At 36.8% G+C, this 265,290-nt stretch overlaps 9 protein-coding genes and 2 non-coding genes across 12 annotated transcripts; 7 read left to right on the top strand and 4 right to left on the bottom strand.

Moving 5' to 3' along the window:
- Positions 1–69,593: 69,593 nt before the first annotated feature.
- On the bottom strand, positions 69,594–89,127 carry LOC578136 (dymeclin). Its single transcript, XM_011680530.2, has 15 exons — positions 88,996–89,127; positions 87,139–87,543; positions 86,462–86,555; positions 84,097–84,342; positions 83,017–83,142; positions 81,747–81,880; positions 80,781–80,966; positions 80,015–80,199; positions 79,189–79,314; positions 77,806–77,919; positions 77,082–77,176; positions 76,395–76,512; positions 75,511–75,693; positions 74,622–74,744; positions 69,594–73,618 (listed from the first exon to the last, which is right to left on the bottom strand). The coding sequence occupies exons 2-15, from the start codon at positions 87,329–87,331 to the stop codon at positions 73,472–73,474; spliced, it is 2,070 nt and encodes a 689-aa protein (XP_011678832.1). The 5' UTR covers positions 87,332–87,543; positions 88,996–89,127; the 3' UTR covers positions 69,594–73,471.
- Positions 89,128–91,269: 2,142 nt separating this feature from the next.
- LOC115924504 lies at positions 91,270–125,842 on the top strand. Its single transcript, XM_030986817.1, has 7 exons — positions 91,270–92,042; positions 119,063–119,166; positions 119,893–120,154; positions 121,026–121,087; positions 122,611–122,758; positions 123,428–123,498; positions 123,943–125,842. Exons 1-7 carry the CDS (start codon positions 91,885–91,887, stop codon positions 125,328–125,330), a joined length of 2,193 nt encoding a protein of 730 aa, XP_030842677.1. The 5' UTR covers positions 91,270–91,884; the 3' UTR covers positions 125,331–125,842.
- A 2,232-nt stretch (positions 125,843–128,074) lies between these two features.
- On the top strand, positions 128,075–131,140 carry LOC115924455 (proteinase R-like). Its single transcript, XM_030986551.1, has 3 exons — positions 128,075–128,139; positions 128,892–129,044; positions 130,967–131,140. The coding sequence occupies exons 1-3, from the start codon at positions 128,137–128,139 to the stop codon at positions 131,138–131,140; spliced, it is 330 nt and encodes a 109-aa protein (XP_030842411.1). The 5' UTR covers positions 128,075–128,136.
- Positions 131,141–131,592: 452 nt separating this feature from the next.
- On the top strand, positions 131,593–136,020 carry LOC115924454 (aqualysin-1-like). The gene is made up of 4 exons (XM_030986545.1): positions 131,593–132,054; positions 132,565–132,674; positions 135,106–135,244; positions 135,812–136,020. Exons 1-4 carry the CDS (start codon positions 131,868–131,870, stop codon positions 136,018–136,020), a joined length of 645 nt encoding a protein of 214 aa, XP_030842405.1. The 5' UTR covers positions 131,593–131,867.
- Positions 136,021–137,976: 1,956 nt separating this feature from the next.
- Positions 137,977–151,283, bottom strand: LOC115918006 (zygotic DNA replication licensing factor mcm6-B-like). The gene is made up of 16 exons (XM_030986807.1): positions 151,102–151,283; positions 150,157–150,300; positions 149,587–149,697; positions 148,993–149,155; positions 148,122–148,261; positions 147,319–147,431; positions 146,248–146,393; positions 145,363–145,513; positions 144,670–144,811; positions 144,078–144,219; positions 143,509–143,616; positions 142,918–143,073; positions 141,802–141,930; positions 140,776–141,232; positions 139,971–140,110; positions 137,977–139,379 (listed from the first exon to the last, which is right to left on the bottom strand). The coding sequence occupies exons 1-16, from the start codon at positions 151,191–151,193 to the stop codon at positions 139,242–139,244; spliced, it is 2,472 nt and encodes an 823-aa protein (XP_030842667.1). The 5' UTR covers positions 151,194–151,283; the 3' UTR covers positions 137,977–139,241.
- A 3,069-nt stretch (positions 151,284–154,352) lies between these two features.
- Positions 154,353–173,951, bottom strand: LOC755783 (endothelin-converting enzyme 1). Its single transcript, XM_030986796.1, has 17 exons — positions 173,879–173,951; positions 169,673–169,847; positions 168,693–168,826; positions 167,345–167,524; positions 166,706–166,834; positions 165,893–166,075; positions 164,680–164,736; positions 163,778–163,942; positions 163,144–163,230; positions 162,526–162,650; positions 161,496–161,718; positions 160,514–160,690; positions 159,590–159,693; positions 158,891–159,001; positions 157,724–157,916; positions 156,606–156,847; positions 154,353–155,825 (listed from the first exon to the last, which is right to left on the bottom strand). The coding sequence occupies exons 2-17, from the start codon at positions 169,809–169,811 to the stop codon at positions 155,726–155,728; spliced, it is 2,349 nt and encodes a 782-aa protein (XP_030842656.1). The 5' UTR covers positions 169,812–169,847; positions 173,879–173,951; the 3' UTR covers positions 154,353–155,725.
- A 3,333-nt stretch (positions 173,952–177,284) lies between these two features.
- On the top strand, positions 177,285–183,769 carry LOC581883 (creatine kinase U-type, mitochondrial-like). Its single transcript, XM_030986481.1, has 7 exons — positions 177,285–177,470; positions 177,964–178,179; positions 179,164–179,348; positions 179,877–180,000; positions 180,331–180,465; positions 181,308–181,433; positions 183,132–183,769. Exons 1-7 carry the CDS (start codon positions 177,309–177,311, stop codon positions 183,231–183,233), a joined length of 1,050 nt encoding a protein of 349 aa, XP_030842341.1. The 5' UTR covers positions 177,285–177,308; the 3' UTR covers positions 183,234–183,769.
- A 2,650-nt stretch (positions 183,770–186,419) lies between these two features.
- TRNAI-UAU lies at positions 186,420–186,529 on the top strand. Its single transcript has 2 exons — positions 186,420–186,457; positions 186,494–186,529. It is a non-coding gene; the product is annotated as a tRNA-Ile (tRNA).
- Positions 186,530–187,558: 1,029 nt separating this feature from the next.
- On the top strand, positions 187,559–187,668 carry TRNAI-UAU. The gene is made up of 2 exons: positions 187,559–187,596; positions 187,633–187,668. It is a non-coding gene; the product is annotated as a tRNA-Ile (tRNA).
- Positions 187,669–188,399: 731 nt separating this feature from the next.
- LOC105445241 lies at positions 188,400–234,191 on the bottom strand. The gene is made up of 4 exons (XM_011680527.2): positions 233,646–234,191; positions 215,228–215,301; positions 208,360–208,458; positions 188,400–191,326 (listed from the first exon to the last, which is right to left on the bottom strand). The coding sequence occupies exons 1-4, from the start codon at positions 233,791–233,793 to the stop codon at positions 191,297–191,299; spliced, it is 351 nt and encodes a 116-aa protein (XP_011678829.2). The 5' UTR covers positions 233,794–234,191; the 3' UTR covers positions 188,400–191,296.
- A 10,785-nt stretch (positions 234,192–244,976) lies between these two features.
- On the top strand, positions 244,977–261,219 carry LOC592888 (centrosomal protein POC5). 2 transcript variants are annotated; one of them, XM_030986780.1, is made up of 11 exons: positions 244,977–245,087; positions 247,027–247,262; positions 248,338–248,484; positions 249,373–249,569; positions 252,294–252,364; positions 252,823–253,021; positions 254,405–254,584; positions 255,101–255,248; positions 257,234–257,454; positions 258,614–258,751; positions 259,683–261,219. In XM_030986780.1, exons 2-11 carry the CDS (start codon positions 247,034–247,036, stop codon positions 259,842–259,844), a joined length of 1,692 nt encoding a protein of 563 aa, XP_030842640.1. In that variant the 5' UTR covers positions 244,977–245,087; positions 247,027–247,033; the 3' UTR covers positions 259,845–261,219. The 2 variants fall into 2 exon arrangements, with proteins under 2 accessions (XP_030842640.1, XP_030842635.1); XM_030986775.1 differs by having other exon boundaries at positions 248,335–248,484.
- Positions 261,220–265,290: the final 4,071 nt, after the last annotated feature.

The following is a 265,290-nucleotide window of genomic DNA, read 5'->3' as shown; positions in this document are numbered from 1 at the left end:
ACAGGGATGGTATATCAATCACACACAACGATGATGTGATGGGTTTGTCTGATGTCTCGAATTAGGGGTATGTTGAGCATGAATGTCATAGTGCAGTCGGGTCTGGCGAGTCATTTACACCTATTTGTTTCGGATCTCCCGCTCAGGTAGGCACGCACCTGCGATCAGCTGATTGGCATACGGACACCTTTTCTTGGAAGCCCATGTGAATGAGCTGACGCCGATGCATAGCATGAATGAAATGCAATGTTTACAAGTGTGCGATTCACCACGTGCTTTCTCGTCAAGATTGTATTACATTCGCGCGCGCGCACATACGCAACTCTCAAATCACATGCGCGATAAACTAGGCCCACTTTGAGCTCGAGGGACATCACTTTGAATTTGATAATCAGTTTTTAATCCCATGTTTTCAATAAACAAAATAGGTGGATATATTTTACTCACAGCCTAAATTGAAATTAAATATTGACATGAAAGATGCAATTCTTTGTAGACTGTAAGAATGCTGATAATTAAGTGAAATAATAGGACAAACTGCTTAAGTCTTGCCTTTTCTCTGGCCTTTTCGTGGCCTTTTCTTCTTTTGGATTTAACATGGATGTACCTATCCTTTGTGTTTGCCGACATAATGCGCGCAGCATTCTTTTGGGGGCAGGTGAAAAAGTTCGTTCAACTTATTGTTTACATTTTGCGATAGCCCATCCTCCATTATTCATTCTCGCTTTTTCTGTGTCCAATTTTATCTTTTTCAAAATAAATTCCCATTTCTAGTTTAATGACTGGTTATTGGTTTGGCATTAATCTTGTTTAAGCTAGGTGTAAATATATTGTAAATTTGGGTGCATGAAATCGAGAAAGTACAGCAGTTATCTTTAGTTTTGGTGCTCTGTTTTGTAGATTTTTTACTCATCGTTATCATTATCAAACACATCATGATGTTTTTGTGGTCTTTTAATTGTTTTTCAAAAATCCCATTCATCTTTTACTGATGACGTATGCTAAAAGCAGTAGGCCAATAATACATGTAGACGTAATAGTATTAGTAGTAGTAGTAGTCAGGCCTGGTAGTAGTAGTAGTGGTGGTGGTGGTGGTGGTTGTGGTAGTAGTAGTAGTAGTAGTAGTAGCAATGGTACATGTAGCAGGTAATGATAGTAGTTGTAGTAAAAGTAGTCATTCCTGTTCTTGTTGTAAAAGTATATGTGTCTTTTCATTTATTTATTTAATTAGTTAGTTAGTTATTTATTCATTCGTTTATTAATCACAATCGTTATTATCTAGACCAACATAACTCAGACTTGTTATCATGATAACACCGTGGCACGTCGAACACAAATGTTCTTACTCTTCGAAGGAGTATTTAAATCACTGATTAATCAATAGTCTTTTAATAATATTTCGTTGTATTAAGTAGAATTAATCGGGTAGTAAATATTTGAAACAGCCTGAAAACTGAAGGAGTAGTAGTAAAGTCATTGTTCTCGTTGTCGAAATTTAGGTATTAATTTATTAATTTATTTTTTCATTTATTCATTTATTTGTTCATTGATTTTTTTTTAATCCTCATCATCATTATCATTATGATCTAGATCAACATAAATCGGACTTTTTAAACATGATTACACACGGAACAATCAAATTATGACGAAACAATACAAGTATGCTTGTTTCTACATAACACTACATGAAATTAAGTTTATATTGGTGTGTCAGATATTTCTCCCTTCTTCTGTCTTCTTTTAGTCCATTCATAGTAGTTATGTAAATGAACTTTTACAATAACGTAATAAAATAATATACCCAGGTATCATTATATACTTTATATGAATACTAAAATGCGAGCAACAATGGGAACTCACGTGGAAATAATACATTTACAAGAATGTATTCATGTATAAAGGAATGTTATGATGTTAAGTTAAAGAAATTTTGGAAACTTGCAAAAATCTCTTATTCGCTGAATTGTTATGATGAAGTAGATTCTTCATACATTACAATGCTCTTGTTTCTCTCGAGAAGGCGTTACTTTGTGGTCGAAATTATCAATCATTGCTACAATGAATCCTTTTTTTTAATTTTTTTTTAATATACAATCACATTTACTGCAAATAATCTGTTACGCATATACGTATACTGTTATCATGACAAATAACGCAAAATTATTTATTTTGCACATTTTGTTAAGGTATCCGTCTCGGTACTTAGGAATGTATCTCCAGTGAATTAAAAGAACTAGGCCAACTACATGTATATTAAAAATGATAGACTGAATCACAACATGAAGTAAAAAATAATTTGGTCCTATTTCAACGGTAATTCATAGGTCTATTGTAAATTATGAAAATTAATGTTTCAAGGTTAGCGCTTAGAGACTTCGGTGGTAAGCGCTTTATAACCAACGTTATTATTATTATTTATTAAGGTATCAGCGATGCAGCGTTTAAATTTCAACCTTACCGGTCAGCACATATTAGTGGAAGGGTCCATGTTACAAGACTACTGCTGTTCGGGCAGGAGTAGGCCGCATGAGGGAGACAATGTTCAAACTACCCAAGGGGCGGAGATGTTATGAAGTTAACCCTCAGCATGTCACGACGATTGTTTGTGATTGCCTGTAGAAAATAGAGCTAAAGATTATTATTTTGAACCACAATTGATTCTGAAGGCGTTTCAATTTTGTCTGATATATTATTAAAAATATACTTAAAACAACACTCTGATCACAAAGGGGAAGGGGTGATGGTTACAATTAAAACTTTTGTACTGTTACGTCATATTTATCTACATACATGAAGATGTTTAAAGGTTAAAGTCGAGGCCAAATGTCTGTAATTTTCCTTATGAAACAGGCAGTTAAGAGAAGAAAACCTACAGAACAGCATTACAGAAAGTCGCAGCGTTCTTGTTGCTTTACGCAAACATTCTTTTGCCTCCTTTAGGGTGCTTAGATCTCTCTCGTATTTCTGGGCCACTTCATTTCGACGTCTGTCGTTTGTAGTACCTGCACTTCAAATTGTCAAACGTTCCCCTTTTACCTCTTCTCTCTTTCTCTTTCTTCTTCACCCAAAAGGAGTTCTGTGCCAGAAAGAGCCGACTCGTTTGACCAAGATTATTGAGATTTGAGAGACGTGTACTTTCGATTTCTGGATCACAGTTTATCTCCCGACACGTAAACATTCTGCCGAGCTACAGGCATGCCAAGAGCTACCACAAGCTCCAGAATTCAACCTATATTTCAAGATTTTATGTCGTCCTTATTTCCTTTACCTATCGTCTATGCCAATGCAACCGCACCCCCCCCCCCGTTCAGTTGCAGATAATGCAATTGTTGAATAAAGATAGAATTAATTTACTTCAATGTAAAAATTCCACGATCACTGCTTCTTTTCCTAAAAGAAAAAATATAATATAACATACACTTAGGGTTAAGCAAGGGGTGAAAAGATTTCACTTTGAACAGTGGATGTTTTCCTTGAGGTACCAGTCATTTGGTAATGGCTGTATGGTAACTTTCAATAGAACAGACCCTACAAAGGAAAATTGGGTGGGCCATCCCCCCCCCCCCCCCCGCATGTGAATAAACGTCTAACCCAATCCTTAAATAAATGTAATGCCATAACAGACAGACAAATACAAATTCAATATATATTTGTTTAAATTCTGTTCACACATTATCATAAAAAAAAACACAATGTAACTACCTGTAACGAGTATACCCGTCGTAGCCAACCGGATACATTTTGTCATCCAGTATCAATTTTGGCACTTGTTTTAAAGGTTTAAAGCAATTCAGGATTACTTATGAGTCACAAAAATAGATCACCATCCATGCTATATAAGACTGTCACTGGCCATAAATTTGAGCATGGAGTTTTTAGCCTAATAATAACTCCTTGACTCCCAAGCAGCCTAACTAAACAGTCAAAACTAACTCTTGATTATTTTCAATAAACAAGAAACGTAACCAAATTAATATAATTTTTACAAAATAATTCGATTTTATTAAATTTCATTCTATTTGATGACTGTCCTCCAATTATCCTTTGGTAGACGTTGTGAAAAATCAAGGAATTGCCAATCAAACCCGCTACAAGGAAACAAATTTTGGGATATTTAATTCAGGCTGTAATTTTTTTTTTCTCGTACGAAATGAAATAGGTAGATATATATATATATATATATATATATATATTTATATATATATATATATATATATATATATATATATATATATATATATATATATATATATATATATATATATATATTAAAATCTAAACGGCATAAAATGTCGACAGATTTACAGCAAAAAGATAGTTGTTTATGTCCAATTGTTCAATGAGAGACTGTTGTACTGTATGTTGTTATTGGGTGCCCTTCCTTGGGGACAATGACAAAGCCACAAGTTTGATTTGGGGGAAGGGCGGGCATTTGGCGGTGAATCCATTTCGCCATATTCCTAAATGTTTGAAAAATTAACAAGTGATCCATCTGAATATTACTCAACTAGAATGTACATCTACTGAATGATTGTATTTGAGCTGCAAAGTAGAATCTAATAACTCCTTCAGGCTTTTATTTATAAAATAAAGTAAGATGAGGAAAACGATCAGACGTCGAAATCTGATAAATACCGTCGCGTCTTATATTCAACATGACTCTTTTTTATTTGATATTCAGTCCATTTAGAGTCATAACTGCAGGTGACATGTATTTGAATCAAATAAGAAAGAAATTCCTTTTATTGTGAAAATAGTAGAGAAGACGACGAGGAAATCCGTTTTTGTTTGCGAATAAATGATTATTTCAGGCACGCATTGCAACCAAAATAAAATTGTGTCCAATTTGGGAAAAGGAAACTCGAAGTTATTTCACGCTTCTCTTTCGATGTTCTAGTGGTCATTGACCCGGTTGAAGTAACTCTCTGATTGAATTTCACCGGGGGGGGGGGGGTCCCGATAAATGTTGAAATCAATAGATCTTGCGGGGCCGTAAACAGAAACAGTAACCGCGAGGACAAAAGAGTAACACCCAAAGTCAGGTTTGTTGAAATAAAGCGACGATTCAAAGAGTTGACTCGTAAATAAGGCGCCCGCTTTCAGTTTCCGTTTCAATGGTAATTATGAGGTTGGTTATTTGATAATTCTGTAAAACATTGAATAGGAATCATTCTACCATGATTCAGGTTAAGATTTCATGATGACCATAATGATAATAGGTCTATATCGAAAACAAAATTCACTCACGTGGAACACTGGTTTCATACTAAAACTGAATAATAATACTCTTTCTGTATAAATAACCATTACTAGATCCTAAATCTATAAGTCAAATTACAAAAGATGCGAACTGTGCAGAATATAATTCCTTCATAACATTTTCAAAAGGTATCAAATTGAAGACGTTTATATCTATTGGCTCATCTTGATATCGAATTACCTTTAATTGATCTATTTCACTTATCAAATTTGCTACCGTTTGTCGATTTGATGAGCTACCAAGCGCCAGTCTCTTTTATAATCAGTATTAACTTTTAAGGACATCGGTAAGCACAACTAATTAGGACCTAGTATAGAACAATCTGTCTCGCCACATCAGCGTCTAACTATCACGATAATCTTCTCTTGTACGACAATATATATGCATAGACAATTCGATTTACCAACTTGATAATTATGTTTAGGTACAATCCAGCTATTACACTTTAACGGTAGTAATCAACGCTTCTTCTGTCAACGATTTCTATCAAAATGGGCCGTTATATCGGTAATTAACCGCTCAGGGGTGTGTGTGTTGGCCTGCCTTTGATGGGGGAAATGGACTCATTTACACCGTTTTGCAACGATTATTGTTTTGCAAGTGCAATAATTTGACTCCGAAGTGTTCGGAATGGTCACTAAGCATACATTCTTTCTCCTCCCTTCTCTTGACCTGTGAATTATCAAGCAAACGAGGAGTCAGGACCGTGGATTAGGTGTAACAAATATCGAACTTGATTGAGGACAATGATTTTGGTGTTTTAATCTCACATCCAGGGTTGACCGAATTAATGACCGTTCGTCAGTTTCCGCTCCATTTGCATTTTTTTTTTTACTTCCTAGACATATATATGGAAATCATCCTAACATGATGCCAAATTATGACATAACCCCATTGTTTAAGATTGTTTGCAATCCTAAACGTATTTCTATAATAATCATTAAGGAATGATTATTTGGCATGAAACCTCAGTGAAAAGCACACCTCCATCCTTACTATACCGGTGCCCCCCCCCCCCCCATATAGCCTTACACTATACGACCCTTGCTGTTATTTTACTCTTGATTCCATTAATTTATTCAATTTGCTTTAATATATAATATTATATACTACCATACTGTCTTCGCATCCCCAATCAACATGATCAGTGCTGGTTACATATGAAAAAATGAATACAAATATGGCAATTTTCCTATTCTTTATACACGAAAATAAGTTTAAATATTCTTTGAGTAGGTAACACTACTTGTTAAATAAAAGTATGCATAAACACTGTGAAAATAGTCTAACCGCCAAAATAATGCACTAATCTGTTATGCATAAAAACACAAGAATCTGTCTCGTTTCATGGACGAACAATTTGGCGTGTTTAGCGTTTTTATCGAACTTGCTTTTAATCAGCTTTTATCGTAATTAAGTCACCGACTTGAAGATAACGGGGACTCCATTCGACGCCACCTTCTATCGATTAGAAATGGCTTGTCTCTAATCCCTTAAGATGACGTTAAAGAATCATTGATTGCTAGAGCTCACTACGTCATGGATATATAGATATACCGAGTTTGAGTCGTTCAAACATATGCGAAAAACGTGTTGGATATAAACATCGGGTAAAAAGCTTATGGTTTAAGAAATAACAAATAAAAAATATTTTTTGTTTGTTTGTTTGCTTTTCATTAAATAGAGAATATGTTCGGTTTTATCTTATAATTCATGATCATCACATGCTGGATTTCCACAATCGTCTTATCTTATACATTATCATTTCATACTGGATTTCCACTATCATCTGTATAGCCAGCATGCTACAACATGTTGCCTAGTTAATGCGTATTAAGATTTGTTTTTGATGGGAAGGGGTTTTTATAAATTGACAGCCCCACAGCATGAATATCAGTTTCACGTTTTATTGATTTTTGTTTCTTACATTGGCCTTCACAGGGAGGGGGTGGTGTGTGCTAGCTACCCGATACTGGATACACCACTGCCATTATCATATTTTTTTCCAATGAGGATCATCCATCAGATAGGGGTGTGTCTGATAGAACATCAGAACGAACATTACTTTTCACACTCAAATATTTAAGATGCACTCATGTTTTACGAGGGGAAATAATGAAAATGAGAATAATAGACATTGTGGTGAAAGGCGATGATCTTTTCCCTGTATACTTGAAAATGGGATGTATTTTCTGTTTATTTGAATCTTCATGCATATAACGTGAGCCTAATTTTTTTTGGTAGAAACAAGGCCCTTTATATCGACGGTAGTCTTCTAACTGACAATGCAGCCCCGCATATAGATGAACATACAAATACATGAAAAATGAGAGAGAGTTGCTTAGTATTTTGATCATGGTCAAAGCACAAATAATAATAAAAAAATTATTGCATTTTAACCAACGAACTAATTCATGTCTTCAGGATGAAATTAAATTAATGAAGAAAAGAGTGTGCTCATCTCAATCGTGTGACTGCCGTTGACTCCTGCGCTCAGCTCAACTGATGATTTTCGTGTACATATAAAGAAGCAGGTTTAGATGACAACATTCAGGTGTCTTGCCTTGCTCTCTCATGATTCGTGCAGATTTCTCACAACACATCCATCTCAATAATCTCTCTCTCTCTCTCTCTCTCTTTTTTTTTCTCTCTCTCTCCTCTCCCACCCTCCCTCTCTCTCTCTCTCTCTCTCTCTCTCTCTCTCTTGCGTTGATTCACCGTCGGGTCATTGGCCTGCCGTGGTGTCGACTCGGCGTCGATCGGAGCTCGGGTAATACGACCCCTCTAGTGACAAGAATCTAAGCTGGATGGGGGTTCCTAGCACAACTTTGATGTTCAGAAACCTGGCTCATAACATTTTGAGGCGTAGCATCGAGGGTGTCCGAAAGGGAAAAATCACCCCTATAATGTTAATTTCTCTCATAATGAGGTAACATAACTGAATGATTAATGTTCAGTTAGTCCCAGACAATATGGATGAGGCATTTTCATTTACACAAGGTTATGGTTCAATATTTCCTTCCTAGTTATTATATGATAAATTCTTTTTGAAGAAAAAACAACAACCAACAAAATTAAAGCTTGTCCTGTTTTGCATGACGAGAATTTAAACATTTCAATATGAATTATTGTGAACAAAGGTTGAAATATAAGAGTCCGACAACTGACGACAAACAATGGTTCCTTGAGTAGAACCTAGCCATGAATATTAATTGGTTTAGCTAGCCTCCTGTACTCAAATTACCGCTGTGTATAATATGATTTCAATGTTCACTATTTCTCATGTCGACCAACATTTACCACTCTCTCTCTCTCTCTCTCTCTCTCTCTCTCTCTCTCTCTCTCTCTCTCTTTCTATCACAAGTCCATGCTAACACAATGCATGGTATGATGTTACTCGGTGTTGCGCCATTCACTATTGTCTATGATTTGTTTTCCACAAATCAGTGGGCAATATGGGATTGAGTGTAAAATACATTTTCACCAATAGTAATGATATTGTTTAATTATCACGCGTTTAATATAACTTGATGTGTTCTTTACAAGAAATGATAAACTGATCTTATCGAGATTTCACTGTTTTGGATGTGTAATGAGTATTGAGGTGTTTAAAATCTTCACCACCCTCCCTCCGCCTCGTATACGCCTAATGCATACCTACAAAGGTACCCTGAATTAAATCTCGTTGATTATGATCAATGATCTAAACGGGACGAAGTAAAGTAACGAATATCATTGTATGATTGTAATATGCGGCTTATTAGCAGTCCAGTAGTGGTTATGATAGATGAGAACTAAATAATGCATTATGGCAACACTTTATTGTTCTCTTGAATATTACATATATATATTCCTGTTTCGAACCCTTTATTAAGAAAAGCCACAAAGCCAAATAACCACAAAAGTCTACAAACCTTTATAACCACTTCCACGATACCTGTTGTTTGTATTCACATCAACACCACATTGAAAATCTTTATAAATTGTAATTGAGTATCATTATTTTTCATTCTGATAACAAATGATATACAATCATTTCTGTTTGCCTACTTTATTTAATGAGACAATTTATTTATGAGATTTCGAGGAAATTAATATAGCAAATGGATCGCTGTTTTGAAAACGGTTGGGTGAATGCTACAATGTCTGTGTGACTGAGAGAACGGTGACTTAAAAATCACATGAAAACTAAACGTTCATGAAATAAGCATTTTCACATTTCATTTTACATGTACATAACCAGAACAAGCATAGGTGTTTTTGCAAAGAATGAGAGGGAGAAAGGGAGAGAGAGAGAGAGAGAGAGAGAGAGGAATAAGGGGGGGGGGTGAGAACCTGAGTAAAATTAGGGACTTTTAGATTTGCGTGGACTGATACGTGTGACGCCCGTTCAAGGCAGTGCATTAAAAGGACGTCGAGCGTAGCAATCCACGTTGTCGTTGTGCAAATCTAAAAGTCCATATTATGGCAAGGACTCGTCCTTGTTTTCACGAAGTGACGGTAGCGAGGAAAATCGTAACGCAAAGTGAATGCAATTTTTTTTCACTACCGTCACTTCGTGAAAACAGCGACGGACTGTTAACTCAGTCACACCAACGAGACCGACATCAGTATGACCTGGGCCCCGTCTTACAAAAAGTTGCTATCAATCGCAACTATGTACATAAGAGATAGGAGACTGCAACTTGCGATTGATTGGAGGACTTGAAATCGATTTGGATCAATCGCAACTCTTTGTAAGACGGGGCCAGACCTATAATATACATTTTTATTACATTACATTTTCTATTGTTGTTGTTATAATTATCTGTCTTCAGAGGTAATACTATGTTTAATTCAAAGATAATTATTATTTTATGAACATAACATTTTTTTTAAATTTGATTTTAATGAAGAGAAAAAGATTTAGTATGTATATTTTGAATATTGTTTTTCTGTATTCTGTTCTGGATGATAAAGAAAAATGTACGAATTTAGTTTTGACTTGAAAATGATTTATTTTCTGAATGATGTAATTTAGTTTTACTTTGGTTTATATTTGTACTACTTCTGTTTGGAGAAATACAACAAATTAAAAAAAACAAAAGTACTCTCATGCAATCGGTATGGAGTTGGTTTAAAGTCGATTTTGCGTTGTGACTGACGTTTCAACTTGTGTACATCGCTCATATAGCTTTTCGTCGGCAAGCACATCATGCAACCATGGACTTACATATAACAGTGTTGTCATTTTGAAAAAGTGCTATACATTTTTTACTTTTAAACTAATTTCATTATTTTCACGGAATGATTGTGTCAATATTTTTCTATTCATGTTGTTCTTCTCCAGGACAACGACCTCAAGAATAATAATGGACGACCCCGCAAGGATACACCTCCTAACAATATGTTTACCCCCCCCCCCCACCCAATCTCTCTCTCTCTCTCTCTCTCTCGCTCTCTTGCTTTCTCGCTCTCCCTGTCCTCACCCCTCCTCCCTTTTGATTTCCTTATCATCTCAAACGGAATTATTAAAAAGCAATATACGGTGATACTCAGAATGTCACATGAACATTCAATCAAGCTTACATTCTCATTTATATAACATTGTGTTGATGTACGTCGTAAATGACAATATTTCTACAGAGTTTTTTTTCAATACTTCTACTCCACGTTTGCCCGAGGCACCAGATAAAAAATATGGTTGAAACGATGCCGTTTATAAATGCTGGTCCAGAAAACCCAGAGTTAGAGTAGTAATTATTACGAGCAGATATCACGGCGAGCAAGGTTTTGAATAAAGGCATTCCACCTCATAAAAGAATAAAGACTCGTGAGAGGGATTGAATGTGGAAAATAAAAGGCTGGTATATTATATCGCGTGTTTGAAAGGAGACGAGGAGTAGCCGAAAAGACTAACACGAGAGACAGGTAGACAAAGTATTTTGATTGATGGGGTCATTCGTTACTTTGAAAGAAAGAAGAGAGAGAGAGGGAAAGAGAGAGAGGGGGGGGGGGGGCACATATGAAAAAAAAAGAATATAAAAGCCTCACGTGGTTGCAACATGTCAAATGAAAATGGCAGCCATTAGTAGCAAATGGTTGGCGTCGTCTGATCACTGTAAAAAGCTGGTGCAATCATGCCAATTGTTCGCAGTTGGCATTTACGACATTTTGTTTTTTAATATTCGGACAAACTTTTCCCCTTTTCGTTTTACAGGCTCTCCTAGGTGTGGTAATTCGCCAGTGGTGGTCCAACTTCACTCCCGATTTTATCCGAGTTAGGGGGGGGGGGGGGTACTAAAAGTAACTAATGTTGTAATTACATGTTTGCGGTGAAGAAATATGCACACTCATACTCATAAAACGATTATCACTTTAGAGGTCGTTATGCTATGTTTACTTAAAACATGTACAGTAAACACGCATGAAGCATATAGGTTAATCGCACTTATATGAGCAAACATTAAAGATAAGAAAACACTCGAGAAAAGTTGCGGTTTAGTTGTTCGATTCTTTTCTGAAACGCGTGAACATTGTTGGAGGAAACTTTTTATTTTACTTCTACTTTTACCAATTCATTTAAATAATTTATACTGTTTATTTCATAGCCCATGGTGACAGAGTATTTTGGTAATTTTTTATGTACTTTTAATTAACATCTTCTTTCATTATCGTCACGCCAGGAAGGCTTTTGATCATCAAGAGAAACTTTGAGCTAAGTATAGCATTAGAAGTTAACACGCTGATTTATTCATCAGGTTTTTAGCTAATGGGATCATTTTCACCAAACATTTCAATGATGCTTTTCCGAAACGATAATGTTCAAAGATGAGTTGAAGAGTAAGTCTGTAGTCATGCCAATAGAAAAATATCAAAATTGGCTCCAGAAAGAAAAATATGGATAGATCATCAATGCATATAGACTTTGCTTGTTCATGGCTTTAAGTGTATTCCTTTTATTATGATCGATTTTGCCGTTGCCAACCACAGTCATATTTTTCAAAACATGGGAGAACAGAACGAATGATCAATACCCTACATACATTATGAATATCAATGAATGTTGTATGATCTATATAAAGAACACTTTTAATAGAGCATCAGTCAAGCTACTTATATGTGGCGAAGATGGTATGAAATCCTATTGAAAATTGCTCCCCTGCTTAAAACGACATTAAAAGTTCTCCTTTACTAAACGTTTATTATTTTTATCTCTCTCTCTCTCTCTCTCTCTCTCTCTCTCTCTCTCCAGTACCTAGTTTTTTTGCTTCTTCTGTTCTGCCTTGGCCTACAAACCAATTGACAGCTGTTTATCGCATATAAATAATCATGAAACTATCCCAGACAGACCGGGTGGATTTGCGTGCCCTCGCGACAACAATATTTGTTCTCCGATGATATCCAAAACCAATCCAATAGATTGTGCATCGTGACTATCATGACGTGTCTTCATGTATATTTGACCAGAAAACGACAATGAATGACAAAACATGATAACTTCATCTCATTTTTTTTTTTTTTTTTTTGACTAGCGGGACAACTTGTAGTCATTTATCTAAACAAATCACAGGTCATTTAGTCAGACAAAGATAAGGTCAAAACAACAGGGGGAACATTTGAGCGTGTGTTTACCAAGAACATATTTTTGAAAGATGTTGACTTGTTTTGCGTTTTCAATGGAACTTATGTCCAATCTCAAGCTGGGAACGTAATTTTCTTTTAAAGTTATGAAACTGAAACAATTTAATTATGCAATTTGTTTGCTTTGTATTTGAAAAGGAGTATGTGAATTTTTCGTGGGATCTGGAATTATACCAAAAATCATTATCTCAATATATGAAATTAAAGGTAGCATAAATAATCAGAGCATCAATCATTATCGTAGAAGGTAAACTCTTTTTTTCCTCAATAATTAACACAATGACGATCAGAAAAAGTTTATAACGCCTTAAAAATAAAGTATATGTAAAGCGTTTTCATAGCTATATTACAGTAAGCATTGGATTTTAAACATGCGCACAACGTGTGCACCCCCTCCACTCAGACAGTAGGGAGGGGGCATTTTTCTACCAGGGAATTAGCTGAGCCGACATTGGTGTGTTTGTTTGGGGAGGAGATAGGTGTCCATCAGTGATTCAAAATTGCGCATTCAATCTGACAAGTTTCTTATTAAACCATAGCAGCTCTATAACTCCCATATTTTAAGGACGGTATATGATTGACCTTTGACCGCCATAGCTGACTTGGATAGAGCCTCAGAGACCTATGATATGCAGCAGGAGCACGATACATTGGCACAACTGGCATGACTGGCTAGATGAAGTAGACGAGAAGTCTACCGCTCTTGACCGTCAATCAAGAACGCTTGGAAACTTGACTTACTTAAAGAGACATTATCAACATTCCAGTTCATTTACCGCCGGAATCAAACATATCATGTTGATTTTCCTTTTCCTATTGACTCACCCTCTCAGTTTTTTTTTAATATCATGATCCACTCATAAATGAGTTTGATATATGTGTAAATGTGCGTTTAATTCTCAGCTAATACTTGACTGCACTGCTAAATGTGAATGTGTTTAACGATCACGTTGTTTGTATTTATTTTTTATTCAATTAAACTAATCAATCAAAAGAGAAAGAAACTTACGTCGAAGTATGAATCTGTCTTTCTTTCACAAACTGCGATCAGTTTTAATTGTTGACTTGACTGAATGCTTTCGGGATCGAGTGTTGGATTATAATGCGATCACCTATGTATCATACTGTGCTTAAAAGTGCTCATGTAATCCAAAAATTTGTAATCCACGTCAGAAATTTGTAGTGAATCGTTCATATTTTAAACCATCAATAATTCTTTAAATAAACTGCTTTCTCCCGATAAATGAAACCAGTTGGTGGGTGGATTAGACGAAACAATGCAAGTGAAAGTAATAATGGATCTTTAATGACAAAAAGATGTTAAGTTTGAATGATTGGCATAAACAATGAGCCCTGAGTGAGCGCCAAGCTCTCTCTCTCTCTCTCTCTCTCTCTCTCTTTCTCTATCTATCTCTCTCTCTGTCTCTCGATCGCTTTCTTTCTATTTTCTTTGCCATTCTGTCATATTGCCTTCATTTTTCTTTCACTATTTTTTGTGTCTGCCTCTTTAAATCTTCACGTCCAATTTCTGATGTTTAAGTCATCTGGATGAAGGTCTGGTCACCGGGTCTCCCTCTAGTCGACGCCTTTGGACGTCGATAAAGAAAACTCAAGAAAACCATTCGACAAACGAATATATGCTTTTTCTTAAATAATAGCCATAGTTCTATTCCTTTTATCGTTTTTCCCTTTCCCCCGTCGCTCATATTATTTTCCCCGTCTTTTTTTTTTCTTTTACTTCGACTGCTGCTAGACAATGGACATATGGAAACAGAGAACAGCGCCATAGGAAATACAAACAAGTTGTCTGTCTTTTTGCTTCTAAATGACAGCCAATTTAATCAGTGCATGCACACATGCAAAACGTATGCTTGTGTTTACAAATTTGGTTCTTGTGAGACGACAAAAGTCAATTCAAGAATAACAGTCAAATTTCGACCTTAGCTTGGCATGACCACGTTTGATAATCATGAAACAAATAAATGTCTTTGTGAAATCCACAAGTTTGGTCACGCCCATTCGTGATCTTAGTATGATTCTATTTCACTTTTTAAAAAAATAGGGGAAAAAAGAAAGAAAGAAAGAAACAGATAGACTTACAGTTTTTAAATCAAGAAATAATTTATAACATTTGACACATTTAGAATGATTGAATGTTATAAATCAGGATTTTGTAACAATTTATACATGTTTAAGTAGCAATGACATGTTTGACTATTGCAGAATAATTGTTAAGTATGAAAAAAAAAATCACAATTAAACTACATCACACCGTTTACACGTGAAATTACAATATATATATATATAGATCAATCGTGAAGTTATGTTTACAGGCAAACACAAATACTCCTAATCAGTGATCTTAATCTTCAAGGGGGTAACATTATCTCTCCATTAGAAATTTGCTAGGCAAGATAGATAAATGTCATTCTCAGTCATAAGTAAATATAACCTAGAAAATGATACAAGGTTTGCTCCAACGAAAATCTACAATATTTCATTTTGTTTACTTCATAAATTTGCATAAAATCTTTTAAATCCATGTTTATGACGTCTTTTGATTTTAAACCAAGATGTGTGTTGTTGTTTTTTTAAATATCGTTATCACAGAAGCCAATGAGGATAAAATCTCAGTCATCACATTCAAGAATATTTGTACATTGCAAGAGAGTAACGAATATCATCGTATTTAAGTAGATAGCCTGGCAAACAGAAATTGAGAACTGTTTTGCCTATCCCTGCCAATGAATATCCCTTCTCAACTTACACCGCTATCACCCATGTTATTCTGTAGAGAAACAACATGTACGGGTTCCTCGTTCCATTAAAAGGAGGGCATCTTCAAAAGGCCCTTCTAACGGACTCATTAACACACTATAATGAGGTCTAGAGGTAACTACTTGGCCAGTCGGGCGCGCAGAGAAAGAACCCCGTACTTCTCGTTCCCGCCTATGAATAAAAGATGATTGGGGAGTCCAAAGCGGGTCAACAAAAGGGGTACCGACAAACCCCTCATCGATGAATGGGGATTTCTCTCAAGTTCACAAAGGCCTTGGGATCAACGCGAGGGATAAGAGGAAAAGGGGGTAAATAGAACTTATTGTAATTGGGGCCCAATTAAAGCCCGTGATTTGGAAGTGAAGGAATGGTGGTGGATCGGAATAGGTGTAATTAAGGTCGGATAGCAGAATGATGGCATGCATGATTGAGAGTATGGGTGTCCTGGGTTAAAATCTGGAGTTGAGAGTATAGGTGATTGCCCCCTGAAAATATATGTCAAGTATCCTGTGACGATGTAAGAACGTTTGACCATAACAAACGAAGGATCAACGCATTCAATGCAGTACGATTTTTTTTTTGTAAAACGCAACGATATTTCCGATTTAATTTTCTACTTAAAACATGGGGGTAGTATAGGTGTAGCTAATTAGCTATCACTTTTATTATGTAGATATTTTCCTTATGACGCGTACATTTTAAAACGTTCATATGACGACGATTACAACAACAAAAAGTTTGGTCCCCAACGTCCGCGAATATACTCTGTTCATTTTCAGTTATCTTTTTATTTCGCGTTTTATTCGTATTTCATTATTCTGCTCAATCACCTTATTTTTCTTTTCTTTGTATCCTTTTCATCACAATTCCCGTGAGTTATGAGAACAAAATGGAAGTTTTACATTCCATCGCCTAAAGAAGTAAAGTGAAAATGCTGATGGGATATACCTCCGTAAATTATATTCCTGGTTTGAAAAAGAGTTCGTGCACCCTGAGAGGGTTCTTATGCCTCCTCGTTTCACCCGTCTAGGCGACAGAAAGTAGTTACTTTCCCCCCACAGTGCTGTTGTTGTTGGGAGCTGTGGTGGTACAGTAAACTTTGGTCAAAACAGATGCGTCGATCCATCACCAAAATGAACCTAGTGGGACTAAAGCAAGGGGTTTAGCGGTGAGATCATCAACACCGAATGACGCGACTGGGACTACATGACGTGGTTAACTTCTTGATGATTTTAGCATCAGCTGTGGGCCTAAATTCAATACGATGGACACTCCTCTCCTTTTCAAACTTTCAAATGACTTGCTACAGGCTAGAAAATCTTATGTTTTAGAAATTGTTATTCGACTGATTTCAAGACTGAATTAAGTAATGCTCCAGAATATCATTAACAAAATATTTTTATACTTTCTACAACAATTAACCTTACACCTTTTTACAAATACGTTGTTAAAAATGTTCTTATTACCATTTTTTTCTCCTTTACCAACCCACCCTCTCTCTCTCTCTCTCTCTCTCTCTCTCTCCATCTTACAACTTTCCCACTCTACCTTTCTCTTTTTCCTATCTTCAGTTCCTCACCCTTTTTAAAAATTTACCCTCACCAAACATTTCCCCTTATTACACCCAGAATCCTGAGGAAGAAAACAGCAATCCGTTTCTCTTGCTCTCGAAACCATCTCAGGGAGAAAGTTTCAAAAGGTCGAAGCATTCTTTTGTTCATGAGCAGGGTCGAGAAACTCAAGGTTAATGTACCCAGGGCCACGCCATCTAGAGGGAACATTCGTATACCTTCTGCGAGCATGCAACATGAATATATCTTTCATGAGGGAGCATACTCCAAAGAAAACATTTGTAAAGAAGTATTTATTATGGCGAGTGGGGAGGTATACTATACCATGAAGGCGTCTCGTCTGGTATAGGTCATTATACGACCTCATGACTTCAATTCTATATAGTCAAACACAAATACACGAATGCTGGGAACGAACGAGGAGCCATTCAAAGTTATTTTAAATAATATATTCTGCAAACCTCTAAAAAGATATTTAATATAACCATTTCGATTTATACCCACTAAGACCTCATTAAAAAAAAAATTGTCTCCGGTTTCTGTATCACTTTTCTTATAATCATGATAATCTTCAATGCAACCTCCGAAATTTTCCTTAAAACACGCAAAAGGTCTGTATCATTTGGAAAAGCTGTTTGAATCCTTTGATCTCAAGAAGATGACCGAGGACTGCGATAGGTACGAGGAGGATCAATGCATTCTTATAAGATAATAATACTTGCCTGTATCAATGTTCAGCTCTACTACACTTTCACCTAAATATTGTACCTGTTCATCCAAACCACCATGGAAAGGAATAATGAAGACAGTTCGAGACATTTTGAGACAACTTAAACAATTATTATTCTACAGCTAAAGCAGCAAAGGCATTTTTTAAAGAGGGAACTTTATATTAGCCTTCTTCATTAAATTCGGTTCCAAAATGTGTAAAATGTGATTTACACTCTTATGATATTTAAATATGCCTGTGACAATCTTTTCTGAATAATATATTGCTTTTTTTAGTTTTTGCAAATAAATTTGGAGAAAACACTTTCTAAATCATAGTGAATGAAAGTACATGGACATCTCAAAAATAAATTGGGTATACTGAAGTAAGAAAAAAAATCAATTGATCTTTCTCTTTTGTCCTGACAGACCGAGCATGCCAGATTATTCTCTTCCTTTTCAACGTCCAAGAATTCAGACATCTCTCTCTCTCTCTCTCTGTCGCTGTAGATATCGGTCTGATTTGGGTGCTACTGTTGTATTTCTCAAGAAGAGCGTATAATCCGGGACTGAAGTAGGATCTCAACTGGTACCAAAAGACTAAAGTCAGTCCCCCTCCCCCTTCGCTGTCTCGACGAGTATGACAAGGGAATATTTACCCTCATCCGGGGCGCCATCATTTCCGCTATTTTTTCATGTGTATTCCTGGTCCGAGCATGAGATCCCAGTCGGGTTTGAGAACAATCGTCTTAATTTGCTTGCATGTTCATTAATAAGCTTGTCTACATGACAACTATATAGTCTTATACTGTCCAGACGTGCCCGAACCAATCGTGCAGGAAATTAGGAACGGAAGGCTTTGTATAAGCACAATCGAGGAACAGTTATAATAGGTGATTCAAGACTTTAGACACAAGATGGACAAAACGTTGCAGATTACTTCAAGATCTTATGCAGATCATAGTGTAGACATGATAATCAAATAATGGTCACAAAAAGAGAAGCGTATTCATTTACAACATTAACATTCTTTCCATAGAAAAAAACAGAAGCAAACAAAGCCATTAATTTTGTTCAAAGTAATTATTTGAGAACTGCTAGTGCTACAGATACTGGTATAGAGTTTTTGTTTGTTATAATCAATGTTCATGAGTACGGCAAATCCTTTGACAAATACGAGTCATGCATTAATCCTTTAAATCAAAAGGAAATTTCGAATACATTTGGGTATGGAAACCGTCTGCTACCTGCCATAATTTTGTTTTTCATTATCAGCAAACACTGCTAATCTCCAATGCCAAGTTGTTTGACAGATGAGTTGCGATAATTAAGTGCTTTCACTATCCAACAAACTGTTATTTGATATCCAATCCTACTATTGTCTGCATTGTCTGGTCATTCAATTACATCCCATGCAAACAATACATTATTAGGTTCCGCACTGCTGAGTGTAGCCAGAGTATGATCTATTGTCAAAGCTATCTACGGCATGGAACCCTGAGATTGTTCTTGCTACCAGTCCCTCAAATTAATTTTCTTTCCTGCCGATGTCCACATCGCATCATTAATGCTTTCGCTATAACTTATTCGTTGTCTGGCAATATTGCTAATTGAGCCATTAATATTGTGGGTTATCATTTTCATCAATAAGATATCATTGTCTGTAATTGAACTTTCTATCTCATTTCCAATTTAGATAAACCGCTCAGACGGCAACAATTAATATATAAAGTTCACAATCCATCTTTAGAGAAGCGCAAGACACCTACAAAATACAAAGTAAATGAAATAAAAATTTGTGTATGTACAAGGGAAGCTAAACCCCTTTTATGTGTAATTGTATAGGCTATACTTGATTAGAAAAAAACCTATTGAGAATCATTCGTCTAATAACAAAATTATATATAATTCTGTAATGGAAAATGATCCTATATGTCATGATTCGATCTGAATCTTTGGAAGGGTCTGCGAGAAAGGCTGTTTGCCATGATGTCGTCTGCTCCGAGTGTGAGTCGGGTTGATCAAGATGGGCGCCAGCGGTCCCTGACTCTTATTAGACTCACTACCAAACAGGGTTTAATTGATGCGACTAATTAACCCACCAACCATCGCTCATCCAACAATATTTCGCATCCTTCATCTTCCCCAGCTCCCCGATATACCTTCTTCTATATAGATTGAGAATGCATGATAGTGCGAGTAGAGGGAGAGATGGGAGGAGTATGTGTTTAGTCATGTGCGAGACAATAAAGATACGTAGTAATGTGATCGCGAAGGGGGAAATAGGAATAGAAGAGAGCTTGCTTTAGCAGGAACTCAAGTGCGTTATGGTTTTTACAGACGTATCAAACAGGTCTGATTATTTTACGTCTGGTAGAGAAAAGGACGCGACTCATGTTCGAACCTTGGTCCCCAAATATTTAAAAAGAATTTTGTACCTCCTTGAGTTTTTAAAAATGGAGGAGAGAGAGAGAGAGAGTTGTGTCGCCAATGAATTATGGGTGTCTTTCATGATTTATGTATAAAGAAAGCAACGTGCACTTCAAATGCGCCTTTCCATAAAAACCGTTTTTAAAAGCGTTCAAATCGGAAAAGGGTCGCGACGAGGCCGAATCATATCCATCAATGTCGTTTGGCCATATGAGCAGTATCACACCAGTTTGACTTTTGCTCCCCTTATGAAGCTCCCTCCATTGCTCGCCGTATTGTGTCGCGCTGATAATTTATGCATATGTGTAGCGGCCCCGCGATCGGGGGGTTCTCTTGAAAATTGGCGCCAACTCGCTATCGAGCACTTTTTAATTCACTTGACCGTCTGCGCACTAAACTGAGAGCACACTCGCAGCTAGTCTGCCAGATTATACCTCGTTCTGTAAACATTTTGATATCTCTGTGTTATTATTATCTATGTAGTGTAAACCAGCAAAAGAAATCACGAAACTACTTAGCCAAAGTCAATGTGGCTGAGAGTGAACTAATGCGTGTGCAATCGTCTTCTTCAATATTATGTTTTAAAGTAGGTACATGCATTAATGAAAAGAGTCACAGTCGCATGCGAAGCATTATTTGACATGCAGTCTTCTTTTTTTGTAGGTAGAGAATTCTTTTGGTTCTATGAAATTTACAGCCTTAACAATTTTCAGTGAAAATAAAAACAAATTAAATAAAAATTACTACTCGGGTCAACTTTCTTGATCACCCCACTTAATGATAAAAATGATTTGGGTCTTACACACCAAAGTCCTGTAAATGTCATGTAGGCTTGAAATATCAAAGTATTACTTGAAAATTATCTGCATGAAGTGTATTATGGGTAATATCAATAGAACGATAATATAACATTTGAAATAGCACGTTTCCTAACCACGTGACTTATCGGTAGAACATTTTTTTGCTTGCATACTTTGAATATCATTGCTGTTTGGGGAAATACTCAATTCTGAAATACAGACGATTGGAAACCTTTAATTATATATAGAGTGCCCATAATGAGATTGTTATTAATGCTGATTTACAAGAGAGAGTATTTCCGTATTATCTATATTTTTTTAACGACTGCACTTGAACAAAACATTTGTGGAGCCTATGAAATAATAATTAACCACTTGCACGCGATCTATTACGGTTTTACCACACAAGGTAATATCTCTTCTCAATCCTACAATGGCGCAAACACTTACTCACACTTAACAAAAACGAACGAAAGGAATATTCCTTTCGTTTGTTTTTGTTGTTTTTGTTATTTACTAAATTTCATCCAAAAGCCCTTCATTTAACTTCATATCCGATCTACCATTTAAACACCCATACTTTTATTAAAGAGAAATGCATTCCATGACGGTTAAAATGCATAAATTCAAGAATTTACCCCTCATTTTATAAACAATTAAAATCCCGTATGACACATGTTCCCCATTCTACCTTCTATATGCTGATTTCCTAGCATTGTGTTGCGTGTAAAATTGAGAAATAAGTAACATTAATAAAATTGTCTGAATAGTGAAGACTAGCTGGATCTCTCTTCTTACATCGGCTCTCCTCCGCCCCTTGCCCCATTTGCTCTAACACACTCAAGTGCATCGGCATACATAAACAGAAGAAGGTATATCAATAGTGTCTTAATCTCTCAATGAATCCTACCAGCTAAGGTATGGAAATTGCATGCACGGTGAAAATAAAGACGAACACGAGGCCTATAAAAAGGGGGAGTAGACACTGAAAAGAAGAATTAAGTATCTACTTGTTTTCAGGAGAGGGTGTTAACCCTCATTACACACTCCCGCTACTCTAATTCTGTCACCAAACGGTGTTTACAGAACTCCGAAGACTGTTCTTTCACTACGTCATTTATTTTTGGCACTCAATGTACCTCATTTACCTATTTTGTATAGCATGAGTAATAATTTATTTAGAAAATTGCTATATTAGATTTTATATATCTAAATCTTCTTCGGATGTACTATGGTACATTATATTACATGTATTTACTTTATGTATAATATGTCATGTTATTACAAGAAGAGAAGAGAGTGTTTCTGCTTCATATGATTTTTCGTCTGTTTTGCTATATACACTGCATTGTAAATTGATTTATATGTTTATAAACAGAATATTGATGCACATCAATGAAGTTTAATAACACGTATTTGATTCAACGTGTACAAGTCTGAAATTTGCTCATTATTGAAGTGTTTGGAGGGAAACCGTCATTATGGGTGTCAATTCTATTCGCATTTCAACATTCCAATTGTAAAGTAATATTTATTTAATCTAAACAAATTAACAACGAATACTGATACGAATACTATTGGAACAGTGGTGGTAATACACTTTTGTATTTTCATACTGCATTTTGCATTTCAATATTCATACTGTATTTCATTATTCACCCCATCCATTTCCATTCCATTTCTTATTTGTGTAACACATTTTGAATTTAATATAACTCATAAGAAATAGGTATTTCAAAAGATCATATTATTTTCCAAAGTTGTATGTGGAGGCACTCCAGTAACGTATTATTGTTGTTATGCATTTTAAAAACATATTATATAAATAAATACGAATACGTATATAGTTTTAAGCAATAATATCTCGTCACCAAATAATTGATGAAACCATTAATGAATTATACCATTAGTACCATGTCGTACACGACCGTTGTCGGACAGGATGTTTCAATTTCCATTATATAAATAAATAAGAATAGGCCTACAAGTTTCAAGTAATAATATCCCGTCTCTGAATAATTGATGAGACCATTAATGATACCATTAGTTCTATGTCATACACGTTGTCGGACAGGATGTTTCCATTTCACTCACATATATCTCTTTTTGGACAAAAGTTCATGACACTCTATTAACAGACATATAGACCCCTCATCCACCCACTCGGATAATGAAGACCAGAGACAGGGTGAGACAAGGATATTCCACTAACGGTTCCACTAATTGCTAGTCTATAGCCGTCCTATTATATCCCATTCAGGGTTCGGAGGATGGGACTTTAAAATAAAAAAAAATGGACTAGATAGAAAAGAGAGGGATTCCCTCTTCATTCTTTGCCTTATTATACGTCGTCGCTGTTGGGGCTTAGTAAAATGGGAAGCGAAAGAATAGGTGACGCCACGCGAACAATAGCACGCGATTCATTAGGTCGAAACGCGGCGCCGGCTTGTGACGTCACGCCTCATAAACAACCGTTTTCTTGTTAGTCTGCCATAGCCAGACGTAGTAGACACTGAAACTTACATTAGAAACCACAACATGTGACCGGTTATGATAACAAAAAATTCATGTAATGAATGGTATGAGGTCTAACTTTTTGGTCCGTAATCATGTGAAAATGGTGTATACATTTTGTCTTGTTTAATGATTTATTTTTTAAATGCAATGTTGACTTGTGCGCTTAGAAAAATAAGACTAACGTAACATGAGGCTCTTGGAATCTCGGTGCATACTCCGTCATGAGATTTGTTCATTCTGGATATCATGGCGATATCATATCGAAAATAGTTTCCCCTGGTGGATTGGAAAAGTGTTGATGAAGTACGTGAGGGAGGGAGAGATAATATCGAAAGGAAGATTGGATAAAGTAGAAGAAATACGAAGGAAAGTTAATTGTGGAAAAAGGAAGACAGATATATTTTTGGGGAAAACAGATATGGGAAGAAAAGGACAGAGAGAGAGAGAGAGAGATCAATGGAGAGAGAGAGAGAGACAGACAGACAGACAGAGAGACAGACAGAGACAAAGTTGAGATAGACAGAGAGAGAGAGAGAGAGAGGGGGGGGGGAGCAAGGGACCAGGCAAATTTACACCCCCCCCCCATTAATAAATTGACAAAAGGGTGAACTTATATGGATTACTTGATCTCATTTCGCAGAAAACAACCTGCTCTTCCTGTCTGCTCGGCCACAGCTTCTCTATGCTTGACATCTTCCAAAATATTTCATCCAATTCAAAAGCAAGAACAATGAATTAGGCCTGCCTTTTGTAGGATTATGGTTATGTAGAAACAAAAATGAACTTAATAATTTTGCATCGCAAAAACACAATAATAAGATGCCATAAACAGCATATGCAAGAACAATTGTAGTAAACTTGTTTACTTCTTCATATTACAAAAATATGATGACCATGAGCAGCGGTCAACGACTATAGATGCCCATTCTCCCCATTCTACCCCCCCCCCCTTCCTCTCGCGAAAGTGCCCATTTCCTCGAAAAATCGTATACCACATACCCCTTTGCAATGGCAGGTATTGTATTTATTAGTAAACTTGGTATTGAATCCCTTTCCCCATAAGAGAATAAATTCGTTTGTGACATTGAAATAGGATATCCGAAGATAATTATAGATCATTATGACCTGCCCATTATGTGGACATACTTGAGTTGGTTTTAAAAAAACTGTTACTTTTCATCGAACCCTAAGGAAGCGCATTTGATGTACCATGTTCGCGATCATGTTTCATCACATTGTGCTTGATAAAAATGTATATTCCGATCCAAATTTAATCAATTTAGACTCGCATGACGGACCATGATAATAAACTAATTGCCCTTTTAGTCAATGATTTCCCCAAAACACAAAGACAGAGCTCGATGTAGAAATGTGCGAAGAGCAAGGTAGACGGCCTGATTGAAGGGGGATTAAAGAGGGCCCAAAATAAATGATCTTTACCGTTTTGTCGGTGGATGGCGGTAGAGCATAAAAGAACCGATGTGTCCGCTCGTAGCATAGCATTGGCGAAGTTATTCTGTGGCTTACTTGATGACACTTTATTCGTGGTAAAAGGTACAAAAATTATCCTGAAATTCGAAAATGTACAAGAACTTTCCAAAATTGCGAAAACATGCTAAACAAAACTGTGTAGGCAATATATAGGCTTATGGAAAAAATCAACAATAATTATGAACGCGCATGCATGGACGTTCGAGAGACTCAGGGGAAGTCGCCCAAGCCCCCGGAAATGTTCAAATAGTTGGTCTGCCATTACCTCATATTCAGACACTAAGTGGTCGTTTGGTAAGTTTTATATCTTGTTTAATGATACTGGAATGGGAAAATAGCATTAAAAGGACTATAACCTACTCAATAATGGATATCAATACAGTGTAAACAAAATTGAAAGAGAGAAACAGAGAGAGGGAGAGGAGGAGGGGGTTGGAGGGCGGTAAGGAGGATGTACCATTTGGAAACCAAAGAAGTTACTAAATCATAAAGAGGAAAGAAAATTATCACCATTATCCTCCCATGATTTATTTTATCGATGATGAATCCCTCGTGAATTCAATTAATAATTATTGTATCCAATCTTCGTTCACCCTTAAATCAGAATATCATTTATTTTTGCATAATTAAAACTGATCCTCGAGACCCATTTGATACGTTGTGCACGTTTTTATCACCATGATTTATACTGAACCGCAATAAAACATGCATCCTGATTATTTAATTTATACTACATCGTAATTATCAAACGTGAACTTCATGTTTTATGCTTGAAATGAATTTTATAATTTTAGTTAATTCCATTATTATTTTGATTTATTGACCATACATCTTTTTTTCCTTCTTCAGTTATTCATTGAAGTTATTCATTGAAGTTTCTCTTTCCTTCTCTTCACCCCTTTCCTCTATCTATTTTTCATTCGTTCTCTCCCCCCCCCTCCTCTCTCTCTCTCTCTCTCTCTCTCCCCTCTATCGTCTATCCTCCCATTTCTCTCTTATTCCCTTCTACCCCCCACACAACAATACTCCCCAATACAGTTCTCCTTCGTTCACCCCTCCCTTCCCCTCTCGCCTCTATCCCTTTCTCACGTTCAGGTTCAACAACCGCGCGGATACCCGAAGGCACTAATGCTCGCACAACAATCGCGCTTCACAGACCAAGCTTTTTATGTATGCAGGCGCGATACAATAATGTCCCCTGCATACATAAACAGCCCTATAAACCAACCGAAAATGTGACATAAAAACAGCGAGGAAAGGAGGGGAATTCTGGTTGGAAATAAGGGAGGTTGTGTTTCCCGGAGGTCTTGTATGTATTATGCTGGTTATATTATGCAAACGACTAGGGAATAGATTTCGTCTCTGTACGCCTTGCTCGCCTGGGCATTGTCTTCATGCTATTGCATGAGAGTGAAAAATATACATTCGTGCGGCTAGAAGTGATAATTGGAGAAGGAACGTAATACACACAGCCATATATCATTACCCGTTCGTAAAATTTCACCGAAAAAATATACAAAGGGCTTGTTAATCTTGTGAATCAAGATAACTTGCTATATACATTCAAATGAATAGTTACGGTAACGAATACCTCTCACCCGAAGTATCGAATTATGATTTCTGTTTTGTTTATTGTCTGGCACACTATACACGTATGCTTCTCCATGCGATACACTCGTCCCCTCGTGTTTTTTTTAATGACAAAACAGTGTGTGAATACGTAAATCAGTGGCTAAATTTCACACTTTACAACAAGCCCTCGTGCTGATTGTTTCACGTATTTTCTATAATATGGCTCGTGCTGTGCGCCTCATCTTTGTGGTTTTTACCATTATTTCATTCATTCCATTTCCATCTCACCCATACTCTCTCTTCATCCAGGGGCGTCCAGTATCTAAAACATCTTGAAGAGAGTTTTCGGAACATTTCTCATTTCTTTCCATTTTTTTGCAAAAGAAAACGAGCTTTGCTGACATGCAGTACCGATAATAAATCTACAATTTTGCAATTTGACAACGAAAATTGAATTTGTATTAATTAATTTGGTGACCCCTCTGTAACGACGTTCCGTCAGTCTATCTGTCTCCCCTCTTCTCATTCTCTCCTCCTCCTCCTCCATCCCCCTCTCTCTCTCTCTCACTCTCTCGCCCTCTTTCTATCTCTCTCTCTCTCTCTCTCTCTCTCTCGCTATCTCTCTCTGTTGCACGCCCCTTTCGCTCTTCATTTTTTTGCTTCTCCATTACTCCATCTCCTCCCTCATGCTCTCTCTTCCCCCTCTCTCTCCCTTTTTCTCTCTCTCTCTCTCTCTCTCTCTCTCTCTCTCTCTCTCTCATTTCTATCATGAAGTTGGTGAGAGGCAAGGGTGAGTGTCCCCTTAGCCTGGGCTAGCTAGTAGATGGAGCATGCTGTTAAGTCGACTGCAAGTACGATTCTCATAAATGACATGAATCGTTTGAGCGGGTAAGAAACATCTCATCATTGATAATGCGAAGATAATGTGGCCCCCGGGGAACTGTCTAAAGACGCTCTGGTGACACAAGCTTCGGACGTCTCCTGTTCTTGGCCTGCAACTGGGGCGTATTGAGGAACACATAGAATTGAGGAGGGGTGTAGCTTTCAAGACACTCATCATGATTATAGAAAACTATCTCAGTGGTTTTAGGCATCACAACTATTCCTGATTTGAGGCTGATTAAGACAAAGTATCATATCAATAAAATTTTATGTGAATCCAAATCGAATCAAGGTAAACAAAGGGTTGTATTTAAAAGGGGCTGTCCCTATCCATTCTTTACTCCGCCTGGCTACGCCAAAGCCAAGGCTTCGGCGAGACCACGCTATTATCGCAATTTAAGCGATGGTTTAACCAAACTGATGCAAGCACGCGAACAGGCGAGGATGAGAAAAACAGATTTTTGCTTTTGACTCTAAACACTTGTTTGTTGAACTCTCCCACAAGACCTTTCAATCTCGCCTCGTTGCCCCACCCATGTTCACATAAAATTCACTATTTTTTTCCTCTCTCTCTCCCCCCCCCCCCTCTCTCTCTATCTCTCTCTCTATCTCTATTTCTCTCTTTTAACTTTTACATCTCAATTTTTTCTTCTTATCCTCATGTTTTTTCAGTACATTAGATATGATCTCATCACACACGCACACACACCCGCACACATGTGATCCTGTTCATATGTATTTTAATATATAAGGCTATGCAAACACAGGCACCCACGCAGACGCACATACACGCACATACACTCACGCACACACGCACACACCCCACACACCATAAGCTAATCATATCTCGTGAATTTTTTTAAAACCTCTCTTGTCAACATTATTGTTTGCATTTCTTATCTTTGAATAACACTCTTTTATTCTGCTGACACATTTATCATACATTACACCAAAGATGTCCTTAGGCACCAAACAATGTTGGCTATTATAAAAGCGTCTAACTTACCCGGTGTTTGAACTCAGTCTAGGTCTAAAGTCAGCAACAGATTGCAATACAATTATAAAAGATGGGAACACTCTATAATGAGGGAAAACCTGGTAAAGAGTTCAAGAATGTATTTTATGAACGAATAAAATTGTCTTCTTTAGGTATAATTTCACATAGGCCTAGTGCTAAGCATTAATAGTTCCCTCTCAGGTAAGAATTTTTAGAAAATGAGACGGTGCCACTTTTTCCTCGATAAACAGAAGACAGCTATGACTAATTGATACCATATGGCATAGAATGTAATTCCTATCTTATGTTCACTTACTATCGATAAATTTGTTCGGGAAATCTACTTTCAGATAAGTTTTTTTTGTAATGTTGCAGCATAGTTGGGAACAATAACATGCTTTCTTTTTACAGAAAAATACATGAAGTTTTTATACAACAAAACAAAATCAATATTTCACGAACCGGATATAGACTATTCTTATTCAAGTAATAATCCATCTTTAAACACGATCAAATAAACCGGTCACAGAACCAGAAGTACATTGCACTTTGGAGAGGTCAAAGGTGGCATAGAGTTGACTGAGATTGACATAGATGAAAACGAGTCTCTATATGGGAAAAGCAATTATAAAGGTGTTCGAAATAAAACAATGTTGCGATGTGCGTCACAATGTTTTAACAACACACAGTGTCCGTTAGTAATAGATTATTATTTTTAAAATCTCAATTTAACTTTCTTCACTGCAGGGCCCCGTTTTATAAAGATAATCGCAGCTATTTACATAGGAGACTGCGAACTGCGATTGATTGGAGGACTTACGTTTGACTTGGATCAATCATAAATCTTCTTAAGACGGGGCACATGTGTCTCTACGAATAAATATAATTTTCAAATACAAAGATTACACATTGTTGTGCGATGTTGAAATCCAACCCCAAGTTTTGGTAGCAATAAAGAAGTAATATTAAAAATTAAAATAATAATATTTGCAGCGAGTTACTTGAAAGAGGATATGTAGGCCTAAATTCATCGAGAATAAAATTATTGAATAAAATAGTAAAACTCTTTTCAGTCTGAAGCTACTGATTAGAAGATAATTATTATCATCAAATACTTAGCTCACAATTTAGCATTTTTTTGTTTAAAAAATGGCCATTCATCAATATACTACTTTAACATCTCACTGCGATGTGTGTTTATTGTTTGACGGAATTTTAATTCGTTTTTTTTTTTATTCTGATCAAGACATGATTTATGTCACAATTCTTAATTAAAGTCCTATTTAAAAGACACAAGTATCTTTATTGAGACTCTTCTAAAGTGAGATGAGTGTCCAGATGTATGTGAATTTAAAGATGAAGTTGAGTTCTGGTCATGCGATTGCATTATGAAAGAAACGGTGTGGAACCGACCAGAAAAGGTTGATCATCTAGCATATAAGAATTTGTGTACATTGCAAGGTCCTGGAATCATCAAAATGATAAGAAATTTGGCCAAGTCTTGGTAAAGTTAAAAACACTTGCACAGAAAGATGTATATGGGACTACACGAACACGTGGCGTAAAAAGCCGGCCCCCCGATTTTTACGATGTTACATGCATATTTAGAATATGAAGGCATTTGAAGAGCCATGCTTTTCGGGGAACATGTCTTAACTGATGTTCTTCCACACTTGCATAATAAGAATGAGTAATGCTCACAAATTATTTTTCACCTCTTCCCAGAACTCAACCTTCTCTTTAATTTCAAATAAGAGAAGAAAAAAAATCTATCGAAAAATATGATACAAACAGAACTGCGATTGAAGATAAACTCGAATTCTATGGCAGAACAAAGTGCCAAAACTTTTAAAAAATTGCTTTTATTTTAAGCTGATCTTGTAATCGAAATGCCATTCGTTGAAACGGAAGGAATAAATCTGTCAAATTACATTAATTCAGAACTTACTAGTAACATAACAAGCCAAATCCGGATTCTGATTCTCTAGCTGATGAATCTCATATTCAGGATATAAGTTAATGATTCTCATATCATATCCATACATCCTTATAATCCTCCCCACAGCAAGGATATTGAATTTTAGAAATGCCATCCAGAAGCAATGGATAGGTGTCAGAGCATAACGATGACGTATGAATGGTCATCAACAAAAATGATCTTCGCTGTAATTTAAATTTATATTTGGCGCCAATTTGTTTATTATCTGCAACTGTAGGCGACAGCGTCGTCTGCACTGTGTCATTAATAAAACAATAAGCAATAAAGTCGTACGATGGTCAGTGGTCGCTACTTCATGTATCTGTTTATGACATCTATAGGGTAGACACGCTTTCAGCCTTCTAAGCACATTAATTTTTGTTTTCCTTCTCAATTATAACAAGTTTAATTGAGCGTGGCGTTTCATGATGTATATAGACAATAAAAGAGGATTCAACGAGACGGAGTAATAGTCCGAACGCCCACAAGACTGTGATACAAATGTATCATTTAGAAGGGAAGTGATGATTTTGGCCTGACAGGTTCAAGATGTACAGTAAATAATTTATTAAAAAAAACATGAAAATCACCATTGCTATTTTCACGAAGTGACGGTAGTGAGGAAAATCCGCACGCAAATTGTACGCGATTTTCATTCACTACCGTCACTTCGTGAAAATAGGGATGAAATATGTCACTCGAAAGGAATGACAAATTTATGTACTGTCAGAAATAATGTTTCCTCGCACCTATAAAATAACTCATAATGTCTTGCAAATTTGTATTTCTAATCAATTATTATTTATGTATTTATGTCGAGTAATTCTGTGCAATCAATATAGACATCCTTAAACAATATCTGAATCTCTATCATTTCATCACATTTATCATTTTGTCGACATTCGCATATTGTGACTATCGGTAAATTTCTTTCCGTTTCATAACAATACATCATATCATAATTAATAAAATAATTTTCATGTTTCTTGCAAGCACTTATCAATTTCTGAACGCGAGAACAAAATGACATGACCCAACTATCGTGATCTACTCCTCCCTAAACATGACTTTTTGCGCGGGAAATGTCTAGCTCAGATGGTATCATTAAAAGTAGCAATTGTGAGAAGGTGTTGATGTTAACACTCGAATGTCGTCTGCCGTCGGGAACATAGAGATCCGCTAATAGCAACCTATTTCACATACCACCTGCCTTCTGTGAACTGTGTACTGCAACATGAACATTATTACGAAAATGCATATGGTTATCCTTGCAATTTCATCCCATCTTTGGGTTTGTATCTATAACCAATTTCGCAATGACGTCCACGGTTGGGTGACAAAAAATGCCTAATAATTGTGAGGGTGTTTACGAGTGCTATAACCTTTTGGGCAATTATCTTTGTAGGTTGTTTTTGTGTGTGTGCTTAATCTGGTGTAAATGTGAACATATTCAACCTGATTCAATCTTGAAATTGAAAAGTGTAAAATAATAAAACAATCAGAAATATGAAAAATAAAAGGGGCCAAAAGAAAATGAGATTGGAAGAAAGGGATTATGACAAAGCGTTGAGACGGGCGAACAAGTTCTTGAACGACAATGATTAAGAATAATTTTAGGAGAAGGAAATCGAAGCGGAGGTCTCTGAAGAAACTTCGGTTATTCTCGAAGATGTTGATACAAAGAGTACATGATTATGTGAGAAATATGAGAGAAAATACTGCAAAATAAGCAATATATTACTGGGGGGGGGGGGGATTACATTGTGTAATAAGCAGGGAAATAAAGAGTAAATATTAAAGATGAAGAAAAGGGATGTAGTTCAGGTGAACGTAACGTGACAAAGAGTGAGGAGGGAGAGAGAGAATGAGAGAGAAAGAGACAGAGATAGAAAGAGTCAGAGATGCAGGGTCAGATAGGAAAAAGGTCTTTTTTGACAGACGTTATCGGAAATTGCTTAAGTCGTAACGTTTCTCGATTTTTGTTTCAGTGTCCAATTAATCAAGCAGATGAACAGACTATTATGTATTGATCGTACGTCTCCAGCATTGCTCTCTCAGTCGTTTTCACTGTCTCCTTATCTTCCATTTCATTTCCTTTCCTCTCACCCTTCAGAGCATCCCGTCTCCTACGATGTCGCGCAAGTAGTGTCACAGGCAGCCCTCATTTTTCTAAGGAATGCTTTAATCATCTATCCTTGTATTCTTTATGAATTTATCAATAGCCATGCAGTTCATGCTGAAGTTTGGGTATGATGAAAGTTTTTTTCTTTGACATTTTTTGCAGAGTATTGAAATATTTACAAAGCACTTGTGCATTGATTTAGATAATCCTGTCTCCGTCAGTTTGTTAACTGGTTTCCATAGAGATCACATTCCCTAATTACCTCCCCTACCTCTTTACCCTCTCTCATCTCACTTTCTATCTTTCTTTTCCATTTCCACCATGTCCCATGTACCTCCCCCATTCCCTCTCCATTTCCTCTACCGCAGCTTAACTACCCTTTCCCCATTCCCCTTCTCCCGCTGTCGCCCTTCCCTTCTAAAAGTTTTGAATATTCCACCAAAATTAAAAATAGACTAACGTAGTATAAATTATTGGCGATGAAGAAAAAAAAAAAAACAATATCAAGGTCGGAAATAAAATGGAATGTAACCCTACTGAATCTTAATCATTATAATAAAAAGAATTTACGGGTTGGATTATATACAAAAATACCGAAAAAGACAGGAGATTTCATAGCAACGAGAAAAATGTTTCAAAGTGGATGTGACTTGTGAGGAGGAAAAAAAATAATAATAAGAGAGAAACAGAGACAGAGACAGAGAGAGAAGGGTGGAGGAGACCGCTGAGGAGAGCGAAAATAGAAAATCGAGGTATTGATGAAATAGAGGATTAAGTTTGAGAGCAGAGAGAAAGTAGGAACATTTAATGAAAACAACGTTTGGAAGGGGCTTACATGGGGGGTTTAATTGAGCGTAGTTCATTCAACTTGGATGAGATCATTGCTCTATAGCCCCGTTGATCTTTGATTGATTTCACAACTCCACGTTTCTCAGCTCCTGGAAAAAAAAACCCCGTTCAAGTCAGTGGCATTTACAAAATGCGTGTTATTGGAGGGTTCTAATCGCCACTAATTAATCCGCTTTCAAGGATTTTCTTCTTCTTCATGTTTTCCTAATTGTTTTAATTAATACTCTGATCTGTATTTCTCGTCAACATTCATAATATACGGTTTCTTGAGAAACATTAATTTCTGCAAATTAATAGCGAAAACATGCTAGATATTGTTTGTAAGGTGATTAATCAATCAACCGACAATTAATATTCCAGGTTGTTCCTCTCTCAGCTGAAACAACATTGTAAAATGAAAATTAAAATGGATTTGTGTCGTACAAATGTTGACAGCGCGGACTCGCTTTGAAGGAAAAGTAATCATTATTTCGAAATTTGAAAGAGAAGGCCAAATACAAAATTCAGTATCGAAGCCTCCTGATACATGACTGGCAACCTCACTCACATATACTCTGTATGAAGCATTTGGCGTCACTAATAATTGAAAGTGAGCCAAAAATACAACACTCATGTTTTCTTGCCCTACTCCAGAGAGAGAAGCGCGCTTTTTTTCCTTGTCCCCTACAAAACGCGCCAAATATTGCATCTATCCTCACGTTAACTTAATATGAATAGAAGACAATCATTTCAGGAAAGGGAAGATGGAATAGAATTGCTAGACACAGAGACTGAGACAGCTGGAAGGGGGAGCGAGCGAGTGAGTGAGTGAGTGCCAGACTGGAAGAAGGAGAAAAGGATGAAGAGAGAAGGGGAAGAGAGAGAGAGAGAGGGAGGAATGAGAAAGAGAGAGGGGAGGGATAGAGAGGGAAGGGGGAGGGAAGGGGGAGGGAAGGGGGAGGGAGGGAGGGAAGGGGGAAAAGAGAGAGAGGGGGTAGAGAGGGGAGAGATAGAGAGGGAGAAATAAGGAAAAGAAAGGAAGGGAAAGAGAAAGAGGAAGAGAGAGAGGGGGAGAGAGAAAGAGCAAGAGAAAGAGAGAGGGTGAGATAAGGAGAGCAACAAAAGGCAAAATAGAGAACAATCGGTATTCTAAGTGGACTAAAATGCAAAGAAACGGTTGCATCGAGTGGTAAACATAGACAAAGAAATAAGATAAAAATCATGATCATGGTGACGGCAGTGCTGTAAATATAAACGGCGGATGGTGGGGTAACTACACTTTCACTCACTAACTTTGATCGACACAAGCATGAATGGGGGCATGAAGAGTTAAAATGCAAGCAAATCGCTATGTTTATCTTCCCAAAAGTGTTTAAGTCAATCAACGAACTGGAGCTTTAAATTGGAATGGGATTAACGATGGGAGAGAGATGGGCGGCTCTCCAGCTCTCAAGTGAGATATGAAGAGATATTATAAGATGATATTGAAGACGCCAGATAGACGAAATATGATGGTTGATTGTCGACAAGGCATGTAAACAATGTCAGCATCTACATGACATCGTAATATTCATCTCTTGAACTAGTCTCCTCAACCAGACTCAGTATATTTTATGTAAAGGACCTATAGTTCCAGGGGATAATGGTATTATATTTCATTAATACTTTTAGTAAATGCATCGTTTTTTATATATCATAAGACAAACTGTGTGTTATACTTGCTCTAAGAATAATGCAGGAACAAAATCAAAAGTTTGTAACATTGACATTTCGTACTTTATATATTCATATTTATTTATTTTACAAAATGATTATCAATGTTTTAATGCATGATTTATGGATATAAAATAATTCAATGCTATTTTGTCTTGAATAAATAAATGAACAAATAAATTAATATATAAATGAATAAATAATTAAATAAAATGTTAGAGAATAAGTAGCAGAACAATATCATGACTCAGATCAGCTTTCCTTGAGTCAGTTACACCTAGCAGACAGACACTGCTCGTTCTTTGTTGTCTGCAACCCATCTGTCTACGCATCTAGTAAATTATCAACATAAGATTATTGACTGGGAATGACATTCTTTAAACAAAACATTCCTGAAAGTACGTTAAAGGACACTTACGAACACTTTATTCGTTACGGTAAAGTAATACATATTATATCATAATTATTACTTAAACGTAACTACACAGTTCAGAAAACTTATACAAACCGTGCTAACAATAAAATCTCATTAAACCCTTACCAAACATTTCTTTACAATGATATACCCTCGGACACTATGAAAATGAAATTGAGTACTATTTTTAAACACATCTACATTAAAGTACAAAACTTATTCTAAAGTAATCTAGATCGGTTTAAATATTCATGGATTGCGTTTTTAATTGCATGCTTGAACATGGTATGATGAAGGGTTTGTGCAGACGATTTTGTTTTCGTAACACAGGAGACAAAGTGAAGGGGGAGGGAGGAAGGGGAGTGAAAATCGGTTACAAATTTCTCTCATAAATTAGTCACATGGTAGTAAAACTCATTAATACCCGAGTGACTACGCATGGGACACCCTGGCGCAGACAGACGTTTGTTACGACCACCACATTAACCTATTTTGGCGCGCTCTTCACGCTTCATTGAGTTTCGGCTGAAGACGAAAAAAGTTCACTGGCGTGTGTGTGATGGAGGGAGGGCTAAGCTTGGCCTGAGTTCAAGACTGACGACATTAAGAAGAGGGTTGTTTCGTGACTGAATGCTATCGTTTCAATCGATATGTGTATCAGTTACTGAAATGGAAAATCTTGCAAACATTATACAACCAACAAAAAAATGAATAAATAAAAATCGTCGCCTGTGAGGTTTTATAGGGGTTATCAGTGTTCTTAAAGTTATAGATCCGTAAAGCATATAGTGGTGGTGGGGGTGGTGGTGGTTATTTTATCTGGCTGCTAAGAAAGCATAAATGCTTGTTAGTAAGCAACCAGACGGACGACGGCTTTAGGTCCTCTCCGAGGGACCTGGTAATAAGGATTAATGCCTTACCAAAGGGCACTAGCGCATCGACTTGGTTTCTACGTTATCATCCTTATTCCTTTCAAAATATGGCTTGTGAAAAGAAGGCCGGAAAAAAATGAAACAGTACAAATAAAAGAAAAACAAATGCAGAAGAACGCTTTTAGAACTAACCAATATATTCGATGTAATTCTGTATTTTATTGGTTTAACCTTTTCCCCAATTATTTTAGCCTATATAAATAAAAAATAATGAAGAAAAAAGGGCAGAAAGAAAATGGGAAAGAAAGATTGTGAAGTGATACATAAGTAATGAGGCAATATAGTTATCAATATATAAATCGTCGGGCATTGTGTTTTACCATTATTTGCCTTTCCATTTTTTAAATTGTATATGTGAGGAATAAAATAACAAAGACTCCGTGTTAAACTGAAACTAAAACTATACCCGATCCCATTTTATACTAGGCTCCTTTTTGGCTGAGAGAGAAAGAGGATGATCATTCATAATATTGCATTTATTGTTATTATAATGTTATCTCATCTATATGTTTATTTCTAAATGGTTTTTCTACATACTTTAAAATTCAGTATTTTATTTAGCATTACACAAAGTATCTATCGAAACTAGTGTCTAGCAGGCATACAAGTATAATGATATCTTGCACTGAAAAACATGAAGCCTTGAAGCGCGTCTACATCCACTTTCGTTACCTCTCTCTCTCTCTCTCTCTCTCTCTCTCTCTTCTCCGTGCATGTCTTATCTGTACATAGCAGCATCATGAGCATGGCGTCCTACTATTTGCCATTCAGACGACGTCTTATACTAGAAAAATGATGGGTCCCAGCCATCAACTGAGATAGTGTCCGCCTCTTAGAACGTGTCCCTTTTAACCGACTTCTACGTTCGCCATATTCACTGTCTCAAATGGAAGTTGGTGGAAATAAATAATTTTTCTCGCGTAATCAACGAAATGCTATATAATTATCAAGAAAGGAAAATAACCCCTTCTGAATTTTGACTTGAATATAGAATTCGACCTCGCAAAAATGAGATATCTTATTGTCACTTTCATTCATCTACATTCACTGGATAATAATTTCTTGAAATATATATTTCAATTTCTGTTTTGTCTTGTTTTGTTTCGATGATATTGATTTAAGCCACAGCAAAAGTTTATCAAATGAAATGTCGAATTTCCTTCTCGACCCTTTTAGAATGTAAAAATAAACAAATGAAGATTTTTTAAAAAATACTGTTTCATGAAAAAAGAAAGACGATTTTGTCATAACGCGACTTTTAAAAAGATTCAGCAAGCCTTACTTTCTTTCTGGGGCGGACACTTTTTGCTGCTACATCAGTTATGGTTAGATAAAGAATGGGCTGGCGCTTGAAACAACGCGTGACGATAGTCCTGGTGATCAGTGCTGGTCGCCGAGGCACGAAATTCACGCCTCCCTGTAGACGAGCACCCCTGCTCTCTTCACATCTCAAAACTCAAAACTTGCTGCTGGAATCCCAAAATGGCTACTCCTGAACTTGAACCTCCCATTTGGAGGGATTATCTTCAAGATGGTTATCAAAATCGTCGCAATGACACCAGTACAATCACACCGCCTTTGCGGTATTTACCATTAACCCGTAGCTTCTTACAGTTTAAACGAACGGAATTGGTTTAGGCTAACTTAGTGCGTGTTTTAAACTTGTATCCATGCATCTATCCGTCATATTCAGAACATTCCACAACATCGTCAATATACTTTCATCTTTATCACTATATTTCGCAGAAATCTGAAGAACCTCAGTATTTCGACATTTCTTCCGTTTCGTTTTCATCTGTTGCACACATTCAGTCTACTATTGATCCTTTTTCAAAACTTATTTAAGCATCCAGCCAGCATGTTAACTCTTAAGAATAATGTTAAATGTACTGTTCATGCAAATGTATTGCGAAAATCGCTACATAATCATGATACAGGCATATGGGAAAGCAGGCATAGGTGACCTCAGAGTTTAGCCCCAAGTTTTAAACTATTACGGTACTGATATTTAGAGTGATTATTATTAGGGCATTTTAGGAAAATTATCACTTTGATATCCATTTGCGTAGGGAAATGAAAAATGAGAAAGTTTAGGAACCCTTTTCATCTTTACCCAAATTTATCTTTCATTTGAAGATAGGAATAATGGTCATCTTGATATCTAAAATATCAAATGTGACTTCCTTAGTAAGAATATCTACTAAACCCCGTTTGTCATCAAGATGAATGTGCGATTGTGTTGAAAGATATATTTCGGGGTAAAATCTTCTTTTTTAAAGTTTTTATTATTCCCTACAATGATTAAAAACGAACTCACCATCTCCAATTCTAATCTCAATAGCTTTAACAGTGAATCGTCAAAATGTTTTTAATCGGTAACTTACAAAAACTTTTTCCTTCAATTTCGGTTACTTCATATAGAGAGCTTCGTCAGCCCTTTCTACACTTTATTTCCATGATTAGTTTGCTTGTTACTCTTTATTTTCGTGATTACTCTTCTTGTAACTCTAAATATTTCCTTTGGGGAGACAAATTCTAATGAAAAACGTGACTTGTACACCCCCTTCCTTTTATCATCTCATTCAAAATATATTTCATGATCAAACATCTTACTTTTATCTAACTAACCGTCCGAAGCTCGAGAGGCCTGAACGACATAGAAGAAAAAAGATTCACTTAAGTTTTGGATGTGATAAGGTCGACTCCCGCGACGAACCGTCGGTAGGCTCGCAAACCAATCGGAAAGAAAGTGATGCTTTATGGTCACCAAATCATTTCTAATATCCCAAAATGGAAGTGGAGCAGATGAGTGTAATCGATTTCTTAACAAAAAGCTGGCTACAACACATTTGATTTATGAAGGTGATTTGTATCGGAGGCCCTGGATAGCGATCATCAACCCACAAGGCACGGGGACAGAAGGCATGAGAAGAATGCCCAAACATCGTCAAGTGTCCGCTGCTTTTCAGGTTGAACTCCCCTCAAAAACTTTTCCCTTATTTTTTGTTTTTAAACAAGTCGCTTGATTTATATGCATTATTACCATTGTTGACACGTGAAATTTGACATTTACAGAGCTTATTTTTCTTATTACTTCTTATTAGCCACTACGGACATACAAGCCCTGTATTCAATGATTTTATATTGATTGATTTAAAAGATGTTTCCCTCAACTTCTTCATTTGTTTTTGTTGTTGTTGCTTTAATTTTATTTAGTGATAATGCTTGATTCAAATAAGACTCCACGTACTAGTCACGTTTGCAAATTTAGACCAATGCCATTGTTTCGCGGAGTAATTATGATTACGTTTTAAATTTAAGTCAAGTACCCGACTCTGTCTCAACAATTTCACTACGTCTTGTGAATTTATATCACATAAACTTCATATATAGACAATTATAGTTCTCTTCATTGACAACATAGACCGAACCTGGCTTATTTCGTTGCTTTCTAACGCTTCAATACCTCTTCAATTCATTAGAATTTAGATAAAAATAAACCTATGCAACGCACCATAAGAGGTGAAACGAAAATGTGCCTACATAATTAGTTAGGATTTATAATAATAATATTTCTTCCCGCACACAGATGTAGATCAATGTCTTGCCAATGACATAAGTGCCGCGCCGGGACTCGAACCGCAGACCTTGTGATCGACATCCGGTGACGTGTCCACTCGACCACGACACCTTGTCTACCGTAGATGTAGATGTATTGCGATCAACCTTGTCTATGCCTATTTCTATCGTGCTACAGAATAAACATTGAACTTTTTTTTCTTCTTCACGTTTTCGAGATAAAATTGGAGCCATTGTATAGTCAAGTGTGATCATGTCTAAACAACTGACAACATTACGGTCCACTGTGGTAAGTGTGATATCATATGCCACACAATAGACCTTTGTAAGACTATAACTGTTTTCAATAGGACAGGCTCATTTTACACTGGACATTGTGTGCGCGTTTGTGGGAGTGCGCGTGTTCATTTTCTCACATTGTAATTCAAATAATTGTAAATCCCTCCTTATGTTACTAAAGCCTTTACATTTGTCTGTAGGGCATTTCTGAGCTATAACTTGGAGAACGTAAGGCGTTTTAGTGCTATTACTATTATTAGCATCCATTTCTTTTTAAGCGTCACTTCTTATTTCTATATGAGCCCCAAGTTCAGCATAACAATAATCAATATGACTTATGAAATACAATGGAAGGATACCAAAGTCATTCGATTTTGTTTCTAGGTCATCTAAGTGGTGTCATGTTTCTATAAGTGAACCATATCTAGCAAGATGACCCAAGGGCCAATTTTCACGCTGGACAGCTTGATTGACCTCGGGGGCCTCCGACCAATTTCTCGTCTGGTCAGTGGACTAGCCGTAGTCAGATTTCTCCTCAATTAGACGAAATAGTGAGACAACCTCTGAATAAGAGATGAGCAACATATCATGCCCCCTGGCTTTGATTATCTCCAATTTGGGGGTGACAAACTACAAGGAGGCGAGTTTATAGGTCGCGTTTGATCGAAGCCTTTAATATTCCGGCAGTCATTTCATGATAAATAGTTATTGCTGTTTGCTTCGTTCCGCTTCCTTAGTGCTTCCTAAAAAATTAGGGCAGGAGTCTATTTATTTATTTATATAACATGTCCTTCTAGTTTCACCGCCTTTTTTCAAAACATCGTATTTTATTACTTTGTTCAAGGTAAAACATTTTAAAAGTCTTGTTGAATTGTAAAACTATTCTTGAGTATCGAAAGAAAGCACATAAATCTTTTTTTTAGTGCAAATTTGTTTGTCAAAATAATAATTTCTGTTTGCTTCTTCCTATCTCGCAATCTACCTCCGCTTCTTGGTGTTTTTTCATTTTTGCATCCTTCTCTTATTTCTCTATACTCCCTTTCCACAACTTCTGATATATAATATATTTACCTATACCACATTAGTTTATGTCTTAAAACATTTGATTTTCACATCAGGTAATATAACTTGCTCAGTATGACAATGAGCAGTACATCGTATAAAATACATACAAGGCATGATTCAAAGTGTGTCCGAAACATTGCAAAACGCTTCACAATTAAATATCTCCTGCTTATATACTTTTCATCTCATAGGGAATCTTGATCGTTAAATACAGTCGTAATATTCAAGAGATATGAAGAAAGATAGAGAGAGAGAAAGAGAGAGAGAAAGAGAGAGAGAGAGAGAGACAGACATAGTGACAGAGAGAGAAAGAGAGAGATAGAGAGAGAGACAGAGAGAGAGAGAGAGAAAGAAAGAGAGAGAGAGAGACAGACAGACAGAGAGACAGAGAGAAAAAGAGAGAGAGAGAGAGACAGAGAGAGAGAGAGAGAGCGAAAGAAAGAGAGTGAGATGAAGCGCCATTTGCTATCATATGTCGCCATACCCACAATTCCAAATAAATAATACAATCAAATTGGATGTGCTTACTAATCAAAACAGAAACCAAGAAAGGGAATAAGATTCATATTTTCTTTTGAGATGCCGCCATGGATGTTTTACGATTTCTTTAAGATCTTCATCTGGAGCCTTGCCGTCGCGATGACATCTATTATTCATCTTGTAATTTTTTTCTCTCTCTCTAATGCACGCACATTCGTTTTAACTGCTATCTCTCTTCCAAGTTCAATAGTTCGTATATCTTCTCTAAAGTTTACCCTTGTAAGCCTAGCAAAGTAATCGATCCCTCGGAAGTCATCAGATCCAGTATTAATTCATTTCTTTAGGGGAAACCAAGGTCCTCGTTTTTAGAATCTTTTGGCTTCTTTATTTCTATTTCTTACTTTTTTAATCTATTAGTTTGATATTAATGTCTTCCCTTTTCCTAGGCATGATAAAAAAACTTGCGTTGAATAATTTAAATACTTTTTCGCAATAAAATGTGTTCCAGGAGAACCCAACCTACATAATAACGGAAAGAAGGAAAACTATATAAGGTATAAAATAGTAACTTGTAGTGTGTCATTCGAGAGAGAAATCTGGACGAATAACTTGAGAATACTGTAGAAAGAAGATTTCAATAGATGTGTTTTTTTGTGTGTGTTTGTATGTGAACACAAACTGGACCTAGAAAAAATAGAAGTTTGGTAAATATCTGCCAAAACGCGAGTGAAATGGAGAGAAATGGGGAGAGAGAGAGAGAGAGAGAGAGAGAGAGACTATGCTTTTTTAAATTTCTCTCTTATGTTCATGTTAGTCTTGGGTTGAACGTTTAAAAAGATTAAAAACTACATTACAAAAAGAAACCAATCGTAAGAAGACAAAGAAATAAATTACAATTTAATGTATACTGGCAATATTTATAGAGTTTCTATCGTTGTAAATTTAATGTAAGAGAGAGAGCGAGAGAGAGAGAGAGAGAGAAAGAGAGAGAGAGGGGGAATGAGAGAGAGAGAGAGAGAGAGAGAGAGAGAGAACGAGAGAGAGAGAGAGAGAGAGAGAGAGAACGAGAGAGAGAGAGAGAAGAGGTGGGTATTAATGAATGTAATGTATTGCCTCTGACATTGTAAGGCGAATGAGAGTGATGATGGTCTAGCAATCTATAATGAAATGGAAAGAGAAAAATGAAAAACAAAGATGGGGTGGCACGGACAAGACAAGGGTAAATCCTTCTGTCTGCCTCCCTAAATTAGACTTCATCTTTTTGGAACAAGGTTAATATGATATGGATGAAGTAGATACAGACTCCACTCATTTAGTTTGCATTTACAACAATTATTCATCATTTACCATCGAAGTAGCCTAGTCTGCATAGTTTGATAGGGCGGGGGTAAGTAGCGGGCACCAGTGTAGATTGGTAAAGCGTCGCATGTTCGGTGTTATCTTGTGTTATGAGTTGGTAATGCGATACGTTGTCTGGTGGCGCCGGGTTTATTCCTGGTATACTGATTAGTAGTAGTAGAGAGAGATAGAGAGTGCCTGGTGATGGGGATTGGACAAAGATGCTCCGCAACCACCACTCTTTTTGTTAAAGTTCAGTCTCATTTTTTTTTTTTTGGTAGGCTTCAGGACTGTACTTTTTCCCCGAATGGTTGTCTCAATGTTCTGAAGGTCGAATACCTTTCCATTCTATCAGTTCCATCTTTGCCAGACGTTTCGATTTTACTCTTATATGAAAATGTTTTATCCTATGTATGATGCTTTTTACCTATTATACGCTTGTTATCTGAACGACGTATATACATTATCTAGATAATTACGTTATGCTTAGCCCTATGTTGAATATAGAGATCAATAACCTTTTCAACATTCATCTCTATATTGACATTAAGATCTGATCACAAAGAGAGCAAGGGAAAGAGTGTGTGAAAGAGAGAGAAAAAGAGAGAGAGAAAAAGAGAGAGAAACAGAGGGGAAGAGATAGAGAAAGAGAGATAAAAAGTGTGTGTGTGAAAGAGAGAGAGGGAGGGGGTATATTATATATATATAGAGAGAGAGAGAGAGAGAGAGAGAAAGAGAGAGAGAGAGAGAGAGAGAGAGAGAGAGAGAGAGAGAATGAGAGAGAGAGAGAGATGTGGAATTTGGTCCTCTTGACTCATCCCACGTATATTGTCGTCAAGGGATAACAAAATAAGAAAACGCCACCAAAATGCAGCTGTATAAACCTGGCCGAACTAAACGTTGCTGGGCTCACTTCCTTTTCATCTCCACCCCTTCCGTTCTTTAGGTACATTTCATTCACTTGGTGACAAAACTCTCGACAATAATTTACCCACTTAAGGACCAACTAAACGGGGAATATAGAGAGGGGATGGGGAAAAGGATACTGGCAGTATATAATTATGTAAAAAGTGACCCGTGGCGCCGCGGTAAGGTAGGGTATAAGGAGGAGTGGCGCCTCGCTCTGGCGTCCCGCCGTACTCCACCTCCACAGCACCGTCTGGTGCACAGTCAGGTGGGAGTCAATGCGCATTTTCAGTCCCAGTTTGCATTTGAAAACTAATCTCGGTTATACATGTAGTTGAATGTTAGAATTAATAAGTTTGAATTGCATTATTAAATGATTTGTTTTTATGTTAGATTTGTGTTCTAACATACCCTCTTGTTGTATTTATCCAACCACTCCGTCAATCTCTCTCTCTCTCTCTCTCTATAGATATCAGTTTATCTATATATCTGTCTGTCTCTCTCTCTTTTTTTCTATCTCTCTCCCTTTCTCTCTCTCTCTCTCCCTTCATCTTTCTATCCTTATCTTTCTTACCATCTTTCTTTCTCTTGTTCTCATTATTCTCTCTCTCCTTTTTGTATTTATCGTTATACATTTATTAACCCACCTATTTATTTTTGTAGACTTTTTGTCTTCAATTCTTTATAGTTTCCCTCTTTCTATTCCCCTCACATATTACTTTTCTCAGTAATACCATTCCCACATGTCTCTTAATTTAGACTTTGTGATATGATATAAAACTTGGTAATTGTCTAGCCATCGGTTCCTATTCGGGAAAGTACCAACAGCCCATTTTTTTTAATTAAATCATAGCTCTGCTACCTTCTGGTTTGTTAAATGAATATCTGGGGAGTTTTGTCCTTGTTTTGAAATGAAAGAGATATAAACTTAAGCGACAATGACTCACTTTTACAACAGTCATGTATAATATTTGTAAGTTCACATCTGATTTATTTTTCAAATGTGGAAGGGGGTCTTGATTCGGCCGATAACCCTCTGTGTGCATCCTTCCAAGGATCGTTCATGAACAATAATCATACTCGTCAAATATTGACCCTGATTTTCTGGTTCAGCTATGCATTAGTGCTCTTTCTTGTTTACATAATGCTTCCGAACTATTTAAATCGGTATCGTCCGCCAGGAATGCATTTTTTTTTACCCCTAACGTTGAGAAAAGAGACGGAAGGGGACAATACAGACATGTAATTGTATCTTGATTGAGAAAAAAGAAACTTGAGTTTCTTTTTCATCTTCAATTGGAATAGACTATGAATAAATATAATCAAAGAGTCGTGATGAAGCGACACAATATATCTCAATCTTTTAGTTGGTTTAGGGCGCCAAGGATAATAGCAATTAGGTTTGCTCGTTCTTTTTTTTTTTTTTTTTTTTTTAGGGGGGGGGGGGTAAAGCATTATACTTCATTCTCTTCATATCAATTGGTGGATTGAAATTCAACAAATGAAATTCTGAAGGGCCATCAGATGCTTTGCACTGATATTGACTATGATGATCTTAAAAGATTATTCCAGAGCCATAAATGAAGGAGGGGTTGGTAAATAGATGATGTGAGTAAGAGAGAAAGAAAGAAGGGAGAATAGAGGAGAGATGCAGAGAGAGAAAGAGAGAGAGAGAGAGAGAAAGAGTGGGGGCATGAAAAGGTACGGGAGGGGAAGGGGATGAGAGAGAGAGAGAGAGAGAGAGAGAGAGGGGGGCGGGGGGGGGGAGGGGACGGGGTCAAAGACTTTTTCAATTTCCGAGGTCTCTCTAATTATCCTGATTCCATGAAACACTAAATATACGGTGCGCGAATTCTTGATGATGATTTGATGCAAGGGTTCCTATTATATTCCTCAACTGTGATGAGCATGGATGACGTCATAATCGGTTGGTAAGTGACAGCGTCTCCTCTGACTCGGGCAACCGTTCAAAGGAAAAATCGATGTCATGTCAATATAAAGAAATTTTACAAGCTGGTTGAAGTCAGAGAATAAACCAAAGAAGAAGTAGAATTGTGTATCTTTGTCATTGCCCCATCTCCTTGCATCATCCTCAATATTGATAGTTTTCTTCTGCCTGAGCAATTGCGGCACTGCATTGTGAATGAGTCATTGTCGCCTGACTTTAATTTTGTATCTTCTTAGGAAGAAATGAACAGAATCAAGAATAATACTAAAAGAGAAAATAAGAGAATTATGAATAAAAAATTAACAGTAGGTCGTGCAGAATCGTGAAACAGAAGGCTGTACGAAGACTGAACACAACTTGAAACATATTGTCCTAAAGAAAATGTATAGGCCTGCTGACTAACGTTCGTCTTATATATATTTTTTTAATACAAGACGAATGTTGGTATCAAATTTCCCCTCCTCTCCATCTCATTCTTTAATGCATACATGTATAATCATGTTTATTCATTTATTTATAATAACAATCAAATAATTTCATATATTCTTATAATAATATTGATGTTATTATAGAGCAACATCGAGGAGAAAAATAAATAAATAATTGCTTCCATCTCAAATAACAGGAAACCATTTCCCTCATTTTCCTTTTTTCTTCCCCAGGCCATGCAAGTGATGTTATATTTTCGTGAATGCAGCTTTAAGGTAGCGTAGCACTCCACAGGTAAGTGACACCTGTACATTCCGAATACACGCACATGCCATCACGGTAGCCTCACCACACCTACCCGAGGAGAATGAAATTACATTATGATCCAATTTATTCCCCATGCGGCTTCCCTTTTTTCCCCTTCTGCTCTCATTCTTTGCTCAGCGTCACCGGAACATATCCATTTTCGTTTGACGAGTACCTCACGATTCTCTCCCGATTTACGTCGAGGCTTTTATTTATAGAAAGAGGGGGAATTCCTCGATTTTTTTTCCCTTTTTTTTCGTTGTTGGCGGATTCCTGCTCGTCTTGGACGGAATGAGTCATGATTTTGATGGGGTAGACAAGGCGCAGATGGTGGTGTAGAGTCGTCTGGCTCCTGAGAGGTGAAGACTATGGTGATGAGGATGAGAGTAGTAACGGTGGAGGTGATGATAATTGAGATGGAAATGACAGAATGGATGAATAATATATCCTAATACTCTATTCTAACAATGGTTGTAAAACAAAATAATTTAACGCTCTTTGAGGTCACGCTCACAGTCGATGATAAAACTCGAAGAGTAATAATTATGGCGGCATTCACATGATATTAATTACAATTAAATATGAAATAAAGTGGAAATAAACGAATTTATTACATCGATATTTCTTTGCAATGGTATAGAATATGCAAGGTCGTTATTAAGCTCGTGGATTTGAGAAAAATTAAGAGATTGTGTGCGATTGTTTTAATGTAACCTGGTATTATTAATGAAGAAGTCTCATAAGAATCCTAAAAGTCACATTAAATTCTGAACAATTAATTTAACATCCTCGAAAAATTAAGAGATTGAGTGCGATTGTTTTTTTTAATGTAACCTAGTTTCATTTACGAAGAAGTCTCGTAAGAATCCTAAAAGTCACATTAAATTATGAACAATTAATTTAACATCCCTAAGACGGTATATTTCGACATTAGGCTCTAAAGAAAGATATACTTTTTTAGTTTAAACATATATTTGATATGATTGCAGAAAATATTTCGTTCAATGTCGAGATAGTGACGGATCGTCCCATAACAGGCCTTTATATCCAGGAATTGTTGAAGGTGTCAAGTAACTGCTAGCATTTCATTAAATTCTACAAGTTTTTCCTTGAAAATAACATTTTCTGTCCGCCTCATATGGACTGAAATTAGTCATTGCTGTCAATAATGTAAACGAACGCCATAGAGACGCCAAAGAGGGCTGGTGTATATTTTCCTACCAGCACATAGCCTGATTTACAATCATGATAATGGGCGTATTCTTTTAATAGCCTGAAGTGTTCGGCATTCATGAATTCACAGTATTTACACAATACATTTTTTTACCTCCTAAATATCAGTCCGTATTATCACCGCGTCTAATTCATCCATCTTTTCAATAGCCGTTTTGTTGCTATGTTGGGAAAAATCTCCACATCGGGCATGAGTTATGAAAAACATTTTTGACACAATAACCGTTCATGAGATCAAAATCACAACCGAAATTCTAATTATATTGTCTCCTGCTCTGAGCTGCCACCCCCCCCCCCCTTCTCGCTCTCTCTGTCTCTGTCTCTCTGTCTCTCTATGTCTCTGTCTGTCTGCCTCTCTCTCTCTCCCTCTCTCTCTTCCTCTCTCTCTCTCTATCTTCCTCTCTCTCTCTCTCTCTCTCTCTCTCTCTCTCCCTCTCTCCCTCTTAGTACACGTCGGACCAAATTACATGTAATGGAACATAATAGACAATCCCTTATACCTTCTCTACATCTAAATATAAACTTGGTAGGCTGGGTATTGTGTACGATGACAAGATAATGCACGATGAAATATGGGAGGTTGGAGTCCATTGCCGCCAAAGCCCTCGGTAGAAAGAGGCTCGAAATAAAAAGCTTCACGAAACCGCAAAATCGTCAATTAGTCATATTTCCCCCCTTTAATAACCTTGTCACATGCACAGGCGCCTCTATGGCTATTGATAAACGTGTATCTTCAGATTTTAATGTTCCTAAACCTGAAAGGGGATTCATATAGTAATGAATATTGAAAACAAACCTTTAGGTAAAAAAAAGGTTGCTCGAACGATGTTGAACGAGGGTGGACGGGTTCGAGGTTTTATGGAAAGCTCGCGATGCGTTCGCCTAAACAATTTTAATGATGGAAAAACCCATTTTGATTATGGAGATTTGGCATGCATGAAAGGGAGCATATAAAATTCTAATCCTGTCTGGATATTTTTATGGTCTGCAGCAGGAGAGTGGGTGCACTGAGCAGAATATTGATGAGGTTTCCACAATGCAAGTAAAGAAACTAATGTTCAAAATATGCTTGGACGCCGGGTGCGCTGTCGATCGACATAGTTTTCAAATAATCAAGAACAAATTGTGCTGAAAAATCAAGAGATAAAAATATAGTACTTGTTGTGATTTTTTTTTTAGATATCTAGCCCATATTGTAAGACATTAATGAACTACACCAAATTTTCTCCTAAACACCCCTGATAAAAATGTTATTTGAAGTTAGAGTTAGAACTTTCCTAGAACTGAAGCTTTGGGGATGACAAAGGTCAAGCTCTCAGCTTTTTCAACAAACTTCAATTTCGAAAAGCGTTGACTCTAAATATATCATGTATTATGTGATCTGTCAATTCTTACTTGTTGTTGTTGTTCTTCTTGTTGTTGTTGTTGTTGTTGTTGTTCTTCTTCTTCTTCTTCTTCTTGTTTTTCTTTTTCTTGTTTTTCTTCTTCTTCTTTTTTTGTTCTTCTTCGTCAATGTCTTATTTTTTTTAACTTCTACTTCTCAATTGGCAAAATGTTCTTCTTTTAATCTTTTACTCTTCCTGGCTTTTTATTTTTGTTTTCTCCTTTCTCCTCTTCTTCCTCTTCCCCTTCTCTTTTTTCTTAGTTTTCTCATCTTTGTCTTTCTCCTCCCCCCCCCTCTCCTCCTCCTACATCAGCTGTATTATATTTACACTTTTGACTATTTTTTCGATGAGCTCAACGTAATGAGAATATAAAATTCATTTCCATCGGTTGATGGCGCTATATACTAGAAACACAGGTCAGCGTAACAAGACGAAATGTACAGTATACAGATAACTGTCCACCTTTTCCACTTTCAACAATTTTGAGTGATTCCTATTTTTTTTTAAATGATAAAACACTGGTTTATGGTATGGGTTCACTGGAGAAAATTGATATTAAGAGTTAGTAGCTTTATTTAAGCCAGCTCCCAACAAACTCGATAATTCAATACAGTAGATCTACAGAGTAGCCGCCTTATTTGTAAAAAGAACCAATAAATTCTAAATCTAAAGAATTAAAAATTAGACCGATAGTGGAAAATAAGTCTACTCTTATGTTGCTCTCCCTTTTTAATGCGACAGTAATTCGGAATTGTGTAAATCATAATTGATTATTATTAGATCTGTATTAAGATCTTCCACATACCAAAGATGTACAGTTTTCCCAAGTTTGTAAATTATTGTAAATAAAGAACATGTTTCAAATTATTATGTTCTCTCAATTAGAACCGCTTTGTGTTGATGTCAAGACGGTCAAGAGTATTGGCTGTCAATATGAACATTAGAAAGGGGGCTTGCCTCCCTCCTTTTCAAATATTTATTAGAAGAGGAAGAACGACATTGAATATCGATTTCTTTAAAACAACTGCAATTTGTTACCATTCGGAGTGGGGGTGTTTGAAAATTGCTTTAATCAGGTAATTGTCTGAACTTGAACATGTTGTTTCTTTAATCAAAGTAAAATTAGGGTTTTTTCTTACCAACGAACTGAAAATTGAAAATGTTATATACATTTTTAAAATTTTATTTTCGTTTTTTATTTGTTTTTTGTTTGTTTTTACTACCAAACAGGAATAAATGGATTGGCGCATTTTAACTCTAAGAAGAAAAAAACAACGCAAGATAAACACACATGTATAACGATATCTGAAATAACAATAATCAAGAACAAAATTAAACGGAAATCAACAATTAACAAGTACAGAAGAAGCGTCGTCAACAAGAACAAGTACAATTTGAAATACACCTTGCAGAGGAGCAGGGGAGGAAAAGGGTGGGGTACAGGGAGGGGGTTATGTGCCCCTGTCAAAGCCAAATTTGCAACATTTTGTATTTTACACCGGAACAAAAACGTGGACTAAAGTGTTTGCGTGCGCCTCTTTCAAGTTTAGCTTTTCATATTTAACTTTGGAAAATTATTATGACTCTGCACAATGTAAGAATTTTTATTGTTGTTGCTATTGTTTGTCAGCATTTTATATTGACATGTGTCGTGTACCTCGTGTACCCTTCAATCCCCGTCAAAGAATCCTGGAACCACCACTGATGTTAATAATAGCCAGACAGAAATGCTATGACGAAGATAGGCGTACGTGAGGGGATGACGCCAAATTGAAAGGAGAAACAAGGCGATCTAGAATCAGAAAGTTGGAATGATTAATCTTAAAACTTAAACAAAAGAGGCTAACAGGCGCCAAAACATGACTTTATTTTTTACCAAGTCTGTGCGTCACCGACTGGAATGCATTTTTTCGAGTTGAAAATGTGTCTTTTTGTATGCTTTGACTTAATATAACGACGATTACGCGACATGCGACAACAAATAGATCATTAAAGTAGTCTAATTCTATCTATTGAGTGGTCTTCAAACAACTGCGTTGTTTATTTATCAATTCACGGAGTTATTAACTCTTGATTGATATGAATAATGAGCTGGGAATGGAGCCGCCGATTGGCTCAGTGCTTTTCGCCGTACATGGTAGACACACTTCATTTGTGCAACGTGCAGGCACGCTTTATCTTCTCACCAGATATGTTCGTCTCTATAGGTCCTTGTGTAGATACAGGAAGAGAAAGAAAAAAAATCATTACCGTGTATGTCATTTCTATTTACTCTAAACGGAAACGCAAAAGACAAACATGAGAAAAACAAACTTCATAGCTGGTGCCTTGCAGACTCGCTTCTCGGTCTATATCTTACCAGAAAACACGCGGTATTGTCATTCATGGTCTAAACCGAGCCCTCCTTTTCGGTAGACTCCTTTTAAGCGTGGCGTGTTGACGTTACGGCACTCAATCTCATTGTCATGTCGAGGATGCCCCGTTCACACTTTGAAAGTTAAAGACGTGGAGCAGTTCACACTTGCGGCGCCGGAGGAAGGTTAGGTGTATGAAGCGTGTGCATGCTGAGGAAGGTAGAGAGGAAGTTCAGGAACTAAAGTTTAGAAGTAAATTATTGTACAAATCATAAACCCCAAAGCCCAGACGAGAAAATAACAGTTTGTTTGCCAATGGAGAACCATCAACAATAATTGTAGGTAGAGTCTTTGAATATATAATTATAATGCTTCTTGGGAGTTTTGTTATACACCATCACTGGCGAATTTAGGGGGAGACACAACTTGCCCGTGTCTCCTCCTCCCCCCCCCCCCACTTTTAAAATCCAAGTGCCTGGTATACGTTTTTATAAATGTGCCCCCGTTTTTTTTTTTTTTTTTTTTTTTTTTATGATTGTCAACAATTTTAAGGAATATTGTGACCGGTATTGTGAACCCTCTTTTTTCAAAATCTTGTATTGTGAACCCTCTTTTTTCAAAATCTTGTATCCACCCCTGCATTGTGTCTTAAAGATTGACCGCACGATAAGCATATAAACTTTTTATTGGCGTCGAAGAAAGTTCTGTTTCAAAAGGTACGTTAAAAGCATTTTCCATAAAGCATCATTATGACGCCTTCATTATACTACAGTCTCGCCTTGCTTGGTTGATTCTTTTCATATTTGGTTGTTTTTGAAAACTCCTTTTTTTTTCAAATTCAAATTGCTTATTCTTTTCAAAATTCTTGTTTTTCCCTTGTCATTTTTCACTATTAAAATTTGAAAAACAAATGCCGTGTAGCGTGTCTACTTAAGTTTCACTTGTTCTCATTCGAGCAATATTTATGGACCCTATATCCTGCGAAATCGCGTAAATTATGATGCAATATGCAACAAGGGATATATCAAGGTCCTCCGTGTCTGCTTCATTGTAACTAGTAAACGGTACTTAAGTTGTGATCATGATTGTCACAACTATACAAGTAAGATGACAATAATCATGATAGTGCTATGATATATCGTATTAATGTCAAGCGCAAAAATGGAAATATCATATTACCTCTCGAAGAACGATACTACACTGGGGAGGGGGTGGGGTGAATGGTTCTATAAGACCAGGGTCACATGAGTCCAACATTCTGACGAGAACAAAATTGAAATCAAACTAAATATTAATTTCTGCTCAAATAGGCCTTTTCCAAATGAAGTTGCCCCTCCCGGATGTATTGGTCGTGAGCATAATTTTTAGGTATTATAAATCGGAGTATTGATTTTTTTTTTAATGAGCCCGTTCCTGCCAAAACTCACAAAAATATTATCAACGTGAAATAGAATCTCGAAAGAGTTGGACATTTATTAATAAAAGGGTGGATACAGGATTAATTCTTGATCCTGAAATAGTGTGCAAAATTTGAAATATATTTCCGCCCTTTTTTATCGTTAAATAATTTTGTGTGTGTGCAAAAGCAGGAAACATTTTCATTTCAGTGATGGTGTAAACAAAATGATTGTTCCAACGTTATATAATAACAATCAGTGGAATCTCCAGGTATCTGAGCATTACTTCGATGTTTTTGCATTAAAGAACTTGACGGAAATTATTTATCGAATCCAGTAACTTCGTATTCCTGTACCCGGAAGTGCGCGCTACCCGGAAAGGGCGTGACCTCTGAACATGTTGAATATAGAAGTCACTTTATGAAATTGATCTTGATTCTGGAGTCTGTACGAACGAAAATTTCTGCTATCACCGCCGCCACAACAATGTACGTGAACTGATATACCATGTATCGGTAGACTTATTTGGAATTATCCAAGAGGAAGAGGTAAAAACTCAATATTCTTTAAATAGATATCAAGAGAGATTACGTAATGATAGAAATGTATAAATGGGTGGAAAGGGCACGACAATATAACTGGAGAAAGTGAACAGACTAACAATTCAGAAGGGCATTATTTATTTTGTGGGAATATCTGCTCTAAAATCACATTTATTCACTAAAGAAAGACGTAGAAATAAAAAACGATACGTATCCCATTTTGTATTTGTATTGAATTAGCAATTTGCCTTCGAAATAGAAAAAAATGACAGTTTATTCGAAGAAATATGAATAGGCGGTGTCACTATACCCACGCGTCACATCCCTCATACACTAATGACGCCATACTCCACGAGGGGGCGCTTGGCATATCCCACGCCAAGCACGTCACGAGGCAACGAAACTGACCCCCCCCCCCCTCAACGAAAAAATAAAAGATATGACCGCCCCTTATTGTCATATCCTCATAGAAGGATTGAAACATAATTACGCTAATGTTGCGAGCTCTTTGCTTGATATCTTATCAATCCAGTCCCCTTTCCACGGGTTCCTTTCGGTTTACCGAATATCGCGTGCTCATTTAGATATCTGCATGGCAGCGATATCAAACAACAGACGAAAAAATAAAACCCCAAATGCTAATGTCTGGTAGACATGTGCAGACTTTCTGTCGCTGGCTCAAGTGGTCTCGTTTGGTTTTGGAGTCTTCGGGGTTTCACAGAATTTCCGCGCTCTTTATCTATCTGGCAGCTTCCCAAGGCGAGCACGAAAAAGCATTTAAATCATCATAGATCCTTTTCCTTCCATATCCCTTTTTTAACCAGAACATGTACTATCTTTTTCAAATTTGGTCATTGTTTGGTGTTAAGATCATTGACTGGATGTTAATGGAAAGACCAGCTAGTTAGTTACCTTGGTGGTGTCGCACCAAACCCAATATTCTTTCCGTTTTTCACAGCCCGCACTAACTAACCTTTAATCAGTATGTCAGTATGGAAGTGAGGGGGGGGGGGGGCGGCAGCACACAATACATAAAGACAGCTATTCCCAAAACAATCATATGCCCCATTAATTGTACAATTATTGCTTCACAACATTTAAAAGAAAGTCCCATTTAATAATAATATTAATAATAATATTTAGTTTTTATATAGCGCCTATCATAAATGTCTCTAAGCGCTTTACAAAATTAATATACTATTACCCCGGTCATTGGATTCAGTGCTTGCCCGTACACACTGTGTGCACAAATGACGCCATTTCTACGGTTTAAATATAGTGATTTCATACTGTGTAAATAATCGGATGTGTAAGATGACTCCAGGATAATGTATAATAATAATAATTAAATATTTGTATATATAGCGAATAACACTGCATGTCTCTATGCGCCCTACAGAACAGAATACAAAAGCAGTGGAAATAGTGCACTTGGATCATAATTGTGAGATCTCACAAAGTGCTAAATAAGTATGTTTTCAAATTACTTCTGAACTTTGTGTATTGAGTTTATATTTCTAAAGTATTCCTAAGTAATTCCGTAAAACACATACAGATATAGGGCGAGAGTTTGGGTTTGTTCAACCTTATACGCGCGCGGTTAAAGGAGTAGGCCTCAACATAAAAGGGTATCATGAACAAACAACAAATTGGGAGAAAATGAGAACATGTTTTAGGAGTCAACAAGCAGGAGAAACGCCTCCTCCCTAGATCCGTTTAATATCGCTGCTATTAGTTGGCGAATGTTAAGGAAGTGTATCATAACTCATCATAATTTGCATACGGTCCTTCGTTGGGACACCCCCTCCTTAAATTTATCCTGGCTCCTTCAATAACCCGTTTTATATCTGCAGAAATCAGGGACCCGTTTCACAAAGCCTTCTTTCAATGACAAATGACAAAAATCAGTGACCAATCTGCTGATAACCAATCAGAAGCAAGGATTTCAGTAGCTTATAACAAAAACTGTCATTTGTCACTGGTGACAAGTTTTGCGAAACGCCCCCGGGGACGAAATAGCCTAGAGAGGAGAGTTGAACACCTTCAGGAGACGACTAAATTATTCATACCCCTCGTAAAATTTGATGTTTCTTTTTTTTGTTTTTTTCGTAACTCAAGAATGAAAGTTGGACTGGTCGCACAATGGCCTGTTAAATACTTTTAGACCTATGCTTTAATGTGTACCATTCTCAAGAAACATCAATCGGGACAAATTAAATTTTAACATACTTAAACAATTACAAAACTTGGCAAGGGTGTGAATAATTTGGCTGTTAACCGTAGATAATTAGTCAAGTATATAGACATGATATATAACAAAAATGTCAAAACAAGGGAATCAATTACCTGAAATAGAATTGAAAATGGTAATAAGGAGGTTGCAAATGACTAGTTTCCAGGTGGTTGATCAATATATCGTCAAATGAATCCACGGAACTCCACTAAGAGTTCAGAGACCCCGACATGCATGCAGTCGAATTTACCCTGTCTTATTCCGGCAAACTACTTCACAGATCGCGGTATGTAAATTAGTCGTGTAAATAATGTTTGTGAACACAGTTGAACATATCGAGCTCTGCATTATTTGTTCTTTATTTCATTCTTATAATGTTGATAACTTGAAAGCGCCCAACACGGTATAATCCAAATCAGCGTTAATTCTACCCTTATTGTTTCTAAAACAATTAGACCGCTACTAATGCTGCTGCTGTTGCTGCTACCAACACCCCCACCACCACCACCACTACCACCCTTTAGAATATGTTTCTTTGTATCATCAAATTGTAATGAATGGTCAGCAACGCTATAGAAAATGTTCTCAAAAGATACACTGATGTATTAACTTTCTTATGTTACCGTTTTCTCAGCGTTTGATGGCAACCTCGTTTAAATGTTTGTATATTCATCGTTATGATAAAAAAAAAGATGCTAATGGTGATAAAGATTGAAGTGAATAGTATAGTATTAATGATTGCTTTGAGAGAAATAGTTGTTTTATTACGCTCAAGGGAAGGTTAGAATTGTGCTATTCCCCGAGGCTTGCCGAGGGGAATAGCCCAATTCTAACCTTCCCGAGAGCGTATGAAAACAACTATTTCTCGAATATTAAAGCAGTCATTAATACTTTTATATGCCGAAAAAAAATAGACTAAAAAATGAAAAATTAAAAATATTTCTCATTTTTGTCGAAGACGGGATTCGAACTCTTGCGTACAACAAGAGGTGTACCGATAACCAACGCTTAGACCACTCGGCTATGGCCCGCCGTTAACATGCTTGGCAGTTTTCTCCAATATATACATTAAAATGGATTGAAACCGGCTTCGCGTGTGATGAATGCTTCGCAAAAGCTCCATATACGGACTCTTCTTTTACTTTTGCAATGCATATTGGCATGAACTTAGATCAAGATCTATCGGCAGATGTTGTTTTTTTGTTTTTGGAAGTTTATTTTCGTCTTCATGTCAACAATGCAAGATAAAATTGTCGGTAAGATCGATCGAGATTCAATTGTATTGAAATTACAGACCAATCCTTCGCACACATACGGCATCCTCCATCGCTCAAACCATTTGTTAACATGTAAACCTATGGGGTAACCATGGAGGCTGACCAACTTTTTTTAATAACCATGGTTATTAAAAATATTGAAATGTTTTATGCATGGTTACCGAGAATTTTACAGGAACAGTTGAAGTTTATGAATGCAATTCGACCAATCAGATGGCTGGATTTCTTAAGTGAGGTATATAACATATATCATATCGCTATATCATTAGGATAGGTATGAGTAGTTGGGGCCTACGACATAAAAACAAAAGATGGAATATCAGTCTTCAGCAAATCCAAATATTGAAATAGAAGCGGACAAAGGGGCAACTTCAGGGCAAATGGAGTAGACACGGCTAAAGGAAGAGCAATCAATGTTGTTAAAGAAAGAAAACATCAAGCCAAGAAGAGGAGAAAAAAAAAACCTGAAGAAGTTAACTTTAAAGCATGTCCTTAGAAGCCAAGAAAGTCAACCACGGTAGATTAAGTACGAGGATGAAGCGCCGCATCTCTATAGAGATAACATATGGAGCGAGGCTTCTAGCCGGCGCCTAGCCTAATGAGGAGGCATAGCTGCCAGACCATTACGACATAACAGTTCCAAGAGCCTCCGAATCTCTCCTCCTCTATCCTCTCAACTACTATCATCCCAACTTTCAATTTTACATCCTGAATGTTAAAGCATGGTTAAAGGTTCAGTGACTTTGGCTTGTCATGATTCTGCCGTATGTGCTGCAAGCCTTCCATAATTTCGAATAGCATTCATCATGCTCCGCTTCCCTCATGTGTTGAACTATTTGAGAACATCGCGAACATTAGAGATGCAACACTGTTTTTGCCATCGTTGCAATCAAGTCATTACTATTGCGAGAGGACAAATCTTTGAAGAGCAGAGCATGAAGGATGTGGATGCGAGCGCCCCCCCCCCCCCCCCCCCCCCCCCCACTCAGGTTTCGAAATGACCGCATACTAGTCTTGTTGCCAAAATGTCCGGTAAAGAGGTACTTTTCGTGCGACAAAGTCCGGCCCGAGAATTGTAAAAAAAAGGGGTGTATTTGACTTTTCACCCGGAGATTTCTTTAAAAAGGGGGTGTTTTTTCTTTTTTTTCCTCTCATCTCGTTGGACTCCTGAGAAATTATTCCGAATTTAGGGGGATAACATTGAGCATTTTTCCTGATTTAGGAGGGTCTCCAAGGCAGGAAAAGCCCATGAAAAGCCCGCGAAAGGGGGGTTCGGAAATGTTGGCAGTCCTCAGATAGGGGGTGCTTTCAAAAAGAGGGAACAAGCATACGCGTACCCTAAATAACACTGAGTGGGGGGCCGGGGCGAGCGCCTTGCTGGTATCTTTTCCTCCTAAAGCTAATGATCTTAAGATCCTCTCGATATAGGAAACACACTCGCAAAGACTTTCAAGAAACTAACTCGAGGCCAATTGCAATGCCCTATTGAACTGCGTACAGAAATCATGTTCAGATTATGTAACATCTCATCGTAATATTCGCACATTTAAGTAGGTGATACACAAGGCTATTGAAATTGAGTTGGGTTTTTTAAAGAGAAGGTTGAGTTTTGGAAGAGGTGAAAAATAATTTGTGAGCATTATTATTGTTATTATGCAAGCGTGGAAGAACGTCAGAGGAAAATTGTTCCCCGAAAAGCATGGCTCTCCAAATGCCTCCATATTCTAAATATGACAAGTAACAGTTTATAAATAAGGCCCGATTTTTATGCCACATGTTTGTTGTCCCATATACATATTTCTGTGTACAGTGATTATTCCTTTTCCAAGACTGTATGGGCCAAATTTCTTATCATGTTGATGACTTCAAAACCTACTTGCAGTACACACTGATACTTATATGCTACATGATCAATTTTTTCTGATCGACTCCACACCGTTTCGTTCACAATGCAATCGGATGACCAGAACTCAACTTTATTTTAAGTCTTCGCGTTCGGGTCAATCTACGGCTTCTGTTAGAATCTTCAGTGGTCGTACAATCTCATAGGAAAGTTTTAACTCCAGAAAAATGTTGACCACCATCATAATCTATTAATATATTATTACTTCTTTTGATGCCAAAAAATATCGGCAAAGCAATAACAATTCAAAGAAAAGTGATAATACTCTAATTTGGTGCAGGCACCCGCTTCGTGTGGGTTCAAGCAAATCTTGGACAGCCAAGAAAACAGATTGCATATTAATTCTTGGAATTTCACTATAGGCGAGTAGATTATAATTGATAGTGAGAGATTAAAATTGAAATAAACCAAATTTTCTTATATTACGATATCGTTTACTGATATTTGAACTCGGTAAAAGAAATTATAACTTTTTTCATTAGGGACAGTGGTCCGTTATCATCTTTTTATTTACAGGGGATAATTTTGTTCGAGAGTAAGAATCTTTTCTATCTTGCCCCTAGATATGAATATCTTTATAGAATTGTAAAAAAGTAAAAACAATATGAAATTATGTGGTAACTCCAGAAACTGACAAGCAAGATAGGGATGTGTTGGGGACAGAATATTATCTAGACAGCCCCGCGTGCCAAAAACCCGCAGCACCACTTGTATCGACTTCATTGTCCTTGCCTTCAAAATAATGTGAGGAGTTATAGAAGAAGAAGAAGAAGAAGTAGAAGAAAAAAAGAAGAAGTAGAAGAAGGAGGAGGAGGAGGAGGAGGAGGAGGAGGAGGAGGAGGAGAAGAAGAAGAAAATGAAGACAAAGAAATAGAAGAAGAAGAAAAAGAAAAGAAAATGACGGAAATACGAAAAAGAAAAAGAAGGAAAGGTGAAAGAAGAAGAATAAAAAGAAGGAGATAGAGGAGAAGAGGAAGAAGAAGAAAATCTATCAACAATACACCATTATGAACGTAGACAAAATTTCATTTTGAGCTCGGGTTGGGATCATCAATATAGGGAGAACAAAACGTCATAAAACTCGTTACTCGTTACCGCCAATTAGCCCGCGTCTAGACAGCCTGCTTGATCACAATATCACATTTTGCTTTTATCTGACGTCTAATTATCTCGCTTGCTACTCGGCTTTTTAAAATGACTGCTAAATGGAAAAAGGAAAATGATGATTGTGGGCGCTAAACCATTTGTATTCCCCTCTTCGTTGTTAAGAAAATTAAAAATTGAATAATTAACCAGTTTCAATAACTCGATTCAGCAATAATTTCGTTAGGAAAATTAATATTGTATATGTTCTTTTGAATCCAGCGATCTCTTTGAAAGTTTGTCATCGGTTATAAAAACTTTGATCATGTTTGCAGGCGCTTTGATTCTGGAGGGCATGGGTAGTTGCACTCCCCCTTAAAAATTAGGAATAAACATTATTTCCGTTGTTTACGTTTGCCCCTCCCAAGTCGACTCACGCCTATGCATGTTTAATAATTTCAATTCAAAACTAAGAGAAATAAATACTTAAAATTAAGAAAAACAAAAAATATTTAAATGCCTTTCAAAGTGTAGATTAATCATTCAAAACGACAAAGATATTGATCGTGGAAGATCATCATAAAAGAAATGTGAGCTGCGGTGATACATTAGAAATGTAATTCTAAGATTAGAGTATGTACGGTTGATTACATTACAAGGGTGTCCATTTTGTAGGGCACTTTTGTTAAAAGTACTACACAATTTGTTAAGATTGTAATAAAAATAGTATTATTGTTTATTATTGTTGTTCAGATCTCCCAACAGGATGGAACTTCCAATTCCATTTTGATTCTCTCCCCCACATATTTTCCCTTCTCTCTCTCTCTCTCTCTCTTTCTTTCTCTCTCCCACACACTCTCTCTCTCTCTCTCTCTCTCTCCCTCCCTCTCTCTCCCCCCTCTCTCTCTCTCTCTCTCTCTCTCTCCCTCACTCTCTGTCTTTTCATCAAACTAATTCTTCTTTAAAACAATGTTATTCTTCATAGAGTATCAGTAGCATGAGTTGTCAAGCTTTGGCGCCAGCCCGTATCTGCGGGTACCATCTACTCCTATTGGTGGCCAAGAATAGCACACTTCAAATAAAAATGACGAAAGTAAATCTACAATTGCATCTTTCCCCAACAGCATGCATTTGCCTGGAATCAATCTTTATAATTTTGTATACTTTATAAGTAAAATAGAACTCAGAAGAAAGTTTGCCGATGCACAAATAAATCTATACTCTCCAAATACCAAGTGAGCCCATGCACCAACCAATCTAGCCTTTTTTGTTTTGTTTTAATCCTGTTCGTTTAAATTAGGCGCGTGCGATTTGGACTGATAAATGTGTTCGAGATTCGGACTATATATATGTCCATACTTCATGTAGAGTATATAGTTTTAAGTGGAGCGGCAGACAATTGCTGTTTTTGAGACTTATCATGTCAATATTGTTGTCGGCGAGAGGCGGAACGCCGCTTTGATGTTGTCGCTTTTAACGCAATTTCAAAAATGGGATACATGCGTTTTGCTTAGCTGCAATCTGAAATGTCAATTCTGAAATCGAACATCCCACATAAGTTCAGGCATTCCGTTTAGAAAGAAAGAGAAATTGAAATTGGTAGATTTAGTTTGAAGTTATTCTTCATGTTCCTGTTCTCATTCGTTGGATACTTAAAAAAAAGGACTTCACAGAATGCCGGCGCCACAAGAAAATTATCGATCTTTCTTTATGGTTGGGAATATAAAGTTTTGAGTTGGATATCCTCAGAACCGTTTAAAGCAAATATTCATAGAAGTCAAAAGGTCACTCTGGATATAAAATGTATTACATGCCACAGGCCACTATCAGTTTAGCAAAGGAGACACGGGTATTCTCGTAAATGCTGTCAGCAAGTTAGCTGTTTTTAAACCCATTTATTTCATTTACATATAACAATGAATATAGAGTTTGAATTTGAGGACAATCTTTAATTAATGAAAACATGCCCTGTCTACAATGATATAAGAAGCTAGCCGAAAGCTTGCATATAATCTTATAATTCATTAAAACAAACATGTTAGTGATATTCGAGTGATAATAAATGTGATCAGGAGGCCTGCATCTTGTATGAAACATATTATATTGCAACTACTAAAACTTTTAGACGTAATTAGAGTAATGTTACCACATGATAATAAATTCATAGCACTCTGTGCTTTAAATTCGACGCCGATACTGATATGGATGTAAATTAAATGATATGATAATAAAATATTTTATCTGCCATTTGATGAGTCTAATTGGCATATCCAGATCTTGGTGGTGGTGGTGGGGGGAGGGGGGAGGTGTGGGGCAGGCAGAGAGAAGGTAGTCTGAGGGAGATAGAATATTTAGACTGAATGTTTGACATTAAATTGAAAATGCTGTATCAAGCTCACTAGAGAGAGCTAAGCGAGGAATCGACATCTTTGTGACAACGCAAAAACAGTTTTAATTATTAAGTATTAATTTGATTATTTGAGGATACTTCGTGCTGGCTTCATAGAAGAAGTTAGTCAATCTACTTTTGCAACGCTTTATTATAATCATTTTATATTTTTTTGTCAAGAAGTACATGGAACTGTGCTCCTATTACCGCGAGTGGTAATACATCTAAACCTTAACATTACTGATGTATGAAGCAACGTTGCAAACGAGCAGAACACCCTTTCTTTAGATGTCCAGAATTCGTGAGGTTTCAAGAGGAACATAATTAGCTTGGTTGGAAGTTTATCGGAGATATCCCTTCCTATTCCTTCAAATATACCATTGATGAGATTAGGTCAGATCACAAAAGCGGACTAACTTTAGTCTCGACTATTAGACAGACCCCGACTGAGTGAGCAGACTTCTGCAAATGATTGGAGCGCCAAAGGTTCAACCTATTCATCTCGTAAAACTTATTATAATTCTGTGACAAAAATCTTAATTATTATTATAATAATTCTCATTTCCATTCCATGACTCCTGAGGAGTTGGAGATGCTGAAATTTAGTGTGGGCTAGCGTGAATATGATAAAGGTGTTATGAAATGCGCTCTTAAATAGTCCAGTGAAGATTTAAGGCTATGACATTTCATTTTCATTTCATTTCATTAATTTTCAGCACGGAAACAATCTACTTTTCTTAATGTTCTATATCCTCATATTTGATATTATGGTTTTATCGTTCTTTCCGATTTTATTCAAGAATATGATCTAGTGTCATTCTATCATGCTTTCTTCATCAGTACTCCTCTATAGTTTCTTTCCCCTCACATTTTAATATATGATAAGGGAAGCTCCCTCTTAATATTACATCCGAACAACTACCCCCCCCCCCCCCACCACCACGAATACTTTCCCGGATACCTTTTTCTAGGATAACTAACACCTAGGAAAATTACCCCCGGATAACTATGATAACAACGTCAAGAAGGAGTAATCACTGGGAGGTAGATTTTCTAAGAGGGTAGCTGTCGGGGGTAGATGACCGATGGCATTTTTTACTTGGAGATAGTTGTCTGGGGTATAGCCATCTTTGAAAGAAGATTTACTGTCTCTGTATCTTATGAAAGTTATCATTTATGTCCTTTTCATCAATTGTTTACTATTCCATCTTCCCATTTTATTCTATTTCCAAATATTTCCTCTCGAGTCCGTGTTCAGGATGACTATTTTCATCTAGATCTCATTGTCATATCCTCCCCAAATTGTACTTTCTTTTTAAATTCCTGAGTTAACATTGATTTTTTTTATATTCGTTAAGAATTGCTTAACTAGTATAGAACAACAATAAAAGTAGAGGTCCCAGCATGGCTCATCTAATTTGGGAGGAAACCAAAATTCATTTTCTCCCCTGTTACTTCAATATCACGGGACAGAAACAAATTTTACCTCGTGTGTCTCTGCGTGCACGCAGTTAACGAGCAAGACACCAGGAAGGCGGGCCAAAAACAACTCTGAGTAATAACGCCATATTTTACGAGGGATTCCGCCAAAATATGAAGATAATTCGACATCAGACGAGATCGCAGACAGTTCATCTGCAGAAGAGACAGTAGAGTCGTTAGGCTAATCCCCTTTTTCCAGTCTTTTTTTCCTCCTTCAGCAATTTCTTTTTCATTTTGATTTGGAGAGAGGGAGATAGACACCCACACGCACACGCAGGCATGTCGTCCCTGATTGCTCGTTTCTGAAATCGATTTCTGATATTGTCTTCTTTTCAACAGACGTAGGAACATAAAGTATTTTCAAAAGAGTATATAAAGGCACGATTGAATTCAAAATGTAAACGAGGGTACGTACCAGGTAAATAAAGATTAGAGCCCAAACGTTATGATTCACTAAATGGTGGTTCAGGATCCAATAGTTGAGCGATTTAGAAGATAATACTATTAAGAGAATACAAGATGTTAAAGAGATAAAGGAAATAGCGATATCCACACAAGTCATGTAGAAATAATGATCTGAGGTTGATATTCCGCGTTTCCATTTGTTCAAAAAAGTAAATACTACTAAAGGATCTTCAAAACTTTGATTGTATTTCTAAAAGTTAAAGACAACGAATGTCATAACACATTAGAGCTTATCACCAATCTTAGTTCTGATTATGCGCACGGCAGAGCCAGAGAAAGCTTGGAGTTTGTAATAGGAGAAACACTTTTTCCCCATGTGAAGACATTGTCTGTACATGTCCGAGTCAAACTTGGGGGTAATCTTAATTACAAAGTTCAAGGGTTTACTAGGGGAAGTGCAGGTATTAACTTGAACAAAATAATGCTCTTCTGATCATTTAGAATTACTGATAGCTTGCAGCCAATCATAACCATCATTCTACGAAAATTGAATTTTTATTAGGATCGAGTTGAGGGCGGGGTCACAATAACTAACCAAATCAAGGAGAGTTTCTGATTGCTAGGAGCTTGTACTTTTCTCATGAAGGACAGTAAAATTGAACTGTAATAAACGCATTCATATCTCGTAATTATCTGTAGTGGCTCGGACTTCCAGGCAGTATCAATGAGTAAAACGAACTATATGTGAATTAGAAAGCAGGAAATCTTTGTGATGTTCTTTTTTATGATAGATGCGGGAGTTACGTGAACTCTATTTTGTACAGCGGTTGTCAATATAGAAACTTGTTATAGATATACAAAAAAGGGAGGTATGCGAATGGTAGGAGAGATGAGAGAGAAAGAGTGAGAGACAGAGAGAGAGAGAGAGGGGGCCTAAGAGGGATGACGAAGAGCATAGAAGAAAAAGGAGAGAGAGAGAGAGAGAGGGGGGAGAGAGAGAGAGAGAGAGAGAGAGAGAGAGAGAGGATAGCGAAGAGAGAGGACGAAGAGAATAGAAGGAAAAGGAGCGAGAGAGAGAGAGAGTGTGTGGGGAGAGAGAGAAAGGAAGAGAGAGAGAGAGAGAATGAATAGAGAGAGAAAAACCGAGATGGATGGAGGGAAGGAGGAAAGGAGGGAAGGAAGAGGGTTGGAGGGTGGGATGTGGAGGGAAGAATAGAGGGAAGGGTGTAAAATACCATTGTTTATAAGGCAAAAATAGTTTGTGAAATAAGAGGCAACTAGGAGCAGAGATATAAACAAAACTGAAGACAGGGAGATTGCTAGCTTGACAGAGAGAGAGAGAGAGAGAGAGAGGTGGAAGGTAAAAATGTAAAAGAAATGATGGACATATTAATGTGAAGGGGTGATGCTATAGTCGAACAACGACAAGTTTATCATTGTCATGAAAACCCTGTTGAAGCTTAATGGCATCCTATAAACTTGTCGTAACTTGAGCATGTTGAAGGTTGATGTATGGATTGAATTTTTGACATCACGATTCATAGTGATTTCCTGAAATAATTATGATGAACAAGATTTTTATCATGCATGTCACCGGAGGCTTTTATGTATACCTTCCTCCGCGTTCTTACACCCCGTTCCCCTCCCCCAACCACCAACCCCCTCCTCCCCATCCTACCACCACCACCACCACCCCTTCCACCCTGGTCCCTGGATGCTCCCCCATTAATGAATTGGAAAGCATAATCTCCATTATGGTCGTCTGCAGTTGACGTCTGCCAGTTATGTAAAAAACGGGGTGAACGATCTTTTTTGGCGCCCGAGCTTATTTTCATGAGTGATCGTATCATCATTATTAATTCTCATTTGCAATTGAAATTTCCGCATCATTCTTTATGCATTGTGAGAGCAGTAGGAGCAGGATCTTTGAGTTATTATTGATGAGATTCATTTCTCATTACCGTAACCGACATCTATAGTAGCATCTCAACTCAGGTTTGTTCCTCTCCTCATGTTTGCATGCCTCTGGAATTTTTGAGCTTTCATTCATTTTCATTCTCTTTCACATCAAAGATGACGCTAGCTTATTAGCAAAATTAAAACTTTTTTGCGAAACCACTTATACGTTGTTACACAAATGCAAATAATACCCCGTGTGCGTTCTTTACATTTCCCCCGACAATTATTTATTGCCTATATTGTCCTCGAACAGATCTAATTTCATAAAATGTTTTTATGATTGAAAATGTAAGAACCCTTTCTTTCTTCAGAAAATTAGTTTTACTCAGTAAATGCCTCGTCTGTCCCCTAATACCTTCCTAACCATTTTTCTGCATGTTCTTGTGAACTTAATTTTACATTTATAACACGAGAACGGGATTAGGAACATCATCGAGATGAAAAATAAAAAAAATCAGTAAAATGGTGATCATGTTAGAAGAGTAAAGTAGAGATTGGGAGAGAAGTGAAAATGTAAGCAATCAGAACTGGGTATTAATAATCAGTTTTCATTAGAATAAATGTGACTTTGTACTTTAACCATCCATGCCACTCTTGCATGTCCGTGTCTGACCTCAATTTCTATTAGAACGGACTGGTAGAAAGGAAAGTGGTGAACATCGGCAAACTTTTTGACCAATCAAATCCTAAGAGATAGAGACGGATGGGCTAGACCGGTCATAAAGACACCTTATACCAATACTACGTTTTGGTCTGATGGAAACTCGGGTGGATATAGCATTGGCGTCATCATCAATCTAATGAGCCATTGTAGTACAATATCAATTCGCATCTCGATGGGTAGTTTCATCAGTGCTCGTATATATTCCCACCGAGATCCAGGCGACTGATGATGCCGTGTACGGGGGCTTCCGCAGTAGCGCCGATGACTCTCCCAGCCCTAATAGCGAGACAAATTTGGGTAATGAGCTTTTTAGATTAAAAGATACAACTTTGATGACTGACATGAATAGATTGGAGGGAGAGTGTATTATGGATTATGATAGATAGAAGGAGGAGGAAAGGCCCAGATCATGCAGAAGATAGTCTGAGGGAGAGACTGACTGCATGGGCGATACGAGAAAGAAGGAGAGACCAAATGAATGGAGATACAGAGGAAGGCATATACAGATAAAGATGAAATAAACATTAAATTTCATCAGAAAGAATGAAATCGAATGAGACAAAGATTAGGAAAATGTTAAGAGAAAGGGGTCGAGAGGGAGGGGCGAGATTATTCATATGAGAGAAGTAAGAATGAGTTATAGATTAGAGAGAAAACGGTCAAGAAGGAAAAAGAAATACAAGAGATACTCTGATAGAGAGAGAGAGAGAGAGAGAGAGAGAGAGAGAGAGAGAGAGAGAGAGAGAGAAAAGGAGAGAGAGATGAATAGAGAGAGAGAGAGAGAAAGAGAGAGAGAAATAGAAAAAAAGAGAGAGAGAGAGATGAAGAGAGAGAGAGAGAGGGGGGGGGGGGGAGAGAAAAGAAAGAAGAGAGGCGAGCTGGATGGTGCGTTTTAAAGATCTTAATGCGGTTACACCAAAAGAAAAAGAATAATAGACACAAATCTAGAATAAAGTTGTAAGAGAAAGAAAAGGGGCTGATAATGGACTCTTTATATATTATTCATATGTGGAGCCGATGTGGAGCCGGTAATACAATAACTGAAAAAATATGTTTTCATTTGAAATGGTAATGAGTGCAATCTCGCAGCAGTCGGACAATGCAATATGTATTTGTTGATCAGTCGCTCCCTTTTTTTTTATTGCAAAGTTGATTGTGTGGCAAGACTCGACAATATAAGGCTTATTTATTGTTATTAGGATGACATTTCCACGTATTTGTTCATTTTCTTTTCCTTTTCTATTCCGAATGTAACTTTTGTGCGAAGGGGGATAAGCAGCGGTGCCAGTTCCATATCCGGGGCTGGCGCCTGAACACATTTAGGTCCGAGAGCCGGGCTACAAACCAGCAGAGAGAGAATATAACAACAACGAGCCAAACTGATATGCCTGTCCTACGAGCAAGAGAGCTCAGTGAGACGACAAAATGGGTACCGTAGGCTGAGTAGTTTATTGGAACATGATAGAATACACGACTTATTATCAGGGTGGAAATTTATGAGAGTAATTCACAAGGACATGCTATCTCATTTGAGTGGGATTTTGCCGCCAAATTCTTTTGAAGGCATGCCGCCGTTGATATTGACTCGCACTCCTCTCCAAAATAGAAGATTTATCATTTTTCCTCTTCCAATTCTCTTTGTGTTCAGCACATAATCGAAGATACGAGAGAAAGGACACGTAGGGAAGCGTTACGGGAATGTTTAAACGATGAAGGAAGTTACATGGTTAGTAGTAAATTGATCTCAAAGGCGGACGACACTTCAAGATTGAATCTATTTCCCTTGTTCTCAATTGATCTAATCTCTCTCAAACTTCTAGAATCAAAAGACCTCCATACAAGTTAAACAAATTTCCAAACATGGACATGTTTGTTTCATACTCCACTTTCATCCAAACGTGCAACATATGGCAAGCTCTTTGCTCAACACCGTATGGTACAATGCAATGTATCAAAACAAAACAAAACAAAATGAAACGAAAATGAAAGGATTAAAGAAATGAAAAGGAAGAAAAACAAAACAAAACAAATAAAAGAAATCAACAACACACACACAAAAAAAAAAGATATAAAAGAAACCAATCAAAACAGGTGAGCTTCTTCTGATAGCCCTTACACAACCTCCTCTCCACCTTTCTCTCTCTATCTCTCTCTCCCCTCTCCCCCTATCACTCTTTCTCTCTCGTCAGTTTACCCTTCCTCTTCCACTACATCACTTCCCCTTCACCATTCTCTACATTCAAACATCTTTTGAACCACATGAAAGGCAGAAGGTTGAGTGAGTTTACAAAATATCATTTTAATTCTATTTTATAGCATTATGAACATATTTCTGATATATTTTGTACACAGCTTCTTCTTTGTATTTACAACCAGTCACAAGAAATTATTACCCAAGCTAATCACTGCTTGTGTTTCAGTGAGAAATTATCATATCTCTATACGTCAGAAGAAAAAAAATGAATACAGCAAATAAGGTGTTTAGGGACACAAAGACATTAAAAGATAAAATGTATAGTCATGTGAAATGTTATTTCACACATAATGCTTTATAATCAAACTTTTCTGATTGAAAAAAATATCAAGTATAACACAAAAGACTAGGAGAGTTTTAATACATGATGTGTTGCTGGCTCTCTGAACTGTTGAAAGATAAGCAAATGAACAGCTCTAGATAAATTAACATAAATGGTGCTATCAATTTTTCTTCAAATGGAGATTATAAAAAATGAGCCCCAAAATGGTATAGAAATTAAAACCATATTGCCTGGGCCGACAATTACATGGAATTTATTTGAAATTAATCCCCTTATTCATAATGTTAGAGTAATGTTGGAGTAACATATAATATGGTTTATAAAAATCATCACAGAAAATCGACATGCATTTTGTCACATCTTTAAAGAATTAACATTGACAACTTCTATGGATATTTTTTTCTCACATGTTAAGACAGAATTCATTTACAACTACCTTTACTTCTATGTAAAGTTATAAGTAATTCCTTTAATAACTGCATCTCTATCACAGAACTCTCAAGAACTATAAACCAGAAATCGAATCAGCTCATAATTAAGTAGATTGCCCAATGTAACAAGATGCAAAAACAATCTGTGAGACAACATCAGAATGATCTCACCATACAGTCTGTCTGTGGTAAATGTAAACTTCATATGTGTGCACCATAGTCAATATATCAAGGGGCCATGAATGATCAATGTCAGTGACCCTGACAAAATTACTTTCTCGCAGTCACAGATATTTTGTAAAATGACAACTTCAATGAGCGTCAAAATCATCATATTCCATAATTACAGAAATATTCATAGTAACTTTTGATACCACCCTTTCTTCCTAATGAAAAAAATGTGATGGTGAATAATGTAATGCAATATACTACTTTGTGCTTTTCCTTGAATTCAAATAGCTAAATTGGGGAAGTTTTTATTTAATAAAACAAAGACTCCAGTTCCAGGCTTTGTTGTATAACATTACAACACACTAGTTACCTTGCTTAACAATGAATACCCATAAATGGGGAATATCATTCTTTTACTACAATTGAACTACATTGTACCATATGAACTTGATATGCCTCTGCAGGCTTCTGCTTGCTGTATTTCATTTTGATTGATTCAACTTACCTCTAAAGTTAGTAGATATAGATTAAATCATGTTAATTATAATACATGTTTTCATATATGAAACAATGGACCTATTGGCATCTAGACTGTTTAAATAACTATTGATCAAAGCATACTAAGGTTGTTTCATTCAAAAAGGATATAGATTAGCACACTTAACATGGGGTGATTTCATTTCCATATAGACTATTCATTTTTCCCCTGAAAGGTGATAAAATTTGCTCTGATTTGAGAATAATTTTCATAAGATAGAATTCTGAATCTTCCTTCTGACAGACATAAAATTTGCATTATTAATGTTTAACATCATTGATGAATAAACAAATATCCCAAAACCAATTCTAAAGACAAGGAAATTGAAAATTGAACATTAATAAATTATTTATGTATAGTCAAATGTGTTATTCAATACTGTATCTATTTCTAAGTTTGTTTTATTGTTTGTTTTTCCATGCACAGCAGCACCACATATGTAAACAGATGGTGAGGAATCCAACCAAATGCTACAATAAATAAGAACTGCCAAAAATAAATCTTGTACAAAATTCATGTCGGAATAACAGGCAAAGAATGGTAAGCGCAACAAGTTTTAAAAATGGGACTGCAAATTAGTCTTCCTACCTTCCTACCCCATAGTTTGTGGTGGTTCTTATACATAACATATTGAACAATCTGAAATCACTTGAAGACAGTTTCTCCATAATTATATTTCAATCACCCAAAACTCAAGATTATCTTTTAAGTGGTTGCCACTCTCCAAAGATTGAAAAATTAGAAATAATGTGTCAGATGTAACATAAAGAGTGGTCCTCATTAGAAGTTATCAGGTAAGTTGAGATAAATGTAATCTGCAACCAAATATGATTCTAGCTCCAACATAGAGTATATCCATAGAAATCTTATAAAGCATCTTGCACAAGAATCATTTATATCATACAGTATACAGCATGGATAATTAACAAATATAAAAGTGATTTTCAGCAAAGGTATCAAATTTGCTATCTACAAATTCTAATTTGAATTAGGAAGATCTTTCTTTATACACAATTTGCACATATGTAGAAAAAACACAAACACTACCTGATATACACTAATTAGCTGAAAAGTGCACTGAATTTAATTGCTTGAACCAATGTTGGCTTCCATATAATCAACTAATTTGGCTTTTCTGTGCACATTTCAGTCTGTGATAAAATAAGTTAACAACCTTATTGCAAAATTGTAATAAAATATTAAAATGAATATAGACTATTCAACTAAATATTGCCAAATATACATATATGATATATGTACAAGCATGCTGGAAATAATCCTTCTCCCCATCCCCTTGGAAATAAAAAAAACATAGGCCATAAATGGATAATTACATTCAGCAGTGATGATAATCCTCATCATATACAGATGGGAAAAGTTTTCTTTTCTTTCCAAGATTTTGTCAAATTAGTTGTAAGAGAAGGAACTAACTTCTGCACCAATAAATGAAGGATACTTTTCTTGATGAAATTTGAAATCAGTATCTCAATAGAATGTTCATGAGGTCAGCTATCATGCCTTAGATCATTTTTTTTCAAACCCCTTCAAAAGATCTTGCGAGGGTAAATCACACTTTGTAGATGCAAACTTCTCTGAATCTTGGAAATAATTAGAAAAAACCGAATCCAGGACTGTAAGTCAAGGATTGCGTAGAAAGTTATCCAACATAAGCTCTGGCAATATCGTTTAGACAGCATTTGTCCTGGGCTTCAATTTTGTGTGTGTGTTTTGGGCTCTAGGTTATGTTTACAGTTACTGGTATGGTATACTGCTGGGACTAAGGAAGATTGTGGAATGGACAAGTTTTTCAAAAAGGACTGCAGTACAACTGTTATTAGAGCATGTATCAAACTGTCTGAGCAAGGAGCAAAGATGCAAATTCATATTTAAGGGTCTTTGGGAATTACCTACTCCCTCAGAAAAAGGAGTTACAGCTGTGCGTCGCATGGAACTACCCTGCAGGCATACATACTTGGTGTCCTTAGAACGGGTCAGCACAGGGTTCTTATAGGCTATGATGACTTATAGCATTCCTGGAAAAGGGTTCTAAGCAATCCAGATCACCACACAGCACACGTTCTGTCAAAGCTGTTATGACTTGTAGCATCTATGGCGATCTGGAGTCCTATACCCCTTGCACAGTGATGGACCAAGTACCACCACAAGAGTTCTATAAAGTCTCTTAGGCTAGGATATGTCATGTAGCATTGAGTGAGAAGAGTTCTAAGCAATCCAGATCACTACACAGCACGAGTTCTGTCGTAGCTGTTATGTGTCTTGTAGCATCTACACAATCTGGAGTCCTATAAACCTTGCACAGCAATGGACCGAGTACCAGCACAAGAGTTCTATAACATCTCTTAGGCTAGGATATGTCATGTGGCATTAAGAGAGAAGGGTTCTAAGCAATCCAGATCACCACACAGCACACGTTTTGTTGAAGCTGTCATGACTTGTAGCATCTATGTGATCTGGAGTTTGCACAGCCATGGACCGAGTACGAACACAAGAGTTCTATAACGTCTCTCAGGCTAGGATATGTCATGTAGCATTAAGAGAGAAGAGTTCTACACGGTCTGGATCCCAATACATGTTTGAAGAGTGATAGACTAGAGACCACACATAGGGGATGAAGAACTCCTCAGGTTGGTCCTCCTCTACGTATCGAAACTTCAGCTCAGGAAATTTCTGGAGCAAAAAGAAAGAAAAGGGGAGAACAAAACATCATTATTATAATTAAGTATTTTGCATCACACGTACCTTGGAGGCGTGGCATGGTTCTCTCTTCCCGGTTTAACTGATTGGGAGTGTGCAGATGGACCACTACTCTTATACGAATAGCGCAGTGTTCTTAACGTGTGTGCAAAGTTAGGGACTCTCCTCTACACATGGACTCCATTTAACATCCTATCCAAGGGACATAGTGTTTTCCACTGTAACAGAGCCAGCATATATGAAACATACAACGCAGGCTTCAATCATCCACGTGGGTTGGATTCGAACCCACAATCTTTGGTTCGATTGGCAGACACTTTAGCAACTGAGCCAACTCCTCTCCTTAACACGTAACATTCAAATGACATTCCAATGCTCATATCTGATTCAAAGATGAAACATCTTAGGAATACTGAATTAGCTGGGGACCAAAATTAAAGGTTCAATATGCAATATTCTAGACAGTAAACTAATAAAACTATAAAATTATTTGATATTTAGTCTCATCCATGCAATAATAATAAAATAAAACTGGATTTAAATAGCGTTTTATACGGAATACGATCTCTTACCACTTACAGATATAATTATCAACCAAGCAATCAGATTTATTTACGCACAAGTGTTCGCAGTCTCCATTCCCGGGGAGTGTTCCTACTATATGGTCACTGTGAGTGCATATGGCAATTTCTATCACAAAAGGCTTTCGTCATCCTACCATGTCCCCATTTCTCTACTGGGTATGGAGTGGCAAATGTAGATTAATGTCTTGCAAAGGACATAAGTGCTGTGTCGAGGATCGAACCCACAACCTTTGCATTTCCAGTCAAATGCCTAAACCACTCTACTACAACACCACTGTAGACGGGCAATCACCAGTTACAGTATTCAGGGATACTAAATTTTCTATGTAGTTAGTATTTTGTATGGGACAAACTACTTTTGACTTGCCCATCTCCTAGTTTGAGAGACTTACCCTCAACCTATCCCTGGGCCATTGCAGCATGCCTTGTTTAATGATGCCCAAGACTTCATGAACTGACGGTGAGTCGTGCTCTTCTTGAGTCTCTTCTAACCTCACAGAGAAGTACGTCAGTACCTGCAAAGAGAAAAGCAGAAACATTTATGACCTTGAGAGGTTTATGAACATGAATGGTTAAGAGTAAACTTCACCGAGGAAAAGAATCAGAACCCCAAATAAAAACAAGGAAGTTTTTTGGATTGAAATTTCATCAATATAAGCTTGAAATATGAAGTGGAAGATTCTTTTTTTTAATAGCTTGAACCTCCATAAACATTAGACGTTATGTTAATGTCTTGTATAGAGTTCATTCAAAAGTGCAGATTTTTAGGTTTTAAAAATATTCTTTTATAGTATTCAGCAAGGGTATAGTGCTAGAATTTGTGGATAAACATTAAAAACATGAAATCCAGTTTCAAAATCAAAACAGTATTTCACACAGATGAATCAATTCAATAGAAATTAGATGAAAATTACACTACCAATAATGAAATTATGCCAACAACCATGTTTCATTATAAAAGAGCACAGCCATGTTAGAATCTGGAAACTGAATTTTTTTTGTTGGCATGGCACAGAACAGGCAAAAAGTAGAAAAGCTCTGGACTTTCTACTTAATCTGTTATCCCTTTTGGGATTTTTCAGATAATGAAAATTCAGACTGAAAGCTACTTGGGTCAAATTACACGACTTAACATGGTTAAATCGTTGGTTGTTGGCTACCCGCAAGAATGCCTTTACTGCCATTGGAATACATTACCCTTACAGCCTTCTCGCGGGCAGCCAATGATTTGCCTTTGAGAGCTTGGTGTGAGTCTTATGATTTTACAGAAGAGATACTTACCGTGTCGATATTTTGTATGATATCTTGGAACTTGGGATGTGATTTGAAGCTAGTGAAAAGGTCTTGCTTGTAGAGTAACGTGTACACTAGATGAGGATTGTGGGGTAGCATGTTGATGAGACAGGAATTGATGATTTCTAGCACCATACGAATGACCTCCTCTAACACGCTAAGATCTGATAACTGAAATCACAATAAAAATACAGAAAAAAATATAAGGTGCTGTTTTCAATTGTTGTAAAATAGAATTCTTTGGCTCACCTTACAATCTTGCTTGATCCTACACATGAAATTTCTGACCATGTACTTGCTACTCAAATTAATTTACATGTGACTTCAACCTCAAATCCTTGCTACAAAATCACCTCTTGTTTTACACATCAAAAAAACTAGGCAAATCATTCAATTTTTTTTAAACAACATAATTGAAGGCTAACAGATTACATTTCCTCAGGTTAAAACTAAAGGGCACAAACCTTATTTGTAAAATATCTTTTTTAATGCTGTTTTCCATTAGATTTTATAGGTATAATTTGATTTGTAATTCAGAATGAAAAAAATAAAAATGAGGTGCACTTTTACAAAACAGTGTAGCAATGCTCTTAACTACAAGAGTTCAATCCATGCAAGTACATTTGGTAGATTTCAAAAACTTGTCAACACATCTTTAATTCACATTCACAATAATGTTAACATATCACTGGTAATATCCAATCCAACAAACAATTCCCAAGGTGATGCACCAGCATAAGGTTGCCTCTACAATTTTGGAGAACATCTAAGCAAAGATAGCATGTACCGTTGATTTAAAAACAATGGAAACTGAAACTGATTTATCAAATCATTCAATATTCTAGTCGGATTGAGAAGACATATAACCTTACCAGATCATCGTGTTCCACCTCAGCATCCTGTGTAAGGTCTCCATTGGGTTCAAGCGCTGATGATGCTCTCAGCTGCTCTACAATCTTATCATGCTTCTTGATCAGTAACTCAAACAAACTACAGTAAGAAAGAGAGAAACAAAAATAAATATATAAATACTTTTCAATAAAAAATTTCAATCCTTCCTCTCTTTAAAAAAAAAAAAAAACCATATTTAGTCCTTCAACCCATTGGATATGATCAGCCTTTGTATAATATGCATTTGCCACAGACCAAGTTATCTCAGGAAAACAGCTTCACATTAACTATCATGTTAGGGGGGGAGGGGGGGGCTTAAGGAGTCCTGCTTTTTTTGAGATTGTGCACACATTGTGTGCCGGTAAGCACTGAATCCAATGACCGGGGTAATAATATATTTGTAAAGCGCTATATAAAAATTAAATATTATTATTATTTTTTTAGGGGGGGGGGGGGGGAGGGACTTCAGAAACGTAGAAATACAAAATCTCCTCTACAAGGATACAGGCAAGGGTAATCAATATGCCTGGGTAATAATTATGTCTATGCATTCTTCCAACCTCCCAAACCACCACTCTGGCATGCTACAAGACCATATCTGACTCGATCTGGACTAACAGGAAAACAAATCCTTCCCATGAAACCTGTATGCAGTAGAGACTACTCACCTGACTATTCTCTGTGTAACATAGGGATGCAGGGAATGGAACTGAGAAGACATGTTGGCAAGAGCAGCTAAGCAGTTTGTATGCAGGTACTTATCCTGTGGGTACACAATCAAAACAAAAAGGTAACATATCAAAGAGGATTCCATCTTAGTTGACTATCAATAAAAGTTTTTAACATTTATGTTTGGCACTAGAAAGCAGATCTTACACTTTTTTGTTCATTCATTCTGAAAGAAGATAGTTTACTGTAACATCTACAAATTTGAGTTTTTTAAGGACCTCATATCATTTCACAGATTGAGGAATGACCTACAAAGGTACACTACATCAAGTTATATATTCCATATGTTTGATTAATGCCCATGTCTACATGGGCATTTCGCTTGAAAATTCATAAAGAAGACAGGATTCAGAAAGATGTTTCTTTCTCTCCTCCCCTCTCTTCCCTCCTCCCCTTCCTTTCTCAAAATAATTGCCAAGCAGCCTCATTCATATTAAGTTTGATTTCATACACTTATACATTGAACTGTCCAGAAGTCAACAAGTGAGTAAAATGTATGTAAGAAAGCCCTACAAGGAGGAAAGTGAGAATGTCAAAAAACAGTTATCCTTAACTTCATATTTTCATACAAATAAAATAGAATTTATGGCAAAAATAGTCAATTTTGACTAATTGCCAAATAAAACCAAAGAAAGAAGAAAGAAGACTGTAGGTAATACTCACCCTCATTCTTGTCATGTTGTACTGTATGGTCCTAATGACAACCAGTACAATCAGGCCACCAAGTGTGATCTCTGTGATGGTTCTGTCTGTGTACCATGTCACCTGTTTCACCATCTAAGACAAAGAGAAAAGGGTACACATGATGACACAAAAGTGAATATCCTCATCATTATGATATTTGAAAAGACTATCCCAGTATTAAAAACAATGTTAGTGAATAAAAAAGATAGAAAAGAAGATACTCTTAGTCTTATGAGCATCATATTAACAGAACTGGAGGGCAGATAACCTCACTTAATAAATTTGACCTATCTAACCAATTTCTTCACAACTTAAATGATGTAATAATAGACTAAGACAATGTTGGATGTTTTTTCCTTTTTTTTTCTTTCTTGTGTGTGAAAAGCATGTATAAAGTGAAAAACTATTCACAACATCTGGCTTTAGTGAGCATTTGTTCATGTAATTCATATGACTCCTCCCATATCTTCAAGTAGAAGTCTCCCCAAGCCAACAGTTGAGAAGCATCTGTGTATTTCCTTATTGTTACACTTGCCAAGACTGTGAATGACCTTTATAATATAAACAGGATTACTGGAGACAATCCCTTCTGGACTATTTCCTTCCTGTTTCCTTTAGCAGGATAAATGGAACCAGACCATATCTCATTGCTACCGCTTTCCAGGATATTGGAAGGTCAATGAAAGGTCAATACAGGTTAAAGGTGAAGTGTCTCTTTTGCAGGCTGAAAATATAAACTTGTGTGAATCCTACGGTAAACAAGAGATAATACGAACTAAAAACTCCCCTGAAAAGATTAGAACTGGTAATTGCCTTTATCTGGAATTATATCGACCATTAGGAATTTTCGCATCGCATAGAAAATTTTCAGACACTTGTACAGTATGGTCTTATGTTTTGTGCTGCGCAAAGATTCAATCAGCTTAATTTTTGTCATGACAAGAAGTGGGTTATTGATGTGAACTAATGCTCATGTACTCTTTACAGCTTATTTTATGTATGTCAGTATTAAAGGAAAAAAGAAGTCAGTCAGTCAGTCAATAGTGTCTGACAGTGAAGTCTGGAAAATAAAAAGGTTTTCTTGCATAATTTGAATACTAGGACACTATTAACGTTTAAATTTCACAGAGAGGACATACGTGACATATTCATAATTCCTGCAAAGTTCTACAGATTTTGATGTTGGCTGCAAAAGGGATACACTACCTTTAATAAACCTGTCATACTAAAGATGTTCCAGATAGAAATAAAAATCATCTTCACCCAGTTAAATGGGCACAAATCAATGAAGACGTTTTACGACTCATGAGAAATAAAGAGTCCTGTGGAGATGTTGCCACCTGTAATTGCTTGATGACTCACCAATTCATGAACACACTTATTGAAGGAATCATCTTCACTCAGGATGAGCAGGATGATGAGAGTCATGTAGATGTGATGTGAATTCCTCTCCTGGGCATTGTACAGTATCTTCAGTAGGGGTATCACCTGTTTACATAAAAACAATCAATAATAAATAATACCAATCTATTGATGAGCACATAGAGAATTCAATTGTTTTTATTATAGGATTCATTTTGCATCAAATAATTGTTGCCTTGTTGAGCAAGCCTTTATAGCCCTTAACAAATGCATCAACATTTTGCAGTGAAATAGAATATGTAATAATTTGGAATATTGATCTACTTATAAAATTGGTCTGTATAAGTTCAATTGGTGATATAGAATATAGGGCGGGAGGGGGGGGGTGTAAAAATATTACTCTTGTTTTCGATTAAACTAGAGACAAAGGCAACATTTTAACAGACAGATTTAATGGTCTACATTCCCCTCCCCCACAGAAATATATCAAAATGATTTAAAGTTCCTATAATTTGATTAACAGTTCATAGCTTATCAATAAAATACACTGGAATTATGATGGGAATGCTAGCTAGGGTCAACTGCCAACTCTTTGGCTCTACTATCTATGATAGTAAAACTGAAAAATGCAAACATTTTAAAGAAGCACAACCCCAAAATATACATTACAGGAACGTACCAGTGTGTCGATGTATGTTCTTGAAAGGACATATGATCTACAACAGCACAAATATCTACATCAATACATCAATACAATATTTACAACAGTAAAAATGAAAAATGCACACATCTTAAGGAAGCACCCCCAAACATTAAAGGAACGTACCAGTGTGTCTATGTTTGTTCTTGAAAGGACGTAGTTCCTGAAGTTGATGTTCTGATGGAGGAGGAGGTAGAGGAGGAGTGTGCTTTGATCGTCTTTGAGATGGTTGCAGAATGCTTCATACAGGTTAGCTGAGTTGAGCTTGAAGGGTGGCAGGGAGCCAGATGGACCAATGGGCATTCCACCATCTAGGGGGAAAAAGAAAAAGAATCAAAATATGATGATGATGGTGGTTATTTTACCTGACTGCTAAGAAAGCATAAATGCTTGTAAGTGAGCAGCCAGACGGCCTACGGCTTTAGGTTCTCTCTGAGGGACCTGGTAATGAGGATTAATGCCTTACCAAAGGGCACTAGCGCATCGACTTGGTTTCGAACCCGGGTCACCGGAATACGGGACCACTGCTCTACCGACTGAGCTATCGCGCCTCTTAAATGAAAATTATATCACTCTGTTAACAATAACAAATCAGCCTAAACTATTGCATTTAATAGAATTCTGATTTCCTCTAGATCATATTACTCTCTCAGGTTTGAATCAGACCAGCTGAGCTTCTTAGATATATTCACTAGCAACAAGGAAAATGAATGATCCTACAATCATTTTCTTTCATTGGTCCACAGTTTAGAATACTAGACTTGCAAACACATACTGCAGCGAAATTCCCCAAAAGGCTGCAGTAAAATATACATTGTGTATTGAATCAAAATAGACATAACAAGCATTTAACTGTTTGGAAACTTACACTTATGGAGAAGACTGTGTTTACCTTGTGAATTTGCGAAATTGCAGAGTGCCTTCCTGTAGGGATTGTGTATCCCCTTCTCATGTGTGTAGTGATTGGTGAGGACCTGTAGGAGTAGAAGACTCTGGTTGGCTAAGAGTGCCCTGTCTTCTCTATCATCCGGCTTGGATCTTGTCCCGTAACCTAGTGTGAGCACTGCCCAGATACCGGCTGAGGAAGGACAGAATAGCATCAGTATCACCATTTTGATAACAAAAAAAATATACCGTTCTTGTATTATAGCGCATGCCGCATTATGATATATAACTTCTCTACACACTTTTAAAGGACTTTGGATATTATTACCCCGGCTTTAGCTCCAGCAACCGTAGCGCTCAGTCCATTCAAGGAATGAATCCTACCAGGTACCCACTTACTACACCTGGGTTGAGTGTGGCAAATGTAGATTAATTAACATAGGAAATCCACATACCAGTGTGTACACTCATACTACACTGCTTAAGTCTTTATGGGTTTGTTAATCATTACATGATCACACAAACAACAAAGGGTGAAAGTATTTTTAGTTCACCTTTTTTTTCTAAAGAGTCCTATCAAAGGAACCAGATGTTCCTACCCTTAGGATTTATTTCCCCCCTTTTTTTTAATAAAAAAAAAAAAAGATAAATGAGATTTCTGATACAGCAGGTATGCTTATATTGGACACTTACGCTATGGGAAGAAACAAATTAATGTTTTTTTGGCTCTCATAGGACAATGTAGCCATTATGTGCATACTCACATTCTGTACAAGAACTTTGCTTAGCTCTTAATTATTTTAAATACAATAAGTACCGAGCCATAGAGATACCCCAAAAAGGAAACCTTTTGGCTGCAGTTTACAAGAGAACTACCTTGGGTACAAATGCCAGGTCATATTTTCAAAACACTTTGCGACTAGGCATGAGTCTGACCATAACTGGGTTACCACAGAATATCAATTGAGCCTACCTGCTATTGCTGCAGAGATACCGTAGAGAAAGCTGGCTGGCTTTGGGGAGTCTCTCAGAAGCTCGGCTGGACAGTCTTCTCTCTTGATGAACTGGTCCAGGAGAATCTTAACCAGAACATGGGCATCACTGGAGCTGCAGAAAGAGACACAGTAGTAAGCCAATTGGCATTATCAGATAGTAGCGATTGTGAGGTCTTTCGGTCATTACCACTCAACTCAATACAAGTACAAAGTGTCCCCACTCTATCGATGAAAATTGTTCAATGTAATAACTATACTAAAGTCATTGTCTTTCAACAAAGGTTACTACAAAATGAGCATGAGAGCTATATATTTTGAACACTCAGTAATCATGAAATCTGCTATGAATATCTATCTTGAGTAGTGCTTTTCACATATCGTTGTGTGGCGGGCGAAGGCAACATGCAGGCATGCCATAGAGCAAATTTCTGGTCACTTGCAGCTAAGGTTTTGATTGTTTATAATAATAATAATAATAAATTGCATTTATAAAGCGCTTAATACAATGTTTCTAAGCGCTTAACATACAAGTAATTAGGTACAACGTAAAATAAACATACAGCAATAATAATACATAATTCTAATAATAACATTACAGATAATTAAACTGCCCTATAAATTACTATTTCCGGTAAACAAAAAATACTTCAAACTTGCCTTAAAAGACTCTACAGATGGGGATTGACGAATAATAATAGGTAAACTGTTCCATAATTTAGGGGCTGCAATGGCAAAAGTACGATCTCCGTAACGGGTATTTGTTCGGGGACCAGGGGCGTATTGGAAATTAGCATGTGTAGTTGACCGTAATGAACGTGATGGAACAATAGGTTTGAGAAGGTCGTTTAAATATGATGGAGCATAACCATGTTTAATTTTGAATACTAACATGTTTTAATTTTTTTTCAAACATGACTGAATTCTTTTCTTTATCAACTTCTAATAAAGTGCAAACAGATAGCTTTGTATAGAATAAGCACATATTTCTGAAATTACAGGCAGTTTTATGCGAGCAACTTTTGCTTAATGCTGCAGTGCACTGCCACACTTCGCACAACGTGTTTACCCAGCAATACCAGCTGCTTACGCAATTACCCTGGCTTCTACCAGCCACACAACGATATTGATCCGGTGCGACCTTGAAATATGGATTATATCTTCTGTTTGGAGCCAGAAGGACGTCAATTCACTCTACATCAACATAGAGTTAACACCTTTCTGGCACCAAATGAACGATAACATACTCACCATTTTCCATGCATGATGTACTCTGTTATGAGGCTCTTGTGTGATATCCTTGGAATGTACATCTGGACTGATAGCAGAACCAGGAGGGTGTTTATCGTCTCCAGGTGAATCACATATGTGAAATTCCTGCAATTTAATCAAAAGGATCACTAATTCCTATTCCAATCTGATAAATGATGATAACAACATAATCTTATACATGGAGATACAACTTTTAAAGACTGTTAAATATGATAGAGCAAGTGATATGTCAGTAGCACCCCACATTAAAACCAATGAGCATCTAATTAATGTTACAGCAAGACAAATACATTTGTATGACTAGAAACATTACATAGTAACAAAGAAAACAAACTTCCTGTATCAACAGTCCTCTCATCCGTGGATTTCAGTTTCAATGAACTATAAATCCTTAATTTCTCAAGTACTACCAATCCCTTTTTCAACAAACAGGCTCATTGGATTTGAGACTGCTACATTGTGCACTACAGACGAACATCAAGTCTTACATTCCCTCCCACTGTCCTACACATTATTCAAAACCAGTTTTACTTTCAATACACTTTACATCTACACTATAATCTATAAACCATACACTACAATCAAAAGACATGTTTTGAAGCTCATGAAAATGAAACTGAAATAGAATGTCTATCAGTAACCATATAAGTTAAAGGCATCGTTTAACAATGTTAAATCTGAGATGCATGGCCCTATGTGTAATCAGTGTCTGTGATATGGTGTAATATTGAAGCCCAAAAAGAATGGCGCTTCAAAATGAACATGAAGTGCCTCAAAAAAGTGACAATCTTTGAGTGACCGGTTATACCATACTCATTTTCCCCAATAGACTGAAGTGTTACAAAAACCATTAGGAAAACGGTTTTTGAAATTTTGATTTCCAATCATACACTAAATATCTTGATAATCAGACAGGCAATTGGGTTGTAAAATTCATGGGGTTCCTGAATGACTTTAAGGTTTATAATTATCATTGCAGCATGAGCTAAATCCAGGATTTTTTTTTCAGAATCTGAGACAAAGATAACCAATCCCTATAAATAGGATGAGTTCACTTACAGCACAGGGACTTCAATGAGGAGTTGTATGAGAGTCTGGATGAACCTCTCCAAGAGCGACTCGTCTCCGTCTGCATCCCCATTCTCCATCACATCTTCCACATTAAGCACGGTAGAGGAGGGTTTGGTTCTCACCAGGACCGACAGCTGCTGGAGGATACGCCCCTCCGACAGCATCTCCAGGAAGTACTTCATGCTCCGTCGGATGATGAACAGGGCGTTGTAGGTCTGCCACGTGAAGACATGGCTGAAAGACAAATGCAATAGTTCAGAGCTCAAATGTTGCTTCTTTAATCGGGTATTTAATATATAGTATTGAAAATGACTAGCAAACAGATCTTAAAGACACTCATATCAGGTCCCATATCCAATGTTGATCTTGACATATATTGATAAAATAAAAAACACAATTCATTCCAAACGATTCCATGACAGGGAAAAAATACACGGGAGCTCAGGGAAAATTACTCCCCGAAAGTCATGAAAGAGCCCCCCAATATTGCAAAGAGTTCAACGCAAAACAAATTTTTAGAGTGTTATTTTCATGCAAGCAAGCTTGAAAATTAGACCCCAAAATTTTATAAATATTTGTTTCCCTGTTCCAAGAGCAAGATACATGTACATGCACAGACATTTCAATCCAGACTGTCTTTAGGGTACCGTATTCATAATGCAAGGTAAGTGTCAAATTCAGAAGTGTGTCCAGTCATTAAAGGTAAAGACCAGTATTGGAAACGCCCCAATTTCAAAAAATGAAATGGAAGCTCTCATTACCAATCATGTGAAAGAATATGTTTTGACTAATACATGATGGTAAAAAGTTTGCCGGGAAACCGCCTACTAATTCATATATTTGGTAAATTTGTTTCTCTCATGGTCTGTGAGAGATATAGGGTAGTCCCATATACATCTTTCTGTGTATAGTGCTTGTAACTTTACGAAGAATGGGCCAAATTTCTTATCATTTTGATGATTCCAGAACCTTGCAGATGCTAGATGATCAACCTTTTCTGATCGATTCCACAACGTTTCTTTCACAATGCAATCTTATGACCATAACTGGTCTTTACCTTTAACATATTTTACACATGAGGACAAGTTTAGAGAAGAGGCAACAGAAATTTGAATCCAAAAAATAAAATGAGAAAGTAGAGTGCACCAAGACCAAGGAAAAGAGCACTAAAAAGGGTACAACATGTAAATATTTGATGATAGTACAAACAAACCATAGAAATATTTTACATTTTTCTGCATAAACAAAATAATAGGACTACCAAAGTGTTTAAAGTTTAATGGTTCAGTATTAAAGTGATATAAACTTTGGTAGTGTATTTTTTTTAAAAATCCATTGTTCTATCCGAAACTATTTTAAACTTGGGCCCATTTGATTTTGTATCTATAGTGACAGTGTTAATGTTTTTACATTGATATGTAATGAAAAAGTACTAGTTACTGGATATGACATTGCTAATGAAATATGATTATTCTTTGTTTGCTAAATATACAATATATATCTAAAGGTGTCTGTTTAATCAAATAAATCCAAAAAATTAATTCATTTGTTATGGTTCTAGAATTTACAAGAGATCCCATAGATAATCTGAAAAACCTTGTTAAGAGAAAACAACTTAATGTCTCAGAGGAATAATTTGCAAGATTAAAAAAATTCTAAAGAAAATTATATTAACAGAGTACAAACAAACTTGTATTATTGTAAATATTTTGTGAATTTGTTCAATCATGTATAATCTGTGTAATATAAATATTGTATCATTCATGTGTCTTAACACAAAAGTTGCAATATTCATGTTTTTATAGAATTGCACATGACCTTATAAATGGATATATTTGAATCTGTTATATGTGCATGCCCCTATAAGATTGATAACACTGCATTCAAGAACACAATATGCTGTTTGATATGCACTGCACAGGCAAATTTTTACCCTTCCTTGTCCAATACAGCCCTCCTAAAGCTGATAGGAATAATGACAAGAAACAAAATATGAGTAAATTTGGAGGGGGAAAATGGAGGTATGTACTGTAAGTACTTGTAACAGAATAAATCTAAAAATTCTGTAGGAAAATATGCCTTCTATGATTTTGCAACAATTTGTTATCAAATTACTTTTCATCACTTTTTATTACTTGAATGTGATTAATTACATTTGTTCTTTTTTCATTAGAAGAGACAAAGAGGTTTTTAAAAAAAGGATGGAAATTACTTTGAGAGTAAAAATAAAGAAGACTAAATCATCGTTTTGGTGAAAAGTCTTCCTACATGTATAATTTGAAAATACAGAACAAGTTTTACACTACCGGTAGACACTTTTAAATAAAAATTTGAGGATTTCGATGGTACTCACTCTTCATTTTGTGCTGAGACTTTGAGCTGCATGGCTCTTTTGTTGAACACACGAACCAATGCACACAGGTTACCTGAATGGAGGTTACTATGAGCTGTAAAGAAACATAAGTGAGACCAGGGTTCTCGTGAGTGTACAGAAACACCTCTTGTGCTAATACCAATAAGCCAGTTCACGGTTGCAGTGTGAGCATGAGCAGATAAAGGTCATTGCAGACCAAATTGTGAAATACACAGAGACAAAGTACTTGATATGTGCTCATGAAAGTTATGTAATCATTATTAATTTATGCACAAGCAGTGTACTCCATGATAAACGGTTGGAATTATTCTTTGAAAAGGGGAAACACCTCCATCGCTGTAGGAGTACATATTTCAAAATGTACAAAGTACATGTAGGACCTCTTCATGTTTTGAAGATCTGTGGCTATTCGGGGTCATTTGGGACATGTGATAACCGTGAACGGGTCTATTATGGAGGATTTCTGGAGAAAAAAACACCTACCAGGAAAACAACAACTTCCACAAGTCACAAGCCTTAAGGGTAATAAATCTGTCACTGCATACCGGGTACTTTTAATCCCCCTCCCAAAATCATCACAATGATGCTGCAAGACCATATTTTACAGGTATCATAATACAAATATTGATCTCTAACTGTAACAATCAAGAACTTACCTAATGTCTTGCAGAGATTCTGTGATGATTCCTCTATCAGCCTAGCATCGGCACTACTGTGTGGGATGTTGAACGAAAAGGACAGGAGCTGCTCCCAAAAAGGATCTGTATCGTCAATAGATTCCTTCCCGACGAATCTCCGAAGAAACTCATTCTCTCCCAGCTCACTCAGGCTACTCCCGGTGCCACCCATTGTGAACCCAAGATGACCCAAGAATGACCCAAGAATCAGATGGTCTTCCCTACTGTAAAGTATTCTTTCTTGATGCTAGAAAATCTCTCTGGTTCTGGTTCTGGTCAGGGCATTCACATCAAAACAAGTTCTTGCTGTTGAGTTTGTCACTGAAGGCCATGATGGTCAAGAAATTCAGAAGTGGAGCAAGTCATTTGTAAAGTTCCAACCAACTGTAAAGATAGCAAAATTTGAAATATAAGAAACTATAATTTTTCTTTCTTTCTGACTAGTAGTACTAGACAGGGAAACAGTTGCAGCCCAAAGTACTAAAGACAGTGAATAAACATACAAGATAATGATTCCCTTGCATGGGGCTTTTACAATGAAATAGACCGTTTAGGATGAGATGACACGTACCCTAAAAGACAACTATCCCTGGACACATAACTCATCTACAAATGTACAGTAGTTGAAGTTCCAATTTTTTTTCAAAACAAACTACGTTTAGGTCTATCCATCCCATTGTTACAAGAGAGGTCCAGTCCAGCTTTATTGGAAAAATGATTGTAGACTGCATACTGATCATTATTATTTTTTTTAATGAACTTGGCTTTAAGTCTAATTAAGACTTGTAGAGAAATCTGTAACATAAATTGGCTGGTGATCCATCACAACAATGAGCTGGCGTTGCTAATGCATATCAACAGTAGGCCGGAGTGTGTGCGTGTGCGTGTGAAGTTAGCGACTGTAATCTGAGATATACTCATTGAATTCATGCAAGGAATTCACATTATGAATTGATGATGATGATGATTACAGTTGCTACCTTCATGCACGCACCCTCGCACCCCGGCCTACTGTCGGTAGACTATGCCCTTGTAATTGTATACAGACAGTAACGTGCTGCGTTCTGTCCTGAAACCTGTGAGAAAGTGTAAACTAATGTCTTTGTTTTTAAGAAAAATACTCCAAAGAAGATAAGAAAATCGAAATGAAACAGGTAAGAAAGATAACGACTTTTAATCCCGACCATTATTTGAACAATTGTGGAAGATTTAATTGATTGTGTGTTTAATTATGGGTAGACCTACATCTCCTTCCTTGCCAGTTGCAGGAGTCACGGTTCCAAATGGTCACAGTGGTGAACAAGCGCAAGCACCGTGTTTTCCACTTAACATTGTCTGCGTCTATGAAACAAGGTGAGGGATACGCTAACCCACAACGCAGGCTTCAATCATCCACCTGGGTGGGATTCGAACTCGAGATCAGATTCAGACTTTGGTTCGACATGTTCGACAGGCAGACATTTTACTTTTAAATTTACTTTACAGACCGAGCCAATCGAGCGACATTGACTTCTGAAGATGATACAATGACAAATGACGGATTAGTAACAAAGAAATATGTTTAAAGGTAAAAAAAAAGACCCTGGCCGAACTAATAAATACAATTCTTATTAGGTCTACGAAAAATTTACACTCGCAGGTCACAACTATTCTTAGAACCCTCACAATCAATGACATGTAAACACGTCTGCACAAACACGAAACAGTTCCGACCTGAGCTGCGCCTGCCGACAGTTGACCGTGGGTTCACAATCACATTTCTCATCTTTATGTGCAGGTGAAAATCATGTAACAGTAACTGACAGAACATTTTACACTCTAAAATATATACATTACCTAGAATAATAAATTCAGTCCATATTATGTGGAGATCAAATGAAATATATTACTCGCGCCGTTATGGTTGTGATAGAAAATCCATTGACGTGTCGGCATCCGTTTCAATAAAATTTTACTTCACTAAATATATCGGTTAACAAGTTCACAAATTAGTTACTTGGCGCATTTACTGCACTGTCAATCTAACATTTAATACTGATCGCACATGGAACTTTTCAAACCCGTCCCATTGAATATTTAGAAACAATCAAATATTATCAAACTTTTTTGAAATTATCTCAAGTACCTTTATTACATTTGTTTTTATTATTTAAATGTAAAAACGAAAAACAACTATATATAGTTCCTATTATTTTATTTTGTATTAAATTGGCACTTTTCATTGGTTGTGAGTGGATGAAAATAGTTGGTTATTTTAGTAAATGGCTCAGCAAGAAAAATCCTAGGCTTGTAGTTACAGGCGCTTGGTTATAATTCATGAGCCCAGCTCAGTGGGCTGCTATCTCCAGCTGTTGGCTATCTCAAGAGGACCGCAGACTAGACTTGGGTGGGGAGGGAGGGGGAGGGGGCGGGGGGGGGCGGGGTGGGGCGGGGGTAACATTTATTTAGGCCAACGTGATGTACATACCGTGGCGTATCCAGCATAGGTAAAGCTAGCAGAAAATAACTATGTTTGGGTCCTATTTGATCAACCCATTGGTCAAAGCCCCCTGCTCCCACTCACGGAGTCGGAGGGACCCGCATTCGTGTTCCAAAATTTTTTTACGCATACAATGTCCGGCCCGTATTGACTTATACACACCGGAGATATAGGGGTGCTTAATTCAAAGGGAGCGAACATGCATACAGGTACCCTAAATAACATTGAGGGGGAGGGGGTGGGTTGCCCCACCCACAGCCGTCTGGATTCCGCTCCTTGTTTAATGATTTGCAACAAGAACAAACATTTCCATAAGTACACATTGTCATTTTACGGTTTAAACTCACTACTTTTTCTTCATGTTCAATACCTCTTCCCCCCCCCCCACTCCATGAACGGAGGGATACCATGCGTGTTCCCAAAATGTCCGGTAAAGGGATACTTTTCACGCACCAAAGTCCGGCTTGTAGTACACAAAAATCCGGCCCGTATTGACTTTACACACCGGAATTAGGTAGGTTTTTATTAAAAGAGGGAACATGCATATGTGTACCCTAAATAACATTGAGTGGGGGGGGGGGGGGAGACCTCTTCAACTTCCTTTTCTTCGTCTTCCTTTGTCAAGTAACGCCCGGCTGGAATGCTCCCCAGGGAGTGGAGATTGTGCACACAGTCAGTGCGGGCAAGCAAATGACCGGGGTAATAGTATTTTGTAAAGCGCTTAGAGACATTTTGTATTAAGCGCTATATAAAAATTAAATATTATTATTATTCTTCTTAATGTTTACTTCCTTTCTTTCTTGTTGTTTTCTTCTTATTTATGTATATGCTTGCGGCAGTGGCGGATCCAGGGGGGGGGGGGGAATTAACTTTTTTGGAGATGGCCCCCCCCCCCCGGCGCACAAGGGGGGGGGGGGGTGCAATTTTTCAAATTTTCGAGGGCCCCCCAAAAAAATGTTTACTTCCTTTCTTTCTTGTTGTTTTCTTCTTATTTATGTATATGCTTGCGGCAGTGGCGGATCTAGGGGAAAAAATTACCTTTTTTTAGAGATGGGAACCCCCCCCCCCCCCCAATGAGCGAATTATCGGCCGGCGCGATTTTCAAATTTTCGGGAGCAAAAAAAAAAAAATTAGTGCTCACCACACCCCCCTGCCCCTACCCCATGCATATGCATATGCGTACCCTAAGGGGGGGGGGGGCTCTTCAACTTCCTTTTCTTCGTCTCCTTTGTCTTCTTCTTAATGTTTACTTCCTTTCTTTCTTGTTGTTTTCAATTTCCTTCTGAATTGTATATATGCTTGCGGCAGTGGCGGAAAAAAAACGTGTAAAAACACGTAAATATTACCTTTTTTTGGAGATGGCCTCCTCCCCCCCCCCCCCCCCCCCCCCCCCCCACTGGCGCTCAAGGCGGGGGGTGCAATTTTTCAAATTTTCGAGGGCTCCAAAAATAATTAATGCTCACTACCCCCCCCCCCCCCCCCCCCCCCCACCCCCAACCCCAACCCCACTAATGATCAATGATGGTGGTTTGTTGCCTGTGACTGACGCCCTCTACATCTCTATATCTTTCAGATCAGACTGTTGTGAACGAAAGGCTTTTGTTATTGTCTGGGAAGATAGACATAAATGGCATGAGCGATGTTGAGTCATTCATATTATCTCAGAATTCTCCTGGTAATCGCACAGCTCGGGGAGATATCATTCTCATCTTATCTCATTATACATGCTTATGCACTGTAAAGAGCAGTTGCTGGTATATATTCATTCAGTTTTATTTATCATCGTCTCTTAATTCTGCAGATGAATTAGCTTCAGAGCAGCGACGTCGTTCATTCATTCATATTTCTCTTGCGCGCGTTCTATTTTTGCGAAGTGGTGAATGGACTTTATTTGATCGCGAAGCCTCAACTTCCAGCAGTGGCTTTTGTGGTGTATTGGCGTGCGACTTTAGGCAATTATGTACGTTGAATTCTCTTTGTTGAGTCTATGCAGGCAGGAATAGTACAATAACACGAATCTATTCACTGCATAGAGTGCACATCTAAATTTTATAACCGTACAATTGGTGATAAAAAGAAAGCGGGTTTTATCCCATCGAAATGACAGTTGAGCTGGTGACACCGAACTTGTTCACACTAACCTACATTTAAGAAGAGCTGTCCTCGAAAGGCCTATTTCATTTTCAAGCCTTTCCCATTTCTAGCAAGTGGAAACCCCAAGCCTTGGGCTTTAGACTGAACTTGTGATGATTAAGGCCAGACTTTCAGTGGATTTCCGTCCGAAGGGACTGGACAGGACGATGATGGCGAAATCAGTGATTTTCTTGGTCATTTTTACTGGAATACTGACTCCGTTTGCGGATGGACAACTTCTTCAACCAAACAAGGAGGTCATTTGCAACTTGTAAGTTCGATTTGTTTTTACGTCAGTTGTTTTGATCAAATATGTGAACAGTGATTACGTTGTGTTAAGATTTGTTTGTTTTTGCTGTTCCAACATTTGTAAAACCCAAGTGGTCGAGAAATAAATAAAATTGCCATGCATGCACACTTGCAAAAACTGTAATTACGCCATAATATACATGATTGATGTACATGATATGACTTTTATGAGACAGTTATTTTATGAACTTAGTGGGTTGTATTTATAATTCATTTACAATTATCATGAAGTATTGGGCTTTATGTTTCATGACAAAGTATATTTGAAATAATTCCTTTGAATTCTGAAGTCTATTTCTCTTCAAGCATTATTGAATTGGTTTCAAATTTCAGCGAAATATGTTGTTCCCAACACAATATCAACAGTTCGTTTTCACGTTTTTATTCAGCCTAAGTGTGTTTTTGATGGTCTGGCACTAGTCTGGCAGAAAACATAATTCTTTTAGTCCTTTAAAAAAAGTGATGGCCTGATAGATGAGGAATTATGCAACTGTATATATGGTATATCACGGTAAACATCCCAACAAAATAAATTATACGTCCCAAGACACTAAGTAAAAGTGATGAAAATCATGTCATTGCCTAGTACAAACATCAGTGCTGCTGGGGAAGAATTGTAAATAACACAAGTACGACAATAGAGACCATTTTCAAAATACTCGTTTATTTTAAGGGGTGGGCCTTATGCACTTGTCGAAGGCAGGATTTATTATACAATGAACCTTTCTATTACCAATTAGTAATAACTATTCGAAGATTTTTTTGTGATTATCACACGTACACAAACCATACATTATAAGTGTATAAAACGATTACGACGACAATGTAAGTAAAAACAGATCTGGGCGAAAAAGAATATTCGCGTGGAAAACATACAAGCAAACCCCTACGCCATGTCTGATAAAAAAAAATTTCAATCAGTATCTAAGTCATAATAAATCAATTTAAAGAATCACTTTTTTAGGTTGACGATCTTGATCTGAGCAATCATGTCATGTGTCCATAGGTATTTAATTGAGAGATTAACAGAAAAGAATTGATTATTACTATTAAGAAATCAATCTTACGCACTTGACATCTTTATCTGCTATTCAAACATGATCTATCATCCGTCTACATAATAATTATCTCCCTTTGAATAAATAGAGTTTCAAGAAGATATGTTAATGTCATTTTGGCCTTGTTTGAATATGATGTATTTGCCATCTGTTAGAGAGCAAATGATACCATCATCATTTATCATCTAGTTTATGGAGACTTAACGTGTCAGAAACATGATTTATGAATATAAATCTTTCTCTTTTTCTGACATGGGGAAGGGTGTAGGCGGTTACCACAGGGGTGTGACATGGGACCTATATATTCAGACATTTAGATATCGTGCGAACTTGATTGACCTGTTATCAGTCGTGAGATAAAATTAAAAATTGAACAGGATCCTCATGAGAGGGTCTTCCGTATAGGCCTACTGACTACATCATAATCGTTTATCCATTTCACATTTTCTGACGAAACTGCAAAAACTGTCAGAAGTGTCAGCTGTGATAATATTTAACCCCGATAATTAGTGTTCATGACTGCACTCGAAACTGATTAAAAATGTCTGTAATGTTGATATGACTCCTAAAAAGTTCATGCGACATCATTTTCTTGAAACGAGTCAGCATTGCCATTTTCCGCCATCGACGATTTACTTTTCTTATGGAGATGACGGCGCAACCTTAATTTCGAAACTGATCAATCTAACATGTTAGATTTGATTAATTTGGCGAGTATTTCGTAGAAATTTGGGTCACCACAATATTATTAATATTGCGAAATAATTTTATGAACACTTTGATACAGTACATCAAGCATCAAATTGTTTTGTGAATAATTATGTTCTCAAGCATATTTAAACGATTAAAGTATTATAGGGTTGGGCCGGTACATCAATATTCATTTCTTTTCACATTATTTAATGAGCATACTTCATCTTGGTATTGAAATTTCCACGAAATATTGTGAACGCAATCTAAGCTTTCATAATCAAAATGATGATGCAGAAACGAATTTCACTGCGCCATCAGTCTTTGAATATCTACCTCATGTGAAGGTTTTGTCTACATGTATGTCGTGTACAACATGTAGATCTACATAGCGGTGACATTGTACAAACATTGTCTGTATTGCTAGCTTCTTTACAATCAATGCATGACCTTCCATGCTCTCAGCCAGCCATTATTGCGAAGCAGGAAATTAAATAGGTATTACGTAATCAGTCACGCACTCCAACAAGACATTGCTTTGCGCATATAGTAATATAATCGCCAATGGCTGTCGGTCTAGTTTATTAACTTTATTGGTTTTCATAAAATCGGTCACGTGATGAATACAAGGAAATCCAAATTGGACTTAATGGCTTCAGTATAAAAGTTTGTAGTAATGACGTAGAGACTAGGTTGCCCAATGAATGAATGATACAGTCAATTTCCTATACAGATCAGAAGAAAAGCATGCAGGTAATAACTTGTTCGTCGGTATACTTTATTGCATGTACGAATGAATATCTTCATCTTATACGTTGATAGTACTGTTGATCACGACTTTCATATTGGCTTTTTGAGAATTCAGACTTGAAATTATTTTCTCACTGATACGATTGAACCAAACTCTATCAATGCAAAGACATATAAAATACGTACACGTTGTTTGTGGGCATGCCTTGTTTGATCATCTGCAACGGTGCGAATAATCATTTTCTTGGAAAGGTATTGCAATCATTCAAACGAGAGAAATACTTTGCAAATCAGTCGAAACGTCTATCGTAACCTTTCAGAAGGCAAAGTATAAAGTCCCATCATTTTTAAATGGGAAGGAAATTTACGGAAAGTATAAGGATATAAAAGTCTATTTCATTTCCTGTAACTAAATAATTTTGCATTGCAAGACTAAAAGAAAAACAATGTCAAAAAATATTTCAATGCAAATTTTCGGTTATATCATTATGTTTGTTATTGTGATTATCTTGTCATTGTTTATATTATGTGGAAAATGAAACAAATTCGCTAGATGCATATCAACATGAAGAAAGGGAGAACATGGACTGCTTTTTACTCAAATGAATGTCAATCATACACTGAAACCCATTCAGAATCAATAGTTTGTATTTACATATAAAATACACAATGTATATTCATACACGTGTGGTTAGTTGTTTTGTACAAACATCGCAATTCCCCATTATATACTCTTTTCAATTTTGACACTCGGAGGCACTCGGTGGCACAATCATGTTGTTTGCTGCTAAACTCGTATTTTATTCTGCAAAACCACACTTTCTGAAGTTATTGTTTTGGAGCTGTCTACCGCAAAAGAGGGCAGGTTTTCCTGACAACCATGCAGTGCCTATCGGTTAGCCACACATTGACAAGATGAGCCAAATATTTTCCCGCTCAAAGTCAAAGAAACAAGATTAGATTCAAAGCGAAAAGTAACATGCCTCGTAATGAAAATAAAAGTGAACTGTACTTCCACATTTATACAAAACAAAGTATGGTCTAAAAAGATTGATAACTATGACAAAATTGCCAATCTCTCCCTCAATATGTTCGTTTTGTAAGATTCTAAACATCATGAAAATAATTCTAAAATTGACTCTCTGTTCCACTTAATCATTAAAGTTGCCGATATTAATATATATATATATATATATATATATATATATATATATATATATATATATTTCTTTCTTTTGTTTCTATGTGTTAGTTTTTTGTCGACGAAGGCGTTCGAAATAATTAAACCTTTTAAAAATGATAGATATCATCGAATTATCTGGATCATCTTTCATTTTTCGTATGTTCACCGTCGCAAATCTTGTTATTGCTCAATTCTATTTCTAGTGATTCTGACTAGTGTACATGCATGCAACTGCATGACCGTGATTGCCATTTAAATTGCACAAAATCAATCAGCGACTCAATTTATTGTAAATAAACTGCATCTCATGAGTTCATTTTTTATTCGGATAAAAGATATTCTGAATAGGCAAACAACCTAAATATGTTATTAAAATTAATGGAAATTCGAAACGAAATGTACATGTACATTTCAAATCGATGAATTCTATTTGAGGGTGAATGTGAATTGATGATAATCTTTAGAAGGAATAGCTGGGCTGCACTACGGAATACGGATCTGATTATGCTCCCATTTCCTAACATAATAAAACAAGGATTTCATTCTTTTATACTATATGTATACAGCGACTGTTTCTTATGCTTGAAAATATAGAAATACATTTATAAATTCTTACTTGTGGTGAATAGGTCGGATAGCTGAATTTATTGCGGGTATATAGGTAAACGTCCCATGCAGTGTACCAGCGCACCTTGTCGAGTTCGTTTCGATTTCCCCAACGCTGTATCATCGTAAAATCAACAAGATGTTTTGTCAACTGCAGGTGCATGCTACATGAAGGACGAATTATTATTTACAAAAATGATGGTCCTTGCACTTTTTATGAATGTGTTATCATTCAGTTTCAATGTAGCCTACTGGCAGCACAAAGGCTGTTGCAATATAGGGGAGGGCAGTTGAAGGCAAGGAAGAGTGTTGAGGGACGAATAGCTATGATTTCATAATGCGAGTATAAATGTAAGAGGAGAATAAGGGTATTGGGGCTATACATGTATATGGCTTTGACCATGAAAAAAGAAAGGTCAGGGTGCAAGTCGCTGGATGCTTTGTAATGCGCTGTCACCATTTGTTTTCTTCATTGGGTTTTCATTGATGGCTCTTTTTTTATATTAACACAGGTAGCACGCTAATAATAATCAAATCCAAAAGATTTTAGTTGAAGTTAGTTGGAGAAAGAGTGGGAAAACAATGTGATTGGGAAGTAAAGAATAAATAAGCATTTGATAAAGCAAATTGAATTGAGTAAAGAAATCAATACCTGTATAAAGCTGGTTGCAAACTCTAAAGGACAAGGTGCCGGGACAAGGTGGTTCTAAGTGATGGAACAGAAAATACAGGAAAATGTTAAAAGGAAATGTTATACATCTTCACTTTATAGCAGTGCGTGTGTGTATCAAAACTCATGTGATTCTCCAAAATTAGACAACGACAGTTGCGCTACTATACTGGAATCAAATCATCATCAATTGTAAATATAGAAAGAGAAAGTGTTGCAATGGGAGTTTACTTCCCTCTGCATACCCACCATACTACTCCCACTCTGCTTTGTTCATTGCATATATTATGAGTGGACCTGCATGGACCTGTATGAGCAATGCATCTCATTGTATGCTTCGATAAGCATCACCCACACATAATCAAAGAAGGTCATCCTATTGTTACCTTCATACTGACTATGTCTTGATCTCAGAATACCCATCTATTGTCTGCGTGGGACGCAAGATCTGGAAACATACTTGGTGGTTATAATGGTTGCAAAAGCTTCATCGGACTCCTTCAGAACGTCCGTATACTAGTTAGGTGGATCTTTATGCACGGAGGATAGCTAAACGAGAACGAATAACATTTCATTGTCGTCACCTACAGTTTATCTTCATTAGAAGGATAGTGATAAAAAGATACCCCCCCCCCCATTAATCATGTTTATGAACAGATTGAAAGAGATATAGCAAGAAAAAACGAACGAAAACAGCATCATTTTGAAGTTGCCAAATGAAATTAGTCAACACGCAAACGATGTATGTCACATGATATGCTTGTCATAGCATTTTAACAACAGAATTTAGAGCAACTCTAGTCGTCTTTACACACTCATTATACTTGATATACGATACTCCACTCGCACTAGCATCTGACGAAGTTAATGATTATTCAGAGTTTCCTGGTACGACATGTTTCTGGCTTCACATGTCCAACAGGTACCCATGTCAGTCACTAATCCTTTTGGACTTTTATTCAATTATCCATGACGAAAATATTGGCACCAAGACAATATATAAACTTTGCTCTTTAAATATTATTTATGATTGCTTTAAATTTGCGTTACAGTTGCACAAAGAGAATATTTTCGGGAATATAACGAAATAGTGAAATATTGCATTAATGGAGCATCGAAGTTAATAATTATTCAGAGTTTCCTGGTACGACATGTTTCTGGCTTCGCATGTCCAACAGGTACTCATGTCAGTCACTAATCATTTTGGACTTTTATTCAATTATCCATGACGAATATTTTGGCACGAAGACAACATTCAGACTTTGCTCATCAAATATCATTCATGATTGCATGTTTACAAAAAAATATTATTTTGGGAAATATATTGAAATAATGCTTTATAATGCAATTTCAACTCAGTTCATTGACCGGGGTATTTATTATGAATTCTTTCAGCACTCCTTGGATGAAAAACGTTCGTTTTGTATCTAAGTCCATTTCATGAATTTCATTATTATCGGGTCGCGAAAAAATGATAACAAAATTAATGTTCTAAAAACATTATTTAATGAGAAATTTGGTCGTAACAGTAGCTACTATCCATTACTTTATAATGTATCGTATGAAGTATAATCGAATGAAATGCAGATGATTAACTGGCAGCGATATAAATCAAATGACACTTGGATTTTATGAGGAATGAATTACGTGTGCACGTTTAAAGGTTAATCACAGGAGATCCAGACAGAGTTTCCTCATTTTAATCTAAAATATGTGATAAGAACTTTGAAGTCAATTTGATACACTGTAAATCAGTTGAACTATTGATATCTTTAAAAAAAAAAAGGGGGCGATTGTTACATTTTTACATCATAAACCTATAATGTTTTTACGAAACATGTCAGGATAGTATAAAGGCATATTAAAAAGCTATTTCAGATGTATACCTTCGCTGATAATAAGTTCCATTTAATGGGTTTAATGATGGCCACCAGTCTTTTGCTTTATTGTTGGATTGTGCGATGATGGGACTTTAATTGGGACCTGCATACAATGGGGGGAAAGATACCCTAAATGGTGGCGACATCCACTTCATGCATCTATTGATGTATATAAGCCGATTTGATGATTATCTACATTGTACAATGCATTACAGTCGATTAACAGTAACACCCGTAATATTATTGTATAGGCCTATTTTTCGACCAGATTTACCTAAACAACTTGAATACGTGCTGATTTTCAAAGCATTCGGGAAAATCCATTTTGGGGGCTTAATATAGTGTCCACCAGTCCTGCGTTGTATGAAGTGCACGAAAATGGTACTTAAATCAAGACTTCAAGTTGCATAAAAATGAAAAAGGTAGCTTTTTGGTGACAATACCCACTCCACATTTTGAAGTGTTTTTAACCGATTAGCTGATTGTCTACAATCATCTATAACAGACTTCAGACTAACAGACTATATTCAAGACTTCAAGTTGCATACAAATTGAAACGGTACCGTTTTGGTGAGAATACACACCCCACATTTTGAAGTGTTTTTAACCGATTAGCTGATTATCTACAATTATCTATAACAGTACTACAGTCAATTCATTGACACTTTCGATCAGAGAGTCAAGAGGTTCTAAACCAATTTCCAACACGGGTGTTCCTTTGGCTATTCGGGGTTAACATCAAGTGCTAGTTTCTTCCATTGAAGTTGATTCCTGGTAATTCTAATTCCAGAACTCATTGACTCCATTCTCTGAATATAATTAAATTGCGCCTTGGTGTCCCCCTGAAATAATTTCAAACGCTTTGGAATGAATACATATACAAGCTGATGATATATGAACCAATCACAATAAAAAGAAGGAAAAAAAAACGAAACTCCGGGAACAGGATAAGAAAAACGTAAGGAAACAATTTCAAAATATGTCCGTTCATTCATTTCTATTCAGATAATTTCTTCTTTTTTCTTCGTTCTAAATGCCATGGGCATCTTTGGGAATTCATTGGTTCTCTGAATGGTTTAACTCTTTCGGATGCCTTCGTCCACGAAAACGAAAACAAAATTACAGAGGTATTTCTTTCCCAGTGTTATAATCGGCCTTGGCAATGCAGAATATTTTGCCTAATTACCATTCCTTTGACAAAACACTACTTTAATAGTTATAGTTATAGTCATACATCATGATGCTGACAGTGTCAATTTGCTCCGGTGTATGTTTTTATTGTATACACTGTATTTTTAGTAATGATTGCATCAGCCAAACATTCGCACATTTACAGACGTGGTATGTATTGCAGGATCGTAGATCTTTCGTTCACGAATTAGAACTCAGTTCATTGGAGATTTATTTTAGAAATCTCCTCCGTCCCGCGGGGACTATACGCTGCCAATTCAAATTGCCAAAACCACAAGTCCTGCCCTTGATATAGCAATGAAAGGGAGAAAACCTACCCTTTGAACTTGATAACAGGTAGACTTTAAACTGGGCATATGGGTGAATGAGTTCTGAATTAGTCACCGCAAAAACGAAAGAGGCAGCTGGAGTGTACGTAAACACGGACCAGAAATATTATTGTGCAAATTATTGGCATGATAAAGCATGGTGTGTGTTACATGCAGTCCAATGTATGCAGGAATGGGCTGAATCGTAAGTGCCGTTTGGGCATGTTGGGTGCCAGTTATCACAACTTTGGAATAACAGAAAGCAAACGGAGGAGACAAAGAAACACAAACGTAAACATTCTCATCTGCATGGAATATTTACCGGTATGAAATATGAAACAAAATATCAGTCTGCAATTTGAATAATACTTAGTGTTTAGTCATCATTCATGACGAGATTTTTCCACTTACCAACAACGAAACCATCACAACATTGCTATATTTACAGTCATGTTGGAAACTGTACATGATAATGATTAGCTCACGCATTATACAATTTCATTGAATTATCATGAATTCTTATGGAGCAATTTGTGTAGTACATCGACTCTTTTGGTACTCTTCACAGTAATAAATCGTGAAAGGTTGCATGCATTCATGGATTGCAACACCTGACATGAGTTTCCCCAATACTTTAATATATTATATATGAAAGAGAAAACAAATTTTTAACGAACTTAAGAATACAACTTCCTCCAATAACATCACGTTCACGTTATCATTGGGCTTGATAGCTTAACCTAAATCCCATATTATTATTGTTTGAGGAAGAAAAACAACATTTAGCTATTAATTGCCCTTAATTTTACAGCATGTGTGATTGTTTTAGATAGCACAATCAACATTGGTCAGTTTATGTGGGTGGGGTTAAATTCTGACCAAGGCAATAGGATCATTGCTGAAACGAACAGAATAACAAAAACAAAATAGGAAAACAAAATTGAATCTTTGTGGATCAGAGCGATTTTTGAGTTGGTTGGTTGGTTTTATCTTGCTGCTAAGAAAACATGTAAGTAAGCAATCAAGGAACCGACAGCTATATGTCCCCTCCGTTGGACTTGGTCCTTACCAAAGGTCACTATATAGTGCATCGGCGTAGTTTCGAACCCGGAACCGACCGGTTACAAGACCATTGCTCTACCACTGGACCTTTACGCTTTCCGCATCCTATACATCCCCGGCCCATTTATAAACTCTCGATCGAGAGGCTTTTACTAATTCTTAGAGTAGTGGTATTTAGCACTTTTGGGCCCACGACCCCAACTGACATTCTCTGTCCATGTTGTCATCGTCACTGTCATTACCCCCCCCCCCCCTGTCTCCCAAAACTCCCACAAACAATGGTCAATGTCATTGTCCAATTTCATAACACTGTTATTGTTAAGCTAGGCAGGGATTTAGTTTTATCCATTTATTACCGCAACCCTGAAAAAGAAAAAAATACGAATGAGGCACACCATTGCTCAATAGATGGAGTGCAAGAATCATACTTACTTTGTAACATTCACGATTAAAGATGATTATGTAATGATTGTGATCATTGTAATAAATGACAACCACCACACTAACAAACAAACAATGAGTATGTAATTTGATCATCCAATTAAACACGACAAATTTCCTAACTTTGCGATTTTGGCTGTATTCTCATGAGCCAGAAATCAATTACCGAATCACGTATAGCTTCCGCCGATTATGAGTTGGATTTGTGTATACCGCGGAAGGAAGTTGGGAGCTTCCCATTACTCGTGCGAATTACTGGTTGGAGGTTCCGTTCTAAAGAATCTTTCGGAAAAATTGGGGTTGCGTCTTGTGGGAATTTAACAAGATTTGATTCGTAATTATAATTACTCATCAAACTTGATTAAACTTCTCTGAGTCATGATTGTTTCACATTCGGAAACAAAAATCATAACTGCCTTCTAATACTCCACGACATTCAAATCTCATTTTTTTTTCTCAAAGAGCAGTGATGTCTTTTAAAATCAACTATCAATACAATCGTATGAATGATATACATTGTTCGCATAGTAAAATAGAAATTAATATTCTTATCTTATTGAGATATAGCAGTCGTTTTTGTTCTGGGCAGTAAACAAACACCGAGTAAACCATATTTTGTCAAATTAAAAGAAACGATAGAAAGACAAAACAATAAACAAAAGAATTGGGGCAAGTTTCGGTCCATGGTACGTCTGTTGAGAGCTGAAATGTAGAAGGGCATCAATTTTTTGTTAAAGTATATGAATTAAAGCCCTTCTGTTTGTCATTGGACGGTACTTTGTCCTACATCTACGTGTAATCTGTCACACAGACATTACAGAAAAGCATCATCATTTTTCAACCGCATGAAATCACTTTGCTCAAACTTTCCCAATATAATAAAACGATTAAGAAATCGAATAAGGAGTTTATTGAATCATACGAAAAGACTTTTAGTTTCAGAAAGTTTACTGCCCTATGTCTACATTAATCATGCTAATGAATTGCATTTATTTTAATTTAATTTTCTTTCAAATAATATATTATAGCTGATTTGTTTTTATTTTATTTTCATAACAGTTCATGAAAACCAGGACAACCGTTTAAATCGTGGGTTGGTCATGATAATTTTTTCAAGGGTAACAAATCGCACATGGCTTGATATTTCCGTGGTTTAAGAGTAATCGACATAATATTGATCCACAGTGTCCAAAACAATGATAGTCCTTGGATCATATTCAGTACTATAATGACAATAAGATATATTTACTAAATATATTCTTGAAAATTAAAAAAAAGGTTGATGGGCGGCAATCGACTAGTTGTATAGTATGAGGTGTACTACGAAACATTGAAACAATGCTATAAACCAAATTAAGCAGATTGATAATTAAAATAAAGTTTTTTATTGTTCAGTTGCATGGAAGATACACAGGGGAAAGAAGGTGAGATCTGAAAGGAAAAGAAATACGGGGGTAGGGGTGGGGGCAGACATTTAAAAAAAAAAGGCGGGAATTGATGGGCAGATGGAAAAGTGGCCATTTAAAATGGAAGAAGGAGAAGAGGTGAGACAGCTTAAAGGGTGAGAAACAGAGAGAAGAAGAAGAGAGAGAGACACACACAGAGATAGAGAGAGAGAGAGAGAGAGAGAGAAGAAGAAGAAGAGAGAGAGAGAGAGAAGAAGAAGAAGAGAGACAGAGAGAGAAGATTACTGATCTAGTGATAATAGGAAAGTTGAATATTAAGGAAAGTAGTGCAAAGATAGAAAAAACAGCGCTTCCAAGAGAAATCGGGAGCGCTGATCCTATAGTAGGTCCACGGCTTAACCTAGAGGATAAGCCACAGAACAGTAATAACCCCACGTGATGATATAAAAGTGCGGTCATTAAAAAAATTCAGGAACCTGCGCATTGGTCGTCCTTAAACTTGGAATTCCGTTTAGATTAAACGCATTCCTAATATAATTTTTAGTCTCTCTATATATTCGCACATACATGAAAGTACCGAGCATAATTCGTTGGTAGCCCTCAAGCAACAGTCAAAACAGTTCTATAATTTTGGTGTGGTTTTTGCGATATTCGGTGACATAGCTAGGACATACTTGACGGTCATCGGTATTCCTGTCAAAATCATCGGGTAAGAATTCAAGCCATTTATTCCAAACATATTCTATATAGCATGCATGCGGCATGCGAGCTTTAAATGATTTATTAATACAATTATACTTTCTAATTCTATATAGAGTGACATATACATCGTCGGCATTTTAGAATAATACTCCGAATCAACATTTTACTAATTACTACGGTGTAAATACATGGCATTGTATGGTTAAACCGATTTTTATTTTTTTAAATATTTTTTCTATTTCCTCCAGCCTGCTTGCTTCATGGCAGTTCTTCAAGATTTAATGATTTTTCAATTGCCAAAACAGTGTTTGGATACTGATAACTGTCCTTTCGTTTTTTACCATGCTTTCATTAGACTCAAGTTCAAGTTCAAGTTTTTATTTCCACTTCCAACAAGAAAAATACAAATTAGATACAATGAATCACAAACAACATTTTACAATGTATGCCATTGAATAGGGGAGCACATTCTGTCTGCATTCTGCATACCGAGTGATTGAATATCACAATTTTGAATATTATTTTTTTTTTTTCTTCGCAATGTTGAAGTATTAATTTTGTCTCAATGTTAAAGTACAACGCTGCTCGTATATTTTAACGGTGGAACAATTTGAAAGTCTTTTCCTGTGGTTCGATTATATACAATCGTATATGATTTGAGGATAAACATAATCAATATACAGTATATACAGTAAAACAAATTATTTATACCCTTACCAAGTATTGTAATTTTTCAAGTATGTGCAGTTAGGATTTGTCCCTATTTATGTTTCTTGTGAATGTGACATATTCAAGCTAACATCTTAAAGTATTCGACAAAGGCTCTCATTCCTCTAGTCTACCTTTGATTCTTGAGTTATGAACAATTTGGTTGTTAACTGTAGATATAGTGAAATGATTGTCGTTCTTAAACGAAAACTAATGATTCTACATTTCTCATCGTTGAGATTGTTGAAAATAATGTGCATTATAAATAAATAAGTCTGAGAGAACATACATAGGATGTGAGCTCATCCTAGTGTTTGACCACATGTTTTCAGCGGTCAGTAAAGTGGTCAAATCTTGACGGATCTTACAAATTGGCAAACCATTGTCACGCATGCTACATGTACTTTGGAAGACTTGAAGAACAACCCTTGTACAATAACATTTATTTTAAGGTTTGAACTTTTTAGCATAAAAGTGGATATTACTCTTCTGCATTTGTCCTTAGTTTTTACGTGTTATCCCAAACATAATTACGAATGCTGTAGAATCGAGTAAGAATTTTCTTTTGAGGGACTTAACAGCTTTTTGAATTGGTTTGAAAGAATAGACAATTATGTGTGTTTTTATGAATTATTTTTGTTTAAAAATATATATTTAACCTTTCGAACTTGCTGACGTCATAATGCATTTCTACCATTGTGTGGTCAATTGAAGACGACGGTGGTCTTTATCGTGTAAGCAATTCTAATTTCGTAAGTTATTTAGTGAAACAATCACCTGCCAATCTTGGTTTAATTTCCCACCAAGCCCAGACGAGAAGTTCCCTTTCTTCTTATGCAGACTGTTCCACAGTTCTCATCTTACTCATTATGACACGATACTGTGTATTCTCTCATGATATGGATCCGTCAGGAAGAGATCCTTCTTCACTCGTAATCGCGTGTCCCACAAGCACAAGCCAGGAAGCCAGGAAGATTAAAATTGCTCTTAAATTTCGTAATTCCGTGTTTGATGTAGTAATTACGAATAAGACACATTGCTCCATTCTTATTTATAATAAATATAACTCTCAGTATTTCATACTTGAAGAGGGGCTAAACAAAAAGTGTCACTTTTCTTCGCACTCTCTGAATGTAGCGGAGTGGAAATCCAGTGAAAGAAATTGATCACTTTCTTTTGGAGTGAAATTCTACAATCAGAAAGAGTGGAATTAAGCCCCTAAAAAAAGATTAATTCAAACCACTATAATTATATGAAGTGATCCCTAATAGTTATGACTCCTAACGGAGAGAATATACAAGGCTCCTTTGCATGAGGAGTATGCTTGTGTTAAACAATTAAAATATGGATGATAAATTTTTACCACTACCAGCAGATCTTATAGTTTATTTCGTATCATATGATTATGATATTTCGTTACAAAGAGGCAACTTCTAGGCACCCTCTCCTCAGCGAACACTGCGTAAATTGTTTTGTACAATTAAAATAATGTTACAAGCTATAAATCTGGAATGGCTCTATCTCTCTTTTTAATGCCAGCTGGCTCCACATCAAACCTCATTATGGGCTACCTTGATACATATCCTCTCAAACTGAACAAAATAAAAAGAGAGTGATATACGGAAATATTTAGCTTCCCGTGACATGAAAAACATCATCCATGGTCGCTGCTTGAATACTGTCAACAATGCTCTCCCTTCGTTACAGTGTACAAAGGACGCCATGGCGGTCCCATTAGGCATTAAGGTCATTTCCAAGATGGCGGCTTGCATCGCTGTGTTATCAATGTGTCCATCTCAGAATCTCACCTTGATAACATGATTAAATGAGGCCCACGGAGACGTGAAAACAATCCGCCTACACACCCTTACATTGAAAGGAAGACATTAATCTTGCTCGTTGTCATGAACAGTATGGATTCGTTATGTTCTGGATGTAAGGGTTGAAGGTCATGTGAAACATTTTTATATCTCAAGTGCTGCCATTTGAAAAAGAATGCTATCCTTTTAAAAACATGTTTTATTATAACTAGCAGCCTTTCAATCACAGAGTACAGCGAATCTACCACCCTGTTGTGCAAATGCAGCACATTGTCATTTTCTTTAGAAGTAGCTTTTCATGACACAAAGGTGTTTCACGTCTTCTGAATTGAAATTTTCAATAACTATGCAACCGTAAAACCTTCCGTTTTACAGCGTTAGGGCAATTATTTCACCTTTCATAATCAAAAACGACTATTAAAGAATGCTTGTACCAGGGAGATGTGAGTTTACATCTCCCTGCTTGTACACTAGACATGCTGGAGAGATACGAGTGTATTTGCATTATGCAAGATAGAATGATAGATTGTCCTTCAGTGTATCTGGCGAGAAAGCTAATTGCCTCTGACCAATGGCGTAGCACAAGTGAGCAAGGGCTAGGGATTTAAATACCAAATCCCCCGGCTCAAATGTTACTATTTAATGTGATTGAAAAATAAACAGTAGTACCTTGTATGCGAGTCTACATTCTAGACTTGTATAGAAATCGTAATTGATTCTGAAAGGATTATGTTTTAATTTTATGGCCATTTTAGGGATTGATTACATGCCATGTGAGTGCATGTTGTCGTTAGAAAAAAATCCTTGCGTTTGATATGAACTCTGCGTCATTGCTTTTACTTGCACGTCTTCGCGTACTCAGACTCCAGTGCATGCCTGCTTTCTTCAAGTCATTCTCCTTCACTATTTGACCACATGATTGCGTCCTTGCGAGTTCAGAGAAGATTATTAATTCTTGAGGACACGTCGAGTGATTCAAATGGTATTTATTGTTATAATCCCCTTTTAATGTTACATTTTTGGGAATTCACCTTGTTTTATATTACTCTAAGAAAATAGGTTTCAATGAAATAGATTAATCTTCGTAGACATGTAGGTTTGTTTTGTTATTTTTTGTATATATATATATATATATATATATTTTTTTTTTAATTTAATTATACAAATATATGATCGAATATTTTATAAAGAGCTTGATATGAATTGGCAAATATAACAGAATCCGTTCATATTTGAAAGATAATCTACTGGCCTGGATGGAGAAAAAAGTGATGTAAAAGTTATTTCCGTGATACTTGTACTCTGCATTGCCCTTATATGGGGGTGACCACCACAAATGAAAGAAAAACAAACTCAAATTGACATTCAGACAGACGTCAATCGATCGATCTCCCTTACAGTTTCCTGTCATTAGCACCCACTGCTTCCTTTAATATCAACTCAATATTTTTAACATCGGTTCTTTATCATTTGGACATTGGACGTAGGCCTTCCTGGAAATTCGCACTGCCGCCCCCATCATTATTATGCCCTCTCTGTATGGTTGCACCCCTCTCTGTGGCCTTCCGGCTCCATCCTTCATTAGCAGGTGTAGACTGTCTGTAAAACATGCCTCCTGATCAGCGTTATGACTAGCGACATCATTAACGGCATGGTCAACACGAATTCCAGAAAGGACAGAACAACATATACAAATACATCTGATAAATAATCTGATTATGTAGCAGGAGATGTCGCTAATTAATTGGCCATATACAGGTATATAGAATTTGGTGCTGTGTGTACATATGTACAGCTATGACTATACATGTAATTGTTCTTCCTGAAATTATCAATCATGTGATCGGGGGGGGGGGGGCGAATCGAATTTTCAGTTAGGGTCCTGATCTTGTCTCGAATGATATGTTTGTTTCGCTTCTTTACAGCGTATTTCGATATTCACTTAACATCTTTATTCAAGATTTTGTTTTTAAAAAAACTGATGTATATAAGAAAATTTGACTGGAAAAGAATTCTGCATGATGATTATTACTTTTAAGGTACATTTTGCACTTCTCGTAGTCTGCCTCTTCATTATATTTTCCTCTCGACTCGTTTTCCTTATCTTTAGTACTCACATTACATTAATTCGTTAAAGGGTGGAGGGTCCAATTATTCACCCAAACTCTGACAGACAAACCGAACATAGGATTAAACAACATTATCTCTGACAAAAAGGCTGTCCGGACTCAACAATACACGCAGTGATAAAATACTTCGTCCTCAATTAATAAATCTTATTACACTTTATGGAAGGACGTCTTGATCTGTGAAAGGGCAATGACATATAATTTATAACCTACCTGAGTACCTGTCAATCAGCACCATCAGTACAAAAGCGTAACAAGAGGGGCACTAGTATTGCGGAGAGGGGTGGGGAGGGGGTTCACCTGTCTAACTCCTTGGTGAATGAACTTCGAATTGACGAGACCACTGTTTATGGAGAGGGGTTGTGGAAAGGCTGGGATGTATCGTCCTCTTTTGATATAGACTTCCTTCTTCCCTCTTCATTTTTTGACCACTAATTTAATTTGGGGGCACGTGCACCCCTGTGCCCCCTTTGTGACTACGCCACTGTATCAATGGATGGATACGTGACGGTACTTGGAGACTTTAAGTCTTTTTAATGATACAGAGGCGTACGAGGTTAACCTTGTCGGTTGTGAGCAGAGGAATACCATTAATAAAATGGCGCATTTTTAAAATGGCAAACTCAAGCTGATGAAGGCAGGCCTAGCGGTATTACACGATGGTTGATAAGAAAGAACCTTCATACACAAGGCAAGCTGTTTGTATGTCTGTAAAAAAACACTCTCTTGACATATTTCGTAAGACATGTAGAATGACGAACCCAGCTACTTTTTGACTTCTCTGTATCCGTCATCCATCCATCCAATTCTATTTCTATTTCTAATTCCTGACGTGCAGTCAGTCTCTTTCTTCCAGACATTAACCCCTGGCCCTGTTCTTAGCAGTCATCACTCAACGAAGCAGATGTACGGACGGCCGTTGACCCGTGATGATTCTGTCTATAAAATACTCACCATCCTCACGTAGTCATTTTGTTTCAGTTGCGATGCTATTGTGTCCTCTCTTGATGCCATTCCCTTCTTGGACGCCAGTACTGGCTGTGCATGAGCCTGTGACGTGATGCCATGTCAGAACGAATCATCAAGGAAGAATGATTAGTACTTTATAATCGTTTTTGAGGAAAACAATCGCGAGCAAGCAGGGACTCACGGAGAAGAAACCTTAGGGTGAGGTGTTCTCAGCGGCAGGCATGTCTCCAAGAAACCACGGCCGCTGCGTGCATGAAGACCTTGAACTTGCATCAATTCTTTAAAGTTCATCGAGGTCGTTGACTGTTGGAGATGATGGTGAAAGTTAACGATGAAACAATGTAGACGATGTCAGAGGGTATCGGGTTTATTGAGGAGACTGGAGTGACGTGGATCTGTTTTGGGGTTTAGAAGTCTATACGTACTACTGTTATCGACGTCATACCGCAGATCACTTTCAATTTGTATGGGTGACAAAGGTGGCCGTAGATTAACGAGTAAAATTAGATAATTCACCCTGATTAATTAGAGGTACCCATTATTTTGCACGTTTTCACTGGCACTATAATCAGATTATTCAAAGCTGAAAGCAATAGATGGCGTAGATATGCCATCATGAATGGTCGTTGTTTATATTTACTGGCATGTGTGGGTTTTTTTTGGAGGGAGCTGCTAAATAAGGGTAGGCATGGGGTTTATACCTCCCTTCCAAAAAAATGTTACTTGGATGATGAATCAACGGATCTCTTTATTGTCGACAATTTATAATCCTTTTAAAAAAAAAATCTCAATATGATACTATCTTGGAATTCAGTTGATATAGGGAAATTGGTCGCAGGGATGTGTCCATTATAATGAGCTATAGCTGCTTATCATATTAGTGCAGCGATATTAGAAATGACGATGACTCGATATGACAGGTTGCAAGGAATGCAAGCTGTATTCGGTGATCTGTAACTACTCCATGCTGGTCTACATGGAAGAGAGGAAATTCACTCATACTGTGTACGACTGGGTCACATAGTGCATTGCGATAATAAGCCAGAATAGGATCAACATCAAGCAAAATGTTCCACCTGTAGTCACGACATATAAATATATCTGAACATAGGATTATAAAAGGACCACGGTTGTACATGACAAATGTTTAGATGTTTGCGATCGTACTTTCAAGAGCGATGGCAAGTACAGTATTTTCGAATCAAAGCGTGGTTGCATGTTTACAGGTTACACTACTAGACATCACATTTTAACTTGTCTCTCTCGACCCTGGTCTGGAAGCCTAAATAATTACCAAATACTTCTTGCATGCTGTGATAGCCATTAATATAGACATGCTAATTTCATTATTGTAATTAGAGGCGTTCGCCTTTCTTTCATATTCAATGCCAATTACACAATTATTGGAAATGGATCCCCTCGTTCGATTTGGCTAAGTATGACCTGTTGGGGAAGTTTATTAATGGTTATAACCTTTTGGTTGAAGAGAATAGATCTTTTTATAGCTCAGCGTATCATTCAACCTAGTTTCACAAAAAACTGCAATCATGACTTATATTACATCAGCGGATGTGTTATCGCTACATCATTAAATGACCAGAGGTTACCCTTGTTTGGCCTTTTTGTCCTGGAAAGTCATGAAAATAATAATGTTATGAACAAAATAATAATGTTATGAACAATGCATGCCACTCTAACTTACCCCCATGTGACTTGCATGGTGTGATTCGCGGAATTGCAAATACATTACACACGGCTATCAAAACACACATCAATATATTTTTACTTCATAAATAGGCACACCGAGAAATCGATCCCTTTTCGATTATTTTTTTCATCATACATTAATATGAATGATTAACTCCTAAACGAGACACGCTACAGAGGGTCAGAGGCCCCCCTATAAAAAATAATAAATTTATGTATTGCCGTTTTGGTGGGAAAGGGATTAGTCAATCGCCTGCTGCTTGGATGAACATGATCATAATGTGATTCGCATGAAACCGCGGTAAACCGATTAACAGCGCGAAGGTGGAGCAGACGACATTATGAACATGAGATGGAAAAGTCGACATTGCGGTGCCTCCAGTTATTATTCACTCAGTTGGACATCTGCTGACGGCATGTGCCTTCGATGCTTCCAAGAATTTGGGGTCGGCTGTTTCCCTCATGATGATTGCTGGTATAGGTTCAGCAACTCACCTCTCACAGGGCTTAGGCTCCTAGCTTGGTTCAGGAGAAATGGCACGAGAGGGGCCTTTCATGAACCTTGTAGGAAGTACATCTTGGAAGGATCATTGTGGGAAACATAAGCGGAGAGGGTTCGTGATATCATGATTGATTGATAGATTGTAGTTGTCTTTAATATCTAACTTTAATCACGAATCTCGTCCTCATTTGGTGGTTATTTAGTGGTGGTTATTTTACCTGACTGCTAAGAAAGCATAAATGTTTGTTAGTAAGCAACCAGAGGACCGACGGCTTTAGGTCCACTCCGAGGGCATATCAGTAAATGAGTAATAAACTCTGCTTATTCATGCTGAAAAGATATTTCGATAATGTTTGATTGGAAGATGGAAACGAATGAAAGAGAAAGTTAAGTATCTTTCGGGAAACTCAGGGAGAGTGAAAAAGGGAAAGGACAGGAATCCGTGAGATATTTTCTTCAACCAGGTTTGTGTTGTTGTGCGGAAGTAGTCGCGAAACGCGTTTCAATAACTCTTATCGAGTCCCGAAGTGATATTATGAGATAATTTATTTAGTCTGTCAACACAGTCATAAGGATTCTTTTCCACATTACCTAACCATAATTTGCAGCCTTTAGATTCATACGGTAATCGTTTTGGTGCTCTCTTTTCTCACCATTTCGCTGTAATCCACTTAGAAAGCAGCCAGGCAGCGAAATTCAATTTTCGCTTCTGCTATGAGGGCCCTATTGTGCCTACAGGAAATGCGTATAGTTTTGTCGACGCAAGTGGAACTTCCAGGTGATTGTTGTCATATGGCTGCTAGTTCACCATTTGGCGTAGCCATGGTAGCTACATGAGGAGAGGGAGGGCACGTGCCCCTAGAATAGCGAAAGAAAGATATTAAAAGAAAGAGAGAAGGAGAAATCGGGAGGGAAAAACACACGGGAGAAGGAGAATGACACAAGCCCCTACCACACCGCTCGGTCGCTTCACTCACTCGCGCGTCATCCACATAGAAAAGCCATTGCTCCCTTTTACTGAAACTACTATTACCGACTACGCCATTATCGTACTTAATCCCATACCATGTAGTCTAAAAACACTTGTGGTACTATTATGAAGTTCCGGAGTAATAATATGGACATTGAACCATTCAATAGAAAATGAAGGATAATAATTCCCAGTTTGACAGAATGCAATTAGTACTAAAAAAAGAGAAACTTGCGGAAGAATTACTTAATCCCACACCGTGTGCACTTTGGTACTATTTTGAAGTTCCGGAGTAATAATATGGACATTGAACTATTCAATACAAAATGAACCCATTGAGCCCGGTAGAAAGGATGTAAATTCCCCGTTTGACAGAATGCAATTAGTACTAAGAAAGAGAAACTTGCGGAAGGATTTCTTTAGATCTTTCCGAACTAACAAAAGAAGTAAAATTTCGGGTAATTAATTTTATTATAAAGGCCACTATCATGTCCATTGTTAAAGTACTATTTACCGACAATGTGGGAGTGTGGGAGTTATTGAAACTTCCGGCATACTTTGTTTTCGCAAAATTGGCAAAATCAGGAAAATAATTCAATGCAACTGTCGGATATGTTGTAAACAAAATATTTTCATGTTGATGCGCTTATCTCCATACTGCCAACTTCACGGAACTCTTTGATTCAACACATCTATAGCCGTTCTCTATCACCTCCACCGTACATTAAGTAATAAATGACCCTTGTCGGGATAGATCTGTTCATGTCTAACGTGCGTACGAGCTCCTCTTTTTCATTTTGTTATGATTATCTTTGGAAGGGTGCTTGAATACCTTGATGAGCATACGGGGGAAAAAACAGTATAATTTCCCTTGATGATACTTCGGATAAGGTCATGTTGGGTTTACAATGTGTTTTCAAACCAGCATGTCCAATAACATTTGAAAAAAAAACTCTGATTATCCAGTTATGGTGAGCAGTATAACATTCACATGGTGTGTATTGTATAATCGTCGGTATTGCAAAGTCCACAACAAAATCCCAATAACTAATTTATTTAGTTATTCGAACGAATAAATAAATGACGAAGGTGCCATCGCCTTGATATTTAGCTGTCAGTGGCACACGCTCGAATGTGGGTGTGCGTGTAAGTGTGTGGCGAGTGCGTGTGAGTTAGCACTCTAATCTATTGTAGACTCCGCAAAAATGGAATCGATCTGCATGTTTCATCCGAATTTTCTTCCCACTAATCAACTAAGAAAACTGATATTCAATAAGTTCAGGAAGTAACCTATACTTAGATAGCTAAAAGAGACAGAATGCAAAGTACTTGACCACTCGGCAGTTTTGACCCGTTCTTAAGTGACCCACATGCAAGGCAAATCCTCCGCAACCTCACTTTGAGTGACCCAGAATTAAGATGGATGGTTCATTAGCATAGATGCCTTTGGGTATGGCGTCACTGGTTTGTTGTCAATATGATGTGATGTGATGGGCGTGAAATACCTTGCGGTGTTGTCAGAAATAGCAGCAAGGCATTATGTGAGGCACATAAACAGGGAAAAATGTTGGGTAATGTTAGGTGATCGAAATTCCATTGAAATTACCAACATAATGCTGCATATTATACGTTCGAAATATAATTATAAGGAACAGAATATCGGATGGATCTTAAGTTGTTTTTACAAGAAAAAAAAAGGCTAGGTATTGCTAAATCGTAATAAACATTAGTTAATGTGGATAATCTTTGTATCAATTTTGACCGTTATCGTAACAGCTATACTATCAGGTTGTCGTTGAGTATGCGTGAAAGAGAGAGAGAGACAAGCTAAATGTATTGACACTTGAATGACCTGTTTTGATATCTCTAAAGGCTTATAATCAAATGCGCTTAGTATTGATTACCAGCAAAATGGATTGAACCCAAGTCTCCGCGACCTGATTTTATTTTCCTACAGGACGAGCAGGGAATATCAAACGTAAACCTTTCCAACACACAAGGTTATTGTAAATGACGTCACATTACAAATTGTTGGTTCATTTTATTTATTCTCTTAAAACTTTTACAATTTTGGGGGAAATCTTAGTGGTCTTATATATTTTAATTTGATGGCAATATCGGGTTTTTCATCAGTTTCCTTTAAGAATTTTCCTTTCTTTTTTAAAGCATCTGAATTGATAGGCCAGAATTTATCATTTTCTTTTCGATTAATTTTTCTCCTATAAAGGACAGCCGGTCATCGAGGTTTTTCAGTTTCCATGGTTATAACTGTATCTACATTTACTACACCTTAACAACATAACTATATCATGCGTCGCAACAGCATCATTATGTATCATATTCGTCTTCATCCCAATGCACGGGTCACCATGGTTACGGGATGCAATCAAGCGAGCAACATGATTCCCCGGTGTTGATCTGGAATAAGCCTGTCTATTTTAACAGACGGACTTCGAAGCTTTCTAAATCGGATTATAAGCCCACACCTTGCCGAGGCGCGATTCATTGGGTCGGTATGTCTACATCGGTAGCAGATGAATAATGGTGGCGCCTCAAAATAATCATGGTAATGCGTATCCATACAGAAGAGCTAATGTTTCAGTAATCTCACAGCATACAATATGATATTCATGGGTTTAAGCGTCCCATACAGCAATACATTAATAATCAGTTTAGATATCGAAATATTAAATGGCTCAATTCGGGATAAAATGGCTGCGCACCGATCTTTGTTCATGTTGTTGTAGCAACATTACAGGGATGTAGATGGTGATATTAGATTAATCTAAGGCTACGATTTTTGTTCTCGACACATCTACATCATCGGGGTAAAACCGCAATGTGTAGTAGTAAAAAGTTGATAATATGAGCGCGTCAATGATGCTTGCAATTACTAGACGATGTACTGGCCAACGATTAAACAAACGATGTAACCAGTTAGGGTTGGCAAGTGGAAATTAGGCTGCGAAATTGAATTATCGTTACCGACTTTCGCTTGTGAAAGAATGGGTGGAGCATTTAATTTATCAGGGAAATTTTTTCTCTCTAACATCGCTTTCGATTCCAATGCACGAAGGCATAATAGTCTTTTTCTATGATTGGATTTAATGCATGATGTAATTTCTTATCCTTAAAAAAAAAAAAAAAATCATTTCAAAAGCATTCTGTTATTGGAAATGTGGAAAACTTTATATCTAGTCAAACCTAACCTTATCCCATAGATGACATTAATCTGATAACATAATGTATTGAAAGTACGAATATGTTATCAGATGCTATAGTGAATGATTGTGTTAAGTATTGTCATTATTTCTTACATAGTCATTGAAAACCTCATAACCAGGTCATCACCAAATTAAAGGCTCAAGGTCACCTTGACAAGGTGTGTATGGCATGCATGAAAATGTACGACGGCGCCACGCTGCATCTACATACTGGTATCTTTCTTACCGAATCGGTGAACGCATGACTTCTGCTTTCGCGCCCATTGTTTGCCTGTGATGATGACTCATCGTCATCATCCAGGTTTTACTCACGCGCGTGTCGTCTGCAAATAGGGCGAAAACAAGATTTGGAAGATGAAAATCACTCATTATGTTCCTTTCGCCACACTTACTGTCCGGAATAATGAGATTTGTTTCTTAATTAGGACTATCAGTTCACGATTTGGTTATGAGAATGATTCTGATACTTAGTTGCATTCATGTTTCGTCAGGCGTAGAACACGCGATGTTACGCTTTGCACTGAATGTTCGTCTCTTATGAGTCATTATTTGTTAACTATTTTATCATCATCAATCCAAGCCGATGTGTCTCTATATATATTACAAGCAATGAATAAATTAACATTTATTTGTACCACTTTAGAGCGTGAGCCAATAGAAGTTTCTAAATAAAGGCAGCTTATTACCAATGCTACAGGTACACCGTACAATTATGTCAAGTCTTTTCCAGTTCTGTATACTTATGATACAAAATTATAAAATTATTATAAACACGACTGTTCTTGTAAGTCTAGCGAAATGTATTGGTAAAAGAATGATTTTGTTTAGTTGACTAACGTTAAGATCTTGACAAAAAGGTGTACTTGTATTTGGAATACTTTTTTTCGGGTTCGCAATCATATACTGACAAACCTGTTCGTGAGAATCGAGTGTCTGCCTGATTGCGTGTATAATGTACATGGGCGGGGAAATCGATTTCAAGTTGAACGGTCGCTGGCAGTATAATCAAATTCAAATTATTCAAGACAGCAGGAGGAGCCTATTGTCATAATTCCTGGAAACAGGGAGGAATCACCGGGAAGCAAAGTCTCTCCCTCTCTTCAACCTCCATCTCTCTCTCTCTCTCTCTCTCTCTCTCTCTCTCTCTCTCTCTCTCTCTCTCTCTCTCTCTTTATCTGTCTTTCTCTCTCTCTTTCTTTCTCTCTCTCTCTCTCTCTCTCTCTCTCTCTCCCTCTCTCTCTATATATCATTCTCTTCTATCCCTCTCTCTCTCCCCCTTTACCTGCTTCCCCTCCTCTCTATGTCTTCCATAATTCTTACTTTCTCCCTCGAACTCTCTTTCACCTGCTCTTTTCTTTATCTTTCCCCTCCTACTCTCCCCCAATCTCCATCTCTCTGTCTCGTATTTCTTAAATTTTCTCTAAATCATTATCGCTGTCTCCATCTCTTCTCTCTTTTTTTTCTCTCCCACAATATTTGTTTCTATCTCTTTCCCCCCTCTCTATCAATTTCCATTTCTGTTCTTACATTACTTTCTTTGTCTTTCTATGTCTATCTTATGTTCATCAACTTCATCTCGCCATCTCTCTCTCTCACACACATACACACACACACATACTCTCTCTTTCTCTCTCTCTCTCTCTTTCTCTCCCTCCCTCTCTCTATCTCTCTCTCTCTCTCTCTCTCTCTCTTTCGCTTTGAATTCTCTCTCTCACTCGGTCTTTTCTCTGTGTATCACCCCCATGCGTGCCATGTATATTGCCTTCGCACGTGTTCCATTTATTTCCATCACTTATTTTTGATTCAGTAGGCTCGTGGATTCCGAGAATCGAGGGTCGTTGGCAGAGTCAGTTTCTAATATTGTCCTGGTTTCATCCATCAGCTCTAATAGCTCCATGTATAAAGATATTTATTTAAAATAGGGACTTATATTGCAGCATAGTGATTGGTATCCGAGGAGAGTAACGGGAAATCGTTTGAAAGGTTAATGATGCTTACATCTCGAGTTATATGTAGTAACTTACTTTTCCGTATTCGCATCATCATGTTATAAAAACTTACTAGCAGAATAATAACGCTATCTTCACGTGTGTCACAGTACGGTTTTCATTTCACTGTTCAGAAGCAAAATTCCATGAAAAGAACAAGATGAACCGAATGATATATATATATATATACATATAATGAAAACGGGTAAAACAACTATTAAAAGATTTTATTGTTATCTTTTATAAATAGGGATAGTAGAAAAAAGAATACAATTGAGAAAAGGATTAATAACAAACATTTGTTATTACTATGAAAAAAATAATAAGAGGGGAGAGCATTAGTGCATGGGTGAACGACCGCATGAGATCAATGCCATTGACGAAACGAGTGTAACACCCATATGACATGCGATGGTATAAATCAATTAAAATGGCCAGCTGGGACTATTGTATCAAGATGATATTAATAGCGCTGGGACGTATTGAAGTAGTATAAATCATTGATTGTTATGTTGATATATTTTTTAATGTCTCAATGACGTTCCACGCTTTCAGGGACTGTGATGTGAGTCATACCACAGGGTTCACTAACATATAAGCATACTAAAAAGGGGTTATTGACACTTCCTTTTTTTTTTTACCATCACATATTGAATTTGGATGAAAAACATATATTACAAATTCAAAAGGAACAGCTTTAAAAATGTAATATAGAATAGAAAATTCCAAGAATGTAATCAACATGGTCGCCAAAACTTTCGAAAAATTAACTTTCAGTAGTCTTGTTCAGCACCTATTCAAATGTGCAAACATTATAATGACGAATTCTATAACCAGAACATGATTTCAATTGGATACCCATTGAGTTTAATTTTTGAAAGGCTTTGCGATTGTGTTTATTTTACCCACACGTTTGTGCAATGGTAATCTGAATAGACAGGTACAGATTTGGAGGAACATGTACATGTATAAGCAACGTATGTCTAATTGTTGTTCATTTTTTCATATATTTTGACAGTGTATCCTGCGTGGGCTGGTGTGAATGTACAGGAGCTGACATCAACTTAACGCAATTCTTAGACCCGTTCGCTTTGAATTTCTGCTCACTTGGTGATTTTATAGGTAAGTTACAGTACTTAATAGCTTTCAACTTAAGAGAAGAAGTCATTTTTTGCCCGCACACTTCAACCGGCCGCAAATGTCAGAATTTTATAAAGTTTATATTGCCAAAGAAGATCAGCCCCTGCGACACTTTTGTTTTCACTTTTTGATGGGCATGGTAAATTGATAAGGTGGAGATATCGCGGTTCTTTTTCGTATTAAAATAAAAAGGATATAGTCTTTTTTAAGCGGGAAATTGACTTTATTTACTTTAACATTCATGACCTACCTTGACCTAAGCCTTCCGCACCATCTGGGAGATGTGTGATGGCTTCTGCTTCATGACCTCAAGCCAGATCTTCCTATCTTGTGAAGTTCTGGTCACTTCTGTGAGGGATCCCAGAGATCTAGTAGCACAATCAGCCTTTACACAATCAAGCCATTTCTTGGCTGGTCTGCCCATGGGCCTATCACCATGAATATTAGAAGTTAGGAGTATCTTTAGGTATCGTGATGGTCTCATCCTGTTGACGTGGCCAAAGAATCGCAGCCGTTTTGGGGCTATCTTGTCCAGAATGGTTTCATCCAGTCCTAGAGTCCTCTGAATTGTTATGTTTCTTATTTTGTCTAGTCTGGTTAAACCCAATATTTTTCGGAGACAGATCATTTCGAAGGTAACATCCTTGCTGTACTAGTTATTGCATTAATACTTGATATGTCCTCTCCGAAATACCATTGTCTATACAGATTTCGGAACGTGTCCCAACGACCCAAACAAGGTGGTTATCGCTCAGAATCGGGAGGCTAACGTAAAGACTTGTCTTCAGACGAGACAGAACCCTCTGGTCTTCTTCAAGAACGAGACAAACGGTACAGACTACGCTCTCAGAGCTTGGGACGCCAGTCAACCAGACAGCTACGTGGTGCTCAGCGAGTTCTGTGCACCTCAGTGTAACCCGATTTGCGGCATAGCCTTACCGCCAACGCCAACGCCATTTGTTCCAATGACGTAAGTATCAATGATGCCATTGCACACGATGCGTCATCTCGATTGCATTATACATGCGCTAATTATACCTGCGCTAATTAGACATGTGAGGTCAATCAACCCATGCGCCAGCGAATCAACACAACGTGTACAATGGTCATGTTGCATCTACGCTTTGTACGATGTCACACTATCACATGATGCGTCAGACAAGTTGCTGACGCAGTCTTACGTCACACGAGGCGTCATTTGCTGGCGTTGGACAGTGTCAGCAGACAGCACGGCCTTTGACGCGCAATGCGAGAGTGAATGCAAAAACAATGCGTTAAATTACACGCGCATTCGCTAATAATATTGCCTCCATAGGCTTGAATAGCGCATGTACCTAATAACGCAATCGAAATGACGCCTTAATGTGCGCATAATGTAGGGTTGAAATTTTGAGGTGCATGTAGGATTGAATTTTTCCGTCGCATGCAAATAAGCATTTCGTTTTCGTTTTCTTCAGAGGATTACTTCATATTCACGACCAGAAATTAATAGCTTTCGAGGAAAACACAGATTTTGTTTATGGCACTGATCCCACTTGAAGCACTCAAGTCACACAATGCTATTTAGGGACTTCGATTCCAGGATTGGGGAGGGCGTAACCACACTGATGAAAAACCCCACAAGCTCTATAGATACACAATGCTGTGAAACTATTTAGGGGGAGCTGCCCCCATGCACATCAGGGTTTGATGCCCCTCCTGGATTATGATGGTCATGGAAAAAATGTCTTAAAGAAATTTGATAAATAAATAAATAATAATTCTAAATTACTCATGTATTATTTAATGTTGGATGATGATGTACTAAAAGAATTTCAAAATTTGTCATCAATCTTTCATAGGACCCGAATGACGACCGGTCGTCAGATTGACGTAGTTATTCCAAGAAAACCAGAACCAACAGGTTAGTCAATTTCCCGTCATCTTTGTGTGAGTTGCCTGTTGTCATGGTTACGAAGAAACCATTGTCAATGTATATTAATTCATGAGATGTTGAGAGCGTTCTCTTTTGCGTTGATAGTTGCTATCCTTTTATACAGGTGGTCTCCTGCGTTCCGAATTACCTCTCTAATTTATTGAAAATATTTCATATTTCTTATGTTATTGTATGCTTCGTACATGTTTATCGAATGATATAATTGAACATGATTTTTCATTTAATTACTTTTGTAAACATTGTATTCATTGTATTTGTTATTGTTCGAAATTTTGTACTTTGACTTTGAATTTGTATATTTTTGAACGCAGAAATAAAATCAATCAAACAAACAAACAAACTATATCGCATTAATACAATTTTGTAAAACAAAAATCTAACTGTAGCACGATTTCCTACTAGTAAACTCTTCGTATTCGTATACAAAATAATGAAAAATAATATTATTAATGTATTTTACTTAAATCAAGATATTATACTTCGTCAAGATATCATCGATGTTATGACATGGGATTCAACTTGTGGGTTGCTTTTAATGTAACAGTATGCATACATTTTGATAATTAGACACCAGAACATGGTACTGAATATGGGAAGAGACTAGTATGAGTCGCTTATGTTGTGATACCCACCCTCAGTACATTGTCATTTTAACCCGGGGTAATAATTGTTAATATGATACAGCAGTGTACGACACGTGTAATACATTTGAATGATACGAATTGTATTTCATTAATTATTGAATGTCACAGAAATATACTTCCAACAGCAGCGTATTGTGAATATCGTACGCAAATAAGAATGAGTAGTGAGTCTGGTGGTTGCAATCAGGCGCATACGCAGGGGGGGGGGGGGGGGGGGTTGGGGTTAAACCCCCCTCCTGTGTATGTGTATGTTTTGTATATGTTTTTTGTGTAAATCCCCCCTCCCCCTTTTTTATTTAAAAAAAAAAAAAAAAAAAAAATTATGCCAATGACTGACCTAAAAAAGGTGACCTTACCCCCCCCCCAACGGAACAAAATGTCAAATTTTTAAATTTCGAGACCCCCCCCCAAAAAAAAGTGTTCTCTTACCCCCCCCCCCAAAAAAAAGTGTTCTCTTACCCCCCCCCCCCCCCCCCCCCCCCCCCCCCCCCCACTGAGCGACTTTTCGGCTGGCAGAGACGTTGCGATTTTTTTGGACTCAAAAAAAAAAAAAAAAGTGTTCGCTTACCACCCCCCCCCCCCCCCCCCCCCCCCCCCCACCACTGAGCGACTTTTCGGCCGGCGCGTTTTTGAAATTTTCGGGAGCAAAATAATAATGCTGAGTCGTTGCGAAATTTTTGGCCCGATTTTAACCCCCCCCCCCCCCCTTGAAAAAATCCTGCGTACGCCACTGGTTGCAATAGATTGATTATACCATACCATATTGACCACAGTGGTTTATATCAATTTAAAGGTGTGATTCAAAGCAAATAAAGTTGACAAATGATTTACGTATTCTTGAAACAGGTTCAGGCCTCTCCCCCGCTGATGCTCGAATTTTGGGAATTGCTGTGGGCACCTTTTTGGCCGGTCTCCTCATCTGCCTCATCGTCGTGTTCGTTTGTTATTTTCGAAGGAAAAATAACAAGAATCGAGCTCCAAAACTTCCTCCCAGGTAAGACCAAGTCATGCCACTTATCATCTCCTTTCATTTAAGTCTGGGATAAAAAAAAAAATCAAGTTCATATTAGTCACATGTAGAAGATTATGAAGGTCTCTTCTAACTATGATAAGTGGAATGGAAACCCTACAAGTTATTTTGCTTTTATGATTTATCCCTTTGTTTTATATGCAAAATAGGACCTGGTATGACGATGTGGATCTCAAGAATGGACCAAAAACCCTTCGTTCTTTGATGTCAATGTTTATATCTCAATTTCTCTATTTTGGTTTAGTTACAGTGTTTAAAAAAATGTGTAATCTTCTAAACACGTACCTGAGTAAGATCACTCCCACTTTGCCAGAGGATGTGCTGTGGTAAGCTGTTGGCTCCTTATAGCTAGTGGTAAAATGTTTTGACTCATAAACACTTTGAATATGTCCTCTTGAAAATTGATGCAAAATTTAATGGTGACGAGCTGACATGTGCACCGGACTGCGCAATGGACTGGTTTCGCGATAATTTTGTATTGTTTTTATTATATTGTTTGACTCTCAATAAACCAGACATGATCTCTGTGTGTGACAAACATAAAATGCTCTTTTGAAGTATATTATGCCTAAATTTAGGGAGGCCCTTCGAATTTGAACTCATTGGTAAATATTCTCAATGTTTACATTACAGGCGCAACATGCCCACTCAGAACCGGGATTATGCAACGATCGAAGAAATCCAAATGACATCAGCGAACAACAGTAAGTAGATATTTCTAATTGTTTGAGATGAACCTCTAATGTTAAAATGATTGAGGTGTCATGACACTCAGATTGGAGTTGTATCATTGTCTGAATTTAAAAACCAAATATTTCAACTGTTGTCTGCAGAATGTGAACATAGCTTTAATGTGAGATACACTGTATATTTTAGCTCTCATCGCTCTGGGAATAATTATTGTTTAAAGGTGATAGGTCCGACAAACAGTTTTGATGTTAGTGATTTATTCATACTTTGCCTTTTAACAATATTATATACCACTCAATTTTCTAATTCGAATATTTTCCATGAGCTTTAGGTTACAAAATGTGATGCACATTTAAGATGAACTTGTACAGAAAATTTATAAGATATAAACGAGAAGGTAGCATTTGATATGATTAGGAACCTAATTCGCTATGTTTCATCAATCTTTCATCTACCAGGTCCTGCCAGACGAGGTGGAGCCTATCCAAACGGGTTGTATCGAAGTGAGAGTCTGTCTGCAATCAACTCATTCAACCCAGATCCATCAATCCATCGGTCAGTATCAGACATCGAGCTCCTAGGCGACCCTCCCCATCCACCAGTCCGGCAAATGAGCCTTCTACCAGGGGTCAATCCAGCTTTGGCCGATTGTACAGATGGTCCTGGTGCACCCCAAGATGACTACGGATATACCAAGTACCTACCCGAGAGTGACCAGCAGGGGTTGCCTTACATGCACCTTAAGGTAACGCCTTCCCTGTCAGATCCTGAAGGTCAGCACCAGGCTTCGAAACCCCACCGGTACAGGAGCAACACAGCTGATACGCATGCTAACAGCGCAGATGTAGGAAGGGCTATTGATAGGATCCGGGCTCGCCAGGCGTTGAAAGATGGAGGCAACAGGAGGTTTGTACCAAACCAGACAGGAAGGGGTCGAAGCACTACGCTAGGGGAAGATTACAATCGCTTGAACAGGAATGGACATAAAGGTGTTCCTCGCTCGAAGAAGAACGATTCCGCTGCATTCACACCCGTTCCTGTACATGGACAGTACCAGTCCAGACCAAGAAGGTCTCCTGAGAGTGTTCGCAGGTGGAGGTCTCTACCGGATATGACAGATGGAGGGCAGGCCCCACCTACCATGCAAGCTGATAGTGTTGACGAAAACGCTCCAGTTTATCAACTCCTCGAAAGGAGTCCAGCCAGCTCAATTGGAGACTATAGCAAAAGGAAAACTTATCAGCTACCCTATGGACGTGACGAAACGGACCTTCCAGAGTCAAAAGCGCGAGATAGCCGAGGAAGTGGACGTACCGCATCCGAGTCAGGTCCATCTTCATACGGCTCGCAATCTCAGGGTAGTACAATGGATGATCGATACGACCCTGTTTATGAATCTCGCTTGACAAATAACACAAAAGCTCCACAGTCTCCGGACGAATACCAACCCCTTTCGCAGTCTCGTCCGGTGTACCTAGAGTTCGACGATCATCCAGCCGCAGATGAGGCGGCGTTAGATAGCGATTCGTATCTTAAGCCAAACAAATCGCACAGATCACCAAAGGAGAATGGTAAACTAAATGGCGGCAGGAGTGGGATACATGCACCTAACGCACCAAGTAACGGCCATCTACGCGATAGCATGCAGGATACGGCATACATCTACGGGGGTGATAACAACAACCTCTCATTGAAGAAACAACCATCAAAGTCTGTCGGAGGAAACACATACGCTGCTCTAAAACTGAGACAGACCGAGGACGGTTATGATAACCCGAACGATGAAGATGAAATGGAAAATGGAGAATACATGTACCATCCGGCTGGTCCTGATGTCATGGTTTAAAGCTATCCAGATCATGCATAATTATGATCTACCATAAAGTATTTATGAATATTTATTTATTGTTTAGGAAGAATGTTTTTATTACCTTGGGCGCTTTGTTAAGTAAATGCAATCGACGAAACGCTACGAGGGATACGTTAAGTATTCCAAAGAACTATTTGTTATTGACTTCATAATTATGTAACCTGAAGAAAATGGGAACTTATAATTTAAGAAGAGATGATGTTGGCTAAACGGTGGTACGATGTATTCTTCAATTGATTTGTGCACGTTTTTTTTCCTTGCGATACTTCTTCTTCTTCTTCTTCTTCTTCTTCTTCTTCTTCTTCTTCTTCTTCTTCTTCTTCTTCTCTGTTTTTGTCTTCGTGCGCATTTTGAATAATTTCGTTATTATGGGCTTTATTTTTTTCTCCAAAGCTTTGTCATGTTGTAAATTAAAATGTGCCTCCCATAATTTCTTTCATTTATGATATATTATTAGTCAGGATTATATCTTTCATGATAAAATCCTCTTAAAAAGTGCATGAATATATTCAATTTTAGTGTTCGACAATGCATTACAGCTGTATATATAGCAAACACATTTTATATATCATAGAGGCGATTGAAAATTATGCTGCGTTTGTGTGGGTATGACGAAGGGAGACAGTTGATACTTGTACGATCAGAAAAGAAAGGTTTTTTATGGGCTTTATCTTGTAAGTTTGGCAGAAAAATAAATGTAGGTTGATTTAAATGAATAAAATTGAATGCAGAAAACAACATGTCTAGTGAGTGGACTCGTATTGAAAAGAGTTAGATTTACAGACGGCTCAACAGGGTTGAATAAGTTTTATATATATTTTATTTATGTGCATAATTTAGATTGCATATTCGCACTTCTAAAGAGGGCTACTTTTAGTATTATTCATAGAATTGAAGGCCTTCAAATCCGTTAAATTGTACAAGCTGCAGAAGTATTGAATTAATCTATTGATATCATAACTGATGCAACTGAAGTCTAAAAAGGTATGTTTTGTTATGTGGTATTCATTCAATAAGGGCCTTCAATTTGGACTGTTTTCTACACACTCGGTGTTGTAGATAATGTTGATGAATCAATACTTAATCGCTTATTTGACATTGATAATTTACTTTGCGACAGTTATGTTTTGTGAAAATATCAGTTACTCTTTATATTAACACACAGATCGTTTGTCATAACGTAACTCATTATTTTCCGTGCAAACGAATTCAATTTCATTCAGTATCCCACAGCTATGCTTTATTGGGCTTGAAATGATCATTAGAGGTACAATAACATATCGTAATAAAAAAAACTTAAATTGATTTTATAGTCTAATACTTTCGCATTTTTAAAACTTAATTTTTTCCAAATTCAACCACAGAGGAACGGAAAGCGTCTAAAACAGACTTATCAATGCAGAATTGTCAATCTCAATTAGCGCTCTTTTTCAAACACTTTGAGATGAAGACATGAAACTTCATGCGCATATTTGTTATATAATTCTCTATCTATGTGCCAAGTTTCAGAAGTTTTCGTTGATCAAAGGCCGAGACAGGAGAGTATCCACAATAATCCAGTCTTTTTAGGATTGAACAATCTACATTCATTTATCAAAAGAGTTATTACGTTTCTCAGTGACAGACCTTATACAGGCGTAACTGTGTTTGGAGCCATGTGAATCTTATTCACGTCGTTAATCATGGTAATATCACCTGTTATAAATGTATCATTATTATATATATTAAATCACACTATTTTCTAATGTAATACCATAAAACGCACATGAATGCCAATATTTACTTAATCATAGCTTACAGCGCACTTTCGGATGACTAAAAGTCTTATTTTGTTGTAAAATTATTATATTTGTGTACATTTTGTATCACTAAGCCAAAGTCGTTATTTTCTTGTGTATGTGAAATGTAATGAATTAAAATGTATCAAATTCGTTCTTGTGAACGCGTCTCAATTGTGATTATTATTTTATCGAAATAATGGAAAACTTGTTTTCTATGAATGCAAAGTAGGTCAAGCAGTTTCATTTTCCTCCATCAAATCCAGTTATACAGTATATGGAAAATAGTAGCTATATAGTATAGCAAGAAGCACAGATATATAAATTACGTATTCTATGACAGCTTGATGAATAGTTTCAGAACAAAATGAATAAAGATAGTGAAACAAGAGACGGTGCAGGTTCTCAGGGAATCGAAAGAAAGAAACTAAGTGGATGCATAATTATGTATATGCATGAGTCGGTGAGAGAATCGGGATTTTTTTTTTATACGAGAAAAGGAAATGAAGAATAAAGAGAGAGAAAGAAAAATGTGTGTGTGTGTGTGTATGTGTGAAGATCACAAGAGAGAGAGAGAGAGAGGGGGAGGGAAAGGCAGAGAGGGGTGGGGGTAGGGACAGGACCAGGAAGGGAAGAGATTGATAAAAAAATAAAAAAAATAAAAGATTGGTCAAGAAAAAGCATTCAAATAATGAATCGAAATGAACCCTGAACAAAATAGAATCTTATCCAAACTAATAGTTAAGATCTTTACTATACCCCGTCGCAATCATTCGAAATCATATTTTTATACAGAAAATATTGATAGCTCTGCGTCAATGATTAACAATATTTGATAAATAGTATTGTAACAGCTGTTGTATTTGATAAGAGCACACCTAATTATGAGGCTATCTTCTCTTCCGCCGTACTAATAACGTTATTACTTATGTCATCTCCAGTCTTGTGTCACTCAAATAAGGAATCATTGCGAAGAGGTCTTCTAAATTATTTATTCCAACCCAATGGTGAGTCAAACTACATTCAGTGAAGATACAAATAAAATGTACAATTTCTACGAATCCTTGTTTGATTTGTAATGACAGTCTCATATATTCTTGAATAGAAACGGTAATATTTTGTTCGTGAATTGCGATTTTGGTAGATTTCTGTAAAAGAAAAAAGATACGTAGCGTAGTTTCCATATTACTTGAGAAGTTTAGTTTGTTTTTTGCTGTTGTTGTTGTTTTTATCTGAAAAATGAAAAATGTACAATGATCGAGTCCTATGGATCAGAAATTAATCGACTGTACCCTGTTCGAGATTTAAACAAACAATTCATCTACAAAACTATGGCACTTTTCTCGTATATTGAACTTACATCTACTCTCCCCCCCCCCCCCCCCCTCGATTTCCGCTACAGATTCCCATTTCTCTGTCGACATTCTTCTTCAGTACTCCATACATCATGGCGTTTGTTTATTTGGTATCTTTTTGTTGTTCTGTTTTATATATCATTTTCTGAATTTATAAAGTAAGGCTGTCCTGGATATGTATTGCAGGCCTTTACAGTATATTTTTAAAGACAAGCTTGATTTCTGGTAATGATAGGCCCGACACTATGTGCAAATGAAAGTTGTGATTTTTATTGATGATGCGTGATTACCAGCCAGTTTTTGTGAAGTTGTTTTTATTTAAGTGGTGCAAACAATCAATCTACTGCAGGACAAACAATCCAGAATTATAGCCATGTTCTCTCGACATTCGATTCCCGTACCAGAGCTCAAGATTAGCTTTAACCCCGGCTTTAACCAGGATCAGGATGATTCAAGCTCTAACCCTACTTCTGCTGGCCTCGGCGGTCATTGCCGAGGAAGCCGCTTTATTGGAAGCCGCCGAACCGATTGCTGGTAGCTACATCGTAAAGCTCAAGGTAATTCGAAATGATTGATATTTACTGGTAATAATTGATGTTGGTTGGCCATGCATTGAGATAAACAAATGATAAATCTTATCATTATGTCGTCTTATGAAACGACCAAAGTGATCTGTCACTAACGGCATGTTGATATTTGTATAGATTAAACAGCTGAATACGAACACGGTGCACACTAATTTACTTGCAAATATATTTTCAGGTTTTATTCCCTTCGTGGTATAGAAAGTGATAATGATATGAAGCAGGGGCGGTGCTCCCGGGGAGAGGAGGCAGGGGGCACAGTGCTCCCCAACTTCTTAAAGAACCCCCAAAGTGCCCCTTTTTACATTGGAAAAATGCCCTTTTAACTTTGTAAGAAGTGACCCTTTTTGCATAGGAAAAGTGCCACTTTAACTTCGTGAAAGTGCCCTTTTCCCTTTTCACCTCTGAAAAATGCCCCTTTATTTTGACACGTGCCTCTTTTCCTTCGACAAGTTCCCATTTTTCCTTTGCATAAGTGTCCATTTTCCATTCTCATCAGTGCATTTTTTTAAAATCTCTAGTAAGTGCCCCTTTTAAGGTACGAGAAGTACCCTTTTTAAAATTTGATAAGTGCCCCCTTCACCTCTGATGATTGCCCTATTCAAATCTGAGAGGTGTCTCTTTTCCCTTGACAAGTGTTCCTTCCCCTTCTGATAAGTGCTCTTTTCATATTTGATGAGTGCTCGTTTTTCACCTCTAATAACTGCCTTTGTTATATTGACATGTGCCCCTTTTTCCTTCTCATGAATGCCACTTCCCCCTTCTCATAAAAGCCCCTTTCACCTCCGATAAATGCCCCTATTAAAATCTGATCGGTGCCCCATTTCTTTCAACCTAATCTAATTTTCCTTTATTATAAATGCCCCTTTTCAGGTGCGATAATTTCCCTAACAATGGTACGTTCCACTTTGCCTTTCTAATAAGGGATCTATCCCCTTTTCACAAATGCCCCTTTTCAACTCTTATAAATGCCTTTATCAAAATCTGATGGGTGCCCCTTTTCCGTCGACAAATGCCCATTTCCCATTCCTTTTTTCCCCTTTGCCCCTTTTTTCATCCCTGGTGAGTGCCTCTTTTGTGGTGTGAGAAGTGCCCATTTCCCCCTCTGATAATAACCTTTTGCACTTTGACACGTGCACCTTTTCTTTTCTAATAAGTGTCTACCCCTTTCCCCTTTTCCTCTCATCATTAAACGTGCCCCTAATTCAAAGCAACTAAGAGCAATTTCCCAAAACTCACTCGCATTTATAGATGATACAATTATGTTACTTCAGTTATCGAAGGTCTTTTCAGTCTACCGTTATGAGAATGTGCTTATAACCCCATCAGGATTGGATTTTTCCTCTTTATGAGATGTAATTTTTCGAATTGCTACCTCACAAATCTTAAAATTGTCTTCGCTCTCTCGCAAATTAGGGGTAAATAGCCATGTCTAAAAAAAATTATATTTTCGCTTTGAGATTTCCCTTTGAACGTGGCCCTTTTATTTTCTCCAGAAAGTGCCCTTTTTGTTGGTGCCCCCCCCCCCACCCCTTGGAAGTCGCTCCGCCGCCCCTGGAAGGAAGATATGCTCTTCAAATTCATATACATGTATAAACTACAAGTCTTCTATAATTCTGCTTCTAACATTGATGTAAACAAGTTCTGTCTTAGTGTGCCCGGAGTTAGGTAAAATCGTGACGGCTAAATGGAATAACGCGATGGTGTAATTTTCTTAAGTCATTATGGCTCCGGGTCAAGGCTCCACATAGTACCTTGACGAATATGAAGGTATCAATACTTCTTCAAATCTAAAGTGGATCAAACAATGGATTGACGAAGTTGAAGCTGGATATCGGCTCCACATGAAGGGAATATTTATTACCTATTTTGTAATGACTTATTTCTGCTTACAGACCAACGCCGATATCGAGTCTTGTGTATCTACAATCAGACTTGCTGGTGGTCATGTGGAACATCGTTATAACCGACTCTTCCAAGGATTCTCGGCTCGACTTTCTGATACGCTCTTGAATTATGGTAAGCTTTTACCCCATCCCAGGGCATCATCCTCTGGGTCTACGGACTGACACTGGGGCAAGGAATCACCCCTCCCCACCATAGAATGGCTATGAAGCAAAGAACAATAGAAAAACAAACTAGGCAAAATGTACAACAACAAAACAAGAAAAAATGACACTGAACTATAATCATAATTAATTGATTTAGCAGGCTAGTATTAAATACAAAATCTCTAAATCACCGGAGGATGCCCATTTTGCTTCGTCGTCGCCACCCTCCCCCTCTTCCTTAATCAAACGAAATCCTAACTCTGATGATGGTGTCCCCTCCCAAACGAGAGGGGCCCAAGTTTAAGCCATTTGCTATACACTAAGCCATAAAGTGACATCTGGTATCCTGTCATAACCAGCAAAGGTCTTATTTAGATGACGATGGTGATGGTGATGGTAATGATGATGAGGATGGTGGTGATGATGATGGTGGTGGTGGTGGTGGTGATAATGATGATGATGACTGATGGCGACGACGAAAATAACGCCAATGGTGTTGATGATCATGAAGATGACGTTAGAGATATGGTCAGCTTGTGTGAAATGCGATGATAAGAATAATATGACGGCGATGATAATAGTCAACAATTTATTCTGTTCATGTCAGCCTATGCTTTACCTTAATTTTAGAGTATTAAAATCCTCTTAATGATAAAAAGAAGGGTGAAATCAGTTACAGGATACCATTTTGCTTACAGCTATAGATTCAACGTTCTTTTGAACGCTAGAAAGCTTCTTAAACGCAATGTTTTATATTGAATTAATGCACTATTCCTTTTTACAGGTACGTCGACTGCCGGATGTCGAATACGTGGAGCAAGATGGTGTAGTTCGAGCCATGAATGTTGGATCTTGGGGACTTGATAGAGTAGACCAACGCTACCTACCCCTTGACAATAGCTACACACCTTCTGGTAGATATAGTTCTATCTGTTCAACATAAAATGTCACTGATCTTCTCATTATGACGATCTTTTAATGATATCAATGTTTCTATTACTGAAAGAGATTATTTATATGATTTTTCCTCATTTTCATCATCATCATCATCACCATCATCATCATCGTCATCATCATCATCGTCATCATCTTCGTCATTTTTCATTATATCATTTTTTTTTTGTATATTGGTTTCTTGAAATGGTCTTTGCTATGTTATCTGTAAAATAAGGAGTTTTTAATTTGTTGATAATTTACACATATTTTCCTTTTATATCAAACCATTCCCCTGTTTCCCTGTTTCATTTTTCGCAATGTCTAATCCCTTTTCTCCCGATGGATACAGCCTCTGATTGCTTCTTTGTTTTATTCTTTAGTGTCTAATACTTTTCTCTGATTTATAATTCATAGTCATTAAACTTTTGTTCGATTGTTTGTTCATTTATATATTTATTTACAATGCCTGATTCTTATCCCATTCCCATTTTTATTTGCTTTTGCAGCTACTGGAGGGGATGTTGTCGTCTACGTCATAGATACAGGTGTAAACCAAGATCACGTTGACTTTGAAGGTCGTGCGACCCATGCCTGGACATACACGGGCGGCACAGCTGTAAGATGATTTATTGTTCTTTGTTTCACAATAATTGTGCCTGTTGCGCCATTTCGATTGCGTCATTACCTGCGCTAATTGAACCGTTAAATGGATGAAATTTTAGTGCATGCGCTAGCAGTTCAACACAATGTTTGCAGTGTTCGTATGGCGTTCACTATTGTATGATATCGCTCTCATAAGGTGCGTCCAGGCGCGGATCCAGGATTTCTTAGGGGGGGGGGGCCCAAATTTGAAATTTAGCGAGCCAAATATTGGTACGTAATGGTGACCAACAGTGACGTAATGCGGGGGGGGGGGGGGGTCGGTGCAGGGAGGTGCGATTTTCCCCCTCCCTCCTCCGCGAAACGCGGAAGCTTTGACGTTTCATTAAATTATTAGAGAAAAAAGACGATTCGTTGTACCGTTTTCGATTCTTAATCCTTGTCTAAATTCAGACTCCCCCTCCGCCTCCCGCGCAAAGCGCGGAAGCTTTTAAGTTTCACAAGATTATGAGAGAAAGAAGACGATTGGCTGTACAGTTCTCGACTCTTAATCCTCATCTGGATTCAGGTTCCCCCCTTCCGTGGGAAGCGCGGAAGCTTTTACGATTCATTAAATCATTAGAGAAAGAAGACGATTCGTTGTACCGTTCTTGAAAATAATCCTCATCGGAATTTAGTTTTTCCCTTCCGTGCGAAGCGCGGAACCTTTTAAATTTCCTTAAATCATTAGAATAAATAGACGATTTGTTGTACCGTTCTCGAAAATAATCCTCATCGGAATTTAGTTCCCCCTCCATCCCGCGCGAAGCGCGGAAGCTTTTACGTTTCATTAAATCATTAAAGATTCGTATTACCGTTCTCGCCTCTGAATCCTCGTCTGAATTCAGGTTCCCCCCTCCCGCGCGAAGCGCGGAAGCTTTGACGTTTCATAAGATTATGAGAGAAAGAAGACGATTCGTTGTACCGTTCTCGATTCTTAATCCTTGACTGAATTCAGTCCCCCCCCCCTCCCCTCCTGCGCGAAGCTTTGACGTTTCATTATATTATTAGAGAAAGAAGACGATGCGTTGTATCGTTCTCTATACTCTTAATCCTTGTCTGAATCAGGGGCCGTCTTAGGGCACCTGGGGGGGGGGGGGGGGGTCGAGGCGGCGGAGCCGGCCCCAGAAGCTCAGGGATTTTAGGCGTTTAATTAAGGTCAGATGAGCATTTTTTTGTATACCTTATTATTTTGTGAGACTGGCACGTCACTATTTTGCGTGGGGTCCAGGGGGCGGAGCCCCAAAAAATCAGGGGTTTTAGGCATTAAATTACCGTCAGATGAGCATCTAAGGGCCCGCCGTAGGGCCCTAGGTGAAATCCAGGGGGCAGAGCCCCCGGAAGCTTAGGGGTTTTAGGCATTAATCACGGTCAGATGAGCATATTTTGATGCCTCATTATTTTTCAACACTGGCAGTTAACTATTTTTTCTTTCTTGCTCTCATTCTATTTTATTTCTCTTTAGTATACTTTTTCAAAAAATTAGGGGGGGGGGGGGCTCGGGGCTCCCGATCCCCGCCGTACCTCGGGCCCTGACATGTAGGAATCTACTAAAAAGTGAGGAAAAATCTCGGAAATTATGTCATTTCAGCATTATTTGTAATCCACCGTTGTGGAATTAGAAATAAACCACGTTTGAATTTGATTTCCCCCAAGCCCCCCCTATGAGTACGCCAGTATCTCCTCTTTTCCTTTTTCTTTCCCTTTCCTTCCTTCTCTCTTATTTTTTTGATTGGGGGGGGGGGGGGTCAAAAGCCTGGGAGGCAAGGCCCTTTCGCCTTCCCCGATCTCCTTCTTTCCCCTTTTCTTTTCTTCTTCCTCTTCTTTCTTTCCCTTTCTCTCTTTTTTCTCTTTCCCTTCTTTTCCTTTCTTCTCTCTTTTTTTTTTTTTTTTTTTTTTTTTTTTTGCGGGGGGGGGGGGCCAAGGCCCGCTCGGCCCCCCCTGGATCCGCGCCTGGGTGCGTCAACGACTGCGCCATTCGCTGACGCAATTCTGCGTCTGTGAAATGACGCCTTGTGTGCAACTGACATATTTTTGTCCAATTATTTTACGTTACAGTTGTTGTTTTAATGATAAAACACGGTATAAAAAGCATACAAGTAGGTATAAAAAGTAGTTATATCGTAAATAATAAATGAGTAAAGGAGCAAAGTTCATAGATAGTGACTATGATCTTGAGTTGTGTTATAATTTGACACATGGCTGCAACAAGCCAGTCACAAGTCTTCGGGAAAGAAGTTTTTATCATCAGAATTTCCGTATATAGGCCTATGACTCAACATTCTTTAGAAAAGATAGCTAGACATGGTAAAAATGCGAACATTTGATCTGACTTCTCGTCACACATTTCATATCATAGCTTTGTTATGAATTCCTCTCACCCTTTTTGTTCCATCACTTGTCTGCAGGAGGATTGTCAGGGCCATGGGACCCACTGTGCTGGTATTGTTGGTTCCAAGACGTATGGCGTAGCCACGGAAGTCCAGATCAAAGGAGTTAAAGTACTCAACTGCTATGGTAGTGGATCATACTCCAACATGATTGCAGGTAAAGGGGAGGTAAAGGGTTAAGAAAATGCTTTAAAAATCTACCCATTGAGTGAATGTATCCTTCATTTGGGAAAAGAAAGAAAAAGAATGTTATGTGTGCAACAATTTGCGAAATTATGATATAAAGAACAATGAACACATGCTATAAAAAGATTCTAATTAAGAACAAAAACAAGATCTCCAGATTTTAAATACGTTGAAATCTAAGGGCAAAAGGGCACTATAATTTGCCCGGAGCAATTAACCCTAATAAGGCCAGGGGGGCATTATGCCCCCCCCCCCTCCACGAGTTTTCCGATTGCCCTGGAACGCATATGGATGGCGCCCCGCCGCTCGCAGACTTTTTTCTTTCGAGTCTTTCGCATCTCTCGAAAAAAAAAAATGAAAATCGGACCAACAGTTACAAGGTCACGTGACCTTTTGTCTTTTTGGAGACGCTTATGATTACTTGAATATTACATCTTCCTCTCGCTTTCCCTCTCCTCCTATCTCTTTCTCTCTCTCTCTCTCTCTCTCTCTGTCTCTCTTTCTCTCCTTTTCTCTATTCGGACAGGTATTGAATGAGTGGGTGTAGACTCAGTTGGTCGAGCTGCCGTCGCCTCCATGTCTGTAGGAGGGGGCGCCTCCACCAGTCTCGATACGGCCATCAGGGAGCTGGTGTCAAGCGGTGTACCCGTAGTCGTAGCTGCGGGAAACAGCAATGCCGATGCCTGCAATTACTCTCCTGCCAGGGAACCTTCGGTAGGGTTTGTTCTCTTGTATACAGTAGCGTAGCTAAAGCGGGGAGGGAGGGGGGGGGGGGTACGTGCCCCAATAATGAAAAAAACTGAGAGAATGAGATAAAAAGGAAGAGGGGAAGAAAGAGCCCCTTTTCTCGTCTTCCACTCAGTCACTCTATATCAATTCATCTACCTACTATTTCACCCCCTCCCCCCCCCCCTCATGATATCTATGTCTCCTTTAATACTGAATAGACACATGCTATATGCCACTTTGATAAATTCCTGAATAGGACAACATTAATTTCACAGAAATTATCAATAATTGTTGACAGACCATGTTATAATCTACTCTCCCGTTGGTTCCCTTTTATTGTGTCTTACTATTTGTTCTTAGTATTTGTTCAGATCACCCCCCCCCCCTTTTTTTTTAAAGTTGGGAGGGAGGTTCATTTTACCATATGTTCCGACTAAGCAAAATGAAAAGCCAATGTTACTACTTTACCTTATGATATAATGTAATTTTCCTTCTAGGCTATAACGGTAGGTGCATCCACCCAAACCGACTCGATTCGTAGTTCGTCCAACCACGGATCGTGCGTCGATATCTTCGCCCCTGGTAGCGAAATCACGTCGACTTGGTATACGAGTAACACCGCCACTGCTGTGCTTAGCGGCTCATCTATGGCTTGTCCTCACGTTGCTGGTAACAATTTATTAACTTTTTATCCTTCACTCTTCGTTTGATTTCTACCCCCTTGTGTTTGTGTTGTCCATATTCTCCTCCTTTTCTTTTTCTTAAGGTTTTTTTGTTATATATTTCCCCTTTTCTATCTCATCTGCTGTATGTTCCTTTTTTAGGTGATTCATTTTCTTCTCAAGACTCCTTGTTATATCACTGATCTGGTATGAGAACCAGTAGTGTCTTTCAAGAAATCAAAATTTCAATCTAAATTCAACACTAATTTAGACCTGTTATCATTAAAGCGACAGCATAATGTCCATTTTTTGCCAGGTGATGCCTTTTGAGGCTCAGAAGGAAAAATGTTGATAAAAATAACTTTACTGTATCAATCAATCGATCTCCTTATATGCTCTATCATTCATCAAATAATGCAAGTTGCTTTTTTTCTAAATCTCATAAAGCTATGTTTTATGTTAAATATATAATAAAATGGCTTAAATGGAATTACCAGAATTCTAAATTCAAATCCGACTTCCTCATTTTATCTGCAAAGTGGTTATCAGATGGTGCTTTAATATTCTTGTGACATATGATCAAATGGAGGACTCATATTCCAAGATCTTGCATTACGATTCTTATGCTAGAAATGTTACGAGTACTTTTAACATAAATGTGTTTTCCACATTACATTGATGAGTACCCCATCGTCAGATACTTAAGCCGTACCGCACTAGTTTGACCAGGAGGGATTAGACCTCCCTGCATGGTCACCAACAGGTGGTTATCTCACTCAAATAAACTCTCAATTAAAATAAGAAAAAGTGGATCATGGGGTACCAATGGTCACCAATTAGGCATTGTTTGCTATATAGAGGGCGCAAGCAGTTTTAAGTAGTGCAGTGGGGCTTTAAAACTTCCTTCTTTTTCCTTCCTCCATTTAGGTGCTCTTGCTCTCAATGGACGAGATACAACTAGCCTTCTAGATTCTGCAACCAACGATGTGCTCCAAGGTGTACCCACCGATACACCTAACAAACTCCTGTACGTGCAGTAATTGGTGTCACGGAGGACTCCAGTATTACTCCGAGCAAAGAACAGTATTTCTGGTTGTGATATTACCACAAAGTGGATAGATTTGTTCCCTTAGATGTGTAAATAAATCCAGACTAGTCTATTAAATGAAAACCAAGCTATATCAGACTTTATACATGAGTTATGCCTAGAATTCTTGATAGCATTTATGGTTAACTTGCACATAAAATTTGGATTACAGACACATTTCAAAGCATGCACATCAGAATAAATGCAAAGCAATTCATCAAAATATCAGGAATATAATGCAACTTTATTTCAAGCAATCACACAAACTTAATGTAGCTTTTACAAAATGCACGACTTTCATCTCCGGTGTTTTCTGTACCCAAACTAAACAAAGACAAAGTATTACAAATATACATCTAGCATGAAACCATGAGCCCGTTTCACGAAACTTGTTATCGGTGATAAATGACAGTCTTTGTTATAAGCTACTGAAATCCATTTTTTTCATTCGTCATTGAAAAAGGCTTTGTGGAACGGGTCCCGGGTACAAGGTTAGGAATGCCTTCTTTACGTCTCCATGAAGCAAAAAATTAGCAGTACTGGTACTTATAATCTGTGAATGCGACAGTATTGCCAGCCTACAGCTAACATGTATCAATAAATGATAATGCAGTACATTACATGTACCCAATCGTTTTGAAGTTTAACTTATGCATTTCCATCAACTCACAATAATTGAGGTTTAGATCCTGTACAAAAAAGATACTATTGACATAATTAGCATTCTATTCACATATGTACACATACAAATAACCATATTCTGAATTTCATTCAACTAGTTTCCTTTGAATTATCCCCCTTATAAGCAGTATAATGCCATCATATGCTCTGTTGAGAGGCAGAACGACTCAACTCCACGTTTGAAGATATGCCCCTCAGGCTCTAAGCCAACAATGTTCATTTAGACTGATGGGGCTAATTTGCTATCATCTTGACAAAATTAAGCAAAGTTGATCCAATTAACCAGGTTTAATTAAAGTACATTTTAATACGAGCAATGTACAATCAAAGTTACTCATCATATGAGAAAACATTCAGTAGGAATAAGGCATGACATGCAGATAAATGCACAATCTCTACTCCCTGGGGAGCATTCCAGCGAGGTGCCATTTTACAGACGCTCACAATGCTGAGCAAACTACATTGATGTTAGCATTGTACCGGGTACCCATTTAACAACTGGGTGTGGTGAAAAGTGGGTACTTTGTAAGAAGATCAGTAGATGAGCTACAGTGGAAGTAATATTGGAGCACCTTGCATGGTAGATACAAGCACTATCCGAGATGCAAATAGTATCAATATCATAATCAGATAAAACATCAAAGTTTGTGAAATAGTGGAATGTCACAGCTTCATCCAGGAAAACCCCCTATAAGAATCATAGCCCATCTTTTCCACATCCATCTTCGTCGCAGTCTCGTCAACGCAAGTGACATCACCACCCGTTATCAGTTCATATCAATAATTTAGCATTCAGTCTTCCGGGAGGCCTAGTCTTCGATGGAGAAGTTCGGATGGACGACCAGGAGGGGGTCTTCTTCGGTAACCATCTCTTCCCCCTCTACAGCTGGGGTACCGACTCGTCTTGTCTTCAGTCCTGTCTTGGCTAGCTCGATGATCACATGATCCTAGAAAATACGGAGAATATTCAAAAAGACTTTGATAAATCCATGATACAAGAGAATGTTTCCCATTGTACAATGACAACGTACTGGATAGTAAACCCTCCTTTGTTTTTCTTGTTTAGTTACGATTATTTCCAATTAAAGTTTTATTACTTTCAGCAACAACAAAAATTTGCATTATACCGTTTATGAGTCCTGATCCGCCAACGTTTTGATGTAACAAGCAATTTCCTTGGTCCCAAGGAGTTTACTATGATGAGGAAACACCACAACCGGTAGTTTAGACCATCATCAAGGCTTAACCAACCTTCACAAAATTTGGCCAAGTGGTTTGATCTAGCTACAGTTTCCCCAATCTTCAAAGTCATTGATGAATAATAAAATACAGTCAAACCCGTCTACAGCGACCTCCCAAGGGAAACAAAAAAGTGGTCTTTGTAGACAGGTTCCTTCAGAACATTTTTCAATGAGAAACCATTTTCAAGGCAAACAAAAAATGTGCTTGTTGTAGATAGGTGGTCTTTGTAGACAGGTGGTCACTAAAGCAGGTTTGACTGTATATTGATTGCAGAAGAAACAAAGTATACAACATACCCTATGAACCAGTCTGTCGATGACCTTCTCCACTTTGGTCTTCTTCTCGATGAGCTCCTCTTCCGTCTCAATCTCCTCCTCCATCTCCTTCAGGTACCAGTTCACCACGTCACTCTTCCTCACCCCTTCAAAGCCCTCCTCTGAAAGAAATAATATGAGAAAGTGTTACATCAGGGTAAATTAAAGCTTATCTGACCGCACTGCAATGCCACTGGACAGGTTAACATAAGAAAAAGAGGATCATGGGGGACCAATGGTCACCGATTAGGCATTGTTTGTTATATAGAGGGCGCAAGTAATTACAAGTAGTGCAGTGGGCCTTTAATAAAGGATTCAAGTGAAGTTAAAACCCAATGCATGCCTACAGAGTTCTAATTATACCTCAAGATGATAAATGTTACCTTAATCAAATCTTTTCAGACCCAAATTTGATCATGTGAACAAAAGGCAATCCACTCACCTCCTATTCTACATAATTAAATGTAAGAATTTTGTATCCTTTTAGCTATAAATGATATATAAATACATATCAGCAGAAGTACAATATCGCTTAACGATTTGTATTAGCCTCTTTGCACGTAGAGTGACATGAACTTTAGCAACATTAACAATGTAAATTCATTTTTACCAAACACTATCAACGGTGACATGGTCGGTGGAATGACAATGAAATGAAATAAAATTTCTCACAGAAAAACCGGAAGAAGAATACGATTTGACTTCCATTCACAATAAAAATCAATACAATTAACTTTTTCCCCCTCTTAAAAAAGCAAGCTTTACATAGATGTTACAATGCACCCACCTTCCTTCTCCTCCTGTTGTCTCATGTAGATAACAAGTAGGTTTGACGTCATCTTGTACTCTTCAAACGACATGTGCAATCCCTTCTTCTTCGAGGGGCTAGGAGCGGCAGAGTCTTGCGTCGTCTGCTCCTGGGTGGGAGGCGTGTCCGTTTCCATGGATTCCACCGGGGTCGCCGTATCCTCATCCAGCTGGGGTCCATCGTCTTCCTCCTCTTCAAAGTTGATGACCGGTTGTTCAACCCGGATGATGGATTTATTGAGGAGACGGAAGGCCTCCTTCACGTGCTTGGGCTGGACCTCGTCCTGGCAGTGCAACCTCGCCATTCCCTCCGAGAGTCGGATCATGCTCTCGAGCTGACGGACGGTGATTCGCCATGACGACGTGGTCGACCCGCTGTCTCGCTGTCTCAGACGACGGTATTCATCCACCATGAAGTCCTGGGATTCTTTGGTGATCTACATTGAAAAGAATTAAACATTCAGAATTGGACTTTTGTCTACCTTGGCCTACAATCTAGATAACAAACTTGAACGAAAAATACAGTCAGAATTAAAATGTTCTGGAAAATCTACCATGTTTCTCATTTAGAAGTTAGTGATATTTTCTTTTCCACATAACACAATTTTCATTGTTAAAAAGTCAGTTGAGAAAATGATTTTTGGAACTGTTAACAATATGATCAAAGCTATTTCCACCTTTACATTGAAATATTTCTAGTTAACTTACTTCAATCTATGCACATGTGAATTAAACATATTTCTAATCTCCTCTGGCAACTACACTTAGTATTTCTGACTTAAAGATATTTACTTAATTTGAAATTCATGGTACTCCTATCATAGTAATGAAAGACCATTTGAAACCATGAAACCTCCCATGATACAAATCATCTGTTCAGAGCATGTAGGGCTTAACTCTGTGTAAAATGATACCATAGGGCTCAACTCTGTGTAAAATGATACAAGGTAACACCCTTTTGGCTCCAAACAGATAATATGCAAAGGATTTTGGCTAATTGACTTACTGTTGGCTTGAACTGTCTGGCAAACATGAGGTATCTCTGCATGTCTTCTACTGAGTAATGCCTCTCCACACTCTCCTCCCTCCTGGCATGCAGGTCTACAATACGTCTGGCAATGGCATAGTCGGTCACCTGAGGGATCATTCAGAAAGAAAACAAATGTTAGAATATGGGACCCTAGAAATGTATGGCATACAAATGACATCTCTCTACTCATGCCCATCTCCTGGCATGTAGGTCTACGATAGTATAATCTGGCAATGGCATAAGAAGCCACCTGAGGGTGGATAAGGAAATAATATTTGAAATCCCTGAACTAAATATTTCAAGTATCTGATTGATATCTCTCCGACTATCAATTTCTCTTAGCATATAGGTCTACATTACATTTTCCCCCATACATATGGAGATCATGCAGTCAACTCTTAACACTTGGCCCACAATTCTGCTAATTCATTAAAACCTGACACTGTGACAAATCATATAGAACAATGGGAAAACTTGGCCTCAGTCTAACATTCCTTGATTAAACTTGACTGGAGTCCATGTGTAAACCCAGCATAAGGTATAAATATGAGTAGAATATGGACTTGGGCATTTTAAAAATTCTTTCTTTAAGGCATTGTTTAACAATGTTTCCAGTTTTACAAATTTGAGATGCATGGCCTTACATGTTATCAGTCTCTGTGATATGGTGTAATATTGAAGCCCTAAAAAAAAATTGCGCTTCAAAGTGATCATGAAGTGCCTCAAAAAAATTAAAATCTTTGAGTGACCGATTTTACCATACTCATTTTCCCCACTAGACTGTAGTGTTTTGGGGAAACATTTTTTAATTTCTAATTCCAATCATAAATATCTTGATAATCAGACAGGCGATCAGCTTGTAAAAGTCATGGGATTCCTGACTGACCTAAAGGTTTAAAATTATGATTGCAGCATGAGCTAAATCCAGGATTTTGTTTAGAATCTCAGGCAAAGACACTCAAGCCCTTGAAGGAACATCTATGTAGAAAACTCATCTAATCACAGAAGAATCTTGAATGTTGACTACAATTTGTCTCATTATCATAATATGTCAATAGTAGAGATGCATGACATCGTCAAAAGAACACTTGCCTCGTTGCATTCATCCACCAGGATGAAGAAAAGGTCGAATCTGGACATGATAGGAGCGGAGAGCTGGATGTTCTGCTTGAGTGGTTTTGTCTTGTCATAGCGCCCTCCTATAGGGTTGGCAGCAGCCAGGATGGAGGTACGAGCATTAAGGGTGGCCTAAAGAGAACAAACAATATCAATCACATTATTTAATATATTACTATCACTATGATATCCTTTACAATGTTTACACCTCATAGCACTTGTCTATACAGTGTGAGTCCAACAAAAGTTTACACCTAGAAAATGATATTATTAAAAAAATCATTTATGAACAGTAAATTATTATACATCTTATGAGTGTTTCATCCCAAATCATTTGGTATCAATTTTTGTGTAGTATGTGGTCACGCTTGGATGAACAGGAGACCATGGGTACCGGTAATGTAAATGAAGATTTAAAACTCCTTTGTGAATTCGGGTCATAGAGTTTGGCACAGGTATTGGGCACATTTCCTAACCATCCCTCATTCTCTGCCCCTCCCTTCCACCCCTACCCAGTGAATCTCCCTACCCCCATCATCCCTCCCTCTGCTGGCCTGGGATACCCACCTTGACACCAGCCTTGGTGATGGAGATGGTCTGTTGTTCCATGGCTTCATGTATAGCCACCTGGTCCTTGACGTCCATCTTGTCAAACTCATCGATGCAACACACACCCTGGAGACGGGAAGAAACAAAATTCAATCAATGTTTCTTACCGGAACATATAATTTCTTACTTTACTTGTTGCACTTTTGTTTTCATCAGTATATTCACAAACATGGATATCGTTAATGATGTTGCACTATGAATGATTCAATTCAATATCATTCAGAGATAGATTGAACTAAATAAGAAATAATAATGAAAAAATTTGGTAGTCTGATAAACTTTCTCCTCATTTAAACCTTACTTTTTATTACCATACTCATGTAAATTTTAGATCATATACATCTGTGAAATATTCACTTTACCTTGACAGAATATACCGAAAACACTTGTAAAGTTTGTGTGCATTCCATATTTCAATATGATATTGTGAATTCTACATTTCTTTTACTATCTTAGAACTGTTGTTCCTATGATCATTCGGTGAAAGTGGTGTCTTTAAAGAACACTTGAATCCAGAGTTGACTTACATTATCAGCCAACATCAATGCACCAGCCTCGATGACAAACTCTGATGTTTCTTCATCCCTGACTACGGCTGCTGTGAGACCTGCGGCAGAGCTGGCCTTTCCACTTGTGTATACTGCTCTTGGACTAAACTCTTCAACAGCTCTGTCAAAACAAATAAAGAAGGAAATACATGTGGATATTGTTTACCTCTATGACATGTCTTTAATCCTTCTGGTGACACTCATTTACAAACAATATTACAACTGTGGTTTCAATGAGATAAGTTTGAATTGCAGTGCATGTTTTCATTAAATAAATGAGTGTTCCTGATTTTCAAAGTTCGAAATTCATGTGCATTTTTTGAAAATTCCACAAAGAAATATATACGGTTCTTGGTCAAAATGCCATAAAAATACAATATTCAGGCTGTTAAAACAACCTCAAGCAATGATCCAACAGTATTTTGAATTTGAATTTTAAATTTCTATTAGGAAAGGAGAAAAAGAATATGACTTGATTAACTAGATACTACTTTTTCCACTGCTGGACAAATGGAATGAATAGATTGCTTTTTAAAGGCAGATTCATTTTAGAAAGATAAACAGGTCTTACTTGAGAAGCTGGCTTTTGGCTGTACTGGGGTCACCAACAACGCACACGTTTACATCACCACGGAGACTGGTTTTTTCCATCGTTGTCTTGGGAACTCCTCCAAACAACATCAGCAGAATACCTCTCTTCACTTCATCATTACCTGCAGAAAAATGAAATAATTTTTTTTCATGAAATATGGCTAAAACCATCAATTTCCCTATTTTTCACATATTTTCCCCACATCCATCAAAAGTAAGGAATGCTAATGTGTGATCCAAAGATTCCTGAGCGTCATTTTCTTGAGCGAGTTTCAATGATTTAGACTTGGATAGATTATTCTATGAAAAAAATAACATGACAATCCCCACTTGGCACTTCAAAAGAAATAATGGAAAATTCAACATGACCTTCAAGCGGATTTTTGCAAAATATATTCATGTATTATATGACCATCAGATCACATATTCTCCTAAATGCTGAAATTCAACAAATTTAAATATTCCTTGATGCCATGAACTTCCATTTTCAAACCTCATAATTCGTATTTTACATGTCTTCATTAATTTCTTGCTTATAGTCGCCTTTTTAAAAAACATTTCTCATGATGAATGGCTGGGAAGACTCATTACCATGTTGTTATGGAGACTTATTTCTTCTTCTTATTTTTATAAGTGATTTATGCCAACAATCATCCTTTTTCATATTTCTTACCATGAATGGTTGGGAAGAGACTCGTGATGAGGTGGTGGTAGAGGTTCTTGTCTTGACTCATCTCATAAACCTTCTGCCATTCTTGATCCGTCATCTGTTTCTTGATGGCTTCCGCAGTCATCTCCTCACCTCGCATGTCTCGTCCACCAAACTGTAGCAAGGGTGGAAAAGTTTTGATCATTAAAGGCATCGTTTAGCAATGTAAAATCTGAGATGCATAGCCCTACGTGTTATCAGTGTCTGTGATATGGTGTAACATTGAAGTCCTAGAAAAATTGCGCTTCAAAATGGTCATAAAGTGCCTCAAAAAATTAAAAAATCTTTGAGTGACCGGTTTTACCATACTCATTTCCCCCAATAGATTGTGGTGTCATAAAATGGTTTTTGAAATTTCAATCACCAATCATTAATATCTTGATTATCTGACAGGCGATTGGCTTGTAAAAGTCATGGGATTCCTTACTGACCTAAAGGTTTATAATTATGATTGCAGCATGAGCTAAATCCGGGATTTTCGTTTTGAATCTGAGGCAAAGATACCCAATCCTTTTAAGAAAAATGTTGATCACTTGAGCTATTCTATCAAAAATAAACTCTACATTTAAATTCAACTTCCAGTTAAAATTTCTTTTTGCTAATCCACAGGGACTTATTGCACAATTTCATATAAAACTGGCAATAATATTAAAGCTTACTTGGCCGGGGTATAATTTACTTCTCCAGGGTTTTGATGCTATGACCTTGTTAGCCAAGAAGGCCAACCTGTAAGAAAAAAAGGTCTGTAACACCGATGGCTCATGAATTTCCCTCCTACTACAAATAATGTTGTGAACTACCCCCCCCCCCCCCCACATCCCAGAAGAAAAAAAACTATTCTCGACTTACCCTTGGGTTCGATGCTGTGACATAGTTAGCTAAGAAGGCTAACCTGTAAGATAGATCCCTTACACCTAAAGCCTTGAGTCCCCTCACACCCTCTTGATCAAATCCTGCACCACCCTTACCACGGGCTGCTGTCTCTGCTCGTGCACCTGAAGAAGAGAAAAAGAGTTCATTCACAAACTACATGTAGGTATCCACAGATATGGCCTTTGTCTCTTTAATAAAAAACCAATGGTTATATTTAAAGATAAAAGTGAGTTCTGGTAATGCGATCGCATTGTGAAAGAAAAGGTGTGGAATGGATCAGAAACAGTTGATCATGTAGCATGTAAGTATTGGTGTGTACTGCAAGGTTCTGGAGTCATCAAAATCATAATAAATTTGGCCGAGTCTTGGTAAAGTAACAAGCACTGTACACAGAAAGCTATATATGGGACAACACACATGGTGTCGGGGCTAGTACTACCTTGACTTGAACATTCAGTGTAAGTTTTGTTTGATTCGGTGAGAATTAATTTTCTTTTTTTTACCAGAACTGGAGTTTATCTTTAAGATCTGGTCAACAAAGACATTAAAAAAGATTTGACCCTAATACAAATTCAATATCATATGCTGCAGAAAAAGAGAAAATAATTTTTGTGATGTTTTCTGAGATGAAAAATCAGGAATGATTTAGAAACTTGATATCATGAAACTATGACTATTTGACTACGAGAAAAAACTGCTAAAAATTGAGACTTCAAGAAAAGAAAATAATTTTCCAATATGCAAATTAATTTTTGCAAGATAAAAAGGTCTTTTTAAAATCTTTTCAAAACTACAACCCAGAGATTTCATCAGTGCAAAGCGTGAAATTTTAGCAGCTTCTCTTCACTAGTCAGTGACATTTTAAAGGGAGTGTAGCTTAGCAAATACTGATAAACGCCATCTTCGTCTTCTTTTGGACAACAAATTTTCCCAGAGTCAGGCCACAGGAAAGACACGTAGTCTCGTCAGGCTACACTCCCTTTAACGACAGTCCCACTGTTGGTCTGTGAGCATACAACCAGCCCACTTCAACCACTTCACACTTACCTGGCATGGAGAGCGTCGATACATCCGGTACTACGATGAGGGTTCCCGTGAAATCACATTTATCACCTGCCTGGGGGCGCTCAACGGCTTCTGCTCGCAAGACAACTTCAACACTGCGATTTGATCAAAATTTAAAGACGTAATATTTGTTGGAGAGGTTGGTTTTACACTTGTTGTTGAACACTAACGAGGACTTCCTTGGAAGAATAGTTTTTGTAGGAACATAAATGTTTAGAGTGCCAGTTAGATGTAAGGTTTTTTTTTTTTTTGTGTGTCTGTGTGTAGTTCATTTTTAAAAGAGTAACATCACAATGATCAGATGTTACTGGGGTAAGAATGAAACAGAATTGCTCTGCCTCTGCATTTTACTGAAACAAGGGAACATGATATCCCATGCCAGTGGTAATCAAAGGCTTCAGCTAGATGTAAGTGACAAACCTGCTTGCAAGACTTGTCCTCAATCATAAAGCCCTTTACAAATATACTCTTTGATGCAAACACAATTTTCTATCTAAAGACAGAATTTCAGATTTAACTGCCTACAGCACTCTTTCTCTGACAATGCAAAGGCATTGGAAGTACAAAAATCATCTTTCTTGACCACTAGTATAAATTTTCAGTTTAATTATCGCATGTATCTTGTTGTAATTTCTCCAGCAAATGTCCTGGGTCAATTACATGCTATCATCATCAAATTCAAATTTTCAATCTTTACTTATTTCTAGATTTCATAAGATGCTTTCTGAAATAGTGTTTGGAAGAATAACATTAAAATAAGAATTCAGAGTTAATAATGTATATACCTGCGTGGTATGCTTCCCCTGGGTAGCTCTGCTTGTGTCTCTTGGATTCTGACCTTCTGGAAGTCCACAAAGCGAGACTTGTTTGTGTCCAGCATGAAACGGCTACGGTTAGCGCATACTGGATTCCTGCATATGGTAGGCTGCAATTGCAAACACACAGATACAATATAAATGTATTCAAATTTATCACATAAATCAAAACAGACTTCTTCACATGAAGGGTCATGTTAATCAAATTCATTTTGCAAATATCAATTTAAGAAACAACAATCTGCCTAGAGCCAGAAGGGGATGAACAATATATATATATGTAAAAGCATATATTTTCAGTCTCTTCTACTTCTAGAGAGCAGACAATAAGAGAATCTAGTTAATGATATCTAATATATTAAATGAGATATAGAGAAAATCACATCTGCATAGAACCAACAAAATTGCATATTCAGTTTCATTTATTTCTCCTCAAGAAATCAACAGATAAAAATCAACAGACAAATGTATGACAATACATTAAGGTGAATTATATAAAGTGAGGAAAGCAGTGGCCAAAAAAGAAACAAACCTTGTAAGAGGCCAACCCTCTAAGAAAACAAGATAAACAATATGTAACATACAAACACATCATAAAGTGACACAAAATAAGATAAGAAACGAAGTAACTAACCCTAAAATCAAACTAACAAAAGAGCCTAATATTGTTTATGGTGACTAAGTTTCTCTCGCTTTCTAGAAGCCACACGGTAGACTTTGGCTATCATGCTTTAATACTACTCTCTGTTTCTAACCTTCTCTACCAATTATTCCCCTTCACACTGTAAGTCACTTCTTCAAATTAGAAAGAAAACAAAAAAGAGAAGCATTACTGACATACCTGTGTGAATTTAAACTGCTGCTCAACATCTTTGATCTGTGTCTGGCAATCGAGACAAACAAACGTTCCACTGACCAGCTCAGGATGGACAGGATGGGTTCGGACCACTTGACCACTGATTCGAATCAGAGTACCAATCTTAGCCGTGGTCATCTCACGAACCCTGTAAAGGAGAGCATCGATTGGTTAAAGCAACAGATTTCTGGTTGATAACAAATTAGTATTTAGTCATAACTACTTTAGCAACTATCATAGATATTAAATACCACATTTTTGTTACCCTTGTCTATTTGAAACCTATACATATAATTGTGTATCAATAAAGAACATACACTCTCTTTGAGCAGTTCTAACCAATTTGACTATATTTTCACATGATTGTGCTGTGCATAACCTAAACTATCCATATGTTTAAAAAAAAAACAGTCTGATCAGTGAAATTACTGGCAAATCTTCCAAAGTCACTAAAATCGTTCAAAGTTGTTATCAAAGGTAAAAACTTCTCCAGTACACCATTTCAAATGATGCCACAAAGACTGAACATTGATCAATCATTATCCATGTCACACAACAAACACAGAAATATTGACTTACTTGTGTCTGGTTGGTAAGTCTTCAAAGGCAATGTAGAACTCCTTGTTTGGTGGAACCTGTGTGTGATCACGAGCAAAGTTCCTCACCGCTCGACAGAGATGAGAATACACTCTGAAACAAAAGGACATAGTCTTTAAATTTTTTTCTTCTAAGTTTTCGGAACTCCCAAAGTAAACTTGACTAAAGAACAACATGAAGACACACATGTACATGTACATTATAGAAGAACAAATAGCGTGATCAATAGTAAAAATTGATGTTTGATTAATTTGGTCTTTTTAATCAGGCCTAGTAAAGGGCATGTCTGGACATCCAAAAGATTCCCATTTCTTGTGGACGATTCCCTGAATAGTTAAATTTAATCTACACTGTACATCATTTGATAAATGCTATTTTTTTCCTGCTGAACACCCTTATTTTCAATATGGACACCCAATTTATAAATCCTGGCTACAAGCGCATTTTCAGTGTAACATTTCCAAAACAAAAACACTGTTTCTTATTTGAAGAAATTCCTTTGATTCTAATTCAACCTGGGACTTGTGTTTCTTTAGAGTCAGATTAACCCACCTGTAGTATTCCTCCTGTATGGTGGTTGCAAGCTGTTGATTATATTCCTGGATGTCTTCATAGCTCACATTAAGAGTATTCCTCTCTGGCCGGATCAACTCCTGGACATCTCTCAAATATTTCACATCATCGTCCACTGTGAATCTGGAATTACAAAATATTAACATTTGATTAGCATACTGTGAGATGCTAAAAACTCCCAACTCACAACCTGTTCAGAGTATTTCTCTCTGGAATAATTGACTAGGCTAGATCTAAGTTAGGCCAATAGGGGTCTACCGTCTAGATCTAGATTTTAATAATAATTTATTCTTCTCGCATTTATAAACTTATAAAGCCAATCATCATGTCTATCTAGACTAGTCGAGACCTAGAGTCTGTCAACATTACTTTTCAGCTCTGCATGACTCCATGTCAGTCATATAGACTCTAGTCAGGAGGATCTAGACCTCTAGATTTGAAATCCAGGTGAAACTCATAGGCGAAGGCCTATTCACAATCACATCATTTAGGGATCAACAAGTTGCAAAATAAAGATTTGCATTCAATTAATTACTGACTAAAAATAATCAAAGGACCCTAGCTTCATTTTGGCAAATAGACTTTGCATAGTGCTCAGGTCCTGGGCACTGCAATAGACTAAGTGTGTTTGTTTTTAATTTGTAATTCATTGTCATTTGGCATTTGTCAGTTTTATTTCTTTAAATTTGTTCACAAGCCGACAAGGCACAGCTCACATTCACAACTCAGATTAATAGGAAGAACCAGGGAGATAAACAACAGATTAGATCTTTCGACCGTTCCTAAAGTAGTGAATTAGATGACTTTTAGCCTTGGCTTTTGACACAAAGAGCGTGGAACAGTAACGTAAACAAAAAATATAATTCATTCAATGTCACTCATCATCATGTTTTTCAATCATCAATGAAAAATGAAAAAACTCACTCTTCTAAAAAATCTTGAAACAGCTTCTGACATTTCTCTGCAACGTCATCCTTCACTTGAGTAATTCCGGTTCTTTGATCAGCAACATCCATCGTTGATAAGAAATCGAATTTCTACGTAAGAAAACAATCCAGCAAATGATTCTCTCCTAAATGTTGTTACCTAAAGTTAGAATCTAAATTTCGTATGTAAATGCACGCAAAGTTAACTACACATGCACTTCAGCTGCCTGTAGGCCTACTGTCGATAGAGATGGATTCATCGCACAGCTCTTTCGCGCCACGGCACCCATGTGATTTGTTTTGTGCGATCACATCTGAATAGCTTACTCCTTACAATCAACATCCTTATTTCAGTTATAAACATAATTCGTCTTAACATTTTCTCATAAAATACATAAAAATGCTTCATTTGTTATTGAATTTTTAAAAAAATCACTGTAATTACAAATCATAAATTATTCAGATAAATAAATACAAATTTTGCCTTTGAAACAAAATCATTTGAGGGAGTAAATTTTGCAATGGAACAGCAACAGGCGGGTAATTTTCATTTCTAAAACGTAGATGGCGTATGTTTAAATGGCAATTCGTGCATAAATTATCTCCCACGAATCAGATTAATAACTTTCCATCGTTTTTCTATCACTCTGCTTACCAAAGAGTTCATATATAGCTCAAACATAGTCAATAGATATGTATGTAAGGAAGTAATATCAAAAAGTTGTAGAGTAATTGAGCCACTTCACAGCTTGACTTGTTAATATCTTCTAAACTAAGTTTAGTATCACTTTTGTATAACAATTTTAACTTGTAATCAATTCTACACATGTTGAAAAAAAAAGGATTTATGATACACTGTTTATCTCATTTTATATTCTATATCACAAGTAGTGTACACTTTAACAGGTTTATGGTTGTTGTTGTTTTTTGCACTCGCATACCCTGAATGGGGGTCAAAAGAGTCATTGAAATCAACTCGACAAAAAACTTTGACCAGAATTTTGAAATCAACTCAACTCAAAAAATAAACTTTTACCAGATTGAAGGGAAATGCTGGATGTAGTATGAATAAAATCATGAAAACGTTGTTTACCATTAAAAAATTAAAATGAAGATATCTTGCAACATTATGAAAAGCAGCATTTAAATGTTTGAATATCAGAGGCTATTCTGTGAAAAGAATAGTATTTATAATATAGATTTAGATTGTGCCTGAAAGACAAATTAATGAGAAGAAATAGGCCTACCAAAGTAGAAGCAATAATAAAAGAAAAGGGAGAAGAAAACTTGAGATTATTTGAGCACTTTGCACTCACCCATTATACTATCACAGTCTTGTTCTCTACTTAGTGCCTCATACAATCCGAACGCCCCCCCCCCCCACCACTGTTCCCCTCAATTACTGGTTTCCATGCCATGCCACTGTGTAAAAGGGGGAGACAGGAGTATTACCTAATTCAAAGTAAATGTAAACTGATTTGACAAGAAACAAATAGACTGTGTTTGGCATCATGCATTCTTTATATTTATTCCAAAAATATATACAAGCAAAAACAACAAAAGTATATATACATGCACATGAGTTGTACACTGGCAAATACAATGTAAATTCATAATCACACTGCACATTTTAAATAACCTTGGGCTACATTGCAAATCCCAGCACCAATTACCCCACCCAATATATACAAATTAAGATGAAATAAAATCATATATCATATAGAGATCAAAGAAATAACAAATATATTTGTGTAATTCTTCAAGCAAGTAACCAAGCAATAACTTCAAAAGGGCTAATTATGAAGAAAAAAAAAGGAAAAAAAAAAATCATTTTCAAGATTAAACAAAAGTGTGAAACTTTTACTTTTACTTTACTTTGGAAGAATATACATCAATTGGCCTGCATACAGTGTTTAGATATATTTCATAAACACCGGACATATACCTGCAGATTGTAACAAAAACAAAGCATATTAGATGCCAATCAAAACAACATCTCTTAGATCATTCTTTTTATCTGGATTTCCTTATCTTAAAAGATTGAGGAGAAAGAATAATCAAATCAAATCAAAAAAGATCTTTCACAGTTGGGGAAGTGAAAAGTTCCACAAAATTAATCATTTCTATTTTCTTTTTTAGTACAAAACACAAAGGAACATCTGTGCAGGCAAGAAATTGGTTTGCAAAATTTTGCATTTTTCTAGGACGTTCCTCCTACATTGTCTAATTTCTGAGAAGACGCTGATATAAATTGACCTGATGTTTTTGAAATCCGCTCTCTTTGGACGAAAGTTATACATGTATAAATATAAGTATGACTAAACACATGAAAAATAACTTGTGGTTTCAAAGCATCTGTCAAAGTGAAATATTCCTATAGGTACTAGCAAAGAGTCAGAAAAACATGGTTTTGAATATAGGGCTGATGTCAATGATTTGATCTCATGTCTTGTCTCTTCTGAAAGACATACATAAATCTTTTTTGCAATACTGAATTCTTATTTCCTTCGAGAAAATAATTCCCAGAAAGATAAAGTCAGGTTATAATATGTCAGGAAAAAAAAGGAATTTCTGCGTTAAAGGGATAGTTGAGTTCTGTTGCAGAGGGCGCTACACAAAAAAATTTGTTTGTTGAGATAATGAAAATGTGAGTGTCAAATTTGAAAGAACATAATATTTAACTGACAAAATCATCTTTGTTTGATCAAAATCGGTTCAGAGATGGCTGAAATATAACGATTTCTAATACTTGTGTACCACCACAAATATTAGATATTTTGACAAATTTGAAAAAAAAACAAAATAATGCCTTTTACGTCGTATTTCAGCCAATGTCGATGTTGGCTTTTTTGTTGACATTTTCGTGTTGCTTATATTACCCACAATTAGCCGGCTCATGTATTGTTATTTTTAATTAGATAATTAATTAACGGTCACCATGTTTTTTTAAAGTGGAGCTGAATTGGTATGATCGTATTGGCTAAATTTCACACATTAATTTTTGGGGTCTAAAATTACCTTCATAGCAATTTTAGGTTCTAAAAGGGCACTATAAATGTCGTAGATAAGAATAAGAGCAATAACCATGCACTTTAAAGGCATTTGCGGTCTGAAAACAGAACTCGACTATCCCTTTAAGTTCGAAGACCAATAAAAGGATGGAAATTCATTTTTCGTCCTGATCAGAAGAGAGAATACTAAACACAAAAATATAAAACAGCATGAAAGAATAATGAAAACTTGCTTAACTTTCTTTCTTAAAATTTTGATATTTGTTGAAAATACTTTGAGCTGGTTAATTAAAACACAGCAAACACACATACAAAAAAACTTTAGTGATAAAGCTACATGTATTCATAGATAACAAAATCTACAACATAGACTAATTTTACTTCAATCTAAATGACTACACAAAGAATACGTAGACATTTGCTTTGGCCTATACATTTAAACTTTAAACACAGAGCATAATTAAACTAATCTTAAGATGTAAACTATCCCCCCATCATACAGATAGTTTCAAAATAAAATTCATTTCGTTGTAAATCATGCAACAATGTTAACTACAGAAATATAAAGGCACACTATTTCTGTCTGTAAATATCATTTTGTTACGATTGTCATTCAATATAGAATATAAAAAAACACTCTTTGACATAGTACTGTTTTATCAGTGTAATGTAAGGTGAAAATCTGGAAAAGAAATCATTACTTCAACTCTTTAAAATCCCCAAAATATACATGAGATTTTACAACCGAATGCAAAGCTAGAATTACACAAAAACTGTTGTGCAAACCAACTTTTTGTTTATTTCTGTGTACATTACATACCATAATTCATTCATAATACTCTTAAACTCATAAAGCAAGTTCCTGTTTGGCACTTCTGCTTCATCATAGGTAATAGAGGTATTAAATATGAATTACATTACAACTACAATATTCTTAGACAAAGAAAAATTTGTTCTTCTTCTAGATATTCAGAAGTTTCATGATTTGGAATGATGGAATTCGATGTAATAAGATGAACAATGGAAAAAGGCACTGTGATCGATAACATATTTTACAAACTTGCGTTGTGAAACATTTTTATAAACTTGGTGGCATCGTAAACATGATCATGACAATATATTTTTCATAAGGCGATGGTCAATAGGGTGGTTTGAATTCTTGAAAATAAAGCTGTTAATTTGATTCATAATAATACTAAGTAGAAATTCATAGTCAATCATCTCCACTCCTTAATATATGACATTGCAAACAGACCATTGAGAGCTAAAAGGGCATTAAATCTATGTTAAAAAAAAGTATGAGATAGTGCCCTTCTAGCTTTCAACAGATGATATCATTATTTCAATGTATATGATTTTAACCCATTGACTCCTGAATTGTTTAATTCCTATAGGCTTAATACAGGAACCACCCGATTCCAGGAGTCAATGTGTTCACACACTTACAGTGTAAAAGTCTAACTATAACCATAAAATGGAAGTCTAATACACAAATTGGTAGAATATACCCTTTTTCCAAAGCAAAAGGACACTATACTTTGCTTGCACATTTATTTTCTAAAGCTCTCTTAGACTCTCTTTGATATAGGCGATACTTCAGCTTGTTGTCGTTCACCAAACTTCACATTTCTTTTTCGGGTTCATTGGAGTCCCAGATGGACAGTTGAAGACATCTGAAAATACTGGCATGTTTGATACAGCACCATTAACCCTGCATAATATAAAGGAGTAAACAAGGAAATCAATTATCATCTATAGATAAAATAGCAGAGTAGAATACATGAGTAATATCTTCAAATAATGTTCCTTTTTGTCATCTCTGCATACATTCTTAAACCCTGTTACTGCTCATATGGAAGATAAATTCCGCATAACAATTCTGAAGTTGTACGTAGAGGTTAGTTTCGTTTTACATAAGGGTTAGTTTAGATTTTTTCATTATTAGATGAATGTTTACTTGAAGTGGCTGAATGATCAATGAAACAAAGACTTGAAACTCAGAATCTTACATACTCTTGGAAACAGGTGTATTATAATATTAAACGTAATTGCACAAAAGTCTGTGCAAATTCATGTAACTAATATGAAATCATTACAATTCAGTTGATGGAGGCATTTCTAAAACTGGAAGACCTATTTCGATGGTACTATCCATGTGGCTGATTGGATACTCAGAGTTTACATATTCTCAACTTTTCATATGTAATCCTAGCGCAATTTACCCCCAAATTAGGCATTGTGCCATTACAATGGTTAGCTTTAAGCACTGTTTACACCAAACAGTAAACAGACTATAAAACAATATCACACACAGCGGTTTAAAAAACCATTTTGCAAGTAAGTGAGTGGCAAAGAGGGGTGAAAAACTGGGGAGTGCTGAACAAATATGCATTATGCTCATGTCATTTTCTTTTCCTGCAGCAGTTTTTCTACAAGGTGGTTTCTTCATCTTTGTTTGAAAAGGACCTTGATGGAAATCCCGAACCCTCACCTGAACTTCTCGGCAGTATGAGTATCAGTCAGGATGGACATCTCCGCACTCTGAGGAGTAGCGTAGGAACACCAGACCTGGCTGAAGCCCACGAAGAAGAGCTGATCCTGAGACATACCTAGACCACTCAGCAGACCCATGGTGTCGTTGAACGTCTCACGCCACTGCTGGTAGGCCTGGTATGCAAGCTTCAGACCGCCGTTATCTGCAATGTTTTCACCCAGTGTGAACACACCATCCACCTGCCACAAGAAGAAAATAGTTGCACATTTATACAGCACATCATGTGAATACTACAATGGTTTGTACAATTATATCGTTATTACCCCTGAGGGCTGTTTCATCAAGACTAAGACTGACCTTAAGTTGGACTTATCTATGGCAGTCCGTTCATGCCACTGTTTGCTCACTGTTTATTGGCATTGATCTCTCAAGGGATGTACACATCATGGTCACAAATCTACAGTTTTTGATAATTCATTATTGAAGGAAAAATATTATCTAAAGATCATACTGGTGAGAGCAAACAGTGGCATGAACAGCCTGCCATAGTTAAGTCCAACTTAAAGTTAATCTTAGTCTTTGTGAAACACTCCCCTGGTCACTGGATTTAAAAGGCTGTATAAAAGTTTGCACCATCTCCATCTCTTACAAAGTATTCCAAATATGCAATCCGAAAGGTATTTTATATAGCGTTTCTAACTAGTACCTAATCTCTTCTGGGTGTGAGTGACAATACACATTAAATGTCTTGCCATAGGAAGTGAGTGCCAATGCTGAGACTCAAACCACACACCATGTAGTTCGTAGGCCATTGATAGACCATAACACCTCTACAAAGGAAGACTTAAATATGTATAAAAATTACAAATTCTTTGGAATGTATAAGAAAATACCTTCAATAGCATAAACACAGAACTTAACCTTTGTAAATCTACCACTTACTTAAACAATAATATTGTTTGTTCAGACCTATAAGGGCATTATGAATTATGAGTATATGAGTTAACACCCTTCTGGCTCCAAAGAGATGATATCTGTTTTGATTTTGCTTCTTTTTATCAAAACCAAACTCATCATAGGAGATACTTTTGCAGTTAACAAAATAATACACTCACATGTTTATCCCCAATCTTGTAGCTTGAGTACTGGTCTACCATACAGTCTGTCTTGTTCTTATAGGCTACAGCCGAGGCGTTACCCCACCAGTCCCTCAAGTTCCCATCCTTGTCAAACTCACGACCGTGGTTGTCAAAACCATGGGTCAACTCATGACCCATCACCATCCCAATACCACCAAAGTTCATTGACCTGCAAATAGAAAACGTGTCATCGTTTTGAGGAATTGTGTATGATCTGTGTTCAACTTAAATACAGATTTGGTATATTCTCCAGGCTGAACGATGCATTTTTGTATCAGAAAAAGTTTTCATCTCAAATGGACTGATACAATTCTCTAACAGTCAACTGGACAAATGGTCGCCTTAAAGATCTGGACCCATTTGACCGATGGGGATAATGATAAGTTTAACTGACAATTTGTTCACAAATCTCCTGAAGTTTATGTGGAGCACTGATTGTATATACGACCGATCAAAGAAAATCTGTGCTCAAGGTTGCAAAAATCACCAAAGTGGCCTTCGATTCTGCTTTTCTCAGATCAATGGCATATCCAATACCTAAAACACACAGACTTCAGGAAACTGAATTGGGAAATGATTTACAATTAAAATGAAACATGTACTTTGAAAATACAGTATTGTAATGATTCAATGCAGCTCAAAAAAGTTGTACAGCATATGAATGAACAGAAGTACTCTAATCAACATTTCATCTTGAGGACAAACAGCATGTCATTGCAATCTTCAATGTCTTTGGATGAGATAGTGAAGAGGGCAACCATGTCTAAAGGGATTGGGTATCTAATTTGCCTCAGATTCTAAACGAACTCCTGGATTTAGCTCATGCTGCAATCATAATTATAAACCTTTAGGTCAGTCAGGAACCCCATGACTTTTACAAGCCAATCACCCATCTGATTATCAAGATATTTATGATTGGAATTTGAAATTTCAAAAATCATTGGGTACACTACAGTCTATTGGGGAAAATAAGTATGGTAAAACCGGTCCTTCAAAGATTTTTACTTTTTTGAGGCACTTAATGATCATTTTGAGGTGCAATTTTTGTAGGGCTTCAATATTACACCATATCACAGACATTGATAACACGTAGGGCCATGCATCTCAGATTCAACATTGTTAAACGATGCCTTTAATACTTACATTGGTCGTGATACATCATAGAATGGAGCCTGGAGTATACCGGAAGGGAAGACTATCTCATTGAATGTTGCTGAGTAGTAAGCATTCACCTCTGATGGTCCCATGTGCCATCTAGCATTTCATATTGAACAGAAGAGGCATCAGATCAAGAGTCTTTCACAAAAAAATTAAACACACAGTTTGTTTCATTTCTTCTGTTAAGGAAATAGAAAAAAACTGATTTGTTTTTAATAAATATTCCGATGATTGAGATTTGAGACAAAGACTATGTGATGGCTCAATTAAGCAACTAGTATTGATATCATGCTAGCCGACTCTACATGAAATTGTAGGGGAAGAGAAATGGGTGGGGAGGATAAATGAAATCCTTGTATTTAGATTACGACTGTCTTGTTCTTGGGTCTTAAAAAAAAACTGGTTAAAATCATGCTATAGTAGGTATACTGTAATCAAACTAACCATTTTAAAGCACTCTTTCATGGCTAATGATGATTCACTACATTGAAATCTTGTAGACAACCATGGCTTAAACATTATGTGTACCGGTAGGTCAATTGCAGAATGTTCATTGCCTATTTAAAATAACAACATTATCAAAAATGGACCTGGATTCAATACAAATTCATTCACCACATTTTCAGCAATTTAATTGTACTTTTGAGATAGATTTTGAATTTGATATTCTGAAACAACACATACTCATTCTTGTCAACCGGTTTATCAAGAAGGTCTCTCAAGTATAGCAGAGAATAATGCCCGACATTCATGGCATTCTGGAATACGCTAGTTGCTGTTATGTTTATCTGAAAAATGAGAAATAAGTACAATTACAGAAGTCACATAAGGTGGGGTGATAATTAAGAAAGGAAAGTTCATAAATTTTCTCTGCAAAGCCAACAGCTTACTGGTATGGTAGCAATCCATAAGTAGGTCAAATACTCAGTTAGACAGTACTACTGAAACACCAAAACCAGTTGGAGATTGGTGAATGATATGAAGTCGCAGAAGTTCATGAAACTAAAAGGTTGACTTTTGCCGCAAAAAATGCCACATCATAACCCCTAGCAGGTATGGATCACAAGGCATAATGAGTAACTGACACATCACAAATCAATGTCCTTTGGCAATACATTTTCCTCAATTAACAAAGGTGAATCCCCGCCCCCCCTCCCCCACCCCACTCAGTGTTATTTAGGGCACGCGTATGATGTTCCCTCCCTTTGACAGCACCCCCCCCCCCCCCCCAAGGTCCGGTGTGTAAAGTCAATACGGGCCAATTTTGTATTATGAGCCAGACTTTGTTGCGTGAAAAGTACCCCTTTACCAGAGAGTTTGGGGAACATGAATGTGGTCCCTCCGTTCCCGGAGTGGGGGGGGGGGGGGGGGGGAGGCCGGGGGTGAATCACACAGGTATCGATAAGAAGAATTTCCTTGAGTGCCACAGCACCTTATCAGAGCAGCAGGGCTAAAGCTGGGCAATGATTTTCAGAGCTCTTTCAGATGTATGAGTATGACGTTATATGCCTTTTTATGACGTTCTATATAAGAGTAAAACAATAATAGTATTGGTAAGCCACCAAGGTAAAAGGTTGGAAGGTGGTCTCCCATATCTTCTTTACTTACATCTTTGAAGTACGCATCTAACTGGACAGTGTCTTCGATCCAATCTGGGAATCCTATCTTAGGTTTGATTGCATAAGCTTTCTCTTCTGCAGCCTCTTTAGTCGCATCATCCATCCAAGTCACATTGGGTAGGTTTCCTATGAAGGCATCTTGTATGTAATGGATCAGGTCCTGGGTCTGTAATGGGAAGTCAAACGTGGGTTTAGCATTCCAAGTACGGAATTGCATCGCAATGACATTCAGGTGTTCAGACTCTCACGAGGCTAATGACAAATATTATCTTCTATCGCTTTTGTGTGAATTTATTCAAGGTAAAGGCTAAAGCCACTAAAATATGGCCTTGACTGGACTTGACAACACTGTTGCATCATTGGACAGCCTCGGAATCTATGGACATCTTTGGAAATCAATATAGTGAACATATCCATTTATATAGTTTCTAAAGGTAATCAGATTCTGCTGACTTTTCTACTTCAGTATGAATTAGGAAATATGTTTTACAATCATCAGTATCATTAAGTTATTATCAAAATGAGTCTATACACTCATACAACCCCCATTAGTATACAAATAATACACAGCAGTGAGGGCATTAGTAAGAATTACCCACACGAGGTGCCTTGGGAACAGTCTAACAGAGGTGATAGCCGAGGGCGTTGGACTGTTTTGAAGGTACTGAATGTGGGTTATTTTACAAATGCCCGAATAAAATGATGTGTATTATTTGTTTTATAAGACTATGTTTAAAAAAAAAAAAAAGATGTTTTATAACATGATTTTGATAATGACCGATCATTACCACTGGATAATGACCGGTCATTATCAAAATTATGCGTTGGGCAAAATAAATGCCTGGTCACGTGTACGCTTTCAACCAATCATTTGATTAGGATCCACGTCATCATCTTATAACCCTAAAAAGATGCCACAGCATGAAAACGGAAAGTAATATTTAAACCTCATTGTCTAACTTATGGTTCACCTCATTCTTGAGCTGTGGAGTGACAACCTCTCTAACAAAGAGGGCTCCCGTCACAAACGTGAATGTATTGTCGGTTCTCTGCAGGCACTTTTGCCATAGAGGGACAGTGGTGTTGGAACCACTGAAGACGCTGCTGTACTTCAGAATGATGTCTTCATAGATCTTAGGGAGGAACCTGAGGGTGGGTTTGACTGCATTCCAGGTCAGGTAGTCAGCAAGAGTTCTACAGAATAGGAGCAGGCAATGCAAGGTAGCTTTAGGGTGAAACCTAGTGGCATTGTACAATACATGATGTAGCAACAAGTACTCCATGATCAAGTCTAGCACTTATCAAAGACTTCAGCTGGAGACCCAACACTACTTGAACAATTAATTAAATTAAATTTAGGAACTTTAAATTAATCTTAATCTAAGAAGACACGAACGAACAAACCTGAACATGTAATCCTCATCCAAACCTCATGCCCAACTGCAACCCAAACCGTAACCTTAATCCTATGTCTTCGACATAATACAACCAAAACAAATGTCACTGTAGCAAACATCAGATCACCAAGAAACAGTTTTGTATGCACATTTAATATGTCTAGCTTCATGGCCCTGCCTCTATGCAATAACATTCAACCTTTTATGCAGATTTTTATTCAAGCTTTCCATTAACTACCTAAATTGACATCCACAAAAGAGTAGTATATACAATACAATAATTTACATAGCTTTCAAAACGATATAAAAACAAATCATATCTTATTTTGACAGCTTTTAATCCCTCTTGCCCCCCCCCCTCCCCCCATAAAAAAGCACAGGTTAATCTACTTCTGACTTCTTTTATGACCCCTTTCAAATGCCAGGTCAGTTTAATGTCTCATCTTTTAAGTCACCTGATATAAAAAATAATGTAAATAAATATAATGGTGAGAGTTAACACTCTAATTTGACACAGGAGAAAGATACTGGACTGTTATTCCAATTCCATCACAACTGCTATGAAATATTATTAACCAAAGTATAGAATCTATAATTGACCTACCTTTTGTCAGTTTGCTTCAGAAGATCGTTCAACTTGACAAAATAGGAGAAGGTAGGTACTAATATTTTCCGGTCTGGAGATATTGCGGTAGCAAACATCTCATTCAGGTAATAGGTCATATTGATCTGGAAAACAACACAAACAGATTTACAGAACATAGCCATTTTGATTACTATTACTATTTTGATTACTATTACTATTTTGATTACTATTACAGGTTAGATTGATGATTTCAAGATGAAAAATAAAATATGAAAGTCATGAACTTATAAAGTATCAATGCCATATTGATTAATTAGGCCAGGGGTTGGTGGCAGGCAAATTTATTTCTAAAATTTATAAACATAATTTCCTTATCAATGTCTAAAGAATATATTACATTTCTCCAAGATTAAATATTGTCGACAAGAAATCAGTTTTTAGATAGGATAAATATGATGCGCAATTAAAAAAACATTTTAAAACTAATTTTCATTGTTAAGATAATTCCAAAATTGATTTTGGTGACTGTATTTGAAAAAGTGAAGTACACTTTTGTGCACTCTATGCCAATGAACATTCTAAGAAGGTGATCTGTAATTCTGTATCTACATGTATCTGATAAAATCTGACACTTACTTGAGGAATTATATCAGCAAACTCTTTCACAGTAACTTTTGTGTATGTTTTGGACGGGTCTCTGACAAGATTTTTAGGCATGTATATCTGTGTTGAGGATAAAGGATGAAATCAGATGTACTCTACAATAGATTTTTTAAATGGAGTACATGATTGCAGTAAATGATAACTGTAGATAACTGGCATTTAAGACTTATCGTATAAAAGGCTTCAGTTTCAATTTTAGTTTTTTTTTCATTTCAATTCGAACATAACTATAAACAATTATGACATGAAATCAATTTAAGGAATCCAAGTACAATAAAAAAGATAAAAATGTCTGTCTTAGAAAAAAAATATGCTATCAAACCAACTATCTAACAAACTATACTTTCTACAAGAGAAAAAAGTGCAAATTTGTAATGCAATTGTAATCAAATGCGAAGTATCTTTATAATGTAATTTGAGAAAATCATTTCATGATTACAAAACTAAGTTTTGGTTTTTCCACTTTTCCACTACGTTACAGAAAATCACAAAGGAAGTCTAAAACAACAAAATGGGCAGCATTTCAATCTCACATATTTCTTTTCCATCTTCTATTATAATCACACAAAGCAAATACTATAATTTGAAGAAAAAAAATGATACTTACTTTACTGATATTAGCTTCAAACTCGACTATATTTCTCATTCTTTCTAAGGCAGGTGCATAACTGGAATGGCTTGTTATATTTTCTAAGACTACACTTTCATCGTCAGCGAGAGAGAGAAGCAAGACCACTTTGGCTCCCAGTGCAGCGTATGCCTCCTCATGAGTCTAGGAATGAAGATAAAATATGTGACGAGAATGTGAGAAAATATATGAATGAACAAACAAATATTGCACAATTTCTTCAAATTCACCTCCAACACTAGGTTCATTTACCCAGCCAAAAGACCAATTTGAAAATGTTTTTATTTTTTATTTTTTTATTTTTTATTTTATTTTTTTATTTTTTTAAATTTTTGTTACTGCTATTTACACTACAGGAAAAACCCGTCAAAAAACGTTGTTGCTTGCTCAGATGGGGTTGAGATAGGACTTAGAGCTGTTAGCTGAACAGTCAAAGTATGACTATACTCTATAAAGAGGATTGTACTCAATGTAAGAAGAAGAAGATGCTCACTTTAATGCTGGCATAGATACATGTATACTTTTACCTGCTTTCTTAACACTCTAATAATAATTATACATTTTGTTACAGTACATAACACATCAAGCATAATTGCCTGTCTCTGTGCGCTTTACAACACATAATACAGCAGAAGTGGAAATGATGCACTTGGTTTATAATTGTGAGATTTTAAAAAGCCCTAAATAAAAATAGTGTGTTTTCAAATTACTTCTGAGCTTGTTTGTTTCTATATTTCTAAGCTTCTCAATTTTTGTTTGTTTCTATATTTCTAAGGTATTCATGTAAGTTATTCAATAACACAGTGGCTGCATATGAAAATGACTCTAGTACAGTGTATATTTTTGATCAGTAAATTATTCAAATAGAATTACAAACTTACTGTGACATTATCGGAGTAGAGCTCAATTGCATTGAAGCCTATGCCATCCTGGACGAACTGGATGAGAAAAATATGGGAAAATTACTAAATATCACACAAAATCATTTGTTGCAAGTACCACACAATAAGTACCGGAATTGATGGACCATGAAATCCCTTTTCGTTGAGACAAACAAATTTCAATTCTAATTTTCTCTCCTCTTCAGTTTACATATAAAGGATGAACAAATATATTGCGAGGCCAATTTCTTTGTCATAATGTAAATTTACATATGTTGAAACTCAAGTCTATAGTTTGTACCTTTAACTTTATTTCCTATTGTATCTGGTGAATTGCTGTTTGGCCTACAACCAGTTTGTCTACTACACATTTAGTCTATTTCCCTATGGTCTCCACCAAGCCCATCTGCTATCGACAACATTTCCTCTACATATCGGTTGGTCTAATCTCCGATTAGTCTACTACCCATTTGGTCTATCCTTCATTTAATCTATTAACCAGTTAGTCTAATTCTCATTTCATCACCTGGGGGGTGTTTCACAAAGATCCTAAGTTGAACTTATCTCTAAGTTGGACTTAAAAATTATGGAAAGCCATTAGCATCTTTGAAAATATTTTGTAAAAGTTATTTTGAAAGGTATTAATTGTTTATTCAAATCATTCATATTTTCTATCATCAAGGAGATTTCATGTTCTGGATGTGGAATTTATAAAAAGTCTAAAATACTTGAATTTCTGCTTTTGAATATATTTCATTTTAAGACTCCAATGGCTGTCCATAATTTTTAAGTTCAACTTAGAGTTAAGTTCTACTTAGGATCTTTGTGAAACACCCCCCAGGTCTAATAATCATTTGATGATTATTATTATTTATGATTGAATGTTTATAATACCTTATGGATAGAAGACAAATTGAGCATCAGACAAAATGGGAATTAGACCCAATGAAAATTAGACTAAATGAGCAACATACCAAATAGGTAGAAGACTCATCAGAGATTAGACGAAATAGAAATTAGACCAAATGGCTTTTAGCCTCAATGATCATTAGACCAATGATAATTAGACCAAATGATCATAAGACCATGTGGATATTAGACGGGCTGGGTGTAGACCATATGGGAATAGACAAATTTGGTAGTAGACGAACTGGTTGTAGACAAAATAGCACTAAACGATGAAAATAAACTAATGCAATTTGATTCCATTTACCTGTATGATCCCGACACTGGAATTCTTCTCATCGGGAGCAATTCCCATATCGAAGAGAGGAGACCCATCTTTAAGATGGATGGATGTCAAGTCTCGGGTGAGGTCAAATGAGGTTTCATCCCAGTCGACGATACCAGGTGTGTTCCGTGGTAGGATGCTCCAGCCACCAAGCTGGTTCAACAACTGTGAGATGAAGATGAGGAATAATCAAATGAAATGATATGGCATGTATGTGTGATCTGGGTTCTCTTGCATAAAGAGCTGTTTTCAATTAAAAAAAAATTGTAAGTGAGAAAGTCCTGGTAGCAATTCAAATTTCAGTCAACATGGTTAAAATTTCAACATATTTGTTTTTATCTGAATGTTTTGATTCTTCCACACAACTGTATTTTATTGCAGATATGATTATGAAATACTGTATTCCAGATATGATCATATCACTAAGCTTGTCATGAAATATACGCAACATGGAGACTTATAGATTAGTATGAATAACATACATTTTATAATCATTAGCTTAGTGCGGGAGGGGGTGGGGGCAGACCCGCAAAAAAGGCCGGAGAAGGGAGCTGTTTGTCAAATTCTCTCTTAATCAGGATATAATAATAATAATAATAATAATATATGTCTTGTTTTTTTATCAAGGATGACCAGTAGTAAAATTGTTCACCCTGAGGACCATGCAATCATATCATTACCTAGGCTTTAGCCGAGCTACCATGAAAAGGTGTTCAAGCATTCAAGGAATTCTTTCCTACCGGGTATCCATTTACCTCACCTGGGTGGAGTGTGGCAAATGTAGATTAGTGTTACCTGTTTCAGTGGTGCTGAACCTGCTTCTTCAATGGCTGTCACATTCATACATGCATGGTAGTAGTTCTTAGCTTTTCTCAGGGCTTCGCTGTGATTTCCATTGTATTCATATCCCTCCTCTGCAAGAAGCTGCAGTATATGGGGCAATGGGAAAGTGCACAGTATTTGATCTAATACATTTAACTTTAAGGTAATACTGAATACTGAATGTGGTTAACACCGAAAACATCATTATTCTTGATAGTTCATCTCATCAAAAACTGTGGTAGGTTTCTCAACTTTGTAAATCATGAGATATACTTGAATCTGTTATGAAGTATGTAATAAATGGCAAAAATCACCTTGGAATGACAAAAATCATGATTCCATATCATCATCCATATATGAAAAAATGAAGACAAAAATTATTTCTGTCCTTAAAAATAGTAGAAATTATTTCACTAGTATTGCAATCGAATGGTAGAGCAATTTGGATAATGTGAAAAAGCTCAAATACCAGTGCTGCCTTTACATTTTACATTTGTATATGTATGACTTTCTTTAAAGAACTTTCCCATGACATGCAGATTCATTTGTCATAGTTAAAAAAATAACAGTGTATGCTTAAGCTTATCAGACAGTTCAGTATTTGTTACCTACCTTTAAAAGTAAATCGTTATTCCGGCTGTAGACTTCTCCAAACGTTCCCCACTTGGAGTATCCTTCTGGTACTTTCACATTGGCAACCCAGTTACCACAGGTATACTCGTAGAAGTCCTGGCATGGATCCACGCTCAAGTTCATTGCACTCTCCACCGAATCACATACTGTGCATGGCTTCTGTACAGAAAACAAATCAAAACCCCCAAATCCAGCTTTCTTTAAATGTGATATATGAGACGTAATTAGCTCAGAGGGAGAGTAGTAATCTCATAACCGCGAGGTCCAAGGTTTGAATCCCAGTCGATGCACTACAAGCAGTGTACTTTGGTAAGGCATTGCTCCTCAATTTCCACAGTCTCACAGTCCCTAAAGTCCCACAGTAGCAACTTAAAGATATCTAGTACCATCTATTTTAGTGAGGCACAAAATGGCAATCATTAGCAACACTCTTGATTCTTGGGTGGTATCACATGTAACACAGACAAATTATTATAGCACTGATTTCACATACAGCCGTTTTATGAAAACAACAAAACATGATGCATCATACAGTGTGTCCACACACAAATTTTTTTTATCCCGAAACTCTATAAAGAAATGTTGTATAAAGAATCATCATATAAATTCCAGGGCGTCCACACACACAAGAAAGTAATCCCGAAACTCTACAGCGAAATGTCGTATAGGTGCGCAGGTTGCTACTTCAGTCTTGAAACGGATGCGGAAATGAGAGGTCAGGTCTTCTTTTGCGCGCGATCACCTTAAGCCCCGCCTAGTTATACCTCATTCCGACTAGTTGCGTCAAAACACAACACATTCCGTGATTCTTTATCAAGTTCTAGTCCGAAACGATGCCCAGAACCGCGTTTCATTATACAACGTATCGTTATTAAGCGTTCACACACACAATTTCATTGTATTACTATACCGTTTCGGGATAGTTATACGATGGGTTTGTTGTGTGTGGATTCGGGATAGTTTGATAGCTTTGACAATTTCCAGGAGGCAAATCATTTCATTTTCCCCCAGACATTTCATCATGTCTCATATCTAATTTTATACAGCATTCCTTGATCAGATGAGTAACAAGTCCATGATTAATCAATTGCGACAATTTCCAGGAGGCAAATCATTTCATTTCCCCCCAGACATTTCATCATGTCTAATATCTAATTTTATACAGCATTCCTTGATCAGATGAGTAACAAGTCCATGATTAATCAATTGCGATCACACCAACAATGGATTCACACACCTACAGTGTATTCTGAACAGCTGGTGAGCTACGATATTCCATCATTTAATATTTTATTTGACATTAATTAATTACATCATCAGAACTTACCACATAGTGCCTGGTTGTGAGAACTATAATGCAGGTGCCAATGACGACAAGCATAAAGAAAGCTACAAACGTCAAGATGGCTAGACAGCGATCCTGCTTCTTTTCTCTGGCTAGGGCGAACCTCAAACCAGGTCCTATTCAACAACAAAAACATATAAAAGTTTGTGAAAATTTATCATTTCATTGTTACTATCTCTATTAAATGTAGATACAATGTCATTCCAAAGCATTCTCAAAAATATACTTTTAAAATGGAGACGGACAGAACTGATTCACTTGTTCATAAATTGGTCTAAAATACGGATTGCGGATGTCATTTTAACATTTTAACAAAATTACATAGATTTACCTTCATAAGAGTTTTTGCGACCAGACATGACAACAGCTTTCTTCCAATGAACTTGAATGAAGCACCTTTACTCTTTCACTCTGACTTTATGTTTTTGATGATTTTCACATATACACGTAAACAATTGAAACAATTTAGAGAGAAAAAGACTAAATCTGCGGGAGCAACGACAGAGACCTGCAAGATGCCCACAATGACTGGCTGTTTGCGAGTGTTCTACAGATATCTTAATTTACACCTTGGCAATGAGGGTGAAGGTTTATGGTTACAATGTGATTTACATGACCCCTACACAAAAGATCATAAATGTTTACATAAAGTATGTGATTTATACTTTTGAGGTTGTAAAAAACAAAGATAAAATGATTTCGGTGTTACCATTCCTATTGGATCCTATAATTTATAGCTACATTCTGGTTTATGAATATACAGAGGAAGTCATATTTTTCACCACGCACTTTTGTATTTACTTTCTTACCGAGGATTACAGGGGTAGAAATATCCGCACATCATTTTTATTTGATTATAAATGACAGGTAATGGTTAAATAGAAAATCAAAGCAAAAGATTGTCAAATTCCTCGAAAAGATTTCTTAAAATGATTACAAAAAAAGAAGAGGAAGAAACTTACTGAGATAATAATCGTCTTCCTGATCCTCGGTCCAACCCAGCATTGGCTGACCTGCATCTTTTTCTCCGTTTGCTGTCATGGTGATTCCGTTGTTGTTCCTCCACCAATAGCTGCCACCGTTCTTCTTCCATCTTGCCATTTGAATAACAACTGCAGACTAATGATGTGATTGGCGCTGAAATTGAAGTAACAAAGTCGTGTATTAGATGTTGAAATAATAATATTAATATTGGCTTCTTGAATACCGGTAGCACTAAATCACTTCTATTCTTCATGCAATGCGCTCACAATTTATGATACCCTAACTAAAATCAGGAAGTTATCTATTTCAGTGCTCAGACTCGCCTAACAGTATTTCTAGAATTTCATCCTACCTGGGGTTCATTTGCCACACCTGGGTATAGGGTGGCAAATATATATTCATGTCTTTCACATACATGTATAGCCATACCTAGGCTCACACCCACAAACCTTCATCTTCAGACAAGTCTTTAAACCACACAACTATGACATTTGTACAATCACACATTTTTGCATGTCTCATCCTCATCTGTATTTTCTCTTGGCTGATAAATATTGCATAATCCAGCGTTCAACATAACAAATTCAGAATTTTTTGAGTGAGATTAAAATATCATGGTACAAAGGGAAGTTTTAATTTGGAGGTGAATATATAAATATTGAACAAAGAAATGCAAGCAATATTTGTAATATGAAATGAAGGCTAATATTGATCCTTTGGCATTGAGCCCTCTTGACTACATTTGTTTGCATCAGATCTAAGACGATGCAAACAATGGTTACCGAATACCGATGTGTAGTTTAATTCACTTTTGAATGTGATATATACCATGTAAAGAAGGTTATGTTGCATGCTCATGCACATATAAGTGACACCTTTTCAGCAAATAGGATACTCACAAACAAAATAATATCCTATTTTATATCATAAATTGTGTCATAATAAAAGGAAATTATACTTAACTGTAACTCCAAGTTTCTGTACATATATGTCAAACTCAAACAATAATTGTTTGCTCTATACCTGTATGTACCAGCACAGTATACGCTCATTTACAAATCAGTGCCATCTGTTCACAGTAACACTGTGTTCTACATAATTTAACAAGTTATGCTGGTACATGTAAGTCTGCCACATATCATCTTTCATTTCCTTTCCATTCACTACTCTTCTTCTTCTCCTCCTTCTTCTTTCTTCTTCTCCTTCTCTATCCCCTCTCTCCCTTATATACCAGTTTATTTTGTTTTGAAGATTAACTCATTAAAAAACAAATACAACATATATCATACATTAATGGGGAAAATTGAATTTTAAACTGTAATACACGTTGTACAAAGATACACAAAATATATTCCTGTTGTAATAACACAATAAAAACAGTATCCAAAAAGCACATCACATAATTTACAGACTCTCACATTGAACATGTAGGTTTTCACCGGAGAAATATGACTCCCTGTATACAAGAACTTCACCACAAATGAAATCCACTTCAAAGAAAAATTCTGACATCAATCCATATATATGAGTTTAACCATAATAAAACCAACCAGATAACATACAAAATAAACGATATTTTACACAGCTGTAGAGCTCTTTAAGGGCACATACTTTATAACTAGCATTTGTGTAGATATCCAGGAACTGTTCAGCTATCAGTCCAAAATTATGCAGACTTCTCGTATGGGCGATACTATAAACCATACGAGAAGTCCGCAAAATTTTGTACTGATAGTTTCAGTTTGAGGTGCAGGACTACAGCGTAGAGACGGTACTGAGCGACGACGTCGACATCGAAGCCCTAAACGAAGGTTTTCCGATGTCGAATGTGATCCAAATTCAGGTGGGAAATGCAATGATTATGATTAAAATTAGTTAAACATTGGGCTAAAATTCCTTTGCTTAGAATGGATTTTTAAACTGCTAAAAAAAATGGATACGGAACTACACTAGCGCCGATTTTCTTCAATACCTTTTCCTGATTCTGCAATAGAATTATTAAATGACTAAATTTGCTTGACTGCCTTTTCTTCTTCTTGAGAGTTTATAACAAGATAGTATAGTACAATGCCACTCCCGATGATCAGCTTTATGATTTTAAGTCTGAGACGAAAAGGTTCTCAGACTGTGAAACATACATGAGAAGTAAAAAGGTTTGGTTAAAGGAATTAGAATATAAAAAAAAAACATACCTTTCTTCTCTACTCGATCATAATATGAATTTCATGACAATATTGTGTTTGTAATACAGATGCTTTTGATGTTCTGACCTCAATCTCTGAGTAACAAAATAGTGCTGTCAGTCCTGTCACTCCTGTGGAAGGAATCAATAAGAAATTTAACAAATATGGCTGGCCATTAATCTCAATCTTTTCTTTTTTTCATCATAGAGCAATCCAATTTAAAATAAGATTTAATACTCCACATATTTAATTGGATTTAAAAGAGCAATCAGTCTTTGAAATTAATATATATTTGTGTCACCACAGAAAAAAACCAAGGGAAACGCTCTCGGCGGTCTCGTCTGCATTACGCAATTCGATAATTTTATGATGAAAAATTGAGGTTGGAACAATATTTATAGGCAGGGTGGCCTATTAGCAGGCCCCCAAAATTGAAATCCTCTGAATATAATCAGCATTTTGAAGTGAATATTGACTAAGAATCATGAACAAATAACAACAATTGATTCATTTATTCTCATATTAAGTTGTTAAAAAATAATCCAAGATGACCGACCTAAAATGACCTTTGACCTTGTGACCTGGAATTAGTGTCACATGATTTGTGATACTTGATAACCCTTGGTACAAGTTTTATGAAATTTGAACAAACACTTTTGAAAATATGCTGAAAATCAAAATCTTGATGTTGATGCCACAACGAAGTCTGTTGACCTGAAATGACCTTTGACATTGACTTTGTGACCTGAAATTCAACTCACATGATTGGGGATACTTGATAACCCTATAGTCCAAGTTTCATTGACTAAGGACTTATACTTTCAAAACTATATCAAAAATTTAAAAACTTAACACCTCGGGTTAAGTTTTTGATGTTGACGCTGCCGTCGCCGCCGTCACCAGAAAAGCGGCGCCTATGTCTTGCTTTTTGCTACGCTGGCGAGACAAAAAGCATTCTTAGAAGTTAAAAAGAATTAGAGCCAAGAGGCATTTTGCAACTTCCCGAGACTAGAATCCCCACACAGGTTTTAAGTTCGTCACAAGTTGCATTTCATTATTTTGAACATAACCTTGATCTCAGAAACCATTTTGTTCTTTGAAAATATCTACAGACTGAACGTTATCCATTGGTTTGAACTCACAAATGAAAAAAATTTAGAAAAAAAATTGACATAGATCTAGGTCTACAAATAATTAATTAATTAAACAGGAGGCGAGTTGGCTCAGTCGGTAAAGCGTCTGCCTGTTGAACCAAAGATCTCTGGTTTGAATCCCACCCAGGCAGATGACTAAAGCCTGCACTGTGTGTCAACGTGCCCTTCCCATTGTTTCATAGACACAGGCTATGTTAAATGGAAAACACTCTATCCCTCTGATAGGACGTTAAAATGAGGCCCCATGTGGAGAAGAGTCACCACCTTTGCACATTAAGAACCCATTGCACTATTATAAGAGTTGGGGGCAACCCCGGTGTAAAGTGGTCCACCTGCACACCCAGTATAGTACGACAATACTCTATAATTGAAAATTCGTCCAGATACTCTAATTGGAAGAAGAAGTCTAGCGCTGCACTGCAAAGATCGAAGATAACAACTTTCTCGTAGTTATCAAATAGATCTAGATCTAGAATCTATCAGGGTATTCCTCACATAATGCTACTAATAATGAAACATTCATACTCATTAACACCTGTCGATCAAGAATCATGAATGAAGAAGCGTTATCAGCAGCAAAAATATATTCACACTGCCAACAGTGAACAGTGCAGTGCAGCAAATGAAAGTTACTCATATTTATTGGGACATTTGCAGTAGGGTCTAGAGTACATCAACACGCATGGGACTGAGCAATGGATAATGTACAATCCAAACCGGCGTCGATGTAAATGCTGAACAAGTAGAATTAAATTACTATTGATTTATAACATAGTTCCATACATTGAATATCAAGCTACATGTAGCATTTGTGTAATTTTAATCATAATTAGGCAAATTGTTTTACCTTCGTTCCTGAGCTGAGCTGCAACAAAGTGTACTGAAGCTGTACGCAGACGACAATCTTATATGATGGCAACTTCCGGGTGTCAGATTACGAGTGACGTACTAGCAAAGCCAAAGAACTAGTAGAAAGGAGCACGAGCAGATCATTAATTTTCTCGGAAAGACGGCAAGAGCCCTGCGACATAATTATCATGTATAAATTATGAAAAACAACAATTTAACATCAAATCTCTTTCTACCAGTTTCTACGCATTCAAATATTAAAAAGATACTTGATTTGAAGACGTACTAAAAAGTGTAGGCCTATGCAATATAATTATGCCTACACTTTCTAGTACAAAAGAAGAGTGGCCTCATTTTGCCCCTCGAGGCATCTCTTTCTTCTTTTTTTCCATGAAGAGATTGTTGGGGTTAGTGTCCAAAGTAGTAGCAGCCTAATATTGATGTAGACAAATGCTCATGTACCATTTTCAGCTCATTTTCTGTATGATATTACCTAAGAAAACAAAAAGTCAGTCGGTCACTCAGTATAGTGTCTGCCTGTGAAGTCTAGAAAGTAAACGGGTTTCCTTGCATAATTTGAATATTAGGACACTGCTAACGTTTGAATTCCTCATTATGTTAAAACAATTTCATTTCTTAATTTGTTTAAATCGTAACTTAAGGACTTTTTATTCACATACTCTGCAAAATGATTAATCCATCCCAACTTTTATACCTTTTATAACTTTTATATTTTTTTATGCGATAATGTCACTATGATTTTCTAAGTCTTTATCAGTACAAATTTAGGTATTTTATTAGGCTGGGGACTGCCTCGATCGACACTTTTGCAGTTTCCCATTTCATATTCATTTGGTCTGAATTATGAATTGCATTTAATAACTTAGTCTCAATAATGAATTAAATTTTGGCCTGCATTTTGTGCTATTGCATCTCCTGTTGTCTATGTTCAAATCAATTGTTTTATTTTGTTTCCATTTGTTTCTTATTGATGTTTATAATCTGTAATTGTGTATTGATTATGCAAACGAAACAAATTTCCAATAATTGGACAATAACGTTTGAATTTGAATTTGAATTATTATCTATTTCTGTGCTGTAAACATGTTAATTTTTTTACTCTTGTCTTTACTTCTCTTTTTGATTTTGTGTTTAAAGTTCAATTTATATACTGTACTGTGTATCCTACATGTAATTATGTTCTCGATATACAATCTGTTTCCAATTTATTACCTTTTTGTTAATGGATTGGAATAAGTTAAATTGAACTGAATTGAATCGAATTGACATATTCATAATTCCTGCAAATTTCTACAGAATTTGATGTTGGCTGCAAATGGGACATAGTACCTTTAAAACATGATGACATGTGAAAGCAATAAGGCCTGATTATTTATTTGTTTGGGTATTCAAAAGCATTGGGCATTTTAAAGCATTGCAAACTAAACCCAAGCGTGTGTGTGTGGTGGTGGTGGGGGGGGGGTGCTATGATATCCGCCCATTTTTTGAAAGGGGGAGGGGATATGAAAAGGGGGTCCTCCGCCTGTTGATACCTTGGTGGTTAGGGCCTATACCTCAACAAGTTTGACGCTCAGAGAGATGCCTTAATTACTTTTCTTAGAGACTCGAGTTGATGAGGTAATGTCAAATATTGAGCTAAAATCTTGAGAAGCCTATCCCGTGTACCCAGGAAATCATATAAACTCTTCTTCTTCTTCTTCTTTTTGTTTTGTTTAATAATAATAATAATAATAGTAATAGCCTAATAGTCCACTCCAAATTTTATTAAACTGAAACGGAAATTCTTTTTGCCCAATTTTCTTCTTTTTCTACTTCTCCTTCTCCTTCTTCTTCCTCTTTTTCTTTTTATTTCTTTTATTTTTTTTCTTTTATGGTACCACTACCGGGCATGGTACACATTTTTTAAATAATTTACTGCAGACGACACAAATTAATATACACCACTGTCCTGTTAATACACTACTACGTACGTGCGTACACCACGCGCGCAGCTCAACTTTTAACCAATGACGTAAGATATACCGCGCGCATACTTCTTGCGCATGTGTTTTCTACTTCTTTGATGACGTAATCCAGTCGTTTCTAAGATCATGTAGGTAGCGCGCAGCCAAACAAATCACAGGTGTTAATGGCATATTAAGCACATCTCCGCTGGCTCACGATCACTTGAACAAGTTGAAAACAAAAGCTGCTAGTATCAAATCACAAGGCGAATACTATTTTTTTGAGGAAGAACATTTTTTATCATTCAAAGTATCGCAATGGAGAAACAAATTGAAGAAGCTTTTCAATTTTTTAAGGATAACCCTAAAGTGGCAGCACTAGCATTGGGAGCTCTGTTCGGGGTCGGTGCAGTGTACTATGGGTATGTTACTGTTTCTACAAATTATTACGTTAAAGGTACTATGTCCCATTTGCAGGCCAAAAAAATGAAAAAGTTAAATTCCAACTGCATTTGAAAGATAATACTACTTTAGAACTTCCCTAACAAAGTTGGGGGTTGAAAATGTCTTTAAGTGGGAAAATAACGACTATTAGTTGTCAAATCGACTTTAGGGCTACAGAGCCCAAAAGTAATAGTCTTGATTTTCAGACAATTGTACCGAATGGTCATACGTTTTATGCTGCGCAAAGATTTAATCAGTTTAATCTTGGCCATCACAAGAAGTGGGTTATTGATGTAGACAAATGCTCATGTACCCTTTACAACTCTTTTCATGTATGTTATTACCAAAGAAGAAAAAAAGCCAGTCAGACACTCAATATTGTCTGAGAGTGAAGTCTAGCAAGTAAACGGGTTTTCTTGCATAATTTGAATATGAGGACACTGCTAACGTTTAAATTTCACAGATAGGACATACATGACATATTCATAATTCCTGCAAAGTTCTACAGCATTTGAGGTTGGCTGCAAAAGGGATGTAGTACCTTTAACAAAAATGCAAAGGTGCTGGAAGTATAAATTGTTATAAACAGGGGTAATGTACTGATGAGTTATATAGCTCATAAAACAATATAACAATGAACTGCTTAATGAATAATTATGGTATGGAAGATATACCTGGGAGTTTAAGAGAATTCGCACTGAAGTTTCCATCAAGATCAGGCGTAGTCTTATTGTAGAAAGAGAGATAGAGGAAGAGACAGAGAGAGAGAGAGAGAGAGAGAGAAACAGAGAGACAGAGACAGAGAGGCAGAAAGAGAAAGAGAGAGAGAGAAAGAGAGATCTAAAGTTGAGCGACAGTTTAAATCAGGGTTTGAACTTGAGTCTCACACTCAACAATATTGTTTATTGGTTTTGATGGACACACAGAAAGTTTAAATGCTGTGGGGGTTCCCGCCAGCTGACCAGGCCACGCCCTACCGGTATCTCTTGCTATCCGGACCTGGTCAAGCATAACAACATCATGGCCAAGTACCTGACGGTCAAACTCTACTCCAAGCTCTGTGACAGGAGGACCAGTACGGGCTGGACGCTTGACCAGTGCATCCAGACCGGAGTGGACAACCCGGGACATCCTTATATCATGACCGTTGGCATAGTAGCAGGGGATGAAGAATCATACGAGGTAATGTTCTCAATAAAATATGATGCAGCTGTAAGTTGTGATGTTTGTAAGGAAACAAAATTATATTTTATTATTTTATCGTGATATCAATACTATGCTAAATTAGGAGATGCAGATGAAGATGTCGATCGTTCTTAATGAGGGGAAGCGCAAAGACAGATATTTTGAGGATGACAAAGAGGATAAATAGAAGCAGGATGAAGGAAAGGTAAGGGACGAAGATGAATGACCTTTTCGCTGCAATCTGACAGAGTTAAAAAGGAAAGTAGAAATAAAATGTAAAGAAAGTAATCTGAGTTTTTTTCACCGCTACTTTTTCTTCTCTTTCTTTCTTTTCTTCTTCTGTTCCTTTGATTCCTCTTTCAATTCTCTTCATTTACTTTACCTTTTCGTCTTCTTCTTCTTCTTCTTCTTGACTTCTTTTATCCTGGCTTCTCCATCTGCCTCCTTCTGTTTATACATCAATGTCTTATGTTTCCTTGGAATGTGACAGGTTTTCAAGGAGCTCTTTGACGCTGCCATTCATGACCGCCATAACGGTTACGGACCGGACAACATTCACCCTACCGACCTGAACCAGAACCATCTCCGAGCCGTAACTCTAGACCCCAACTATGTCCTCTCGTCTCGGGTGCGCACCGGGAGATGTATTAGAGGATACCGTCTCCCTCCTGCATGCAGCAGAGCAGAGCGCCGAAAAGTTGAAGAGGTAGGACTCCCCCCCCCCCCCCCCCCCCCCCCGTCGTGACTCTCATGACTATTGTTTTGAATGTGAATGTTATATGGGTAAAAGAGGGAGTCTTTGAAACTTATCGAAGATATATTGGTTTGTAGAAGAAACATTTTCATTGTCATCATATCCTATTTTTAAGTGAATATTTTTTTAGTCATGGATCGTGGAAGATCTGAAAAACGTATTCATCAAAATAGTGTAACCATTCTGCAAAATTACTGCGCAGTATTCAGTTTGTTGCTTGACATAATAATATTGTACGCTTATTGAACACTTTAACTATATACTCTTCCTCCATACAATTCAAAGTGCCTTTTCCTCTCTTCTTCCTCTCAACCATGAATGTTCTTTAAATCAGTGCTAATAGCTTGAAGAGTGAGATATTGACATTGACACCAATTGAGATGCAATTCATGCAGGACTCATCTGCAGATTTCCGATATAAAGAGCGGAGGAAGAAAAAACATAAGAAGATAACAATGATCAAAGTAGATGTTTGCAAAAGTGCTTTTTTTTTTTAATAACGACAATAAAAGTGAACAAACAAGTGTGTTAATTAAGTTGCTGTTTTTGCGATCATTTGATTTGATTTGATTTGATTTTCTTCTGCATTCGTGTAACAGTACACAGTTTTTCGATAACAATAATAATATAAAGTACAATCCGTATTTTTCTGACAATGAATCATAAATAAGCAAATACATATATATATCAATTGTTAATTTCAAAAACGAAATGATAAACTGTCATAAATACTAAATTTCCTCAAACATTATAGAACATAAATTATTTTGCGGAAGAAAGATTGAATTTAGCACATCCATCTTATGATATGAGAAATATTTTATTCCCAGTATTCTTGAAATACGATGAAAACTTTGTGTCTAATCCTTTCGCAGCAAAAACAGACAATGCGTCTATTGATCTTAAATAAATTAAATTCACTTCAATTTCGTTTAGATTATAAACCAAGCTCTCGCCGGCCTCAAGGGGGATTTGGCTGGGAAGTATTATTCCTTGACCACCATGTCTGAGAAGGATCAACAGAAGCTGATCGATGACCATTTCCTCTTCGACAAACCAGTCTCTCCTCTGCTGACCTGCGCTGGCATGGCCAGAGATTGGCCCGATGCTCGGGGAATCTGGTAAATACTACTACTGTTACTTTTCTCCCACGTCCAGTAATTTCATATACAAAATTCACTGATGAAGCACGCAAGATCAAAGTTAGATGCCTCCAACTATATCACGAATAAGGTACAAGTCAAACATGTATTTGACAGATGAAAGTATGAGAAATTATGTTCTGCAAGTCTATTGTTTGTGGTCGGATGTTTTACTGAAACTATGCATGTTTTTGTTTTAGATATGAAATAGAAATCTATCAGGTCGTCACAATACATGAATCAATAGCCAGGCTCTCCATCTCATACGAACAGAATACGTCGTTATTATGTTCTTGGTGGTTAGTTTTGTATTTAAATCTATCCTTGATATTACGACGTTTTACTGAAACTATGCATGTTTTTGTTTTAGATATGAAATAGAAATCTATCAGGTCGTCACAATACATGACTCAATAGGCTCCCCATCTCATATACGAAGAGAATACGTCGTTATTCTGTTCTTGGTTTTTAGTTCTGTATTTAAATCTATCATTGGTATTACGACAGGCACAACCATCAGAAGAACTTCCTTGTATGGGTGAACGAAGAGGACCATGCTCGACTCATCTCGATGGAGACAGGTGCCAACATGGTCAGAGTTTTCCAAAGATTCTGCAGCGGTTTAAATGAGGTATATACTTATTGTGTCATTCTAATTGATTCTCCATCTTGATAAATAATAATTATGATATAATGAACCTGTATAATGAGATAGTAGTAGATCTTGCAGGTTAAACATACCCCTGCCGAATCCTTGGGTTCCACAAATATTTCATATTAAATGATGACATTAATCCAACTTCTCTCTCTCTCTCCCTCTCTCTCTCTCTTTATCTCTCTTTATCTCTATCCATATCTCTCTCTTTCTCTCTCCCTCTCTCTCTCTCTCTCTCTCTCTCTCACACACACACACACACACACTCTCTCTCTCTCTCTCTCTCTCTCTCTCTCTCATAAATAGTTTGAAAAGAAGATCAAGCAGGCTGAGCATGAGTTCATGTGGAATGAGCATCTTGGATATATCTTGACCTGTCCTTCAAACCTCGGTACAGGACTCCGGGCTGGTGTCCATCTCAAGATTCCTCTTCTTAGCCAGGTATACCTTAATCCGTCTTCAAATTGATATAATTTTAATCCTTATTTTGCCCTGTAATGGCAATATCTTTGCATGCCATGCATACATAAGCAAGCATTCTAATCTTCATCATCACAAAGAACCACACGTAGCCTGATATCATCTAAACATCTTGCTGTTTTACTGTTTGCACCCTTTTGTTTAAATGTTTTTTTATTCCTTCATGGTCATCCACTACTGTTAAACACACTATTCCTACATGCATTTAAAATGACCAATCAGCACTTACGTCATTCCTGGGCAGTCATACATTCACCACTCAAGTTGAAGTTGATCGGCAATGCGTCATGGCGCCATCATCCGCTGATATGAAGATATAGATCTAGATATTTTTTCTTCTTTTTTATATTTTTTATATTTAAAAAAAAATGTTTTGGTGTTTAAATTTTTTTTTTAAATATATATAGACATGTATCTATGTGGGGTCATCATATCTGAACTATTAAGCTCGTTTCCACTGAACCCACAAATACTCTTTTAGCAGCACATATTGCCCAGAATATTCAACAGCATTCTAATCCAATGCTTTTAATAATTTCCTTTTAACGCGAAAAAAGCAAAATAAATTGTATCCTTGCATGTCAAACAGTCACTGAAAGGATTATCTCTGACCGTCATAATTGAAGGTTTAATGTGGTCTTGGCCTTGGCCTCTGATCGGGTCACGTGTACAAAACCGTGGAAAGAAAAAAAAATCAGTGGCCTCGTATATAACTCGGAAGTGATGGCCTCAAGTATATCAATGGAATAAACTCTTGAAAAAGACGGACCCAATTTTATGAATAAATTTGGTATGTTTTACAGGATCCAAGGTTTGAGATCATACTGGAGAGACTCCGCCTACAGAAGAGAGGAACTGGTGGAGTAGATACGGAATCAACCAATGGTATCTTTGATATTTCTAACGTCGACAGACTGGGCAAATCCGAGGTAATTTGAATCTTCATCTGAAAATGCAATTTTGAATTTTGTCACGAGGTGCCGGTTTATTTAATTTTTTTGTATTATTCTTTTTCATCTTCCTTCTCTTTTTTTGTTTTCTTTTTTTCTTTTCTTTTTTCTTCTCTTTCTTCTTCTTCTTCTTCTTCTTCGTCTTCTTCTTCTTCTCTTTCTTCTTCTTCTCTTCCTTCTTCTTTTTCTCTTTCTTCTTCTTCTTCTTTCTTTTCTTCTTCTCCTTCTTCTTCAACATCTTAGTGGCCCTAATTCTAGTTTTTAATTGCCCAAGGAAACATAAAGAAAAAAAACTTGTTTTATTGAGTTCCAGATGAAAATCGATTTGGGAACTTTCTCCTTCTTTGTGAGAATGTAAGTTTGGAAGAATATCATAGTTGACATGTCCCTATATAAGATTGTTGTTCATATGACCTCACATTCAAAAAATGAGACAAATCTGATATGCTTTGACCAAATGTTTACATGTGTGTGTAGTCCCTCTGAATAGTGCATGCGATTGTCAGCAAAATTGAGTCAAGTGACAATCATTCTGATGATTCCAAAAACAGTTAATTGTCAACCATTTTTTATGAACTACAATTACCAACTTTTGCCCAACTGCATCCAGAAAGTTTCTGTCATAATATAATCGCATGACCATGCAGAACTCAGCTTAATCTATGAAATCATCATGTTATAAACATTCAACGCACATTCTGGTTCAGTATAGTATATGGGTCGATTCCAACGAACGTGATTAAGTTTCCGGTTCATCTTACTAATGAGAAGAATTAAGTGATCATAGATATCCTCGTGTTAAATTAAGGGCAGCTCCAAAATACCACGCTCGAAATGTATAATGCCAAGGTCTCATCGACAGACATCTCTTGATATTTATTAAAAACAAAAAATATTTTATATTTCCGCCATTTTCATTGTAAGGCTTAACATCTGTGTAGCACCTAGGGGCAGGCGCGTACGCAGGGGGGTGGTTTTAGGGTTAACCCCCCCCCCTCGAGTTTTTTTTTTATGTGTATGTTTTTTGTATGATATTTTGGAAAACCCTCCCCTTTTGATTTTTTTAAATAAATAAAAAAATAAAAATAATAATAATAATAATTAAAAAAATTGCCAATAGGTGACCTTAAAAAGGTGACCTTAACCCCCCCCCCTCAACTGGACAAAATGTCAAATTTTCAAATTTCGAGACCCCCCCCCCCCCCCCCCCCCCCCCCTCTGCTTATTCAGCGGCTGGCTGAGTCGTTGCGAAATTTTGGGCCCGATTTGAAAACCCTCCCCTTGAAAAAATCATGCGTACGCCACCGCCTAGGGGTGTTTCACAAAGATCCTAAGTCCAAGTTGGACTCAAAGATCACGAAGAGCCATTTTTATCCTTAAAATAAAGTATATACAAAAGCGAAAATTCAAGTATTTTAGACTTTTTATAAACTCCACACATCAAGAACATGACATCTTCTGGATAATATAGTAGAAAACATGAAGGATTAGAATCAACATTTCATGCCTTTTAAAATAACTATTACAAATATTTTCATAGATGCTAACGGCTTTCCATAATTGTTAAGTCCAACTTAGAATTACGTTCAACTTTGGATTTTTGTGAAACACCCCCTGTTGTCTTTCACAAGGACGATAATATCATTCATAATGGAAATTTGTTTTTCTTTGTTTCAGGTCCAACTGGTGCAGACTGTCCTGGATGGAGTCGCACTGTTGATCAAGATGGAAAAAGAACTGGAGCGACAAGGAAACATCTCCCAATATCTGCCCCAATAAGTTATATCAATTTATTACAAACGTTGAAATGTATAACTCCAACCCCAAAACAATAATAATGAATAATGTTTGTTCTTAGTATAGTATATAGTGATAGAAGCACCGAGAACAAATTTAATCTCATAGCAATTCTGATAAACATTTTTATGTCTTAAGCTTTTAAAATTTAACAAGATTTGCTTGCACTTGAGGAATTGCTTCTTACATGCATATTTTTCCGCCTATTAAATGGATTTAACCCTAAATAGAAAACAAAAACGTAAATGAAAACAAAAAGAAAGACAAAACAAAACAAAAACACTGATGATTGATAACATTGTGCGCATACTTTATAGATGAGTATGTGTTCATTTAACATAGCAACATTTTTAGCGCTTTTCATATCAAATGCGACATCATAAGCAAATATACGACAGAGAATTCGTGAAGAATCAAAATGAGACACTTGCCTCGGAAAAGAGCACGGATTTATAATTAGTAATGAAGAAAAGTGAATTATTTGTTATTGTATTACATTATTGTCGAGGTATTTCAATGAAACAAAAATACGAATAAATGTGTTATACTCAACTTGTTTTATCACCGTATTGTGATGTTCTGCTACATCTGCATGTGTCAATTTAGTACCGGAGTGCTAATGTCATATTCGCTCATCGTCCAGATTAATGATTCTGAACAACAGAGCCTGCGCATGAGGTTCACCGCGACATCATTTAAGCAACGGGCTGAAGCAGGGCAAATTCAATATTTGGGAATGGTGTGAACACCACACACCATGTATAAGTAGAAGTGATGTGAAATTTGAAATGTTCTTCATTCGTTTGAATTTAAGATACACTTATCACATTTTTTCGAAAGATTTTTCGGACAAGAGACAGTGGTATGTAACTTCTCCCAGCTCAGCACATGCTCACAAAAGAAATGCATTCTTTTATACAATACCTCCACATTACCTTTCTTGTCCTGACGATGCTACAGAACATCTGACATAGCAACTCATATGTTGGTATTATTACTATGGTATATTGTAAACAGGTGGTCAGCTCTGGTGAAGCTACATACCACTGTCTCTTGATAGCTCACTAATGAGTAACATATGATGTCACAAGACGAATGAGATCTGGGGATCTTTAAACACTTTTTTTAAGGTTGGAGCTTAGCAGATCTGAGAAAATTATTGTAAAAAATATTTGAAAATCTATGAAATATCTTTAGATGTTTGAATAAAAAAAAAGTATGAGTTGTATGGAGCCCTGTACATCAACAGGGCCACGTTGCATAAAACTTACCATTGATGGTAACTTTGCCATCAATGGCAACTACCATGATGGTAACAGGGCTCAACAGCCAATCAGAATCAAGGTTACCATGGTAGTTACCATTGATGGCAAAGTTACCATAAATGGTAAATGGGGGGCCCGGAATCAACTTACATTTGGATATCACCCACCTTTAAACTATCGCAATTCCCCCCCCCCCCACTCTCTCTCTCTCTCTCTCCACATTATTATCTCTCTTTAATTTATATAAGCGTGGTATATATTCTTTATCTCTATTTCATTTCTCTTCTTCTCTCTCTACCTCAATCTATCTGTATCGACTCATGATTTTCAACTTCCCCAGTGGTGCAATTGGTTAGCGCGCTATACTTATAGACAGTACCCAGCGACCGTTTGGCTACGCTGTAGACATGCGGAGGTTGTGAGTTCAAGTCTCACCTGGGGAAAGCAGTTTTTTTCTTCCTGAAGATGCTACAGAACATCTGACATAGCAACTCCTATGTTGGTATTGTATGGTCCAATGTAAACAGGTGGTCAGCTCTGGTGAAGCTACATGTCACTGTCTCGTGTTAGCTCACTAATGATTGACAGTTGATGTCACAAGATGAATGAGATCTGGAGCATTATTTTGGGGGTGGAGCTAAAGCCTCGGTCTGAAATGCCATCATGAACTGCTACGAACGCCGTTCGAACGATTTTCAGACAATGGAAATTCGGGAAGACAATAGAAAAACAGGGAGATTCGTACGAAATTATCGTTCGTACGAACCTTAGTGACCGTAGCATTAGCAGGTCTGAGATAATTATTTGTATAAATATTTGAAAATTTATGAAATATATCTAGATCTTTCAAAAAGAAAATATGAGTTGTATGCAGCCCTGCACATCTACAGGAATCAACTTATATTTGGATGTCACCCCACCTTATCCCCATATCTCGCCCCCCCTCTCTCTCTCTCTCTCTCTCTCTCTCTCTCTTTCTTTCTCTCTCTCTCTCCGATTCTCTTTCTCTCTCTCTCTCTCTCTCTCTCTTTAATCTGTAAGTGTGATATATATTCTTTCTCTCTCTCTCTCTCTTTAATCTGTAAGTGTGATATATATTCTTTGTCTCTCTTTCATTCCTCCTCTTCTTCTTCTTTCTCTCTCTTCCTCTCTCTCTCTCTCTCTCTCTCTCCCTCTCTCCCTCTCTCAACATTAATATCTCTCTTTTATATTCTTTGTCTCTTTTTCATTCCTCTTCTACTTTCTATATCTCAATCTATCCATATCGACTCATGATTTTAACTTCCCCAGTGGCGCAATTGGTTAGCGCGCTGTACTTATAGACAGTACCCAGCGACCGTCTGGCTACGCTGTAGACATGCGGAGGTTGTGAGTTCGAGCCTCACCTGGTGAAATCAGTTTTTCTTTTCCTGATGATGCTACAGAACATCTGACATAGCAACTCCTATGTTGGTATTGTATGGTCCAATGTAAACAGGTGGTCAGCTCTGGTGAAGCTACAAACCACTGTGTCTTGTTAGCTCACAAATGATTGACAGATGATGTCACAGGATGAATGAGATCTGGATCTTTATTTTTAGGGTGGAGCTTAGCAGGTCTGAGAAAATTATTTGTATCTACATATTTAAAAATCTATGAAATATATTTAGATCTTTGAATAACAAAGTATGAGTTGTATGCAGCCCTGCACATCTACAGGAATCAACTTATATTTGGATGTCACTCCACCTTTAAACTTTCCCCATTTCTCTCTCTCTCTCTCTCTCTCTCTCTCTCTCTCTCTCTCTATCCCTCTCCCCTCTCTCTCCACAGTAATATCTCTTATTTATATTCTTTGTATCTATTTCATTCCTTTTCTTCTCTCTACATCTCAATCTATCCATATCGACTCATGATTTTAACTTCCCCAGTGGCGCAATTGGTTAGCGCGCTGTACTTATAGACAGTACCCAGCGACCGTCTGGCTACGCTGTAGACATGCGGAGGTTGTGAGTTCGAGCCTCACCTGGGGAAATCAGTTTTTCTTTTCCTGATGATGCTACAGAACATCTGACATAGCAACTCCTATGTTGGTATTGTATGGTCCAATGTAATCAGGTGGTCAGCTCTGGTGAAGCTACGTAACACTGTCTCTTGTTAGCTCACTAGTGATTGACACATGATTTTACAAGATGAATGAGATCTGGAGCATTTTTTAGGGTGGAGCTAAGCAGGTCTGAGAATTTCTTTTGTTTAATATTTAAAAATCTATGAAATATATTTAGATGTTTTAATAACAAAATATGAGTTGTATTCAGCCCTGCTCAACTTACAATTGGATGTCACCCCACTTTTAAACTTTTCCCCATTCTCGCTCTTTCTCTCTCTCTCTCTCTCTCTCTATTTCTCTCTCTCTCTCTTCCCCACTTCTCTATCTCTTTCTCTCTCTCTCTCTCTCTCTCCCACTTCTCTATCTCTTTCTCTCTCTATCTCTCTCTCTCTCTCTCTCTCTCCACATGAATATCTCTCTTTAATCTATATTAGCGTAATAAATATGGGGGCCAGTCACCACGAAATGAGTCCAGTGTCGCATTAGGCTCAATCGTAGTAATAGCGATGTATAGTGTGTATGTACTGAAAATTGACCCACCTACCACATTTAAGATTTTTCCAAAAATCGATTTATTAATGTCTTGTAGTTTATGTCCCCAGAGCTTAGGTCACGAAAATATCTCCTTCTAACATTTTTGGCAAATAATATAGGCTATGTTACGCATCATTAACTTTACACCTAATTATCTCAAAACTGGGTAATCCCATTGTTTATAAGGTCCAATTAGGTTTTTGTTCATATTTCTGGATATAATTTATCAATTTTAATGTGTGACCCCTTAATTTAAAGCTTACTTAATGTAGATTCATATAATACTTAAAAACAGGAATAAAAAATTTGACCAACTGGACTCATTTCGTGGTGACAGGCCCCATATTTGTTTGTCTCGATTTCACTCCACTTCTACTTTCTACATCTCAATTTATCCATATCGAATAATGAGTTCAACATCCCCAGTGGCGCAATTGGTTAGCGCGCTGTACTTATAGACAGTACCCAGCGACCGTCTGGCTACTCTGTAGACATGCGGAGGTTGTGAGTTCGAGCCTCACCTGGGGAAAACGGTTTTCTTTTTAGTTTCAGGGTACATATAGGACTCCGATTTATATGCGATAAAGGCGCTTGTCTTTGCTTTGGATTGTAGACAGTGTATATGAGGTTGTGGTTTCGAGCTTCACTTAGAAAAAGCAACCTTTTTAATTTCTAAAACAAAAAAACACTGTCTTCGGACCTTCGTTTTATCTCTAACCTTCGTATGTCTCCACATGCTCACTTTATTAGAATATGAATATGACGGACAAAGAAAGAGGACAAAATATACAGTTCCTCTTTCTATCCTCAACAATTGCTGTGGTAGACAAAGGAACATCCCTTCACTGCTATTATGTACAAAATGTGTAGAAGAGGTGAATATGCATGTGACACCTGTTCTACACATTTTTACATAATAGCAGTGAAGAGATGTTCCTTAGTGTACCACAGCAATTGTCGAGGGTAGAATGAGGAACTGTATATTTTGTCCTCTTTCTTCTTTGTCCGTCATGTTCACAGTGTTATTCTCTCTAGATTCTTCCATCTCTCAACGCTTTATTCTCTTCGTATCCTCCTTTCTATCAGTTGTTCTCCTCTCTGTCCGCATACATTTTGTTCAAATTATTCGTTCATGCCTCACACCATCCTCTACTTGTATATCCAAAATTCATTCTTTTCGATATACAATAGTCAAAGTTTATTTCACAATGCTCTTGATTTACTCTACCCCATCAATATCGAATAAAATGCCATCGCTTACCCATGAAATTAATTTTATTTATCTGAATTCATCGTATTACAGTATTATTTGTAGTACATAACTTTCAGCGAAATAAGCGCTTTAGCGATAAACTGTCGTTTTGTGTAAAGCAGTCAAATATTCTTTAAACTGAATGAGCCTTGTTTATGAGACTACTTGATCTTAATTGTAAACAAAGTGAATATATTATAGACTAGGATGATTTCAACACCTAGTTCTTCATTTGGAAATGCACAATATACAAATAATTATTATGAGAAAGACATACACTCTTCAAGTTGTGATAGTTTTTTAAATTTTATTTCAATTGTCCAACTTTTTCATATTTTCAGGACGGGAGTAACGACAAGCTTTGCAATAACTGATTTTAGAGAGAAAAATATCAATCGAACTTTCTAATTTAAGCCTATTGGTACTCTTTAGGCTTACATCGACGAGCTCCAATGGTAGCATCTAACTATAAATGTATTTTAACAATGTTACTACATCAAAAGAATATTAATGGTATAGAATTAAATAATTTACTAATATTGTTAATTAATTCACCTTGAAATATTTCCAATTGTCCATTACACGAGCAAATGTTTTTATCGAATATTAATATTTAGAATGACACAAATCTAAATTAGGAGGAATTTAAGTCTCAATCTTCTCTTTGTTTCACGAATAAAACAACATTATCTTGATTATAGTTTTTATCTTGTAGATCAAAACTAAAAACGAAATACAATTATACAACAGAGTAGGTTAGCACATTCTAGCACCAATCTATAATTATAAACATCATGTGGTTCCTATAATTCTTTAAAACAAAATTATTTGACAAACGAAAGAAGTCTGTACTTATTGGAAACAACTTTATGGACAAATAATGTTCGACCCTCCTATTCTGTACATTCATGATGAAGTCATGGATTCATTAAATTCTCTAAGTTTTCAGATAAATTTATTGTTCTCTTTTAATATCAAGGTGAGATCGAGGCTGAAAAATATTACATTGAACCTCGAAAATAATGTATGGCATTGAGCGTTTATCCACAATGTAATACATTAATATTTTTCTCCACATAAAAATACTATACATTCAAGAATAAAATTACACGCGAAACGAATACCAATTCAAGTCATTAACCGGTTTAATTAATGGAATTACAATTTCCTCAATCTTGTTAGAACGAATACACGAAATGTTTCAAATTTAAGTTCACTCAAATAATATCGTATTCTTATATAATTTGCATTCGTTACGAGTCTCTAATATACAGACTTAGAAGCGGTTAATCATCTCAGATATTGATATCTTTGTATCCATGAAAGAAGCAGTTTACACATCCAGTATTAATTGACACTTATAATTCTTCTTCAAGCCAAAAGTTATAAGCGAAATCACGACATTATGAAACAAACTTAACAACTTACTTTTTCTAGTCTTGCCTTTTTTTCTTTCTGAACATATTATATATCGTTCTTAATAAGTCTTTTTTTTTCATTTTATAATGAAATACAATACAGCAACTTGTCACACGAGCTATTTCAGGTATTTGTAATGCCAAAAAAAGGGAATGTACATCAAGCTGGAAAATAAGAGAGCTTAAACCGAATATTCATAGTTAAGGAGACTAGGAGCTTTCCTTATTTTGTCTGAAAATGGAAGAAACTGAATGTTTGCCAAATCTCATTTCCTTTCAAAATGTATACATGTTTTACTTTTGTATCGTCTGGGACAGTAAATGGATTATTATGAACAAAGAAAAGAAGAAAACGTAGACATTCACTGGATTAAAATGGGAGGGAAAGAAGGCTTGATTGTTACTACTTAGTCCAACTCCACATTGGATACTTATGCCATCGATTTATAGGGAAATCTGGGATAGGGTTACACTTCACATCACTCCAAAACTGGACAGAGTTCGGGAGGGGTTAACCACTCATCCTATGTTTGCCTTCTTTTCTCAGGGGTTCATGAATTGCAAATTGGACACTATCATGTGATCACATTTCTTCCACAGCTATACGACATCACACTCTCTACGATGCCGACGTTAAAGACTCCCAGCAGAATCTGAAGTATCTCGGTATTAGTTTTCTAAAGAGAACACACTATTAACAGAAAATTGTACGTTTTTTGCTTTGTCCAATTAGGGTGTATATACGGGTATATTAGGGTGGTTATGATACCAGAGTCGCACACTCAGAAGTGTTTAATATCAACGAACTTTACGAAGTGTTCAACCAAGAAATGAGACAGACCGACAATAAATAATTCTTATTCACAAGTGAAGATTCAATGCTTTTCACATCTATCAATTTCTTATCACCTTTTCTCTCGATGGGAGAGGGCTTGCATGGAGAGGGGTTGGAAAGAGCAGGCCTATATACATCATTGGTAAATCTCAAAGCGAATAAATGTAATTATAAAACTCAAATTACAAGACTTCCGTTAGGCCTAAAATCTATTTATATATTCATACACTTATAGTACTGCAGTGTTAAACTTGAAACCAATTATACCAACCATTTCTAACTCCTTAGCATAAGGCTAACAAGAATGAGAATCAAGCACTAACAACAACAACAAAAGTTAATAGACTTTTTAACCTTTTGAAAGCTTTATGAAAGGGCTCTGTGATGACGTCATCTATTCTAGCATCATCACAACTGTCGTTCAAACAACCGAATTAAAACTAGTTTACATTCATAAAAAGGTCACCAGACGACAGTTCTTGCCCTCTATCTACACGTTTTGAATAGCGGGGTTAACATTGGATGATCTGAGAGGGATACGGAGGCAGTTTGAAGTAGCTCGTGTGCGCCATTTTGATTTCTCCCGTGAGTTGTTGATGATTTCCCCTGTGTCCCTTTTTCGAGTTTTTGTTTAAACATTGACGACTGTTCCTTAGCTCTTGTAGCGTGCTTGTCGCATCATCTGCATATAAGAGAAGGAGAAGTGGAAAAATGAACAGATTATTAACATGATTACATCATCAATTGTCAGCCCATTACGTGCCATAATTCCCAAACAGTGCGTGTTTTGGGTATACTCTTTAATATTTTGACATGACTGTTAAACTATTTAAAATTCCTTCCATGCATCATCTGCATAAGAGAAGGAGAAGTGGAAAAAAATGAACAGATTATTAACATGATTACATCATCAATTGTCAGCTCATTACATGACATAATTCCCCAACAATGCGTGCTTTAAGTTGATCACAATTTCAAGGAATTTATAAAATAGTTTATAAGTCATGTCAAAATATTAAAAATTAAATCTTAATTTTTAATATTTTGACATGACTTATAAACTATTTTTTTTTAATTCCTTGAAATTGTAATCAACTTTTACTTTTGCAAAATTGAAATTCATTTTCCAACTAGAATAATTAGAATCTATTCGTACCGCGTACAGTTACTCTTAAATTAAGTAACAACTTAACTATTGAGGACAGTATTTCAAAGGAATTCGATACTTTTGTCTTTACCTATTATGATGATCTTGTATATGATTAGGGATTGGGTGAGATTTGTTTTAATTCAGAAAATTGCAAAGTATCTTGAACAGATTCACAAATTTTTGAGGCCTTTTTCTTATATTAATTGCCCATAAGTAAATCCGAACATGTTGAAAACCGAATATAAAATATGCAGTGAAGCTTTTTTTCTAGTAGGATTTAGCATAAGTTTACCTCAAATTGTATAATGTAGTTTTAAGAAAAGATCAGTATGACGCGTTCCGAGATTATATCTATCTATCTGTTGAGATATTGAGCATTTGATCTGAAGTCCCCTCCATTTTATTAATGGTTTTACCAGGTCCATTGAATTGAGTGAACGAGAAAAAAAGAAGAAGAAAGAAAATGAAAACAGCGTAAAACAGCCGATTCCATCCCCCCTAAACAAAAGAAAAAATAGCAATTCCGCCATGGGGGTTGCGTCTTCCAATGGTATTTTTTTTCTCTTCTTCTTTATGGTATACATTAAATTTGCCATTGTATATTTGTAATTTCCCCGAGGAATGATACATTTTTGTACACAAATATTAATTGAAATTCTATTCACAAATGATTTTGGTTCCTATCGATCGAGATCACACATTAATCCTGCTGCTGCTGTTTTTGTTGTTGCTATGATTGTGTTCAATCTATATTACTAGACTGGTCAAAGTTAATAATAGAAGTTGGCAAATATATGAATTGATAGCATTAATTTCCGTTGAAAAGTACAACCACCCGTGGGCATGCAACATGGACAAATTAGCACGACATATGCGGGCCATCTCATATAACTGATAATGATATGGGCCTGCCCGGCTGCGTGAGATGGAATGAATTCCGATGGAAAATAGAACTTTATCCGCATTACTACCTCTCGCTCTTAGATTTACCTGGACAATGGCAAATGATGCATTGCTGATTTGACATATTGTGGCTGAATGATGTTATCATGTGAGATTTTTTTCCTCGACAGGTTTAAAAGAGAATTTCAGAGAGGCATCACAACTCGATAAAAGTGACATGATGATTATTATTGGGGGGGGGGGGGGAACAGCGTGAATGATCGCAATGTAAATTTTGGAGTTAGGAATAACTTCAATAAAGGTCACCAGTCTTTCTTTTATCTCCTACTTTACTACACTATACTAATAATTTTGTCTCTGACCAAAAAGGAAACAAATCAATCTTAACCTAAACACATGTCATTTGATTATTCATTTATCAATACGAATATTATTCTGCCTTTTGAAAAATAATTTTTTTATTTTGTTTAACGTACTGCGCCACTTTGGTATTATCTCGGAAAAAAATGTGTTACATCTCGGGTGAATCTATCGCTTAAAACCTACCTGAACCAGTTTGGCCAGGAGGGATTAGACCTCCCTGCATGGTCACTGACAGGTGGTTATCTCATCAAATCAGCTGTCAATTAACATAAGAAAAAGGGGACCATGGGGGACCAACGGTCACAAATTAGGCATTGTTTGCTATATAGAGGGCGCAGGTAGCTATAAGTAGTACAGTGGGGCTTTAAAAAGGTGCTCGATCGGTACCTAATCTTTAGACCAAAATGTTTGAAATTCTAGTGGAGTCTGAGGGACGGCAGAGAGTGGATAGTGTTGGGTCCTAGGTGGTGGATTAGGTATGAATGTATTTTGAAAACACCTTTGCCACCACCTCTGAATAATAACAAACAAGTAGTTTTATTCTTTAAAGGATCGCATATCCATCGCCTAATTCAGGCTGGAACATTGGCCCATCTCTCCCTTTCCACACATCTATCAAGCCCTCTATGACTAATCTAATGCATACTAATCACTCTTATTATTCCAACATTAGAAGTCTCACACCTATGTCTACAAAGACTGACGAAATTCAGCCGCGCGCCTTGCATTTGGATCTATAATCATACTCAATTCCCAGGAGGGTAGGGTAAGGCTCAACGATGTGGAATCTAAGTTAAACCGTCTCGCTAGGGGCTGAGACGTCCCTTGTCCAAATATCGACTTTACAATTTATGACACTTTATTTTGGGGAAAGTGCAATTCCATCATCAAAATACGCAAAGAACCATATCAAATATAAAGTCACTGCTCGAAAGTTCTGAGGTGGCGGGTGCCTGAATGCTGACACTGTCAACATCTTTGAGGTAGGGGGTGCATCCAGCCCCCTGCCTCATTATACGCCTATGAATGGAAGCTTCACCTAAACTCATATTGACACACTCTCTATCATTAGAGTGACAAGTATTCCCGTGATATAATACACAACATTATCAAAATGCCATGGTCTAGATATTTTACCGGCCTGTGAATGAGTGTGACCGAGTTTAAATCCCCGTGATAAACACTAACAGCCTTTGACCAACCATTGATCTACATTTGATACCCTTAAATAGGAGATGGTGGAAGAGTTGTAAGAAGTAATTCCATAAGGTCTAATTACGGCAGCTCGGCTAAAACCAGATATTGCACATCTCGTCATTAAGAAAAGTCGCTTTATCCTTCTTTCCCAGTTGTAAACGTGTCCAAATAAAGGTTTTGTATTCATATTTTCGTATATTCATATAAATAGAACCATTATTTTGTTTGAAAGACATGTTTGAGTGGGTGTGCTTGGATTTTTCCAGTTCTTTTCTACTATTAATGAGGAACTCAGGTTGTCAAACGTCACTATCAGGGGCGTCGATTTAATTCGATTTAACAAAAGGTTTATATTGTTCCATACAGTATAAATATAATTTCTTGATTTTCCCATGTTTAATTCACCTAACACTCGATCTAATGTCTGTTTTATTTCTGAAATGAATGAATTCATTGAATATTGATTTGTTGAGGCACAAAGTTCATAATAAAAAATTACTTTCCAAGAACTGAAGACGCGTAAGTGTTTTGTGTCATCCTCAAATGTATTGTCCCCTATAATACAGTTAGCTTTGCATAAGTCGAATTTTTCGGGACCGCAAAAAATAGTTCGACTTATGCAAAATTCGACTAAGGAAGTGTAAATATTGTGTTGCAAAGCTTGTTCCTATTCGACATTTCGACTTAGGGAAAATTCGACTTATGTGACTTCGATTTATGGAGAGTTAACTTGTATTATATCCTCCTTTTCCCCTCTTTTCACTTTTCTATTCCCGCTGTTAAAAAAGGCCAAGGGCACGTTTCCAATTCCCAAAAGATAGCCAATCATCTGTAAGTCTTTTATTATTGGGAATGGTCAACGTGACTCGGATATTGGATAAATAAGTGTACCATTATTTAGAAGTTCATTAAAAGGTTAAGCATTCACCGAAAAGAAAAAGACGAAAGGAAACTTTATAGTGAAGAAGAAAAAAAAGCTTGTAGTAACAAAAATCGCAATCTTAAATATTTTATTTAGCAGCGATCGCGCAAAGTCATTATTTACAACGCCCCTCAACAATTGTTTTCCCCTGATGTATTCTCAAAGAAAGTTATCATGCCATCTGTTATTATATTATAAATGAATAAATATAATCAATCATGGGGAGAAAAGAAAAGTGAAACTAATGTTGGCTGAAAAGAAAAGAAACGAATAAAAGGTATTTTTAAAAAGAGGTATGACTAATCATAATCTTTAGTAAGGTATTTCTAATCGTGCCTATACCATTTCTATAACATCTGTAAACAACATGTCTTTCTTGTATATCCTTTAAAAAAGAGCTCATACCATTACAAATCCATGAAAGGAATCATTAACAAAAATGTAAACTTTAAAAGGGCATTCAGTAGGAAAAGATTAATCCTAATCATAAATTTGTTGATTATGATCCTACTTCGTCATGTAACGCCTCAAAACAGCGTGTTTTTTTCTTAACGCATTCTCAAAGGATGAGCTTTGTTTAAGCCGATCTACAAATGCCCCAAGAAGATTCTTTTCTCAAGTGACGATTGGGAACGAGTATGTAATCGTCTCTTCGTCATTTTACAGTGTTGTCAATGCTAGGGAACATGAGAGGTGTATTTAAAAGCAATTGATGGAAGTAGGAGGAAAGCAATCAAGAGGGGTCTAAGGGGTTCATAATTAATCCCACCAATAACCGTACTGCATAAGATAATCCACACAATATATACGAATGCGAATGGTTCATGATAAAACACGCAGTTTTATAATTATGATTATGATTGACTCAGTTTTGATGCGGAATTACAATACAGAAGTTCACTACATTATGATAATTATTATGTACCTTTCTCCAGCCACTCACAGCCCAAAACTCTTTTTCTTCGAACATGGAGTTGAAGTTTGAACTTTAATTTGTCCCACATTCACATTAAACTATGATTACGATCGATGAAAAAAAACACGTGAAATATGTGTGGATATTTGATATAATTGTATGGATATAGGAGCTTGGCGTTCGTGAGAGAGTGAGAGACAGAGAGGGGGAGAAGAGTAGTTCAAGATTGTGTGGGATGGTGTCAAGTTATGTGTTTCTGAGGAAAGATGTATGTGTGTTTGTGTGGGTGTGGGTGTGTGTTCCGGGTATTGGAATAAAAATAAAATAGATAATTGTCAATCAGCAGTATCTATTACTTCCCTCAGCAATCCAATCCTATTCAATCTTTTTGCATTACTTCCCTCAGCAATCCAATCCTATTCAATGTTCCGGGTATTTGAATAACAATAAAATAGAAAATTGTCAATCAGCAGTATCTTTTTGCATTACTTCCCTCAGCAATCCAATCCTATTCAATATGTACATCGCAACCAGATGCATTGCATATTTCCTGCGATCAAGGGGGCACTGGCACTCATGTAAGGCAGGGGCATCGATCCTACTGGGGAATGAAATCGAATTAACAAGGCCAAATAATGTTCAGTGTGAGAGGTCGTCCTATTATCTTCTTTCCTTTCATTAAGTTTTGTTTTGTGTCCCTCTGATCTTTTTTAATTTTTTGCTTATCAGGAGGGAGGAGGAATATGACCCATTCCCTTGCATCTATGCCTCTGGTTACAACGATAAAAACTTCATTTTCAAAATCTTCCTGCAACATACACACTTAGCACATTTAATTTATTCTAATTTATGCTAATCATAAATGTCCTAATTACTTGTTAAATTTATTCGAACTAAAAAAATGTAATTATAACATGAGAAAATTCAATTAATAATTTCTCACTGCCTAAATTAAAAACATGTTTTAAGAAAAAGAGTTTCAGCTATTTCGATGCGAAGTGCTGGATCTCAATCTCACCAGAACTTTTACGTGAGTTATCTATAAAATTTCAAACGTAATCTAAATAAGCATATAGAATCAAGAGCCATTAATGAGTAATGCCCGTCCCCTTTAAATATTTCAAATGTATTTTAAGTGTATGTTATATTTGTTTTGTATATATTTATGTTATAATTATTATTTTGAATTATTTTGTGTATATGTTATTTTGTATGTTTGTATGTTTGTATGTATATGCACGGCCCTAATACGGAAGAACAGTCCGCGGGCTGAGGTAGGCCTTCGTGCTTAAATAAATAAATGAATGAATGAATGAATGAATTCGCAGAAACCGCAAAACCCATTAACTAGAAATACAAAATACATACATTTCAATACATATGCATTTACTATTAAGAAATCAATCAACAATGGCGTTGCTATACCAGCAAAAATGAAAGGGCTCATGCAAATACCCTTCCTTTTCCGGCTTATCCATGCATATTGAAAAGCAAAAAGTGAGAACAAATTAAGAGTGAAAGAATGATAAGATGACACCCTCCCCTCACTTCTTGGCCTTCTTCTCTAACAGCTTATCTACATTTAAAGACGATTTTCCCATCAAAAGCTGGACCCAAGCTACGCCTCTGTTATTATCAACAATCACAACATGTACACTCATATCTAAATAAAAAAATCAAACACAGGTTCTCATCATTCATCTAAGCCACAGACATACATTTCATCATTGTCATATGGGGATTTATTCCTAAAGTATATTCAAGAATGAAATTAATATTTGTACACATGATTTTGGTTCGTTCAACTTTTATTTGAACTGTAATGATATACATGTACTTTATAATAATCCATCAAATGTAAATAGGTACGTTTTATTTCTTTAATCATGGGTTTTTACGACTCCAATATGAAATTCTTTACATGATAAACTGAGACAGTGGTATGTAACTTTCCCTCAGCTCAGCACATGCTAACAGAAGAATGGTATTGTTTCATACAATACCTCCATATTACCTTTCTTTTCCTGGTGATGCTACAGCACGTCTGACATAACAACTATGTTGGTATTGTATGGTCTATTATACATACCACTGTTAGTCTCTTGTTAGCTCACTAATGATTGACAGATGATGTCACAAGATGAATGAGATCTGCAACTTTTTTTAAGGTGGGGCTTAATTAGCAGGTCTGAGAAAACTATTAAAAATATATATAACAATCTATGAAATATATTTAGATGTTTGAATTACAAAATATGAGTTGTATGCAGCCCTGCACATCAACATGAATCCACTTATATCTGGATGTCACCCGGCCTTTAATATCATCAGAATTCTACAAATCTGGATATATCATGCAAACTTTGTCTCAGTCATGCCGACGTTTAAACTAGCATGGCATCATAGATCATAATGAAACAGGATAAATTCTTCAAATGGTTTTCAAACTGCTCTATGGTAACTTAATGTAATCAGAACTACTTAAAAATGAAAGTTCCTATGCTCATGAAAAAAGTACATGGAGCAGCAGATATAATATAAAACAATGTATTATTATCATCAAATGGTAGGAAAGAGGGAGACAAGTTCTTGGCGCTTTAACTCTTTGTAATATTATGAGTTAACGCCTTTCAGGCTCTCAACGGACGCTTTATTAATCCCTCAAAAAGTTTGGGAAACTAGATTTGCTAGATTTCATCTCTCTTGTCATGGCATAATCATCGCTATGTTTAGTATCAGTAGAAGGTATGTTCATTTTTCTTTAACATGGCACCCCCATTTGTTATGAATTTTTAAGTCAAGGAATATGCAGTGGATCAAAATAAGGTGCAAGGTCACAAGTAAAAAGTTGCGAAATGCACAGCTGTTTTTCCACTGTACATTCACATTTCCGCATTGCCCGAGCCTTTTTAAAAGTAATGTTAACCTATAAGGCCCGGTCACACACAGACGACGCATGGGGGACGCACGGCCGACGCATTGAAAATTTGCAATTTTGGCCAGTGCGTTGTCGTTCGCTAGGCGTGCGTCATCACTCGTTACTCGTTCGTCGAGCGCGCTGGACCAACGCTATGCGTTCGCCGTCATTCGCTGTTGTGCGTCGGGATTTTTTGTGCTTGCTCAAAAATGTGCGCGGAGCTCGACGCATGAATGTACTCGCCAGAAGGACGCCAAACACGCGCAGAGCGCGCTAGACCAACGCCAGACATGCGCGGAGCACATGCTGTGTATTCGTTGTGAGTTCGCCGGCCGACGTCTAGCAAACGCCTAGCGCACACCACTATACGACCAGGGAACAGGGGCTCAGGTCTTTGACATGTGAAGTGGCTGTGTGAAGTGGCTGTGTGAGAGCCGAGCATGTCATGCTCGGCTCTCACACATGTCATGTTTTGAAGCCGTTTGTAAGACAAAAATTTATACTGATTTATAATGTCATCACATTTGCAGTGAGCGTTACATATGATGATTGTAATTTGTACTATGATTATAATTTGTTTCAAGAGAGAAAAGAATAAAAACTGACCATAAAAAAAAAAAAAGTAATTTGCATTGCTTATTCGGGACTTTTAGACTGGCGCAGAGCCTTAAAATTACGTCACACTTAATAGCGGTCCACTATTTCGACGTGCAAATCTAAAAGTCTCTATTATCTGCGCTGATCGCACATGACTTTGAAGACGGTCCGCCATGTTTGAACCGTTTACTAATTTGCGATCACATTAATTATGAATATATTCTCAAAATGGTGCGTCAAGGTGCGTCAATTAAAGACCGCGTCAGTCGCAGACGCAGTCCTATATGCCAGCAAGATAACGCCTCGCGTGTACTGTCATATGTTTTCATCGGTTCTAGGACACCTACCCCCTGGACATCCACCCCGGATAACCACCCTAGGACAAATACCCCCTAGGACATCTACCCCCTAGAGCAACCACCCTCGAGGACGGATACCCCGCTGGGACAACTACCCCCGGACAAATAACCCGTAGGATAATTACCCCCGGACAGTTAACCCCGGACAATTACCCCCGGACAACTACTCCCAGACAACTACCCCCTACGACAACGATTCTCTAGGACAACTACCCCCCGGACAACTATCCTAGGGGGTAGTTTTCCGGGGTGGTAGTTGTCCTAGGGCGTAGTTGTCTGGGGTAGTTTCCCGGGGGGTAGTTGTCCGAGGGGGCAGTTGACTGGGGTGGTTTTCCGGGGGTGGATGTCCAGTGGGTAGTTGCCTAGAGGGTGGTCGCCCTAAGGGGTAGTTGTCCTAGGGGGCAGTTGACTGGGGTGGTTTTCCGGGGTGGATGTCCAGGGGGTAGGTGTCCGTATACGATTATCATCCTGTCATGTTTGATTAAATTGAATAATATATTAGATTCAAGCCAATTCATTTCTTGTGTATAACAAAGAATGGTCTCTAGGTCTGATGCAACTCAATTCAAGGTCTGATAGAAGTACATGTATGTATGACGCTCGCTCATGCATTTTACATTATTGCCGGGATCAATTTTTGAAGAAAAGACAAACAAAACCTGATATAGAAATGACGACGAAAGATATCCTCAAAGGCACCATTCAACAATGTTAAATCTGAGATGCTTGGCTCTACGTGTAATCAGTGTCTGTGATATCGTGTAATATTGAAGCCCTAAAAAATTGCGCTTCAAAATGCTCAAGAAGTGCCTCAAAAAATGAAAATCTTTGAGTGACCGGTTTTTATCATACTCGTTTTCCCCAATGTAGAACGACTGTACTGTAGTGTTGTGAAAAGCTTTAGGAAAAGGCAAAATTTTGTTTCGATTTCCGATCATAATATTTTGATAATCAGACAGGCGATCGGCTTCTAAAAGTCATGGGGTTCCTGACTGACCTAAAGGTTTATAATTATCATTGCAGCATGAGCTAAATCCAGGATTTTTTTGTTTCAGAATCTGAGACAAAGTTACCGGATCCCTTTAAGCTCTCACTGTATCAAAATTGTCAATCTTCATTGGATTTGGATATTTCACTGTTACATGCCGACTCTGGTTAAAAATAACAATTGGGTAAATGCTAGATTTCGTTATGGAAAGCCTGCATTTTTCGAAAACTCGAATTTCACTTCAATCATTCTTAAAAATGTATATGACATGCCTTATTTTTGGAAGTCTTGGGGTAAACTTTTCATCTATAAATTGAAATGAAATTCACAAGGTTAGACCGCAAGATTTAAATTAAAACGGCATTCTCCCATAAAACACTCCATTTTGTAATAAAGAAATTCTTTTGGATGTATCCTACCACTCCAAAAGAGCCGTTTTCCTTTGCATTATTCAAGGTCTATATTTAAAAGATTTACTTATTGGCAAAAAGACGGATGAATGGAAATGCCCTAACATTTCCTGTTTGCTGACCATGCGAAATAAGTTATAAATTAAATACGAAGGTGGCGAGGGCTACGACCCTGAGTTTAAAGAGGTGTGATAAATGTAGTTTCATATCCACTTGAGATAAAACTGTCATGGTTAAAGGGACTTGGTAACATTGTTCAGATGAGAGATAGTGGTGCTAAGGTAAAGACTTCAACGCTAGATGTACAATTAAAGATAATCTGAAAATTTGAGTGAAAACAGACCATTATTAATGATACAAATTGGGAAAAACAAATCTGATCGATTCCTTAAATCTCCCAATTATATTATTTAAATTTAATTACATTTCAGGTGAATGTAAATCGTCACAAAGCAAAAAATTCGCTCTATATACCATTCCAGACGTTTAAGTGTTAACAGACTTTTAATAGCCTGTTTTATGTCTTTTTTCAAAAATGGTTGCGAGAATTCACAGATAATCACTGTTAGACGGTGTTTCACAGTGACGCCTTCTAAGAAAACCATAGATATCTTCGTGGTTTGAGACTTTTATCAGGATTTTTTGCATGTCAGACGGTTAATTTACGAAAAGGAAGATAATAAGTAACATTTTATACAAAAATTAAGCAATTTTGTCATCAACCTTTAACAATGTTACCGAGTTACTTTAATACCTCAGTCACACTCATTGACAGATTCTCATCCATTAGATGTACACCATGTATTTGCAATGTACTCTTCAGTTTATGTTTGGCCAAGCATCTGTTTCATAAAACGTGTTATCGATAACAAATTCTAAAATTCTATGGCACAAGTTGCTTCCGACCAATGAAATGCCACGATTTCAGTAACTTAAAACAGTTATTGTAACTTGTTATTGATAACAATTTTTATGAAACGGGGCGCTGGCGTCGGTCTCGTCGATGTGACTGGAGTATGAATACTGATACAGCATACGGTAAGATACGGTAAGGTACGCCATCTCGTGCGAACAGTCTCTTTCTCCGGTCATATTGTACACTTGAGTGCGATCATTATTTTGACGTCTGTCTTGAACCGTTATGACATCGTTACTCATGGGGAAAAGAGTTCGAAAATGTATATAAAAATCATTATATTCAACAAATCCTTTTGTTGTATAACCTCCCTGACGAGCAAACGAGTTTGCGTTGAAATTTTGACAGTAAACGGTATTTACTACTTATCAATTGGCAGTGAAACATGACCACGGTCTTTTCTGTCTGCTTCATTTGATGCGAAAAAGTAGAGATTACCCGACTCATATATATGTATATAAGAAAGAGTGGAACATTGTGAGTGATGAATTTGTGTGAGTAAGTGTGCGTGTGTGCGCGTGTGCGCTCGGTTGCGCTCGACTTTTATTCATTTATTTGAGTTGTGATTGACTTGGAATTAAGCAATAAATTTGTGGCCTAGCGGGTGTATAACTTAGAAATATCCTACAATCAATAAAGGGGGTGATTTTTCTTTTGTTTTTGTTTATTTGTGTTTATTTGTTTATTTGTTTGTTCGTTTGTTTGGTTTGTAAGGGTGTGCGGTGTAGGCTCAAAATTTTATTTCTACAGAGTCAACACCGCGAGTAAATTAATTTTATTCTATCTTATTTCCCGTATCTGTTGCTGCCAACAACACCAAGTAATCCTGTTTCATGGCTTACATTTACCAGGAGGTTCGAATAGATATAATCCTCAATCTCCATATTTACAATAGTCAGACGAATGTTTGATAAATACAGTGTATATCTTTATCTCGATCAGAATCAAACTTATGTGTCTAAAGATCAGGATTACTATTTTATAACAAATTGACAAGTTGAGGAAAGGATAGAAGTCTGCGAAATCTCTTTGAACATGTGACCCAGTTCTTTGAATCAGAGGTCTATAACCAATGAGAAAATAGACTGAAAAGAGATACCATCTATTTATAAATACGTCGCAGAAAATTAGCAGTGAATCTAGTATGCTTTAAATAAGATATATAATATCTGCTGTGTGTGGAGACTTTGATATTCCCGTTATATGGCTGATCTCAAACCATTATCACAATTACCATAATTTTAATGCGTTCGCTACAGTTCACATAGTGGTTCTTTGAATCTAAAACCTATTCATTTCTCGATTTGTGGGCGTTTCCTAGGTAACCGACAGAATAATAATAATGCCTTGGAAATGTGAAAGTACTCACAGCTCACAATTAAAGGGAATGTGGAAACAGAGTTACGCAAATCTGGTAATAAATATGAAAACTAAGGGGGTGCCGTTTCTATCGTTGCATGATTTAACATGACGTACTTTCTGAGTTCACGAGATCCACACATAAATCATGAAGGTTTAAAGCTTTTGTGAAAGGCAAATGAGGCATCTACTCGACCTTTCTGTTACTGCCATTGTTAAAGATCAATTTACTTGATTGACCATGGATAAAAGAATGCTCCCTCATAAAAGATTCATCATTCATTTTTAGAAGAAAAAAAATACACAGACATCACATTCTTTATATCTGATAATGTATTACATATATATCGCAATCCTCGCATCTCGTTGACGCCATGTTCAATTTAAGAAGAAAAGAGTCTAATAAATCATTCACAAAATGAAACATGGCAAATTATATTGCCTCTTTATCCTGTTAAGTAGCTCCAGTACAGTAAAGGTTCTGTGAATTCGTCTCTGAAAAGACTATTTCGAATAATGTTAATTATAGATGATACAATTCTCTTTCGTTAACTATACGCACATGTATTAGTATGTCCGTCGATTAATCAATGAATGTTTTCTATCAATGATGATTAATAATGTTTTCCATCAATGATAAATTGATATATGATTTCATTATACTTAAACAGAAAAATAATTTGCCCTCAACACCATTCATTAAGATATTAATCAGTTAATCAGTACTAACAATTATGTATTTAACTTTGAAGAGACCTTGATAAACCCACGAACAAATATGAAATATAAAAATACATTATTTTCTGTTTTCATTCAGAAGGTTTACTAGACCTCCGGCCGACGTTACGGATAGCCCACAAAACCAACACTTTTGTATCTTTTATTTTGTATTGTCTTTATTTTCTCGGTCTCATTAGGCCTCGGTCTCTTGGATTCTTTGGAGCCTTCTTCTTTACTATATTTTCGTATATATTTCTTTGTTTTTAGCAATAAGCTCATTCTCTATTCGTTCTTCAGTTTGAAAACATGCAAAACATTAAAATATATACAAAGCTTTTGAAGGTAAAATACAACGTACATTAAATGAATTCATATAAAATAAGAAGAATAAAAGGGCCATCATTAGAAGCCTATGGAGACTTGACTGAAGTTGACCTTTGTTACGTGTGTTTCTGTATACGGATGTGTTTTATGTGGGGGTGGGTGTGAGAGAGTGGGCGAGGGTGTGCATGGCATAGAGCTTCGATGCTTAATGTAGTAGAATGTTTGAAAGAATTAACCGAAGTAAACACGACGGGCAAGGGAATTCAGAACATCTCAATTCCGTAGCATGATACTCTATTCAGACGGGATTCTTTTCAACACTTCTCAAGATTGCATTTAAATCAAGGATCGAATACATCTGAATCTAACGTTTGATATTCCCATAGACTCATCAAAATAGGCGTTACTTTTTTGTCTCTTCTCTTCAATATTGCGAGCATTGTGCATCAATATTAGCTTGACCATTTCTTACCATTCATCGCGTCCATACCATTGTCTCTTCAGAGCGATGTCTGAAAACGTAAACACCTTTCATACTCATCGAGCCCCTCATTTTTGATTGATGGAAACCGTGTAATCTTCCACAATTTCTTTCAGATGGATCTCCGATCAAAGGGGCATAACTAACAAATGGATCCCACCCTGGCGTACATAATTCACCTGCCGATATTTATTGGACCAATTTTTGGTCGGGTCATGATTCTGTCAATTCTATTTGCGATGTGACATGGCAGCCATTAGACGCGCATGACCACGAGTCCGCAAGCAAAACCCTCTAAATCATTCCAATTGGGTTATTTTCCTATGCCGGTAGGCAATAAACGACAGTGGCGTAGCTACGGGGGCAGGGGCACTTCCCCTAGAACAGTTTGTGGAAAAATACAAATAAAGAGAAAGCGAGGGAAGGGAGAGGGAAAAGAAAGAGAAACAAAGACGCCTGGACAACCTCCTGCATCTCCCCTTATCAGTAACCACATTCATTTTCCATGTAAGACCGGTGCCCCCAATTGTTCCAGGGCTCCCTTCAAGGGCGTCATTGATAGAAGAAATTACAATTTATTATCCAAACGTGCGTGACGGACATGTGCGCTCTTTAAGAAGCCACCATTAATGATATGAGTAGTGTTATTATTATTAGTTGTAGTAGAAGAAGGAGTAGTAGTAGAAGGAGTAGTAGTAATAGTAGAAGTAGTAGTAGTAGTAGTTGTAGTAGTAGTACGTTAATATGTGCAAGTTTTAAATGTCTCGGGATATTAATAGATAAACATTTATTATGGCATGAACAAGTTGATTCTGTAAGTAAAAAAATATTTGCCGCTCTTGCGATGTTAAAAAGAATTCGACCTTTTGTAGAAAATGATACTCTAAAATTATTATATACATGCCTCATTCAATCACAGATGGATTACTGCTGTGGGGTATGGGGAGATCGTTTTAATATACATGTAGATCGAATTACTAAACTACAAAAGAGGGCAGCCCGTCTGATCCTTAGGTGTAATATTTATAGCCCAACTAAGGAAATGTTCTCAAGTCTGAACTGGATACCTTTCAGATATCGAATAACTTATTTCCGTTATATATTTGTTTATAAATGCTGTCAAGGCCTTTCTCCTGATTACTACTCAAATTATTTCCAAGAGTTAAGTAGAAAACATGATATAAATACGAGGCAAGCCGCCAGACACGATCTTGTCGTTCCCAAATGCCGCACTGAGTACTGCAAACACTCTTTATATTATCTATGTCCAAATTTGTGGAATAATTTGCCGGTTATTATACGGGAGTTGCCCTCTTTGGTACCTTTCAAATTTAATCTTAAACAATATCTCAAGTCATTGGACGTATAAGGGATTCTATGGCACCTAGTTACTCACCAATAGTCTATTTCATATTTGTTTAAATATCTTTATTTTCTGTTACTCGGTATTGTACTTTAAATATTTGATTATTCTATATTGCAAACATTCACCTTGATATATTTCAATGTTTTTACATTCTCTTTTTAAACTATTTACTTGGCATTATTGTGTATGTACTTTGAATGATTTTATTTGAACATATTGTGTTGCATTCATGTATGTTTGTTTTTAGGGGCCCCATGGGAGACCAACTGATGTTGAATGGGCTACCCCGTACGAATAAATAAATACAAAATAAATATCCGAAAAGTAAAGGAGGTATTGGGTTCCGTCGGATGATGGGTAGAATCAAAATTTATAAGGACAGATTTTTGTGATATATAGCTATTTTGTATTCCGGAGAAGACTGGAGCAAAATAAAGAAAACCGGTCAACAAAACTATAATAATTATAATCATATCCTGATCATGCGCGTGGATTCACTTTCTTTAGAACGATAGAAGGAAAAAAGATGACCATTGAATTTGTAATGATGCATGCTCATAATACGGACGAGAAGCATAAATAGAAATTGAGTTTCCCGAATTCGAAAATCCAATGTTTAGTGAGTTTATTCCTATAAATCGGGATACTAAGTGTGTCACGTTTCTTATCAGTTCGATTTCCTGTTCTAAGAAGAGCACATTATTGTATAACGCTGGAAGCGTCGAAATCTCGTGAAAAGGTCAATAATCACGTGTAATACGTCACAGCATATGTTGCTTTGTCTTTTACTTGTGGAACAGGCGTAGTTTGCATTCACGGTTCAATTCAACATTTCATTACTCAACCTAAGCCGAAGTTGTCACGGTTTTATGAAATGCTATGTTAATGAAAGCACAATATCCATGTTTTTGTTTTGACCATATTAACCTAGTTCTCACCTGGGTTCAGAATGCTTGACGTATCCATTTGCCGGGGATAGTATCAATTTTGTCAATATATTGTAATTATTTTTGCATTTATTAAGTGCTTCTATATATCAAAAGCACATTAAAACAATCTGTATTTAAATGGCTTCTCACTCACCAGGTTTACCTATATTATTTGATTTATAAAACTCTTATATATCTCTACAATTTAGTTTAAGTTAAACATGCATCGTGAGGTATACTTTCTGAAAGATGGAAACTAAAAGTATTAAACCGGTCAAACATAGCCAATTTCAAATAACCACAATTCTGTATTTTGTCAAGTGGACCAAATGCAAATTTGCACATAATTTACAAGACAATGCTGTTAATTATTGTGCATGACCTTGAATGTCTGAGCAAGGTATTTTCGAAAATATATGTTTATTTTTTATATTACTAATCAATATTTGCCCATATTCATGGTCTTGAAGATGAACACTCTGTGCGAGGTATCCATGAACATGTTCACCAACTTTCTCCATGGAATTCTAATTTCATTAAGCTTATACAGTAGTAAAGGAAAACAATTCAACAATATTTCCCTTCTTCAAAATATTATTCCGTCATTTTAGAGTAACAAGTCATCATTTAACAGGTAGAAAACGGTGTACGATACTTACGTACGTACGTATATGCAACGTATACAACTAAAGTGCGTTGCACTGTGTAGATAGTACTACTATCTACACAGTGCAACGCACTTTCACTGAAAATAGTAGTACTATCTACACAGTGTAACGAACTTTTCTTCTCCCATCAATGATGGGCGAACTATCTTTCATCACGTGAATACTTTTGACCAATCGTAGAGAAAGATTATTAGTATGTGGAATATATTAAAAACTATTGACCTGTTTACCTTCATAATCATCTGTTGCCATTCGGGTGTCAGTTGCATGAAGAGAGAATCCAACCGACATGTTGTCGATTTTGCAAAATCAAACGCACTCGTCTCAGTCTGCATAAAAGAGCAAGAAATCATACATAAAGATATATTTGATTGCCAGTACCAACCGTAAATTATTTCATTTTCATCATTAGAACATTTAAATACAAATGGCGTATTTGTAAATTGCCAATTACTATGCCAACAAACCTTCCGATATTGTATTGAACAAGTATTTTGTATGAGGATTAAATCAAAGAAACAAAATATCACTGGAATAGCATGTGACTAAAGTGCTTAATTGACTAACTCCTTTCTTGACATTATTATATTGAGCATAGCGTTAGGTTGAAATGTATGGTAACTGTAATGCCCGTTTCATCATGCCGATTGCATCGTTAATAACCCGGTGTAGACAATTAATGCTATTAATTCAATGCAAGTGCCACATCGCAAGTAACAGTACATTTGAAAATATGCCTAGACCTCAATAATGTACACTTATTTTGCCCTGGGTTATATAATTTTTTATTCAATTAGCGATACACTTGAAATGTCATCTTACATTGTTCCTTGACAGTCACAGAAGTGACCAAAGTACAACGTATGTGGTTACGTGAAATGTACCCAATTGTTTCTATCTAACAGTTTCTACTCCTTTAGTAATATAATATGTCAAAATGTGAAATGAAAAATTTAATATTACATCTCTAACGCATATCAGAGTCAAATACACCGATGAAAGCTATTTTGATCACCAAGGCGGATGTTAAAAGTTTTACCCGTGCAATCATACTTATTGATTTAATGATTTTTTTCCCCTCCCTCTCTACATTCATGCATGGAAACCTGTACAATAAAGAACATCGCAGGCGAATGCGTCAATTCAATTTCACTGTACAAGCTTAACATCATTGCTTATTTGCGAAAAAATTGGAAAATACTTTATTGATTGTGATCTTTGTTTAATTAACCTCATACGATAACAAAGGAAAACTTATTATTTGGTTACATTATTTTTCGAAAACGTACCAAGAGAAAATGACAAGAACTCCCAAATCAAGCTGTATTGGTACAATCGTTACTTTATACGTTATGGCGTATGACTATACAGATAAACCTGTCTATAGAGGCCATCGACAGAAAAAAGAGAAAGTGGCCACTGTAGACTAGTGACCTTTCTAAACAGGTTTTACAATTCTTAATTGTTGATAGAGAGGCGGTATTTCGGACAGGTTTGATTCACCCTCTCTCTTATAGTATAAATCACACACAAACACACGCTTACAAGGGCACGCACACTTTGCACACCCATTCACGTACGCAATTAGTTCTATCGAGAAAAGAAATTTGACAAGGAGAACGTTAAAGCAGTGGACTGTCTTGCTTTTTACAATCTCTGAGGGCTAATTAAGGAGAAAAATCTTTTCACTAAAGTGGCGAGGAGAGAAATACGTGTTAGAATGTTCAGCGAGGTGGAAACCACGCAAGACATTTATCATGTTTGCAAGCGACATCAGCGAGCTTTGATATTATTGATGCGTAAAATTTGCGTTGACCTCCAAAGATGTTTTATGTAAACGTATACGTGTGAGTTACAGAAGACGGGGATTGTGCATTGGCAAGAAGTATATTGCTTTACATGGATTCATTTTCTATTCTTTTTCTGCGCCTTGAGCATTTGACTGTCAAGTGGATTTGGCGCCTTTTAAATCTCATGTATTATTATTATTATTTTGTGGAGTTATTTATTGTAAACAACCAATTTTTATGTAAGACATCATTTGTAATTGTCTTATTGTTTAAAAAGTGATATCTTGTATCAATTCTTTTGTCACAATATGACATACGTATCAGTGTGCACAGTGAGGTCTATTGAAAGTGTGGTTTATAAAAGTATACTCTGTACTCGCCGCAGAATGATTAAATAACACTCCTCACGCAAGGAAAGGTAGACAAAATATATATTTCAGAACTACCGCAGGTACATAATGACTCCACAGCGACACCACATTACTAATGGGGGAAATACACTATTCGTTTGATTGATATGATCCTTTACACTTGTATTGATGATGATTTCAACCATTTAAACAATGAAGTAATACTGACATGCCATTCCTGAATATACATTCCAAAGTAGGCCCTAAATTGTCTGTTTAGAATGGAAAAATAACGTTGATGGTGCAAATCAAAGTAGTTTATGTAGCGCAGTTATATTAATAGCAGATGCAACTTATATTGAACGTCCGAGATATTCATAATAAGTAATAGTCATTCATCATGAGGTGAAGGGTATGCTGGTGAAATGCAATTTCTGTTAAGTGTTGTGTTCCAAAAATATATTTTTCTCGTGTGGCATACATTAATATAAATTATTTTATAAATGGAAACACAGTTTTACGTAATCGTTCGTGAGTTATATCGTTATGAGCACTCCAAGGTACTCAGGCGATACCAACTAACACGGATATTCGAAAGGGACTTTGGACGAAGCGGAGACTATTTTCTTTACCTGGTGTATGATTAATCTTCTATTAATTAAGCCTTTCTTTTCGCTAGAAATTGGCAGACTCTGTAAGCAATAAAAGAAGTGATAATGCGTATATCGTGACATAGTCGAAGTAGGTTTCATATAGGATTCCTCCAAGTACACGGGATTTGTTGTCCCCTTGAGTTGATAAATTGTGATTTAACGGTTATCCGGTTTGCTCCACACCACTTCAAGTGTGAAGTGCAGTGGAGATGGGTAAATTTGACTTTTCCCCTATTCCTCTTTGAATCGACTTTATTAATAAACGCAAGGATATTTTCAGCTCAATGTACCGTTATAATCCAGTCGAGTTTTTCCCAGAATGACAGCCCGTCACAAAAATAAAGTTATGGAGATTTACAACTTATGCATGTTGCAATATTCCGAAATATGCTTGAGTAAAAATCAACATGAGTCAATTTTTATCACTAAATTCCTTGCGTGATTTATTGTGAAAGAGTAACTAACAAATATTTTTAAAGGATTTGCAATGAAAAGACACTTTTGGCTAATAAAAGCAACGTAAGAAAGATGGATATAAAAGTATTCAATGAAAAGACTTTTAGCTACCAAAATGCATTCGCTTTATCTGAGAGCGGTAGATGCAATGAATTCATAAGTAACTCCATTTGTCCTTGAGCTTGGATCCATGGAATGATTGAAATGCCATACATATATGCATTCATATTATTAGTAGGCATATGGCCTCTCCATGCAAGCAGAATCAAAGAAAGATCGTGGATCGGTAGCTTACAAATCTAGCAATGGTATTTGCAAGCAAATTATGCATGTCTTATTGGGCAGTCTCTTGTCACTCCATCTCAAATACTGAAAGGAAATTTGATTGAAAGAAAATAATTATGCCTTGTTTTGGTTGAAAACGTTGCCAGCGAATACGAAATCTAGAGCTTTGAAGAGACATCGAGAGTTCTTGAATTGTCAGAAGAGAATGAGTCCTGCACAGCCTTGCACAGTGTCCATTGATGTTTTAAGGGCTATAAATCGTTGTGAATAAAAGATATCTATCAAAAGTATTTACGAGCTGAGTTCTGAGCAAAGACAGATTATTAAACAAAAAGCAATCAAGATCATAATGCCTATGAGTAAAACGTGTAGTTCCACAAGGGTGTATCTTAGTTCTGTGCTATTCAGAGCGATGTTCGTATATTCTATTCTTTGCTACTTGCCAACGTAGTTCATTCACTGAATTGTTCGGAATGATTTCTACTACCTCTCAAAATACAAATTACCCGCGGCCTCCCAGAAGGCAAGTTTACCTTCAATGTGACCAGTTCACTGGCCTCGAGTGCTAGAGGTTCTACCCCACCTGATGGTTTTGTTTTCTTTTTCGTCACGATACTGTACACCTTAGCTCATCGGTAAAAGCCGCAGGTGTGCTGTAAGTGAATCGTTGCGCATCGACCAACCCAGCCGGCAAGAGTGACGATCAAAATACTCCTCTATTGATTAACCCGGGTGAGGTAAGAATCGCACTTGGTATCCTATTTTTTTAAGGGTAGCACAAAGTGCTCGAAATCCTACTTTACTCTTTATTCGATGAGATATTCCCCTAATTACGACGGAAGAGTTAAATGAATGGTAGGATAAACAATAAAATACTACGCAAGAAGGAATTAGACATGTTGTCTTTATGTAAGTTTTGTAACATTTAATTTTCAGTATGAAAGTTTCAACTATGTAAATTAATTTTCATACTGAGCGTTGGATATTCCTTTAATTTTTCCAATTGTTAAATATTTAGGGATATTTCAACGCACATAATAAACACTTGTATTACTTTGTTGTCTTTGTTAAATTAACACTTTAATGAATGTGTTTTATTCAAATTGACAAGATTATAATCTTTATTTCAAAAAAGTGTGGAGCAAATTAAAATAGTCTAGATCCTTTTCGAAATATCTTTGTATTAGTCGTGGCAAAAGACCATGCGTAGAATAATAATACTAATTGACGCTTTATTTTTTTAATCAAACTGCATGTTATCGCAAGACGGATAATTATAATAATAATAATAGTGGATTCTTGTATAGCACTCATATATGTCAGACTTGACACTCCTGGCGCTTCGATAATTCTCCTGTTCGTGATGTTATTGTTTGTCAAAATGTCACATGGATTATTGATATCCTTATTATGATTTCATATGTTAAGGCCATCACATTCTCCGTATTCAATCTAACACAGAGGTGACAAATATAAATATGAATGGAACTCCCGTCGCGAGGTTTAATAGAGTATAGGTATCGAATGATTGATTCCGCATCCTTTGAACCTGTTAGAATGTACACATTCTTTACGAAATCATTACATTGAGCTCATTGCCACTCTGTCAATTCCTTTCAAGAGTGGTTGCAAGTAATGAGAAGACAGCGCTACCTCACTTAAGAGGCAGCTTATATGCTTGAACGGCATTTCCTTGAAGGCTTGCTTTCTTCTCGGAGTGCTTCTTCGCTCGCCTTCGTTTCCTCTCCTCGGCACGCTCAGGTAGCACATGAAAGACACATTCGTTTAACAAACATGGCAAGCTGTATTACTGATTGAGTTTCTTTTTAAAGCAACCTTGAGGACTTTTGTCTCGTCTACCATCACCTGTTTCCTACCTGCTTCGAAACGATTGTCGGCTCTGTCAGAATCCATCGAATTAAAGAATGATAATATAACCCTGCCACGCTGACACACTCAACCTCTTTTTCTTTCTGTACCCAGAGCATAGCTAAGGTCTAAGGAGTTGGCGGGCTGGGGAGGCAAACACTAGAAGACGTTTAGCCTTGAGAAAGAAACGTTATATGTTTGACTTGGCGGGCATCATTGAGGGATGTAATCAAAGATTGGATGCATGTCACCGGGTTGGCATTGGTATCACCACCGTCTCGGATGACTGAGATGGGGGGGGGGGGGGGGGGACCAACTTCCCAAAACATAGAAGCTTACAGAACCAATCAGCGCAGGGAGATGCTAATGATTGGAAACAAATCCTACGAATTCACCGGTTTTATTTTCCATGAGTAGGGATTGTATGAGATTAATGCCACACCTCTTTATAATGTTCGATAATGTACATAGGGGTGGTAGAGGCGAATCATTCGTTTCGAATGACTGAGATGGGGGGGGGGGACCAACTTCCCAAAACATAGAAGCTTATAGAACCAATCAGCGCAGAGAGATGCTAATGATTGGAAACGGAACCTACGAATTCACCGGTTTTTATTATCCATGAGTAGGGATCGTATGAGATTGCCACACCTCTTTCTAATGTTTGATTATGTTCATAGCGGTGGTAGAGACAAGTTCGGCGATGTCTTTTCATGACCGTGGGGGAGGGGGTAGGGAAGAAACGGGAGATTTTCCACAATATTTACTTTTATATTTTGAAGGGTGTTATGCGAGGGAGCGTAGCGACCGAGTGAGAAGATTTTTGCATTTTTATTAGTCTAAACGCTGCACTCATGGGCCCTCCAGAGCCTAAAAGTGTGTTGCATTCTTTTGTCAATATTTGGTTAACACTTTTGGGGGGGGGGCACTTTTTCAAATTTTCCGGGGGGACAATCCCCCCTAAAACATTGAGGGGGACGTGTCCCCCCCCCCCTTTCCCCCGGTATCGCCACCCCTGGGTAGAAGCAAATTATTCATTTCAGTTCACGTACTCTAGTCATCCATTCACACACAAGCATGATTGCATTTACCAAGTCGATAAGGACCTCTTCAAGCTCTCGGCAAAGCAGACACCAACATGAAATATATCTCGATCAAATAAACATACAAGCAGCATTTTTATCACCTTATCGTGTTTCAGTCATATGAGATATTTTTGCCAAATGTCATGCAATAATGAAGTTGATTCTCTTACGTTTTTCCTCCTATTTGTTTCGCAACTGTCATCTATTCGTTCTCAGAGCCCAGGGTTATACCAGAAAGGTGTTAAACAGTAATTTAACCACACACAATATAACAGGGTCAAGTGACATTTTTAAAAATCTATGGTAAACTATCGTGTCAGATACAGAAATGTGATTCATGAACCTGCAAATAGGTTTTACCAACCCAGTGATGGCTACGAGGAAACGTATCGCTTACTTTTAGTATTTCCATTTCTTTAAATGTGTTGCCACCACCTTTGAAAAAAATTGACATGATGTATTAATTTTCACTAAGACAACTATTTTGTTTATCATCTGTAGAATAAACAGTGTAAATACAAATTGTTTAGCAAGATGGGGGATAAATAGATCGAGCGTTATGGTATGGTTATTACAAAGCTGATAGAAAGTGTTTTTAATCCCTACTCACCTTTTGCGAGTCATCTGGCACATTAAAATCAAAGACTTCTTCTCCAGCTGATTCTGTTTGTGTCCTTTTACCCACTGTTGAATGAAATAGAAAGAGAAAACATCCATTAACGCCCATCCTATGACTTTTGAGTATTATGCGAATGAAAATTTCGAACAAAGACATGATGACAAAACATATTGAAATGTAATTAGTGATAACAAATTGATTACAGACAAAAATTGACAAATGTTTATGGTTCTTTAAGTAAGTAGCAGTCATTTAAAATGTACAAAAAATGGGATTAAATCTGAGTTATTATTTCATCACCTCTCCGAGAGCGCATAATTCAATATTTGCATGATAATATCAATGTTCGGGTTGGATTGGGTCATGACTATTATTATTCCCTTCCTTTACGTCATATCATTTAATATTTTACAAGCTACGATAGAAGTCATTAGTTTAAATATGGAAAGTCTTAGAATTAGGATATATATATATATATATATATATATATATATATATATGTGTGTGTGTGTGTGTGTCTACAAGATTGTGGGGGCAAATGAAAAAGTGTCACATATAATGTGAAAGTTCAGCTGCGAAATGTGGGAAATAGATTTATTGCTTTATATCAATATCATGAATTTCTTAAGTTTTATTGTATATTATTCAAAAGAAATGTGTTGGTGACGAAACCGTTCTGTGCGCTTGCAAAGATGGTACAAAAGCAATATCTATTCCAATACCATCAATCACCATAAAGTATTGATTGTGCGTTTGGCTATACCATGACGCAATACCCTTCTCTCGATAATTCAACAATCTTTATATGACGTATATTCTTGAGCCAAGGGACAGGTTAACAGAACTGAGTAAATATGTCTCTTCAAAGTGCGATAACCCTTTTCCATGTATTTTCGTTCTGTCTTACTTCCCACTCTTTTTCTTTCTTTCTCTCTCTCTCTCTCTCTCTCCTTCTTGATCACACGGAAAATATCAAGAAGTGATCTTACACGACCTTTTTCTAGTAGCTAAGCTTTCAAAAACAATTATAAATTACCTTTCATACTTTTAAATGAAATTCACCCGAAAGCTTTGTCATATTTATAGCCACTCCTTCCCCTCCCCCTCCTCCCCCTCCTGGTAGAATAATTCACAAGTACGAGGAAATACTTTCATGTACATCTTGGCATTTATCATTTCTGCATTTCTGCAGGTGCTAATACATTTCTATATTTTTCGAAAAACCAAATCATGATCTCTTTTCTTGACTTTATTGATTTGTTATTTCCTCTATGACACCATTCATCCCCCTGTCGTCATCCTCTAAAACTAATTTCGCATTTATGGCGGCCCCCTTTGCAGGGTGGCAGGGTACGTCGTTAACACAGATTGATACGTATGGTGTTGGAAGTGTCTATTGTTAATGCCTGCAAAGTACTCTAGGGCAGGTGAGGGGAGCTTTATGACAACAGGGCGCAGATTTTACAGTTCACCATGAATATTTCAACTAAAATATTGGCCGCCAAAAGGTATTTTATTAATTAACGATCTCAATTTTAAAGGATATACAAACCAGGTGATGTAAATGGGTACGTGGCAGGTTATAATTCCTTCAAATGCTAGATCGATGTAATGGCAGCCATGCTAAAGCCAGGGTGACAATCGGGAGTGCTATAGGAGTGCCAAGTCTGACAGATAAAATTAGCGCTATACAAGAACCCAATATTATTATTATTAATATCTGAAACTTAGAGATGAATGAGCTCGAGAAAAAAAATCCACTTGCATCAGAGATAGAAGATAGGTTAGAAGCCAATAATAATATTAACAAATAATAATAATGATAAAATTTGCTGCAGAGTACAAATGGACCTTACAAAATCACCCCCAAAACACAACAAGAGAATATCTTCAAATTTTAACAATGAATCAGTGAACAAAGGCTTCTGTCACTGATCTGTTATTCAATATTTATCTTGTCTGAGAGTTTAAGTACTCTAAACTATGTTTTTGTAAACATGCGTCAAAGGAATTTTAATCTGAGACGGGAATATCACGTCATATACCGTGTTTATTTTTTTGGATTGGGTATGTTCTGTTGAAACACAAATTAAAGTGTCAATAGTTTACAATCAATGTGAACAAAAATGATGAAGAATACTGCTCTGTGCATTACTTCCGGCAGATTGGGTAAGATATAATACGTTATTCAAAGGCATAGGACACACTAAGACCTTTCCGGTCAATTTACAATTACAAACACTACAACGCACCCTAAAAAGATATCGGATAGGAACTAATTTTTCATGATATATATCTGTAAAAACGGAAACTTTAAGCTGTGGACAATTCATTTAAAGAAAAAAACTCCAACTTGATTCTTCCAAACGAGGTGAAATAACAATCAATCCATGAAAATGAAAGTATTCGACGGCCAAAGAAAGAATAATTTGTAGAAAGTGGCCCTGACAAGCCGTAGGCCACCAGAATCCATTGATAAGCACTTCTGGATAACTGCAATACATACGAACTGCTTTTAATCCGGCCTTTATCTAGAAAAAGGGCGGGAAACCTTATGCCCGCAAAGCATACCGTGCATGCGCACAAATGAGTCCCTTTGGGGGTTAGACCGTCCATGGTTAGACGACGACCAGTGGTCGGCGAGCGTTTCCCAACAAGTAAGGCTTACCGAATTTTGATGCCAGAAATTAAGCCATTTGACAGTTGTTGAAACAAGTGATTGGTTAGAGTGACATGCAATAATAATTGTCTGTTTATATTGCTCAATAAAATACAACAAGGGCGAATCATAGACTGTGTGAGAGGAAATTTTACAGTTGCTTTAAATCAGCTGTCTATCTCCTGGTTCCACACTTAAATTGGTTTATTTACTGAAAGCTCACGTAAGATTTAACCTAAACCTGTTTATATTTCATGGTCCCTTTCCAGGTTCATGTATCCAGGAATTGGATAAAGCACCACGTTTATCATGACAACACACTCTTTCCCATATACTGATACACACTAGAGGTGCATTATTATCAAGAACACTAAGTCTCGTTTGATAATTCTTTAAGATGAATTTAACAGTACCGGTACACATGGTGCATGTGATAAAGATTTGATTGCAGAATTGTTAAAGTCATGAATAAATCCCGAAGCAGCCTATTCATGTTCTCTTGATAGCAAATACATCTATATATTCATGAATTGATTCGGAGTCATTTTGTGTATCTATACTGGGCAAGTAACTCTTAAAAGTTTCTTTTCATAAATAATTTCCAATGTTAACCGATGACTTAAGGAAGTAGGCTGGGCTATCTCACTTTTCCGAAAAATCTGCTCGTTTTTTTCTTTCTCTCTGCACAGGGACATATTTGTGAAATGCGCCATAAAAGGTTGGTATATCATTATTAAGATTATGTATTTTATGGAAAACTCAAAGACTTGTATATATTAACAAACATCTTTTTCGATACCGCAACAATGTATTATGAACATAAGGAAAACTTTCTGATTTTGGCCCAACTCTTCTCCCCTCCTATACCCGATTGGTCATATCGTGTTGATTCGTGACACGACCTCAATTAGATGAAACAATTCACATGCATTTCATTTCAATTGTAATCATTAAAGAACACGGTAGACTGGGCGATGGAGTCAGGCCTCCATGTAAAGTAACATTTAGACATAAAGCCTATTTCGAGTCTGAAGAGCAAGGCACAGATTGTAGCGGCATTCATTTCACCTCTAAACCAATGTCGTCTTGATTACTGAAGTAACCAAAGAGCACTTAAACTTAAACGGTTTGATCAGATACATGGCCTTGCAACTTGGAGCTTTTTCACCATGATTAGGGTTTTAATCATTATCCTTTCACTAATGGACTTCCTATTTTAATAGATATCTCCCCAAATCTTGTGGGTTGGTGAAACGAAGCGCAGTTGGCCACGGACCCGACTTGATAGCGTTGCACTTTAGGACAATTAGTTCATTAATTTCCCACTTGTTTGTGGTACTTTTTTTGGATGTACTCATGGTGACCAGCTACTGGAGTACGGTGGGGATGGAGAAACATGGCGCCAATTTAAATGTTAACTTAGATGCGCATTCTTGCACGGTCTTGACACATGATTCTTTTATTTTTCTTTCTAACTCTCCTAATCCATTTTGATTAAAAAAATCCTCCTACCCATGTAAATGTATTCGAATTCTTAAAATCCTCATGACTCTGTAATTAATTAGTCTTTCTGCACGATTCAAGCATTATAATCACACATGAATCCAGGAGGAAAAGTAATTGGTATCATTACCAAAGATTATTTTGTATCAAAGTAGTCGTTCTGTTTTGGCTGTAGTATACACTTTCAACTTGTGAGTCACGTGATAAGTGTGGCTTCGCTGTTTACAGATAACCTCAAATCCCATGCTTAGAATTAAGATCAGTTAGAAACAGAAATACAAATTTAGCTCTCTTTTTTTCCAGAGGAAACCTCACACCCACGATTAGCAGTGTCCTTTTTTAAGTATCTGAAGTATTTTTAAAGTAACTCCTCGTGATTATTTTAACTGACTTGTAATCATGTATTTCACCCCAGAAACGCACTTCTTTGTTTGGCTGAGATTTCGCCCGTGACAAGCTAGTTCTTTATCGCCTCTGGCAGCTCGTCACAGAACGGACATGATCTCACATACATTTTATTGCGACTAGCAGTCGTTGAGCCATCGCTCAAAGCGTGACTTCGAAGTGAAAGCAGGGAGACGAAGAGAGAGACCTCATCGTAAAATGCACGAAACTCTGATTTTCGTCCGAGAATCGACTCGAAACACGTTCCAGTAATGAGCGCACGAAAATGATAAATCTTCTTTACTCTTTCAATATAGGATGGCTTTTGCAACTTCAACTGCACTGTCAATAAAGAAGAGAGTTCATTATCAATCCCAAAACATTCTGTAACCTAGATGTTACTAATTATGAAGCATTGAAGTAATTGGATATATATAAATAAACCTCACTTGGACTTTTGTCTGACATATTATAATACTTTCTTTAATCTATAATATACAAATAATACCGCCGAGGGTGTTTGGACTGTTTTGAAGGTACCGAGTGTGAGTAGTTTTACTAATGCCCGGACAAAATGCTGTGTATTATTTTTTTTTTAATATTATGTTTTATTTGTTATAAAATGATGTTTTATAACATGATTTTACTAATGACCGGTCATTAGAATTGGATAATGACCGGTCATTATCCAAATTACGCGTTAGGCAAATAAAATGCCTGGTCACATGTACGCTTTCAGCAAGTCATTTGATTAGGACCCATGTCATCATCTTATAATATATGATATTAAAAGGACCACTCTAATGTGTTGAATGGTAACGCCACTCGACGGATTGATGTGCATACCACAATTTAATCCCCTAAAATAGATGCCCTAGTAAAGCTATCCCTGAATCATCAAATAAAAATCAAACAAAACACGAGTCGTTAGTATGTTCGTATCTACCTCTGATAAGCACTTCCGTCTACGATCTACCACTCTTAGCCCGACCTCGTGTGATATCCGGTATCGTCAACCTTCATCAACGCCCTGTTCTTTCTTTTTTTTGCAATTCCTCGTCCATTTTATCCCCTTTATTTCCTTATTTTCTTATTTTCGATGACGTCGTCGTCGTGTCTTATCCGTTGCATCGCGGGCTTCCGTCCCAAATGGGAAGATAGTTAGGATAGAGCACGGCTGAATCGCATCAATACGGAACGGGTGCGGACGGGGCACGGAGAAGATAGATGGTGTTATGCGATGGTATCAAAATCTTTTCGACGTTTTATCCGTCTTGCCACGTATCCCGTCAAAACTGGAACGGGGTGAGGGATTCGACAGAGACTGCCTCCTGTCCAAACTGTAGTTCAAGTCGGTTACTTTACTTCGTCTCTCACGGTTTATAATGTTATAACTAGGGTGGCGATTCTCGAGGTGTGGTCACATTGCCACCCTCCCACACACAGTTCCTGACTTCCATACATAAGTGCTTCTTTGAATTACTAAAAAGTGCCCCTGATTTTAGATGTAATAGGTTAAGTACCCTTTAAAGGTCATGTAACACCCTTTTATATTGGAATAAGTGCACTTTTTAGCATATTGAAAGTGCGCGTTTATGCTTTTAAAAAGTTTATATCACGACCCTGAAAATTTGGAAGGAAATTCCAAGGGTATGGGGTAATATTAACTTTCCGTGAACAGAATGATGTGCCTTAATCTATTGCAGAGTTGGTAGATAAAAAAAATCTAATGCTTGATACATATCTCACAAAATTAAAATTTTGAAAAGGAATTCATAAGCAGCAAAATTAATAATGCTTGGAAATGATTGAGCCAACTTCGCTAATGCCCTTCCTCTACAGGTGAGTTTAGAGAAAGATTTTTATGAGATGCATCATAAACATTAATATATATCATTTTGATAATAGCTACGATGCTATAGAGTTCTGTGCTGTATTATATATTATAGGGCCTTATGAATGAAAAGAATAAGATTAACTGTAACAGGAAATGTGTCTTTCTATATAACCATATGAAGAAGAAAAAAATGTGGGAGTAACCACTCCAACCACCAAATCTGTGGCTTTGCTTCTCAACTTGCATAGGTATCACATGCAAGTTTCTATTTTAGCTTCAATATCGTTGCAATTTGAATATCCTAATCACCCACTTATTCGTGCGTTATTGAATGCTTATACTAACATTATTACATTAAGTAATGCAGAATAAACACATGGGACATTCATGCCATTGATAGTTTCACATGGCCTCTTAAAGCTCTCTTAAAATGAAGTACGTAGACGAAAAATGAAACCTTCAATGGAATGCAGTGAAGACTCCCCTCTTCATAGCGAGAACGTAACTTGAAGCCCCCCATTCCTCTCATCTCCGATTTACCTGCGTAGTTTTCTCGCAATTGCACGCGGTATTGGCGCCCACGCCTCATCACTTACCCGCCAATTTTTCCGTGATAGTTTAAATCATTTCGAGAGACCGCCTGATACATTCCGTTTTGATAAGGTTTAAGTGTTCATCGAGGCGCCTGAATAGGACGACATTGATCATTCCTTTTTGTCCCCCCTTCTCTTTGCTCGATTTGGGCCTCTGAAAGTGACTTCAATAAAAACAATTATCGATCCAGAATTTGGTCGTTAAGATGAGACAGGTGGGATTTTAGCTTAGCTACCTTGCACGGCTGCCTATGTTCAATGCATGTCCCTATTCATGATGACTCCACATCGGGATTAATATTTCAATTTTTTTCTCTCTGTAAATGCTCTTTCATTGAACATTATTAGAGCAAAAAAAATCGGTATTTGTCAAATGAGTGCCTCTAAGTTTAGAACCATGTCATTTCTCTTACGAGAAATGTAAAACAGATGGACATTTAGATGACCCAATTCAAAATCAATCATTTAGCGTCTACGTCACCATTAAGATTTAAAATAGTGTGATAAAAGAATAACATCTCAGCTCGTTCAGTTCAGTTGGGCGGTATAGATTATTTGAGATGCCTCATTGGGGTTAATACTGTTCTCTTCGAGGGCCCTATTGAATCTTTTTTTTTTACTCCCGGCTTCAGGCCGACTACCACGATAAGGCGATAAACATTCAACTAATGTCTTCGTAACAGGCATCAATATATGGAGAGTGGCAAATGTAGCTAGATACCTTCCCAGAGGACTTTAGTGCCGTTGCAGGGATTTGAACCACGCACAACAAGCTACATAGTCTGGTTTGTTATAAACTAGACTACGATGATTATCAATCTCTATACTTAAGACTGATAAAAGTTGCATGACTTGTACCAGCTAGTACGTCAACGGAGATTTACGAGACCTAATAAATGTCGTTATTTTGTCAACATTTTCTTTTGATAAATATTGATCCATATTTTGGAGCCTGGCAGTCGACGATGTGACGTAGTGCGAAAGACAAAGATGGCACTGCGGCAGACACAAGCCTTTGACGTGTGTTTTAAGTTTTAATCTTAAGTACAAGATACTGTATAGCCCCTTGCCCTTCGACTTTAGTTTATATTCAACCATCCTTTAATAAAATGAAAGAGAGTCAGGGGGGATTATCAAAGTGCTAGATTGCAGTAAAAACAATTAGATGATAACCAATCGATACAATCGGTATGATCTAGCAGTTTTTCATCATCAATGATTAGTAACTCTAAATGACTTGGTACTTTCCCATAACAAACAAGGATGCGTGCTAAAACCGTCGTTAGTTTATGCAGTCTTATCTCGATGATGGTCTATACATGCACAAGTCTATACACAGAGTCTACAACTACGCCCAAGGGCGCAGTGGTGTTGTAGTAGAGTTCGGGTTAGGTTTTGGTGATTAAACAAAATGGAGGTATGGCGAAAGCATCATGTTCGTTTTTTTGTTAAATCTTTACAATCTGTATTTTTGACTCAGGATTGCGTTATGCCCGGTGAACACGAGGCGTCGAATTTCCATTGCGCGATCACTGCTCTAATGATATAACTTAAAGTGCATACGCGATGGATCTGCACTGTCCGCTTTGCATTCACTTTGTACGATACAACTCTCGAAAGGTGCGTCAAAGGCCGCTCCAGTCGCTGACGGAGGCATACGTCAGGCAAATGACGCAACAGGTATTACATTAATGTGTATGTTGCTGAATCACTCAGGAACTGACTTCATCACTCACTATTCATATCCAGACATAATTATTTAGTCATCAAGACAGTGTGGTGTGAAAGTGGACTATCTGCTTTTGTTCACAGCCGAGACTAACCGCCAAATTTGACGCCTGCAGGTGAAGCTTATAGTGATCTTAAATCAATCCCTTGATCAAGTAGAACAATTCATGAATAACATAATAGACTGGTCGTTAGCGTCATTTTATTTGCCCTTTCTTGCACTTTTTCAGATTTATGTATAATCAAACGTCGTGTTGATTTTATGAGAGAAAGTTTGTGTTTATTGGTACGTATATGGCGCTTTATGAAAACAACAGATTCAATCGGTTATTACCTCTGGTGCCGTTCGCTCATCAAATGTATTTCGAATGTAGTAACTTTTGATGAAAGTATTATGAAAGGATAGGTAGATGAGACTGAAGTAAAGCATTCCAAACTCATTCTAGATACTATGACATTCTACGTTGATTGTTCATTTGGAATTCTTTGTTCACCGAAATGATATTCTGCACATTGCGTTGAAGAGCCGAATTGATCTTCAGAATCAAATGAATTCGTCCAAAAATTAAGCCACAAATAGGCATTTGATTGAAGACGAGGTTCTCAAAGATCACCGAAAGAATAAAAACAATGATCTCCCCGCTTTATATTCTGCACTATGTGGGAGCAGATGTCTTTTTGAAATGATTTAATCTTCCTCAAGCAATTCAATCTGTTATAGAGGTCAGCGAATACGATATTCAATTTTTTACAATATTTTCTTAGGAATCCCCATTTTTACGGCGACACCCGATCCAATTCCGCACCCTTATCTGGGTTTCCTACCCCGGTATTAGAATACTGGTCACGGTTCCTTAACTCAGGTTACGAGCCAGTCACAGCAGCCTCAGACAATCCTATCAAGAAGTGAATATTATATCAGACTGCTTCGGATAATATATCTACACCTACAGTCCCAGTCAGTCCACGAAACCGATTTCAAGCCTACCGATATCTTGGCCATTCTGTATCATTCAATTTTTGTTCGGTTTATTGTCGGGCTGGAATCGGTCTCGTCAGTGTGACTTGGGTGTAACAGGCGCAAAGGTTTGAATATCTTGACCCATTTTTTCAGAGGGTATCAATTCATTCACATAACCTCCAAAAGCATTTAAGTTGCATCTTTGAAACACCAATAATCCTTCTCATTACGTCAATTTGTTATTTCCATTTGGCCGAAGACGTTAATAAAACGCACTTTTTCAGATTATCAAGTCATTCACATAACCTCCAAAAGCATTTAAGTTGCATCTTTGAAACACTAATAATCCTTCTCATTCCGTCAAATTTTGATTCTATTCGGCCGAAGACGATTAAAAAAGGCTAGACGGATGACTGTATCTCATTACAACATTATCCTGGAATTGTAAAAGACCATCACGAATTGGTCTCAATGTTTGAGGGTAATTAGTCAAATGTCTTTTTAGGGGGAGTTGATTGACAGTATGTATTTATGCAACGTCATTGTGCCTTGCCTCCCCTGGTATATTCTTCATCAAACGGATATTTGCATCAGTCAAGATGACAAAGTAATAAATGCAGGAAATTCTATGAAGCTGACGATCAATGATGTGATTATGCCTGGATACCAGCGTTTCTAGAACCACATATACTTTGGCAGAGGTTTAATGTCAAATTTAACTTTTGAAAACGCTTGCATGAAGAAAAATGAACTTATGAATGACATATTCTAAAACATATATGAATAGAATCAAAATAACATTCTTTAATGAGAGTTACCGCAATATTACGTGATAGGGCTACTCATTATTGACACTAAAGTCGTGTATGTGTATAACCAATGACCAGCTGGATGTGGTTTACACAACTCTCCAGCCCCCCCCCCCCCTGCTCTATGGGATAGCCAGGAATACAGTTCGGCGATGACAGAGTTAAGCGATAGACTCAGAGGCTTTCTGTACTAAAATATCCTGACAATAAGGCACGGAATGCATTTTGGGCACAAAGACCCTTTGTTACACATGGGACTAAAAATGACACCACTTTCAACAAGCTGCATCATTTTATTTTCTGTTTGGCTTACAAAAGTTTACATTACTGTGAGACATGAAGTATAAGCACGTCTTCAATATGAGACTTTCATATATTAACATCAATATTTCATTTTTTCAACGTATTTTTTTTAATTCTTTGAAAATAATTCTGTTATTGTGAAGAGAATATAGACTATTACCAACGTCGGCCTAAATGACTTCTAGGGGTTTCCAGAGGTTACCAGTCTCGATCTTTAAAAATTCGTTTAAAATATGTTAAGTGGAATTCTAATTTGCATACTCTAATTATAGAACATGATGAGCCGTTACTACCTCCATACAATTAACAAAAGGTGATGAACTAATTTTGAGAAAATCCAAGCGGCTTGCGGGAATCAGTCATCAAAATGATTCGCTCATCATTATCTGCGTGACTTCTTACCGGGCTTATTTTCATCTTTTTCAATCCTTTTGTATCATGGTAATTCGTATAACGTTGCTACCCTGTTGGAGATCTGGTTCTCTTTTATTTTTGTGAACTAACTTTTGTCGAAGATGCCTGAGCTCGCCAGATATACGTCACAGTGTTGTCAATTTGTGTGTCACTGATAATAACTTCAAAAATGTATAACTTTCATATTCTTAAGCGGATATTGGTCAAATTTTAACTTCACTAATTTGCTTCTCTCATATTCTGTTTTTATTAGAACCAACTTAATATCAGGAGGGACTTCCCCTTCAAAGAATGAGATGAGATGTTTTTGTTACACCCTACACTTACGCTACACTTTCATGATTAAACAACCGTTTGAAAAACTATCCAAACAACTATTTCCTACGTTTTCTTGATAGACATTTCATATAACATCCGTATATTGTGAGCACTTATTTCCATCGCTTTAGGTAAAATCAACATCCTTTCTTCAATTGTTTTGTTAACTTTGGGAAATGAGAAATGGTCCAACTTTGACAGGTGAACATTCCAAACTCATGAACGGTTCGCTTTATGCCTCATTCATATTTTATTGCCCTTTGTGTCCGGAGGGAGAGGAGCAGCGGAACTTCAAGCTTCGTTCACTTATTCCCCTGACGTTACTCAGATATGTCAATCACAGACTTAACATTCTCATCATTCTACGATTCTTATTTTATCGGTCACACATGACTTATTCTCAAAATAAACATGACATTTTAAACGGTTTGCGCACACCTTAAAGAACAAGTTGTAATGGGTACAAGTGTTTGAATTTGAAATTTAAATCGACTATATATATGTGTCATTGACTCTTTTAAAACATTAAACATTGATAAATCATTCCTGCGTTGCCACTTAGGTACTTTATAATTATTAATAATTTTTAACTACATTATTCATTAATGATAATTTTAAAAAACATTGACAGATAAAAATCTCTTACTTTATTTCTTGTATTCTATTTCTGATTTGAATCTATAGTTCTTCATTTATGTGCTGCCGATAGCTGTCTCCATTTTATTCACTATCAAACTGTATCCTCACAATTACAGCAAATATTGATGCCAATGCAAGTAGGTTATTTAAGTGATCAGGGGGAAATGACATTTGAATGTTATTGTATAAAATATTGATAGAACGGCTGTCTGACCTTAGCAGACCTATAGAGGCGGTCCTCTAATCAATATGTTGGTCAATGGTTCGAATGGTCGGAAAATTTGTATACATATTCGCATCAATAATTGCATCGAGGGGCATTTGACAATTTATACAATTAGTTATATCGGTAAAGGTTTATAAAGATATTCAATTATTATCAGCATTGAGTAGCTCATTCCTTACAGAATGTATGAGAATGAGAAAGAAATTAGATTCTTTTTTAGTCGATGATTCTTCATCATCAACATATTTCAAAATAATACCAACCAGGTAACCAACAAACAAAATACCTATTTGGAGATCAAAATAAATGAAGAACTGGTCTAATAGTTATTTGAATGAAGGCGTAGGATCCAGTCCGCTATCAGGAGGGGGTGGAGGGGGTGGATTAGTTGGTGGGCAGTTTACCCATTCATGTAGTCCCTGTGTTCTCACCCACGCTTTGGGAAGTACCATTGATGATTTTGTATGTTCAAACGGTAATACCACTGACAAACCGAATGGCCCAAAACCGTCTTTTTTTTAAACAAATTTTACCCAAAATACGAGATCACGGTTCTATAATCATGATGACGTTGCTATGATCAATATGCCATATCATATTTTATTAGAGAACTGTGCATCAGCTCAAAGATACTCCGATCTTTACCGATATCATCTGGGCAACATAAGCCGGGCTACTTATACTTATACAGCTATAGAGATCGGGTTGTTAAGCGATGGACATGAATATTGAATAAGTGTTGACGATGGCAAGCACTCGTCTTCTTCAGAACGTCAACTATACAGGCAATCAATGTCAGGCGGTATTCGCGGATAATCGTTTGCCTCAGGATCGAAGAGGCCGTGACATTGGTTTTCTGACGTATATCAATTCGGGGAGACTTCAGTCATCTATCTGGTCAATAGCGGTGGCTCTTTGCCAGGCAAGGAGAGGAGCGGGTTGGGGGGGGGGGGGGCAACCCCCATCTATGATATGATGAAAATGCCGGTTCTGCAGTCGGTAAATTTTCAAGTTTGTCGTTAAATGTTTGCTTGCTCACCAGGACTATTATGCAAAGTTTAAACTAGCTAAAATTCGTCAATTTGTAGTCGCTACAATAGCTGCTAGATGTTTTTCCTCGGATAACGACATTAATCATGTCAAATGCTCTCTCGGTAGGGAACTAATTAAAAAAAAAAATCACTAGTCAACTGTTCATTATTGGAAAACCTCAAAATAATTTGTATCCCTTTTTCATTATTGATTGCTAAATTGATTGAAAGATATTACACATCAAAACTGATGCTCTTTTCCTAAAAGGTGAGGTTATCATCATGTTGAGGTTAAAATATTTTATTTCACATCGCTTGTAAATCAACACATGATTTCCTCTCATTTATTAAGTCTAGTAAAATGGCGCTTAGAAATTGCTACACCGAACGTAAAACGGAATTTCATTGTCTCCCTTGCTATTGTGATAATGTTATCAACACGACATTGGAAGGGTGTTTCTCAATTTCGTCATGAAGTTTCATGAACATCACTCTCTGTCAAATGTACACCTTTTTAATATCATGTCACATCTCGGAGAGGGATATAATTAAGTGTTGTGAGGCAGTATCTACTCTCAAAGTTCATCCAAAGTGTCGTGCAGCTCTTGTCTTCGTTTAGGTTATTGGAATTGAACAGGTGTTAGTACAAGCAGAGGTGTGTGATTGTTTGTAATAATAAAGTTTCATACGTGCCGGTTGACATTAAACAGGGATGTATATACTATATAGCATGTCTTGTAATGTAAATATTTCCGTACGCATGCCCCTGATCAGACCTTTCATTATTTTTTGAATAAAAATATAACCTAAAAATGAATTTTTAGAACCATACCGAATTTGGTTCATGTGGAGCATTTTTTACTGGGCATATTAAGATATTATTTATTCTGGAGATAGTTGTCCATTCGCTGCAAATACTTAGACTTATACTTATTTATACCCTATACATTAGTGACGGTTGTCTGAATATGGGTTGTTTGTGAGCCTTTGCCTCCACCCACACCCACAACCACACCCGGACAAATTTACCCTGAGAGAATTGCGTCCTTCCAGGCATGTCCGTTTAGTGTAGGAGTATAATGAAGCCATATACTTACATGCTTAAAATAATTCGGCCTTCCTCATTTCATGGCCTTTGTAAAGATCATTCTATCTAATGTTGTTCAATCCCTTTTTCTGTTAACATTCTGTCCACTAGATTACTCTAACCCTTCCATATTACTTTATTTATAGGGCGGCTATTTCTATCTTTATTATCCCAAGGTACCTTTAAAAATTAAAAAAAAAAAAAAAAAAAATCTTGGGGGATGTAGTTCTTGTCGGTTAACTCAGATTTTTGTTGTTAATTGCTTGTTTAGAAAGCTCTTCGACAATCTATTCCAACAATAAACCGAATTCAAATTTGTCCATACAACCTGGCCTTAAACATAATGTTTTTTTTTTTTATAAATGTGGATTCGGGTGGACTAAAACAATTTGACCTGATAATTTTGTATTAGCCGGCCTACATCTCTTTTAATTATCTGATTGAATTAATCTTTCAACCTAACACCGAATATGAAGTCGATTATTCGTGTATTTCCTCTATGCATTTACACACAATTGATGAAATGTAACATGGGTTCTAAGTCACAAAAAGTATATATTCCTCCGCACAATACCTATACCATTTATCATTCATGGAAACACTGCAAAGTGATTCTATGAACGATAACTAAAATTAATTCTTAATTTCCTTCATTGTCACGTTAGACATTTACAAAGTTAGCATGAATAGAATACGAAGGAAGTATCAGAAAGTCAATAAAATATTGTGAAAATTTGAAATAAATAAATTTATAAAAGAAAGTTTGAAAGGTGATGACAATTTCTGATTCGGAGAACCTAGAAAAGAAATAAGATAATGTTGCGTTATTTCAGAGTTTGATTGCTTCTCTGCTAGTTATCATGTTTAAAGATTTTTTTTCTTCATTGTTTTGCTTTGTAACAGATATAGTTTACATGGCGTTAAATTAAACTAATACTTCCTCATGTTGCATTAGTAAAATTTATTTGTCGTATCTTAAAAGTTTAGAAAAGTGAATTTTATAAGGAGAAGTCTAATATGGCTGAATATTAAGAACCAACAGAGAGAAAATATGATGAACTATCCACAGCATTTAATGCAGGACTATTTTGATTTCCAACCTGTTGCATGGAGAAGGGTTACTAAGGAAACGGAACCCCAGCCTTCCGGCTTTTGTTACTAATTTTTGTCCGGAATAACATTCCAATCAATTAAATCCACTTCTTCCACACGTAATATCAAAACAAATTTATTCCGAACCTCCCTTTCGTAATACGAAAAGTACTATACCATGAAACTCAACCAATGACGCATCAAGAAAAGCGAATCACACACACACGCACGCGCACTCATTTACTATCTTCATAAGGCCGTGGTATAATTGGCGTCGCCTTCCTTAAGCGCCTCATTTCCCTTTTCATTGGGATATACTCCATTGGTCCGTATTTAGCTTCCATTGTAAGAGGTATAGCCAATTCATCTTTCTCTCATTCTGTTACCACGCGACGGAGGAATGTCTGACGGTTCGCAAATTTCTTCAAACATTGCGCAAAGTTAATTCAAACGCCATGTTTACTTAGGAGTAAATTACAGGCTCTCGTTATTGCCAATTTTTCCTACAATGACTAATGTAAATTTGCGTGTTCAATACAATATTTGCCCACCCATCCTTCCTACTTTAATTTGTTTCTTGTCTCTGAGTATCCATTCTGTCTCATAATGTACCTTTCTAATATTTCCTTAGCTTTTGGCAATTATCGTATAACTCAATATATGTTTGCACTCGGAAGTGATAAATTCCATTAGTTGATTTTTCTTGGTAATTCGCACGTTTCTATTATTATTTTGTTGATCTGATGTATACGTGAAATGTTCTTTTCCTAGGTAATAAATTGTCTAATGACGTATCTACGAAACGGTGTGTGCTTCCTTTCCACAGTCTAAATACCCAGGATAGAAAAATCAATAGTACTTGCAGTGCACTCCTGTGCGCCGGGCTGTCTTCCAGGAATGATCCTCCCCTCCATTAATTTCTAGATCCCACTGCTATATATATATTTTTCGACGGGAAATATTAAAGATAAACAAAGATGAATACCAATATCCTTATTAATTAAGTCATAATGATCGCCATCATAATATCGATGTTATAGTAGCATTCTGTTTTGAAAGTGTAATTAAAATTCATCTCGAAACTGACTTAAGCATTCACTTCCTTGGTAATGTTCATGAACGAAATCTATTGGCATAGCAACAATATCTCATTTATCAGCCTGCTTCTTTTTTTAAGATGTAGAAAGGAGAGAGAGATTGAAAAAATGTAGGGAATGATGAGGTACAAGGACAAAAGATGAGGGGATATCAAGATAGAAAGAGATAAGAAAGAGAGGGTGAAAGAGAAGTGAGAGAGAGAGAGAAAAAAAAAGAGAGGGAAAGAGAGAGAGAGAGAGAGAGAGAGAGAGAGAAAGAGAGAGAGAGAGAGAGAGAGAGAGAGAAAGAAGGGTTGTGCTGTTTAGATGACAAACATATTATAATTTTAGCGCTCTTGCAATAACGAAGGTTCCAAATCCACTGCATAAAAAGAAGATCCACATATTTTTTTATAAAGAAACTTGAATTTTATGTTATCGCCTGCTGTACTTCGAAATCTACTTTACACTTTGTCCACCATCCTTCAGCATTTGTAAATATGATATGATCTTAACCTGAGATTATTACTTTTAAAATATCGTTAATTCTATTGCAGACTTTCTTTATCGTTTGGATTATTTGTGTGTCGAAGGAGCAATCTCCAATTACAGGGAAGGCGCAACTGGTCAAGTAATCCAAATTAGATTATTGGTCAAGGATCGTACAACAAAAGCACTGATGGTATCTGGTTTATTATCGTTCGGTTAGAATGTCTACGACGTGATTAATATCCATTGCCACCGAATGATAATGATGGATCATGCTGACACGGCATAAACCCCTCCCTATTCATAACCTCAAGTGGTAAATGCATTCATCGTTTACTGACAGAAAATGTATTCCACATCACTTCTATATTGTTTGGTAGTTAAAGATAAACTTTAGTTTTGGCAAATACATAAATAAATTCTGACCGAATCCAACGAAACTTACACTGAATGTTCAAGATTACAAAAAAATGACATGTGCCAAAAAATTGTTGGTAAAAGATATAGAGTGGCTGACTAATGAGCATAGAAAGATAAGGAAATCCGGGTAAGTTGGCCCGACACCATGTGCTCAAATAGGAGTTGTAGTTTTCATCAAAGATGATGCCCAGCAAGTTTTTGTGCGCTTGTTTTATTTCACTGGTTCAAACAACCAATCTACTGCAGGATAGACAATCCAGAAGATATCATAATTTTTTTTCTCAAACAACGATTCCCATACCAGAGCTCAAGATTAGCTTTAAGCTAAATCCTTACTCACACCGCTAAACCGACTCCACACCTCCCTATAACCCCCCCCCCACAAAAAAAAAAAAAAAAAAAAAAAAAAAAAAACGATCTAGTATTGCCGAAATTTAATTTATTTTGTTCCAAGAAAAAAAATGAAAATATAAACATTTATTTCTATCTGCAAGAACATCATTTTCATTATGCACCCTCTCAAGACCAGTTTACACTCTTCCACTCTGACGAAAGTACAAGCTTTCATTTTTAGAAAAACAATACATTTAATCCCCGGTATGATAGCAGAATAGCAAGAAAAAAAAACACCCTTATTAAGTAAAACAAAAATCATCAATTTCTTATCCAATTATAAGCATCGTGAAAAATAACACACCAGAACTCTCATGGTAAATCCTTTGAAACTTTATGGCACAAGAGAAAGGAAAAATGTGAAACTAAGGGAATTGTTTCACAGGTCTCTTTAATTTTTTTTTTAACTCTTGGTATTGAGTTGGAATAAAAGATACCAGTACTCACGCATAGGTCCAAATATCCTGTTATACCGCTGTGCTTCTGAAAAACCAACGTTGCAGGCTGCAAGAATTGTGAGGACAACAAGACACCATGACCACAAGCTCGTCAAGTTCGGCCTTTTGCCTGTCAGCATCGCTTTCGACGTCGTCATGATGTCCAGTGGATATAACTCTTAGTTTCCTTTCTTCCAAAAGGTGGCAAGCGATAGTTTGCTTCGACGAAGTATTCAACTAGAGCTAGAAGTAGCTCTTGCGTTGAGGGTTCGTTGCTTTATTTTATAGCGTATCGAGTTTCACGAAAAGAATAGAAAAATGTAACTGCAGAAAGCAGGATTAATGCAATCGAAAAAGATCTTCCTAAAATACCTTAAATGAACTCTAAGTCAGTCATGCGCGTGTTTTTTGCGATGTTCGTTTGCAAGATTTTGTCTTTCCTCTTCTTTGTTTAATCAAACGCACACTTTCCACCAAAAATCTCGCCTTTTATCAGCGATGTGTTGCGAGCCGCCGGTATTTATAGTGGACGTGGCCTGACGACAAATCGAACGTAAGAACGTGAGTGACTTTATGAAGAGGTTAACAACTAGAGTTGGCGCGGTGGCGTCACGCCCAACCTATGCAACGCGGAAGCGTGCACACTAACGCGCATACACACTCACCCATAACAATGACAGCAGAAATTAAATAGATAATGCCTTTCAAACTGATTTGTGGCTGTTATGACGTCTATCACAGAATAGACATCAGATATTTTTAAACATCATACGTCGGGTAGAGAGATGCCATCATAAACGGCGAAACCTTTTGACATTTTATTGAGAGGTCGGAAGATGGGATGGAAGACATTCGTAATTATGAACTCAGGCCGACAAAGGCTTTTTGCAGGAAACAAAATAATATGATGCAAAATGTACGATAAAATCCATTTGATTTTTATCTATTCACACCTATTATTGTGTAGTCACCTGATTCAAATTACTGATACGGAAATCCTCAATGTAAGATATTTTGTTACATGATAATGTCCTTAAACAAAATTTTAAAAAATAATGTGTTAGGCTCCCTGCATTTCAAATTATTAAGCTATGATTATTCATTTACAAATTTTTGAATGAATGTTATCGAGATCATCATTAAATTTGCGTTTTTAACCGATAATGTATCTGCAAACGAGCGGAAATTTGAGCCGTTGAGACACAGCTACTGGATTTTCGTAACTAAGGCTAGCGGATTATGATGTGCTGAAGTTCTGTAATTTCTATTTTCTCAAAATATGTCACCTATCAAACCTCACACTATTTGTTTCAATCACGTGTAGGGCAATGTGTTCTTCAATGTCTTCCGTTTCATAATAATATATGGTATATTTCTTTAAAGGATTTGGGTATCTTTGACTCAGATTCTTAAAAAAAAATCTGGATTTGGCTCATGCTGCAATCATAATTATAAACCTTTAGGTCAGTCGGGAACAAGCCGATCGCCTGTCTGATTATCAAGATAGTTATGATTGGAATTAGAAATTTCAAAAAATGTATTTCCTACGATTTTTATAACACTTCAGTCTATTGGGAAAAATGAGAATGGTAAAACCTGTCACTCAATGATTTTTACATTTTTGAAGCACAATTCGTTTAGGGCTTGAATATAACACCATATCACAGACACTGATAACACGTAGGGCCTTGCATCTCAGATTTGTTAAACTGGAAACATGTTCAACAATACCTTTAAGTGATTTTAAATGGTTTCTGAGCTTAAATATTTACGGTTTGTGGCATATTTGATTAGAATCCTCTTTCCCCCAATCTATTTTTTTTTAAATATACGATTTAACAAGGACACAGTCTCTGATTAAGTCTTGTGAGAGAATTACAGTGTTAATCTTCATAATGATGCTTATACTTCAATGTCTTCCTTAACACATGCTATAGCACGCGCACGCTCCCGGCGATTTGTTTATGTTTTATTTCTTTGCTTTCGAAAGATTTCAAAATTCATCAGTTTGTGTTACATGTCTTCTTAGCAATTTGTTTGATGACACACTAAGAGTGAAACACCCCCGTTTGAATAGATGAAAAAACAAATATATAATCATTTCGAGTTTGACCATAACTATGAGCTGTAACTCTGAGAAAAATTCGATGGTATGCCGAAAACAATATCCGAAGGTTCTTTACCCCTTCTAATTAGTGTCATTAACCAAAACAGATCCACTCATTTGATTCACCATTACTAATGAGTGGACCTGTTTTGGTTAATGGTGTATCCGATGACTGGATGCGAGCAATGATGTCATGAAAATCATTAACACCATCTACTCTCAATGGCATAATAGCAATCAAATCATTTTATTCCACTCTCAGAGGCGAAGATTGGGAATTCTACTCGAGTTTTTATTTTTTCATCGGAAGTGTTTTGTTTTTAAAGAGATGATGTAAACTGGCAGTGATGATAGCACGCTTTAATGGATTTGATAGTGCGTTTATCGTTTCGCTTACCACAATTAGCAATAAAAGCTTAGTGGTACTTTTTCAAGGTAAACCATACTTAAATATTGGATAGTTGAGTAATCCATGTCGATGCTGCGATTAATTTCGATTAGCGAGATGATGAGTATCAAATTGAGACATTCTGTTGCCATGGCTCAAACGGATTTTGATGATAAGCTTTCTCAACTTCTACAATCGTGCGAATTAATGCTTATGGCATTCCACTCTTTAGAAAATCTGATAAAAAAAAGGTTTGGAGGTTAGATCCTTGTTGATAAGGTTTCCGTTTTTACAACATGCTGTTTTCGTTCACTTCAAATGTTTGTCGATACACTTGTATCCATGCATTATGGCTAATAAATGGAGAGATGACATTCAACAGCAGCCAAAAATACATTTTAGGATAAACTCAAAATAATTTCAGTCTTACAAATTAAGAATGCATGAAATATAGAACCAGCGTGATAGTATTAGTACAAATGAACTGTAGACTAAATTCCAAATATCAAAACCAGAAGAGACTCCAAGAGAGACACAATCGATAACAGAATGCTGACGAAAGGTAGTGTGCCGTATAGTGATAGATCAAGTAGGGGAAAATCGAAGTCTGAATACCGTTTATGAATATCCTTACATCATTCCTTTAAACCCAAGTCTAAATTTTGAAGCCCAAATGCAACCCAAGCTCTAAACTTATTTTCTTGAATGAAATAATCTCTTGAAAATATAGACGACTTAATGCAATAGTCTGAATATCACACCCAAAATAGGCATATTTCATGAAGATATACAATCACTATGTATGAGACAATTTGATAATTTAAAGTAATTATACTTGATGAAGTTATAACCATTAGGTCGATTTCAATTTTTATTTTGGGTTTCTACATTTCAATAACTTGCTACAATCAAGGCTAAACTCCTACACTTGCTTTAACTTTCCAAAACACTTCAACCTGGAGAGGCCGTGATGGGCCTGTTCTAAATCAGGCATCCGAAATTTAAAAAACAGTTTTTGTTAATGTCCTAACTTAACAAATAAAACTGATTGATATATGGTACATCAACTGGAAAACCATCTACCATCATACTTTTTCAAATACAAAATAGAACAGTTAAAAAAAAAGATCGAACCTTGCAAGAATTTTGGAATAGAGATGTTTCAGTGTGTGAAAGTCATTCAATTACAATCTCGGGAAATATAAGAAAAGTGTTTTTCTGACTAAATTTTTAAACCCATTGATTACGAAGAGTCTATTGCTTGATGGGTGCCTTGTCTGTTCCAGACATTGGTGATCAAGGCTTTCCATTTACCTCTATATCTCTGGTTCTATAATGCGACGTTATTTCTGTTACCAGTCAGCCCAATGAACTTATCCTTGTATTTGATGCGCTGTCTCCCTCTGCTTCTCTTTTCCTCATTTTTTTTACTGTGTGCATCCTATATGTGCCTCCTCTTCTCATTATATGCCCAACAAACTGAAGTTGTCCTTTCCTTACGATGTTAAGGAGGGATATATCGACACATGCCTTATTGACCACTTCTTTATTTGATATTCTGTCAGTCCAAGGTATCTTAAACACTCATCTGAAGAAACACATTTCTACTGCTTGAATTATATTTATACATAGAAGTGTGTGCATGGATGTGTGTGCGTGTATGTGTGCGTGTGTTTGCACGTGTGTATGTGCGTGTGTGTGTGTGTGTGTTGATTAATGCACGTATTGAAGGTGTTCGACAGGCTTTGGACATATGCATTTTATGCAAACTATCTTGTTTTGTTTCCAAATTTGTCGGGGTCCTCCTCAGAATCGACAATGCTTGTGGGTAATCAGAATATTTACAATATTTACAATAAGATATTCTAATATATATATATATATATATATACAAACAGGAATGATAAAGAAATATCAAAGGGTCATCCCAATAATTGTTACTTGAAATGTCTAAAATGTGGGGGGTGAAATGTAATCCGAGAAATTAAGAACATTTAAAATTAGATATCTCCGTTTCGTACATGCTAACGTATGCCAATTTCCATTTCTTTTACCCAAACTGAAAAATCATTCGATATGGCGATTGAGATATGTACACTTTGTAAAGGTTATAGAGCAAATTCCATCAATTATTTGTGGGGATGTAGTCGGTAGGCTCGAAATTTTGTGAAGATGCGTTTTTTCTTACGGAAAAATGTCCTTTTTCTAGAGGCGTTGCCTTAATGCGTTTCCTGACGAGAAAAATAAATCGCATCATTCTCCAATAATAAACGGTTTATATTTGTGTTTTTTTCGTAATGAAGTTAACCACATTCGATTCAAAATTACTCCCACAAGAATGGACTTATACACGTTCGTAGTGTTCACTTACATTGGTTAGAGGGATATGTATTTAATATTTGAACGCATACAAATACTTTAATAGCCCCTGAAAAACTGGTAATACAGATCCCATGCTATGAAATCACACGTTCAATAAATAGTTATTCGTATTTTTATACGCATGCATGTAGTACTGGTCGACTCTACAAGGAAGGAATAAAGAATAGATCCGTTTTTTATCAAAAGCAAAAGCAAGTACATTTGTAGCTGTTTGGGCGTTAAAAGAAACTTCATTTGTCAAGGGTTGTTTTCCTATCAAATAGATTTGCACCACAAGCCTTTTAGCTGTGATGTCTAAATCCGGTTGACATTAAATAAAAAATTAAATTGATTTTTGATATAAGAATTTTAAAAGATGAAGGGATTATCGCATACCACAACAAACTTTTACCGACGCTGCTGGAAATGTGGACGTTTAGAAAAGAAAAGTGATCATTGTACCCGATAAAAATTAAAAGATTACAACTTATCCCAAGTTGAACCTTGCCAATGTGAAATCAGAGTGTTGAATTGATATGAATATAGAAGTATAAAAGATACTTTTGTAGAATAAATACTTCAAAGATTTAATCCGATTTTCGCATTTTGACATGACTGTCAAGACCATTAATAATGTTTATTATTTCAGGACACAGGTATCTCATGGATTGATTAAGCTACCTCGAAATCAAGTTGTAGAATTCTGCATGATTGTATGTGGTTTGTGAGTTTTTTTTCTTTATTACACAAACCTTATCTCCTCGGCTGATCAAGAAGTCGAAAATCTAATTGCATATTTTATGAGTTTAGTATTAAACAAGTTCAAAGAATTCGCCAATCTAACATGATGCTAAATGTATTTTGATACAAGTTGTAACTTTAGAATCATCATTGGTTCTAAGTTTTCTTCTTTATATTCTTTTTTATCACCCTCCTTTTCTGATTTTTTTTTTAAACACCGGATATATAAAGATTGTTGGAACACTGTAAATGGGGGTGGGCCGGCTGAGTCTCACACCCACACCGCACTCAAGAGCGTTGCCGTTAAGGATATAAATGCAAATATTGAAGAGACCGTTTTAAAATGCGGTAATATGTGTACAACCTGTTTTTTTGAGGGGGTGGGTTAAAATAATCAATCAACGGAAGGGGAAAGAAATAATTACTCACTGGATGGCCCGAATAGCCTGTTGAACCTCTGACCTTCCACTGCGTGGACAGCACTACATGCTAGCATTGCGATGAGGCACCAAGACCACAACCCTGCCAGTCCAGTTGGCATGACGATAGATATCTGCTTGGTTGTTAGCACCATTTTCCAGTCTTCTTCTTCTTGGGGAAACCTTACCTGAGAAATGTTTAATTTACCAAGCATTTCCCCCTCTTTTATATGCTGTCAACAGTTACTGATTAACGGGACGCACTTGTCATAGAAGCCACGCCTTCTTTCTTTATTATGGATTTATGAGTGGTAAGAATTGTCTTGAAGGTAGGATACGACCGTGTTTTTTAACCAGGTCTGTAGAATGCACTTTAATCATGAACACCGTGTTATGTGAGGAACGCTGTACGCTTTAAATTTGTCGATCTAACTCAGAGCCAAATTTCACTTATATTTTCTCCCAAAGTCAACACCACTATGAAAAAATAATTCAATCGTACATACCACGAACATAATACATTAATTAAACCAAGGGCAAACAATTGCCATTTTTGTTGACTAAAAATACTTCTAAATATAAATTATATCATTCAACTTGTACGAGCTGATTAGTAATATATATAACATCACATATATTTGTATAGCCACATAAATATTTTGCTCTATCTATCCCTCTCTATCTCTCTCTTTCTCTCGCTCTGTCTCCTGAAGCAAGTCAGTTTTGTCCTTTTTTGGCCATTGAATTCCCCCCTTTTTTTTGCCCGCTAATATTATCATAGTTTGCTGTTGCTGTAATCTTAAGTTTAAGAGCTGCATGCACTTAAAGCGCAAATTTACGCTGCAGCTCTTCTGCACTTGCTTAGTTATTCGTTTCCAACATAAATTCGTCCCTATTTTCACGAAGTGACGGTAGTGAGGAAAATCGTCACGCAAAGTGAATGCAATTTTTTTTCTCACTACCGTCACTTCGTGAAAAAAGCGACGAATTGTGTTATTCATTGTGATTTAAAAAATTGTTACCACTATGTACACGATTTTCATACAGTTTTTATGTTACTGATCATTTTTTTTAAAAGAACGTAGAAATCAATAAATCAAATCAAATCAATTCAAATCAAATTAATTCAAATCAAATCAAATATTTGTTATGCCGTCTTCATCATCACACTAAATACCTTTAGTACAAAATAGTAGCATAATGATTAATTTTAGAAAGAGTTATCAATCAGTTCCGTTGAATTCTTTTCAAATATTTTTGAAGGACATGACTTGCGTTGATCTTCAGTCATGGTGAAAATTACACCACCAGCTGCCCATGTCATCATCTCTCGTTTCGCTTTTCGCTTTTTTCAAAAATAATATTTGCTGTGGGTATAGTCAATGGCGTAACTAAAGACCCCCCACCAAAAAGAAAATCGAATGACGCAAATGAACAAAAAAAACAAGAGGAGAGAAGAGTAGAGAAGGAGAGGGAAATAGGGGGAGAGAACGTATTTCTAACAAACTGATAACACCTTTTCCAGATCCCTGACCCATAGTCTTGTTCGTTTGCATTTCTTATACATGTACATAGAATGGGCCTAAGACAGAACCCCCTCCCCCGCAATCAGCGTCCCCTATAATTATTATGGCAGGATCCACTACTGCAAGTACATGGTTCAGATTGCAAAGGCGGAAGTTGCATAGAACCCCCCCCCCCCCCGTACGCACATATACATCGCTTCAAGTTCTCTGCCGATTGTACGCATGGTTTAATGCTCATGGCTCGTGAGGGCATAGGTCCACAAGTAGGGGCAAATGGTCGAAAAGGGGTACTTCAAACGCCACTGTTTTTTCCATTTCATGTTCCTGATACATTTTATCTTTCCTAAATTGGTTTATATTGGTATATGGCGGGCTGGAAATGTTACTCATGAGTATTTTTTCTTCTTCCAAACGGAATCCCCTTCTAATGAAAGGAAGCCGTATAAAAAAAAAAAAAAAAAAAAGTACATAGGCTTATTAAGGTAAAATGTTATCAATACTCATTAAGCTTAAAACGTTTTGATTCACTCACATTTACCATGATGACTGAATTTAGTTCACTAGTCTGACCTTCTTTATTCACGTCATAGGCATCCTAGAGTCATGAAAGTGTATTTGAAACATTTTAGTTCCTGATGTCTTTGTGACAAGTTGGTTTAATCCAATCCATTTATATCATGTGCCATCATAGGATCGATATGATTCCTCTTAGAAATTAGTCATTTCGATCGATCTCCCCCAAAGTTGATTGATGTTTGGAGGAATTTTTCGTGCAAGAAAGAATATTGATGGTTGCCGTATAGAAGGGAAGAAACTTCAAGTACAAGCATCATTAGTTGGGTAGCCGCAAATTGGGTTTCCTCTAATCAAGCAGAGAAGATATCGACAGTTTGGGGGTTTCTGGTGAATCAGCAAGAAGCGATGCACGTCAAACGGAAAATGTTGCATTTTCTTCTCTCTTCCAATCGCTGAGTTTTAAGTGCTTGAGCTTCATCCAGGCATGAAGAAACAAAATCCTTTCCAAAATCGACGAAAATGGACTATGCTTTGCACCTTATAAAAGAAAAAAGGCGACTATATCGAGAAACTGTCATACTAAAATTGGCGCCATAATTGCTATGTTGTTATGACGTTATTAGCTAAATCCGACAGTAGTCTGACCTTAAAATATTCTAAATGTTTGTTTGTGAAATTATTATAAATAACGGAAACCTTTATTAACACAGAAGCTTTGGCAGGGAAGAATGCGTTTTGGAAAAAACTGTTATCACATCATCAATTATCATCTTTGATTAATGCTGTCTAATCCCATTTTCTGAGTTTCCTGAAATTGTATTTCGGTGGTAAATACATACGGATGCTCGTTAAAGTATTTTCCAAAAAGCCAAAATCAGGGACGAATATGAAGGAAAAAATTTACTGAGCGTAGGGATGAGTGCACGGTATAAGTTTTCCTAAATAAACTGTTTTATTAGGAATATGAATGAAGATAAAATGCTCCCCGATACTTGCTCTGAGGGAGGGGGAGGGGTAATTTCCCTTCGATGTTATTTCTTATTTATCAATGGTGGGGGGGGGGGGGGGTAGAGATATTTTTTGCTACCTTTGAATTAACCTATGTGATCGTGTTTTTTTTCGTTTAAACAATTTTAGTCTTGGTGAAACCTTATAAAATTATGTTGATGTTACGACTTGTTTTCCTACTCGTGGGGTCTCAACTTCAACTCATTCTTGTCTCCATATCCAGTCAACTCTGGGAAAAAAGGCTTAAAACTTTACACTGTCCTGTTTCTGGATTTAAAGAGGAAAACAACAACGACCTACACCTAAAATGTGTTTAATGCGCTCTTATTCTTAATAATAATAATCTGAATGTTTGCGCTTAATACGGAATGCCAATTCTGAGCGCTTTACAGAGTATTATACAGGCGCGGATCCAGGATTTCTTAGGGGAGGGGGCCCAACTATTTATTTTTTTTGCTCCCGAAAATTTGAAAATCGCGCCGGCCGAAAAGTCGCTCAGTTGGGGGGGGGGGGGGGGGGGGGGGGGGTAGTGAGCACATTTTTTTTGGGTCCTCGAATATTTAAAAATTTGCACCCCCCCCCCCCCTGGATCCGCCACTGGTATTATACCCCGGTCATCGGAGTAACTCCCGCACAATGTGCACCACCTCCACTCCCTAGGGAGTATTCCTACCATATGGTCACCGTGAGGGCATATGCATTATGCAATTACTAACATAAATGCTTTCGTCATCCTACCGGGCCCCCCATTGCGCTCTTGGGTATTGAGTGGCAAATAAAGAGTAATGCCTTGCCAAGGGACATCAGTGCCGTGTCGGGGATTATAAGAGGACTCATGCGTGATGAATATAGACGTTGTAGTCTATACACGAATAACTGAGCGAGGGTTATTATTGGATACGGAAAAGGAAATATGGCTTCTCTCGATTCCTAAACATCGAGTAGAACATAATCTGTAAAGAATTCTTTTCATGAGTGAATCAGTCGAGATACAACATAAAGATTATGCAAGTTCTGGAAAACGCAGGCTTTCCACGGTGAAAATACCAGGGATTGTTACATGCAGGCGTTGGTTTATCCAAAATTAGATAAGTTAGAGCTCCGCCGACTTTTACCAAATTTAGCTTTTACAATTACATAGAGAAGAGACAGGGTTATCAATTTTGTTATTTTCCCATAAGGTTCTAAAAATGTCATATGAAGCTGCCGTCAGAAAAGTTTGATCCGACCCCCGATAATAACTGCCTTTAGTGAGGCTTTTGATATCATGAATAGAGAATGGATCCACTTTAAATTTCTCCTTTGCTTTAGGAGACACTTACTTGAATTTAATTTAATTTATCAACAAAAACATATCAAATTAATGACAGTATGTATTATGAACAATCATACAATGTAAAGAATAATAATGAAACATGAATACATGAAGAAAGAGTAATGGTCATTGAACATTAATGGCTCTAAAACATATTTCGACATATAGATCTGCAAACTATTTAACCTAAAAGATATACAAGTAATCAAATGTATTATGTACAGTATGAAGTTCTTAATGGGAACTAGAAGTTCGCACAAGTGTAATTAGTCGATCCTAGTTGCACTTTTTGAATTTAATTTTTTTAAAAATATCTGCATGTAAAATTATGTTTTTTATTTACAATATTGTATACCAAAAATAAGATATAGTAACCTGTAACGTTTTAGTCAATTTCTTAAAGAAAATGAAAGGTAAAAGCGCTAAAGGATTAACAAGGCTAAACAATTACGATCATCACTATGTTCGCAATATTAATGAGGCATACAATTATTATAATATGTGCGTTCATGCGCCAATTCTGTAGCTATAAATCATGACAGTGTATACATACAAAAGGAAGGCAAGAAAAACAAACATAAAATTAATTGGGGGGGGGGATGGGTGGTGAACCCACGTTATTTACATAGCCATCGGTAGTTTGAAAGATATGTCACCGAAAAGCTGACGTAAATAATCTAATTTCATGTGGAGATCGTTCCATAGTTTTGTTCTGTGGGCTGTATAAAAGCTTTATGTAGGCCTAAATAATGACGCGTGACAATCAAATTACTGAAGACCGTCAAGTTTGACGAGAGGCGCTTTACGTCATTCTCACGCGATCCACTCCACTTGCACCCCCCCCCCCCCCACAGACGTATTTTAGAGTCCTGTGCCCCCCCCCCCGGATTCCAGAATCGAAACAAATTTTCAACCAATCATAGGATATCTTACAAAGGAAACACCATTCCATTGACCAATCAGGAGTTAGATTTAATGTTTCCAACAGCTGTGGGATTTAAACTTGGCAACAAAACTACCACAAGCCACAACATAGGAAGACGATTACGAACTTGGCATATTAGTTTAAATGTAAGTGTTTGATGTGTTTATTATTTTTCACATACTGATTCATGTCAAAAGTTTGATTAGTGGACGGAGGTGTTCTTTGCTTTAACGCAGATTCTGGTCGATCGCGGCTAAACCGTGAGCCCAGTCCCATACGTTCATATTCCAGTTGGTTGATATAATTAATTGATTGCACGGTTTCGGCTTATTAGCTCGCCCGCGCGCTGCGCCCGGCATTTGCGCGGTGCCGGTGATGTCTGATCGTGATAAACATAATCTGTCACTGACACTGACTATGACTGACAGTTATTAATCAGCATCAGCATCAGTGTACGAAAGTGTGAGGTGATCCTGTTAAAACTTCAAGTCGTTTCATCGAGTGCATGGTTTTTCATTCTAACCTGAACTATTTTTGCTTGCATGGTGCCTGGTTTAGACAATGGCAGAATGGGAGTCGGGCTATTAAACTCGCCCACGGGACATCTCGCTCCAGCCTCAAAGACTGGGGCGAGATGTCCCGACATGATTCATCAATCTGTAATGTAATTTTGTCAATTGATACTATTGAAGACAATCTAGACCCTATAGATCTATCTTCTCTTTAGGTAAAATGACAAAAAAAATGGCATTTTTTTTTTTGACAATTTACTCACAGCTCGCAATTTGTGATTCATCGATCGAGAGATACCATTTGTGTATATGTTTGTGCTCATTGTGACTTAATAATGCCATTTCCAACCACAATCTGTAATGGAAGTTTGTCAAATGATACTATTAAAGACAATCTATCTTCTCTTTAGGTAAAATGACAAAAAAATTGCATTTTGGACAATTTACTCACAGCTCGCAATTCGCATCGCCGCATGTACATTAAATGTGCGTTGTATCGATACGAACCACTGAAATTCGAGCAGTGTTTTTGTCAGTAAATCACTGCAAAAATATCATTTTCATAATGTATGAAGGTCTATTTTTGATTCCTGATATAAATTTTGTTATTGAGAAGTCGAATGTACTACATTTTAGACGAGATGGCTGATGTTTGTTCACATTCTTTCGTCCTGGCCATAAATTATCTCTGGACCGATGAATCATGTCGGGACATCTCGCCCCAGTCTTTGAGGCTGGGGCGAGATGTCCTGTGGGGCGAGTTCGCCCGGATTCGCCTGGTTGGCATGGTGGATGCACAATCTTATCATGATTGTTATGTTAGTTTGAACAAGTTTGTTTCCAATTATCATGTTCCATGGGCGCTAGTGATTGTAGTCTAGGTACCGTACAGTAGTGTACTTTTGCAATGGGTGGGTGTTCACTTTCATTCCACACCGGGCGCCTAAAATTCCCTTATTCTGTTTATCATTACACTTACAAAAACAATTTAGATAGATCTAGATCTACATTGTTACTAGCTAACTACTAGCTCTGATGCTGACGCCATGCAAACACCCAAAAGTTGTGGAAAATGGGTCTTTTTTAAAAGAAAATTACCTAAAATGACCCCTAATAATGGGTAGGGGTTTCGAGGCTTGAGCGGCACACCCCCCGTCCAAACCAAATCTGAGTATCCCCCAGGGTTGTTACTGTGTTATAGAGATACACTCCCTGTGATTACTTTAAAGGAGAAGTGCGTGCATGGTTATGTTTGACCAAACTTTTAAAAGGGGCATGTCATTGTGCAAAAAGTGCTTTTGGCTGGTGGCATATGGTGTTAATAATAATAATATACTGTTAATTTATTAAGTCCAGCTTTACAGCCAAATGTACCTCATTCTATATCTATTAATAATTTAATATTAACTGAGCTTAGATCTAGGCCAATATGAGGTGGACAGCCCTGGGAGCTGGGTTACATTAAAACAAAAATAACAAGGCAATTTGGCACAGCATGACTTGTACTGCCTGTTACAATTTGTTTAGAAGCTGATCTCTCATTCTCATTGGTCCTTTTTATTTTCTCCAACAGAAGCAGTATGTCTACGTCAACTGAATCCGATAGTATCCCCATGCTTCCTCCCGATGATTCTCCGGGAAGCTCCATTTCCTCCTGTCTCCAGGAAGAGTACCAGGAGCTGCTGCAGTATGCTGTAGTGACTCCTCTGTATGATCCTTCTCGGCTCCCTCAGACGCTTGCTGGAGCCGCACGGTCATTTCAGCCTCAGAGACCAATCAAGGACCAGCTCATCTATCTCCAATCAAGCGGTAAGTTATGATCACTAAAGTCAAACAAATTTGAAAGTTACAAAGAAATGGGTATTGTTATCATAATAACAGACTTGAAAAAAACTTGACAAGGCATTCAGTCTTGTTGTTCTTGTTAAAAGATATCATGAGTACAAAAATTATAAAAGCATGTTTGCAAGTTTATAGTGCCAGTTATTTTATTTTATTTTTATGTACACCTGTATATATGGAAAATTAGCTGCACTCATCAAAGGCCATTACATGTATTCACTCATGTGTATGTTATGCGATGCAAAAGATGTGAAACTTATGAGGAATAAACATTATTTGATTTTGATTTTGGTAGTTGAACATGTCATGAGATGTTATAGCAGACTTTATAAAAGCTCATTCAGAATATGACTGGCTAAACCGCCATTAAAAAAAAAAGTGGCACAATTTGTTTATACATACCGGTAGATAAGTGGCATATACGCGAAACATAGGTCATGTGCATGTTCACTGAGCAGTGAGCTTTCAGTTAGATGCAGAATGTGAAGCATACTGCTCTTAAAGATAAAGGTGAGTTCTGGTAATGCGATTGCCTTATGAAAGAAAAGGTTTGCAATGGATCAGAAATAGTTGATCATGTAGCATGTAAGTATTGGTGTGCACTGCAAGGTTCTGGATTCATCAAAATCATAATAAAATTTGGCCCAGTCTTGGTAAAGTAACAAGCACTGTACACATAAGTACATGGGACTACACAAAAGGTGTGGTGTAGGGGCTAGCTTACCTTGATTTTCTTATCTTTCTATGCTCATTAATCAGCCAGTATACATTTTTTTCCAAAATTGTTTGGCACATGACATTTATTTGTAATCTTGAACATTCAGTGCAAGTTTCATATGATTCTGTGAGAATTCCTTTTTTTTTTTTTTACCAGAACTCAAGTTTATCTTTAATGTCATAGTGAAAAACTGCTGTCATATGTGAATGATGTTTAAGAGTTATAATATAATTTGATGAGTGAATCATTTTGGGTCAATTTTACTTCATTGACATGACTATCTCCATCAACATTCTTTTCTCATCTTCTTCTTTTTTTCAGAAGGGAGTAGCTCAGCGAGTGAAGCTTCACCACAACTTAGAGAGAGCATGGTTGCTACCCATGGTTCACTCAACGGTGAAGAGACCCAAACAGAGTCGCAGGATGAAAGAGGTTCTAGAGATCAAGAGCTCAGGAGAAGAGACCTTACTGGTTGGTATAGTATTAATAATCATAGCCAGTCACTTTTGATTGGAAAAAAAATGGTGATATTATTATAAGCTACGTGTATATTTGTATTGCACACATTTCCACTCCAAGATATGCTCAATGCACCTACAAAGTACTACCACAGTCAAACCTGCTTCAGTGACCACCTGTCTACAAAGACCACAATTTTTGTTTCCCTTGAAAATGGTATCTCATTGAAACACGTACTAAACGAAGCTGTCTACAAAGACCATCTGTCTACAAAGACCACCTGTCTACACAGGCCACTTTTTATGTTTCCCTTGGGTTGTCTCTAGACAGGTTTGACTGTATTACCCTTGCTTTAGCCAACTTACCTTAAGGCACTTAAGGCACCAAGATAAACAGGCAACATTTAAAAATTGGCCCATAGAGAAAATGTAAGTGATTTATGAATTATTAAGAAGTACTTTGAGGGCACAGAATCATTTTTTCTCCTCCAGATTTCCCGTACCATAATGTAGGTCTAGTGCACTTAACCTTTGAGGTTTTTTTTTAGACAATCCAAGTGCCAAATCTGGTTGCACAGTCTCTATGCTTTCATATTCATTATTTTTCATTTTTTTTGTCATTCTTTTTTTGTTCTCTCTTTTTATGTCTCCTCTTTTTTCTCTCACTCTCTCTTTCTCTCTCTCTCTCTTCTCTCTCTCTCTCTCCCTCTCCCTCTCTCTCTCCCTCTCCCTCTCTCTCTCTCTCTCCTCTCTCTCTACTTCCCTCCCTCTCCCTCCCTCTCTCTCTCCCTATCTCCCTCTCTCTCTCTCCTACCCCCCTCTCTCTCTCTTTCTCTCTCTCTATTTCACTCGTCCCTTCCCCCCCCCCCCCCCCCTCTCTCTCTCTCTTCCTGACATTCAGCTCCAGCGAATGAATTATGTAGCCCAGTTAGATCCTATCCGCCGGATGATCCCGGATCTGATAGTACCCCAACCACTGACCTGTCCACCCTAACTGACCAGTCCAGCTTGGCTAGTTCTCCTGCTGTGGACCAGGGCCTGATCCGCATGGAGAATTTGCTAGACAACTGGAGCCTGGAGCTGAAGAGGAGTGTTTTAGTAAGTTATCCAGCCTTGTCATCGCAAAATTTGGTACCTGTCTGGTTTTATACTTAAAGACTCGCCAATGATATGATGAACAGGTCCAGGATGGTCTTCTGACACATGCTCCATCAACGGTTGTCATGAGCTTAATTTTTACACTAACCTTGTTGCTAACCGAGCATCAACCCTACAGGTCCATAATGCTCAACCAAGTATGAAATCAAATGGCAACCATAATTCCTACCATCTATCTGGTGACGAAACAAATCCAGCCTGGAAAAAATGTCGCTGGAGCATGAGTCACATTTAAGATTGCATACCGGTATGTTCAAGGTAGATTTTTTTTTTAAAGTGCAAAATTAAAAATAAGATTTAAATTGCAGAGACTGCTAGGAAAATTTGGGACATTGAATTCCAAAGCATGCACTAAATGCTTTTGATCTCCCTTTTTAATTTTTATATTTTTTACTTAGAATCTCCTGAAATTTGGTAAACAAAGTGTGTAGTGAATAACGTTTTGCATTATGATGACAACCTGAATTCAATTGTAATAGTACACCTTGCATAGTTTTATGCCATTTGTTTAACTTTCATAAGTGTTTGTAATATGCAGCCCAGATGATAAAGGATATAAAAGAGGTTCAATTTCCTTTGCTTTGTTTGCAAGTTGCCTAATTAAAAACAGTTACCGGTATTCAAATACATTTCAAAATTTAAAATTAAATTTATTGATAAACTTGAATCATTTTGCTGGTATTCAGTTTGGAAAATTTTAGTTGAAATGATAATGATATCCAAATGAATCAAGATGGTCGAAAAATTAGGGCACTTGATTTACCTTGCTCAAGATTTAATTGAGGAGCAGAGAATTCTACAGATTCAGATTCAGACTCAGATTAATTTTATTGATCCATTTGGAAATTCAGTTGTTGGCATTACATAAGCACATGAACAATATACAATAGAAAATAATATACACAAATAGATAATACACAGTAGCAAATGTACAATGACATATTCATATGGAAACACGGATATAAATCGTTTTACATACATGTAGTGGAATGATATAAGAAAATAGAATAAATAAATTGACTTCCAACACTATTGAAAATGTACGATTTCGTAGAATTCGGAAATAGTATTGTTATTATATTTTATTATTATTATTTTTATCATTATTATCATTATCATTATTATCGTTACCATAATTATTATTGTTACTTTTATTATTATTATTATTATTATTATTGTCATCATCATTATCAACAGTATTTATTACATGTATCATTCTTTGTCACGGTTTTATAGCTGAATGCTTTCTTCGTTTTTTTCCTTCATAAATTAAACGGTTTATAACTAAAACTTGGAATAACATATGGTATCATAGAGTAAGATAGATTATTTATTTATTTGCTTGTGATACTGGTACAATCGGTTGAAAAGGAAAGGGTACAATGCAATTGATGATTAGCGAAGTGGCAAGATACAGGCTTATTCAAATTGACTGGAGTTGTTCATTGTATTTACGAATGGAAAGCGGGACAAAAGAATTAAGGAATCGTGAAGTTCGAGCCTTCATTGATCTGTACCGCTTCCCCGATCGCATTAGGGTATAGCAGTGATGAAGGGGGTGATTAACATTTTCCAAAATCTGGGATACCTGTTTCAGTATTGTACACACGCATTCCTGTTTCAGATGAGTTAAAGAATGAAGGGATAGTGTCAACTGGTGGTCTTTTGCTTTAAGTCTGTATCTTAACCTTTGAATTTTGAAATCAAAACCCATTTCGGTCAAGATGAAAGAAATTTGCCTGGACGTAAATCATCCACCTTGTGGCCATGATCTTACAAGGAAATGGAGGAAGGAACATTAGGGAATCCATGGTGCCATTTTAGTCTGAATCAAGACTTTGTTGCGGTTATGCTGAATGTTCGCAATGCTTGTAGCAACACAGGTCAAGTCCTTCAGTCCGTGCAAAGGAATAATTTAATTTTCTAGATGATGATCTCATCTTAATTGATTTGCCTTGTATATTCATGCAATGAAAACCTCTTCAAAACAGAATTTAAAAAAAAGTCCTATGGAGTGACTGAAAAGGGTCTGCACTTGTAAACTAGCTAAATAGCTTTGAGGCCTTTACTACTAGTGCTTGTTTTGCATGGATTGGTACACTTATTGAAGTACACCTACAAGACTGCTTGTCGTGGGTCAACACTCACCTTGCTAGTATTAAACTGCTTGTGTGGCGTCGGTTCCAGGGCACCATTGACTATCGTAGTACGTCTCCTTGGAAAGAAATAGGTCGAATGTTTAATGAGGCTGTAGTAGGTAGATGTCAGAAAGGATCGTTGCTCTTCCAGGTCAAGAAGTGGTAAATGACATAAAGAAAGGAAGAAAGAAGGATAGAAAGAAAGTAAGAAGAAAGGTGTAGAAAGTAAGAAGAATGAAATCAACAATGAAGAAAAAATGTAAGAAAGTAGAAATAAATGATAAAGAAAGAAAGAAGAAAAGAAAGTAAGAAGAAGGATAGAAATGAAAGAAAGGAATAAACCATACAGTATAGATTTGTAGATATGACTAAAAGTCATGAAATAAAAAATAAACCAAGGGAAGACATTAAATATTCTGCTTATATTGAGGAGAAGGGAGACAAAGCAGTGTTTTTGCCTTAATTTGCTTTTCCATAATCATTTCTTACATCGTTAATTATGCTATTATTCTTCCCATTTTTCCAGGCTGAGCTTAGTCAGGCCAAGATTGCAGTCATAGAGAGATCCAGAGTGGAGGTTAGATTACAAAGGGAAAGGTAAGTATTACAATGTTTTAGAATTGTAATTTAGATAAGACATGGTAACTGGCTGCAAAAAGTATAGCTGCATGAAACAGTTCCCCCTGATGCTTTGTACTCTTTGATATTAAAGCAGATAGACATGTGATGTGCATTGTGCTTTAGATCCTTTTGCCTCATGAGGATTTTTTTTCTTCTTTTTTTTCTTTTTCTTTTTCTTTTTCTTTTTCTTTTTCTTTTTCTTTTTCATTTTTGAAGGGGGGGGGGGGTTGGGGTGGTCACATGTGGCTTTCCCTCAAAGATACTTATACTTTGTAATAAACTAAGATTGTCATCTCTTGAGTTGCATGTCTTGTTCTTTTTAATAAACTAATACATTTCTTTTCATTTAAAAATTAACAAAAAACATGTACAGACATGTATAGCCTGTAAAAATACTGTAAAGATAATCCTAACTGTTTCCTTTTCGTGCGCAGATCTGACAAGGACCTGAGACGGGTGCAGAATGAGATTGAGAATCAGAAGGAGTTGCTTCACACGTACGAGCAATCGGTAGAGCGTAAGGATCACATCATCTCCAACCTGACCCGAGCCGTCCAGAAGGAGAAGGATCGGTTTGAGATGCTGGGGAGATTCCAATCCTGGAAACTAAGACACAGCGAGGATAAGAGACAGGTATTAGGTTTAAAGCTGGACTGCACTACTTGTAGCTACTTGCGCCCTCTATATAGCCAACAATGCCTAAGCGGTACCCGTTGATACCCTATGGTCCCCTTTTTCTTATGTTAATTGAGAGCTGATGTGATAAGATAACTACCTGCCAGTGATCACGTACGGAGGTCCAATCCCTCCTGGCCAAACTAGTGCAAATAGGCGTTATTGGTATTTTCCTTGGAAGTTTGCATTTCTAGAGAATTTAAAAAAATCTTATTAATTTGATGTGAAGTTCAGAATTATAAATTGACTGTTTGGGGCCACAAAGGCATGAGCTCATGTTCTTTCACGTAGAAATGCCCTTTCGACTCCAACAGACAAAACATTACCAAAAATGTCAATACCTTGTCAAGTTATCATACCTTATACAAATTTCATTTGAGATTCATAAGTTAAAAAACATTTCCATTTTAACCTTGTGTATTGTCTGCTGAATTGCGTAACATAAGATTGACCTTCCTGTTATGGCAATTAGCCTTTATGTGCTTATTGCGTTTGCCCACAATACGATTATAGTCACCGGACTAATATTGTGGAATGAACTCCCGACAGATTTGATAGGTAGCTGTTCCTGTATACCTTTATATGCAAATTCAAAGTGTTCCACCTACACACTTACGTAATTCACCCCAATGCTACCTGCTACATACTGCTCTCTTTTTTTGCTATTCGTCCTTCGTCTTTTTACGCCTCTCGTTTTTTTGCTTCTTTTTTTTAAATATAAAATTGTTATTAAATATAATTTACATGCACAATAGACTGCTCTCATCTATAAGGGGAATGTACAAGTAACAAGTTTAGCTTTTTACTAGATTCCCTCATAATTCACAACAAATACATTGTCTAATTTCATCTTAAGTACCATGCAATTGAATTTATATCTCTCTATGTTATTTTGACTGTATTAATACTTCATGGCTTGATATAAAGGTATCTAATTTCACACCTTTCATTCTTATTGTTTATGATTTATGTTATGAATGTGAATGTGAAATATGAAATAAACTAAACTGAAACTGATATTAAAACTAATTGACCTAGGGGAGTATTCCCAGGGCAGTAGTTGTCCAGGTAATTGTTAAGTATTTTTTTACCCATTGAAATGTGCAAACATAATGATCTATGCAGTTGTCAGGAGGTGTGGTATTTGATCTAAATAGTAAATGGGGGGGGGGGGGGGCACGGTCCATGGGGTACTAGTAGTCATGGATACTATCACAAAAAAAAAAAAACTCCATTTGTGTTTATCGGTTGTAATTTTAAAAAAACCTATTGTTCAGCAATCAGCATTATAGAAAGAAGACATGATAACAATCCCAAATATGTTTGAAATGTTTTGCCTAGGTCTTCACTGCCAAACTTGCAAAGCGGCACCATGAGAGGCATTTGAAATCGAAAGTCTGGTCTGCCTGGCATAGCATCATCGTTGCCAAGTGGAGACAGAGGGTAGAGAAGGCGTGCCAGAGTAAGGCTCAGGAAGTCTGTATGAAACTCACCAATGACTATGAGGCAAGATTAGCATCGGTAAGTTGTTTGTTTTGTAGTCAGAGGGTCTGTGAAAAGTCTTCTCTAACATTTGTTTAGATCTTTTCAGATTGTACAAAATTGCAAAATAACCTTGAGTGGTATTATAGCTTTAAGAATTGGACAATGGTTCAAAATAGGACATAGAAAAGTGATGCAAAGTTATCAAACTTGGCAACTTTCAATTATCATTTTGACCATGTTAATTATTTAACATTCCCATCAATTGAACTAGGAATGTCTCTTCAAAGACATATACACTGTAAGTTTTAAACATGAGCCTAAACCATGCAACTAGTAGAGAACAATTTGCTTAGTATTTTAGCTCTATCTGATTCTAAATTTACTATTGGTAAAATATAAGCTGTTGTCTTGGAAGTTGGACCAATAGTAAACCAGAGCTATAATCCAGAAGGTAATGATACCTTAAATTCTTTCCAATTAAGTACTGCAGTAAAATTTTAATCCAGCCTTAATCCCTTTGCTTTTTTTTTTTTTTTCTTTCCTTCTTGATAGTTGAATGAAGCCCTGGAAGCTTCACGAGTCGAGGTGACAAAGCTCCACGCAGAGAGAGATTACTATGAAGAATCTATGAAGAAAGCATTCATGAGGGGTGTCTGTGCGCTCAATATGGAAGCCATGGCTATGTTTCACGATGGCGAAGGTAAGAGTGTGAAGTTATACGTGGAGGAGGAGGAAAACTACAAATAATGTGCTGATTTTATGGCCTCAATTAATGCACATTCTTTACAGTCTAATCCTATTTAATCCTATTTGTATTCCTTGTGAGCATGATAATGGTGATATTGTTATCGAAATGTGTTTCTTGAATGGCCTCATTCTTTTTTAAGAACATATATTGTTAGATGCTTATTGTTCAAAAGTCCTTGACTGATTTTGAGTAAAGGTATTGAAATCATGTTTTCTAAATTTCTACACAACTTTAGTAGAAACATGCAGTATACAATGCAAAATAAACCAGTGGAATCTTTGAAAATTTTAATAACTATTTTCTTTCAACATTTGATTTTTGATGTGTATTTTGTTGGGTCTAAATGTTTTATCTCTTTTCAAATTTTGTTAATACATTAACTTTATACGAGCTTTTCAAAATGTTACAGAATTTCAGTTATACTGCAGAGTGTTTATTTTGCTGTATTTAACTGCATGTAAAGTTTGTCATGTCAGTACAATATGCTCCATTAAAATGTCCAAATTTATATAATAGCAGGGAATAATTTATAAATAAACAAGTACCTAATTTCGTCTTGTAACATTAATTGCATGGGAACGAAATGACAAATATACCTTAAAGCCTCCTAAACAGTTAAATTAAAGCTTAACAGTAGTGTATTTTGAGACAGCATGACTTTATGTAGATTTGTTCCAATTACATCACAAAATTAAAAAGTGCCTTATTCAATTTTAGAATCCATAACATTCTTACTCAATTCCAGTTCTTTTCAAAATGATATAGGAATTGAATGCTGATTGTATGATATGATTTCACACACTTGATATTCCAATGTCCCTTTAAGGTTTGTTACATTCTCTCATTTCATTGTGTTTACTCTGCTACTTGTATTAGATGTCTCATGAATATATGCATTTAGAAAGAGGCTGTATTCAGTTACATGCTTGGTAGAGTATGCAAACTCTAGCAAGTGTATGTGTAGATATTGATGACAGAACAACCATATTCTCAGTTTTCTCGTGTATGTATTGAATCTGATTTGTGAGTGCCAAGGGAATATGTTTGAAAGAAAAGGAGTAGTGTCTACATTATATAGGTTGCAAAGACTGAATAAAACATAGTGGGAGGTTTCCTAAGGGTTGATAGGTGTAACCATGGATACGGAAAGGGAAGTAATTATATTTTTTGTTATAAATGCAAGGTTATGAAGGAGCTACCGCGCTGTGAAATCAAAGAATTCTTCTAAGAATAAACTTGACTTTTTCTAAAGCAGTATATCTTTTTGGTGTGTAAACAGATTAAAATATGAGTAATTGCCTTTGAAATACAACACTTGTGGTTCTCTACCAAAATCAAATCAATCATACTGCGGTTTCTGCATTCTGCAATATACAGCAAAACCAAAAACTTGTGTTTGCATGACATTTTCACTAAAATGTTACGAATGGTTTAGAGGTGCAAAGGTTTCAGGATGTGGAGAAATCAAATCGGAGGTAACATAGCGCTCAGTTTTTGTTTGTTCAATTCACTAAAGTATCTTCCTGGAGAAATGCCAGTGGTTTACAAGTTGCAAAAGTTTTTTGTGTTGTCAAAGTCTATTTGTTTTGGAAACACTCAACTTTGCAAAATTAGAATTGACTTCAGTTTGAAAAAAAGAATAGTAATTTGATCAAATCGCATTTTGTTGCATACCTGGTAGTCATTGATTTAGAGACAGAATCACAAGCAATCCACCACTACAATTACGATCAACTTTGATTTAAACAAAATTTGAAACTGTGACTTTCATACATATTCTCAAGGGCATGTAACTACTGATCCATGCCAAATGTAATTATGTTTCCACAATTTTGATAGCCAAATGGAAATTTTTACCTTTAAGTGCCTAAGTTTGCCATCTTTTCTTCCTACTTTTGATTTCTTTATTTCAATTTTGTATTTATGCACTGTTGCAGAAGGAAGTGGACAGCCTCATCCTTCGTCCCACGCCCCCGCACCAACCCCAGCAGCAGGTGCCCCCGTCCCTACCCCAGCCCCCACCAGACCCTCGCCGTCAGTCAATACCACTTCACTAGGTCGCTCAGCCATACCAAGCACTCAACCCATGGGTCACCATGCACAATCCACAGTTACAACACACAGCCAGAGAGGGAATGTTCCTGCTGTCAAGAAAACAGTAAGTATCTTGTCTTTTTTTTAGTGTTTGTTGATCACTCGAATAATAGGTCGAAATCGTGTATGGATTCGATGAATTTGTGTTTTCCTTGGAGCATCTGTACAAGGACTGTCAACCTGTGGGTTGTGGACATGTGGGTGCATATCCAGCCCAAGCTGTTGACAAAAGTCTTTGCTGTGTGTGAACATGCCCCTTCCGTTTCATAGAAGCAGGCAAGTTTACAGTGGGACTGTAGGACACAACCCATCCCTCATAAAGGATATTAAAGCCCATCTGTACTAGTTTGGCCAGAGAGATTAGACCTCCCTGCAAGGTCACTGACAGGTGGTTATCTCTTCAAATCAGCTCTCAATTAACATAAGAAAAAGGGGATCATGGGGGACCAACAGGCACCGATTAGGTATTGTTTGCTATATAGAGGGCGCAAGTAGCTATAAGTAGAACAGTGGGGCTTTAAAGCGAGATCCTGTGGGTAGGAGAGGCACCCTGTTTATTACACATTAATGATAGTCTGTATTAAAAACAGGAATTTATTTACCCTGTAGATGATTGTTGTTTTCATTATGATGGATGCAAGTTTGTAGACCATCAACACCTCCCCATGCAAGGCCTTTTCAGGCTTCATTTTGTACATGACTGTATATAGGTTTCAGGTTCATTAAGTGAAACCAACTGGTAAACCTGATTAATACAAATGTTGTGCTATTATTTTATTTTATTTATTGATTTCTATATCATATTTTAAACATACATATTTTCAACATACCTGTACATAATGTCCATCAGTGTGATATAATTTATGGTTCAAAGTACAATACATGATACTCATACTGTATAGAACATAAAGAGAGGTTTTGTGTTTCATGATCTAATCACCTCTTTAGATATTAAGATATTTATGATTGAAAATATTAATTACAAACACATTCCTAATATGTCTTTTAGGTTTCTTGGGCATGCATATTGTATTGTAGGCAAGTCACTCACCAGTACCCTGTGTGTAGGCCTACTACATGTACCTATGCATTTGAACCAAACATACAGCTTGTGCATTATGTTGATTGGCAGCTCTGGTAAACGTTGGCTCTAACTTTATTGGAGTATTCATTAGATTTAGGTGTATTTTGTAATGCTCTCAACTTTTCCTTTTTTATCCTAGACCACGGGTAGATCATCACAGATTAAGACAGTAACGGCCAGAGTGAGTGGTAGAAGTGAGCTGCAGGCATCCAGTGGCCTTGGTCTGAACCCGCCTATGGCCTCGGTGGTGGTCGAGAGACATCATCCTATTACTCAGGTTAGATTACTGTTCCATGATGATTCCTAACCAATATCAGAGCTACAGAGAAGAAGAATTTGTGTAATCCTCCAAGTCAAGTTCATGGCCCCATTTCAAAAAACTTGTCATCAGTGACAAATGACAGTTTTTGTTTAAGCTACTGAAATCCTTGTTTTTGATTGGTTATCAGCAGATTTGTCACTAAATTTTGTCATTTGTCATTGAAAAAAGGCTTTGTGAAACGGCCCCCAGAACAGGAGTTAAAGATCAAATTCTTTCCATTACTGGATTCTTGCTTTCATCCTAATCCAAACAAGTAACTAGGGAGCTGGCTCATATACTTTACCATCAAGCTAATAAAGATCCAGGAAATTCTTGTTGAATATTCCAAACCAAGTTGTGAACATGTGTCAAAGGTCAAACTGTTTCCATAACCTGGTGTATAAAGCCAAGTTGAAGTTCAGATTACGGTTCTAATGAAAGCCCCTTTTCTTTCATCCTAAATTAGGATGTTGGTATGGGATAAAATTCTTTTCCATTTATTTCTAAACGGAATTGATATTCAGGAAAATATTGTTCAAATATTCTTGAGAAAAAGTTGAGAACAATGGTGAATAGATTCCTTTTCTCTCATCCTGAAACTAAATTAGGGAGTAGGTTCTTCCCCTCTTTTTCAAACAAAGTAATTGGTTCCCTAGGGATTCTGATTCAGAATAAAAAAATAGAGAATTATGTACTCAAGTTAGAATCTGTTCACTAATTTAGAATACCAGTATAGTGAGTATTGGGAATCTAGATTTCATTAATTTGACTTAATTTAAACATCATTCAAAACCAAGGACTTGTGTTTTAAAATCTGAATATCAAAAATGCATGTAGTTGAAGGTAAATGGCAACAAACAGCGCACTATTGTAATAGTAATCTTTACAATTTCTTTCTTTTCTCCAGCAAACAGTCGGTCATGCCACTGCAGCACGGTACCCGATGACGACTACCCAGAGCTTGCCGAGCCATCTAAGTGGTGTGTCATCTAGAGGTGGAAGCAGTATGGCATCCAGAAAGCAGTCCCATACTGTACCAGGTGCACCTACGGTCAAAGTAGTTCACTAATGGTTTCACTACAGACAAGACTGTATTAGTCATACCCTATACCAGATGTACTTTAGGTCATAAGTTGTCCTCTCACGGCGCTACTAGAGTCAAGACTGTATCAATCGCGGAGCCCATTCCTGGCGCACCTGCGGTCAAAGTGGTCTACCGATGGACGACACTAACAAACCAACCCCCGCCATAAGATTGTGCACCTGCATGTACAGTCATAATGGAGCACCAACGGATTTACTTCAGCCCCAGCACGTAGCTTGGTGCACCTGCGGTCAAAGTGGTCCACTTTCATGGTGCTTTGTCAGGCAAGTCTTCTTCAAGGTCAAAGGTGGAAGGGCCAGGGTCTTTGTTGGTGTAAAAGTGCGTAGCCTAGTAACAGCTCTAGTCAAGAGTGCCAGTATGAGGAGACGGACGATTCATGATGGAGGCCAGGGTTGCATGTACTCTGTGCGATGTGAAAGTCATCAGCATCCAGGACACAGCTGAACTAAAGCTGTTAAGCGCTGGGATGTCAACTAAATTTCGTCCTTTGTAAGTTTCTAAACTTTGGGCATGGTCTTTGATTGCATCAAAACAGAACTAATAACCAGTCCCAGTGTGAGAACACAATGATAGAAATTTTCCACCAGAAAGAAGCAAAGACAATGAACTAAGAAAGACTAATTCCTTTAAACTTTTCAATGATTTAAACGCTCCTTGAAAATACTTCTTCCACCAGTGTTACCAGGGTCTCAGTATAGAGATTTTAAAGAAATGAAAATCTCTTGAGATCCAAAATATTAATGGGAAGTCCACCCGATATTAAATTGGTTTTAATAGAAGTAGAAAATGACAGAAATGGGTCAGTGAAAGTTTGAGCAAAAAAATGATTATAGATAAGAATATTTGAAGGTGGATCATTCATAACTTTCTCATTTGTAATCGGATATTGCTCAAACTTTCATTAATTTGTTTCTTTTGTTTTTCTGCTTTTATTAAAATTAAGATACTGTAATATCAGGGTGGAATTTCCCTTTAATAACATATGTCAAAGACTTCATACATGTAGTCCCATATCTTCTGTAATTGTGTTTGTTCTAGTCAGTTTTAATAATAATCTTGAGATCTATAATAATTACAAAAAAGGAAGTGCTCTAAGAATCAAACAACATTGGAAATGAATTTCACAAACTTAGACACATAAATAATCTTTGCCAGAGAAATTTGATGAGAATGAATCTTCAAAAAACTGGAATTTTCAACAAAAGTGAAAGTAAAATGTTGATGAAAAAAATTTAGTCTGCTTAAAATATTTCAACATATTATTCCACAAGTGCTTATCTTTTTTGGTATTTATACTTTTCAAATTTGTTCTGTTATCCTAATTTTCAAATTACATTTGTGCTTAATATGCGTTGCTAGCAGGGCTCAAATTAATTTTTTGTCCACGGGGGCTCTTCCCCCCAAAAAAGAGCCCCCGTGAGCCTTCTCACGGGGCTCTTTTAGTACTGACGGGGGCTCTTTTTTATACAAATATCCATTGAATTGGTACCTATGATACTCCTCAATTATTTGCTATTTCATCATTTTCATTTCAATCAGCATTTTCCCTCTTAAAAATTTACAAGCTACATAGCTGTTACTGGCCTGTGTATATAATATATATGCATACAACACTGATTTTTATGATGTCTTTAACGTGACATATCTTCTTCTCCCCTTGCAAACGAGAAAGAAAACAAGGTCATTAAAAGGGATTAAGCGACGAATAATGATTGTGATTCAAATTGATGCGAATATTTGTTTGAATAAGCACTGCTATTCACCCGAATCTTCTTTGTAAAAACAACTTTTACAAATCTCAGCCATGCTTACTGAGTTGAGACATTCCATTCAAAGTAAAATACTCATTAAAGATTACACTTCTCCTAATCCGAAAGTGATCTTACAACACAGTGGCAGATTTGCATGGCTGAGATTTGTAAAAGTCGTTTTTACAAAGAAGATTCTGGTGAAAAGCATTGCTTATTAAAAAAAATCCTTGCATCAATTTGAATCACAATAATTATTTGTCGCATGATCCTTTTATTAAATAACCTTGTTTTCTTTTTTGTTTGCAGGAGGAGAAGAAGCTATGTCACGTTAAGAAATCATAAAGATCAGTTGTATTATGCGTATATACATTTATGATACCAGAACAAATGTTGATTATCAGAATGTCATTTTGGAATACCTCCTTACAAATACCACATTGTCTTTAGCCCTTATCAGTATTAGTATGATCCAATATATAAAGCTATTTTTCTTTATTTAATTCAGTATAATGCTTTTCTTCAAAAATAGTTTTGCTTTTTTTTTTAGGGTTGAGACGCTAAGAAATGGTTTTAAATGTACATTACACAACCCTGCATGAACCATTGCAAAATGATGGTGGTTCTCTCTCTCTCTCTTTATTTTAATCATGCATTATCAACTACATATAAAGCAGCAACCAAAAACTTAGGGTTATCTGAGATAGGTGAAAGTAAGAGTTAAAAAGAAAGTCATGCTAAAACGGCGCTTCACTCCCCCCCCCCCTGAAAAAAATAAAATAGATTAGTACTCCTCTCTAGCATCCCCCCGCTTTAATATCACATTTTCACTTGGCAGCCCAAAGGAGACGGGGGGGGGGGGGGGGGGGGGGGGGGGGGGGGGGGGGGGTTAAACCCCCCCCCCCCCCCCCCCCCCCCGTAGATCTGCCCATGTTACCATATCGTTCCACGACATCTTGGTCTTCCTCTTCTTCTCAATAGGGACTTTTAGATTTGCGTGGACGTGCACTGGCAGTCACATGTGACGTTCTTTTAAGCACTGGCACTGCCTTAAAAGGAGGTCACACGTTGCAGTCCATGTTCTCATCGTGCCAATCTAAAAGTCCCTAATATTGATTTACTGGTCGAGGTTCATTATTTCTGGTCATTTGAAATCACCAGATTTCAGCGGGTTAACGCTTTCGCAACGAAAAACTTCTCCATGACCATGTTTCTGCCCTTGCGCGATCGCCTCCAGCTCCAGCAGACATGGCGCGGCAGCGTGCACACGTACCGCTACTAACGGCGCAGTAGGCCTATAACCACTGCTGACGGCGGCACTGTGCACTGCGAGCTGAATCGGCAATAATAGGCCTATACTCATAAAACGAGAAATCTTGCACGCTAATCTAAGTTCCATTTCATTGGTTTAAGGTTTGAAAATTGAAACTCAATATTGTGTTAAAGTTATAACAGAAAAGATAATCTTTATTTTATAATTCCACGGGGGCGATTTTTAATTTTGCAATCGCCCCCGTGAGCAACCTGACGGGGGCGAATCGCCCACCGCCCCCGTGTATTTTGAGCACTGGTTGCTAGATTGTGTCTATTTTTATGTGTTGTAAGAAGAAAAAAGGCTTAAATTAATTACGAGGACTGTCCTTTAAAAAAAAAAAGGAATCCCTTCAAAAATGATAATGAATAACAGATTTTAAAGACCCTATCCAATGAAAATACAACTTGATATTAATGGAAAACTGAATGAATTTAGATTAAAAATATAAAGGAATAACAAATATTTACCCTTTCATTATTGCACAAAAGCAAATCGAAACCTCATTTTCCGCTCCCCTCCAAATTATGGGTCAACAGGGTTCAAATTTGCTGAAGTTACAGTGACGACATAACATGTGGACCGACTGATTCACCTATATAGTTGAGGCGATGGGCCTTGCTTAATCGATGCAAAGTCATTGTGAATATGCGTACTCCACATAAGATGATGTCATCATGTCAACAACTTCCAATTTTCAAAGCTTTAGATTTTTAGTTTTTAGAAAGCTGATACTCCTCTGACAGACTCTAAAATGGCATGTAATTGATATTATTGTAATCTATGGCTTATAAGCTTTCCGATGATGTATATAAATCATTTTTCAGTACAGATATTTTCTTTAAATTGCCAATTACATCTGTTTTTGATGTTGTAAAAAAATATAATTGTGTATCTTTGAACAGAATCCCTACAAGGTACGAATTAACTTCTTTGGAAACCCTTCAAAACTAAGCCTTCAGCTATTTATTTTAACAAAATTTTTGTTGAAAGTGTGCACCTGTAATTGACGTAAGCAGGAAATCTGTGTCAAAATATTTTTTCGAAAAAGAATCCTAAAAAAAAATGATCATGAATAATAGATGTTTTTGATGTTGTAAAAAAGTAAAAATAAAATCTTGATTAAAAAATATTAGTGTTGTTTTGAACAGAATCCCTACAAGTTACATAAAGCTGAAAGCTTGTTTCTCTGTATATGTTTTGTTTTTTGTTCCTCTATTCACTATAAAAGTGACTCGATAACCTTGCCTCAGATTTTGAAACAAAATCCTGGATTTAGCTTTATGCTGCAATTATAATTTAGGTCAGTCAGGAATCCCATGACTTTTACAAGCCTAGTATCGCCTGTCTGATTATCAAGATATTTATGATTGGAAATCGAAATCAAATTTTACGTTTTCCTAACAGTTTGTATAACACTACAGTCTATTGAGGAAAATGAGTATGGTAAAACCGGTCACTCAAAGATTTTTACTTTTTTTGAAGCACAATTTTGTTAGGGCTTCAATATTACACGATATCACAGACACTGATTTAACATTGTTAAACAATGCCTTTAAGAATTAATTTGGCCTTGGACTTAAGAATCCTGTTTTGCTGTAGACTGGGAGCTCTACTGCTACCCTCTGTACCATTCATTCTTTACGTTGTATGTCTTAAGAATTCTGTCGTTTGAAACATGTACCTGAATATGATAACAGGCTGAACTTATTCCCTTCACAACTGAAAATGTGTTCTACTCTGTAGCAGATTCACAATTATTCAAACAACATTCCACTTTGTACTTAAAAGATCCCTTAAATTCACAATGCTCTTCTTTCAGAAATCTTATGTACGTAATGTATTTATTTTTTGAGTTGTTATGAATTGTTTTTGTTTATTTCTCATCTTTTTGTGTCTTTACCTGTAATCCTTTTGTTTTTAGCACCCCTAAATGTCCAATATCACTTTCGTTATCATTGGAGTCTTACTTGCATTGTTTATTTGGACTATTTTTTTATTCTTGTAAGAAAATGTTTTTTTCACATGCAAAGACACGTGTATTATTTAAAAAATAGTAGTTTCTATGGAAACTATTCATGACGAAAAAGATATTAGTGACCCTTTGAACAGAATCTCTACAAGTTATAACTTAATGAAATTAATAACATAAAAAGATATGCAACGAAATGTAAGAGATCAAAGTCTCCAATTATGATTTTAGAATAGCAATTTTTATGGAAACACTTTAAAACATACCCTTGACACACTATCTGTAAGAACAATATTTTTTGAAAGTGTTCACCCGTTATTGATATAGGCATGAAATCTGTGTGAAGAAAAGAGATATTTAAGAAATTTAGCAAATTTG

The sequence above is a fragment of the Strongylocentrotus purpuratus genome, unplaced genomic scaffold (assembly GCF_000002235.5).
Source record: "Strongylocentrotus purpuratus isolate Spur 01 unplaced genomic scaffold, Spur_5.0 spur5_contig_838, whole genome shotgun sequence".
Classification (NCBI taxonomy): domain Eukaryota; kingdom Metazoa; phylum Echinodermata; class Echinoidea; order Camarodonta; family Strongylocentrotidae; genus Strongylocentrotus; species Strongylocentrotus purpuratus.
The sequence above is the reverse complement of the archived record's forward strand: the minus strand, read 5'-3'. Positions and strand labels throughout refer to the sequence as shown.

Coding starts and splice junctions, on each gene's coding strand:
- LOC578136 (XM_011680530.2), bottom strand. CDS start 87,331: ATGGGTGGCACCGGGAGTAGCCTGAGTGAGCTGGGAGAGAATGAGTTT. Junction 83,143..84,096: donor CTCATTGAAGTCCCTGTGCT/GTAAGTGAACTC, acceptor ATTAAATTGCAG/GAATTTCACATATGTGATTC. Junction 77,920..79,188: donor ATAAGTGTGTTCATGAATTG/GTGAGTCATCAA, acceptor TCTTTGTCTTAG/ATGGTGAAACAGGTGACATG.
- LOC115924504 (XM_030986817.1), top strand. CDS start 91,885: ATGATTAAGGCCAGACTTTCAGTGGATTTCCGTCCGAAGGGACTGGAC. Junction 121,088..122,610: donor AAGAAAACCAGAACCAACAG/GTTAGTCAATTT, acceptor TTCTTGAAACAG/GTTCAGGCCTCTCCCCCGCT. Junction 122,759..123,427: donor GCTCCAAAACTTCCTCCCAG/GTAAGACCAAGT, acceptor TTTACATTACAG/GCGCAACATGCCCACTCAGA.
- LOC115924455 (XM_030986551.1), top strand. Junction 129,045..130,966: donor GCTACATCGTAAAGCTCAAG/GTAATTCGAAAT, acceptor TTCTGCTTACAG/ACCAACGCCGATATCGAGTC.
- LOC115924454 (XM_030986545.1), top strand. CDS start 131,868: ATGTTTTATATTGAATTAATGCACTATTCCTTTTTACAGGTACGTCGA. Junction 132,055..132,564: donor TGGTAGATATAGTTCTATCT/GTTCAACATAAA, acceptor TTGCTTTTGCAG/CTACTGGAGGGGATGTTGTC. Junction 132,675..135,105: donor CATACACGGGCGGCACAGCT/GTAAGATGATTT, acceptor ACTTGTCTGCAG/GAGGATTGTCAGGGCCATGG.
- LOC115918006 (XM_030986807.1), bottom strand. CDS start 151,193: ATGGATGTTGCTGATCAAAGAACCGGAATTACTCAAGTGAAGGATGAC. Junction 146,394..147,318: donor ATCGACGCTCTCCATGCCAG/GTAAGTGTGAAG, acceptor TCTCTTCTTCAG/GTGCACGAGCAGAGACAGCA. Junction 143,074..143,508: donor TCACCAAGGCTGGTGTCAAG/GTGGGTATCCCA, acceptor TGTTCTCTTTAG/GCCACCCTTAATGCTCGTAC.
- LOC755783 (XM_030986796.1), bottom strand. CDS start 169,811: ATGGCAAGATGGAAGAAGAACGGTGGCAGCTATTGGTGGAGGAACAAC. Junction 163,943..164,679: donor TCTACTCCGATAATGTCACA/GTAAGTTTGTAA, acceptor CTTCATTCCTAG/ACTCATGAGGAGGCATACGC. Junction 162,651..163,143: donor TTGCTGATATAATTCCTCAA/GTAAGTGTCAGA, acceptor GTTGTTTTCCAG/ATCAATATGACCTATTACCT.
- LOC581883 (XM_030986481.1), top strand. CDS start 177,309: ATGGCCAAGTACCTGACGGTCAAACTCTACTCCAAGCTCTGTGACAGG. Junction 178,180..179,163: donor AGCGCCGAAAAGTTGAAGAG/GTAGGACTCCCC, acceptor AATTTCGTTTAG/ATTATAAACCAAGCTCTCGC. Junction 180,001..180,330: donor TCTGCAGCGGTTTAAATGAG/GTATATACTTAT, acceptor TCTCATAAATAG/TTTGAAAAGAAGATCAAGCA.
- LOC105445241 (XM_011680527.2), bottom strand. CDS start 233,793: ATGACGACGTCGAAAGCGATGCTGACAGGCAAAAGGCCGAACTTGACG. Junction 215,302..233,645: donor CAGGATATTTGGACCTATGC/GTGAGTACTGGT, acceptor TTCATTCAACAG/TGGGTAAAAGGACACAAACA. Junction 208,459..215,227: donor TGCCAGATGACTCGCAAAAG/GTGAGTAGGGAT, acceptor TCTTTTATGCAG/ACTGAGACGAGTGCGTTTGA.
- LOC592888 (XM_030986775.1), top strand. CDS start 247,034: ATGTCTACGTCAACTGAATCCGATAGTATCCCCATGCTTCCTCCCGAT. Junction 254,585..255,100: donor ATGAGGCAAGATTAGCATCG/GTAAGTTGTTTG, acceptor CCTTCTTGATAG/TTGAATGAAGCCCTGGAAGC. Junction 257,455..258,613: donor TTCCTGCTGTCAAGAAAACA/GTAAGTATCTTG, acceptor TTTTTATCCTAG/ACCACGGGTAGATCATCACA.